At 40.9% G+C, this 288,358-nt stretch overlaps 6 protein-coding genes and 1 long non-coding RNA gene across 24 annotated transcripts; 2 read left to right on the top strand and 5 right to left on the bottom strand.

Annotated features, from left to right (window-relative positions):
* Positions 1-429: 429 nt before the first annotated feature.
* LOC125744372 (IQ motif and SEC7 domain-containing protein 1-like) lies at positions 430-133,164 on the bottom strand. Of its 13 annotated transcripts, none has more exons than XM_049016105.1 (16): positions 132,731-133,164; positions 95,397-95,426; positions 88,898-89,005; positions 21,240-21,507; positions 16,754-18,009; positions 13,705-13,866; positions 13,045-13,167; positions 12,109-12,275; positions 11,406-11,545; positions 11,164-11,193; positions 9,571-9,696; positions 9,115-9,214; positions 8,796-8,957; positions 8,262-8,438; positions 5,708-5,757; positions 430-867 (listed from the first exon to the last, which is right to left on the bottom strand). In XM_049016105.1, the coding sequence occupies exons 1-16, from the start codon at positions 132,985-132,987 to the stop codon at positions 847-849; spliced, it is 3,177 nt and encodes a 1,058-aa protein (XP_048872062.1). In that variant the 5' UTR covers positions 132,988-133,164; the 3' UTR covers positions 430-846. The 13 variants fall into 13 exon arrangements, with proteins under 13 accessions (XP_048872062.1, XP_048872054.1, XP_048872055.1 ...); XM_049016097.1 differs by having other exon boundaries at positions 430-3,551; XM_049016106.1 differs by lacking the exon at positions 430-867 and adding an exon at positions 3,560-5,326.
* On the top strand, positions 128,063-128,905 carry LOC125744397 (uncharacterized). The gene is made up of 2 exons (XR_007398360.1): positions 128,063-128,283; positions 128,645-128,905. It is a non-coding gene; the product is annotated as an uncharacterized LOC125744397 (long non-coding RNA).
* A 14,265-nt stretch (positions 133,165-147,429) lies between the features above and the next one.
* On the bottom strand, positions 147,430-179,110 carry nup210 (nucleoporin 210). 2 transcript variants are annotated; one of them, XM_049016089.1, is made up of 40 exons: positions 178,477-179,110; positions 177,925-178,061; positions 175,881-176,012; positions 175,116-175,212; positions 172,988-173,138; positions 172,174-172,306; positions 171,692-171,850; positions 171,114-171,182; positions 170,614-170,720; positions 170,182-170,322; positions 169,918-170,055; positions 167,715-167,870; positions 165,663-165,861; positions 165,166-165,311; positions 164,322-164,540; positions 163,982-164,155; positions 163,654-163,846; positions 163,383-163,489; positions 162,694-162,798; positions 162,096-162,197; positions 161,767-161,895; positions 161,448-161,575; positions 161,217-161,352; positions 160,864-160,926; positions 160,484-160,663; positions 160,300-160,380; positions 160,027-160,158; positions 159,006-159,164; positions 158,255-158,346; positions 157,705-157,879; positions 157,092-157,267; positions 156,616-156,836; positions 155,768-155,904; positions 155,031-155,145; positions 153,777-153,923; positions 152,023-152,273; positions 151,532-151,745; positions 150,590-150,706; positions 148,826-148,891; positions 147,430-148,613 (listed from the first exon to the last, which is right to left on the bottom strand). In XM_049016089.1, the coding sequence occupies exons 1-40, from the start codon at positions 178,647-178,649 to the stop codon at positions 148,510-148,512; spliced, it is 5,661 nt and encodes a 1,886-aa protein (XP_048872046.1). In that variant the 5' UTR covers positions 178,650-179,110; the 3' UTR covers positions 147,430-148,509. The 2 variants fall into 2 exon arrangements, with proteins under 2 accessions (XP_048872046.1, XP_048872045.1); XM_049016088.1 differs by having other exon boundaries at positions 171,114-171,186; positions 171,690-171,850.
* Positions 179,111-243,818: 64,708 nt separating this feature from the next.
* On the bottom strand, positions 243,819-256,634 carry LOC125744388 (protein Wnt-7a). Of its 2 annotated transcripts, none has more exons than XM_049016137.1 (4): positions 256,161-256,634; positions 255,413-255,566; positions 251,712-251,983; positions 243,819-247,442 (listed from the first exon to the last, which is right to left on the bottom strand). In XM_049016137.1, exons 1-4 carry the CDS (start codon positions 256,209-256,211, stop codon positions 246,966-246,968), a joined length of 954 nt encoding a protein of 317 aa, XP_048872094.1. In that variant the 5' UTR covers positions 256,212-256,634; the 3' UTR covers positions 243,819-246,965. The 2 variants fall into 2 exon arrangements, with proteins under 2 accessions (XP_048872094.1, XP_048872093.1); XM_049016136.1 differs by having other exon boundaries at positions 255,413-255,639; positions 256,161-256,633.
* Positions 256,635-260,570: 3,936 nt separating this feature from the next.
* On the bottom strand, positions 260,571-265,377 carry fbxw12 (F-box and WD repeat domain containing 12). Of its 2 annotated transcripts, none has more exons than XR_007398358.1 (10): positions 265,189-265,377; positions 264,820-264,857; positions 263,634-263,803; positions 263,356-263,477; positions 263,077-263,283; positions 262,816-262,980; positions 262,521-262,737; positions 261,486-261,667; positions 261,276-261,401; positions 260,571-261,035 (listed from the first exon to the last, which is right to left on the bottom strand). XR_007398358.1 is itself a non-coding variant. In XM_049016130.1 (10 exons), exons 1-10 carry the CDS (start codon positions 265,285-265,287, stop codon positions 260,936-260,938), a joined length of 1,431 nt encoding a protein of 476 aa, XP_048872087.1. In that variant the 5' UTR covers positions 265,288-265,377; the 3' UTR covers positions 260,571-260,935. The 2 variants fall into 2 exon arrangements, 1 of the variants encoding a protein (XP_048872087.1); XM_049016130.1 differs by having other exon boundaries at positions 261,276-261,406.
* A 2,317-nt stretch (positions 265,378-267,694) lies between these two features.
* Positions 267,695-276,417, bottom strand: ptpdc1b (protein tyrosine phosphatase domain containing 1b). Of its 3 annotated transcripts, none has more exons than XM_049016120.1 (10): positions 276,288-276,417; positions 274,767-274,861; positions 272,552-272,723; positions 272,321-272,401; positions 271,803-271,921; positions 271,052-271,189; positions 269,965-270,923; positions 269,527-269,712; positions 268,355-268,465; positions 267,695-268,277 (listed from the first exon to the last, which is right to left on the bottom strand). In XM_049016120.1, the coding sequence occupies exons 2-10, from the start codon at positions 274,774-274,776 to the stop codon at positions 268,143-268,145; spliced, it is 1,911 nt and encodes a 636-aa protein (XP_048872077.1). In that variant the 5' UTR covers positions 274,777-274,861; positions 276,288-276,417; the 3' UTR covers positions 267,695-268,142. The 3 variants fall into 3 exon arrangements, 2 of the variants coding, with proteins under 2 accessions (XP_048872077.1, XP_048872076.1); XM_049016119.1 differs by having other exon boundaries at positions 271,803-271,924; XR_007398357.1 differs by lacking the exon at positions 267,695-268,277 and having other exon boundaries at positions 268,679-269,712; positions 271,803-271,924.
* A 5,106-nt stretch (positions 276,418-281,523) lies between these two features.
* Positions 281,524-285,309, top strand: LOC125744391 (homeobox protein BarH-like 1). The gene is made up of 4 exons (XM_049016146.1): positions 281,524-281,929; positions 283,062-283,353; positions 283,566-283,650; positions 283,849-285,309. The coding sequence occupies exons 1-4, from the start codon at positions 281,731-281,733 to the stop codon at positions 284,008-284,010; spliced, it is 738 nt and encodes a 245-aa protein (XP_048872103.1). The 5' UTR covers positions 281,524-281,730; the 3' UTR covers positions 284,011-285,309.
* Positions 285,310-288,358: the final 3,049 nt, after the last annotated feature.

Raw genomic sequence — 288,358 nt, forward strand, 5'->3', positions numbered from 1 at the left:
ACAGTAGATAAAAAAGATAATCAGATTATTTCTGAAAGTATCTGCTTTCCTGGGGGCTGATGTACTCATGCAGGGTACTACTCTGCCACCCGCCTAACACAGCACAGCTCACCACAGTTCCATTTTACATAACTTATTTATTTTGTTTTCTTAACATTATCACAGTTATGGTTTTACATCAACAAGATCTTATGAACTACTTACAAACAAAATGCATATTAAAATGAACGCATTCTTTTCCCTCTTCAATGGTCATGTTAGTCTTGAGTTTGAAGGACAGACTTGCTCCAGTAGATGAGGGGCGGCGAGATTTATATTTTTCAACAGTCTTCATTTAACATATACATCATATGATCATTCGGAACAGCTGGTGGTGGAAGAAATGTGTGTATTGGATATTTGTAGTGTAGGTGACTGACAGGAGCCCCCCACCCCCCCCCCCCCATGTGACAGGAAGTGTTGCAACTAAAATAGAGACTATGAACAATTAGCTTCCCCTTTTGAAAATGTGGCTGGTCTGATCTGACAGCAAACGCTGTCTCCACCCATGATCCCTTCCTCAGTCCTGGCTTTGGATGAGTGGGGGTCTGCTTGTTGGTGTTTTTAATGCTTGGGCAAAATGCAAGCCACTTCACAAGTAACACGGCAAAAATGCAGATCAGTGGGTCCTCGCTGGGCTTCATAGAAAAATGAAAATGGAAAAGTGCTGAAGTCAGATGTGTCTGCAGCCAGTGGAGCAGAACGGGTTTGGACTCCCAGGTGGGGTTCTGTGCGGTCTCAACGTCCATGACTGTCCAAGAATCCATACAGTCCTTGTGCAATATAATTGTTACACCGCTTACCTTTTTACTTACAATCCTTTATCGACTTGAAAAGGAAAAAAAAAACACAAAAACCACGTTAATTAATTGTTCCTTATTCTTCAGAACCTGAATGTGACTTCAGCATATAGCCGAACAGGAGTCCTGATTCATGTATTTGCTGTAACTACAACAAACCCTGGACATTCTAGCAGTGCTGTTCTTGAAAGTCCTTTTGTTATGTACAGTACTAGACAAATATATATTTTTAGTAATGTTAACTTTTTTCAAATGGCTCCAAGTGCTGAACAATGGCAGGTCCCGTATTGCAATATCCGCTCCTCATAATACATTTAGATATCACTGTAATATGCTTTGTAAAATGTATACATATACTCTCTTGCACAACTGAAACTGTGGGTTTGCACTGTACATTAACTGTATATATTTACAAAGTGGAAAAAAAACTAACGTTGATCAAGAACAACCTGTAGTAACATAATCTACTGTTATTACAATTCCATGAAGAAAAGGTTACACATTGTAATTTATTAACATTTAACTCCAACAACAGTCAACAGTAACACTGATTTATTCTGCAAATATACAATATGTAGAGAACAGCCTCAATATATTGACATGACATGCAAGAATATTTTCCTGGACAGTCTTGGTTACTGCAAGACAACAGGCCTCAAAGACCAGTGAGACAGTAAAGCTGCGGAGAGAAAATGATTTGGAGACACAAAAAGAAAAAAGAAAAAAAGCAATGCGACAGGAAATGGACAGCATGGAAAATGAATCAATTTTTGTTTCAGTATATGTTTTTTAATATACCTATTGCACATATAATTAATTGGATAATAGAAAATTTAAAATGTACAAATTATAAAAAAAAGATTCTCCCCTCGCAGAGTTAAGAGCATTTTCCTTCCATAGGCTGGGTTAGGTTTCAGGAATATATCAGAGTTAACTAAAAAAAAGAAGCCTCAATTTTTCAAGGCCCCTCCGTCAGTACCTGCCCATTCTCTGCCTCTAGCACGAACTGCTAGCAAAGATTTGGCTCTAAATGAGGTCAATAAATTGCAGTATAATGCCTCTTTTTTTTTGAACACATGCACTGAGGCCGTGGTGTGCTATAGCAAATAAGACCGTTGCATCGTGACTCATCCCTGCAGCTTTGTTGTGGAGTGTCGTGACGCCGCAGTGCTTTTGTATGCATGCGATTGCTGCCGGCTTGACGTGCCGATGGCTACAAGGCCTTGTAAGAAGAAGTAAAATGGAACAAGAAAAACGAACATCATCCAGCTGCCGTCGGCCCCCAATTCCATTTTGTATTTCTTGCTCTGTCTCTATCCAGTTTCCCCTTCTGTTTGAAGTTGGGCTCCCCCATTGATAAATAGATAAAGTACAGTATTATGCTTTGCTCCATTTCTTCCCTGCAGAACCTGCTTTTAGAGGTGCATCCAAACTGCACCCACTGAGACTAACAGGAGTCTAATTATCTACAAGCAATAATTGCCTAAAACCACATAGTATGACATGAGGCAACCTTAGATTTTCCATTATTGAGAATAATTGGTGCTTTTACTATTCTACAAAAGGTTATAGGCTTAATGTACAAAGCACAGTAGACTAAAACTGTTATAGCACTAGTACTTGGCACATACTTCTGATTGCTTGTCGGCAACACCAAGTTCATATCTGCAGCTCCAGTAAGAACCGAAACCAGGTTTTATGACTGGTGCTTCTCAGACTCATTTTTTAGTTGCTGGTCTAGTCATCCTGCATTCCTACTCTTGAACTACACAAAACTGTAAAGTGCGCAGAACTGAGTTTGGCCAGTTTTTAATTTTACTTTTAACTTAATTTTCACATCTGCTTTCCCATTGCAAGGGAAGGAACCATAATCTTCATTCCTGTCTTGTTGTAGGCTCCAGAAGGGAAGACAAAGAACCATTTTGAGAGTGTTGTGATCACTAGAGCTACTACTCTCTGTGTAGTCACTGTGTAGGGACTAGTCTGCATGATCTGAGATGATATTCATGCAATGATCAAATGGCTCCCTGGCAGACAGTTGCAGTAGGCTCTGAGGAAACAAATCTCCGAGTGATGTGGAGGAATGGAGTCTTTTGACGTGTTTTCCCTCCATCCAAGCCAGCAGCCGGATGGGGCTGCCAGCCAGAAGTGACCCACCCCTGTGGCTTCTCACAGCATCCCTTCTACTGGCGTTGCTGATTAGAAAACTGGGCCTTTCCCTTCTCCCCCTACACCTTACACCACGGTGCTGATGCCACTGTGTTTAGGTTTGCCACTGCTACCGGGGACTGGGCCGTGGTGGTGAGATGCATGCTGGGAGTGGATGCCGTGGCTGTGCTGGGAGTGGGGGTGAGGTGCGTAGGCTGGATGCTGGCGGTACTGGTGGGGTGGGTGGTAATGATGATGGTGGTGGTAGGGAGGTGGGTTTTGCTGGGTGTGGCAGAGCTGGGCATGAAGGGGATGGTGCTCCAACTGGGAGCTGTGGTGCAGTGTGGAGGGGTGGGGTGTGTGCGAAATAAGGGTGGGGGGCTGGAATGAAGCCTGATGGGAATGGTGATTGTGCGCCGAGGAAGACTGGGGTTTGCCCCGTCGACTGCCGAACAGAGTTCCCAGAAGCGAGGAGGAGTTGGGAGCGGACAGGTGGCCGTGCGGGGGCCCATCGCGGGAGGCAGCGGCCCTCGGGTGCGCATGGGGGCTGCTAATGATGGAGCCCTGGGGGGGGGGGAGGGGGACAACAGAGTGCCGTCACTGCTCCTGCCACCCACCAGAAGCATGCAGCAGTGACGCCCTGGACACTGCCTCACAGAAGAAGGGCGCCACATTCCTGCCCCCTAGTGGCTGATTGCAGGTAGCATGCAAAAAGATGCAGAGAGAAATGCTAACAAAGCAGCTGTATGGTTAATTGCTAGCATAGCAACTGTACTTCAACAAGCATAATTTCCACAGCATTATATACCCCCAGTTGTTTAGATAGATGTTTATGAGGAAGGAGCAGTAAACCTGACCTCATTAATGTGGGCTGGAAATGTATCAACTTTGTCATCTTTGTGGTTCAAGTTATTTGACATACTTTAAAAGCAACATCTAGACTGCAAACCAACAGGATTAGGTGAAAAAGTCCGGAGAAATGTTATAGACAAAATTGCTCATATGCATTTGGCAGAACAACCTAGAAGTCATACTGACGATATGGAGGGGCTATCATTAGCTTAGCTTATAACTACACACGGAGCAGCAATTCATTATTTCAGTAAGATGGGCATGTGAGTCAATTACAATTACAACTACAAAGAAACAATTACCAAATGAGCCATTGAACAGAGATCAGAGATCTTCAATGCAATGATTTTAATGCTAAAAATTAGCTGACAATATTATGACAAAGGCCTCCACAGTGTTACACCAAAACATGCCAAAGGAAACTCATGCTGCTTCAAACTCTAAGCGGACCAAGGTATAACCGCTAAGAAAAAGTGACAATCACCCACTAACAGAATCTGCTAAAAACACCAAAGGCAATTCAGAAAATCCCAAAAGTGAAGAACCTAGGATGATGTACAAGAGTGCATCACTGACTCAATTGCAGAAGACTATAAAATAGCACTTGCTTCATGGATTCGTACCAAATCCAACATTTGGTTATTAATGAGGCAAATCACTCTATCACCAAAAAAATGGTTAGTTTTCTGATCACGATATGACACCAACAGGTTTTGTGTATGAAATGAATGGGTTCTACGGTATTAGAGCTTAATGCACACCAGCATTAACACTGGGATTGTCTCCGGCACATTAAAAGGGATAGATGATTATTTAAAGCATGTAATGGAAGTCCTATCCTTCTATTAGACAATAAACAGTATCAGTAGTAAGAATACACCGGAGTATGAAAGGACCGTGACTGACATCAGCTGACGATGGCATCAAGTTCAACGATAATTTATTTGGAATCTTTCTTGTTTTTGTTTGCATTGGGTTATATTGATTTGCCTGATGGGGTACAGTCTGAGTGTGTACATGCTGCAGGTCGGCAGAACAACAAAAACAAAAAGCTTGCTGGTCTCCCAACAAAAGTGAGCAATACTCTCCTGACAAAACTCTGGCTAAATTTGTTGGCATTGGAGGCTCCTATTTGTTGTCTAATGAGAGACTTGGAACAGCAAAGAAGCTGTATTCCTGTTTTTGCCTTTTTATGCCATGACAAATGTGATAAAAGAAAACCATATGTTTCTGTTCGACCTCCCTAAAGACTTTCAGTCCATGGAAACCAAAAATGACGATATCCTTTCTGACCATGGTCCGAGCTGGTTATAAATCAGGGCTTCGCAAGAAGTGGCGATAGGTGGTCTACATAGGGGACCAGTGATGTGCAGAGGCTGAGAGGGCGTTTTAACCAACTGGCAGGTTGTGGTGGAAGGAGATGCCCATCCAAAATTGCAATCCCTGTGCAGTCACTGAATTAAGTAGTAGCACTTTTAAAAAACCAACTGAAAATATAAAAAAGATAAAGAAAAGTGACTCATCAAAAAAAAAAAAAAAAAAAAAACACTGATCAGGGACCAACACGCTTGAGAAACGATGGCAGATGAGTGGGATTAGTCAGTTCATGCTGAGCTACAGAAAGGAGAGAGTGGTGAGCAGGCCCTGTGAGCGATGCAGCACCCCTCCCACGAGAGGCAAGTCTGACAGCAAAATGCAGGCAGGCCAGGCATGCACATTGGTTCAGACAGGCGGCTAAAGATTACCCACAGCAGAAAAAAAATAACAAAAATAGGAAAAAGAGTGCAAAAGGAAAAGAAAGAAAGATGCGTTTCAAAGAGCACATCATCACACAGAGAGTAGGCTTACAGGGCTGGCCTCCTACTTACTTCCATATTGCTGTCTAGAGATCCTGCACTGCTGCGGCGCCCCCGCTTGCCTGCCCGGGACATGCAACACCACAGATTAGAAATGGACATTTCTGGGGTTATACAGAGGTGCCTACATCCCTCATCCCTGCCGGTGGGGTGGGGCCACTGTGGCTGCATGGTAGCACAGGAGGGAATTGCTCTGACGAGGGCGGGGGATATTTTGAGGGAACAGGGGGGAGGTGCGGGGAGCTAGAAAATATAATTCTGCCATGAGGTGGGGTGCTGTATTCCGTAATATGTTTTTAACTGGGCAGGATACTTCTACTGTTGATATACAACGTAAAAATAAAAGTGCTATGTCACCAGGGGAGATAACAGGAGAGTGACCACAGCCTCTGCAGAAACTCCCAGAAGCTTTAAAAAAAAAAAACCAGGAGAGGTGATGACCACTCAAGGGCGGGGCCTTTATATGCAAGCAAAGGTAAAGCAGCCTCAGATTTACCTGGGCTAGTATTCAGGTGGTATGGAAGTGAACAGGCAAGAGCCAGCGAATGCTGCCTGAGGCTCTGAGGCGCAGTGGACGACCCGCACAGCCATGGTGGGAGTGGTTTGCCATCAATGACTTAATGTGGATGTGACTGACATGTAACTCCTAATGTTAATTTGAAAGGAAGACTGTAATAAAAATAAATAAATAAATAAATAAAAGCAAAGTATCATGGGACAAGGTGAGGAAATAAAATCTAAATCTTGCCATGTAACTAAAAAATAAAAGGAAAGACTGTATTCCCGAGAAAATATCATCACCAGGAGGTCACTTAGTTACAAAACAAAATCCCAGATTGTGACGTAAGTGAAAAAAGCACAAATATCCAGACAGAGAACAATACATGTAGACATACAAACCTTTTTTGAACATCAATTCCCTTTTAAATTTTTCTAACGGTTGTTCAACGTTTACCTGAGTAGTTCAGGCTTGTAACTTTAAGAAGGTCAGTTTAGATTTAAAGTTTGAAGTGTTAAAGGAGAAAGCTGTCCATAATCTGAAACAAAATGCTCTGGTATAAAATATAGTTTTAGTGATCATAATCAGGCTCAATCCTATTAGATATTAATGATAATTATTATAGTAAGGTACATTATAAATAATGTAAAATAAAGCTTTCAATTTCAATATTACGAGAACCATATAATGAACAAAAATGATGACCAATATAATCACCATTTTATATAAGATCTAATTTTAAATATAAAAGATGAGACAAAAATGTTAACTAGGAAGTAGAAGCCTGCTTCTTCTTTTAGAGAGCTTGTACAGTAATTATTCTGTTGGTTTGCTATTTTAATTCTCCCGTTTTTCATTTGTCTAGTTATGTTGTTTATAAATATATGAGCCTCATAAATATAGAATATAAAAATATAAATAGAAAATATATGTCACATAATATCACATAAAATATAAATAAATATAAAATATCTGGGAAATTCTATAGTCTAAATCGTTAAGCTTAAAAGCTTTTTTGAATTTTATCTCCTCATTTCTGCACTGCTGCTGCAATGTGACACACGGCATTTAGAAAATAAATTTAAAAAATTTTTTTAAAAATAAATAATTAAATATTTTAAAAAATACTTAAAAATAATAACAAATTTATTGGTAAATAATACAAATAGACACACTTTACCTTAATATTTCCACTCTTTGATTCCATTCTTATTTGTCTTTTAGAAATTACAGGTAAAAAAATGGATACCATATAGAAACATAGCACGATAAATATGGAAACACATATTATACAGTATTCACAATGGGGTTTTCTGCTTGTTTTTTAAAGTGTTAGAAAATGAATTATGATGCAGATTTAGCCAGCAATGCACGATATGAAAGACAGAATGAGTAATGAAGTTCGCGGAAAACATTTTTGTTGGATCAAACAAGGCGAATGGTATACAATGTCATAGGAACAGTAAAGAACAGACAATGAGACATAATCAGGAAAATCAAGCAAGTGCTTTCAGAGATTTCGAATAACATGTTTATACAGTGCCTCCGAATTAGGGTAAATTTGAATAATTTGATGGGTCACCTATATATTATCAGTGTAAAAATCAAAATAGCAAGTAAAATACCATCAACAGACCAATTAGCAATGAGAATCAATAATTAATCCATTAACAATTACTCCAGGACACCTAAAACCCATATGACTCAATGACTGATTTCTGAAAGTGTACCTAAAGGGGAACATCATCTATCCCTCTTTGAGACATGCCTCTCCGACAGAAGCTCTTTCCAAAGAAATGTTCTGCCCCAACCACATTTTTCTGGACTCTACTTTCTCCACATACACACAGCCTCACATTCAGCTCCGGACAAGCAAACTAATTTGGCTTCCTTGCAGTTCAGCATCTTCACAGGCAAACATGCTCTTCAGTATGAGTGGTGAACAGGAGCCAAACCTCACTTTAGGTCTGTGCTCAGCAGAAAGCCGCCCTTCACCGTCTACCCGGATTATGCACGACTGGTCTGCTTTGTCAGTGCCTCGCGTGCAGGAAACCTGTATAGCCTTACCTGCTTCTGAGAGGTCCCGCAGCGAGCTACTGAGGGCACTCCTCTTCAGGCCCTCCCCCATGGCATAGCTGTCATCCAGGCTGCCGCGGCTCAGGTTCCCATTCCCAGGCTCCTTCTTGAGGCCTGAGCTCTGGGACATGCTGGGCCGGACAACACCCTTCTGCTTCTCCAGTTCCGCTAAATGGAGAATATATTCAGGTAAATAGCATGTCATCGCTAAATTCATTCGCTTTACTTTCCTAATTTTTCTCATTCTGCTATGATGAGTTTGTGATGAGATTATTCTGGTATTCTGTAATACCAGCAAGATGATACAGATTTGTCCTTCATCGCTCACTTTCCTTTACCATTTCCATTTAGTATGTCTTCCTCCCATTTTTAAAAATATTTAGGACAAAACCACCCCCCTCATGTGAACAACATAAACAGAAGACCTAGTAACCATTTGTCTGAAGAATACACAACAAGACATGAACGTTTGAGGCTATTGAGTTAGTGTTATTGTGTATTTTATCTGCAAGTCGAGTTTCTCACACTCTATCCTGTACTTTTCCATTTCCTGGACCTCTGCAATGGACTCTCGCAAATCATCAGTAAACTTCTTACGATCTTGGGGATTTGGGGCATTGAAGTTGATAAGGACTTTCACATCTGCCCCAGGGACAGCAGATGTGAGTCTAATTCCATTGGGGTAGTCTGAAACAGAAAAAATGGAAAAGGTCTAGAGGATCTTCATGTACTAAACAAATAGATTCTGAAGCACCTATTTGCAAACCGATTGGGTCTTTTGGTTGGTCACACTCATCAGGCACCAGGAGCTCATTATGTCATGGGTCTGGCATCTAGTACTTACATTGGTTCTCAAATAGAAGTACTTGCATCCCATAGAGGGAAAAGGATTGTCGAAAGCTGTATGTCACAGAGTTCTTCTTTTTCTGAAAAATCTTTGTAACCTAAAGAGATGAAAAATTTTAAAAGATAGATGGGAGGAGAGCTATATTAATGTGTAACCTTACCTGAAGGAATGCCAGGACAGATTCTACCAGAATCCATTATGCCCAAATATCTTTTGTCCATGATTTAGGGCTGTGCTTATAATTGAACCCAAGTAAACATTTGTTGCATTTATCATTGTAAAAAGCAATATCAGATGCTGTGGAAACTGAAATAGATGGTTTTTAAGTGTACAGGAGCTTTTTGGACAAAGATAGCCTTAAAAGAATCTGTAGCTGGATAAGTGAAACACTGAGTTCACAGAACCAGAGAATATACAGTACAGTACATGAGGAGTGGAGAGAATGCAGCGTACCACCAGAAGATCATTGAAGAGGAAGATTTCCCTCTGATGGAGACCCAGTTTTTGGATCTTGTTGGTGTCGGGTACTTCAAACAGCCTGCAGTAGCACACTAGTCTCCGATGCGGCAGAGACAGCACCTACAAGGAGGAAGTGGTCCTGTCAGAAGTTTAGCTCTACAAAAGATTATTGAACCCTTCAGGAAAAGTTCATTTCTGGAGTATTTTTGGAAACAATTTTATGGAGATTGTTTTGTCAGGATCAACAATTATCGGTTGCTCAATAATTCAGACTTCCACAGAGGGTCTCTTAGCTGTCGCTAAGCTGATATAGTTTGTTTGGAAGCCAGGAGTATCACATGAATTAATCTCAGATAAATTAAACTCAGTCTCAAAAATTAAGCACAATCATTACCTAATTCAACTATCACCATAAATGGAAAAACTACGCATGAATTATTAAAAGCAAAAAAAGAAAAAAAAACTATTTAAAAATAACAATAACACACCTACAATATTTGCAAATCTCTCATATATTTCTTGTTTAAATGCTATTACAGATGACATGTTTATGTCAGGCTCTGCACCCGTCTGTCCCAGTCTTTCATGTCTCCTCCCTGTTTGGCCAGCAGATGTCACTGGCCATCCTGCTCCTCCTCATTGCTTCCCCTGCTCCCTGGACTGCCGCATGGCTCAGTGAGCTCAGTATATAGCTCTTAAACCATCAGTTGTGTGTTCAAATTCCACTTACTCTATGTTTGTATTTTGTAGATTTTGTTTCCCTAGTATTTCATTTGTATTTCTAGTTCCTGTGTTTCGCGACATATATTCTGTTTTGGTTTTTTGCTTTGCCTTGGTTCTCTTTTACCTGCCTTTGTTATTTTCCCAGTATTTAGATTCTGTTTCCTTGTTTCTTCGTCAGTTCTTAGTTTCCCTGTTAGTTTCTCAGTTCCTCAATATAATTATTCATTTCACCTGCTGCCCGTTTCACCAGCTCTTGTTAACTGTTCTCACCTGTCCTGCGTTATCCTTAAGTTCATGATCCTGCGCTGTGGGTTGTGGAGTCAGTGTTGCCGCTGACGATGGTCTTATTGACTGTGTGTTTGATTTTTGATTCCCTGCCTGTTCTTTAGTGTAACCAGTTCCCTTATAGATCATTTTTATTGTGTTAGATTTGTAGTGTTTTCTAGTGTTCTCATGTTCTGTTTAATAAAGCCATGTTTTGCTGAGCAGTCACTGAATGGTCCACCTTTTCCTGCCTGCACCATGCCCTCATGTCAGAAATTCACAAGTACGTGACATGTTTGCCTTAGCAGATATCTTCATATAGGATGATTTACTGAAGCTTATTTTCTATATCACTTATAAATGATGTGTAGTTCCAGGCAGCAATATTAAATAATAATAAAAAAAAGCCAAGTAGAAGGCTGTCCACTTCTGAGTTCACAAATGTATTGTTAACTGTCCAGAAGTGTAAATCATTTTTATGGAAGTAATGAGACCATTCAGAACGCTTCACATTAAGCCTCATCATTTACTTTATGATTTTCATGGAAATCAGGGAAAGAATTATTGCATGCGATGCATAAGAAATTAATAGTTACTTACACATCCAAGACCCTGGTGTAGTGATCCAATCTGCAGTGCAAGCACAGAAAGATAGCAAGAGAACGTGACACTTCTATATTCTGAGGTGTATGAGCACAAACCACTTTTAAGATCATTAGTAAATCTATAATATAATAATTACACTGTTCACACTCATATAAGATGTAAAAGCAGGTGACTGGCAAACATCTTAGTTACTAATGATGAAACTGATGCTCCCATATGGATCCAGCAGGACTTACCGGCTTTTTGCCCACAATGAGCTTTTCCACCTTCTGAACCTGAGACACATGGTCTTCGTTGGTTTTCAGCTCCCGTTTTTGGATCCTTTCGTAGATTCCAATCAACATTTCCCGTGGGATGTCCTCTCCATCATCAACACCTGGAGTTGGCATCATCTAGTCATTAGCATACACAAACACACACACACACACACACACACACGCATACACACATATAAAGGTACACACTACTTATGAGGACACCCTAACAAATCCCAAGTTTATAGGGACACACCTTTCCAAGTATACTATCAACAAGAAACTTACACACACATACACACACACACATAAAGGTATACAGTACTTATGAGGACACCCTAACAAATCCCAGGTTTATAGGGACACACCTTTCCAAGCATACTATTAACAAGAAACTTACACACATGAAAACACACATACACACACAGACGAAAGCTTATAGCCCAAATATGTTAAAGGAACCATATGATAAACATATCAAGTTTTTATTGACCTGAAAGTACATAATAGACCTATTAGTGAAACAATATACTACGTGTAAGCAATTAAATATGGAAGGGACAGTTGAATTCACTCCTTAATTAGAATTGTCTCAGTTACTGCAGAAAGAGAAAGATCATCAAAATGTCTGCCAGAAAAGAGAAAGCTCATCAAAATTTCTGCTACATAAAGGCTACCCGCTCACCTCTCAAATTCTTGACAAAGTCCTCTAGCTTCATCTTTCTCTCAGGCTTGACGTTGGGGCTGTACATGTCCGTGTTGAGGAGGATGATGGCAAAGGCCAGGATGAAGATGGTGTCTGGGTTCCTGAACTGCCGTACTACTGCGGGGTTGCAGATGCAGTAGCGCTGGCTATGATGGGGGAAAGACTTTGTTCAGACAAGGTCAGCAGTGACCAAGTCATTAACCCGAGCTATAGGCTAATAGTACTGAAGTGAGGAACATGGTCAAGTAAAACCGAAGGGGAAAAACTTGAAGATGACATGACACCAATAATAACTTTCTACAGCTGATATACCTACACTCTTCTCCCTGTTTTATTGAATACAATGTAGACAATTTGCATATCACTTTATGATGTTCTTCATTCTCCTCAACTCATTGTGCAAGTAATAAAATAAGCTTTTTCTTTTTTTTATTTTCTTGGTATATGGCACGATTCGGAGCAAAGTTGCTCATCTCCCACCTATTTTTGCATAACATTTTTATAGCAGCATGAAATGGTTTGGTAAACCTTCTAATTTCATATATATATGTGTGTGTGTGTGTGTGTGTGTGTGTATATGTGTATAGAACAATGTTATTTTCGCAAGCAAAACAGATAATGATAGAAAAAAATGAATGTGGTAGAATTAATGCTGAGTTTACAATTAGACTGATGATTTGCAGTAAGCAGAATTTCTCCTTAGATTTCAGTGGAAAATGATTTACCATAATGAAAAATGAGTTTCATGAACACAGAAAGCAGAGATGAATCAAAGTGAATTTAGTACACTTTCTCCTAGATACATTTTAATAACCTGATCAACATTTTGTATGGTTGGGTGAGATTCGCCTTAAAATCTTTTTGGTTGTTCATTGACACAGTGCATAGCGTTCACACCAGGCCTGTGTGTCTCACCTAAAAGCCTCGATTAGCCTCTCCACCTTCTGCGCCTCCCCCTGGACCCGAATGTGGGCCTGGAACTTCCTGAGGGCTTCATCCAGCTCCATGCCTGAGAAGTCCATCTCATCCACCACGCAACTACCGGGCATGAAGGGCAGTGGTCAGACAACACACCCTTGATGTCACCAAGGATGGCCTACTCTGAGAATGGTGAAGTGGGCCGGAACCTAAACATTCAAAGAGCTACCAGCAAAGCCCACATAGATGAAACCTTCAAAAGCATAAAGTTTAGTATACAGTATGGAAAACCTCGAATGCTGGCATTTCACAAAAGTGAGGAGGGGATGATCATTAAAAAAATGGTAGATGGAATTGCAAAAACATCAATGCCCAAAGATTTTTTACATTCTCTAATTCCAACTCATGACCTTGTTTATGAGTCCAACAACAGAGCCCTTCTGTCCATGATAAGTCCACGTCTTTAACCATTATTAAGTTTTCTGACATGATTTGCCATTATCCAATGAACCTCTTGTAAGCAGCATATTTTTACTTTATTTGCACGCATGCTCGCTTGGTAGGATAAACTTGAATGTCTTCAGTGTTTTCCAAAACACAGATTTGGCTAAAGCAGTTGTTTGTTTTCAGTAATATTTATTGCCTAGCAATACTCACTCCAAGACATCCCTGTTGAACTGTTTTTGACGGTTTCCAAGAAACTCCCCAATCATCTGTCGGCTTAAGCCCTTCCTCTGAAGAAGGAAGTGAGCCACGCCCACAGGTGTGTCAGGAACAAATCCTCTCTCAGTCAGGTACTGGATACCTTTCTCCGGCTTCCTGCAGATAAAAAAGCAATGGGAATGTGGTCACCAGAATTAGTACAAACACCAGCTATACTGTAAGGTTCAAAAGTCTGAGACCATTTTGAAAATTTATGAACTTTTTCATTTAATCCTATAAATAAACATAGTTTTGACATGAGTAAGGCATATGCACATTCCAGAGTGCATCAATGGAGAAAGTTACAATTAATGGTCAATCCAAGTTTGAGAATTACTGTAACGGAAGGGTTTATATAAGGAGATGAATAGAAGGGAGAGTGATACCACAGTGCATCAAAACTACAATGAAACATGGTGGTGGGAATATGGAAGTCTAAGTGGGTTTTGCCAACTCAGGTGTTGCTCACCTGCACCGACTCAACTACGCCCTTGATAAAGGAAAAATGTGACATGCCACACCTTCTGGTTTGGATCTTGGTTTGGACCAATCAGATGTCTTGGTCCCACCTCTTTGAGTTGCTTGGACCCACCTCCTCTACAGTCTGATTGGTTATCACTCTGAACCAATCATTTTTCCCTCTGCCCTCAGAATATTTTTGTGTAAGTAAAACTCCCACGAGTGCACACTGTCATTAAAGCAAAAAGGGGACGTATTAAATGCTAACTGTAATTACAGTAAAATGCAAACTTTTTCAAAGACGCAACTTTGCAAAAAGGTGTGTGGATAATATAACTTGTAATGAATACTTTCATATTAAATTGTTAAAAAAATGCGAAATAGGTGCATTTATACTAGTGGTCATAGGCTGGTCATATTTACCCCACTGTAAATATTTTTAAGTTTTCTTCATTGTCCAGTATGAATGACTTCATGCTCATTTGTCCATGAAATCATTGTATAAAATTACCCTTGTTTGGAAAAAAAACCAATTGAAATGTTTTCCATTCTACAGTGTTGCATAAGATATGCTTCTGAAACAGAGCACACAGGGTCCTGGAAAAAAAAACTCATTAATTTTGAAAAGCTTGGCATAGCATGAAGAGGTGGAGCCCGATCTACTTTTTCTAGATTGTTTTTATACAGAGGAAGAGAGAACTCTCATTCTGAGAAAGTTGCAACAATATCACATTACACAGTAAAGCAAAAAAAAACAGAAGGGAAAAGTTCCATCCTAGGAATGAAGGTGACTGTACTATTTTAAAATGGGAGCAGGAAACATCACAGTGTCAGAAGTAGTGTTGTCTTTCTATCTCATATCCTATTCATAGGGATATACAGGTCATATGAACTGCCAATTGCACACCTTCATTTATTTCCTAAACTGGTCATTTAAATTAATTTATATGGTAAATAAATACAGAGGAAAAGAGAGTGTGTTTGGAATTTACATGTGTTCTCTCTGGGATAAGTGGGTTTCGTCCAAGTAGAATTTAACATTTTCAGAGTAGTTTACTTGTTTGAGCCATTAACCTTAAGGGTAATGGAAGAACTACATCTGTGATGAATTACTAAATCATAACTTTGGTTATTCAGATAAAAGATCAGGTTGCACTGCGGGGATCAGCATCTTCAGATGTTGAAAACAATGCAAACAGTGGTTCCACTGGGACAGCATTGTATTCTAACAGACCAATTAATAATGATGACAGTCAGGATGATTAATTATTACATTCCCAATGCAGATTTCGTAGAAAAGTTAAGATTAATAATTGTTTTTCCGAATTGCCATAATCCTGGACACTACACTATCCTGGACAAACACTACAAATATCCCACTGATTGGTGTAGTTCACAGGGTCCCACCTCCAATTCATACTCCAACACTTTCTTAATTCATGATGTTCATGATGACCTCAGAGTGCGATCAAAAAGCTCCTCCAGACAGCTAGCTAAGGTCCCTTTTGGTACATTCCAGGAAAGAGGTTATGTACTAGTGTGTCAACCAGCCATGTCACTAAATAGTGTAGCATATCACTTGCTGTGTGGCACATATCAGAGGGCAGCATGTGGCTCAGTGGACTAAGCCTCTATGCCTGTGATCAGAAGGTCAACAGTTCAAGCCTATCATTGGGACATCTACAGCTCCATAAGCAAGGCCCTTAACCCCCAGCTCCATGGGCCCTACAACAGGTGTCTGCCCTTTCCAGCTTACTCACTCTCACCTACCAAGAGCAAATTGAGAAAGACATAAAGTGGGTTTCTTAAAAATATGACACTGCCTGCTTATCACATGAGGACCGCTTGCAAAGGTGACTCTAGGTTTCTAGATATTCATATTTTATATGAATTAACCTACATAGACCCTCCCCACCTACTTGGCTCTACGGCTGTCTTTTCACCACTAAGTGACAATGTTTCAATTTTTGTGCTATCAAATAAATTTGCACAACTTGTGAACAGAAGTGGATAGTTCAGATCCAGAAAGTAAAAATCCAGACCAAAATATTGTTTCAACCAACCAGCTGATCTGGATTTTTAGTTTCTGCACCTGAAATATCCAGCTCTGCTTCTGAAGACACCCTTTCCTTGCTTTGCTGCTACCTAGCAGTGCTGCTTAAATTTTAATGCGATTTGACTTAAATGAGGTGTAGATCTTCCTGCATATAATGTTTTGCTGAAGTGGTAATGAGATCTGTCAATTACTTATGGAGTTATAGCACTAATAAAGTTATGCATCTGAGGCTGCCCTTCTTTTGGGGATCACTCAGTGGCATTGCTTCATTTTTGATGCAATTGGATCAGTTCCAGATTTTCATCCATACAACACGTCTACAAAGTTCAATAAGATCCATCAAATACTTTTTGTATAATGACACTATGACTACAACAATTTTTCTCTAGTTGATCACCGAAGAAACTCACTTTGTTGCGTTGTTTCACAACTCGAGCCTTTTAAAAGTGAAAAGTCAGTTAACCTGAATGATTTGGACTGATTACATACTTGTTGAAGAGATTGAGACCAATGCGATAGTGCCTCTTGCGGATGACATCATTGCTAAAGGCAGGCGAGTCCCAGCTATTGCGGGTCTCCTTGTGGTAAGTCTGCTTGCTGAGGGTCTGCTCCCGTAGGCTATCCCGAGATGATGACTCGGAGCTGCAGTTTATCGTATCGTTGGAGTTAGACGTGCTGTTGACGCTGTCATTATCCCCATCGGAGAAATCTGACTCAGATTTGCTCTGTCGGTTAGTGGTGCCGTTGAGGATCAGGTGGGCCTCCAGAGGCCGGGGCCTGTGTGGCAGCAGCTCCTCATCCCGGGAGGGCACACGCTGTGGCAGCATGTGCGTGACGTGCTTGGGGCTACCTTGCCCTGGGCCAGCCAAACTGCGTTTATAGGCAGCATGTCTCTTCATCGAGCCGCGGTCAGAGCGATCACTCAGTTCTGCTGAGCTGTCACTGGGTGGCTCGATGGTCAGCAGCGGCAGGTGGTCCATGCGGATCCTCTGCTCCTGGCACTCCAGTGAGGGAGTACTACGACAACTGGTGTCCGTGTCACCCTGGTCATCTTTGTGTGCCAGAGACCAGCACTCTTGAGAACGTTGACGGATATCTGACTCTGTGCTAGAGGTCCGGTTCACAGACTGGGTCACAGGTAAAGGAGGAGAGAGATCCTCCTCGTCAATAAAAAGAGTCACATCACTATAGGACGCCGTCATCTCATCCATACTCTGGCGATCCGCAAGGTGGGAGGACTTTATCTGGTAGCCTGCCTCACTCTCCCTGTTGGGGTGCCCCCGAAGCTGCTCCACCTGCACCTCATCCCCACCATGAAGGGTGCGGCAGTTCAGAGCATCATCAATGGATTCCGCCAGCGACTTCACCTGCCTGGAGAATGCATCCTCCAGCTCGGTGATGGCGTCCGAAAAGTCGCCCTGGTCAGCAGGGGGTTTCATGCTCGAGGGATCCACCATGTCCTGGTGCTCTGCCGGCACCAAAGCTCCAGCGTCACTGCCGTCATCCCTCAAAGAGACCTGTTTACCCTCAAAGTAAGAGCTGTGGACTTTTTCAGGTCCTTCAAAGGAAAACTGCATTCTCATATTGGACAAGACAATCCTCCGGGACATGCGGTTCTCAGACATAGAACTCCGGAGACGTTCAAAGTTCTTGTTCATCTGGTACTGCCGGAATGCAGTTTGGATGGTGCGGGCAGCATGCCGAGTTATGAAACGCCCCCCATATTTACGCTCAAGCATCTCCACCTGAAAGAGAGAAAGTGACGTACTCATCACAGTTCAAGCTAGACATCAAAAACCAAACACTTTCAGCATTTCACTGCACCTTAGGTATCACTATCGTCTGTATCAGGCTTCAAGTGATATATCAGTAGGTGGATAAATTTGTCCAATATTACGGTTCCACAAATATACATGCACTGATAACGTCTTAAAACATTTACGGCGAAAAAAAGAGGTCTCACCCTGGAGAAAATGCTGAGAAGTTAGGCTTCCTGTATTATAATTTATCAGTCAAGCCTGGTACTATTAGTAAGATTAGCCAAAGAGTTGTTAGAGATCATTAAGTGTGAGTGACAGAAAGCCCTGTCACTGACCAAGGGCAGTGGCTGGTGAGCTAAGCTACATGCAAACCCCTGAGGTTAGCTGTTAGTGTAGTCCCGTCTAGTTAGCTGTTAGCATTGTGGTTGCACATGCATGTCTTTATTTATTAATATTTCAGCTGGTAATATTCCCCTTCTTTCACAATGATGCCCCTCTGGGTCTTGCATTGCTTTCTTACTTCATTTACTTGAACTCATTTGCCCCATTGCCATACTCTGCCATAGCAGCTTAAAAGGCAAAGGTTAATCAAATCACCTTAATAGGCATTGACAGAGAGCTCCCTGATTTTCATGAAGCAACTATATACATAAGCAGGCAAAATGAGAGAAACCAACCAATGCACGTTCATGGGAGTTTTACGTACACAAAAATGTTCTGAAGGCAGAATGAAAGATGATTGATTCAGAGAGATAACCAATCAGATTGTAGAGGAGGTGGGTCCAAGCAACTAGAGGAGGCAGGACCAACCAATCAGATGTCTTGGTCCTGCCTCCTTTAGTTGCTTGGATTCACCTCTAAAATCCGATTGTTATCTCACTGAACCAATCATTTTTCATTCTACCCCCTGAATATTTTTGTGTAGGTAAAACTCCCATGAGCCTAATACACACCCAATGCCCAGTATTAAAGGTCCCTTATACCACTTATCCATAATTTTAATGTGATTAGCTAAAATCTGGTAACAGATGTCAGGTTGCTTATCGTCACCATTGTCATCATCATCACCCTCACCATAATGATGGCCTGTCATGATCATGTACAGATGTGAGTTATAATAGCAAATAAAGCTGCATTGACGTGTCTGCACCCATTGTGCTTACAGTCAATCGAGGGGAGAAACATAGTCATATTGTGGCACGTAGTGCTTAGCTCACCAGTCACTGTCCATGGCCAGTATTGGGGCTCTCTGTCATAACGGAAATATTGCGTCCTGCTAAACAAAAACTTCTGTGTGTGAGCAAATTTTAAGGCACTTCTGTTAAGTAGAACAGAAAATGTACTTTAAATTTGCTCTTTGTTGAGAATTGCGAGTGATCATGCTATTGTTTTAGTTAAGTTGTAAGGTTACTTATAAGTGACTTCATGTATATTAATTTCCCCCTTTGAGTCTGGTCCCACCCAAGATTTCTTCCTTCTTGGGAGTTTTTCCTTACCACTGTCGCCTATGGCTTACTCACTGGGGGCTTTGGGTGCGGATGCTGTAAAGTGCTTTGAGACGATGTAATGTTGTGATAATGCGCTATACAAAAATTAATTTGTTTGTTGCTTGTTGTAATTTTAAGACATTTCAGCCCACTATCTGACACGATCATATCAGTCTGTGTCATGCCCGGCTTGTCTGATCCTCGTGTGTGCCATGCCCCCCTGATTATCCTCGTGTGTGCCATGCCCCCCTGATTATCCTCGTGTGTGCCATGCCCCCCTGATTATCCTCGTGTGTGCCATGCCCCCCTGATTATCCTCGTGTGTGCCATGCCCCCCTGATTATCCTCGTGTGTGCCATGCCCCCCTGATTATCCTTGTGTGTGCCATGCCCCCCTGATTATCCTCGTGTGTGCCATGCCCCCCTGATTATCCACGTGTGCTTCCCCAATCATGCCCAGCTCTGTCCAATTATTTTCGCCCAGTCTCGTCTATTTCAGTCCATGTCTTGCCTTGGTTTTTGTCCATCATTGATGTTAGTTGATGTTAGATGTTTGTATCGTAGACCTATCCTGCCCGTAGCTTCTTTCCCCTAATAAATCCCCAGTTTTTCCCGAACTTCACCTCTTTACCTGTGCACCCTAACAGTCTGCACAGTACAGTTTAAATAAAACAATGATTGATTTAATTTTTGATCATATAAAATTATATTGGTTATATTAATTTGAGCTGCTTTAAATCTGTATTGGTATTAGAGATATTAGTTGGGGCTTGGTCTATATTCATTTTATTTTTGTTCAGCAGAACAATAACAGCAGAAACAGCAGAAAATGTCTAGAATTCCATCTGAGATAGCGTAACTGAAGTGCAAATGTGTGTGAAAGATGCAAAAAACAAAATTGTGGTCTCCATTTACTCAGTCTGCAAGAGCAAAATTCTAAAATTTCACAACACAAAAAAACTGCATCGTGCTCAATCATTAAGAACAGTGAATAAATGTGAGTGGTGATTGTTTTTTCCAGAAATGTAAAACTGTATATTTTTCTTGTATCAGAAAGGGGTTCAGCTCCAGGCTTGGTAGCTGCTTTGTGAGTCTCTGGCTAAGGCCACATTTATTACCTATGGATATACTCATTTACCTGCTCCACCGGTAAATGTTTATCTTACAGGAAACAGACTGTAATTGAGCTGAACCATATGTGGGCAGTACTAACTGAAAACAGGAGAAATTAAAGGTTACTGAGAACCCACATGGAGAAGATAAACATCAGAGATGGGCTTTGAGGACTGGGTCAAATTAAACTAGCATTATTCACAGCTTGACCCATGATGAAAATGCAAAGGTACAAAAATTCTTGGTACTTTTCTCAGCAAAGTCTGTTTATATACTGCATGAAATCAGTCACTTATTAACAAAAAATGCATTTCGAAAAGACTATATATTATGAGATTATCAAATTTGCATTTCGAAAAAAATAAATGTGGCTCACTGTAACGTAACAGTTATGCATGTCACACCAGATAAACTCTCATAAAATGTGCATTATAATGACATTATGAAATGAACATGCATCAGTTGAAGTGAAAGTATATTTTCTCATAAACAAGTCGATATTTGCAATCGACATCTTTTCAGCAGCAAGCTTTGGCAATGCTTCCTTAGCAAAGGAGACTGCACCCTTCCCTAGGCAGCGACCGGGTTAGAGGATGGAAGGTCTGAGCAGGAGTACCTGTTTATCTTGCAAGTCTGTGGAGAGCTCATAGCTCTCTGACAGCGAGCGGGAACGCTTGATAGCCTCCTCCTCAGCCTGCTTACGCAGGATGGACTGGGAGTGCTGCAGCTTGGGGTGCCGTGACCGCTGTTGGCTACTGGGGGGCCCGTAAATCGGGGCCTCAAAACGGTCTGGGCTGAGGGCAGAGCTGTGGGTTATGGGTCCCCGGGCGTAGACACTCTCTGCAGAGGGGCCTGCCTCCTGGACTGGAGCATCACCTTCCACGCTGAAAGAAAATGGGAAATCAGGTGAGTCCCCCTGAATTCATGCAGGGTATGATCCCTCACGAACGCACACTTGCCAGATATAAAATTGGCAGCGCACATCATCATCTGAAGTCCAGCCATTTGTAGAATTCAGCTTATAATTTGTCCACATAAGTCCTTTTCACAAAGAGAATCATTTAGAATTTAGTTGTCTTTGTTGACACACCACAGCACACAACAAAACATATTCTCTACATTTAACCCCTATGTGACAATGAGACACATTCAGCGCCCAGGGAACAGTGCTTGGAGGCAGTATCTTGCTCAGGGTACCTCAGTGGTGCCTTGCTGGTCAGAGATTCAAACCTGCAATCTTTCAATTACAAGTGCGCTTCCCTAACCATTAAGCCACCACTGCCCAATGATACAAGCCAGTATTAAAAAACGTTTAATGATGCAAACAAATACTATGGCTTGGCTCTTGACATAACCAAAGTGTGCTAATGTATTTAGCTGAAGTTTGCATTATTACTTGTGGTTTACGTTGAACATCTCCCATCACTCCCTCAGTCATTAGCCATACTTAAACCACAGCACTATGCTTTTGACTAATTTGCTGCCAACTGCCTCACCCAAAAGGGAAGTATGGGCCAATCACCACTCAGAATGTCAGAACTACTGATTGGTGCTCTGCTGCTATCTGTTTACTTCACAAGAGCTTCATGCATTACCTGATTACCAAAGTCAGTGTCACATTCATTCAAGTATCCATAATACTGTGCTGTTCAGTTAGTTTACTAGGAGGCAGTTAGCCAACGATAAGGTACTACATGAAAAAAACGACTGGACGCTACCATTTTGACTGACATTGTGCGAAAAAAAAGCCATGAGTGAAACCCATTGGGTGCTTTTCCACCGCACCAAGTACCATACTTTTGGTACTTTCCCTTTTCCATTGACTTCCACTTGAGTACCAGTACCAATAAGTACCAAACCAGCTAGATATACACAATGTGATTAAGGTTAAAGGTCAAAATAAATAGCTATTCTGCCAGATGCTACATTCATCTGTTTCTATAATAATTACATTTATAAATACAATAGCAAAGCTAGGACATCTGGTATGGACAGACTGATAGGGAGTCAGGTAGGACTGGAACATAAAATACACCAGCTGAATTGCTGCTTTTCATAACCACGGAAACCATCTTGCAAATAACCTCACCTGAGGGTCTTTCGAGGGCCCTACCTGCAGGTTTGGCTACCCACAAAGCTACCCCCCCCCCTTCCTGTGAGCGAACACCCACCTCTGGCTCATGATTCTATTAAGAACCCTTAAACAGCTGGCTTACTGTCCAGAATCAGTTACTAAAAGAATAAATTTGTCTTCCTAATAAATAGTCCTACCGCCCAGGAGAGAATCTTGCTCCACGATCAATTTTTTCTGTTAGTAGGGAGAAGAACTTCTGGAGTATAGGACCAGTTGATGATACGTCCAGAGGATTAACTTAATGAAATGATGCAAGAACCTCCATCCATTTTATGTATCCATGTATCCTATTCTGGAGGCTATGGCCACAAGGCAGGAAACAACCCAGGTTGGAGCACCAACCCATCACAGGGTGCACACTCAGGACTGGTGACATTCATACTTTTCACAGGAACACCCGTGACATACCTCCCCTCACCCAGCTTGTGAGACTTATGGCAGGGCAGCGTTATCTGGTTCTGGTAAGCTAGCCTGACCTGCCTTACATCACCACACAACATGTGTTCTGCCCCCACATGTATAAGCTTCCATTTATTCTTCTGAAACAGAACTTCAGCTGCTTACATTTAGGCACCACATGGCTTATAAAAAGCTATTTTTAATAGAGAGGTTTTTAGTAAGTGGGGTGAGACAAGAAACATTGTACAACTTTTTTTGTGTAAATAGATATTGATGAGCAGGTCCTTATTTGTAAGCAGTCTCTTAACAAAAGTACTGAAAAACACATGATAGAAATACTGATTCGACACAGTTTCAGCCTTTTGCATGCCCTTTCTGAAAATCACACCATTAATTGGTCTAAGTATTGCAGAAACCCACTCTAAAAAGAGTTACAGCAGCTCTGATATAACTGTCGTAATCCTTTCTACAAATCCAGACCAAGATTTCATTTCAGCCAACCAGCTGAGTATAAAGAGTCTCAGTCAGAGTACTCAACTGGTTGGTTGAAACAAAATCTTGGTCTGGATTTGTATTCTCTGGACCTGAAATCTCCACCTCTGCATGCATCCCCTTATAAGGACCTCTCCTCCCATTCCTTGAGTTAACAAACCCAAATACTATGCAAAGAACAATTGCATATGCGACTTTCCCCTTTTGCAGGAGCAGCTGCACCTTCAGGGTTTCACAAGTATAGATCACTATCTCCACAAGAGAGTTTTTTGACAGCTGCACAGCCTGAGGTTCTGGTGGCCACTGCAGAGGGCTGTTATAAGAGACCCGTGTTTCTCCTTATAGGTTTCAGTGCTACAAATATGGTTCATATAATGAAGAAAATAAGTATGTATTGTGGTCCCCAATTACAGTGCAGGCACACATGGCCCTGTACAACTGCGGGCCGCAACAACTCCACAGTCTGGCAAGATGTTACTGAAAAGCTACACAATACTCCATTAGGAGCAAGTTCCCTGCAGACAACACCTAAATAAAACACTGCAACATCACCACAATAAAGTCAACAAGTCAGTTTCAATATAGATTACAAGACGTTTGTGTCTCATTTTCAGTCTGAAACTGAAATATCTAAAACCTAGAAAACCACTCTGTTTTCACATTGCAATGTGATATGAGAAGGTATAGGAAAGTACTGTGAATTTTTGGTCAGGATTATTGCACTACAAAATCCTGGGTTTTTGTGGAGCATCAGTATAGAAGGACAAATAATTAGCTATAAGATGTGACATTAGCAATAATATCAAGCGATACAAGAATTTAGCTGGAGGGGAAACCTCCTTAAATGCTAGTGAACCTTTTGCACCATAAATGCCCACAGTGAGATAGTGTCTCACTTGGTCCATACACATTTTAGTTTTAAAGGATGGATTTCTTTTATCTTCCATAGGATTGACATGTGAAAGCAGGACTTTTCCTACTGTACTCACAATGCCCTAATTGGCTCTGTGCTGTACTGGCTCTTGGGTCCAGGTTCCGAGTGTCCAGTGACAAAGGAGTAGATGAGTATTGTGTGCAGAGCTATTTATCTATTATCTGGCTGGACTTTTTCACGTGCAACCAAGAAACAAGATTTCGTTCACACCAAAAGAAAAGTCCCAAATGACTCAAGAAGAAATGGATTCCTTTTGGATGATATGTCAGCCAAACCTGTTAATTAGTTGCAGGCCCAAGCAGGACAAGCTAATGCCCACAGTCTCACCCCCATTGAGTGTTGTTCCCTTCTACTCCATACCAGATGCTTCCTCAAATAAACACCGACAATGCCTCACAGATGCTTTTCTGGTCTTTAAAGAACTGTGTTGATCATGCTGTCTTCACATATTTATGAAGAGGAAACAAACTTCAACCGAGGATTACTATGTAACTGGACTCACTGTCATTACAGCTTTTGATGCAAATGTTAAATGGTGGCGTGTATCGTGTAAGACGTCCCCTTTTGGTTCACATTCCTAAAAACAGTGGACTGCGAGTCACAAAGAGAGTGGAAGACACAACAGAGCTGTCAATCAGCAATACACACTGCCAAGGCCTACTGAGAGTCTGGCCAACAATTACATAAACGGAAATAGCTCTGTCATGGTGCTCACTTTTAACTACTGACCACCCTAGCCACTGTTTTCCAGTCACTAATATGCTTTTATAATAACGCAGAGGCAGATGACGGACTGTCAGACAATGCTAAGCACATGCTTACCTTATATTGATTGCTAAGTGTTCCTGCTGTGATACCAGGACAAATACCAGGTACAAACATGACTCCCACTGGATTGGAACCTCTTCTAGGGGGTCAGTTCAGTCTAACTTCTCACAAAATGATCACACCACAGCATAGACCAGTACTCAGACACATGCACCACAAAAACACTATACACACTACACTATACAATAATTCAGAATGGTTATTTAGTAAAAAGATGGCAATTATGAAATATGTTGGAACTTTTCATAGAACATTATTGGATAGTATGCGTGAATCAGACTTAATGTCTTTCAAAAGAAAATGGCATACGCAGAAGTGATTTAATAATACAGATTACAGGGAGGTAGATTATATATAACATTATAATCCATCCATCCATCCATCCATCCATTCATCTTCCACAATGATTTATCCAATGTTGTGGTGAGTATAGCAATCATTATCGTTACATCATTTTATAATTAAAGGCTTTCAATATTTTAAAGTACTTATCAATATGTTCATCAAATGGAGTTCCTCGGGGTGCATTCATAAAGAAATAAGATCATTCATCTAAGTTTCTTAGGGCTATGACAGGCAAAACACACGCCGCAAAGCAGAGCAGCACAAGCCTATCGAACAAGCAGCTTCTTAAATACTTAGGCACCATAAATATTGCATGTACAGCACTAACAAAGCACTCTCTTAATTAAGGCCACCGTGGATTCTGTGCCACATTATTCCACAACATCTATCTCAGAGGCCTGTGTTTAGCAACAGCAAAGACTTTTTCAGTTCTCCCAGCGATGGGCATCTCCATTAAAGGTCTCATCGGTCAGACAGGATAGGCCAAAGAAATGCCAGCATCCCATTGTCCTCAATATATGGTCGTGTCCTTGGTGGTTTTAAATTGAAAACCGGACCCCCAAACATGTACTTCTTTCTATAAACTATAGAAACAGAGGTTCGTTCCTTCCAGACCAGTTCACTAGACTATAACCCCTCTCACTGGGTACTGTATTCATAGCATTCTGAAAACAAAAGCTTACTCTTGCCTGAATGAACAACATATAAATATATATATATAAAAATATACATAAAAAGAAAAAACACTTCCTGTTCAATGTCTGCTGTGATCCCTCTTTGCTTTTTGTACCTCCCTTACTGTATCTCTCGCATAGTCCTACATCGACGCCCCACACACAGACACACAAACAGTCTTGCACCATCTTACCATTCAGCTTGCTCCAGTTCCAGCAGAGACTGGGTCTTCTCTGAGTTACAGTGCAAACACCACATTTCATCTGCCGATCGTAAAAACGAGCATCCTGACCATCATCACAGCAGGCCTCAAGCTGCAGGTCACAGGAGAGGCTCTGGAAAGCGACTGCGGCTCGCCTCGTCCTCCCGCAACTCCTGCTCTGCTGGACTCTCCGAACTGCAAGCAGCCAGGGAGGACGACTAAGGGGCGGGAACAGCGGGACGGGGGTGTGGGAGCTGGCGTTGGACTGTAAGGGGGAGGGAATTCCCCCAGGCACAACGTCAGCCGCATCACATCGAGAATAATAATGAGCTTTAGTGGACATACCGGAGTGGAGAACCCAAGGCCAGCCTAAGAGGACAGGAAGGCAATCAGAAACACACTCAAGGGCAACCAGGAAGCAAGGATCTGTGTCTTTGCAGTGGCATTTACAGGGTGCAGATCACTTATTTCAGTAAACTCATCACGCAGCGCACATCCATCTTTTTAATCCCTCTTTGGGATTTAAAACTAAACTGCAGTTTCCAAGGCTAACACCTGTCAGTCAAACAGCATGAAGTGCCCTTTGGCTGTTTTACACAAAATCATACTGCTTGGGTATAACATATAAAACATATGCGTGACAAAAATACACAAATATTCAAAGCACAAATATTAAAGGTTAAAAGCTGTTACCATGGGGAAAAAAACAAAACATAAACATAACACTGGACTGCCTGGGATGATCAGATTAAACAGACTAAATTAAGATGGATTCCCACTCACTTTGCCTATGCAATGAATATGAAAAAGGTAATACCCATGTAACCGCAGCAGCCTTTTCTCCCTGTAAGAGTGGCTTTCTGTTGACCACAACTTATGAAGGACATTGCCCAAGGAGTTGACTGTCTCCCCTGAGCTCATAAAGGTAGGGAGACTGAGCAGACACATAATTACCCCAGATACAGCAAAGATCTTGCCTGACTGCCCCAGAGACAAGGGGCTATCTATGTCTAAAGAAGGCTGGCAAAGGAAATGGCGAAAACAACTCCCAGATGGTGAGCGCTTAACAAGACAACAACACGATGAAGGTGGTTAGGTCCTCTAATGGGGAACTTGGGTCTTTTCCCCAAGGAGATAATGATTAGCTTGCTTTCTCTGTGCCTTTTCATCTCGGACATCAAACAGCAGGAAAAGAGGAGAACGGGCAGAGACAGACAGTCACGTGTCACTAGGTGGCCTCTTGTGTAGGTTTGGCCACATGAACAACCCTCACCCTGAGCTTGTGACCCTAGCCAGTTATTTTTTGCTGCTGAAACCTTTCCAGCTGCTGCTGGTCTTTCTCCACCTCTGTCTCTGTGCTCACTAAGCTGTCACCTGCTGCGGCGCGAGTGCCACCCAGCTCCATACCTCCTTTTAGCTCTATGCGCTGACTGACGGGGCCAGCTTCTCACAAGGGAGAGCAAAAAATAGCCCCAAGCTAGGTCCCTTTAGCCGGAACAGTAACTGCCTCACAGCAGGGTGGCTTTGGGGAAAAAACGGCTGGCAAAGACGCTTGAAACTAGGAGGAAACCGGAGGACTGAGATCAACCAAACATATCAATGAAAACACTCTTATCCTGCTGAAGAATGTATTGACATGAGTACTCCATGCGGAAAGCTAGCAGGCTAGTCGATCAGCCCTGCGTAGGTGCCTGATAAAGCAGCTGTGAACAACAGTGCTCAGACTGGGGGGGGGGGGGGGTCGCTTAGCTTGCACTGTCCCTGTGGCCGTAAGAACTCAGAGTAGCTGATGGGACAGGTGCAGCAGGGCAAGGCGTGAAAGCACCTCTTAAAAGAACAGGACTCAATGGAGATATGTAAAAATATACATGTCTTCTGTTAGAGAAGTTTATCTCTATAGATTACCTATTACATTATTACTCACTTTATTAGAAGCATTGAAATAGTGCTATGCTGACCTGGTTACTGAGGTTTGTTTACAGTTATAAGGTTTTGATATTTTCCATTTTATTTTATGGTTTAATAATAATGACTAATAGTCCGGCCTCACATAAGTTCCTGCTGTAAGAGCGTCGGATGACCGACAGAAATGCACTGCTTCATTGCAATTGGAGAAAAAAAGATAGAAGCGACGTAACCAATTTGCATGCAGTTATGCCAACACAGTCTGAAGAAGAGTGCCGTAAATGCTGGTACTCACAGAACAAGTAATGACACAAACCATTAACAATGAGATTGAAATAGTCACTATCCATCTAGGAGCCCATGATATGGTATTATTTGCAAAACATGAGCTGTGCAAAATACTGCTTTGCGAGAATGACTCCTCTTCCTCAGTCCATGAATTGCTATAGAAATAAAGAGGGACTCACTCTGTCTTGTGTGTCTCCTCACAGAACCTTGAGTTTGCCTGTCTGGTTTAAATCCATCCCCACACACTGGCTGGTTCCTCGATGTGATGATGTGACCCTGCCCACTTAGTGATGTCATAACTGTGAAGAGCAGACCTTGTCTCGTAATGATGTCACAAACATCATAGTTGGGAATTATGTTCACTTGGGTTTTCCCTGATAGATTGAGGACCATCACATCCCCAGAGCTCCTAGTGACTGGCTGTCAAATTATTTAGCAGTGTTACCACGATTTTTTCTCCACATTTTTCTCCTCTCTGACACACTTATAGTTTCTTTTGTCAGCCTCAAATGTTTGCACTGAAAAAAGCTCCATATATTTTATATAATTTTCATAAGTTTGTGGCAAACAAAAACAAACAAGATATTTCATTTTCAACTTATACTGAAATCATCTTCATGCTTGAACAAAGGTAATCGAACAACGATAAGAGAAGAGGCTGGACATTCTTTTTTTTAATCCAAGCCACCAAGTAGCTCATTTGCAGAATGATTTTGCCTCAGAGGAAAATGAATGAAGAAAGACTCGCAGCATTGGAGCCTGGACTTCTTTTAATACAAACCAGCAATGCTGTTCCTTCCACCCCACTGGGCTCCTCCACAAGCTGAGTAAACGAGCACACCATGATGTCACGCCACATTCCACAGCTCTGCTTTGGTTGGAAACTGACGGATGGTGCGTTTACGACGAAGGCCGCCCGAAGTGGAAAATAAAACGCTAAGGTCTGGGGCGCGGGGTCTGGAAGCCATTACAGCAGTGAAGTCACTGTTTTTGTATAATGGTATTTCAGATGTTACCCTTAAGAGCTACAGTAATATGTCTACTATTTCAGCAGACACAGGAATTTGGGCTGTTCGGTTTTACAATAAAGAACCAGTTAAAATGTTTTGATAAATGTTTGACTTAATTCAAGGGAAAGTATTTTATATTTTTCACAGTTCAATGAGAAAACTAAAAATAATCCTTTTATGAAATTTTTGTACACTACACACACATACACACAATTTTCTCATTGCACTGTGCTCTGTTCCATAAGATGAAGTGTGGCCACAAAGATGACAAGCTAGCTATTTTTACAATTTAATTTAAAACTGCAAATTTAAAACGAACAGCAGTGTTTCTGTACAAAGTCCCTGCAGCCTTGATCTTTCTTCTTGTTGAGACACCTCAAAGAAATACAGAACAGGCCTATTCTTTTTTGTCAAAACTATATTCCACAATTACTTTGAATTCTCATTACATTAACAGTGCAAAATGAGTTTAGCTAAAACCAGCACCCAATTCAATTAAGCTTTCATAAAATAATGCTGTAGACTGTCACATCTATTATTAACATATCTATTGAATGAGGATTTACATGTCTGTCTATAGTACAAAAAAACACAAGTATAATGGTCAAGGAATTTAATTAGTAATAACATGAGGTACACAAATAAAACTCAATTTGCTAATAAGGTACTGAAATTAAACTTACTGTTACTAAGCTGCAAAGACCCAGATAGTGGAGCCTCAATCAGGAATGCATAAAAGTTACTTTATCTTTGGGCTTTGAAACAGGGTAAGTGGTTTGTGAAGGGCTGTGGTGACAAAGGACCTACATCAGGATGTGTACCTCGGCCTGGCAACCATTTCCACTTAGTGCTTTTCGAGTAGCTCTGGGGGAAATATGTACAGGGAGTGGGCTACAAATATGTACAGTGAATGGGTTATAGAGCATGCAAATATATAAGCCCTATTTATAAAATAGCATAGCATCTTATTTTAATATAACACTAATGGTCACCCTGCACATCTATCTGGTGACTCAGTGAGAAATGCAATGCGGGAAGACTGTTTGGTGATTGGCTGAAAGGGCCATACTGCCAGAGCCAGTAATCTTTGTTACGCATGATCCTCGCAAAGCTAGACCAAGGACATTTTTTTTTGATAACACTGAAAATAGCTTAGCCCAGTATTTATTTAAAACCATTCATAGTGGATTGTAAGTATTTCTAGACAAACAACTGAAAGTTAATTGATGAATTGAAATATGCAACGAATATAGTTATGTATGTTTTCCCAATCTTAGGAGACCTTCCCTAGTCCCATTTTGAACTCATTATATACAGCTATTGATGTAATTATATGGCCATTGATTAAAGTAACATATATGGCATTTTTGAGTAACATCACTGATCATTGCTTCATAGAAAAGACAAACACGAACGGGAGCTCAGCTGTGCTTGGAGAACAAGGACGTTATTGTACTGATCTACAAAGTTCATTCCTCCTTAATATACAGACACATGTGTGTTTAAAGACTGAAACACAGAAACGTTCCTATATACCTGCCATGTTACGCAACCTTGTAGACAAAAATTACATCTACAAAAGTCCGAAGCACCTTTACTTCTGAGAAAATAAACAATGGATATATTATATATCACACATGTCTAGTTGTTTCTCATGAACATCTAGTTTTGCCTGATTGCTACAATATTCTACAGATTTTAAGGGGCAGCCATTTCTCAGGCATAGCCCCACAGATTTTTCCAACATTCAGCCCAAATCATGGAATTGTCTACTGGGTCAAATGGAGATGCTCTGTCCCATGGTAGTGGCCATTATTATCTACACCCTGTTGGGACAGGTTGATCTGAATGTTTGTGAATCACAACCGTAACCTCCAGTCCCATTTCAGCAGGTGGCCAGACACCAAAATGGTTCATAAGGATTTGATTACAGCTGTCCTGCTTCTGTCGGACAGTGAAGCAGCCGAGACATGCATGGGCTCTTGGCATCCACCCCCTTGTTGCCGAGCAACTGCTTCGACAGGAAGATGACAACAAATCATCAAAATTTATTAAGCCAGCAAGAAGCCCGTACATAGGTTATGGCACAGATCCTAAACTGATCGTAACTGATCGGTAAAGATCAACTGTCCCCAGTTACTATATTTTGCTAGCACCATTAAAACTTTGAGGCGTGCTTCTATGGAATGCTTCCACTTAAGATGGGACACAAAATGGCAGGAGAAGCCACCTTAAAACTACTACCAACAACAGAAAATAGAATGTGATTGCAGTAGTTGAAAAAAGCAATTATACCTTAAAGGTGTATTAAAATACCAAACCATTTCTCATATCATTCTAAATTGATAGAGTCATTATTAAAGTTCATATATGAATGTGGTAATTAACAATTTTCATGTACTTTCCTCAGGGAAAAAAAAAACATCAAAGTATTCTTTACTGTGATTCACTGCGGCTGAAAAAAAAATACATCCTACTTAATTTTTATTAAATAATATTTGTTCGGGAAATACTAGATAAAAGTGTCATGCCCGGCTCGTCAGCTCCTCGTGTGTGCCACGCCCCCTGCCTTCCCACGTGTATTTCCTTGATTGTACCCTGCTGTATCTGCTTACTTTGATTAGTCTTGTCTGGTTTTAAGTCCTGGTCTTACCTGTTAGCGTTGTCTGTCATGATGTTAGTCGGCGTGCCATGTTCCCGAGTCCTCGTCCTCCCAATAAATCCCCGTTTGCCCTAAGTCTGCCTGCTTGCTTGCCTCTCCGCTCATCACCTTACCCGTGCGCCGCTACCGCCGACGAATATCGTGACAGAATGACAGACCAAAAGAAGAAGCGGAGAGGGAGGAAGAAGCTCCCGGAAGAGCCGATCCGTCTGGGCGCCTGCTCGCTCTCCAGCCCCTGGCTCCCTCAGGAGGAGGAGCTCGTCCTGGGTCCCGACCTGGGACCGTACGGTCTGGGACCCTGCTCCCTGGCGAGGCTCTGGGCTCCGAGCGAGGATGAAGAGGACGAGCCCTTCGTCTTCCCGGACCCAGAGCCCCTCCCTGCGGAACAGCTACCGCCCCCCAAGCGGTGCGATAACCGGCCCGAGCGGCTGGCCAATGGGAGGGCCAGAGCAGTGAGGGACGCCATCCCGCGGGTTCCCCGCCCTCTTAAAGGGGCCACGCCCGTTTCGCCCGCGGCCCTCGCTGACAGGTACTTCACCCTCCAGGGACTGTATTGGAGGGTGATGGGAGAACCGGCCCCACAGGGCCCTCCGGAGGGGGAAAAGCTCGCAGTGCAACTGGGGCAGGATTTCGCCTCTTTCACTCCAGAATCCCCGTATTCAGATCTGGAGAGGATGGCTGAAGACCTCCGGAGGCTGATCAAGCTCCGGAGAGCTCCGGAAGCGCCCCCTCCGCCTGCAGCTCCAGGGCAGGCGCCCCCACTGCAGCCGCCTGCTGCAGCTCCCGGGCAGGCGCCCCCACTGCAGCCGCCAGCTCCTGTTCCTGACCGCGCTCCAGTTCCTGCAGAGGCGCCCCCTCTGCAGCCGCCTGCTGCAGCTCCCGGGCAGGCGCCCCCTCTGCAGCCGCCTGCTGCAGCTCCCGGGCAGGCGCCCCCTCTGCAGCCGCCTGCTGCAGCTCCCGGGCAGGCGCCCCCTCTGCAGCCGCCTGCTGCAGCTCCCGGGCAGGCGCCCCCACTGCAGCCAGCTCTTGTTCCTGACCGTGTTCCAGTTCCTGACCGCGCTCCAGTTCCTGCAGAGGCGCCCCCTCTGCAGCCGCCTGCTGCAGCTCCCGGGCAGGCGCCTCCACTGCAGCCAGCTCCTGTTCCTGACCGTGTTCCAGTTCCTGACCGCGCTCCAGTTCCTGCAGAGGCACCCCCTCTGCAGCCGCCTGCTGCAGCTCCCGGGCAGGCGCCCCCACTGCAGCCGCCTGCTGCAGCTCCCAGGCAGGCGCCCCCACTGCAGCCACCTGCTGCAGCTCCAGGGCAGGCGCCCCCACTGCAGCCACCTGCAGCTCCAGGGCAGGCGCCCCCTCTGCAGCCGCCTGCTGCAGCTCCCGGGCCGGCGCCCCCACTGCAGCCACCTCCAGTTCCTGACCGTGCTGCAGCTCCCGGGCAGGCGCCCCCACTGCAGTCGCCTGCTGCAGCTCCCGGGCCGGCGCCCCCACTGCAGCCACCTCCAGTTCCTGACCGCGCTCCAGTTCCTTACCGCGCTCCAGTTCCTGACCGCGCTCCAGTTCCTGACCGCGCTCCAGTTCCTGACCGCGCTCCAGTTCCCGGGCAGGCGCCCCCTCAGCAGCCGCCTGCTGCAGCTCCCGGGCAGGCGCCCCCCCCGCGGCCTGACCGTGTTCCTGTCCCGGCGCCCCGGCGGCCTGACCGTGTTCCTGTCCCGGCGCCCCGGCGGCATGCAGCAGCTCCAGAGGCGCCCCCTCCGCCTGCAGCAGCTCCAGAGGCGCCCCCTCCGCCTGCAGCAGCTCCAGAGGCGCCCCCTCCGCCTGCAGCAGCTCCAGAGGCGCCCCCTCCGCCTGCCGCAGCTCCAGAGGCGCCCCCTCCGCCTGCCGCAGCTCCAGAGGCGCCCCCTCCGCCTGCCGCAGCTCCAGAGGCGCCCCCTCCGCCTGCAGCAGCTCCAGAGGCGCCCCCTCCGCCTGCAGCAGCTCCAGAGGCGCCCCCTCCGCCTGCAGCAGCTCCAGTCCCTGTCCTAGTCCCCGAGGTGGTCCTGGACAACTCCATCTTGGCTCCTCCCTCTTCGGAGGTGGAGGAGCTGGAATGGGACCCCTCGGGGACAGAACTCGTAACCCCTTGTCCCTCGCCCCGGCGACATCGACCCCGAACTAGGGTCGGCCTGTCTGTGTCCCGCAGGGGAAGGGGACACAGACGCAGGGCTGGGGTCCCACCCGCCCTGCCCCCTGGCTCGCCCTCCCTCGCCTGCGCTGGGGCTCGGTTGGCGCCTGCGGGTCCTGGCCCTCCGGGTCGGCTGTCGCCTGCAGGTCCCTCTCCGGTGCCTCGTCGCCCTGCCTCGCTCCCCTCTCTGGGTCCTGGTCGGTCGCCTGGGGGTTCCCCGACGGCGGCTCCTCGGTCGCCTGCGGGGCCCTTACCTCCGGCCCTTTCCCGGACGTCGCCGCCTGCTGCGGCTCCCCCCTCCTCCGGGCCTTCGCCCTGGCCCCTTCCTACTCCCTCGTCCCCTTCCCCGGTGCTCCCTCCTGCTCCCTCCCTGGCCCCTCCGCGGGTCCCTCGCCCTGTCTCCTTGGCCCCTCCGGGGTCCCCTCCGGCTCCGGCCTCCCGGCCGCCTGCGGCCCCTCCGGCTGCCTCCCGTCGCCCGCTGGGGCTCCCTCGGGCTCCCCTCTGTTCCCCCTCCTTGTCTCCCTTCGCTCCTCCCTTTGTCCCTTCGGTCCTCTCTCCTCCTTCCGCCTTTGTCCCACCTCTCTTTGCTCCCTCCGGCTCTGTTCCTCCTGTCTTTGCTGCCCGTCCTCCTCTGTGCCCTCCGTTCACTCCTGGCCCTTGTGTCCCGCCTGTTCCTTCTGTGTCCCCTCTCTTTCTCTGTCGGTCCGTGTTCCCCGTCCTCTGTCAGGTTTTGTCCCTGGTCCTGTCTTTGTGCCTGTTCTGTCTCTCTGTTTAGTTCCCGGTCTTTTGTTCTTGGTTTTGGGTTTTGTTTTTCAGGTCTTGGTCCCCTCGTCCCGTTCGTCGCCTCCTCCTGGGCGCGCCCGGTGCAGCGCGCCTTTGGGGGGGGGCTCTGTCATGCCCGGCTCGTCCGCTCCTCGTGTATGCCACGCCCCCTGCCTTCCCACGTGTATTTCCTTGATTGTACCCTGCTGTATCTGCTTACTTTGATTAGTCTTGTCTGGTTTTAAGTCCTGGTCTTACCTGTTAGCGTTGTCTGTCATGATGTTAGTCGGCGTGCCATGTTCCCGAGTCCTCGTCCTCCCAATAAATCCCCGTTTGCCCTAAGTCTGCCTGCTTGCTTGCCTCTCCGCTCATCACCTTACCCGTGCGCCGCTACCGCCGACGAATATCGTGACAAAAAGAGAAAGAGTTACAAATTTATTTTTTTTCCAATTAATATTAAAAAAGAAGTTAATCAGCTCTCCATTGATAAATAGCTGTTGTTTGTGGGCATCACCCAGAAATGAGTGTAACGCTGTATATCTTTGCTTGGAGTTCCTGTCATTGGCCACTCTGAGTATGCTCTCATGAACCACAAAGGGTCACAGCCTGACAGTGACTGCGGGGAATATAAATAAACATGGGAAAGAACAGGCTTCATGCTCAGTGGGCATGACACTGCGGCCTACATCTCCCCCAGTGCTTTGGGGGGGGTATGCTGCCATCTGTCTGTCCCAAACGGCACTGCAAAAATTCAGTGAACTAACTGGCAGGGTGCTGGCGGCACCAGAAGGGCCGTAAGTGGGCTTGCAGATGGTGACATGTGTCAGTACTCAGTGCAAAACAAACAGATCTGTGGCTGCAGTAAAAAGCAATTAGTGGGTCAAGGGTCATTCTATCATCTAATGTTCAGTTTCTTTTAAAGACAACATTGTATTATTTGATTATCATGTAGTGTTAGTCTACGCATCTCCTCTTTGACTCAGAGGTTCTGCTTTACACAAGCCCCCGAGGGTCCAAAAAGCACACCTTCATAGAAGGTTGTGAATTTGTAGAAATGGGGGATTAAATATCCAGGTTTTAAGACAGTGTGTAACTCTGTAGTCTATAGAGACCAAGACCTGATCCTTGTCACTTACAGGCTAACAGCTGTTCAGCTATTGAGCAGGGGCACAGCTGAAGCACTGTTTTGAGACTCACATGAAGATAATTACTCAGCATATAGTTGAAAGCCCAACAAGCAATGCTTAATTAAAAGATGCACAGCAAGAGTATTAGGAAATTTAAACTGTATTCGTCTTTCAGATTCGCTGGTTATTTACCCCACTTTGCCCTGTCCAGCCTTAGGGAGCCATTAGTTAAAGTACTTCTGTACTGGGCTTTTTCAGAAAGACCTGTTAGAAGGCAGGTCAGGAAACACTCCGGCCTCCCTAAGGGGGTCAGCGTTCACAAGCACAAAGTGAAAGTCTAGTTTAGGACATCCAGGGGTGAGCTCACATGATCAGAAGGCCACTTCACTCGGTATCCCAGCACTGCTGAAAAAGGCTCTTCCAAGACTCAGTGGAAAGTCAGCTAATATTCACTAAATTGTTTCTTCATAAAAAAACTTTCGGTAACTCTCGGCATTACAGCATTTTCTATTGACAGCTAAATGACATTATACTGTTATTATACTGCATAGGCATCATTAAACATTCATACAGCATAATAAACATGGCTATAATGTTATATTCCTTTTTATAAATATTAATAGCCATGGTGATAATGACTTAAAAATGCATTAAATGTGTTATGAATCTGATCTTAGATTCTTATGGACATGGCATTTGTAGAAAGTGTTACCAAAATTTCTTCATAATTGTTTCTTATAATTTGGTTTATTACAATGGTTTATCACTTTTTACATTTCAAATATATTCTGGAATATCTCCAGTTGTTGGACTCTCTGTTGGACAGCTGTCTGCACTCACATGCATAGGTTAGGCTGGGCTCTGACAACCACAGTGGTTCATTCCCCATGCATATGCTTGAAATAGTGACACTGCTCCAATTTGTCGAAACAAAGCTGAATCACGAGGTGAAATTTGCCACCAAGCACATTGGCTCCCATTTACATATCCCTCATGCTCCTGGCAGAATAAGCTTGTATGAAGTCTGCCCCAGGAGAGGTAGCCAATCACATTCCAAAGATCTCTAGAGTGACTTTAGTGAGATGACGGCCCATTACTCTCATGTACCATCTAGTTCTGTGGCTGTTTCTAATCCCGCTGTGGAGACACTGCATTCATTAAAACCAGCCAGAAACTCTCAGTCCTGTCTCCTAACATGGGCAAGTACATATATGTTTTAATACTGTGTACAAAGGTGCAATTTTATTAGCAAGGATGTAGGTAGGTTCCCCTAAACCAGAGGTCGGCAACCCTTTTAAAACAAAGACCCATTTTCTCCTAAATGTCTGACCCAAGATTTACAAAGAGCCACAATGGGTAAAGAAGAGGGATTGAGATACGATTTTTCAATGTGATACGTGTATATATGCATATAACACATAAACAAAGGGTCAAGTACTTACAAAAACTATTATAGAAAAACTGTTTTTTTTGGGGAGGGGGGGTCATCTCCAGTTTAAATCACTTAAATTATAGCGCAAAGGTGACTAACAGTACAACACTAATTAGTTGTGTATCGATACTCTGAGAAAATATAATATTTTTTATTTTTCTTCTGTAAGAAACCATTGAATAGCTTTCTAAGTAACACCAGAAATTACATAATTGCATGGATCTGATTGTTGTACTGTATATATCAGAAAACAAGAAAACCATGCATGTGCAACATTTACAAATGCAACACAAAACACGACAGTGTACTTGAGCTGTGTCTTTTCTCCCAATGAAAAGCTGAACAGTTACTCGCCAATTTTGTCCACGGCTGGCTTGCTAACATCTTTTGCCAAAGTTGAAGTTTAGCCACACAGATACAGGCAGCTCTTGATTTATGTAAATGTGGACTTAAACAAAAAATATGCAAGTTTACAGAAGCACCAGCACAAAATGACAGCATATGCAATGCACAAGCTGTCAGATGTGTTTTTCACTCTACAGTGTCTTGAATGGTGTGGGAGGGGTCAATCCAATTTACATAAATCCTGACTTATGTAAGAGTTTGTGTGACAGATTACTTACATATTTTGAGAACTGTCTGTACATTTATGCCCAAAACAGCCATCAAAGCACCTTGTCATCCAAACAACCTCTATTGCAAAATGGAGAACTGACAAGTTGAAATAAATACCAAACTAGTGTAATTTATCAGTAAAACTGCTTTATTTAAGCATTTATAGCTACGTGTGTGAGCTCCAGACCGATTATTTATCCTAAACTCACAGCTGTGTATAAAAGTCCCATTTAACAAGTATTACGCTGTAGTTATGCTCATTAAACTTGATTTTGACTAATTAGACTCTATAAATCAAATGAAAAAACCCACTTTTTTACATGTACATGAGATTATGCCACACATCTTGTTTGATGATTCATTATTTCTCCTGGATAAGTGTATTGATTACAAACAATGTTGCAAATGGCTTTAAGTGCTTTGATAAACCCAGACATGATCTCTGGAAAGGATGGCAAGAAACAGACTGTCATCAGGATATTCTTCCCAGTGTGTGCTGTCAATTGATATAAAGTCAAATCTCCTAATCGAAAAACACTGAAGAGTGCTCCAAACTTGTATCACATCCAGAAATGCTAAATAAGGCCTTAAACTGACATTGTTATTGGTCTATGGTGATTTCTGAAACAGCATCCAATCATCTAAGCTCTAGGCATGTATTTCTGGGATTATTACGGGTCTTTGAAATGGTATGTTATTCATCAGTGAAAAACAAAAAACTAAGACATAAAACTGTGTGAGATGTCATTTCAAGTAGTGTGCCATAGAATTTATTTAATCAATTTAGACTGCATTTCAGGGATGAAGAAACACTGTTTAGCATAGCAGGCCTGTGTGTCTGGACTCACTTTACTAGCTACCATCTGACATGGATCTATTGCTCTGACCCCAAAGAGTCACCCCCCCAGCGAAGATTACAGCTGACTCCCGAAGAGGCTCATCTCCTTTCGACGGCTCCAATCTGGGGCCTGCTCTGAACAACCAGGTGCGTCCCACATTCCTGTATTTCTCAAAGGAAATTCTGGCCCGAGTCTGGGTCTGAGGGGCCAGGGCTATGGCAACTGTAGATGGCACAGAGGTGCCAGGGATTCATTATCATTTATTTACATTCATTTTATTTCGCAGACACTTTTGTCCGAAGTGCCAGTGAGGCAAATAGCACATTACAAACATACATGCTGTTGAGGAGTTGATATGAAACCACCTGGACATTGGTGCTTCACAGCAAATAAAAGGTGTTTCAGATTGTTGTCCAGGCTAAAAAAATGTCTTCCCATCCATCCATCTTCAATGAACTCACACTTAAACTAACTTAAATTATCTGATCCCATCCAATCAAACATTATGTGTAAGACACATCCTGGACAAGACACCAGTTCATCATAAAGCTTGCATGCGTTCACACAAAGTTAAACATTACCACTGAATATGAGTCCCTAACCCAGACAAACTGCATGTCTTTAGTCTGTGGCAAGAAGACACCTAGAGTAAACTTGGGCAGCTCTTCACAGACTCAGACAGAGCTTTGTAACTCAAAACCAAAGGAGTGTGAAGTATGAAGTCTACAGACCGAAGCAGTATGCAGAGAGAAGTTCCAGTTCATAAGCAATGTTGGGCCAGACAGCTGTTCTGAATGGGTCTGTAAGTGCCGAGTGCACAGACGCAGCGTGGCGCTGACACAGGGAACATTCACCACTGCTGCGTGCTTCCAGTAACGTGTAGGCAGAGTGCCAGTCAGCAAAATATCAGGCTTTATATAACTTCGGGAAAGAGGAGGTCAGTAGAAGGAAAGAAAAACAACTGTTTTTCAGAGGCACAAAAGAAAAAAAAAGAAGCATGGATATTAAGGGGAAAAAGGAAACAGGCTTTTTAAATCATAGTACTGGCAGTTTTTTTCTCCGGAAGTGATGTTCTGAAGGTTCTCAGCAAACATGTGGCTGATAAGCCCTGAGTGACGGATAACATCTAACTGTCAGAGATCATTTTATACTGAATGGGTACAATTTAAAAACAATAAAAACATCTAAAATATTAAAGCTGGTATTTAGCCAAGCACAGGAAATTACATTTATTAAAGTGTATTCCTGCATCGTTCTGGAAGTGACTCTAAGGGTAATAAGCAGGCTGCCATGTCCGCTTACCTGAAATTTAAGTGGTAAATTCCAATTGCTGAACCTTGTTTGACAAGAGCAACAATCAGTTCCATGGTCATCCCCAGCCCAGATAAGTACCTCCTCTGGCTCAATTTGGCTGTTGCACAGTCGGTCATTTGCACTATGACCAACAAGAACAATCTTTCACCTTTTGATGGCTCCACGTATCATATATCTGAAGTTGACGTTTAAATACAGTACCGTGCAAAAGTCTTAGGCAGGCAAAATCAAATATGTTTAGATTATCCTCGTCTTGGTGTAAAACTATGATATTATGCCTGTCAAAGTGTGTCAGCTTAGCCATTTCAGAAGCTCTGCTAAAATCATCCTAGTATTTGCAGTGACCGTCCAGTGCAGCCATGTATTGTTTGACTTGGCCACTAGCACACCTCATACGTCACTGACTTTTTAAACCAATATATTTATTTATTAAATTGAGCTGTTGGTGAAATTTAACAAAATCATGGAACGGCTGAGGTGCCCCTGAGGAGAAGTTTAGGAACTGAAGCGGTGTTCATCTAGCCATCCAACTAGATATCAGTAACTTTTTAGAAAACAGAAGAAATTATTACTAGTTATTATTGTGTTACTCTTAAACTGCACATGTTCTAATGTTAAATTGTGTTTTTTGTTCTAAGCCAAAGTACACCTGCTACCCAGATAAACAGTTTTAAACATTTCTTTGGACTGCCTAAGACTTTTGCACAGTACTGTATACTTTGACTTTATCCTTATTTTTAGTCAAGGTATGAAAATCTGGAATAGAGGCAACTGTCTTGCTGTTCTAAAATTTAACAGAACTGCGTTTGTCTGCATGCAGTATCAGAAATTTGTAATCATTACTAAATGGGCATCTGTCTTTATTCCAAATGTTCTAATTTGCATCTTTTCAGAAAAAAAGACGCATTCCAACTGCCAGTTCCATTTAATATTACTGTGTCTTCTCAGGCTACATTGACGTGAATCAATATATAAGCACTGGAAAAGCAATTACAGAAACAGGCTTAAACAACAGCTAATACAGCTGCTGATATGCATGTTGTTGTGGAAGTCGCACTTTTATTTTAGCACAGACTGAGAATGAGTTTTTCTGAGTCACGGAGCATGGGGTGGAAAGGGTTGAAGTGTGACAATCCCCGTGACTCACCCAGTCACCAGTCGTCCTGGCGACAGTTAGCTCTTTGCACATTTGGCCAGCCTGGACTTCGCTGCCATCCCTTCCCACACGTGAGGCACAAAGACGGCAGCTCTGCTCCTCCGCTCGCATTCCAAACAAGCCAGAGAAGGACAGCCTACTTCCCACATGGAGAACAACGAAAATGCCCAATGTACTCAATAGAGAGAAGGCAGCAGCTTCCAGAAGAGGAAAACAAAGACTCAGACATAATAGGTCCCTCAGCACAGGCAACCCATAATGCCTCTTATTTAAATCCTCCCACTGCGGTCACATGACCACAGCCCATACTTAAGGCTTACTGCATTATTGATTAAACAGTCCTTATTCCCTGCGAGCTGAATTGAGCAGCAATAATTACTCATTGTATACAACTTGAAATTGAGGCCAGACTCTTTCCAAATATCCCTACAGACATGCTTGAGGCACTGATCAGCCATGACCTACAGTGCGCTGCTCGGAGATCTGTGGGGAACAAGCATTAAGGATGCAGTGGAAGTGGCTGTTCACCCATCTGTTTTACAGAGTAACTCGAAGCAGTAACATTGATTTAAAGTGGGGTGAGGGTAGTAGGGAATATCATAGCTTTTAACACATGCTAGTTGATTGCTCATTGCAGCAAGCCACAGATGGAATTATTTAAATCCTGAAGGAATCATAATTTGTACTTTACATGCCATCGGGGAGCACCCACACCAGCCCTCCCCCCAACGGAAACCAGCCACCCCTTACGGGTACTGTTTTCTCTAGCTGTCCGACCAAAATGTGGCAGTCGTGTACCGGGAGACCACGGGACGCACTAAACAAACACCCAAAACAGATGAGACTCTGTGCCCCAGGAACCACTGGAAAGAATGTGTTTAGGGCACAGATGCCCTTGGCAGGCAGCAGGGAACAAGAGTAAGAACGCCAAAGCCATAGGCCACAGAGCTGGCAGAAAAGCACTGGATTTTAGGTGTCTGGCTCTCATCATTCAGTAAAGTTTCCTTCATTTTTGGTAGAAATACACTTATTCTGAATAATGAATTTCACTATACTACAATAGCATGTGGACTTCATAAGTCTGGTTTATGGTTTTTCCAGTCTAGGCTTTTTTATACTAACTATATTCCTAGTGATTGACTACTGAGACTTAGCCATTAAAGCGGAGGTCTAATCGTCACGAGGATACATTTCAAAAGTGGTCTGTCAGCAACACAGGATGTTGTACAAGCTGAAGGGTAAAACCCACTTCTCAGAATCACACTTCAAAAGGTCCTGAGGAGAATATCCAACACACTAATCACATCAAGCGATGGGTCTGGGCTGGAGAGAGACACCTCAGGATATAAAAAAAGACGCATGTGAAGCTGCTTTTGGGGCAGATAGCTATAAAATCAGTATGTCTGTGACAGACCCGGGCAGAGAACTACACGTCCCAAGACAGGCCGCCGTTTCCTGTGAAGAAAACCTGGGATCCCAGACATTTCTTTCCTCTCCTCATTGGAAGATTTGTGGTCTAAACTCAGGAACAGTGATCAATGTAGAGCAGGTCAGGGCACAGAGGAAGGAGTCCAAAGGGAGGGAAGACGAAATGGTACCGACTCTCACAGCCATTGCAGACATTTTCCAGAAGATGATTCTGACTACCGAAAGACCCAAAGCAAGTGGTGAATATAATTCACTGCTGGGTTTGACAGTTTGACTGCAGAGATGCTGAGTTCTGTTGATTCTAGAGATGCATTCTGTTCTGGTTTTGTCATCACAAAAAAGCAAGTTTAGAGAACAGTTACTCTGAAGAACATCTCATACTAGTGACTCACTCCCCTCATCCTTCCCTCTGAGTCCATGTCAGCCTCGATAACACTCTTCATTAAAAAATGGCAGGGTACAAAGTGTCTCCTTTCTGTCTTGTTGCTTTAGAACATAGAGATGTACCAGTCACTCTGCTACTGCTAGTGCATCCTGCAGACTGCTGCTGTCAGCCATTCATGGTAACCCCAGGGCCAAAATTATAGGGTGTGCATTTCAGGCAGCCGAAACTCATTCGGCATGCCAAAAACCCAGAAAGGACAGGAGTGATGTCTGCAAGAGTAACATCCCCTGAATACGGTAAGCCTACGTTAAGTTCTGCCCTCGCCAAGAAGTGCAAAGCCAATTAAGTCCCCTACTGGTACTGCGACATATCGAACGATGTCACTCCAGCTATAGGACTTGGATGCCACTCTGAGTGGAAACTGATGTACTGTAGGGATTGATACAACAAGGTAATTGTGCAATTCAGTCAACAGTGGAGCATGCTGAATTTGAAAGGCATCTTCAGGTGTCCTGGATTTTGCAGAGTGGGCCCATTCACCTATATTGTACACATTAGCTTCTAAGCATATGTTCACTGCGGGTGAACTTACGGCGCATCGAAAGATGACCATTTTGCTCAACGTGGAAGTGAGTTATGGGATGCATCGGACTGAACCGCCATGCAATTCAACACCTTTCACATCGAGCAGATCAAAGCTGGGCTTTTCTCTGAAAATGTCTTGTCCTGGGTCACTGATCTATATGATGAAAAAAGACCTTGACACACGTACAAGGGATACCATGATAAGTTTCCCTGCACCATCCACTTCACTTTTATACGGGCAAGTAGTGGTGAGTCCCGCCAGGAGGGAAGCCATGTGACCATCGGAGCAATGCGGGATTCACTAAGGAGGTAGACCTTTCCCAACAATCCGGCCCCAGCCAGCCGCCCATCACTTAGCCCTTTCTGCTGCTCGAGGCTGTCCACATGAAAACGCTGCACCGCTACCTACCTCACCCGCTGTCCTCGATGAGCAGGGCTGGCTGGAAAGCAGAGGCTGGGCAGGTCCAGATGGAAGAGTGAATATGAAGAGCAGGAGGGAAGCGGTGGAATGGTGCGGGAAGCGTGATGTACAAGAAAAACATCAGGAAACTGCAGTATGTACTGATCAGCACAATTTGTGTTCCGAAACGCAGGGAGATGTACTGCAGCTTCTGCATTCTCTCCCTACCTCTCTCTTCCTCTCCCTCTCTCTTTCTATTCCCCTTAGTCTCTCTCTCTCTTTCCCTCCCTCCAAGTGCCCCCCTCCCCCATACACACATACACACACACACTCTCCACTCAAGCCATTTGTTCAGTCTCGGCTGCTGATCCTCTGCTCTCTGAGTGACGTAGCTTCGCCATGCCTTTACAGCAGCACCGCAAGGTCACTGCTCGTTCCGGGCTTTTTTGAGGCCCACAGAGTAGCAGCAAAGGCAGAGCCCAGGTCCCAATGGTGGTGATGTGTGTTGGGGGGGGGGTGCTAGTTGGGAGGAGAACCCAGAAATAGATTATTATAGGCTTCCTGGGATTGTACATATATTGAAGAGGTTAGACACAAGCAGGAAAATTGCAAAATGACAGTTTTTCAAAACCAAAATACAAAAAAAAAATTGTGGCCAGCACCGATATGGGTAATATAGGGACCTAACCTATATGATGAATGAGAACCATCTACAACCACCATGCTTCTGACTGGGCAGGACCATCACACTTGAAATGCATGAAGTGAAGCCTGAGGTATTTACTCACTAATCTGCATTTAAGAACCATATATAATCCCTCAAACTGAATTACGAAAATGTGTGTAAACAGTGGCAGGTTTAAAAAGAGAAAGCAGGTTTGTGAAGAATGTACAGATGAATTCTGACATTAATGAAGAATGTTTAGGCTTTCCATTACATGAGGAGAGCAATTAAGTAGAACAGCATGAAGTCAAGCGATCCACTGAGGTCACATTCACTGATATTTGAGATGGAAAAAAACACTGAAAATAATCTTCTTTGAAAAAGGTAATCACCTTAGTGGTTTTTATGGTCTATCATCTAAATAGAGCTTAAAAGAGCTTCTGGGGGGCATGGCACTATATGCATGAATATGGCTGTCAATGTGGTCTGTTTGGCCTCTGGAAGGTCCTGCTGAGATGTGCTTCTCTTAGAGATAACAGAGGAACCCAAGTCTGAGGGTCTCAGACCAGGCTAATCCTATCCAACACTTTAAACCAGGGATCAACCTGTCTGTACACGGACAGATGTGTCCATGGCAAAATGTTTGGACTGAAAAAAAAACAAAACTTCCTACTTTGAACTTGCAGTAAGTGAATTTTATTAGATGAATTTCTGCCTAGAACAGTGTTTCCCAACCCAGTTCTCAGGGACCCACTACCAGTCAACGTTTTTGCTCCTACCGGGAGCTGCGAGGGAGCAAAAATGTGGACTGTCTGGCAGGACGCTGGAAAGAAGCAAAAACGTAGACCAGCTCAGGGTCTCTGAGGACCCTAGGCTGACATGGTTAGGGGGTCCTAAGTGAGACATTTGGCCTTTTTTGAAACCTAAAGAGAAACAAAGAAAAGAAATAAAAATGATGGAACATCAATAATATGCTAATTAAAGTGTGGGGTCCCAGAGGTAAAACTTACAGGTCAGGTTGGGGTCAGAAATGCTACCTGTAAAATTCGCTGATCAGGGGGAGGATTGATAGGCCAAATTTAAGATCAATTACATTATTATTGTCACGCCCAACTCGTATGATCCTCGTGTGTGTCACGCCCCCCTGATTATCCACGTGTGCTTCCCCAATCGCACCCAGCTGTACCTTGTTTTGTCTATTTCAGTCCCTGTCTTACCTTAGTTCATCGTCCGTCATTGATGTTTGTCAATGCCAGTGTTCTGTCCTGCCCTTACCTTTCAATAAATCCCCGTTTTCCCCCGAAATCCACCTACCTGATTGCTCCCTGCTTCTTGCCCGCTCTCCTGCACGTTCGATCGCTCGCTTTTAACGGCGATCCTAACAATTATACATTATAATACTTTAACCAAAACTGTTATATAAATTGTTTGGAATTTGGAATATTTGATTTATGTTATTTTATTATACTAAGTCGAGATCTGTATGGGGCCCAGGGTTGTTGCCACCCCCCACCCCAAATTACAGCCCTATACAGTGGGCAGTGGGTAAGAAAAAGGCACAGTTACTATCATTGAATGGCAGCAAACACAGCATAGGAGTGGAATTAAGAATAATCACATATCATCAGGGGCAACAAGTGATTCAGTGAGCAGAACTTTTGTCTCACACCTCCATCAGAGGGGTGTCTGCATTGTATTCATGTGAAGTTTCTTCCTGTGTTGTGCGGATGTCACCCAGATACTCTGGTTTTCTCCTTCAGTCCAAAGACACCCAGATAGACCCACTGACATGTTTAAATTGCTGATAGCGAGTGACCATGCACCCTTCAATGGATCCAATCTGGGGTATGCCCCCCCCCCCGCCCCCCCCAGTCTTGTGCATTATACTGCCTCACGCCAACCATGGCCAGGATAAATGATTGTAAATAATACGGTTTTTCACATTCTCATATTTTTCAACCTGAAAATCAACAACTATAGCAAGTTGTGGTCTTACAATAACAAAAAATATAGCTCTTAATTCTCACAGTATATGGGTGGCTGTCCTGCATGGCAGTCCTTGGGGTTCAAAGGATAACAAAACACATGGGGGAGTATCACATCAGTGGGGAAGTAAGCAGTAAACGGCAGGCACCAAATGTAAAGCGATTATTACATATTTTTTCCACCCATAGAGGGAGCCATTACACAGAACCTCAATTACACAGGTTTCAAATGATCCATGATTTTCATAATAATCCTGAAAATAATATTTCTAGATCCCAAGGTATATTCAAAATCATATCAAGTATAATAAAATATGAAATGCCTTCATACGCCTGCCCCATTTTTAGAACAAGGCTGTCAAATTCAGAACACAGCGTATTCTAGGGGAAGATGTGAAGGATAAAAATAGAAGGGCGGTGCAAGAATGTCTGTGAACATATGACATGTGAGCTTTGACAGCCACCTGCACATTACAGTGTCAGCACCAGCTCCTCTTATGAACAAAGGCTTAAAGCAAAAGTCATGAAAAAGAAGCCATCTTTATTTCATACCGATTTCTGGCACTTCGCTTGTGACGATTCCAAACCCAGCACAGATATAGAGCTTTCACAGCAACGATGTGTACAGTGCAGCCTTTCATCCCATGCTGAAGCCAAATGAGCATATCCGGTGAACAAAAACAAGGAATATTTTGTTCAATTATCTGTCGAGTGCAGATCTGCACAGAGCAGAAACAACAGGATTCAGCCTTCAGAAGATCTCTAGTGTTGGGTGCTAGCATGAGTGCTGTGACATTCACACTTGCACAAACATACAAACTTAGAAATATGTAACAGATAATTTTGCAAATACTAAGGCTTATGCTGCGTTTCATTTGCCTCGGACGTCGGAACTGGGAATGACGTCAGACCTGAGTTAACCATGTTCCAGTACAGCAAGAAAAGCTATTTAGCAATACCAGGGACCAGTTTCAAAGCAGGATTTCTTGCGTAGCCGGATACCCTTCTTAGATATAATTTACCAAGTAATGGTTTTTATCTTCTTCACTTACACTTAGCCCAGACTACCTTAAATCTGACAAGTTATCCAGCTAAGCAAGATATCCTGCTTTCTGTAACATGCTCCAGTTCTAGCCTAGTTAATTGTTAGCCATTGTTAGCAATATCAGTAACAACACATTATGTGGCATTTTGTGTATAAAAACACTGTAGCAACACGTCTACAGATAGCAGTTGGACAATACTATGTGTATGACAAATTTAAAGAGCCACAAATAGGACGTAAGTGCTAACAAATAGCATAAAAGTACAGCTGTTGATAAAGGGCGCAGTCAACTTGAATTCTGAGGTCGGTGTTGAGTAGGTATTTCGACTTCAGGAGGCTTTCCTGCTGAAATTTCCAACTTGGAATTTCCAAGTTACGAGTTCAAATGTAGGGCAGTATTAATTTTTTTTTGAGAATTTCCCACAATGCGCTTTTTTCCATCAAAGTTTTTTTGGTGTGTGTGTGGGGGGGGTGTTCCTTACAATTTCCAAAAGAAAACCTGTATGAGCAAACTAATGCATAGTCTTTTCCAGCTTGGACACAGTGGAAGCAGGCAGTGGGGCTGCCTGGGTCCGCTGACTGACACGGCATGGCTGCAGCCTCGACTCTAATGACTGTTTACTGGCTGCGGCGACACTGCACTATAATTTTCTTAACTGCTAACGACGGGGCAGCCCTTTCAGAAGTTCAAGGTTGTTACCCCTGAGCTGTAACCCAAGCTGTTCATTAAGTATCTCCCTCTTTAATGTGATTTATGCAAACCCACACAGCTAGTCCTCATCAGCTGTTTGTTGCTGTAGCTGTAGGTGTGCAATGGCGGTTTCGATGGATCCTTCTGCCCTCATGTTCTTTTCAACGGGAAGCTTTGCATTGTTAGAAGTTGACATATCACATGACTGTCTGCTTGCAGGGGCATGATGACGGTGCTACTGTACATGGAAGTATGGAGAATACAGTAGGATAAGTTGAAGACACCCACATACACAGTCTCTTATATAAGCTTGCTCAGGGATTTGGTACGTGCTCCCAGGACAGGAAACTGCCCATCAGTAAACCCCCCACCCTCTCCTCACACCAAATCCTCAATTCTCTGCCGCTCAGTATGCTTTTCCTCAGGAAGCAGACCAGTTGGCCCAATGCATGGCCAATGCTGCAGGACACCACGCATCACAGGCCACTGTATGCTGTGTCACATCCACAGATGAATATTAGATAGATCCTTATGTTCCTTTAAAAAGACCAAAACTTCCACACATGTAAATTGTATGATTTTCTGCATTCATAATACATATGTGGTGTAAAGAGAAACATCCACACATTACTGCTTGTCATTTACACTGTGATACAGTTGTTTTCCTGGACATAAGCTGCATGTACAATGTCCATATCAGTTTTAGTGTTTAATGAGCATTGGAACAGGATCTTGCCCTGAGGCACGAATCTGGTTACATCTCCTGGTTCTTTAACCACCACTCAACTCTAATCACTGCGACCTTACATTTTACAAATATATATGAAGTAAATTTATATTTATTTATATGTTCTTTAGAGTATCTAGGACAAGCGTAAAAATGCAGCTGTAATATACCAGTTGTTTCGATAGTTAAACAGGTTTGTACATAGACAAATATGTATTTTTATACACAATTCAATATATCAGCTCAACTATTTCTGAGGAATGTAAAAGAAAATTCTGTGCTACAGCTAAAATTCTTAATGCTTCAAAAAAGAGGTATTTGCAGTTAGACGTTTTCATTGCACATTAGTGAAGGATTTTATTCAAATGTCATTTTTTTGCTAATTCTAGTAATAATAATCATGTAATTCCAATTATGCATTAAATCCACAGAGAAATTCTATGTCAATATAATAGCAAGAACATGTCCTGACATGATGTGAACACTAACATGCCTTTTTGTGGAGTCTCTGCCTTCTCGGTCATTCAGGAGATGTGTGTGCTGCATTGAAATAGCAGGTAGCATTTTCGAGATCACGGTGGGTATGAGCAGCAGGCAAATAGAGCCGTCTTTCCTTTAAGTGCCATAAGCAACACATCACCTTCTTGTACAACATCTGGACGGATGTGAACCAGTGAAAAGGATGTGTTGGTCGTCAATAACTCCAGATATACAAGACATCACCCTCAAAAATACTCCTTCAGCATACAGTGTGCGGAGACCGAGCAGATGTGGAATTCAAAACCCAAACTGATAAAGACTGGGCTCTGGGTCACTATGGGGAACAAAGAAACATGCATGCAAATGACAAGCAGAAAAGCAAAATCCTTGTGGGATGAAAGGTAAAATCTGTGTGGTCACCTGACACTGAGGGTGCCCTACCCCAAGAGACAAGGTTTCCAAAGTTCCCAATGAATTACTGAGAAAAGAACTGAATCTACTAGCTTTATATATTTAAAAAAAATCTGAATAGCAGCCACGATGACTGTGGCTTTTGGAAAAATAACACCTAGTCTCATGATGAGAGACTGGGTGCCATTTACCCATATTCAGTAAAGACTTCAGCAATTTTGGCAATTAGACACCCTCAGTGCCTATGGTGAAGGAACATTCACTGAGTTTGTGTTAGGTAAACAAGGTGCTACATCAGCACTGGATGGTTCAAAGGCTAGATACTCACACTGGGTAAAGAAGCACATAAATACGATCGAGTTGCTTGTAAAAGACCCTAGTGCATTCTGACACTTAAGTGCCCTTAATTGCCTTTTTCACTATCTGCTCAGGATGGCTGTATAAAGTAATCCAACTCTACATGGCCAAATGCAATTTTGCAGTTTTCAGAAAGCGGTACTTATAACAAAAGGCATATTACATTTATTATATATTTACAAATAAATGTTACAAATCCAAAATGCATATGAATCATTGCATAATTATTTAACACAATATTGTATTGAATAGGGTGACCAGATAATCCACGTCAGGGGTGATATTGAGAGCTAGGACAGGATTTGTAAACTAACATTTCAAAGGCCCTGAATTTCACTTAAGCGCTGAATTCTTGCTGTGTGATTGGGCAGTCTCCTACTGTATAATCATGCATGTGTCACAAATGTTAATGTTACTGTTAATGTTAATGGATGGGTCTTTCAATTAAGGAAACAAACAAGTCAAAACACAAGTAGAACTGAACTATATAGCCAAGCACAGGAGCTTTGCAGTTTTAAAGTGGCTTGTAAAACCTGAAGTAGCTCAAAGTGTCCTCCCTGTCATGGATTGTCTGGTCACCCTAATATTGAAACATGTTAGTATATACAAATATATTACCATTAGGCAGGATTCAAGTGACATCAACTTTGCCAACATGCCCTGCAGGCAAATCAATTAGGCTAAAATACTGACTAAAATGTTTCAATTAAATGGAGCAAAAAATATGTTCAAAGGAACTAATATATCTTTGCAATCCTAAACTGCAGTTAATGTACTCCAAGGAAAGTGGGACAGGTAAAGAAAGGTGCAAAGACATATTTGACCAAGAATATTCCTCCCTCATCTTGATCTACTTCAAATGAAACTGATAAATCTTATCATTTTATGAGAAATATATGTTCAATTTGAATTTGATGTTAGCAACATGTTGCAAAAAAGTTGGGCTAGGGGCAGTAGTTTACCACTGTGTTATATGACCTCTTCTTTTAACAACGCTCTGTACCTATTTGTTTAAAAATCTGGGGTCAGGTCATGGGGGCAGCAGTCTAAGCAGGGATACCCAGACCTCCCTTTCACCAGCCACCTCCTCCAGCTCCACCGGGGAAATAATAAGGTGTTCCCAGGCCAGCCAAGAGATATAATCTGCCACCTATTTCTGCCACCTGTATCCATAATCTCATTTCTTCAGCTAGTACCAAAGGTGAGGGTAGGAACATAGATTGACTGGTAAAATGAAAGCTTTACCTTCTGGCTCAGCTTCCTCTTTAGTACAACAGAATGGTACAGACTCCACATTACTGACGACACTGTGGCGATCTGTCTGTCGATCTCCCACTCCCTTCTTCCTTCATTCGTGAACAAGACTCAGAGATACTTAAACTCCTCCACTTGAGGTAGCAACTCATCCCCCACCAGAAGAGGACAATCCACCCTTTTCCAGTCAAGAACCATGGCCTCAGACTTGGAGGTGCTGATCCTCATCCCTGCTGCTTCACACTCAGCTGCAAACTGTCCCAGTGCAGGCTGCAGGTCACAGCCTAATGACGCCAACAGGACTACAACATCTGCAAATAGCAAGAAGTGATCCTGAGGTCATAAACCAGACCCTCCACCCCTTGGCTACGCTTAGAATTTCTGTCCATAAAAGTTAAGAACAGAATTGGTGATAAAGGCCTGCCCTGACAGTATCCCACACCTAGCAGGAATGAGTCTGACTTACTACTTCTAACCAAACTCTTGCTCCTGTAGTACAGGGACCTGATGACCCGCAACAGCGGACCCCCTACTCCATATTCATAAGGCATCTCCAACAGGACCCCCCGAAGGACATGATTGCATGCCTTTTCCAAGTCCACAAAGCACACGTAGACTGGTTGGGAATACTCCCATGTATTACAAATATCCTTGAGGGTGAAGAGCTGGTCCAGTGTTCCGTGGCCAAGACAGAATCCGCATTGTTCCTCCTGGATCCGAAGTTCCACCAATGGGCGGACCTTCCTCTCAATTACCCCAGCATAAACATTCCTAGGAAGCGCAGGACTGCGCTTGGAACACATTGCAGTTGGAACACATCTTCTGGTCACCTTTATTAAAGATTGGGATCACCACCCCATTCTTCCATGCAGTGTTGAAGAGGCACATCAGCTAAGACAATTAAATAGCATCAAGAGCCTTCAAGAACTCAGGGCGAATCTCATCCACCCCCAGAGCCTTATCACCAAAGAGTTTTATGACTACTTCAGTGACAACAGCCCCTGTGATAAGCCCTCCTCTGAGTCGTCCAGTTCTACTTCCTCAAAGGATGGCGTATCACTGCGATTCAGGAGCTCCTCAAAATGCTCTTTCCACTTTCCACTACCTGTCTATATCCCCATTTGAGGCCAACAGTTCTCATCCCCGCTGTACACAGCAAGGGTGTAGCTTTGCATCCCCATTCCTAGTCACCTGACTTGGAATCATAGCCTCCTCAGGCTCCTCCCACACCCAAATTTTTGCTTCAGATGACAGATGGAGATTTTAAAAATCAGTTTAAAGTTTACCGCCACTGCTTTTGCATGAGCTCTGCACACACTCTCCAAGTCAATCATAAACACTTTCATCATTGATGTTTAAATCACTCATAGAAGGATTTGTGAGAAATTTATTTCAAACTCTTTTCTTGCTTCATGAATATCGTGATATTTGAAATTTTCCAATATCATTCAGCCCTAACATGAACAATTGCATCCATGTGAATGGTTCACTGTGTGAATGGCTGTAATCGGGGCAAAAATAGAGTGACAAAAAAAAATATTCCTACTCTCTTTAGGTGGCCAGGAGCAGAACAGATGTCTGTCTCACCAGTGCAGGAGCAGCCCACTTGTCTGTCTGGTCATCTCTCAGCCATGTACAGGTAATGTGGAAAAACTACTAATTCAGCCCTTAAGCTCAGACAGGACTGGTTGATACTAAAAGCAGAGACCCTGCTAGTACCACTGGCTAGCTGGGTCAGGCTACTCAATCCTTAGAACAATTTTACAAGCAAACAAATAAAGAAGTGAAGACTGGAATGGTCCTTGGAAGCCTCCTACTGGTCAGTAATTCCATCAGTGACTCAGCTCAGCCCCCAACACAGCCACCTGGAGATTGTGAGGAGTGCTAGAAACATTGAAGGGGTGCAACAGCAAACATTTTAGCGAAGAACCCACAGTTATCTACAGTGTTACTCCCTTTCCTGTCAGTCCAGGGAAAGTCACATGCAGGACTGTCAACTTTGGTCAGCTGGCTGGCGTGAGATTTTCAATTTGAGATAAGTCTGCATGCACATTTACTTGTATGAAACAGTTTTATTACCTTGTAAATAGTGTGTAGGGTTTACAAACCACCCCAACGCTTTTGATGTAGCTGATTTTAGGTTTATAATGGAACAATATAGATTTGCCGTACGATTTCTTGCATGAGTGTCAGAGTCAGTAAGCATGTGTGTCACTCCAGATGCGTGAGAGTTGAAAAACCTGCACATATTATTTTCTATAAGCATTCTTAGCCTTAGTGTTGAGTAAATGAATAATGGCCTTTGTCACCTGGCAAGGCCCACAAAGACACAGATCTGGTTGCTAGTGCTCTTCAATTCCCCTCCAGCCACAGACAGGAACTGGATCTTTTAAAGCAGTTCTGCTCTGCGGATACCTTTTGGGCTCATGCAGTTTTGTTCTTTTACATCCCAGCTTGCCAGGCCTAATGAAAAAACATCTGTAAGGTTCACGGCCGGCAGCACAACCCCAGTCACAAGGCTGCACTTAAACGGCTGGAGTCTCCCCTGGCACAAGATTCAATCCAGTCTACACAATGTGTAAAGACAAAAATGGAAGTCAATATGGAAAATCAGTAAAGATTTTTGTTTATCATTTTCTTTGCTGTACATTGATGCACAATGTAAGATGATATCACATATAGTACAAAGCGTACCTGGAACATTGCTTTCAGATCTTGGGTCTGGAGCATCTTGAATACATTGTGAGTCTTTATAAGCATTGATATACATAAAGTACTATGTATATCACTATGACTACTACTACTACAAAAAAACAATATTATTTCACATGTCCTAAATACAAAATGCTCATATTTTTATATAACTATCAATAAAACATAACAAAATAAACTACGAATTATACTAGTATTATTTCAATACAATTTTTTCAATTCAAAATTTAACTCGCCATCTTAATTTTAAGATAATTAGGTGCAAATGAACGATAAATCATCAAGCTGCCCTTGGGACCTTAAGCCTTTTATCACGTGTAGTTCCTTCAGCAGTCCTGCACTGACATACATGTATACTGATCCCTGTTTTCCAGGAGTCTACTGGACATCCGGAGCATAGATATCAGGAAACTGGGAGCTTGAAAATAGACTGTGACGGTGGTATTACATGGAGCAGAAATCTCCCCCCTCACCACTACCAACAGACCCACTTTTTCCAGCTAAGAGCATTTTCCCCAAATATGGCATTTGGGGCAGGGCAAGTGAACCACAGCATGAGAAGGACTTTTGTATTAGAGAGAGAACACTGTGGTGAAGGGGATTGGCCCATTTGCAAGAGAGGGAGGGGCTAAGCCCCTGACCACAGCCCAGCAAACCCGCAGAACACCAAGAACTATTTAACCCTTTAGGGACTGCAATGCTTGATGGGTAAGAAGAAAATACTTACAAAGAAAGAACAGGGATTGCTGATGTTGATTTGTATGTGTGTGTGTGTGTGTGTGTGTCTGTGTGTGTGTGTGTGTGTGTGTGTGTGTGTGTGTGCGTGTGTGTGTGTGTGTCTGTGTGTGTGTGTGTGTGTGTGTGTGTGTGTGTGTGTGTCTGTGTGTGTGTGTGTGTATGTGTGTGTGTGTGTGTGTGTGTGTGTGTGTGTGTGTGTGTGTGTGTCTGTGCGTGTGTGTGTGTTTGACGGGGGGGAGGGTTACTGCTAGCTGCCATATTGTTTTAATGTATTCCCATATTGGAAAGGGGGGTGCAGTCACTGAAGCAGGATTAGAGAAGAATGAATATAAGAATCATCATTCACTGCAACGAAAGAAAACAAAGGTAGGGGCTGATATCTCAGGCAACATGTTGAAAGATGAGACAGAGTTTTGAAAATCTTAATCTAAAGGCTTTTTTGAAGACGAATAGCTGGGAAACGCAAGGGGGAGATGAAAGACTGCGGGATTGTTGGAGAATGTACTACTGAAAACACATTTTGAGGAGGCATTTTAAAATCAATATATCTCATATTCAGATACACCTGAAAAAAGACAATTTTCCATGTAACTTTAAAGGGATAATAGAATTATGAAAAGCCACAAATAATCGCCAAGGCAGACAAAACTTTAAATCAATTATTACCAAAAATCAAAGACTAAACAAACAAACAAATAAATCAGGTGTTAAAAATAACATATCAAACGAAGAAGAAAAGGGCATTTCCAACCATGCCCATGATCTTGAGCGTGGTTTATACTATTGCTACAACCAGACTGAAATTTGTCCAAAGGCTTATGTGGCCATCTGTGGTATCTCAGAGGGCATTCAGGCATCACACTACTCATATCTTGCCTGAAATCACTCAGAGTCACACTCATAACGGCACTCAGACAGCCCTAAAAGTGTAATGTGCCAATTGTGAAGCAGGGTATCCTACCTTATTGTTCTGACAGAGATGCAATATTTCCACATTAGATTCCACATGGCATTTCTTGTCCAGTTTTCGGACACATTCAGAAAAGTCATGCAGTGAAGTGGGGGCCAGGAAGGGGGACGCGTTCCCAAGGTAATGTCCAACACTGTCAACTGGCACTCCGAAGGGTCACACCTCTCGTCTTCATTTGTGTGATGTTCCCAAAATATCCACGCAAAAGACAGCAAGTTCCCGCAATCCTACATCCAGCTTCTGTTGGCGTGCAATTGATCAGCTCTCCAAGCAGTTCTGCTCGTTAGCCTACAAACATGCTGCTCAGCTGTCTCGCGAACGAAGGAGAGCCAGTCTACCCAGATCGCCAAGTAAGGTAAAACCACTACATATGCTCACAAGGCTGCGACGTTAACTGTTTACAGTTCGAGCAGAGTCATTCATAGACTCAAGCGCAGGCAAATCTGGCCCCTCTCATCTCGGCATACAGTCTCATTTACTGTACGTCTTAAATCATCCAGTTGTGACTGCCAGTCTCCACACAGTCCTTGAAACAGATTGGTCTTCTAGGAAGGAGGGTTTGGAGAGTTGGGGAGGTCGTGGGAAGGTACTAGCTGTTCCCTGCTTGGGGACATCAACGGATGTTATTTCTATAGTCTCCACAGCATGACAGGAAGAATGGACTCAACACTGGGGTGTCAGTTCATTTTTCACATGTGAATTACATGACTGGCACTATGGGTGTGAGGTTGATGTGGTTGCGAGAACTTCACATGGAGATGGTGACATCATAATTACTGTATAAGTTTACCCTTCCAGAGGAGACACACAGGGCTGGCCTGGGAATCACTTTCAGAACCACACAGCCCTACTTTTCAAAATGCTAAACCACACCCAGACTCCAGGCTGGGATTATTTTCCACACACAGCTGAAACAGACAAAATATCCAAGATAGTGTAGGAATGTCAAGGTTCAGAACTCTGTGAAGATAATTTTACAATGAATTTTGTACATACCTGACAGCTTCAATGGTGAACAAGTATTGAATATATTTACATAATCAGTAAGTAGGAGATTATGTGCGTTGATGCTTTCAGGTTTGGGAAATCACCTGGGGTCAATCTCTTTCCTCTTGTTTGGAGCCAATTAAACTAAATCAGTTTTAACAACCCTCTTACCACTGACTGGGGACTCCACAACACCCCAAGTCCAAACTTGCTCATGCATAATTTTCACAATCCAATTCGTCTTCTCAAAGAATTAGCCAACAGGGAAAGAGGAGAGCTACGATTTATAAAAACCAACCACTTTTCCACTGGACCCAATCCCCACTTAACTTCTTAAAGAATAACTGGAAGTCCTGGCAAGACCTATAACTGGCAAAATGAAGGTGATGTGACTGTCCAGTTCAAAGCAGCAGTCATCAGACCACTACTAAAGAAACCAAGTTTGGATCTACGAGAGCACAGCAATTATGGATTTTTCTATTATGTACCATTTCTGTCCAAAGTTCTGGAGAAGATAGTCACTGCTTAACTTCATACTTGGAGACACACGACAAACTGGATAGACTCCAGTCAGATTTCCATCAGGGACATAGAACTGAAACTGGCTTAGCTAATGTCATAAATGACATGAGTGGCAGCTGATGCTGGCAATGCGACTGTGCTTATGTTGGTTATGTTGTTTAAAGCTATGTCCATAGATTGGTCTCCTATAATCTACACACTCAACCTGAGGGGTTAAAACAGCTCAGCCCGTAACTTAGGCATCACCTTAGACACATGCCTCATTCAAATCACATGTAGACGCGGTTTCGAAGGTGTACTTCTTACAGCTTATTGACATTGCCAAACTACTGTTTCTTTACTATTCACTGAGAAACTAGTAGATGGTTTTCTATATAGTAGGTAGACTGAACTTGAGTTCTCCTATTGAATTCTCCTACTTAGATATACAGTTTGAATATGTCAGGCCTCCACAAAATACCCAGACACAGATAAAATGGTTTTGGAGGAGTTTGACAAGAGAGTGAAGGAAAGGTGGGCAATGAGTACTCAGCATTTACAGTATGTGGGACCTCCTTCAGGACAGCTGGAAAAATGTCCCAAGAGTCCCCTTCATGAAGCTGGTGTAGAGGAGGCAGTAGGGTCAGCCAGTCCCTGGGACAATAGGGATTAAGAGCCAAACTCAATGGCCCAATGGTGGGATCACTCTGCCAAACCCGGGATTTGGCAACCTTCTAATATTTATTTGTTTAATACTTTTTTGTCAAATCAATATGTGTTATATATAAAAAATCTCAATCAACACAGATCATAAAGATGCAAAAATTATAGAATGAAGCGTTACCCATGATAAAAAGAAATCAGATCACATTCTTTTTCTCTGCCAATGGAAAGAGTTGGATTTGCTACTTAGCATGCATGCTGAGTAACCAGATTGCAATGCAGCTCAGGCTGAAGCAATGGGTGCTGACAAGTCGTGTCAAGAGGGAGAAACAGAGAAACTGCTTAATTTGATTCGAACAGAGCTGTCATCCGGCATTCCAGCTCACAATGCAAACTGATTCTACCGTTATCTTTACCACTAATTATACCACACAATCCACTGATAAGGAAAGGATGAAAAATCCATTGATTCAGTGGCTCAAAGCAGAGTTTGATACGTTGCACACAATACTCATTCATTCTCTAATACATTGTTGAGATGTGATACAAGAAAAGGAACAGGTGCACTTACCACAGATCTCAGAAAATGGCAGTGTAACTAATAAGAATTTTTCACAGCTTAGCAAAGATGGCCTTTCAGTCTGGCAGCTTCCCATACTGAGAGGAAATGTACCACTGATGTTTTGCTGCAGTCTCTTTCAGGTACTACTGCTAATAGTCTAGCTGACCCCCTATGCATCATTGCGGTGGCCTGACAAAGGTCAACTAAATGTGAAACGTTGGCTTTTAACAGAACAAACCCACGGGAGCATTAAGTAATTATATTCTACTTGCAACTGTCATGCTTTGACATGACCATTAAAATGTTAATACTGTCATATTTTCTGGTAGTAAATGAGTATAATTTAAAAATAGATGTCATAGCTCCATGGGTGAATAAACAATTTAAGAAATCATTGCGACTGATTTGGTAGTTTGTGTAATTTTATAAGACATGTGAATGGGTGAATGGATGCAATCATTATAGTTACATGCTCTTGACATAGTCACAGCGTATGCAAAAAATGCCTGTTTATGTTATTCTTTTAGTATAGCAATATTGTGAGAAACACAAAATACCTGTATATATACACACACACACACAAAATGAATTATAAAAAGACATATAACATTATATTCAACCTACTACGTTACAGGCTACCACCAAGAAGTGAGCTTGATCAAAGCCAAGGAGTGCATCTGAACTGAGGAGCTTTAATGAAGTAATAAACACCTTCAACATAAACGGCAGGAATAAGCAGAGGCAGCTGTAGCGTGATGTAGGTATAGAGGGTGGGGGAGGGGCCTGCAGATTAATTATTGTGCCAGAGGGGGCCTAACTGGTACAGAACTCTTACTGAGAAACTGCTGCACCATGGTTTTTAATTAGATAAACAGAAAACACGTTCTTTCATCATCTGAAATATGGTAATATGGAAAGATTAAATCCAATTGCTGTAGATGAGGAAAATGGAAAATTGAGAATCACAGGGCTTCTCCAAATAAGGACACAGAGAAACCTTTTCAGTCTCTTTGACATTTTAAATAATTACTGGACACGCTATTCATCTTGGCATCCTACATACTTAATGTAGACCAGCAATAAAAATGGAATTATTTATTAATAGGGAAGAGAAATATAGAGGAATGCCTCAGTGAATTGATGAGAATGAAATACCACCCTACTACAGGAAACTGCAGGAAGAGAAGTGACAGGATACCCCCAATGTCCCCCAGCACAATACATGGGCCAAGATTCAAAAACAATGCAGACAAATGCCCTGTCTAGCACTCTACCATGATAGGCCTCACAACAGTATCTGCCATTTGTGGCCATTTGGCCTGTATGGGCCACCCTGGGGGGAATATGCCAGTTGGTCTTCATCCCATTCTCATAGCCAGAAGCATGTACCACACAACTCACACAAGAAAGCATTAGGAACACAATCATAAGCTACATAAGGAACACAGGAAACTAGACCCCGTTACAGCAGCCGTCACAATAAGCAAGTGCAGCCTTCAAAAATCAAGAAATCACCGCTTAAATAAATCTGATCAGAGAAACATTATTAGCACTTTACCTGTTATGCAATCCACCAAGAGGCTGCAGACACAAAACCTGCCAGTAATCCGAACAGACTGCTTTCATCTTCAGCATTCTCCCAAGATTCAGGTCATGGATTCTACCCCTGGTGGATGGTTTTGTTCAGAAAAAGGATCCAAATCAGTCCGCCGCTCAGCAAGCATTGGGGTCAGGTGCAGAGGCAAAATACTACAGGGAATGTGGTCCCTCTTCAGGTCCGGTCCACACACCAAGGGACCCCCACAGCCCTGGCATGCTTTTTCCTCAGCAGCCGGGACTCAGAGAAGGTGACCTCATCTGAAAGACTGCCGATCCTCTGTCTTTGATCTATCGGAAGCATGTGTTTAAAAAGCCCTGAACACCAGCGGACTGTGGACGCACGATGCTGAGCCTGTGGTTTCTGCCTGCAGATGGTGCATGAAAGTGGGGGGTAGGAGCTCACTTTTGTTCACCCCCACTAGAGGGCCTCCTCTCTGTAATAGCAGTTCTAATTCCCATTGATGATCACCGTGGTGGATTTCCCCCTCCCTGCTCTGTCACTGGATTTCAGCTACTCCATTGTCTGGAGCACTGGGCTACCCAAGCTTCACGAAGGCGACAGTGCAGTCAACGGTGTCCCCCACAGGGATATTACATCTGACTTCCCCAATTCCCCCCTTGCCAGCCAATCTGAGTGGCAACAAGGCAATCAACAAAAGCACATGGTGCTCAGCAGGGAGAGAGCTCAGCTGCGATAGGCTGATGCTGGTCGCTTAGCAACAGCAACGCAGACACAACGGCAAATGGGATCTTAATGCAAAGTGATTGACTTGCTTGCCGATCGGTTGGACACAAAGAGGGGACGGCAAGCTTCAGTGCCCACCTCCGCTATGCTATCACCAACAAAGAATTCAAAAATTGATTTAAATATAAAATATGTACTCCGGTTTTACATCTCAGAGTTTAGTGCCTATCCATCTTTCCTGTGTATAAATAAAAAAAATAATCCTGCAAGCCCTTCCTGCACACCTTATAAAAGAAAAAACTTCCTGTCCGTGCCCCCATCCTTTGTTACATTTACTGAATGTTTGCTGTGCATCCCCTTCCCAAAAAACCCATCCTCCCTGAAAAAGACACCGTTTGCCAAAACACAGATACTGTTCCCTGCCCAGCACCACAAGACCCTTTCACAAATCAATAAAATTACACATTAATCATAATGGTAATTAAAGATGAATTAGCATAATTGCCTGTATATTCTCTCATTAAGGTAAATTGCTCATTTGTGAAAAATACAGATGACAAGTATTTGGCACCAAGTCAAGTACATCTCAAGAAAAAAAAATCATTGCGACTCAAATGTCTCCAACAGTAATCTATTTTAACTTTGTTTATACCCTTATACATGCAATTAGTCATCGCAGGATGCCAGCAGCAGCTGCGACAGCTCCCAGGCCCAGAAGAGATTAGGAAGCAGGTGCTGAGGGAGTTTCCCGTCACCAGGCAACAACCTCCCTCCCACTTCACCCTCCCTAATCAATGATCACTCGCACTTTGTCTCTTACCATTTCCCCCGACTTCACAACTTCACAACACAGCTCTTACAACACCTCTGCACCTTTCTTCAGATTCCTGGCGCAATAGTGGCTGCGTTCTTCAGGGGCGACCGAACTGCAAGGTCACTAGCTGAGATGCACTGCTCAATCGGGACAGAAGTTTTTCTTGCATGTATATATGAAATGTGTGTGAGAGCAGCTACAAAAGTCACTAGGACATGGGGCAGCATCTTAATAATATATTAACCAATGTAACACCTCAATTTCTTCAATGTCAAAGAATGTCATACCAGGTTATAATCTTGTACAAAACATTGATACCTGTTTGAACCTATTTAAATGGTAGTCTGTTCTTTCTAGAAGATAACTTTGACCTCTGAAGCTTTCACTGAATTTTTACCTGAACCACAACAATATAAATGCCTTTACAGAGATATTACCTTACGCCACATTTACCTTTGATACACAAATAGCACAGAGAAAGAACAGTATATTGGGATTTCAATGAAATCAAATAAAACAGCATGATAAAAGGTTAAATGTCAATGCTTAAAGTTCATTTTTATCTTTTATTTATTCTGGATGAATAATTGAAGAAAATGAAATGGCGCAAAATGTTAATTGTCTTGCTATCATACAGCGCGTATACTCATGTCTATACTCTATGATATCAGCTTGTAATTTCCTGTAGTGGTGACATTTTGCTCTGTAATTGCAATTAGTGTTCCATTAGTGAGCTAGATAAACTGTTTGTGGAGGGGATTATAACGTTCTCAGTCAGACGACACAAACAAACAATTCTACAGTTCAGTACATCTGTCTCCCAGTCTAGTCTGTCCAGGAAAGACGGGTAATGAGGTAGGGTACCCTGTGGATGCTATGGGCAATTTAGACATTCACCAGTTTGCGTGAAGCACCTCGGAGGAGAGACAAACTCTAGTGCAAAAGCCAACATACTACAGAGCCAACAAGCCATCCCCTTTCTTAAGGTTGTAAGAAATGCTTTTACAGCACATAATATGAAATTTATACTCAAAAACAAAAGGTATAAAAAGATTGATCTGGATTCTCTACATTTTGGTTCCATGTTTTGTGAATCTTAGAATAATCTCAGAATAAGCAACTGTAGGCCATTTTCTCAAAGTCCATTCAAAACCACAGTAAATGTGGGTTTGGGTAAAATTATACACATCAGTAAGAAGACCTTCAGTCTCATTGACAATCTAAAAACTCACGACTATGAAATGACTAAGCCCTACACGATTATTAATAAACATATCTTTATCTAAAATGGAAGCGCTATATTAGTATATGTGAATGTGGTCAAAGGAATGTGGAAACATGCCTGCATATTACAATTTCATTTACAATTTATCATGGGGGCCCCCCCATCAGCAATACCCATCATATGTATGTGGGGGACCTGTCTGGGCCAAAGTCCAGGGCTGACTTTTAATAGCACTGCTGCATACTCAGTTTAAAGAAAATAAAATTAGCTTTGGGGAGTATATCTTTGGATTTGAGGTGACACACAATAAAATAAATGTGAACTAATACCCGATTCAAATCATTTACAGTATGGCACACAAGACTAGTTAACAAGCTGAAGTTGTGACATGAAGCTTACAGGTTGAAATCCTGGATTATGTATTTTTAGTTTGTGCCTATAAACCCTGAATTGCCTCTTAAAATATTTAGTTGGAGAAGGGGCTGATTCTACAGTATGTAAAGTACCCTCAAATGTAAAGTACCATGATGTAAACACAGGGTTCCTCTACTGTAGTAATGGAAATGAGGATTGTATTGCAACTCTCCCAGTACAGAATCTCTGGCCACAACACAATCGCAAAGATCCACCCTCAGTGGTTTTTAATAATAGCCAACAAGGACATGACCCTTTGAAAAACATCCCAGCTTGTTTAAAAGCAAACATATCCCTTCATCAGAATTGCATCATAATAATTATAATGACTAAGTTATGTGCATAAAAAACAACCTGCCTGGTTGCTTCCAATCACAATGAAATCGATTGGACAATCAATGAAAACACATGGTCATTGTGCTAGCATCTCGACAAATGACCTTTTGGGGTTCTCCAAGGTCTCCCTTTATTTCAAATTATTTGCAGCATACTGTCCCTGGATGAGCTCTGAAAAGAATTTCATGAGTCAGATTCAGAGCTCCACAAGAGCCTGCACCGGTTAAACGGACAAGGCTGCATTCCAAGGCACGAAAAGAGGCCAGACCAGTGCAGTGCCAGTCTGGCGCGAGAGTTCGTCTGCAGCACAGAACAGGAGCCAAAGCTGCCATCCTGGAGCCCAGTCTGTAAGCTACCGTCAAGATGGACACCTTTGCATATGTTGTGTTAGAAATGGCACTCCTACGTTCTCTTTTTAACCAAAATGTTCCCTCAACATGCATTGACACAAGAACCAGGCTTAGAAGATCGCATTACATATCTAATGTATCTCATGGGTTGGCCATGTCTGACTTAGGAGGCGATATTTATGAGAGTTTCCAGTTTATCTACACTGTGTTCTGTTTGGGTTCTGTTGCTGTATCTTGCCTTTGTATGGATCACAGCAGCATTGCAAGCTCCAATTTTTTGTCTCACACCATTTTTCTTTTACTGTTTGCTTCTTAGATTCCCTTGAGCTTCATCCAAGACCCCCTAAAGCATACTGTGGCCCGGGGGAGTTGGCAGGCGTGTAATTGTCCCATCATGAAGGGCCAGCTGGGTGTCAGTTTAGACTTATGTCTCCCCAACCCCAGGAGCTCATTGACAGTGAGGATCAATCAGGCCCATTTGACCTACAGTGATATTACACACTCCGTAAAGAGCATCCGCCTCAGCTTGACCTTAGTTCTCACATGCCTCCTATGTGAAGATGCACTACATGATCTGGCCAGATGCCAGTAGCATTTTCTGTGCGAAAGATCGGTACTTGCCATCCAGCAACTTCTGATACATGCAAAAAGGACTGAAAGTACACACAAAAAAAATCTAATTACAATCAGCCAATCAATCCAATCTATCAATCAAACAAAAAAGCAAACAAACAAACAAACAAATAAATAAATAAAACCATTTCCCCAGTTTTCAGTATTCCATATTCCCAAGTTTTAAGCTTTGAGGTTTTTTTTGTTATTATTCCTTTTGTTGGTCTATGACAGAAATTTCAGAAAGAATGGTTTCTTTCTTAAGCTCCTTTAGTTTTTGAGGCTGTCTTCTAAACGTCAGTAATTGTCACTCAGCCCGATCAATGCAAGTCTAAAGCAAATTCTTCAGCCACGTTCAAGACAATTTATCAGAGATCATAATTCTCCGAGTTGTAGAATACCATGACTCTGCTGTGCCAAAATGTTTCCCGATTTAAAAGATGCCTGGGTGTTTTACTAGATGCCTCTTTATTAGATTCTGGAGACGTATATTACCTCAGAAGTATCCCAGACAAGCATAGAGCTTGCTGACAGTGTAGCTATTTACTATTCATTATGAAAATATTCTTGTTTCTAAACATATTTAACACTCTATAAATCAGCATTTTTGTCACATGATAAGTAGGTACAAATTACTGCAAACGAAATCTATAAACTGATAAATATTTATTTTATTAATATGGGTGCTATGTACAGAAAATCATCTCCCTCTAAAAATGCAACGGCAGTTAAAGTACAGTAGCTGTGACCTGTGGGAGATGTTTGATGCAATATCAGATTAATGACATGGAGAATATTTTCCCAAGGTATACATCAGCATCTGTCTATATTATCAACTTGCAATAACTTCAGGTTCCACACATTTATAGAGAGGCTTCTCCCACATGGATATATGCACCACCTAGTGGCAATGGAAGGTATTGCATAGCCCTAGAACGACAAAAACATTGTGTTTGTGTTCATTGTTATTGTTTACATTGTAAATACGGAGGAGCACAGAGCAGAACATAGAACTGATGGCAGATTGATGTATCCACAATGACTTTCATCATCACATTTGCTAGAGCATTGCATATTTTACAGCATTGCAGAGGAAAAATATCATTTTTAATAAATGAAAACTAGGAATGTTAGTTCTGTGGCCTGTACTACGCAGCGGGGTCACTGGCTTATTGGGGTACCTCATCTGAGGTGGTGATGCAATCTTTGGCTCCTGATTTTATTTTCGATGAAATTCTGAGTCAGCGATATGACCAACTTTGCCCATGGACTCACGGTTCCACAACACAGAAGAGCAACCGAGACTTTCATGGTAAACTTCAACCCCGAGATGAAATGCATTCTGCCATTTATACTCCAAAGCCAAGGTGAGATGTTGTGCCTTTTGTTTCATGACAGTTTAACACTGAATACATTGGTAGAGTAAAGAGGGGGAAGGTGCGTTAAGAATGGTGGAGACGATGTGAGAGGAAAGCTTTCCCTTTTCAGTTTTAAGGACAAATACATCAAAATGAACAGGACAGGGTTATGTTTCCTGTCAGCGAGAGTATACTGAGGGAGGCAAGGCCAACATTCACATCTGCATGCAAGGGCAGTTCACATCTTCCGCTTTAACACTTGCCCATAAGTGTCCTTCCCAAAACACCAGCCGAGAAAAGGACAAATATCTATACTCATTTGCTATTTGTCCACTCAGTGCTGGCTGCTACCTTTGCAAATCATTTCTGTAACTGAACTCAAGGGGTAGGCCTATAATGTGGAAAGAGTGTCCATACCAATACTAACATTCTGGTTACCAACAGAACTGTGGCTGGGGTCTTTTGAAAGTCGCTCTACTCTTAGGAACAGGATCCATCTGGGCATGGGAGTGACATAAAAGAATAGGTGCAGGATGCCTCAGTGCAAGAGCACCAGCAGTGCATAGACCTATAGCAGGGCACACACATACCTGTCAGACACAATCATTTTATCATGTTGTACCACTCACTGTGAAGCTGAATGGGTTGGCCTGAATTCCATCTGGGGGGGGGGGGGGGCATGACCACTTGGGCTCCTCCATGCCACCACAGTAGACCTAATCCGAAATACTAGCAGATGACAACTGATTTGACCCTGCAAATGAAGCCCCCAAATCAGCTACAGCTATAGCCTTCTTGAATGAGAACCATAGACTTACAATGTCAATTTGCTGGTAGAATAACTTCACCGTTGAAAAAGAGCAAAGCTCAAAGAGGAAGACGGTGCTTGTGAAACACATGTGCTCCACACTGACTGCATCATCACAATATTGGCAGGGCAACACATACAAGTTGAATAGTACAGTTTAAGTAAGCTCTGTAAGGTTCCACTTATCCTCATCTGTTTTATTTTATTTTTTTTGCATTTCAATTGCCAAAATATTATTGTATTAATTGTATATAGATAACAGATGCACATGAATATATCAGCACTACAGAATATGTATGCAGACTACCTTATATGGTCTCAGGTCTGTGTGAAGTGGCATGTTCTTCCTTGAGTGTATTTTTGTGCACCCTACTCCAGGCCTTGTGCTTTCTGAGGCAGGCCTCAGGCACGCCTGGTCCAGTGAAGCGGTCATGGGTGGAAGAAACATTACATTTAAAATAACTGTTAGCGGGACCCTGCACTTGACTCATTTTTTATTGATGGATACATGGATGGAGGGATAACTTGTACAGGCCTGCTAAGTAATTAAATACATGCAAAATATATCTAAGTTACAGCCTCCAGGAACTGTCTGAAGATGCACCACACTGTGTACTACCATGACAGAGAGAATGTCGCAAAACTCAGCATGTGCTTACATCACACAGAATAGTCCTCAATATGTCAGTCTGTTTCTACATGAGAAACACTAGACACTATCATTCAGTTTTTCATTTGTTATAAAAAAAGGTTTATCCTAAACTGAATGAGCTGAACACAGTAAACAGCCACATCACTACAGCTAAGGGTGAAACATAGCAAAGTCATTTTTGCCAAGTGTGGTTCACAAAGAACGTAGTTAAGAGTCAGAGGAACACAGAGACCTTACTGTAGGCCAGTGGTGTGCTACTAACCTCTACTTCATCCAGCCGTAGCAGCACTGGGAGAAAAGTACCTGTGAAAATCCTTTGAGGAGGCATTGAATCTATGCTGGCAGTGTGCCACGTGCAGGTCAGGCTTTTACGGACTTGGCAGGGGCAATGAGGTCCTCGCATCTCTCCTCATTGGTTGCGTGACTGGCATCTGCATCAGGACCTTGTAACCCCAGCTGACATGTGAGAAATCTGGCTATGCGAGTCGGTTGAAAATAATCTCTAGAAAAGTGCCGACCCTATATTAACAGAAAATTCTAAACCACAAACGCAACCCTGTGGCCAACCCTTGGTGCAGACACATGCTCAGAAATGCTCTTTGCTTCAGGAGGCTACCGTAACCAGCAGCGGTAGGTATGCACTTTTCAGAAGCCTGAACCAAAGAGTGAGTTAAAATGGGTGCATGGAAACTGTATAAACATCACCATTTTAGACCATTTTCCACCTTTTTAAAAATAATTATGATTGTTTTTTTTCAGTATAGTAATCAGCTGTGACCTGATCAAAGGACCAGTTTAATCAGTTGACATTCATCCTGGTTTGACTCATTAGCCACCAGATGTTTTACATCAAGAAGGAGGGGACTTTTAGCTGCTGGAAAACACTGCAATTTTTTCTGTTTACTCAGTGGCGGGCAGGGTTCCGCTAATCCGCTAACCACTAATTAGCAAAGCTTTTGCTAGCGTATTAGCATTTCTGCTCACTTTGAAAACTGTTTGTGAACCAATTAGCTTCCACTTAATTTAGTTCTGTAAACTGTAAATCTGCTAAAACTTCTTTGCAATTAAAATAAATGAAGTTTAACAGTCAAAAACGTTTCCAAATCCTAATATCATACATATTTGTTCTGGTCCGGTGTGAGCATTTCTGCAACAGTTTATCTAGCATGCTGTTGCCTGACTACATGTAAACACAAGATGTGACTGGTTGATAACTTGTCATGTTTAAGGAAGTCAGAGCTAAATGTTAGCGTATGAAGATAAAGTCCATTTAAACTGGGGTACCTTGAACTACGCGAAAAACTGAGGCCTGTATCATGAAGTTGAATATCTCGCTAAGTTGCATAATTTATCAGATTTAAGGTACCCCAGTTTAAATGCTCTTTGTCTTCGTTAACTGATATTTAGCCCAGACTACTTTAAATACTACAAATTATCCCAGGTTATTTTCCTTTATTTTCTAAGTAATTCTGTTTGACAGAGCTATTGCCTAATAAAGAGCTGAGACCCTCCTTCCTAGTTTTGGGTAAACGGCGTCATTTTTGTAGTCCCCAAGCAGCTTCACCAAGAGCAAAATGTCAGCATCAGCCAGTAGCGGAAGCTCGCAGGAGTTTTACTTTCACCAAAATGTTCTGAGGGCATAATGAAAAATGATTGGTTCAGAGAGATAACCAATCAGATTGTAGATGAGGTGGGTCCAAGCAACTACAGGGGGTGGGACCAAGACATTTGATTATCTGTACAGCACTGGTGTATTTTTGTTCACATATTTTACGGCAGGGCTGTTCAAATCACAGTCCTCAAGGTCCAAGCGCTGCTGATTTTCCAGCCTTCCTTTACCTGGGAACCTGGTGTGAAGCCTTTGAGTCCCATCAGAATCAGTAATTATTAAACTAAGTGGGAGAACTGAAAACAGAGTTTTGGATTTGGAATTGAGGGCCAGATTTGAAGATCCCCGTTTTAGAGTGTCGGAAGAAGACTTGTTATCCTATAGCACGATGTGAAGGAAACGAGGGGGTGCTGTCATTCTGATTTTAGGGAACAATATAATGCAAAAATCTATGAAATAAAATATAACACATACAAAAAAAAATCTCAACATGATATTTAGCATCCTACACCTCCTACACAAATAAGCAATGCCTTGGAGGCAGTAAACAAGACTGTTTTCCTTAGGGTAAGAAAATCTCCCGCAGGCTGTAGGCTAACAGATGCATGTTATTGGCTGCCTCAGATGCTGTGCTTCTAAATCCAAGTCTTGAATAAAGCAGCCAAATAAAATATACCTGAAAATGACCATGAGGAGGATTTAAGAACTGATATTACATCTCCTTTACTTATCCATAAAGGTCACCTCTAGATGAGCAAGTTAAGAACCCAGATATCCTCAAAAACTAAACATATCGAACATCATTAGATCTATGTACTAGATGCTATATGTGACACTATTCACAGACTCACAGAATACAAGACAAAGTCATCTACGCTTCTCTCAAAATGTCACCGGGCCCCGAAACAGACCCAGAGTGATTCACTGAAGCATTTAGGGTAGGACAGAATAGTTTGTTTGAGGCTTTTCTGACCATGATGCTCATAGCCCTCATTCCTTGGCCCTACATTATTCTTTCTTGAAAGAAGCAAATGATCCCTCCTTCTTAGCTAAAAGCAGCTAAGGCTTTGTAGATTTTCCAACATTGACAAATTTGACCTGTGACCTCTAACATCTGACCTTCTCGTGCTTTTCTTTGTAAGTGGTATGCTTTCTAAGATGACCTGTGACATCACTGCCTGAGCTAGTATTTCTCAAACAGGTCCTTGAGGACCTCCAGAGAGTCCACAGCATCATGAACCATCTGGGGTCCCTGAAGACCAATTTGAGAAACACTGGCTTAAGCAACTTACAGTCAGCTTGAAATCACAAAATTGTTATACCTGGATATTTCTCAAGGCAACAAAAATGGATTAGGTGGTTTAGTTATCATATCCAGCAAGCTATTACTGACAAAAATAGTCTGTATGGGTCTAATTTCCTCCTGGTGCTGCCAAAGAAGAGAAATGTTTCACATGTAAATGTCTGCCACGTGAGATAAGATGCCTTGTACAACAACAGGGGGAAACTTATCACTATTCCCAAAATGCGAACACACACGGCCACTCGGCCGCCATTACTCTGGTCTCCCTGAAAACAGTTCCGCCTCATCCTCAGAGTGTCGCAAGATAGCAGCTTCGGGAACAGATGGTCCTTATGCAATCCCCCGGACTGCGGTGGATACAATTTTTATTTCTCCGGGACTAACAAGGTGCTCATCAGCTTTGGGTAAGAACTGAAAGCACCAGGCACTTGTCTGAGTTAAACGATTCATCCTAAACCACACAAAGGCTAAGTGCACTCTCTAAAAATACTTCAGTCAAATTTTAAACAAAATAAAATGGCCCTTAAGGAAGTGTTTACGTAACTGTTACAAAAGCGAATTACTCAGACTTGCGTGGTGCTTAACACGGAGCAGCTGAGCATTCCTCCTCTTGCCTGGCTTGGTAGCAGACACATATGCCTGCTCACGCCATGCACGGATTCAAACAGCCCCACAGTCTGGTCACCTCAAAAGCATGAGCCAACACAAACGAACCAACACTATTCAGCATCAATGACAAAAATTGCGTGTTCTGTGGGTTGAGATTTTCGTATGAAATGCAATCGCAGGATCTCAAAACAGTCATATCCACGCTATGTCTGCTTTAAAATATAAACACATATAAACAAGGATGTTTTTTTTTAAATCAGTGGACAGAATTTAATTGACGACAAAGAACCTGCATGGAAACATCCGTGACCAGAGATAAAGAAGCACAGAGCAGAGCGATAGAGCGAGCAGAGCTGCGATGTGTGAGGGACGGGCGAGGACCATGAAGCAGAGATATGGACGGTGTGGCGTCTCGCATGTGAAACTGCGCTGAAATAGCTCGTTCGTATTGTTCCTTCAAAATAACAGCCCTGCTGTCATGTCAAATGGCCAAAGCATTTGACCTTCTTCCTGGACTGCATGTTCGGTGCTCTGCACAGAGGGACCGACAACATCCAATTGGACCCCACAGAAATTATATTTATTAGTCATTCAACAGATTTGTGCTGTTACTAAAAGCTTTTTTTTTTTTTTAGCCCAGTGTTGTTTAATCATTAATTCATGGGTTAACCTTACTGCTACAATAACAAACTGGACAGACGAATCATTTTGATTTGAAATACAGTCTCAGAACAGCATATATTATGAGAAAACACAGCGGACTATGCTGGAACACACCTCTGAGTCTGTATATGAATGACCTGTACACAGAATAATCAAGGCTTCAACATGCTTCCAGATGGCACCGTTTACAACCGACTATGGACCCTGTCCTTCCCTATGGATTTAACGAGAGTCAGCAGAGCACGGCGTGTGCCTCCCCTGCCTGCCACATGCTGACCTTCTGCGCCGTTACAGTCTCACAGGTACTCACAAATGGCATCGCCTGCACGCCATGGCAGAGCTGGGCTGGAGCTGTAAGCGTTGGGGTGGTGCACGCTGCCTTCTCACGTTCTCTCGCTTGCGCGCTCTCCCTGCTTTCACTCAGGCTCAGACCACACAAATGAGGGATCGTTCGGCAGGCAGCCCGTGAGGTAAGCAGCCCCAGTGATGTCACATGCGGCATCAGCAGAGCTCAAGGCACATAGAGGCTGGGGGGAGGGGCAGTGCAGGTGTGTTCCAAAGCAACCAAACGCGGGGGGGGAGGGGGCTGCCTGTCTACCTGTAGTTAAGGAGAGCCACATACTACTGTGAAAAAGAGCAGACTGCAGCGCGTAATCGAGGCAAGGCAAGAGTCTGTGTTTAGATGCGCATGAAATCAGCTCTGATTCACGTTAGCTACCTCCTGTCATACAGCAGTAGTATGGTCCACAACAGTGCAAGAAGATTGGTCCCCTGGTTTCCATAGAAACAGGAGGATGTGTTGAAGACAGATACCCTTAGCCCCACTCTGTTGTGAAATCAATATATTGTAAAATGATGAGGCATGACCATATAAACAAATCTGACAGAACAGTGTGGTAAAAGGAAAATGTCAAATTTATGACGTAAAAAATGTAACAATGTAAAAAATGTAAGATCCAAGGAATGAAATGGTGTTTATTACGAGTGATTTAAATCACTCATACAGTGATTTAAATTCCATTCAGAAAACTTGGTTCAGGTTGCTATGAGAAACCTGAATCACACAGTGCTGATGCTGTTGATGCTCTTGAAAGTGGGATGCAGGCAAAGTTTCCTCCAAATAAAAGCAATAGGAGCAGCTTCTGTTTTTTGTACGTGGAGTAGAATGTATCGCTGGTTGCTGCTGTGGGAGGGGGACAACGGCATAGCAGAGAGTTTGATATTGGGGGGGGGGGGGACAACTTATTAATGTATGCAGATACAAAGGTCTATTTTTTGGGGGGTGAATGAACCCATTTTAAATAACACCCCCCCCCCCCCATGACCCCAGGTATTATCACCAATTTCCCAGCTGCCAGCTGTAGAACTATTGCAGGTCACATACATTGATGGCTAGACAAGGAAATCATGATTCTTTTTAAATCCTTATCAGATTCTTTCGATTTCATTACACTAAAAGATTCATTCAGAGCCAAACATTCACTTCCAAGTTTTCTTCTTTCGTGATGCAAATTTGTATATTAAATTGCACAATTTCGATTGATTATGTCCTCATGGACAATGAACATTTCAGTTGATTATGGGGTGGCACAGTGGTGCAGTGCTGTTGCCTCACACCTCTGGGACCAGGGTTTGAGGCTCTGCCATGGCTCTGTGTGTGTGGAGTTTCCACGTTATTCCCGTGTCGTCGTGGGGTTTCCCCCATGCTTCTGAAACATGCTGAGATTAAGTTACCACATTTCCCAATGGTGTGAATGGAGTGTGAATGAGCCCTGCCATGCGTTGCCACTCCACCCTGAGTTGTTCCCTGCCTCGTGCCCATAGACTCCACCCCCCCCCCCCCCCCCCGGTTCTGAATAGGGCAAGTGGTCACAGAAAGTGGATGGATGATGTGATTATATTTAAATATGGGGGCAGTGTGTGGTTTAGCTGGTTAGGATGCTGTGCCTGTGATGGGAATGTTGCTAAGCACTTACTCCCCAAATGTAACATTTGTCATACTGAATCTGACTCTTGGCCATAATGTGGCTCACTCTTGAATTAATTGAACGATGAATCACCCTCCAAATTAACTGAACGATGAATCACTTAGTGAACAAACTTGAACGAAGGATCACTCAGTGAACGAACCGAACGAAGGATCACTCAGTGAACGAACCGAACGAAGGATCACTCAGTGAACGAACCGAACGAAGGATCACTCAGTGAACAAACCCAACGAAGGATCACTCAGTGAACGAACAGAACGAAGGATCACTCAGTGAACGAACCGAACGAAGGATCACTTAGTGAACGAACCGAACGAAGGATCACTCAGTGAACGAAGGATCACTCAGCTAACCAACTGAACACAGGATCATTCAGTGAATGAACTCAAAAATGAATCACTCTATAAACAAGCTGAACGAAGGATCAGTTAGCGAACAAACATAACGACAGATCACTCAGTGAACAAACTCAATGAAGGGTCACTCAGCGGCCTAACTAAATGAATTAGTGTGGTGACCAAGATTATTTTGTCTACAAAAAGAGATTTGCTCAGGAAGAATAAATCGTTCACAAGTGACATAAATTTACTGATAACCACTTTGAAACATGGTGATAATGGTGATAAGCAGGAGGTTTCACTGTTTAAGAAGTCTATACCCATCTGTTTCCATCCATTATTTTAACGGCAGAACGCATACTATACTTCTTTGTCACGTGGGACGTACTCAAGGCACGCAGAGGAAACTCTGAGCACATTTACTTTCAGGAGGGTGAGTGGGGTGTCCCCATTAAGCTTTGTCTTGTTTCAGGTGCCATGCTGAGCGGCTCTGTCTCTGAGGTAAGGCCTTTGTGCACAGTGCAGCCCCACAGAAGAGAGACTCACAGCAAGTCAGCTGTGAGGCTTCACTTCTCGACTGTGCCAGCATGCTGATGAGCTGACAAATTATGTTGTCCCTTCCCAAGTGGAAAAGGAGCAGAGCTGTAAGCCCTCACCGAATAAACAGTGCCAAGGAGCTGGGGATAAAAAACCTCCAATGTCACCTGGCAAAGGCTTTTATTTAATGCAACACGCAGGACACAGCAAACAGTCATTCATGCAGTGGTTCCTAAATGCTACACTACTGCTTGACCAAGAATGCTGCTGGCACTCATAGGCACCAAGGGTTCTAATACTATTAGTGGCTTCTGGTCATCAAGCATGTTTGAAGCACAATGAAGCTTTCAGGACACAAAACTGAATGAGATTTTAATAGTTCGGAATAAGTTTGTCAGTGTCAGACTATTATATGCAAAGTGTTGATGGCTTGAAACAAAAATTGTGCACAGTGAGGCAACCTACAGTGAACTTTGAAAATTCCAGACTCAGACAATTGGATCAACAGATGGAGACGTCAGGCAGGTACAGGAAACATGTTTCAGAATGGGTCTATATGGCATATAGCTCAGAGCTGTACCCACTTCTTGTTTATAACCTCAACTGAAGCTAAAGCTTGTGGCACTTGCAGCTGCCCCACATCATTTCACTTCAGACACTGTACCTGCCTCATGATTGGTTTGACCAGGGCGAGGACACCTGAGCCAAAAATGGGGCGTGCAGTATCTGTGGCATTGTGTCTGCCCCGGCGTTGTGTCATCACTGGGCTGCATTCCACATGCACCCTCCAGCTTGGGGCAGTGCCATGCTGGCCTCGTCTGACAGATGTAGGGCACTAGGGCTAACTGCCACTGTCCCAGAGCTCCTGAAGTACAGACTCATGGAAAGATCTCAACTGGCTGGGGCAGATCTCACCAAGCAGCTCATTTGGGCTGCTTCCACACCTTATTGCAGGGATTTCCAACTCCAGTACTGCAGAGCCCCAGTCCTGCAGAACTTAGCGCTTTCCCTGTTCCACCACACCTGATTTGGTAATTAGCAGAGAAGTACAATCATGTGTGTTAAATGAAAGGAAACACAAAGAGGTGCAAAGCTAGGACTTTGGACCTGGAGACCTGGAGACTCCTGTTCTACTGATACATGAGATTTTGCGAGGCAAAATAATACTGTTCCAGAAGCACTGGTTTATTGGGTGACATGCAATCTTCCTGTATTTTGAAGGGATCTCATGTTTCTCAATGTGGCACACTGTTGGCCTTCTGCCATGCTTCCTAACAGGCTATTGTTGTCACTGCAGGTGCTCAGTGCCCCAGCCTGGTTTAACACAGAACATCGACAGAAAGAAAGCTGACGTCCAAAAAACCTAAAAGGATGCGTAATGCACTAAATCTCACTCATTGAAAGGGTCTGGAAAAAACATGAATATATTAAACAGAAAATATGGAACAATAATTATTAAAGGAGATGGAAGATGCTCAGAGGGAGCAAAAACATGGAACTGGGTCTCCAAAGAGTGGATTTGGAAACAATGGCCAGAGGGCTCCTTCTGACCACAGAAGGTTACTGTGTTAATTTCTTGTGAATATTAGCAAATATTTTGAAAAACAGTGATCTTTTAAAAATGGCCATTTATTGCCAAGCTACATAGTTTAAATGCAGAGAATGTTCACCCTGGAAAAGTAGCTTAACTGCACAATGGTGCCTTTGGGCAACAAAAAGAAGACATAATTCTTCAACCAGGCTGGGGCACTAATATAAATAAATGGATTTTTTCCAAAAGTTTATTTCCTTGATAATATTTTTTTGATTCCAACATATGAATGATTTCTTTTGTAAAAAAAAAAAAGACAATAATATTCATATCTTCTACACAGATCAGTTACAATGCAAGACTTCTTGAAAGGATGCTCCACAGCTATATATTACGCGAGTAGAGAGTGTCACCTCTCATTTTCATTTGAGTAGAAAAATATATATATGTGGGTTGTGGGGGTAGGAGGTGGAAAAGTTTTTTGTTGCCTCAAGGCAACGTGGTGCACTAGATGGCTACGCTAAGGTGAACGCTGTGCTGTAGAGGGTTATGCTAAGGTCAACACTGCAGTAGTGGGCTATGCGAAGGTCAAGACTGTGTAGTAGAGGGCTACACTAAGGTGGACACTGTGTAGTTCAGGGCTACGCTAAGTTGAATGCTGTGCAGTAGAGGGCTACACTAAGGTCGGCAGCAGCCCAAATATACAGTGGGCCTCGACCTCAAAGCCTGATCACATTTTTTGCAACACATAAACACCATTGCTTCAGATGAGGTAAAAATGTCCACCACCGTGAGTTGCATACCAGAATCCTGTACCACTATATCCTACAGTCTTAAAGAGCTAATGAGGACAAATAAAAAGTGATTATGTCATCATTCTGAATACTATCCGATTCCTTTTTCATCGCTGTGTCCTGTAAACGACACATTGCCGGTAGAAGCATAATAGCAGTAATATGATGCTGTAAATTGTGCTGACTGCGATGTTTTTCCATAGGCTAACAGCCTGACACGCTCTTTGACACTCAGGAGCCAGCACCCTCTGAAATCTGAGGATTTATGTCATGCAGTATGGAGTATTGTAACACACACAGAAGATTCAAAAGGACCTCAAAGCTTACTGTAGAATGACTATGCTGGACAAACCTGCCAGGCATGTTTGAGCTCCTTTGCTAGCGTGATGGAGGTAGGTATCTATGTGTGTGTGTGTGTGTGTGTGTGTGTGTGTGAACAGGGACCAGAATACTAACAAGCTGGATGACACACAGAAGCCTGAGCAAACATCATTGCACTTTCTATTGACAGTTGAAGCAGACACTGCAGCCAGCTGACCCTAACATACCCACCAGCATGGTTGTTTGTGGAGCCGGAAGCTGTTCAGGTTTTACAGCTGCTATTTAAAGAAAAACACATGGAAGGGCTGGAGAGTCCCGATCATATCTAGTCCTTATCCGACTCATCCAGCTGGTCCTTCAGGGTGCCTGATGTCAAGTGCCACATCTACAATAGCCATGGACAGAGTAATCCCTCTTATACATCAATAGTCATCTCAAAAAGAGATTTGTCAATATTATGATATCTATAACCCCCATTGTCACTATTAAAGTACTCATTTTGGAAAAAGGTGTGGATTAGCCTGGAAATTATGGGTATGCCAGGACAATGATAGAAAATGCTGAAGCAAATTTATTGTTTTTATAGATAAAACATAGGAAAACCTTGCAAAGAGTCCCAGGAAAGAGACTCTTTTAATAATATGTCATGCTATGATGAAACTGAGAACCATTCAGTGGATGTTAATCAGTTCATAAAGCATGTGACATGAAAATAAGAATTACATGTTGCAAACTGCATTGCCGAGAGGAGGCCATCTCCACTGCTGTCACAGCTCATAACAAAGGTCAGTGTAGGCGTGGATCAGCAGCTTTGAGGGTCCCCTGAAGCTCAGTTCAGCTAAATTCAAACAAACCCGTATTCTGTCACTAAGGGGCTGCAATGAAGGGATCATTTAGCTTCCATTTCACATAGTTATATTCAACCTGCCTATCTGAAGAGTAAACAAACAGACAAAGACTGGGAAATAAATACCGCTTGCTAAAGCAGAATGGATATAAAGCTGCTACAAGGAGGTATAGTTCGGCTAACGAGAATGAGCTTGATTTCTTATGTCCATACAGTAAGTGGTGAGGTGACATTGATCAGCACGACTTATCACACCCTTATGACAACAGCAAGACAGAACTGAAGAGATGGAAAGCAGCTAAAATCAATAGCTGCAGCCAGTGCTAAATGCTCAGTGATTGTGTGAAACTAGCCTTCACTGAAACGCCACACATACCACTGTCCTTCTATCGTCAACAGGCTTGTAATTCCTTTCATAGGACAACCATATTGGCAACCACCCATGTGGATGTTTGACGATTTAGAATATGTAAGTTTTATGGCTACTATACTTAAGGACACGGGAGAGATTTTAGAAATGGGGTGGGGGGGGGGGGCAAACAGTAAACACAAGGTCTCAACTTTTCCAGCCATGCTTGATAAGGCATTCGGCGTGATTTAATATACTAAACATTATGATTGACACTGGCCGACATGCATACAATGTTACAGCGTTGTCTGGTATGCAGTTGCCAATCACCCACAAATGGGCTATTAGACAATAGCTTACACAACAGGTTTCTGTACAATTTGTTGCAAGTTTAAATTTACTGAGCCACAGTATACTATACTGCGATATGTCATATGAAAATCTATGCCATAGATTTTTATCTTTATTCTAACAGAAATAATTTAACGTTAGGTCAAACTTGTATGAAGTAATTTTCTTTGTTGAAGTAACATGAATTAGCCTATTAGGATTATGGGAAAATTATGTTGACCATTGTATCCAACATAGGCTTGGTATAGATTAAGCTGATATTGAATTTACGTCTACTGACCTCCCCCCCCCCCATCTTTGTCCCTGACTATACTAAACCTGCCGTACACCACCTCAAACAATGAACGCAAATCTTGCTTTTACTCTCCTCAGACCAGGTCTACCTACATCACACAACAGAAGAACAACAGAATACAGAATGGAAGAATACAGTGGAAATTCGGAAATTATGTCTTTCATACAAGCTTCTACAACTGTAATTACATGGGTTAGAGGTGGGGGTTAGTACTAATGCCTTAAGTATTTTCTCAGTTGAAGTGAAACAAGCTCAGCGGAAGTCTTCATGATTTACCAAACATAGAAATGAAAAGCAATTAGGAGATGCAGAGGATGCATTTTACAACTTGGTAGAACAAACAACGCTGAAATCAAATAAAATAATCCAGTTCACTGGGACACTGTGGAGCTAATGAAACTTAATGGTGACTGTTCTCTTTGAGGCTGAGAAGAAATTGCTCTGCTTTTCAGATATCCTGTGATTTTACTGCACTGGCAGTTTTATTAGGTTGCATTACAGGCTGCATGCAACCAAAATTACAGAATAAGAACAGTTACTGTCACGGGAGACGGCAGCGATCGCAGGCAGAGCGGCGATCGTGCGGGCAGGAAGTAGGCAAGGCAAACAGAGTACGGGGTATACGGGGATTTAATGAAGGCAAGGCAGGACAGGACATGGGCATCGACAACATCAATGACGGACAAAGGACTCGGGTAAGACACGGACTGAAATACACAGGACTGAGCAAATGAACTAGATACAGCTGGGTACTATCGGGAGAAAACACGTGGGTAATCAGGGGGCGTGGCACACAGGAGGAGCCGACGAGCAGGGCATGACAGTTACAATACAGTGCTGTAATCTGCCAATCAGCGAAAACAGACCACGTCCTTTGTAACTTTCACCTGTTTGTGCTTTTATCTGGGTCTCTTAGTATCTGTATAATTTTTCCAGACTGTGTCTGTGACTGTATTTGTGTCCTGATGTTTATGTGCACATGTGAGCCTGTCAAAGTAAATGTGTGACATGGAGATACTCAAATTCCTGCAGGTCACAACAGCCAATCGTCAAGTTACCCCCTTACTGGCCACCTGCTCCATTCCATGCTGGTGGCTGCAGAGAGAAACAGCTTGATCATCAATAGATGTGAACAGAAGCCTGTGAAGAGGCTCCACACTGAGAAATCTGAACTGGGAAACAAGCAGCATCACAAAGGCTTCAGCTGAGGCAGTGAAACACTGTACCTACAGCTGCACAGCTGCTTAACGCTAATTACCAAAGCGTGGGGGCTACAGTCAAAATATACCCCAAACTATGTAATTGTCCATGAAATTTTTTTGTGTATGTCATGGAATGCTAAGCAACAAACCCAGCTGCTAATGATGGCAGCATGCAGACTATGCTAGTCACCCTCAGTGATGTGTGATCAGGTCCTTAATTGTTTTTTAAACATTTCATTTGCAAACACAATGGCAAGCTGAATCCCTTTGTGCGTGTGTGACAATAACTACCGCAGCTAATTGCTTAGTTGCTTATTCTTAATTCTGTGAAAAATGGTAAAGAATATTTCGGCCACGGCTTCCAGAACCACAACAAAGGAAACAGACATTGTTCCAGTACAAAAGGAGAGGTTTGATCCTACTGGCTAGTGAGTCTTAGGAAGGAAAAATGCCAGCATTGTCTTGGCTAACCCCACCAGCAGCTCTTTGGGTTAATCACCCATATGCTGCATTTTCATTTTTTTCTCAGCAAGCAACAGTGGTAAAAAAATACAGGCGATAACTCGACATCACTTGTCCACAGCATAGTGGACCGTAAGCAGCAGGCCACATTCCTGTCATTCACACGCTTCACACATGTTTACGTGGCTGTGTCACCTTTGCAATACAAATTACTACTGTACAAAGCAATACACCAACCCACCGCTCCATGCCAACCACAGTCTCTGTGACAGCAATGCAAGAAAAAAAGACTGGTTCTGTATATGGCAGGAATTAGTAAGCATTCAGCACTTTTTATCAGAGGATGGCTGCTACCACATTGTCAAAGAAAATTCAATGACATAAAAAAGGCAAAGAGCTTGGTGTCATGTCATTAAGCGCTGTATAATTAGTGCATTAGGTGTGTGTCCCCTATGGAAAGTCTAGGGATGCTTGCTTAGTTTGGTAAAAATGTTGCAGATTTATTGGCTTCATAACAAAAGTCCTTTGACAAGTAATGTTTAACATACCTGGACTTTTCTTCTACATAGATTTTTTCGTTTTATTAGGTGTCAATTTTTTGACCGACTGATTCAGTTCTGTTCTTTCCATTTTGATATTAATTGCAATTGTAGTCATTGGCTTCCAAAGGGATGCAAAACACTATGTTATTGCGAAGGTGTTAGTAATTAAAAAGCACTCAACGAGACTGCTTGTCAATGCCCTTTTTAATTCTAATGTGACATATTTTTGTAAACAAATGAACAAATAATGGTTTTTGTTATAAAACCAATAAACCTGCAATATTTTTACTGAATTAAGCAAGCGTCCCAAGACTGTCTCTGAGTGCTGTATGTGTTTTGTGAGTGTGACATAGCATTACCAGGAAAGAAAGAGATACAGACAGGCAGCCAGCTGTATTCAGATGGCAGACCACTGCATACACATAGACTCAACCCTGCCTCCCCCCCAAAAAAACAGCGAGATCCCCTGTGAACGCATGAACAGCAATTTGGCGAGGATGGAGGCGGAAGCAGCACTGCGGCGGGGGCAGTGGGGCAGGCACAGCTGGGGCCTTAGCTGCAGCCTTCCAGCCCTCACAGGTACTGGCCAGCGAACAAAACATTCTCTGAGCGGCTCTCCTGTGAGGCAGAGAATCAGAGCAGGCATCCCTGGGAAAAGCCCATCTTTGTCATCATTTTGCACACTAATCAAACCGTAAGCTGCTTCTATAAATCAGAAAATTAATACAGCAATATCCATGTTGTCTTGCCAGGCACAGAAGGCAATATCTTTCTTTCTTAACTCTTAAAATTATGCAACACAAATTGCTTTAGTCTATCTGGAATCCTGTTCCATCAGTCCTTCTAAATGTATTCCCTGGACTGAGTCAAAGGAGTCTGGGTCCTTTCCCACAAGGCCGTGGGGCAGGATTCCAGCCAATCCCACTGCACAGACACGCACACACAGTCATATACTACTGACAATTTAGAGATGCTAAATAGCCTAACTGTAACTCACACCACTTGGTATTAAATTAAGATTTTTTATATAGTTTTTAAAGGTGTATAGCTTTTTAACACCTGTTTATTTAGATTGCTGTCCCAGAATTAATGTGAACAATTTCACATCTGTGATTTCTGAAGCACAATATAATGAAAGGGAAATATGTGCAGTTACTAAATTGCCTATAGGTGTGTGGATGGTGTGTGAGTGAATGGTGTGTGAGTGAATGGTGTGTGAGTGAATGGTGTGTGAGTGAATGGTGTGTGAGTGAATGGCGTGTGAATGAATGGTGTGTGAGTGCATGGTGTGTGAGTGAATTGTGTGTGAGTGAATGCTGTGTGAGTGAATGGTGTGTGAGTGAATGACGTGTGAGTGAATGGGGTGTGAGTGCATGGTGTGTGAGTGAATTGTGTGTGAGTGAATGCTGTGTGAGTGCATGGTGTGTGAGTGAATTGTGTGTGAGTGAATGGTGTGTGAGTGAATGCTGTGTGAGTGAATGGCATGTGAGTGCATGGTGTGTGAGTGAATTGTGTGTGAGTGAATGGCGTGTGAGTGCATGGTGTGTGAGTGAATTGTGTGTGAGTGAATGCTGTGTGAGTGAATGCTGTGTGAATGTGCTCTGCGATAGGTTGGTGCCCCATCCTGGGTTGTTCCCTGCCTTGCGCCTGTAGCCTCCAGGACAGGCACTGGGCCCCCCGCGACCCTGAATGGCGTAAGTGGTAACAGAAAATGGATGGATGGATGGGCAAATATATGCTTTTTTTGCCTTCATTACCTTCAACATTTATGTGATATAAAATCAATATTGTGCTTTGCCCTCACATTTGATGAATGATACCTTCAAAGTACCTAGAATATATTTTTTTCAATAATTAAAAATTACACAGGTCGTTGATTTCATGGGACTGGTCCACACTTTCATCAAAAAGCAGACACTGAACCCACCCATTTGCCCCTAACAAACAATTTCAAATCTGTCATCCAAACTCCCTGCAGCTAAACAGGAAATTGTCTGCATACATTGTAGGACTGATCTGGAAGAATCCAGCTCAGGAATGGTTAGGAGCTCTACCTCACAGCTTCCTTCTACTGAGGTCATGCAGAAAGGCAGTTCTGAAGACCTCACCATCAAAATAAGGTAATCAGGATGTGTGCAGTACATCCTCATATTAATATCAAGTAAAAGACTAAACACTCAGCTTACAACATCAACAGATTATAAAATATAGACCTTAGTGATGATTCCCCCCCCCCCTTAAATCTCCTTGAGAAAAGCACCTGTGGATATCTATAAAATCAGCCAGTAAATCACAATGTGAGTGTAAACCCTCCCTATTCAAAGGTATTTAGCAAATAAATATCACCATAGAATTATAAGCGTCTGCACTGAGAACTCAAAATCTGATAAGCAGATATCCCCTTTATTCACGTATGGTTCAGGTAAATGCCACTGGTCACCACCAGGGGGCAGACAACCCACAGATAAATTAGCAGTGTTGGCGAGGTGAAGAGTCTGAGGAAGCACTGTAAACTCATTAATAATGCATGAATGAGTTTTATGTGACCAGTGTCTTGGCAAATAACAGGAGACACGCTGCAGAGGGATCACCTTTGTGACTCTCCCGTAGAACTGCAACATAATCGTAATAATCCCGCAGCAATTATTCTGCTTCACAACAGTTCGGTTTCCATTGGATATGCTTTCTGCCTATTTTTGTTCCTCCATTAGATGCTTACCAACACACTGGCCCTACTGTCTGCAGAGCAACTTAAGTCACATTTTACAAACATATATATTCTTCTTCCACGCAGCCTGAAGCCCAATGAACTTAGTATTTGACACAAGCAGGATTTTCACTATAAACATGCTGACAAGCATATGCAAATTAGATCAGATAATGAGTATTTATGTAATATCTGAAGATGCTGAGTGTTTTTTTGGGGTCAATCCTTAGATTAAAATTAAAATTGCCAATATAAACCAAAAGATATTGTAAGGAATATTTTTAAAAGTCTGGTGTTAGTGCTAATTTTTTTTACGTTCAAATTTCGTGAATAAGTATGAAATACACAATAGAATCCAATGATGACATGTAAAGGTATTCCTATGATGATATGTTTTTAGGCAATGCTGAACTACTTCCTTGAAACACATCACTATTCCAGAAGCATGCTTACATCCACATTTTTCAGAGCCATTAAACTTAGGAGAGAAACTTACCATGTTGGGGATTTCAGAGGTTTGAATCACTGAGTCGTGCTAAACCAACTTATTGAAAACTAAACCACACTATGCCTGACTCTGCACTGCTGACTGTAAGTGGGACAATCTGGCACACCCGTGTCAGAACAGACTCAACCACACCCAGGCTTACCTGAACCTCCAGCAATCATCTTCCCCAGAATACTGAACTACCTACTTTAAGCCTAGCGTTTTCCATGAAGCATTGACTGACTGCAACGTACCAAACATTTCCCATGTTTAACTTGATCTCTGTGAATGACCTGTATTTTTGATTTCCTAGACTCCATATTCCAGTCTTTGTGTTTTCTTGGATTTGGTTGCTTCGCTGCTTACATGTTCATTATCGAACTCTTGCCTGTACCTGCGTTCGTGATTTTGGATTTGGCTTGAATAACTTCTCTGGATTACACATCAAGGTTGAATCTCAATACCAAGAACGCAAAGACCGTACTTGTGGTCATGGCAAAATCGGTCTTGCTAACTTGCCTTCCAGGAACAAACTTGGGGCGCAATGAATCATGGGACTTGATATTTAGGGCGGGGCAAGACCAACATCCGGGGATTTTTACCATCCTCTATACTTATTTTCTTAGTATTGGAAGATTCAGCAAAGGAAGATGGTGTGAAAAGTGTGGATGAGAACACAAGTACAGTCAAGTACGCATATTGAGATTCACTCTCTGCAATTGGATCCCTTCAGTCAGTTCATTACACAAGCAACCTTTTTAAAGTTGCAGAAAATGGTTGTGTTTAGCCACCCTCACCCCCCTCCCCACTCCACTCCACCAATGTCATGTCATACAGTATACAGCCATATTAACTCTAACTACACCAGTGAGCTTTTTCACCATTATTGGAATCTAATGTGGGGAGAATGCAGTAAGTAAATGGATTTTCAGGATGACTGAAGCCTTATGGGCCGTAAGCCAGGCCCCCTGATGTTGCTGTGACTTAAAAAAATATTCCCAGAGGCACAGAGGCAGCATGTGCTGGAGTAAAAAATAGCGTAGCTGCTTTTTTTGGCATCGTGCAGACTGTGGCCGGATCAAGTACCAAAGATCAGTTTAAGGCCACACCATTTGTTCAGAAGAGCATCAAAGGAATATCTCATATTAACCTTCACACTGGCCTCTGTGACCCGCTGTGCTACTCAGCTGCTCAATATTGTATTTTATGAGCTGCAACTGATATATGGCTTGTCTCCTTCTAAAGACCGGCTTAATGGAGAAGGGAGGGACTTCCCTGAAACTTTAAATGCAATAAAATTCACACAACTGAATTTTGCACCTTCCTCCCTCAGGATTGTGACCTGAAACCAGTAACTGGTCATTCAGCATCTCTGACCATCACGCCAATGGCCCCTACGCACATTACTCCTTGTACTGTACCTTCCCACCATCTTAGCAGATGTCCATTCATCTGTGCTCAGCAGCATCTAGACACAACTCCAAATTCCAGCTGGATGGAGGGCATTTACATTTATTAAAGTAACATGATGTGTAGCAAATAGCACATTACAAACATACAGCTGTTAACTAGCCCACTTACATGTGTAAGCAGTATTGGAGGAAGAGCTATACAGTGCTGTACAACACAGCAGGAGTCTAATAAGACAACAAATCAACAGGCAAAGTGCAACACTAAGCATTCTGGGAACACGAAGTGGTGTAAAGGTGCCATAAAATAAGTAAACACAACGCCACTCGGCACCCTCCATTACTGCCTCATCCGTGGCTTCCTGCAGTGTTTGCTCTGGGGAATAAGGGAGGAAATGAAAGGAACAGAGCTGCAGCAGGCAAGACCGCGTGAGAAACGGCCAGCCAGGAAGAGCGACACCTTTACAGCCGCATCGTCACTCTGCTTTCATTAGAGGCTCATAAAGTGGCACTCACAGAATTAAGAAACAGGGTCTTTTACTTCTCATTTCTTTCTTTTTTTTCTTTTAAAAAGTTGTTTAATTTAACCAGCAATTTAATTGAATGCTGCTTAAAGTGGCTTTTCAAGCATACAGCGGCTGAGACACCCCCCCACCCCAGGGACCCAGACCAGTTCCTGGTTATAAGCCCAGCTCCTTAATCTCCACTATTAAACCCTCACATAGGACTAATCCTACATAAATACATAGCAGTGAAATTAAAACAATAAAACTGCCCAATATTTCCCCATAACTAAATAACAGAACTTGGCGTGTGATTGTTATTCTGTTAATTAAACCTTAAGAAGTTTTTCAAACGATGTCAATGAAATGCTAATTCCTAGGCCAGGCTCTACCTCATTTCCTTCCTACGTGAAAACACAACGACACGGACGCCAACACACTGGGGCCGCCTTCCATTCCACTGCAGAGCACACAGATCATTAGGATGGCAAAGTAAGAACCTGTACAGCAGACTTGAGAATCACGTCTCAGCGTTAGCGTGGCCTGAAAATCTTATTACATGCTGCAGAGCTCAGGTGCCTTTAGGTCTGCAGGTGTTCTTGCATGTTGAAATACAGCAATACACAGCACACTACACTGCAAACCTTCATTCCTGAAACGCAGGCAAATAAGGATAACAAATAATTCTATCGCAAGACTTCATATTTAAAAATGTAGCTGTTTTACAGGGCAAAGGTCTGCTCCAAGCCTAACAGAGTGCTAACTATTTCTCATGCAGAACTTAAGCAGACGTGTCTACAGCTTGCTCAGCTCCTCAGAAAGCCTTTTGAAGGCCATGTCCCACAGCTCTGTCTCTTCCACTGTTTCATCTTTCCCTGTCTCTCACCTTTTTATCTAAGCCTTACAGATGCAGCCAAATGTGCTATAAAGTAATCGCAAGTAGTTCAGTACTGCTAATGGGCGAAAAGCCATGGCTATAGTGAATCTTGGCTGTGCAGGGGGTGAAAAAAATGGGGAATTACACCAGTTTGATGGCTGTTGCAGGATACACTTTGCTCTGGTAGTTACTTTACCTAGTTCTTGATTGGGAGTTACGTCTACAGCCGTAATCAGTCATTATTCAGGCTCACTCAAGTATTCATATGATCATAAATAAATCAGCAAAGACTTTTTATGAACCAAAATTTTATAGGTGTTTTTTTTGCAAACATCAAATAGTAAAGAGCTGAGATATGCCTAGAATCTCCGATACACCCATGAAAGATGGGGGTCATGTAGAAATTTGGATATCAGTCCCCTCTAGCTGGAGAGCATGAATGCCAGCAAAAATAAACCGTAAACATATAAACTTATTCACAAAAAAGGAAAGCAGAAGACAGCAGGTTAGAGGCTGTGGTTAATGACCAAGTGAGACCTTTCCAGAAGCTGACAATCTGTTGCTGCTAAGGAGTCTGTAAACACAAGCATTTTGGCAGACGTTATGCTGCCAGCTGCTCCATTTAGATGAGGCATCTTTAATATAATGAAAGCACCAAATATTATATACGTCCACAATGTGCTACTCGAGCTGTTTTGCACAAAATTTAGCATGGCTCTCAAAAGCTTTAAAAAATGGCCAACAACCTGACGTCTAATAAGTTCTGCTATCTTCACCTAAGGAAGGCAGACTCTGCATGTCACTCCTAAAACAGACACGACACATCCCAACGACACACCTTAAAACCACGCAGAATACATGCGGAAAAGCGAATTTACCTGAAAGATTCAGACTTCCATTTGTGGTATGGGTGGCGTCTTCTGAATATTGGCAAAATAATTCCACCATGGCTCTCAGCAAATTCCACAGGCAGGGATGCATGTCGCCTTTAAGAGGGAGAGAGAAGACAGACCAGTAAATATTCCCCACTGACCCTAAAACACAAACAATACTAAATATCAGTGGCAGTTACAGTGGCATCTCAGTTACAGATGTTGGAATCCATTGCCATAGCTGGATCTTTAGGCCTGGGAGTAACAGGCAGAAGATGTATACTCTCTAAAGGCTGATTCATACTTCATAGAATCTACGCCATCTGTACAGCTTAGCCATGCTCTCTACACCATACCCTATTCTGAAGCCTGGCACGCACCTCTCTAGAATTGTAGTTACATGTTGTGGCAATGCACACTACACACAAGTATAAACGCGTTCAACAGCATAGGCCACTTGCACGAGCCACGGCATAAGCTTTGCGTAGGCTTGACGCAAAAGTGTAAATCAACTTTGAGTGCGTTGCCTAAGAATCGAAGGTAAAGGGAAAACGAGAGCCTGTTTCCCGAACGACATAGAGCGCATACAAAGAGATGGAAGATCTTGACCACAATGGAGAGAGGATCCGCATGTAGTTTCTGAAAACCTGGTCAGAGTAATACTGGCGTTTAATACAAGATTTGTTATTACTGCTCTGGATGTTTCTGCTGTGCAAAAGGCACATTGTTCCATTAATTGAGATGAACATACAGCCTCACATTGGCTGGGTTCCACAGAGGATTCACAGCTGCAGGACTATAGCGGGATTGTAATCCAGTTGCAGTTCATTATTCTTTTCCACTTTCCCCTCAGGGCAACTTGCAAGGACTCTGTTATCTTGAAAGCAAGCAGCGTGAAGCAATCCCTCCCTGTACATCATACAGTGCAACACAATGAATTAGATACACTATGTAGCTTTACGGACAAGCCCATCTCATGAAACATCCGGCCTTAATTTACCGTCCCTGTGTCAGCTGTGACAAAAATCATAGGGATAATTGAATTGGGGTTCTCTCCTTTTTCATAGTTGTTTCTGCATTCTCAACAAATCATTTCCAAATGCAAATCACATTTGCCTTTCCACAGTAGCTGAGGGTTAAACACAGTGAAACATGAATCATTCTCATTTTATTAGTCTCCCTCTTACAGGCTATGGAACATTGCCGCCATGGAGCAAACAAATGAGATAAAATAATGAGTTTTTGTCCCACATATATCAGCGATTGTCAGTCATGCTGCAGAGGACAGATGTCTTGCTTAGGCACAGGTATCCCATAGTTTATGTACTCCACTGCATTCCCAGTGTTCCCAATCCATTCAGCATATAGAGCTATGAATGGCCTTTACTATATGGGGAAGGTAAATTGGAAATACTTAAGACATGGCAGAGGGCTGGCCAAGCACAAGATACTGCCTCCAGGCCACCTCAGCGTTAATTCCCTGTAGTGAGAGGCTGACGTCGGCCATCTCCTGGATTCCTCACAAAAATCTGCGGATGGCATCCACAGTGCGGGTGTCTGTAAAGTACCTGGAAAAACCATAGTACCTGTCTCCCACTGCGTCTTTTCCAGACACACAAAGGAAGAAAAGTCAAAATCTCAAGCTGCATCGTATTACTCCAGCGGTACATTAGGTGGAAAACACACACAGATAACACAGCTGCCTACTGAGACTAGCCTGTACTAAAAAAAATCTGCAGGAAAAATTTTGGGTTGGTGATGGGATTGGCATTCCAGCCACCGTAAAACACCAGAACAGCTCAGACCAAACAGGCACAGCAACCTTCTGCTCTCCATGGGAGTCTGTACGCATCATGAAGGGGATGGGGAAAACCTTCGGGAACCTCACCACTGGACAAGTTGAAACCATTGGAGAACTAATAAGGTCTGGCCTGTTGGGGATTGGAGCTGGTGTGGTGCTGAGGCATCACCCGCTGCACGGTGGCACTTGGGTCACAGTCTGAGGCAGCCCATCCAGGTTGGTGTATGGAATGTCTTGTCTCTCGGGCAAGATGACCATCTTACTCTGTGGTTAAGGGAGCTTTGTAAACTCTGGCTAAGTCCAGCCTCATTCTCCTAGTTGGTGGTAGCCTACTGGATCTGAGCTGAATCTTCAGAGTAGCAACAACAAGTCTGTGGTCAGAATTCACAAACTGGGAACTTCTGTAGACCCTGCAGTTCTGCAGGAGCCTCCAGCGTCTGCCCACGAAGATGTGATCGATCTCCTTTGCTGCACCAGCAGTTTTGGGGTTCCAAGTCCAACAATGCAGCTCAGGGTACTGGAACCAGGATCCAGGTACATACAGACCAAGGAACATGGAGCCACTTTCACCATCAACCACCAAGCGAATCTGCAAGTAAAAATTCTCCCTCAACAAGACATCACTCACCACCGTCGGAGCATATGCTGAGACAACAGACAAGATATCCAGGGAGTGCCTTAGCCTGAGTCTCATAATATGCAAGGAGCGACATCAGATACCATTTGGAGGAGCCGATCTGCCACAGCAACAGCTACTCCCTGAGTACGGAAGCCATAATACAATGTCTCCACATCATTGTCTCTTCCCTTTTTCCCTTCCCAGACTTATGGAACGTTATTGGTCAAGTATGCATTACGTCACACGACCACCTCACCTAGTGAAGATGATACAGGCACAACTGCCTATGATCCTCTAAAGCGACGATTCTGCAGGTGTCCGAAAGGCAACGCGCCAGGAAAGAGCTTCTTTCTAGATCACTGGAAACTTCTTCGGCCAGAGCTCAATAAACCAGCAAGACGGTTATTCTTAGCAGCCAACAATGCGCTCAATTGCATTTAATTATTAATGACCTAAGCCTCTGCACTCATGCCTGGATTTATTTCATATAGCCAAACTCATCTGAAACACCAATGCAGCTCAGCTTAATCTCGATCCATATGGATGGCTCCCCCATTCAGCACATTATAGTCATGGCAGCCTCCCCAGAACTGATATTTATAATGCAACGTCACCCCTGTTATCACTTAGCATACCTTAGTATTCAAGTGAAAGGCAGAATCTGTGCCTGCAGTTACTGTACAGTGCATCTTATAAATGAACCTCCAATAGCCTCACACCCATTTTTTTTTGCATTCCTTTTCTGTACCTGGCTTGTCCTGCATAGGCTGCTGCTAGTCTTCCTGGAGTGGGTGTCTTGTTCAACATGCTCACAATATCACCTCCTTAGGCTCCTCCTGGCTGTTCCAATTAGACGCCGGTGATGTCATATTTAGCGGCACTCGCTTGATCTCAGCCACCAAGCAGGATGCACAAAAACAGCAAATAGCTGCTGACGTGTCCCGGAAGCTTCTTTCAGAGGTACATATGAAATGCCAGGAAAACCCACACAGACAGGGCTTATAAAGTCAGTCAAAGACTCACAGAACCAAGGCTTGCTGATGTGCTAGGAATTCAGTCCTGAAGCCCAGGTTTTTAAGGGTATAATATTCCTTACTTAATTCAAGGCAGAGCCTTGCACAGCTGAATCAATAAAAACCTTACAGCCCAGTAGGGCCATGGGGCCCTGAAATAACTTCCTTCATTCAAAGTATGTTGGAAAATTTAAGCCTATCTAAGGAAATTGAATCCTATCTAAGAAAAGTGCCACCACCCTGGTCTGGGACACAACGCGGGGGGTTTCCTCCAGATTGGTGAAGCTACAAATGAGGGAAAATAATTGCCTGAGAAGGCGCAGCCTTTTTCATGTAAAAAAATCAGGTAACACAGCCTGTGTGGATGCCATCTGCTTATTCTGGAAATCCCATCGCGTTCACAAATAGCAGTTTACATTGGTGCCATGCTTACTATTGTGGAATGAAAAGCCAAGCACAAAGTTAGATTCACTCAGGAAGACTTGACGTCCGACCCAGAGTAACTACTCAGCAGAAAATAAGTTTAATTCTAGATCCTAGAAGAAATGCTTGTTAGCCAGGTACTCAGTATGTATTAATGTGAATTTAATTTTCATCCTAAGCAAAATGCTCAATTTTAAAGTAAATTTATATAGTAGGGGGGCGGCATGGTGGTGCAATGGTTAGCACTGGAGTTGTTAGGAGTTGCTAAATTGCCCATAGGTGTGCATATGTGAGTGAATGGTGTTTCAGTGTGCCCTGCGATGGGCTGGCCCCCCATCCTGCGTTGTTCCCTGCCTCGTGCCCATTGCTTCTGGGATCGGCTCCAGACCCCCCGCAACCCAGGAGGATAAGTGGTGTGGAAAATGGATGGATGGATATATATAGTAGGTCTGCGTGATGTGCAATATTAATGTCGACACTGCATGTTATGCACATGCGATTATAAGGACCGTGATAGTCAACTGGGTTGAGATTAGACTTGGGCAACCTTTTTTTTTGATACCATCATACTGTCTAGACATTACTCCGGAGTATACGGTATTTTACGGTAAGCAATATTGTTTTGGAATGCAGTATTTGCAATTTTAATGATTGTTCCTTTTCAAGATTATCTTGTGTATTTTTTTTAATCAGTGTAAAGATTACTGCCACTGCCTTGCATGAGTTTTTTGTTTTGCAATAATCATAAACATCATTGTCTTTGCTGCCGGACTCATTCATAGACAGTGTAGTGAGTATGTAAGAAAATAAACAAACTGAGTGAGTAGGAACAAGAGTTGGTCACCAAAAGACATCTTTCGCTGGGTGGAAAAAATCTGAATTCCATGGAGACGATATTGAGCAAAAGCAAGTGATTTGTGGACACAACTCGGGGCAACACCACTAACGTATTTGATAGACTGTTGGTAGATAATAAGTTCTGTTTGGTTATAGTTTCTTTTGGGTAAATTTAGAAATTTTGAGGAAAAAGAACTTTTTGGTCTTTGAAATTTACACATAGTGCAATATATATCGCAATAAATGTTAACATTTTTGGAAAATGTTCCAGTTTTGTGCAGCTCAAATAAAATACAGTATTAAAAAAAAGAGAAAATCTTCCTCTCTTGCTTTTGTCAGTAGATAATCTATAGATTATCTATAGATAATAGGTATAATAATAGGTCTATTAGGTTCCCTGGTTTTAGATTTAGCCCCAAATGACAGCATCATGAAGTGATTAATACATAAGTGGAAGATTATCAACAGCAGATTACAGCAGTAAATAGCGAGGATCACGTGAAGGTGATCTGGAGAATTCCCTGCATGGCTGATATGCAGGAGAAACTCAAAGGCCACGAGAAGGCCTAGGTAGACTTTGCGATTAGAGACAAAGCAAAATCGGCTTCCCAAGTCAACACGCCCTCAGAAGATGGCAGTGTAGGTGATCATCTATGTTACCTAATGGGCTGACGGGTCCTGATGGGCAGATACATACATCGTCAGGCTATGCTGCAGAATTACTTATTCGAGAAAATCTACCTCATCATTAAGAAACCCAACCAAAATTCAATACCAACTATGTGCCCCAGCGTCCATTTATAGTGTATATTTTTGAAGAACAGTTTAGGTTACTGAATTACGTTAGGGTACTGTAACAAATTCTTCCTAGATCAAGTGTAATGTGTAATCACTGCTATTTGGTGCAGATATTGTATTTCTCTGGCTTCCAAAACCTCTTTATAAAAGCAAAATTTGCAGACAGAAGAGTCTGTCTCTAAAGATCAACATAATTTGCAGCAAAAGCATGTTGAGTTTCATATGCTTCAAATCAAGAATACAGCTTATATAGAGAAAACCAATTTATTAACAACAAATTGAATCTACACAGAAAACGCAACATAGCCAAAACTTCTGAACGCAGTGAAAAGAGTTTTTCCTTCATTAAATGCAAACCACAGGCTGCAATGATCAATAAATAAATAAGACTGAATTAGAGTATTGTGCAAATTCATTCCAGTTTCTAAGCTTTTTGTGTGTGTGTGTGGGGGGGGTCATGTATTTATTACATTGTGGTGACCAAATGTCCTCACAATGTGATGGTTATTTTGACAATGTGGGGACCAGTTTTTCAGTCCCCACAAGGGGAAACTCATTTTTATAAAATCTGTGACTGCAATCAAAAAGCTAAAAATGCCAAAAGACTTTTTCTTTGGTTGCTTATGGTTAAGGTTAGGGCAGGGTGGGGTTGTCATTTTTAGTTTTTTCATAGCAGTCACTGATTTTTATAAAATAGAGTTTTCCCTTATGGGGACCAGGAAACCGGTCCCCATAAGGGAAAAAAAATGGATATTTATCACATTATGAGGATATTGTGTCCCCATAAGGATAGGTATACTGCTTGCACACAGACAAACTCACACACACACATGCATGCGCACACAAACTCACACACACACACACACACACACATGCATACGTACACACAAAAGTCATTACTGATAATCAACCAGTACTCTTAGTCAGAGTTAAATGGTGATCTAATCTCAATGCCCCACCAGCAGAGGTGAATGGCCTTCCTAGTGGTGATGGACTGTTTTAATAAATTCCTACCTGACAATTCTTGAGGTTTCACATTCAGACCTGCAAAGGAAAGAGAAAGATTTTTCCTCAGATAAAATGACAGGCATTTATTTCTGGTAGAAAGTGCAGCAGCTCAGACCAAGCACATTTTAACTGACAGCAAGGGCAGAGGCTATAGTGCTAATGATGGTGAAGCATTCGCCAGTACAGGCACCAAGAGCAGGTCTACTTTGGTATCAGAGCACCAGGAAAACAAACAAACCGTTATGTTTATTGTGTACCTAAATGCTTCTGCAACATATTCAGCGGTATCAATGGTACAGTCTAGTATCATTCATAAATACTTCAATAAACCCTGCTGGAAAACTTTAAATCCTCTACCGTTAAGAAAAATGTCTTTGAAATTCATAAATTACTGTTTTAGTTTTTACTGTTTTTACTGCTTCTAAAAAACATGTTATATGGCTCAGGTGGAATCAGGAGAATTCCTCACAGAATACCTCATAAAAGCTTGTTCAAAAGGAAAATCGGTACTGAGCATTTGCAACTCTAGCATCTGCTGTGGACAAAAATTAAACACGTTCATTACAATGTACCTAAAGGTGAATACAGGCAAATGTGGGAACCACTGGAAAATAAATAGCAAAAAGAAAAAAAAAATGGTTCTAAACTCTTTTGCTGCCTGTTCAATTTGTCCTCGGGATGAAAGTAGTATTTACAATAACATGAGGAGGCTAGCAATTTCTTAAAGGATCACATTCCCTCCAAGGATGATCATGTACTGCTTATTCTTGAGTGTTGGGCTGAGTGGCTGTAGGCAAAGTCTGGCTGCATAACAAATAGACTCTCTATATTCTGGTGAGATGTTCTGCAACTTAAAATTTGGAAGATCTGAATTAATGAAAAAACAAACAAAAAAAAATACCACCTTTCCTCCCCACACTTTACCTGAATGAGTTATTAATCCAACTAATTGTAAATGTGTATGTAGTCTCTTATTAGCATATTTCATACTCTCCAACAGCCTGTTATACCACCCTAGTCTAGTCCCCAAATTAGGGTTAGCCAATTGAAGCCAGGGTTCAGGTTAGAAAGGTTTTGGCTTTTTCACACATTAAAAAGGTGTTTTTATGATCAGGGCCCTGGTATAATGGGAAACCACAGTTTAGCTTAATTTAAAAGTGACACCTTTATCAGAGGGAGCTGGTCAATAGAGGGAGCTAGGGCCACTTAAAGTCCATCTGTGTTGAAAATGCATAATGTGTAATATATATTTAAAAATCATTATTTCTGGGGTAAAATCAGCTTCATGTTAATTTCCATTTCACTCAGTGAAATATCTCTTCTTGACTAAAGTATAGATATTTAGAGATTAATTGTCGACACACCACAGCACACAGTGCACAACAACGAAATAAGCCCTCTGCATTTAACCCATATGTGACAATGTGACAGTACCTTGCTGATCAGGGATTCGAACTTGCAATCTTCTAATTACAAGCGCATGTCCCTAACCATTAAGCTACTACTGCCCATAATAGATAGCTAGGGTTATAGATAGAATTTTCTGATGCAGAAATATGGGGACATTATAAAAAAATTATTCAAAGATGCATTAAAAATGTAACTGAGGTACAAAAATAATTCCATCTGCTCAATTTTCACACACACTGAAAGCAAAATGGTCACTTGCTGTCCGTTATGAGGATATTGGTAATTACATTGTGCTCCTCTTGGATTTCGAGGGTGGAATGGTGGCTCTGAGGCTGGGGATCTTTAGCAACGATGAAAAAGTTGCTGGTGTGAATCCTATGAATGGCAGGAGTGATCTGGAGCAACACCCTTAACTTGCAATTGTTTTGTCCTGGGTATGATGTTAATCTACATCCAGTCTTATAAGGAGGTCCTCCAACTTAACGGGAAAACTTGCAGGTTACTGGTAGGACTGGCACTCCAGCCAGCGGAAAAACTCCCAGTTACACCCAGAGTCGTGTGGTGATGAGGTGTCAGCGGCTGCACTCAGGTTCTCATCCCCGAGGTGATTCGTCGTGTGGTGGGTGCATGTAAACGTGCTGTAATCAGCGCAAGCTCCTTATCTGCCTATTTTGTGGGTAACGCCGCAGCAAAGGGAAGCAACTGAAGGTAATTTGCTGATCGATTGATTTATTTTTTCCCTGGATGTGTGATTTTCATTTAGCTGAAGGGACTGTCTCTGTGGTTTCTTTTTGCTTTCCTCTCTTGGTGTCCGTGATACTGAGCTGACAGACAGCTGTGTCTCTAGTTTGCTGCTGGTGCCCCGTTAATGTTGCCTCTGTCATGCAAAGTAGCTGCTTTGCCAAACGTGAAAGGATAAGAACGGCCTTTAAGATGTGTTTCTAGGTGGAATTTTTAAAGATTCAGAAATGCTGCGAGTCTTGTAATTTTCACAGGATAATTTTCATTATTAATCTGTTGATTTTTAATGCTGATGAAATAAGTTTCTCAGAGCACTGGTATCCTGCAGTTTGTGTTAAATTGTATCGGGATGGTTACCAAAAGTGATTGAAAATAACACAAACAGCCCCACCTAAAATATTTTTCACCAACCACCACTGCCTGTTACTAAACATACACCATGTACCGTGAGCAAAAGTGCATTAGAAAATAACTGGCTGCTTTCCACACTGCATTTGCATAGTACTGTTTTTAATTTACAAGGCTTTGCCACTGGATCTCCTGGGTTTATCTGAAAGAGCCTAAGGGAAATCTCATTAGAAACAGCCATTAAATACTGAACTAATGAGATGTAACCTAATCAATGAAGGCCATCCAGGAAGTGGCTTTGCAGATATACCCTAAGTATTCACAGTTCTTACAAAGTTTTCCGTGCTCTGTCACTACATTAGAAAACAGAAAATTAGCTGTACAGAAGAATATCCAGGAAATAAAAAGCACAGTCCTAAATTCAGATTTGTATTTTATCCTCCTTTCAAAAGTATAGCTTTTGGTGAATAAATTATCTTATTGATTATTAATATATATAGTTATGCTTGCATCATCTCTCACTTCTGACACACAAAGTACAAAACAAAGGAAAAAACAAAAAATCAGAATCATTGCTCAAAGATCCACAGCAGCACGATACGCTCCCAGAACTTAATAACAGGAGCAATGTGGAAAATTGCTGCTTGGATTGAATAATGATTATTCTGTACAGTGTCACAATTATCATTGTAAGGTGCTTACTCGTTCCAGTCTTGTGGAGAATGACACTTCCCCGATATATAAGAGAACAGAAAAAGGATGTTTGAATGAGAACACTGCCATTAGAAGCAAGTAATCAGTTCAAAAAGTGTACATTTTGATGTAGTTGAACAAACAACATACATTGAAACATAGAACGAAGGCGGAATAGCTGTGCCACTTCTTAAGTATTGCATCTATTTCAACATTCTAGACAGAAGACTTCCTGTTGATTTCCTTCCTTTAGTAGAAATCTGACATGAGGTCAGTGCCCTCTCCCCCAAGCCAACATCTGCTCCACAGTTGCTGCCCCAGGGAGAATCACAGTGAAAGTAAAACAGAGAGAATGAGAGATCTCACAAGGCCTCTGTGTGCCCATGCAGCAGAGCACTGGGAAGATGGAAGCGCCTCAAGAAAAGGAATCAGAACCCAGAATATAATTAACCCATAGATCTCATGAACAGTTGCGGCTCAAAAAATAAGGCAAATTCATCCAATTCTTGACAGAACACCGAAGAATTATAAGTGAGCTCTACACACTAGGTGATCAGATGAAGCCCAAGCTCTGAGGTCTGCTAACAGAGACGGCACCACGGAGCCAGTCATTCGAAATTAATGAACAACAAGATGAAACATTAATGTTGCTATTATTAACCTGCTCCTCTAAGACATTCATCATCAATCTTTTGAACTTTGCCCCTCACACACATATCAGAAGCTTAGAAAATTATTGAGGCGACATACAATGAGCTCCCCTTTTGGCATCTCCAACTGCTGGTTGATATCCAATTACTTGACTAGTGAGGCAGCTAAGAATGCTCCAAGTTCATATTATGGGCCATGAAATAAACGCAAAAATCATGAATATGAATCAAGATCCTTCATCTTACACTTATTAGTCATTCACAACGATGAAGAACCACAATAACAACCCAACAGATGTTTTAGCAAACACTGTGCACTAGAGAAATAGATTAACTATTATGCAGTTGAGTGCATAATAGCAGCTTTTTAATGCTACTTCTGATGTTTTGATTACATGGGGTTTTGTTAGTGGTTGCATTTCATTTTGTTGTTTCTTGGCTTGCAGTCTACTTAGTCCCTACAGTGGGATTAAAAAAACCTAGAGCATATGTTTGTTCCAGGAACATACACATGCTTGTTCCTAGTTTAAAAACTGTTTCAAAATAAGACTTTCAAAAAAAAGCACCTATGCACGTACAGTACGGGACAAAACGTAGCACAAAAAGGTTTAATCTGTCGTATGGTAAGAGGCATGGATTCATTCATAATTCATTGATTAATTCACTCATTATCCTTAGAATGCTGGTTCTCAACTGGGGGCCACCACCCACTAGGGGACATCAGCGAGGACCAGGGGTGGGGGGGACACGATTTATTTGAAAAGTGCAGAAAAACTATATGACAAAGCAAAGCCTGGGTGGTAACCTATATGTTTGTGGTATGTTAATAAGATATAGAATGAGACAATACTATTCATATTAATAATTTAATTGTGCATTAAAATAATATTATTGGCTTCTATTAAACATATTTAACAAATACAGTGGTACCTCGCCATCTCATGGGGAAGCTGATGGAGGCGAAAGGCTCTAATACTTTGTTCAATATATCGGAATTTGCAATATTAATTCTATTTTGGTGAAGGCTAATACCTTAAAATAGTCTTTTCAGCTATTAAGCACACGTCAGGTTTCTGATATTTTAGCCATTTACCAAATGGGTTTTAGATTTAGTTTTTTTTGTTTTGTTTATGAACATTACCCCTTTTTGAGAGCAATATCATAAACTGTGAAAAACGAGGTTGGTGTTGGTGGACAGCAATATGCAACCTTATTTGAGTCATATTTAAAAGCACAAGTCTAATTGCTGTACCGAGAGCCAAGGTCAAAGCAAAGTCAAGCAATTACAGTCAAGAGGAAGCTGTCTGAAAGGGACTTACCCGCATTATATCCAAATAACATAAAACCTCAGCTGCCCAACTCACTGCAGGATTAAATGAACATCTCACCTCCATTTCCCCAAAAACTGCTCATTGGGAGCTCCAAAGGGTCAATATTCATGGTCAGGCTGCAATAGTCAAACCTTTGGTCACTCGCACCAATGCCAACTGTCAGTTTCAATGGTGCTGGCAGCGCAAATCTTTGGGCTGGGAATGATGTGAAACATGCCGATTACTTCTATGCAGTTTAAAATATATTTCTAGACCTTTATTAAAGTTTCACGGAACAGTAAAGCCTGTCAGGGCTTATAATACAAAATTGTAATTTAAATAAGATGCCTGGTCCTTTTATAATATATTATTTTCATACTTTTTACACTAAAAAAATCAATATTTTATGAGACTTCCAATCATTTTTATTACCCATAACAGGACGCACCCTGACCATACATCCCATTCTCAGCAGTTAATGTTACAGCACTGTGTATGGTATGAGCTGCAAAAACAAGGCCATGCAGAATACAGGAACTTCCACTTCAAAATACTGTTTCTTTCAGCAACAATGTTGCCTGAAAAATCGAAGGCAGAAGTGACAGCAGCCCCACATTGAAATCGATGTAACCCTGGATAATGAAAGATTGTACAGCAAAGAAATTAGCTCACAGATGCTAGTTTAATCCTTACATACCAAATGGAAACATATCCTGTCATCAAATTCCGGGGACTAATTTCCCTTAAGCCATGATAAGATGGCAATACCATACAAGACTGTGTACCTTAAAAATAAAGTAAGTGGTTAGCACTGCTGCCTCACACCTCTGGGACCCGGGTTCAAGTCTCCGCCGGGGTTACATGTGTGTGGAGTTTGCATGTTCTCCCCGTGTCGTCGTGGGGTTTCCTCCGGGTACTCCGGTTTCCCCCCACAGTCCAAAAACATGCTGAGGCTAATGGGAGTTACTAAATCGCCCGTAGGAGTGCATGTGTGAGTGAATGGTGTGTGAGTGTGCCCTGTGATGGGCTGGCCCCCCATCCTGGGCCGTTCCCTGCCTCATGCCCATTGCTTCCCGGATCGGCTCTGGACCCCCTGCGACCCAGATGGATAAGTGGTTTGGAAAATGGATGGATGGATGGATATTATGTGGATTGCCTTCCCAGGTACAATACACAGGCTTAAACCTGAGAGATCCCAAGTGTGAAAACCGTAATTAAGTTTTATTATTATTTTTATGTTATTATTACTGGAAACTGCAAATATGTAGCATAAGAAAAACACATTTAATTAATTACCATCTCCTGATGTGCCCACAGCTCACTGTAATGTTTACATGCAACAGTGAGAAGCACAGGGTGCTCAAATATAGATGACTTGTTTATAAGAGTAGATATCCCAGGGTGTCTGACACAGAGCTTAATGAAGTAGCTACAGCTACAGAGAGAGAGGCTACAGTGGCAGCTCAGGTATAAAGACAGCATTTCAGACCAGTTCTGCTGTTCTGTACACTCATCTCTCTATTTCAGGCAACGTCTGGCATCTCTCCATTTTAAATTACAGCTCAATTTCAACAGCCCTGCTATTTGACAGTAGTAAGCCATAGCAAAAGTCTTCACAATGCATTTCACTTGCAACATCCAGCTTAACATGGGCAAACACATAGCAAGAGATATATGAATGAATATTACTATTCATCTTCTCATTAAAAGTATGCAATGCTGTGAAGTCAGTTTTTATCTTATTAACTATGGGGTCGAGTCTCCCAAGGGTGAAAGTAAAAAAAAGTGCGTAGCTGCAAGCTTTTTTCACTTAAGCATATTCTCCCGTCGACTTAAGTGTGGGGTTCAAGTGCTCTTAGGCTAAATCCACGATTTGGGTGGAGAAACACCGAAATATGAGCGAGTCACATGTAAGAGACTCTTAAGCGCATTCTGCTACCGACACTGTGCCACCCCAAAAATTGCTTCTAATTGTATTTTTCACACTCTGGAGAGCTGCATTAAGTCTCATGCCTCTGCCTGACCAGATGCAATATTAAAGTTTGCAGAAAGCCAAACATACAACAAAATGACATTTATTTTTACATTTACAAATACAACGTTCCAATCCAAAACACGGATAATTACATAATTATATCAGAACCATACAACACAATATTATATGGAAATGTATTACTATACTATACTCAGGATGTTAAAGTATACGTACATGAATGTTCTATGAATGCAGTTAATATAAAGCGTCATCAAACGTTTTTTGTAGTTTTCTGATATTTGATCATAAAACAGCGGCAATAGTGAGATTTTTGGATACCTATTTTGGGAAAATGGTTGGAAAAAATCAGGTAGAAGTGACCATTTGAATATACCTAAGTTAAGGTAATGTCAACTGCGATGCATAAAACACTATCAAACTTTCATTGTCTAGAAGAATTGTCTAGAAGAATAATCATGTTCATGAGAATAATTTAATATAAGTGAAGCAAGCTACCATGCTTTCATTTTCAAAAGTGAGATAATACAGTCATGGGTTGTATTTTAAAAATATTAAAATAATTTTATAAAGTGGTATATTAGACTCCCCTTAGACAAAAAAAATAGAGCAGGTCCTTCAGATGAGCAAAGCCTGAGATCTCCACTCCATCCTTCCATTTAATGAGATACACCGTGAATGGGACTAGCTGCATATTCCCTCTGTCATGTACCACGCATCTCTATGATTTTTAGTGCCATCAGTCCACAGTTTTCATGCACCCTTCTATTAGTCCAGGTTTTGTCACTGCAGTGGTATTAAAACAGCACAAATCAGAAACGGGCACCAAAATAATGATGTGAGTAAATACACAGGCCCATCAGTCGATGCACTTCGCTGCCTGTGTCTGCAGCATTTCAATAGCTCAGTAATGCTTACTCTGTCACTGTAACCTCTCTGGGGAGGCTGAACTTCGTCATTAGTTCTGAGCCAAAAAACAGAAACTTTCTCCTTGTTACATGTGAAAGACGTTCAAGGGAAATGCCCTTTGCAGCGATCAGCAGCGCACGTTTCCTTACACCTTACAGAACCAATTATGGGATAATATAAGTCAGTGTTTTGCAACCCGGTTGGGAGCTGGAAGGGAGCAAAAACCTTGACTGTCTGGGGTCCCTGGGGTCTGAACTGAGAAACAGTGATATAAGTTACTTGGGTAGATGAAAGATGACCAGAATGGGCAGATTTGGGCTATTTCTACTCTCTCTGAAAACAGGAGATCCAAAGGCAAAGGGGACTGGACTATGTAAGCAGTGCTGATCAACAGTTGCCATGGATCTTATGGAAGACCCAATTATAATAGATCTTACTAGTGTGCCTTCACACAGCTCAAATCACCCAAGAGATACAGTACAAGTGTGAATGTGTGGGCCAGGCACATCCATTAAAATCTACCTTCCTAGTACTGCGGAAGTTGAGAGATCCACAAGGACAGTATGAGATGCAGTGCTTGAATACAGATGCTGGAGTTCCCATTTAAGGGAAGGGAGGTGGCTATTGATTCCTGGCTTTCTTCAACATGTTACAGTGATACCACAGCTCAAGTCAATGAATGCATGCAGCAGAGTGGAGATCATAGAGGCCTGGGAGAATTACTTAAAGGCATCAATGCCTTGAAGACATAAAATAGCTATGTGGTTCAATTCTGTGCAGCACATGAAGTTCAATGCTCTGCACAGACCACTCTATTTATCTGGTCATCTGCAATGTCATTGATATGGGAATGGATTTTTTGTCCCCGTAACACGTCTTGCATTCAGAATAGCAACTGAAAGAATGAAGGGCAACCAAGACATGGCAATAGACCAGAAAGCCATCTAAACATTAATGAAATAAACAAGTTCAAATTTTGTCACATGCAGTCGTATTTGTACAGCATAACAAACAGCAAACAGTGATTAGTAATCATCACATATAAATGGTCTTGGGGGTCTGTTGTCCTGTCAAACTGCAATGCTTGGCCAAACATCAGCAGGCACATATATTTTCAGAGTGAGGAGTACAACTAATCTACAATCCACTGCTATAGTCACTGCAGTCAGATTACTGTCAGTCTCAATTATAACAAGTTATGTATTTATTTATTTCAAATAATCTTATTTCAGTCTGTTTTGGCAGATTTCATTATATATTTCTAAGCATTGCTAGCTTCAAAGTGATGGTCCCTTCAGACCAATCAGTACTGGCAAGTGAAAGCAATACATCAGAGGATTCTAGCTGAACCCTCCAGACAATAGCCAAGATAAACACACTTTGGCTGGGCAACTTCAGAGGACAAAAACTATCTGAGACGTGCTCCCTGTGTTTCTTCAGATAGGCACCAGGTCGACCACACTACTATAGACAAGGGTGGATGCAAAAATCCTTATATACACAAAGGAAAATACACTGATTATTAGTTATTACTTTTTTGCTGTAGCAAGAAACCCATGGCTGTTGTAATCTCACCCTAAAACTGAGGAACCATTGCGGTTTAGAGGGCTTTAGTGGTATCTATCCATATAGGTCGTTCTGTTGGGAGTTGCCTAGTTTTCGACATACTGTATGAGCACAAGCACATAGGCGAATTCATTGTGCGTAGTAATATGACTGGTGTTTGGAGTTTGGTAGCAGGAAATAGTTTGCACATTAAACTGCTCACTACAAAGTCTGTGGATTATATTCGATAATGAGGTCAAGATTTTTGATAAGAGCCATTGCTGTTGAATTTTTCAAATGTTTTTTTCTGGTGCTTTAAATCACCATAAAATGAATGCCATTCACCCTCATTATATTGAAGAAAAGCCTGTCATTTCCAAGGCTGATATTTCCTAAACTAGGCAACTCCCAGCAGAACAACCTAGATGGATAGATACCACTAAAGCCCCTCTAAAATGTGTCTTTTTCAGTTTTAGGGTGATCTGCCCCTTTAAGGGTATTCAGAGACTTCACAGCCCCAACAGGCTAAAGCGATGCCAGAAACAATGTGCTCAAAGCAGATGAGATAACCAGACAAAGCTAGATTACAATGCATTCACAAAGTATGTGAGTCATTTGTTTCATATTTTGTTACATTGCAGCTTTATGGTATAAGCCATCCATCCATCCATTGTCCAAACCGCTTATCCTACTGGGTCGCGGGGGGTCCGGAGCCTATCCCGGAAGCAATGGGCACGAGGCAGGGAGCAACCCAGGATGGGGGGCCAACCCATCGCAGGGCACACTCACACACCATTCACTCATATTATGGTATAATAATTTACATTTATTTTTCCTTAATCAATCTACACCCAATACCACATAAAGATTCATTAATATATTTTTAAATTCATTAAGAAAAAAATTAATAAAAATGACACATGACGTTGACATTAGTATTCAGAACCCATATTACACTGAAATTAAGCTTAAGTGTGTCCCATTTCTATGGGTCAATCTTGAAATGTGTATAGATCTTGTTTGGACTCAACTTGTGGTTTAATTCAATTGACTGGATATGATTTGGAAAGACACACAACTATCTTTATTACGGTTGATAATGTATATCAGCGCAGAAACGAAGCAATGAGGGATTACGCACAGAGCTCAGATACAGCATTGTGTTGGGGCACAGAGCTGGCGAAGGCTACGTGTGTTTCATGGAATTGAGGGTCCACAGAAGCACACTGGCCTCCAATATTCTTAAATGGAAGAAGTTTGGAACAATCAAAACCCTTCTTAGAGCCAAACCTGAACCAGCCATGGGAGATTCTCCGCATGCAGACATGCACATACGCTTATGATGCAACTGACATTAAAGTGCTTCATCCGTGGTTGAATGCTTGCAGTACGAAGACTTTGCATAGCAGTTATGTCAATCCCCATTTATAACACAACACTAGCTATGATCATTCCCACATGCCTTGCCGTATGCAAGTTTCAAAAGCAATGTTCATTCATTAATTGAATTAAACTACCATGGTATACCATATTACCTGCTCAACTCTGTCAAGAGCGAGGATTTTCCCCGCTACTGTGACCATACCTTTAGAGAGACACCCACTCCAACTCAGGTTATATCTGTACACAGTTCTGACTACTGTTTGCTTTCCATCAACAGGCACCTACCAGAGGGAACTGGCACACTGACTGGGCATATCCCACACAGCTTTCAGTACCTTCATGTCAACCATTCTGAATGGCATAATAAATCTGCTCAGCCTACATCGTGTTTCCCTATGCTGCGTGAGGAACAGGCAAACGTAAATCAAGGGTTTATTCATCAGATGTACAATAGTACAACATACATCTCTTGAGGCAAGCAGTGAAATGGGTGCCATAGAAGAGGCTTTCATCAATCAAAAGCTATCTTATTCTACAAATGCACAAGTCATTGGTGATGCCGGCATGGCACTGCCGAATATAGTAGCTAGATGGCCTGGGTCAGCTCATGATATGCTCATTTGTAATCTGACCTACCACATCAGCATCTCCCGACTGCTCTGGCATAACACTGCATGATGTCAGGGCGCCCACCATCATAGATGCCTAATGCATATCAAAGTTTGAGGGTGAAGATGTGGATTTGACCACTTTTTAAATATAGATTTACTTCAATGCCGATGTGTTGCCATTCAATGCACATTTTTTTAGATTCAATTTCACTGCACGAGGTACAAATACTCCATAAAAAGCCATATTTTTAACCATTTATAAACACATTCATAACAAATAATAATGCATTCATAAAGCATTATAAACATGGCTATAAAGATTTATTAAATGGCATATATTATAGCCATGTGTATTATGCATTATGAATGCTTTGCTTTATGAATCTCTCATCTATAATGCACTATAGATACCTTAATAATGCGTTATAATGGTCGGTATAAGCAATAAGGATGTTTTGTATAGCATTATAAAGGTATCTATAGCGCATTATAGATGACAGCTTCATAAGGCAGTCATAATGCATAATAAACATGGTTATAATGTCTCGTGCCTTTTGATAAATATTTATAGCCATATTTTGATGCTTTATGAATGCATTATAAGGTATTTTGAATGTATTAATACATTATTAAAAACATGACCAGCACAGGAAACTGATTTAAAACACACCTCAAAACATTCAAGAACAAAAGTGCTATAAAAATTACATTTATGTACATTTATGCATTTTCATTTGTGATACATGTGCTTAGACCCCCGAATATAACATTTTGTCATGTCGCAACCTTGCACTGCTCCAAATTCCCCTTCTTGGTTTGTTATTTACGGTCACTACTATAAGAACTGGCAACCAGAAAGGCTTGATTTCCATATTATTTGAGCGCGCAATTTGTTTACATTGGCCATTTTTGGGTAATTGTGTGGGCTGTACTGGGCAGGATCTCAGGCTTGTGCACGTGTGCACATTTGCAAAATACATCGGATTTATCAAGGGGGTAATTGCCAACATATGTGTGTATGCCTAGTTTGATAAATGAAAGGTTTTTTGTGCATATGCAGTTTTCAGTTTTCATTCGTACACATTTTTTCATGATGAAATTTACAAAGTTTGATAATTACAGTAGGACCCAGGTGTGTGAATTTTGTTGCATCATACCTAAAAACACTGAAGGCTTTAATATAAAATTAAAAATGGCTCTACAAAAGGTGACTCTGTGCTGAGTAAAAGACCTGAATGCTTGTGTCAATATTGTCATGCCCGGCTCGTCCGCTCCTCCACGCCCCCTGATTACCCACGTGTTTTCTCCCGATTGTACCCAGCTGTATCTAGTTAATTTGCTCAGTCCTGTGTATTTAAGTCCTGGTCTCCCCGGTTTCCCTTGTCCGTCATTGATGTTGTCAATGCCTGTGTCCCGTCCCGCTGTACTCGCTCCGTTTTCCTCCATTAAACCCCCGTTTGCCCCGTATTCTGCCTTCCTGATTCCCCGCACGATCGCCGCTCTGCCCGCGATCTCCCGTGACAAATATGATGTTTCAGATTTTTATTTTTAATAAATTTGCAAATATTTCTAAAATCCTGTTTTTGCTTGGTCATTATTGAGTGTACTGTAGATTGTTAAATTTAAATGATTTTAGAATAAGACTGCAATATAAAATTATATAATAATCGCTGATTATATATATAATCACTGATTACTTTCTGAATGCAGTGAAATAATTTAATCTATATGGATTTTCACACAAGCACTTACAAATAACATAAAGAACATCATGATCTGAGAAATAAATTAGCATTTTCCTCAATAACTACAACATTTTTTAAATAATACCCGTCTGCTAAATGAAATCAAATACAACACAGTAAGTACCATCTTGGGGAATTCTGACAAAACCATTAATAAGAAATTGCTGTCAGTTTTGTACAAAATAGACAAAGTATTATATGCTAAATATGTCAATTACAGTTATAAGTGGTATGAATATTTCTTGCTAAAATTCTCCTAATTTCCAGTGTGCTTCGGTCATTTAGGTTTACATTGCTAAAAGGGACGGTACTGTTAACATAACACATTCAGTTAAATCATTATTCCCCCGGAATGGTGAGAGTATCATTTCAAAACTAAATCATGAACAGATTTGTTGCAAATAATTTAACAAAAAAAAATTATTGGTGATTAATTGCACTTAATATTAATATTGTTTTTACATATCTTCTGCTGGCAAATTTCTGTATGGTAATTATAAGAAAATGATGTTTAAAATCAACAGATTGGTGCTGAGATGTTTGAAATGTTGACACATTGCTGCAATTTAATATACTCTATTAAACTAACACTCTTAAATTGATTAGTGTTTTCATCTGAATGTATTTATTAACATGCCAATCTGGATTAAGCATCTTAATACAGTGTGGGAAAAATCATGATCTCTAATATGCAGATTGTACACCAAATATCACATATGGTAAATGTAAAATCTGCAGGTTTGGGATACAGTATTGAGTAGCATGGGAAAATGAGGCAACTTCATCAAGAAAACCACAGAATCTTATCACATCTCCTTGGTAATTTGGTATTTGATACATTCTGATTCAGACTGTGCGGCACGACAAAATGGAATACAAGTCAAACGGAATATTACATGCCTGCATCTACGAAATGGAAGTCAATGGTCCTGATGGAAGTGGAACAAAGCAGGGGGAAAAAATCCTAATAGCATGTTTATGTCACCATCTGTGGATACAGGGTTCCCACACTATTCAGGACATAGCAATTGCATGTGAAATGCAGGCCACTGTCAAAGAATAACCCAAACATCACTCTAAAAAATTCTGACACGTTTAATTCTGGCATCATTTCCTACAGTATAACACATAATTGATATTCTTCCTTTAAATTATGCCAAAGCATGCCGAACTGGGAATGGATGACTGTCCACGATGCAGCTTTTGAGCACAGGAAACTGATTTTAAACACATTTCAAAACATTCAAGAACAAAAGCGGCTATAAGTGATCTAAACAAAGACAGGTAAGTAATACAAGAACTAATGAAGACTTAAACACAAGGAGACAGAGTAATTACACAGACTTAGAACAGGGTTTCCAGCGCAGAACATTTAATAGCAAACATGATCACCAGCCGACAAGAGAACAGGGATTGGGCAGGGCTCAGTCGGCTAAGCCTCTGCATCTGTGATCGGAAGGTCACCAATTTTAACCTGGCCTAGACAGAATAGTGACATCTGTGGGCCCTTGAGCAAGGCCCTTAACCTCCAGCTCCATGGGTGTTGCTATGGGTGACTGCTCTTTGCTGTCAAGCTTGCTTTCACTTACATGTGTGTCTATGTGTCATGAAGAGCAAGATGTATAATTCCAACCAACTCATAATTGCTAATTGCAAATGTAGGACTCTGATTTGGTGTTACCCTACTGAAAACTGTATACAGTGGTCAACTTTTATAAAAGCCTACAACTTCAAAGCATGATTAGGTTATAATTTTATCATGTCTGTAAAAATTGAGGAAAATACATTTATTTTCTAGGACAAATAGGCATTTTTTTTTCCATGACCTTTTCAAGACTGGAAAATGCATTTTTAAAAAATCCAGGTTTTTCAGGTTTTACAGGATGCATGGAATGTCGGAACATGAAATTGCCATTCTTGACTTCCAAAACCTTAAGAGTGACCTTCTAAAGAGTCTATAACCAAATGAAAAATGGCCTCAATTTAAAGAGTACAATTACAAAGGAAACTGAAATGAGATGCCGTCAGAACGACAACAATGGTCTCCGCCCCCCATGTAATACCTACTGTTACCACACACCCCAAATTATACAATCTCTAGCTCTCCCACACACTCTCCCCACCTCTCCAAAAATCCTTATGAAAAGCTTAACATAGTGTCTCAATGAAATCTTTAGCTACCACTAAGTGACAGTGCTTCGGTTTTGGAGTGATATATCTCAAAATGATATAGGCCCCTGATCATCACCTACACAATGTTCCTGGGAAAAAGATCCGTCAAATACTTCTGGAGTTACTGTTTTCACAAGATCACATGTCTCCTAAAGCTTCCTTTTCTTTCCTTTGCTGACATCCAGCTGCTTCAATTTTGGGACAATTAAATCAGGTGTAGATTTTCATCCATTTAATGTTTTCGTGAAATTGTAGTAAGATCCATCAAATACTTTCCCTTCAGGAATTACGATTATCCAAAAAAGGATTAAATGAAAGCTCACAAATAAATTGTCCCAAGGCATGTGTTAATGATAAATATGTTATTCCAGCCTTTTGTGTAAATTATATTTGATCACTATTAGCATATGGTGATAGAGCCTGCGGCAGTTAACATTAAAGCCCTAGGAAAGATTACTTTAAAGGCAAACAGATAACATTTCCATTAGTTGTATCAGAGCTACAGATGGGTAATATATGTCAGGACAAGAGGGTGGCCATGATGGGCCAGGAATAAATACGGCTACTTCCTGTCACCTGATCTTACCTCTCCAAAGCTAAGGCAGCTCTTAGTAGCTCCCATTCTCTATCGAACAGCTCCATAGGAGATGACTACAGACATTACCAATACAATACAGCATCCATCCTCCTGCCCTCACACCAAATGTCAGAGGAATGCTGAGTCAGTGTATGCATGGGGCTTAATGAGCTGTAGCTGCAATACGATGCGACTGCGGCTGGGAAGAGCATTTGAGCAGCAGTTAAAATTTTTATCTTACATCAGCACAGTGTAGACGTGTGGACATCATGCTCAGAGGATGTGTCACCTGCCACCGTAAGGTCTGTAGAAGATAAATTTGTTATGACGATTACCACCATCAGTAAACAAAACAGCAGAACATTCTGAGTTAAACAAATATCTTATTAGTATTCCAGCAAACAAAAAGAGACTGGTGTTCTCCTCAGGTCCCTCTCCGGCAGATTTATGTGTAGGTCTGTGTGTGTATGTGCATTCAAGTAGACTGATCTGGTAACCAAATAACAGCAGGAGAAACAGAATGAGAAGCAGGTGTTCCAGACAGATGGACAGTACAGCCGGGACTTGTTTTCTGGAAACCAGGTCTGAAATACATGGCCTACACAGGCCATAGGTAATACACTGTACAGGAAAGTCAGCCCACAACTAATGCAACAGACGTAGTTCTCTGCATGCTGACTGTGCATTCAAATCTATTGATCTTACACAAAGCAATCCTCCTAAAATTTACTGAAGACAGGTTTGAATATAGTGTTGTATGTCACATATTTTCTTTTTATACAGAAAAAGCAGTGAAACTTGCCGAGCTTGCTGGCGCAAATTAGCAGAATGATTTTCTTTATTCAGTGTAAAATGAAAGATCGATCCACTGGGCCAGATTTAACTAAAAAAAGGGGACTGTTGGAACGACAACTTTATTTTCCCTGGACAACTAAGTCACTTTCTCTAACTCACTTTTTCTAAACTGTACTTGCCCCACACTCAACCAGTACATTTCTATTCATTTCCACTATGACGGACATTTTTCATGACGTAACAGTAAGAACTGCAACAGATACACTAATTGCAGGCTAATCTTGCCTCGTTTCCCGTAACGCGGTCCCAGAGCTGGAGCCCGACTTATTCCCAATCGAGAACTAGTTCCATGCCTTTCCACTGCAAAGAAAAAATGGCTCCAGCACAGTAGAACAGAAAAGCTGGTCTCAGAATCTGAAACCATAACATCATTGACAGCGGGATCGCATTCAAACCTTCCGCATACCCAGAAATTCAGTTCATAACCAATGTTTTGTCTAATCCAAAACGGATGTTAATAAATCCAAAAAACAAATACATATTAACTTTTACTTTACTCTCACTTCAACCTACGTAACATTCCTCTTCCGTTCTTTTTGAACACAGTGGAAACGTGGGCACTAAGGTACCAAGTGAGAACTAACACAGCAAAAGCACCAGCACCGGCTCCATGTTGGTGGAAACAAAGTTTATATGGAGCCCTGCAGGTGCTCAAAGCCAAATTTATATTTCAAGCCAAATTTTTAATTCAATTTCAGTATAACATTTTGGTTATGACCAGAAAACCAGAACCTGTACAAACAGTACCTTTACAAAATATGCAAACTACAGTAGACTGGTCCACAACAGATCCAAATACAAACCATTTCAACACAATCAGAGTAGAACCTTATTTGGAACCAATTCTTCCTCATCAGCCATGCTGCACAATTTGACAGCCTAGCAAATTCCTCTATTGACCATGTGTTGTTTACTGTATAACACAAGTACAATATCGTTAGCAGTCCAATGGGTTGTAAAGTTTTTTAAACCAAGTTATCAATAACATTTTTAGTTCAAAGTCTAGTCACTAAGTTGAGACGCACTAAGACATGTACAGTAATTGGCAAAGAAGTGAATATGCAGAAAGCACTGAGGCAACTGTCTTGTTTCACTTCATTCTTTTATGTTGTACTGCTGTTGCAGCCTGCAGCACTTGCTGGTTTGTTCTGTCATTGTAACAATTGTGTTAAGTAATGCATTTGTAACTGGATATACACTGTAAAATCGGCTCAGCTGCACTCACGCTAGTCGACTCCTCGATGTGTATTTGCAATGTGCCATTTGCCTTTGCGTATCGCTTTGGACAAAAGCATCAGATGAAAAGTCAATGTAGTTCTGTATTGCAAATCTTGTGATACTTCTGAAATGTGGATACAACTGTAACCAGTTACAATAAAATATTCCCATATTGCCCACCTGTATTTACATGAATGCTTTGCTGCACATTACAGCACATCTATAGTGCATGATATTACAATTTTCACCTCATCAAATCCCTAAATGCCAGTTCCTGACCTCCCAAAAATTAAATTGCATTAATCATCCTTTTCAGAATGTCATGGCTTTTCCTCACCTTGCCGTTGTATCTAGCTAACTGTAGATACACGTCCTCGTCGATCAATCTAGCAAGAAATAAGGGAAGGAACCCCCCACCTTGAGGGCTGATTGCCTGACCAAAACTATGAGACAAAATCACGTGTGATATTGGTTCAAAACCAGATACATTTTATTTTTCAAAGTGTTGCTCGCTTGGTTGCACATCACTTCACATCATGGCTGAAAGTGCAAAAGTGGAAAGATCAAGAAAAAATTAAAGGCGTGGTCATTCCCGCACAGCAATCTGCACTCAAGACCAGGTACCGCCAGATGAACATTTTGAAGCAGCAAGTCAACAGCAAGAGCAGAATGTGCAACAAGGCAGAGACGACCATCAGCTATATTATGGCTGGCTGTTCAATGATGGCACCCACTGAGTACATAAAGCAACAGGAAAAGGGGCCAGTTATCTGAATTGGCTGATCTGCAGTGGGCTAGGTGGGCAAGTACGGACACATGGTATGGACACAAATGGTACGGACACATGCCTAGAACTGTTATGGGCATAAGTGACAGAACCATCATGTGGGACACAGAAATCAAAATACTGACCAATCAAAGTATTTCAGCAAACTGTCCAGATTTAGTGGACTTCACTTAAAAAAGGAGAATCAGTGCCTGCTGATCAACGTAGCGATTCCATGACAACATCATTCTCAAAGACACTGGAAAAACTAGGCAAATACTTGTAAGAGATTGAGCAGAGACTGAAATCTGCAGGATGTGGGGCGCCAAGACCAGAGACAAGAGTAGTGTTCGGAGCTCATAGAACTATACAGTAAAGGAAGGATTTGCCAAAAACCTTTGAGAGCTACCTGGTCACCACACAGCCCAGGAAGTGCAGAAGATCGCACTGATGGGAACTGCTCACATCCTCCACAAAGTATGGCTAATTAGCTTAAGTTCCTTGTTTTGACGCAAATAACTAATAATAATATAGCATTGTTTACTACTGACACCTGGCTACAAATAGCATCAGCCTGCTATACTGTATATAATATACCCAAATAGCCACATTAGCTATCCACCTGGGTGCAAATACACAGCACTGATGGCTACTGATACCTGGGTGAAAATATCATCTGCCCTTATTTTTCGATACAAGGCGATCGGGCAATATTCAGGAAAGGTTCAAACTGTAATCTTCGTGAACATGATTGCAGGACTATGCTGATATGTTCCTTTTACACAATAATAAAACAAATTGAACAAAAATTCCTATTTATGGTGTCCATATGATTAGGTACAATCAACAAGCACAATATTTACTAGGCTTGTAACGGTACACATACTAGTACCGAAAAGTTTCGGTCTGGGTCTTCCGGTTTAGTACACACATTTACCTAACGAATGCAGCACATACGGAACTACTGTGTGTTTGTGTGCTTCCCCCAAGTGGCGGATGAAGCCGCACCATTACGCATGCGCGCGTACGTGCTAATGCGAAGCTGGAAGCTGTTAATATGAATACGAGTACATACATATGTTAATATGAATACGGGGTTTTTTTCAAATGCTGCACTATATTGGATATTTGTTTTGTTATGCTTTGTATTTTTAAGACAATATTTGTCTTGCACAGTTCGAATATTTAACTAAAACCTGCTAATGGGAATAAAGTAGAGATCGTGTAAAGTTATTTTTCTAAATGTGCACCTAAATGGATTTTTTTTTATTTACTTGAGAGAATATTTGTTTTGATTTACTTTAAAGTAAATGTTAGTTTTTATTAGTAGGTTGCAGCAGTATTGACAGAGACTTTTTATTTAAGAAAGACAGTAATACGTTGCTCAGTAAACTACTGTGTAATAAAGAAAAAGAAGAAATTTATATATTACCGAAAACGTACCGAATCGTGATTTTTGTGTAAGGTTATATCCCTAATATTTACTAATCAAAGTATTTTTAACTTTTGGCTCTTTCACTTATAGTATACCAATTCCTGCATGGTAAAGCGATTTATCCGGGTGCCTTGGAGCACTTTGCGTGACTTATCTTAATGTAATTAGGTTCACCAGATCTGTGCCTGTTCTTTCATGTGTCACTGCTGACTAGACTGGACTGAACTGGACTAGGGACAAAGTAACATGATTAACCCTACCCCCCCATAGTTAATGGATTCAGCAGAGTACATTTTTCTGAACAAAAATACTGTAGTCATTCCAACTAAAACCCACATACTCCATTACAGAGAACGATCGTCCAGGACAATTGCAACCATTATTTTAGTAGCAGCTCAAATGCTGCTGCTAACTTCGAATATTGATAAAGTTTAAATATCACACTGCCATTTTGGTATGATAATCAATATATCATGCATCTCTGCACATAATGTTTGTTCCATCTTCATAAAGACAATTTATATGTAATGCAAAATAATAAGAGATTTGTTGCTAGAATCATGACAGAAAACTGGATGTAAAAAAAAAATCATGATTCATATATTACCCAGACTTTTTTATTTGGGTGAATAACAATGGTTGCGTAGAACGTAACGGGAGGAGGAAAAGACAATATTCTAAAACAGATATGCAGAATGGGTGGGGACCAGTGTGATCGTAGCTGTGCAGACATAAAAATCCTGCAGTCTGGGTACCATGTAATGAATTAGAGCTGTCATGATTACTTGATTAAAGTCAATTACTCTATTATAAAAAGCACAATGAAATTTTTCCTTCTTGATTACAATATAATGGAAGGGAGGTGAAAATAAAGAGCGAAAACCATCATTTGTGTGGAAGCATTTCACATTAAAAGTGAATGAAAATGCAGTCGACTCTCTGTACTGAAAAGCAGAATTCAAATATCACCACAGCATAACTGCAACATTAATACATCTTAAAAGAAAATGTTCAGGTTTGATGGACTTATCCAATAATGAAACAAAACCTTGTTTTTTTCCCTGTGACTGGGTAAAAATGATTTAGCTCAGCTTGATGATGGTCTGAACACAGGAAAATATCGTGTCCCTGGCAATGTGACAATAGCATGTGCATGAAATGTCATTTCAGTATTAATACAGACGCTCCACTACTTACGAATGAGTTACGTTCCGAATGGCCGTTCGTAACTTGAAATGTTCGTAAGTAGTTATTCAACATCAGGGTATACGCAAGTACGAAGCTGGGGGTACGCACGCTACTCTGCTGCATGGCGGAAGTAGCGGCCAGAAGTCGCGCAGAAAAAAATTAAAATTAAAACAGGAAACAGGAGCCCAAGTCCTCTTCGTTTGTCTGAAAGTTCATAAGTTGAAAGTTTGTGAGCAGAGCAGCGTCTGTATCACGCAAGCCTCACAGGGCAGTGAAGTGGCTAGCGCTGTCCCTACACACTGTCGCTGTGTGCGTGGGGAGTTTGGATGCTTACCCCATGTGTGTTTGTGGATTTTTCATTGGATCCTCTGGTTTTCTTCCACTGTGCAAAAACATGCAACTTAAGTAAACTGGAGTGCCAAATTTGACCGTATGTGTGATTGAATGTGCACTCGGCTGTTGGTTGGTTCCTGCCTTGTCCCTACAACTACAACGTATATATACACACAATATGGACAAAAATATTGGGACACACCTCTCAATAATTTAATTCAGGTATTTCATTCAGCCCCATTGCCACAGGTGTATAAAATCAAGTACCATACAGTCAGGTTTACAACCATTTGTGATGGAATGGGTCATTGTGAAGAGTTCAGTGAATTCAAGTGTGGTGCTGTCATAGGATGTCACCTTTGCAATAAGTCAGTCTGTGAAATTTCTTCCCTGCTACATATTCCACAATCAACTGTAAATGGTATTATTGCAAAGTGTTCAGTGCCAGTAACAGCGAGGTTGCCGAGTGCCGAGTTCCAAACTTCCTCTGGCATTAACCCCAGCACAAAAACTGTGTACTGGGAGCTGCATGGAATGGGCTTCCATGGCCGAGCAGCTACATGCAAGTTCCACTTCCAACATTAGTGCCTCACCTCAGAAATGCTCTTTTGGATGAATGGGCAAAAATTCCCTCAGACACACTCCAACATCTTGTGGAAAGTCTTCCCAGAAGAGTGGCAGCTGTTATGCAAACTCCATATTGATGCCTATGATTTAGAATGGGATGTCGTAAAAGTTCCTGTACTGTAGGTGTAATGGCCAGGTGTCCCAATACGTTTGTCCATATAGTGTATATTATATATAAATGATTACTCAATGAATTGGTAGATTACTCAAATATTGAAATTAAAGATAGTGACAGGCGTAAAATAAATGTATGCTTTGAGGTATGGCAGCGTCACAAACCAAGTTTACCTTGATAGCTACACAGGAGTGCTACATAGTAGAAGTAATATTAGAAATAATTAAAATGGATAATTACATAAAACAACAGCTACATAAACATCCGTACTGTTCATTACTTACAGCTATAACATATCTGAAAATCAGTGATAGGACCAAATCAGCACTATAAAGACTTGTTTGTAAAAAACTGATATCCCTATATAAGCACACCAGTTATACTGTTCCGATGATGAAATAAGTGTTAAAACTGAGAAATGTAAATCAACAAATATTTTATGGTCCCCAGAAAATCACATCTCTCCATCGTACTGGCAGCACAAAGGGTTATGCAGAACAATATGGTACAGTCCTCTCTTTAACAAGTAATATGCTAATTATATTAGCAGTCGACGTTATCCCTAAAGCCAAATGTGGGAGTCACCAAGGACCTCTTCAGCTGTAAATCGGCCCCAATGAGAACTGGGACTAAGGTGCTTCAACTCCATCTACAACAGACCAATTGGGTGACATTATAAAAGGGAATTATATTCCCTTTTAAAAATTTCATATCTACATTAATCAATAATTCTTTGGCCACTGCCAGCCACTTACAGATCCAAGAGTGCATTAAAATTTAAAAATTATAATAATCTTTTAATGGAAGGTGAAATATTATTTCATACGGCGTTTCATTTTGGCAACTTTGTAACAGCATACTGTACAAGAACATGCCCAGAGTTTTCTGATTCCACCTGGACCCCCAGGTTGGCATTCCAGAATGGAGGGATAATGCCATAGGACCTGCCTTAATTTTTAGTTTTTTTTTAAAGTTGGTGAGCACTCAGAGCTGCACAGAGCTCATTACCCTGTGAAATAAACTTCTGAATCATTCAGTCTTTTGCACAATGCAGACAATTCCCTCAACATCCTCACATGCCAAAGTATTAGTGCAGAAGTACTTTGAGTGAGCCCAAAACTGTTGTTTTTCACCCTGATTCACTTTCAGAAAGAAAGCAGTCCACTTTTCAAAGAAGTTTTAGACTCACAGAGGTGGGATAGCATCAGTTAACACAACTCACATCTCTGAACAGAGCATTAGTGACACAAAATGTGCTTCTCTATCTTATTCTGTTCTTTTTAAAAAAAAAGAATTTGGTTCATTTCAAAGCAAAAAGGATTATTCATAAAGAAAAACATTATGCTTTATTATTTGAAAGCTGCTCTGATTTTCATATTGTGGAATTGGTTTTTACACAATGGGGCGGCCTGGCGGTGCAATGGTTAGCACTCTTGCCTCACACCTCTGGGTCCCAGGTTCGAGTCTCCGCCTGGGTCACATGTGTGTGGAGTTTGCATGTTCTCCCCGTGTCGTCGTGGGGTTTCCTCCAGGTACTCCGGTTTCCCCCCCCCCCACAGTCCAAAGACATGCTGAGGCTAATTGGACTTGCTAAATTGCCCATAGGAGTGCGTGTGTGAGTGAATGGTGTGTGAGTGTGCCCTGTGATGGGCTGGCCCCCCATCCTGGGTTGTTCCATACCTCGTGCCCATTGCTTCCGGGATAGGCTCCGGACCCCCCGCGTCCCAGTAGGATAAGCGGTTTGGAAAATGGATAGATGGTTTTTATACAATGTACCGCTACATGCCCAGACAGAAAACAAATGATTGAATTGTATCCCAACACACCCATGTAAAGCACCTTGGGGCAACAATGTTGAGACAGGCGCTATATACATTTTTTTTTTTTTTAATAAAATGATTACTGGAATTGATCAGAATTTTGTAAATTTTATAAATTTTAATAATATCTAATAAAATGTATTCTTTCTCATAGGAATTAGACTATTTACACATCAATACTACTTATTAAAGAGCTATTAGCCCATCCTGGAAGCTTCCTGTTGACTGTTCCACTCCGAATGATTGCTTTTATATAATTAGTCTATATAATATACAGAGGGGCGGCATGGTGGTGCAGTGGTTAGCACTGCTGCCTCACACCTCTGGGACCTGGGTTCGAGTCTCCGCCTGGGTCACATGTGTGTGGAGTTTGCATGTTCTCCCCATGTTGTCGTGGGGTTTCCTCCGGGTACTCCGGTTCCCCCCCACAGTCCAAAAACATGCTGAGGCTAATTGGCGTCACTGAATTGCCCATAGGTGTGCATGTGTGAGTGACTGGTGTGTGAGTGTGCCCTGCGATGGGCTGGCCCCCCATCCTGGGTTGTTCCCTGCCTCGTGCCCATTGCTTCCGGGATAGGCTCCGGACCCCCCGCGACCCAATAGGATAAGCGGTTTGGAAAATGGATGGATGGATGGATAATATACAGAAGCATTACAGCTCAGTTAGAGTGCTGAGATCTTTATGGAATCCTGTTAGATCTACCTGTATTCCTGAAATATTATTAATTAAAACATGATCTGATCTTTTTCTAGGTTTTTATCATAGGTAAAATGTATTGCGTCTTTTTATTGATAATAACCAAATATTTACAAGTTATTTTTTATATATAGTATCTGGTAGTGGGTTTCTATAAAGCAACTTCGATCCCCCTCAATCAACTTTACAAATAACTATAGGGTATTCTGGTCCATTTCTCAGTATAGGACTGCTTCAACTAATTAATATCTTTAAGCTGTCTAACACAGACCATTAATTTCATGCGATACCTGAACATTTCAATTGGAAAAAATTTCATTCATTACTTCTCCCATTGCCGTAAATACACTTTTATGTGCATTTTTGCACATTTCAAAGATGAAAAAATCCTGACATAATCCTCCACAGCTTGTGATCTGCCTGACCATGGATTGATTGTATTCCAGTCTGTGAGCTTCATAAACTCAGGGGCCAACTAGCATCTCTGTGGGCCCCAGGCTAACAAGGGTAGGGGCCCCCTAAGTCAGCCACTTGAGCTATTTTTTGGAGCCGAAAGAGAAAAGTGTTCAAATTGATGGACCATCAAAAAAAACGCTAATCATTGTGTGAGGCACCAGCAGTAAAACCAATCAGGGTGTCACAGTGCTGTCGGTTAAGTTCACTAATCAGAGGGAGGTCGGTATCACACGCCAGATCGATACACCGAAATTTTAGAAGTTTAACCGTTCCCTCTTTTACTAAAGTTAGTGTTGAATTTTTGCATTCATTTATTTAAGTGTGTTCTCTTCACAGCTGTTCACAATTTATCTACCGTTCTAGAAGGACAGTATCAAACAGGGGAGATGTTATGTTAGTCTTGGATCATTGCGCTGTTTTCTTTGTTTTCTTCTTCTGTCACGCTACTTCGTGCAGCTCGGCAGCGAAACAACCAATAGCCTATCATCAGACTCCAGTGTGAATAGAAACCTGGGTAGCAAAAAATTTCAAAGTAGGAATAGTCCATTAGAACTGGGAGGCGGGGCAACTTCGTCTATCATGAAAATTGTCGCTAAAAATCCAAATAACGCATCCATTTTCCAAAAGCAGAAGACACTGCACCTGGAGGAAACCCCACAACGACATGGGGAGAACATGCAAACTCCGCACACATGTGAGCCAGGCGGATATATATAATAATATTATATATAATAATATTTTAAACAAATCTGCATTTTTAAATCTTGGTTTAATCGAGGTTCCGCTGGCAGAGGCTACGCTTAGCAGCAGGTTTTTCAGTACACAAGAATAAGGTGAATCAGGAGATGGCTGGGAATGTCAGAATGCAGCCAGGTGAAGGGCGTAAGCGAATTTTTAATGCCAGAGATGACTGATAACTCATCAAAGTTTCTTATGATGATATCAAGTGACCTTCAAAAGGAATGGGAAACATTAAGTGCAGGTGTGAAGTGCACTGCTAGGATAGGATCATATCAGGCTCCTAGAAGCAGGACTGAAGTCCTATAAAGCAAGGAAGAACCCCTTCATTAATGAGAAACAGGGAAGAACCAGGCTGCAGTTTGCAAAATATATACACAGTAAATCTGTCACGCCCGGCTCGTCCGATCCTCGTGTGTGCCACGCCCCCTGATTATCCACGTGTGCTTCCCCGATCTAGCCCAGCTGTTCCGTTATTTTGCCCTGTCTTTTGTGTATTTAGTCCGCGTCTGAGTCCGTCTTCACCAGACTTGTCATTGACGTTAGTAATGTTAGTTGGTTACCGTCTGCCCTGTCCTCCCATTCCTTCATTAAACCCTTGTTTTCCCGTACTCCTGCCGACCTGCCTCATCCTTCCCCACTTCCTGTTTGCCCGTCCAACCCGCTACCTGACAAAATCCATATTATTTACAGATATACACCCATAAATTGAAAAATGAGTGAAACAAACAATTGTGCTGTGGTATCTTCATTTTTTCCATGGCTGTAGAAATTCTAAACATGTATGCTGCAGGCTGGAACCAAATATACATTGTTCGCATCACAAACTCATCGCATCACAATCGCCATCAAATCTCTATTAGGCCCATAGTTTTCACTTTGGGGGTCTACATCCTCATCACTCTCTGATATTGACATGCCCTAGTTCTTCGGGTGACCATAATGGAGGCCCTCCAAGTGGCATTCAAAAATGGCGAGGTACTCGCATTATAAAAAAAGGCACAGGCTAAGGATGGGGAAAGGGACTTATGCAGCACAGAGAGTGGATGTCAGAGTTACTGAGCCTCAACACTGGCTGCTAGACTTCCCAATGAAGCATGAAAACTGGGCTTACATCCTATCAAACGGCAGAGTGTTTATAAAACACTATGCATCAGTAGACAGTAACCCTGCAGCTCTTAATTGAGTCTTCAGTGAGGACACTCATTTCCCAAAATGCCATTCCCCGCTTGAATGCATGATTCAATACTCTCAATAAAATTATCATTCAGTATTCTTCTAGGACAATGCAAATAAGATCATGCTCAATATTTCTGATACCAAACTACATTATTTTTGTTTATCTGTAAGACAAAACTGATAAGCCTATTCTAATGAGTTCAAAAAGTTCTTAACACACCGGTTCACAACTTGAATGAGTTCACCTTCAGTCTCCAAAATCTGGCAATGCTAAAGCAACATGGTGTAATGACTATGTTTCATTTCATTTAGCAATCTCACAATTATGCTAATCTCAGTTGGAAGGGAATGAGAGATGGGAATGTATTTGCAGAAAACACACTGCTATCTACTCTGTGGTATACACCACATTTAAATGGAACCACCTTCAAAAACTAGATGTCGTTGGAACATCTAGATCTCCTTAAATAATCCCTGCTCCTCTCACACCCTGCAACCCGTACGATCTCTAGTCCCTCTACACTCTCCTTCCAAATCTCGAAAAAATCTTTATTAAAAACCCAACTTTATGTGACTTGTCTCAATGTAATCCAGTTCACAAGATCTGCATCTCTGGCTGTCGTTTTATGTGCCACCACTAAGAGACACTGCTTCAGTTTTGGTGTTATATGTCTCAAAATGAAAGCAAGTGTAGATCATTATCCATGTAAGGTTTTTATGTGGTGGTATTAAGATCTATAACATACTTTTTGAGTTATCACATCAACAAAGTCAGCTCTCTTGTCACCCTTCCCTTTGCTGCCACTGAGCCTCACTGCTTCATTTTTACTGTGATTTGTCTGATTTGTGTAATTTGATCACATCCAGATCTTCATCCAATGTGTCTGAAAAACCATATAAATTTTCCGTCTCTGATGAATACAATAAGAAGAAATCTAGTAAATTTGATTGTTGAATTGTCTTGAAATTCCAAATCAAAAGCTGAAATAATCTCACAAAATGATTTTTTTGTTAGTATATTTGACTTTGATCCACATAGTGACACAATTTTAGTTCTGACAGTGAATTTTTTTTTTCTGATTATAAAAAGCAACGCCATTGAACCTGAATGAAATGAACAGAAGGTTCAACTCTCACCTAGGAGTGCTAACTTTAATACATATTCTGAGCTAAGCTTCTGTGCAACAAGAACACAGTGATGTCACATGCAAGGCTGACCAAAGACCTGTCCTATCTTCAGCTTTGCATTAAATAACAGCTGAAATATCACTGGGTGGAAGATTGGCAGAGCTTACCCATGACTGGAATGTTCACATTATGTTTCAACTATGATGTGTATTCAAAGCAGGAACTCAGTGTCTGAAGGGCAGCTGTGCCCCAGAATGAAAAAAAGAAAACAATAAACTATGCTGGACAGACAACCAAAAGGTTAATCTATTTCAGTTTCCACCTTTGAAAGTAATAATAATAATTTTTTAAAATCATGCTACTCACAGGACAGGACATAGTGTCGGTCTTGGCCAAATACCTGTATGATGTCTTTTATCTTTCCAGGACCGGCTCTGCCAGTAGTTTATCTGCCATTACCATTTAGACCAGGGGTGGGCAATCTAATTAACAAATGTCAAAGGGCCGGTGTGCATGCTGGTTTTGGAATAACCTTTAGGTCAGCTGTTCAAACCCAGGTGGGAGGACTCTTCAGCCAATCAGTCCTCTAATTAGTCATCTACTAATTACACAGCGGCCCTTTCTGGATAAGATTGCCTACCTTTGAAGAAAGCTTAAAGTAGCACAACTACTCATAAGCAATACATACCTTTTTTCCCATTGTGACTGACTGTTATCTCTCTAGATCAGACAGCACATTTATATGAAACTGCAAAAATTAGTAGCTCTGATGGTAAAGTGAATGTTATTTTTCACTGTATATATATATATGTGTGTGTGTGTGTGTGTGTGTGTGTGTGTGTGTGTGTGTGTGTGGATTAGGTTTATATTATATTGTGGGGACCAAATGTCCCCCACAGTGTAATAAAAGTCTGTTTTTTTTTATATAAGTCTGCTAAAATGCACAGTTTGTAAAAATTGGAAGGATAAAAGACTTTTTCCTTTAAAATGGCACCAAAACCGTGGCAGCAGGACATTTTTTTTAGTAAGGCTTTCAATTACAAAATTCCTTACTTGGTTTTACCACAACATGCTTCTCCTTCACGACTGGGGTGATTTTCTAGTGAAGATTTAGAAGAGCTCCTTTTAATAGCGAATGTGAGCCATTTGGCGATTTATACCTGAGTAATACTACAAGCCATTAACCAGATGATCAATGACCCCCATTTAAACAGCTCCGATAAGATCCACTGTGCGACCGCGCATCTCTTCTCTCATAAGGAAGGTAATTGTGCGAGCCAGTCTCTATCTGCTTCACACACCTTCTTTTTGCTTTATGGAAATAAGGTAGGATGCAGAACCAGTTTTGACCAGTATACAAGAGTCTGCACAAGATGTTGCCAGGCTGTAAATAAACCACTTAGCTTCTATCACAAAAGGGAAAGAAAAGCAAAACAAACAACAACAATAGAATAAACACACTGGCCTGTGTTGAGAAAGGCCTCCCTCCTCCCCAGCTGAAGGACAGTGACTGACATATAAAGGCCGCACTTTCATACACAGATTCCCCACGCAGGTTTGCTGCATCTTGGAGTCTTTTATTTCTCACAGATGATTTTATCTAAAGCACCACATATTTTCGAGGAAGCAGGCTCAGACAACCTGTGAAGCAACTGAGTGGGAGTCTCAACAAGATGATTGCAGAGTTTTCCTTAAGTAATGCGAAGTGTACTAGTGTAATGAAGTAATCTTTGCAAGAATAAATACTTTGCCAACACAGCTCATTTCAAACTGAATATATACATAAAACTGCTAAAATTCCTCACTTGACACTTTATTTTTACTTCCCGTGTTGCACGAGAAAAAAAACCACCCCACCATTGCTGTCACATTGTTGTGAAAAGAAAACAGCACAATGAATGCCAACGAGGAAAAAATACATTTTTGGGATTTGTTGCAGCAGGAATGTTGGTATCCTGACTGCTTTACATCTGTTTTACATTTGCCACTCTGGCATCGGATTTACAAAATAACAAAAAATGTAAGGAAGAATAGCTGTAGTAGTCACAATAACTGCAAGCAACTTGTGATAAAATTGTTGGGTAAGCATATATATATATAATATATATAATAATAATAGGTTCAACTCCGTTAATACCAGTGTAACTAGACAAGCTTAAATATATATATCATACTGTAATCATTCTTAAACCCAAAATAAGTATGAATGTCATGACTGCATCAAGCGAAGTCTCCATTCAGCTCTGTCTGCCTGTAACTCATCTTAATTAATTTTCATAGTATGGTTTTTGTGAACTATTGAGTATTTGGTTTGTGGCTGCCCAGTTCCTGTATATGGTTTCTCTTTGAGCTTCTGGATTTCTTGCTCTTTGTCTTGGGATTGGGTAGTTTTACCCTGGTTGCTCCTATCGACTTCATGACCTTCTGGCAATGCTTGGACTTTGGAATCGCCTCAGACCTGAGATTTGGTTTTCTTTACCTATCTATACCAGCCCTATTCCCTGCTGCATGTGTTTGGATTATGAATCTTGTGCAGGGATTATGGAAATTAAACTTTTGTTACCACAAGTAAATCCTCCTGTTTTAAAAAAGTGAATCATTTTTGTGGAACGGGGATATTAAAAGATACATGTTCATACATAGGAATCAGAAGCCAATACGGGCACATTTTTCCCTCTGCTACCTTCACATCTCCAGTTCTTCTACAACAGGTACCTTCTTCTAAATCTGTGTAAATTACCCCCTTCTCACAGAAAGCATTAGGATAATGTAAGTAAACAGTACAGTACTGAACTGACAATTACAGCTTCCTTAGAGCTCATGTTATTATGTGATTGCACAGCAATCTTATATTGCTTTTAAGTTTTATCCTATGATTTTTGAGCCCACCTCCTTCTACTTGTTCTTCACCTACATCTCTCAAATGTTCCACCCATTAAGAAGAAGTGTGCTTGTATATTTCTTTTTGATATTCCACTCGCATCCCTGTTTTCCATCCCTCTTTCTGTCACGTTTTTCCCATAGACATCTAGGGGGAAAATTTTCACAATGTTCCCATTCAGTCAATCTTCAGCCGAAGACATCCAGTATGCAGCTCAAAAGTATTCAACCAATTTTGAGGCGTTTCACCCTCCTTCATCCCTTCTTTTTCATCTCTCTATTTTCTTCCCATTGACTTTAATTCATTGTTTGGCACTGATCTCCTTCTACAGTTTTTCACCTAGAAACTCTGTTCCACCTCTCAAATATCCCACCCATTAAGGAGAAGTATTTCTCATTTTAAAATTCCATCCGCACCCCTCTTTTTCATCCCTCTTTCCGGAAACTCAAACCTTTCTTTTGTAGGCCAAATGTTAGCATCCATGTAATTGCACAGGTTATGGTGTGCAATGGAAAACTGATGCTGTGGGCTCAATCACATTCACATTTTCTGATTGAAATGCATCTCCAGTTGCACATGAAATCATGTTGAACATTTATTCAATCCTGGGGCTTCTGTGCTGCTAAGGTGATGCTATGCCACTCTACCATGAATTTATTTATCTCCCAAATGCTGCCTTCCTTTCATATAACATGGACCTTTCTTCCCCTAACTGATGATGTAACCCACCAGCAAGAAAGCACTCTGCAGTGAAAATTAGCACACACTGGGCAACATTACGGTATGTTTTTCCTCTCATCTTTAGAGGGACGTCAAGGTTTATTGCACAAATGGCTGAATTAACAAGTTTGCCCCAATTATGGCCCAATTAAAATTCAAGTTCAAACCAATTAAAACTCAAATACATCTGTGCTGCTGCAAGCCAGGAGCCTGGAGTGAAGCTAAATATGGAGAGGGCAATGGATGGTTCTGGAAAAAAAGTGTGAATGGTCACTAATGATGAGTCTGCAATATACACTCACCAAGCACTTTATTAGTAACACCTGAACACCTGCTTATTCATGCAATTATTTAATCAACCAATCATGTGGCAGCAGCACAATGTATAAAATCATGCAGATACAGGTCAAGGGCTTCAGCTAATTTCCACATCAAGTACCAGAATGGGGACAAAAATGTGATCTCAGTGATTTTGACCATGACATGATAGATGGTGCCAGAGGGGCTGGTTTGAGTTTTTCCGTCACTGCTGATCTCCTGGGATTTTCACACACTGCAGACTGACAGAGTGGACTCAGAATGGTACGAAAAACAAAACACATGCAGTGAGCGACAGTTCTGCAGATGGAAACGCCTTGTTGATGAGAGAGGTGAGACTACAGTGGACACCAAAACTGGACAGTTGAAAAACTGAGCCTGGTCTGATGAATTTATATTTCAGCTGAGGGTCAGAATTTGGCATCAACGGTATAAATCCATAGACCCAACCTGTTTTATGTCAATCATCCAGGCTGGTGGTGCAATGGTGAGAGGAATGTTTTCTTGGCATATACTTTGGACCTGTTAATACCAATCGATAAATGCTGCAGCCCATTTGAGCATTGTCCTTTCATGATCACAATTTATCCATCTTTTAATGGCTACTTCCAGCATGATAAAACATCTGGTCACACAGAAAAACTCATATCAAACTGGTTTCATGGACATAACAATAAGTTCTGTATTCTTCAGAGGCCTTCCCAGTCGCTGGACCTGAATCCATTTGGACAACTTGGAAGTAGAATGGGAGATTCCCAGCATGGATGTACAGCTTACACATAAACAGAAGTTGAGTGATGTAATCATGTCAGCAAGGACCTGAATCTTAAAGGCATGTTTCCAGCATCTTGTGGAATACATGCCATGAAGAATTGAGGCTGTTTTGAGAGCAAAGGGAGGCTCTAACTAGAATTAATATGGTATTCTTATTAAAGTACTCAGTGAGTGTATTAATTAATGTTGTAGGTTGAGTTCCTAATTCCTGAAGCTTTGATTTTCCTGTCTTGATTTTAGGAAATAGGGAGTCTTGCCCTGGAATTTATCTTCAACACTGAATGAATCCAAGCATGAATGAAAGTGTTGCCTAACACCATTTCTTTAATGATCTCTAGAGAATATCTCCAGGCTTCCATCCAGCCCTGCAGCACTATATCATTGTTGAATTCCTATATGGTCATATTTACAATAAATAAATAGCAACTCTCTGACCTTTTTCTGGACTCCCAAGTGTCAAATGTCCAATAATATCTATAAAAAGCCATAGTCTTCCAAAATGCTACTTAATCCAAATACCAAAAAGATTATCCTTTATGTTCACATAACAATATAACGTATTTCGTATAGAATTTCACCACTTGGGGTGGCATGGTGGTGCAGTGGTTAGCACTGTTGCCTCACACCTCTGGGACCCGGGTTCGAGTCTCTGCCTGGGTCACATGTGTGTGGAGTTTGCATGTTCTCCCAATGTCATTGTGGGGTTTTCTCCGGGTACTCCGGTTTCCCCCCACAGTCCAAAAACATGCTGAGGCTAATTGGAGTTACTACATTGCCTGTGTGAGTGAATGGTGTGTGAGTATGTCCTTCATGTGCTGGCCCCCTTTCCTGGGTTGTTCCCTGCCTTGTGCCCATAGGCTCTGGACCCCCATGCCCCCCCCCCCCCCCCCCGGAATACCGCAGTAGGATAAGCAGTTTGGAAAATGGATGGAATTTCACCACTTATATAAATGGGAAACTATGTATTATTTTGAAATATAATTTATGTTGTCATAGATAGAGTGTTTCACAAACCAACTTAGACTGAAATAATTTCTTGACCTGCTTTGTGGTTGGAGTGGGGTGGGGGAGGGGGTCAGCAAAAATGCTACCCATCCAGAGCTAACATGGCAGAGTGGTGTCATGGGGGGGCAGACACCGAACTCAGCACACCACTCTGGGCTGTTCTCTTATATCAACTGCGACTGACTCTAAACAGAGGTCATCTGTGCTGGTCCCCCTCCCTGGATAATGGAGGGTGTCATGGGCTCTGAACTTTAGAGCAGATGGTTGCTGGCTCAGTCGGAGGAATGAAACTGCTTGTACCCTTGGGCAAGAATCTTAACTTCAATCAATTCAATCACAATGACATCCAGCTGTATAAACTGGTCATGAAGCAAAACTGTGAGCTATGCATGTGTCCCCTCAGATAAAAGGAAATATTAGTCACTGGCCGGATGCCTGTGGGGCAAGTTGTCAGTTGCGGGGAATGTCCACATTCCGCGAGGATGGGTATTTTCCTCTCTCAGTTTACAAGTGGTTAGACTGACACACACTGCCTTCTGCCACTAACCATTGCACACAAAAGGTGGTGTTGGGGGGGGGGGTTGGATGTAAATACTGCCGAACGTTTATTTCAAGGACGGGTTTCATTTTGCCTGCTGAAGCTTTAAATAGCTGCCGAAAAAAAAGTCCGTCCAGGAACCTCTAGCGACAATACAATGAGCAACTGCTTTCAAGGTCTGTAAGCGTTAGATGCACCATTTCCTTTCCACAGCCCTGATGATGCAAAAAGCGTTGCATGCCATAAAGTCTGTCTTCTGGTTATACTGTTATCATTGTGAAAATATCTGCCGTCTAATTTTTATTACGAAACACTGAGAATTATTCATTCTTCGCTCATTACTGCCGAATTCGCGACAAGCGCACCAAGATAACACCTAATATTGTTAAATGATTGACCAGGTTTTCAATTCATTCAGTTTTTGAGAAGTTAAAGGAAAATTATACATGATGAAGAACCCAAAACTGTCAGTCTTTTGCACATTTTTAGTACCTTCTTTGGTATAACACTAAGCTGTTTTCCGAGAGCGTACAGACCAAACCAGACTGAGAAGTGCTGCAGTCCCAATAACGCCATTTAGCGCTCCCTTACATGACTAATACTCAGAGCTTTGCAATAAGCCCGTGTCCTCTTTAATAAGGATCATCGCAGAAAACACAGACAGCTAGTAGTTGCTACCCTCAGAACAATATTTATATCCCTGACAAAAATATTGTTTGGGAGAAAAGCCAGAGGCAGTATTCTTATGGTATCCATTTTGAAGCTCCCGCCCAGCTTCATGCCACACTGACATAAAAATACCGACAGCGGGAAAATATTTGCTGATTCTGTGTCCTTGCCGTCCTCATTTGTCCTTCCATCTCTAAAAGTGATCAGAATAATCCGGGCCGAATATGCCTCCAACTTCCCTGTTGACCGAGGGCTGCATATCATGTTACTTTCCTTTGGGGAGTGTTTTGCATGATTGTAGTAGTTTATCCCAGAAAGACATCCAGGGGACGAAAGTTTGAATCTGCATCCCATTACTATAAAATCGTAGGGAAAATAACGTTAAGCTAAACTGCAAAAGCTTTTAAAACCAAACTCTAAAGTCTCAGTACTAGTAATTTCTGCTGTCTGTTATACAAAAGTGAAACTGGTTTCCATTCTAACGGCTTCAATCCATAAATACCCCAGATTATTACTGAGCTGAGTTAAATCCATTTAGCAGAACAACACAATGTCCTTTCATGGAAAGAAATATACTGTGCACATTTATCAGATACGTAATTTTAGTATGTCAACACTGTCTGTCACTAACGTACATTTACGCAATTTGTTTGTGCTCTGCTCTTGTTTATATCCATATAAATACTTCATTACGGTGCGTCGAACTGAGTCTCATGAGAAACAAAGCAAAGCATGAACATCCATTTTTTAACCGAGAAATTGATGTGAGACTTAACGAAACATATGAATACATTTACAATTAACAAACAAATGAAACGATATGTTACAGGTGAAATATTTAAGTAATAGTATCATTTTATACAGTAGATGGGCTACGAGATTTGTCCTTCCCATTTATACAGTCATATCCATGAGCGTAGTATTCTTCATATATTTAAAGCTGAAAAGCTTTTCCAGAGGGCAAAGTGAATCGAGATCAATACAGCAATTTAAACGACCCCACTAAACAGTAAATAAAATGCGCGTCTGTTGAAGACTCGTCTCACTGGAAAACTGTATTCTCATAGTAGGCACTTAATTTTAGCAAAAGCATCTGAGCTTTATTTAACTGCAGATGTTTCCTGTATTGCTGATTCATCATCACAACTAATTATAATTACACAAACCTCAGCAATACGCAACGCTGAGAAGGACACCTGCGGGTCTTCGGTCCATTTTCAAAGCTGCACGTTTATTGCGTGGAATTTGAATGTGGTTAAGGTTGCGGTGATGCAGGGAGTAGCACTTTATTGGCACAATAGGATAATACTGTGAATTAGAAAAGATGCTTGCACTATACAGTAGGCAGAAGAATAGATATTCAAAAATATCTTAGTTGAAGAGTCACGCGAAAACAAAACAGAGTGCTCTGGAGAACAGTTTTTCATTTGTTATGCTTTGAAAAAGGAATTGACAACAATTTAAGGCCAGCATGTTTAATCTATATTGACTAGCAAATCCAATTGATAATAATAATAGTAATAATAATAAGAGGGTCCTGTATAAATAAAATAAATTTGCCTTTAGATCAGTTGCATTCTTTTAAATTAAAGACTTTTTTCACGCGGCCCCACAGATATTTTACAATTGTTGTGATTGACTAGTGAAAGCGCATGGTACAGGATCCCATGTTTCTCGCCTGCTGTAAAGGTACTAGTGATTTTCGTGGCATTTTATTGTTTATTGTGAACATACACTGAATATATGTAAACCATCATATAGCAAAGGAAATGCTGGGAAGAAAGCAGACTTACTTTTCTCGGATGACATTCTCTTTTATAGCACCTAAAGCAGAATGGCTATTGCCTTGTATCAGCCTGCAGTTGGCCAGGTGCCGCTGGTGCTGCTCTCTCAGACAGGCGTTTTCCCGGCATAACTTGACCACTTGCTCCTCAAGCTCCTCAATCCTATGCTTCTGTTTCTCTAACAACTCCTGCTGCGTCTCGATGATTTTGTTTAGCTCATTTAAGTACTCCGCAGCCTTGCTTGGGTTTTCCGCCGGGTTTTCCATTCTGATTGTAATCACCGGCTTCCCGCAGTTCGTGTAGTTTTCTCCCTACAACTGATCGCTGCCAAATTCCGACACAATGTGGATCTTCCGCTCCACCATCGTTCGTGTTTGGTAGTGACTGAATGACTGAAGATGAAGTTGTTCAGCTGTGTGTCCTTAGCAGCCCGTCATCCGGAGGCTCTGCAGCACAATAACTAATCCGTGTACGCAACACTGAAAACGGGAAACCCACTTAACCCTTTGTTTATTCGCGATTTGGAAAAGCTGTGAAAATATACAAATAAAACGCGTGCATGTGGGATTGATATCAGAAACATAAATGATAAATATTAACCAAATATTTCTAAATTCGTTAACAATTATTCTTTATTATAAATAAAAAAAAAAAAAAAATATATATATATATATATATATATATATATATATATATAATAGGTTTCCCCATTTAACAGCTTCGTTGTATCTCAACTATCGGTTTTCACAATTCAGCTTATGCTAGATACATTTGCCCTACACGTAATTCTAGTGTGCATATATATATAACCATGATTGATTTATGAGTGAAAAGCTGCAAAATACGAGAAAGATCAATAAGTGTGTGTGCGTGAGTGAGTGAGTAAGTGAATGTGTGACTGCGTCCCTGACCAGGGTAAGTCATTAGAAGATGGATAGATGGAGGCAAGAGCGTCACTAGGGATTTACGAAAAGGGTAGCTAAGCTTTTGCTAAGGAGAAGGAGGTTTGATTTTAATGATAATATTGAGCATTTATTTTGGGGGTGGCCAAAAAAAGTCCTCCTACGATGGTCCTAACAATGCCCCTACAGATGGATGAATCTAAACATATACGTATGTTCATGCAGGTACTGGACAAAATAAGGGACTCACCTCTTGAAAAGGGACTTTAAGTTTGAAGTAAATAAATCACATTTGCTAATTCAGCTACAAAGTTAAGTCAAATTACAATACCAGTCAAAGGTTGGGACACACCTATTAAAAATCATTTGTCTTTCAACAAGATAATGAGCCTAATCAGGCCTGTCTCTGGGGAGGGGCACAGTTCAGGGCGAGCCCACCAAGGACTCCTTCATTTGATTCAGTTATCCTAAAATATTCGTTCTGACTCGTTCGTGAATTCGTTCAGTAGCACTTTCTGATTCATAAAAAAAGATCTGAAACACTTGTGTTCCACTATTAAAAAAAGTAGCTTATTATTTAGCCTAAATAGTGCTAAGGAGTAAGCTAAATACCGCCAATACGTCATGTGAGAAGAATCACTTGTTATTGAATTATATTATGTGTTATATATTATGAAGGTTTGGTTTCAACACTGGTAAGGATTAACTCAGTCCTGAAGCCCCACCCCTCCACACACACAGGGTACTCCCACAGTGTTGATAGGCACATGTCCCTATCATCCATAGCCAATTCTACACCCTTGGCTTATAGCACGGCCTTACATGCCTCTTTGACTGGTCATAGTTGAGGAGGGAAGCAGCTTTCAAGTCACATTTCTGAGGGAAAGGCGAAGAACAAAAAGAATGGCTGTGTACAGTAGTTTCTGTAAGGGACTCATTCCTCACATACAGATCATTTACTAATGTCACACCATTAGAGCCCTACTTATTCAGTGCCCCCGGCTGAGCCAACATAATAACATAACCAAGGTATGGGAGTCATTGTGGCTGATGCTGCTTGGTCAGTGTAATATAGATGCAATGATAATGAAGAAGAATTGCTCACCGGTCGCTGACAGGGTACAGTGTGACCTTTCAGAACTAGCTAGTGCCAAACTGTAGCTATTTGATCGCATGTCCAAGTTAGGATTTAGATTAAATGTTTTTCAAATGTATATTTAGCAGGGTTGTAATGATACGGCTTGGTATAAACTTTGGGTTCAGTGCAATTTCAGTACAGCAGAGAAAGAGAATTTGAGTATATCTGTAGCACTATCTCTATAGCCTATAGTTATACGTCGGCCTGGTCAGGATTTCCTGGTAAAAGCACCTTTAAAATGCCGTAAGGAGACCTGCAGAGGCTGCTTCTGCTTTGCTCCAGTTGTACACACTTTCAGGTGATGCCCACTCAAATGACTTAGCATGTTTGCTTGTGTTTTCAGCAATGCATATATCTGAGTTCAGTATAAGACAGCTGACAGACTGTCTTGGTCTTCTGAGCTACCCTCTCTCCAGTGCTGATGTACTTCACTGGGAAACCAAAATGTTCCCAAACCACAGATTATAATTCACTGTAACCAGCATTAGCCATAACCAACTCACAGCCACAATTAGTGTGATGTTTTCCATGTGGAACATATACTGTTCATTTTACCATCTGCCAAGGTCAATAAATGTGTTCATTTGTTTCATTATGCGTACTGAATCAAAAATTATGTACTGAACTTTACACCACAAATATGAGTAACATTACAGCCATATTATTTAGCCAAAATAGCATATTCAGTTGAAATGTAGCTGCATACAATTAATGACAAAAAATGTAGAATAATTATACTTTATTAATCCCCATGGGAAAAGATCTCTTTTTAACCCATCTTCCCCTCCATAAAGGTGAGAAGAGCACGCTTGGGGGTCACAGTGAAAGGGCATCCACCTTGTGGTGCCCAGGGAGCTGGAGGCTAAGGGTCTCGCTCAAAGGCCCACAAGTGACTATTCTGCTGAGGCTGGCCTTGACCCTGCAATCCTGTGATGACAGGCTTAACCCACTGATCCACACGCCACTCAACTTAATAACTTATTATTATTTAGCCTTTTATTATACAGGCAAGTTTCTCTTTTGAGCAGGCCCCCTATAGGCCTGGTGTGGTCGCACCAGTTGCACCACCCTAAAGACGGCAATGACCCTAAGCACAGGTTGATGCAGTAAAAAATTATCTAGAGAACAAGGAAAGAGATTGAGTGCTGAAAAAGGCAACTTGGTCCTCAAAATCTCCTGACCTAAATTCTATAGAGCTGGTTTGGGATGAGTTTGATCACAGATTAAGGTAGTGAACTTGTACCCAGAACTTGTGGAAACTCCTTCAGTATTGTTGGAGAAGCGTTCCAGGCGGCTACATTTGGAAATTAGTTGAAAGAACGCCAAGAGTCTACAGCGCTGTCATCAAAGCAATATGGTTCTTGATACTCAGCAATATGGTTTTGAGAAGTCTAAAATAAATAAATAAATAAATAAATAAATGAAACAATCACGGTAAATAGGGAACAGAAACAGGTGGTAATAAATAGGGAACAGGAAGCAGCCATAAGGGGACTGTGACATTTTAATCCTTTTCCCTACATCTAGACAATTTTAGATTTGTAAAAAGCCAAATAATGTTTTCAATATCTGTTCGGGTGCACAGGCATCTCATGGGACTCATTGATCTGATCATTGCTCTGTATTAAAGGTCTGAATTCCCACAGGAAACCTGCAGGATCTGCGGCAATAGAGTGTGGCGCAGGCAGGAAGTAACGGATACGTCTGTGGGAGTGGGAGAATAGAAATGACTCACAGGAAAAAGAAGAAGTAAATAAGTGTTGCTCAAATATGTTTTTTGTCAATTTATCAAACTGTTATTCATATTTATCAGTGAACAGACAGTTACCTTTAAAATTTCACCAAATGAAAGAAAAATACGCTACTAAACCCAATTAGGTTTTTACACAGCTAGCCTACTCTGGAACTTTCAGAAGGACATTAGCATTTTGAAAATCCTTCATTACTCTCCTGAGCATCCACAAATGTTGAACATAGCCTATTTGTTGAGGCTACAGGTTTGTCTTTATTTTAGCGTGAAAATAAACATAGTCAAACAAAATGCATTTTTCTTTTGTGGACAGGAGTGGGATGCAGGCAGCAGTGGGGCAAAATATGACTGCTGCCTCTGCAAGAGCGAGTGGGTACAGGACAGAATCTTGTGGGTGTGGGTGGGAGCGTCCTGTACAGATCTCTACTCTATATGATTCCTAATGACCTATTATGCTGGACCAGCTTCACCCAATGCTGAATACACAGTTCCTTCATAATGTATATTTCACCTCCTTCATCCCTTAATAAACTGGAAGCTTATCTTACTGAAGAAAGTTATTTCAAGCTCTTTCTGTTGAAAATGTTTGGCCTAATATTCATATATTGTTAGTAGGGCTTTCAGACGATTTATTTTCTTAATTGCAATTAATTACATAAATAGTGATTAGTCTCGCAATCATATTTCCAATCATATTACAATTTGTTAAGCATTTTTATACAAAAAACTAGAGCTAGAATAACAATCTTGCACTGAGACAAATTCAGCGCAGGCTTAAGTACCGAAAAACATGACACCAGGTGTGAGTAAGATGAAACAAATGAACTCAACCAGGTAATAAACAAAATTAACAAACAGCAAGGAAATGAATAATAGTAATAATCCATAAAATAATCTGCATGTGTAAAAGGTGCTTAACTGAACTACCATTAAGACAATGCATGATAACTAATAAACTAAGCGGATCGCAAAGACCTGGGGCTCTATCACGGAGCCGAATATCTTGCTTATAGCTGGATAACTTGTCAGATTTAAAGAGCCTGAGCTTAAACTAACTTTATCGTTGTTAATTTACATTTAGCCCAAACTACCTTAATTTTTTAATAACTTAAAAAGTTATCTTGCTAACCCAAAAATGCAGCTTCTGGTGATACAGCCATTCACCACTGCTGAAAATTTAATATTAATTTAAACTTGAGATGTACAGATTATTCCAACAAAAATACTACATGAAAACAAGTGAAGGCTGATTTTCAGTACTTTCAAAAGGGCTGGATGAATAGATGGCATCTAGAAAAGCGAGAACATTGTTTTATGAGTAGGGATGTCAAACAATTTATTTATTTATTTTTGAATCACGCATGAATTTATTCAACAGACAGATCGAAAAACTATTTAATTCCAACCACAAAATTAACTCCGCCACTTGCAAAATGTAATTGGGGGTAGTGGCACAGCTGTATTATCGACCGGGCTAGTGGGGCTAATGTCCCCGGGGGCCTCGGGCTGGAGGGGGTCTCAGAGCATTATTGGCTGTGAGCCCCAACTGCTATAGTGCAAGCAAAACATAATGAACCTCAAATTTACCACCATGTCCCTTTGACATATACAGGACAATTTAGTCCTCGGCCTCCTTGGTCCCTCAGCATATACAGTGAGTTTTGACCACTAGGGCCCTCTGCATCTATAGCTGAGGTTCTCAAAGTCGGTCCTCAGGCCCCACTGCCCTGCTTGTTTTCCTGCTATCCCTGCCCCACACACAAGTCCAGCTGTCTTTCAGCTTCTGATTGACTGATTTACCTGATCCAGGTAATCAGCAGTGTGTAGGGCAGGGATAGCTGGAAAACAAGCAGGGCAGTGGGTTCCGAAGACTGAATTTGAGAACCACTGATCTATAGCAAGGTTTGACCACCGGGGCCCTCTGCATCTATAGCAAGGTTTGACTATTAGGGCCCTCTTCATCAATAGCAAGGTTTGAGAACCGAGGCCCTCTACATCAATAGCAAGGTTTGACCACCAGGGCCCTCTGCATCTATAGCAAGGTTTGACAACTAGGGCCCTCTGCATCTATAGCAAGGCGTGACCACTAGGGCCCTCTTCATCTATAGCAAGGCGTGACCATTAGGGCCCTCTTCATCTATAGTAAGGTTTGACCACTAGGGCCCTCTGCATCTATAACAAGGTTTAACCACCGGGGCCCCTCAACATATACGATGCAAGTTAACCACAAGGGTCCTTTACATAATAGCAGCACACATTTATGCTGTAGTTTATACGGTTATTTGGCAGCTATAATTGTTTTCTGGACAAAAACACAGGTCCAGTGTTTAGTTCCAATCATCATATAAAAACACATTAAGAATTACAGTTTACAATATCACAATTCAATAATAACAGAGAATGTTTTTTTCCCCCAAATTCTGTCTGTCCCCTGGGATGCTGCCATCCTGGGCAAAGGCTTGTGCCGCCCATGTACCTCCCAGGATTAGCTCCAGGCTACCCATCCATTTATCCAGCCTGCAGGAGCCTTCTTGGAGGGGGGGTCGGAGCCTGTCTGATGTGGCATGAGGTACAAAGAAGGGCTATACCCTGGATAGCATTATAAGATTAGAATTAGAGTTTGAGAGCACAATAGTTGCACCATCTACAGCACTATAATTTCTTCAATTTGTAAAATACTAACTGCATTATGAAGAAGAATGGTAGGAAATCCTTAAAGACATTATTGTGATAATGCTCTAGTATTGAATTTTGGTTGCAAGGAACACACATAAAAACATCAATGTGGGACATTGGATACTCTTGCTTTTAAAATAATACAAAACCATTAAACCTGGGAAGCATAAACATACACTATATACACACACTGATACTGTTTTTCAGTATCAGCATATCACAAACCGTAAAGTGAATAGTTCTATCACAAAGTTTACGATAAAAAGTATCAAACTGATTATTAGAAACACCCTGTTAAATGTAGCATAATTATACAGGAAACAGGGGAAAATGGGAACGCATACGGTTCGTCATTATAGATGGATACTTACTGTATGTTGCTGCTGTTCAGGGTTTTCCTGTGCTTTGCACCCTGTGCTTCCCGGGAAAAGGTCTCGAGCCCCCCGATCCCATACTGGATCAATGGCATAGAAAATGGATGCTTGGAAGAATCATGCATCATATAGAAAGTTGGGTATTAGAAAAAGAGGAACTGGGGGTGGCAACTGTTTACAGCCCCCCCAGCATGCAGTCTTCTCAACAGGACTGTCCCACTTGACTTCAGTGATGCAGATAGCGTGTAGGAGGGGTGTATAAATATGCCAGGACAAATGTTATTCAAAAACAAACAACACAAAAAAACATTCATTTTGCTCTCTTCTTTTCTTTCATCTGCGTTTAATAGGTGTTATTGCAGATTCCCATTTTTCCTCTGTTATCTCTAAGGACTTAGGATAATAGTTTGTCATTTTGACTATATTATTTCCCGGGCTCAGGTCAAAGACAAATGCTTGAATAAAATTAGTGTTGAGAGCACAGGCTACATAACACTGCAGCAATGATCATTTCAGGGATGACCGAAGTAGAAGTGTCTGAGATCACAATGGTCAGTTTATTCGCAGCACTGATAGTAAAATTATCATTAAGAACTTATATCCATCCATCCATTTTCCAAACCGCTTATCCTATTGGGTCGCAGGGGGTCCGGAGCCTATCCCGGAAGCAATGGGCACGAGGCAGGGAACAACCCAGGATGGGGGGCCAGCCCATCGCAGGGCACACTCACACACCATGCACGCACACATGCACACCTATGGGCAATTTAGCAACTCCAATTAGCCTCAGCATGTTTTTGGACTGTGGGGGGAAACCGGAGTACCCGGAGGAAACCCCACGACGACATGGGGAGAACATGCAAACTCCGCACACATGTGACCCAGGCGGAGACTCAAACCCGGGTCCCAGAGGTGTGAGGCGACAGTGCTAACCACTGCACCACCATGCCGCCCCTTAAGAACTTATATGTACATCTAAAATGACCATAGAAAGAAGTGCCCGCGTATAAACCTCACGTCATCCTTCTGAAATTCACAGGGCATTGAAGAGTTGAGAAAATTTCTGTCTTACCAGGGTGTGCATGTTAAAAGCAAACTTCCATTAGTCTTCCATGAGGGAAGAACAACAATTTATCATTCTCTTGAACTGCCGGTCATCATAAACCTGCTTAAAGCACAGACAGGATATGTACCTGTCAGGTAGCATGAAGTACGGCCTTCTCTTTGACGTTGAAAAGTGACCCAGCTGTGTTCCACCTCTTACCATACTGCCTGAAGCTGATTTTATGTCAGATTCTTTTGCTTTGCTCAGTTTTCATATAGAGTGGATTTTTGAGAGAGCATTAAAGAGGGGCCAATTAATGAACTGCCTTTCATAAAAAATAGGCTGTATTCAACACAATATGCATGTGGCACAATACCCATACATTAAATTGTATACAAACACACATAGGAAACCTGGGATACAGGTCCTTTATAAACAATTCTAAATCACCTACAGATCCATTGTGGCCAGTATGTTATATTTTCACTGTTTCAGATATTTGTTTTATTGTGAATTACTTAATGTGTCATGCATTTTCCTAATCCCTGACATGCCTGGACACCATTGTACGCTTATTCCCAGTGGCATGAATTAAGGAACATAAATCAGAAGAACGCAAAAGAGATCCAGGTGCTCCCTTCTTTCTCAATAAGAAAGGTTCTTCTTTGCTTTTGAAGAGATTTACCGAGTTATAGAGACTCCATTGGTAATAGTAATTAACTCATAGGTCACAGAGGCATTGGGTTCATTTTGTCAGCAGCCTCAAGGCACATTTCTTGAGAATAACTTCAGCTCACAGAGATATATTTCCTGTATTTCTCCTGTTATATCATGCCAAACTAATCTCCGGTTGACTTGCAGGCCTTAAGGTGCTGTGTTATTCTTACACAGGGGCAATGCTTGCAATAAAACTCCATTTCCTGGGAACATACTATAGAAGTGCATGGCCATACTCAATGCCTAAGGTATGCCAGTCAAGATGGCCTTTTTTATTGGTACCACATTCATGTCTGCACTGACCCCGGGGGCCAGCCTTATGCATAAGTAAAATAAGCAGCTGTGTAGGGCCCCCAAACAAGCAAGGGGCCCCATCTAGGTTTTTCCCCCACTTTGTAGCTCAAAAGTACAGTTTGTAAATGACGCAATTCCAAGTTTACAACTCTGCAGTATAAGTATGCAGCACTGCAGCTAATATCAAACTGAGTTTATGGCTCTGGAGCAGATTTATTTATTGCAATGTTCAGTTGTTTTTTTGTTCATTGTTTGTTCTCCAAATTGTTATTTTAACTTATTCTGTCTCACTTGCCTTTTCATTTTGCACTGAATTGATGTTGTATTGAACTTTATGTTTAGTATTTTTTATATTGCCACACCTTCAGTAAGCCATGTAGTTATCCAGTCAACAACTCTCCATAGCATTTATGATATGAATTTATACATTTAATAACATGTAAATACCACTGCTTTCAGATGGCCGCCAAGTCAGTTTTTGCTTATGGTCCCGAAAAGGTTAATTAAGGCCGGTACTGGCTAACCCTCTCCACCCAACCCACTGTTAACCCCACACCCTTGGAGTACACCAAACCTACAAGTGCTGCCTTTGGTACAACGTCATTATCTTATCGGTATCTTAGGCCGTTTGTGGCATTTGATTTACATTCCAGGTCACGTTAGTCATATCTAGCGGTTAAACAAAACATGGCTTTTCTCCAGTGATAAAATTCCATTAACTGATGCATTTACTGCCCATCTAATTGATAATTCCAATAGTTAACTGTGAGAAATGAGCATTATAGACCTTATATGATAGTTTGAAGTCACATTCACAACAACAAAGTGATCTTCTTCAGGGTACTTATGAATTAGTTTTAGTGAAAGTCCTGTTTGTGTAGTTCACATTAAAATACAGCTGTATAACAACCACAACAATAATGTAATAGTAGCAACTTTTTTTCCCCCTGATGACGTTGATAAACCTTATTTATTTGTTAATAAACTTTGGTGAACATGTTTAATTTTGTGTGTTGAGGCTGTAATGTCCAGCTTCATTGCATCATTCCCAGATGTGTTTGCAGTTGATAGTCTCTCTTGGTTGGTTCAACGGTTTTTAATATGTAAAACTAATTTTCTTTTCTGCTGATTGAAATTGGTTGAACTCTGGGGGGAGGGGAATTACTGAATCTTCACACAGAAATTATGGGAACTTTGTGATTGAGAAGGTTTTATATTTCAATATGCAATATAATTACTGCACATTAAAATTCTTGTCAGGCAGTCTTAGGAGAATTAGTGCTCATTATTAATGTGAGAAATTGTAAATGTATTTAACAGCAGTGTATTTAATGTAATAAATGTGCATTTTTGTCCTCCACAGTGCTGTATTGGATAAGTGATTATGAGAACATAGACATCATCTGAAATGGCTAAGGAGGGACCAGGCTATACTCGCACATTTCAAAAAAGCTAATCATGAGAATCTGAATGGACACAATTTTTGTAAAATACTTTGGAAACTCATCCATGCATTTCATAAGCCCAGCAAACACTTTGCACGTTCTGTTGTTTTTGTAACACTGTGCAAGGAAGCCATAACTAAAGTGGCCAGTATCAGAACGATACTGTATGTCTAACACAAATTACATCCCAAAGTACCAAGTTCTTGGGAGTGAGTCTTCCATAATTAGACCCCTCTTCTTCTCTCGTGATTGATCTACCAACAAACTGGAATAGGCAGCAAACAAGACATTCATATGATACCATTTATCAGTAATTTAATTCTCCGTGTTACAGGTGCATATCCTGCTAAGGGTTATGGGATCTGGAGTCTGTTCTAAGCAGCACATGGCACAATGTTGGGGTATAAATATTATTTAAAAGATATTGTAATAATTTGAACTGGTTTGTCGGTTAATTCGTCATGCCTTTGTGTCATATATTTTGATTAAAAGAATCTAAATCCTTTGATAAGTGAATTGTAGATATGCATACACAATCATATTCTGTCTAATGGTTTTTAGTGAGTGATATGAGCAGCAGGAGCAGACTCATGTGAAACAGAAAATTTCCCATACAGAAATACTTGACCAAGAACATAAGAAATTAAAGGTCTTCCTGTAGAATGAGAATGTCACTTAAAGTAACATTTTCAATTATTAATTGTTTGTCTGTAGCAACTTATTTCTATTATATAAAAAATCATTACTGGAAGTAGTCGAAAAGGTGAAATTTGATTCCCATATTTGTATATATGAGTATAATACTGCAAGATCACATGGCCAATGATATAAAAGCTTGACACCTCACATCTGCAGTGTTGGTGGTTTGAATTTCCTAACCCTTGGATCTGTGGAATTCTCACATATTGATGTAGGTAATATGCAGTTATGAACTCATGATTCTAACTCGCCCTTAGTGATTGACCTGGTCAGGGTAAGTCCTGCCTAGTGCTCTATGCTACCTGGGATTTAATTCCCCCAAAAAAGTAAATTGGAAACAATGAATGCTGAGCTATATATTGGAGAACCTACTGTACAGTGAAAATTAGATATAGAGAAAAAACTATATAGTGTAAATGCATGTTCGTCTCTAGGTGCTCCAATCTTCTAACATGCAAGGTATGGATCGGCCCCGTTAAAATAAGTCAGATGCTATTTACACCCAGGTGTCCATTGATCACTATTAAGTCCACATTATGGGGCAGAGATTCAACAGGGAGACACAAAGCAACAAGTTTCATCACCAAATTACCACTGACCATTGAAACAGGAAGTCAGAAAGAAATAGTGGTAATATATTCAGAGCAGTCTAGGGCAAATACAATAAACTGGAGGACACACAAAACGAGGGCCAGTAAAAAGACAGACAGCATTGTTAAATTTCTGGTTGTCATCTTAAACCAGGAGATGCTAATTCAATGAAAGTTATGGCTTAGCATTCGAGTGTCAAAAATGAATACTTTAGCCCCAAAGAAAAGGCAGCAGCAGTATATGAAAAACAGATGTCCCAGGTATTTCAGATAAACAGCACGATAAGTTAGCTGCTTATATATTTTGGCTTCTTTATATATTTAGAAGTATTACAAGATTCTCAAAAGTTACTTCAGGGGTCTGTATTCACTATGGTGTGCTGGTTATAAGGGTTGTAAATTTGGAATATACACTCGCCAGCTGCTTCACTGTAATACTGTGTAGGATCCTTCTCAGCTCTCAAAATAGCCTGATTTCTTTGTAGCATGGATTGAAGAAGGTGCTGGAAACATTCCATAGAGATTCTAGACAGTATTGATGGTTACATCACGTAATTGTTGCAGCTAACACAGGAATGCTGTGACTCTATTGTTCCGCCACATGCCAAAGGTGCTCAATTCGATTCAGAGATGGTGACTGGGGAGGCCATTAAAGTATACTGTAGTAAACTCATTTGCCTTGTTTCCACCAACACCAAGCCAGCGCTGGTGTCAATGCTGGGTTGGTTTTCACTTGGTGCATTTTGAGAACCTGCTTGCTTTTCCACCGGTTTCAAAAAAGAACAGAATCTAAATGCTACATAGGCAGAAGCGAGAGTGAAGTAAAGGTTCAAATGAATTCCTTTTTTTGTTTTGATCCGATTTGGATCTAAAGTTTTTCTAAGCTGCCGAACCGAAGAAAAAGTTTCGTAGTATGACTTGTTGCGTTCTGTTTCTATTGGCCATATTCACTTTTGTTTCCTTAAATAACCTCTTTTAATAATTTCTGCACAATACCGCTTTTATAAGAGGATTGATAACCATCTCTTAAAGGCTCCCCAGTCTATGTAAGTGAGTTTATTCTTGCTTGCTCTTTTACCGCAGTCTTCTAAAGGATCGCGCAATTACGCCTGGTAAAAACTAAACTCGTCTCTGCCTAATTATCTCTTTGCCACTTGAGCACCACAATATTTTATTTGCCCGGCAACCATATTTATTTTAATAAATCTGACCATCACATCAATTTTTCATTTTCCACAGAATAAAAAACCAGTGTAATGTTATTCCACTAATAAGTTGGCAAGCTATTTCACTGTTGGCACCAGTGATATTATCCATCCATCCATCCCCTGCCACTTATCCGGGGTCAGGTTACGGGGGCAGCAGTCTAAGCAGGGATGCCCAGACCTCCCTCTCACCAGCTACCTCCTCCAGTTCCATAGGGAGATACCAAGGCGTTCCTAAACTAGCTGAGAGATATAATCTCTCCAGCATGTCCTGGGTCTGCCCCCGGGCCTCCTCCCAGTTGGACATGCCTGAAGTAACTCCCCAGGAAGCCATTGAAGAGGCATCCTAGATAGATGCCCGAACCACTTCAACTGGCTCCTTTCGTTGTGGAGGAGCAGCAGCTCTTCTTTGAGCCCCTCATGAATGTCCAAGCTGCTCACCCTCTCTAAGGCTTGTGTCCAGACACCCTACAGAATAAACTCATTTCTGCTGCTTGTATTCGCGATCTCATTCTTTTGGTCACTACCCAGAGCTTATGACCATAAGTGAGGGTAGGAACGTAGATCGACTGGTGCATCGAGAGCTTCGCCAACATTTGTATTCAGAGATATGTATTCTGCTCACCAGTGTGGCAAATGGTTCGTTGAGTTCCTTGCAACATTATTCGCTTAACATGGTGGACATAATGTTTTGATGTATGTAAAGTTGAGCTGTTCGCGTCAACGGAAAGCCTAAAATTCAAAGACATACATTTTTATTCCTTTAACCTAGCTAATGCATGCAGTATTTTGATAGCACAATAAGTCAACAGTACGAGCAAAGATTTTTAATAGATACCTTTAGTATTCCTTCATGGCTGTACACAATGCAGGAGCTTCAGTTGTGATGTTACACAGATTCACAAAATCCACAAGTAAAATCAAGACATTTGGTCTCACAGGGAAGTTGGCATAGGAGAATGGTGAGGAAACATTGTTATTGTTTCATTTCAGTTTTAGAAATTTCCAGACTGGAAGAAAAAATATCATTTTCAACATTTGTTTTATTTCATTGAAGGTTAACTTGAAAGGGAGGTTCTTTCCAGTTAAATACACCTTCAGTGTTTGTCAGGCTTCTGTGTTTGAAACCAGTTTGCCAAAATGGTGTTAGATTTACATGACTATGTGCCAAATTTAATTACACACAAGTAATTACCTGCGATAACATTTTTTGAGCTAGGGGTTGATTGTGCAGTTGGGATAAAATAGTCTTATGGTGTGTCTTTTGAAAACATGTGAAGGTGTGTGATTAAAAAAAAATGTTTGGCATCCCTACTTATAATACTCAAGTTTTTTTGTTGCCATCTCTTGATCTAGCTTTTTTGAAAGCATTGAAATTCAGCTTGAACTTGTTTTCATGTAGTACTTTTGCTTTAAAAAAAAATCTGTACAAATGAAAAATCTTTACATCACAGATTTGTTAGGGCTTCAGCAGTGCTGAGTCGCCAAGAATCTTGTTTACTTTTCCAAATGAGCTTCGTTCAAACACTCATTGCTTTATTGGTAAGGCACCTTTTCACGCGCTGTTTATTGAATGAATTATTAGTTATTGACTTGACATTGGAATGTTATTTGTTAATTTTTTTTATTACCAGATTGAGTTAATTTGTTCAATCTTAAATCACACCTGTGCCTTGAGTTTCTCGGTGTGAGACTGTTAGTCTAGCACTACTTTATTATAGTATAAACATAATTTAACAATTTTAACATGACCATGGAATTAATCACGATTAAATCACTGCTTATACGATTAAGAGAATTGATTATCTAATATAAAGCATGAAATACTCAGATGCATTGGTTAGTGTTGAAGAAATGTCCTTACACAGAAAACTTACAAAAAAAAATTTATTTACAGAAAACAAACAAGTCATCCTGTTCCTTAACTTTTCAAAAATTATATTTGTTTAATTTATTCAATTGCGAACAAGGTCAAAGCAAAAAAGAAGCTTATATTCTGAAAGGCAAACAAGCAAGCAGTCACATGAGTGGAGGACATTATGCACTGCCCCACAACTGATAAAAATTTGCAGTAAGAAAAGTGGGAAAGAAATGCCCTCAGATTTTTCCAACTATTTTTCATTATTTTGCATTTGCATTCTGCAGTCTTAAACAGGCTTAAGAAAATAAATAACATCACAGAATCACTTAAAAAACCCTGCCATTTAAGTGGACGTCATGTCAAACTCCAATAGAGTCACATCACTATAGCAAAGCTAATTCACTTACGTTGACTGCATTGGAGGTGTCTGTAATGAGGAATCAAATTCACATTGCAGAATAAACCTTCACATTAGCATGTAAATCTGCAGTGTTTGCTTCAAATTGAGGTATTTAAGGCATTTACACTACAGATGGGCTTCAAGATGTGCTACGGTAGAGGCTGGCAAAATTTTACTTAAAATCAGTGATTTGTCAGTATTTTTTAAAACGCACACAAAATTAGATTCAGAGGCCACAAAATACTCAATTCAAAATAAGCTCATTTCGATTGGAATGCACATAATTACTATACTCCTAACATACTGATATACTGCAGAATTACAAACAGAATAAATTCAGTGCATAATGTTCCTGAGTTACAAAATGTTATTTTCAGTCACTGCTTCTGTCTCTGATGACTGCTCATTATGAAAGAAAACGATTCAATTTTCCCCCATAAAAACAAAACTGAAAGCAAATTAGAGAGAGTACCATCAGCACACACACTCAAGCACAAAAATGAGACTGTTTTGCGTCTATATTGCGCAAATGTTATAGGAGCTATTTGAAAAGCCACCTGGAACACAGATAACACTAAAGCAGAATGGCTGTTACCATGCTGACCGCGTCTGCAGCATAAGAAAGGCACTTCAAGTTCTTTGCGTTCCTGTAACAAAGCTGCCTGCCATTACCGGTCGCTGCGGGAGCAGACCTAACGGGAGCTGTAGCTTGGGGAGTAGAGTCGCAGTTTAGGGCTGGCCTTTAGGTCAGATGGAACGGTGTGATTGAATGGACTGAAGGCTGGAGATGCTAGTCCTGTGAAACGGCAAGACGGTAGGCAATTGGCTGTGCGGGTCAAAGCATGACCATAAGTATACAAGCAATATCCTAAGTCATTGTGTGTATGTAGGTAGCACATTTGCATTTTCAGTTTTCCTTTGACACAAACAGGAAAATAACATGAAAAGCATGAATTTTAACACAACCACCAAATGTCTGTAGAGTATAGCATATAGAGTGTACTGTACCTGTAGGTGTCCTCTGAATAAATGCTGGGTGTGGATGCTGGTCCCGCGGAGAGAAGGCATGGCAGGCTAGGGATAAAAGATGAAGACTCTCACCAACGTATTTAAGCTTTTAACAAATTGACTCTGATGCTTATTCGCATTTAAGATCAAAAAAGCAGTATACGAAATATTTGCTTATTTGAAAAAATCCTATACTACAACAGGTAGCTATACCATCTTTTAATGTCAATCTGCTTGTATTGCAGGGTACTTGTTGACTAAAATGAGTTTATTTTTAAATTATATCAAATCATAAGAACAGCTTATGTTTTTTTTTGCTGGTAAATTTGTGAAGAGCTAGGGCAGCTGCTATTAAACATTTCCATATGCAAATATTCAGCAGATTTTTTTCTTGAATACGAGTTGTTACGCATCCATTACCACTACTGACGTTTTGAAAATGCTCCTATAGACCAGACTGTCTTGACTCGTACTTGTACCTTTTCTGTTTAGCTAATCGTGTGATATGTGCATGTTACTTCTCAGAAGACCCGCATTGCCATGGTCAGAATATGAATGCACATGAATTTTGGTTTATAACCAGTTATTCAAATGTGTTTTTCTTCTCAAATTTATTTTACTTGAATTTCTTGAATATCTGTTGCAGGTTATTGACAAAGAGCTAACGACTGAAATACACGACCAATTCATGACATTTCAGTGGATAAATGAAACGCTTCTTCCTTTAGCTGTAAATTTACTGCCTGCCATAATCAATTTTTTGCCAATGTCATGTTATTGCCTTTGCATTGCTGTTCATCCCGGTGTTGTATACGACTAGAATTCCATTAATGTGAAAAGGGGGAGTTAGAAAAGCAATTTATACAAGAGCTTAAAAACAGTTAAGAACTAGAGGCTGTTGGAACGACCACGACGTATTTCTGGGACAGTGCCATCACCCCCCTCCCCCTCATGCAAATATTTACATTATTTGCTGTAGAGTACTGTAAGTACACAGCACAACATTAACTGCATATGCCACCTGTCCTCATGGTAGGTCCTTCTCTTTCTTTGACTGCCAATAAGGCTGCCAAACAATACATATTTTTTTTATGTCCAGCAAAACCTCCACTTCATTCTTGGTTATGCTCAAATTGTCCTTGTCTGCACATTTTTTAAAACCTTATTTCTTAATAGCAAAATGCAGTTATGAAACCACATTAAAAGCATATGGCACTAAATATATCAAACAAGAAATAGGATATAAAGGTATATGTCTCCTTACGATTTCTATTTCTGCATCACATACTCCAATTGCGGTCCGATGTGTGTTATGCGGAAGTTATATGCCCATATATGGTTCATTGAGGGTATTTACTTAAATTAGTCTTGCTGGGAGTGGGCAGTCATTTAGAATGCATGAGATTTATCAACATTCAGCTATTTTTACGCACAATTTTAGGAAATGTTCTATGCACACTTTGATAAATGAGACCCCAGATCTACAGTTGTGGTTAAAAGATCTTTATCCATATGCTGTCCAATGATTTAAAATGGAAGGGACACACTGATTAGCTGTTTGCATAAAATTAAGTCAATTACATCTGAAATTGCAGTTTGTGATGATTGAATTGACATTTTATATGTCATTCTGTACTTATTTATATGATTCATTGAAAATGTTACATTGTACATCTGGTGTGATAATATTGTGTTCAAGAAATTTACCCATTTAAATGAAGGATAATACACCACACCCTCCTTGGCCCAGGCAGCCATACTCACCAATGATGATTGCTGCAGTGCCAGCGAGCAAAGCAAACAGGGTGAAGAACATGACCTGGTAAGACTCGATGAACTGCTGCAGTAGAGAAGCCCCCTCCCAAGCTAAGGCTGGATTAGCTGTACAGTCAGATAAACAAGTAACTGATCACTCACAGTCCCAAAGAATGATTATCCACCTTTATACAGACGCTCCTCTACTTACGAATGTTCAACTTACGAACTTTCAGACATACGAATGAAGAGGACTGCAAGTCCAAATTATGTTCACTGAGCTCCCGTTTCCTGTCCACAACATTTTTTTTTTCTGCGTGCCAATTCCGCCTAGTACGACTTCTGGCCGCTACTCCCGCCGCGCAGCAGAGTAGTGTGCATATTCCCAGCATACTAGTTCTTTATACTTGCATATACCCTTAAAATGATGTTGAATAACGACTTACGAACAGCCATTCAGAACGTATCTCATTCGTAAGTAGAGAAGTGTCTGTAAAATTAAAAGCCTCACGATGGCCTTAATACTTTCTGTAATTTCCATTCCATCCATCTTCTGCAACTGTTTGTGTTTTTCCAGAGTTGTGGGTGGTCTGGACCCTATCCTGGAGGTTTTGAGTGCAAGGCAGGGAACAACCCATGATGGGGCAGCAGTCCATCACAGGCCACACTTGCACATCATTCACTAACACATGCACACCTACGGGCTATTCGGTGCCTCCAATTCTTTATGTAATTTACATCTACTGAAATTCTGAAACTGATGTCATACCAAATAACATTCATACAGTTGCATAAGACGTGACAATTCATGATATTCTCTACAGGTTAATTTTTCCTATTGAGATACCAAAGATTGCCATTGCAAGCCATGTTTACAAGGTATTGTAGAGATCCTACTCAAAATGAACATTCTCTAAGGTCTAGAGTGGCGCAGACAAAGGGAAAACCCACCCTGCATGGCTGTGCTGGGGTCAGCCGCATGGATCACTGCCACCGGCAGCTGTAAGGCCTGGTCTGTCGATGAGCTTGTTACAGTGATTGTGGCTAAAGCACCCCCCTGAGCAAATCTTAGGTCAGCCAAGTGAACTGTATACTTGGCAAAACTGGGGAACCCCTGCGAGACCTCCTTCTGATGAATTACAACACTTGATGAGCTTGACGTCACCTGCAAGAATCACTGAATTAGATATTCAACATTCATTTTCTGATGAAAAGTAACACTAGTCTTTTGTTAAAGCAAATTTTAATGTGGGGCTAGAAAGTGCAAAGTCAAAAGAGGAAACTGATACAAATACTGTTGACTAAATAGGTTAGAGGTTAAGAGACTGATGGTTGTCTGGTGATGCTAACTTATGATGGCATGTCCTCTACTAAAACAAGGATTAAGTATGACCTTTTACCATCTACAAGTAAAACAACACTGAAATAATGAACATATTCACCTCAAGGTTACTTATGGCCACAGGTGCTCCATACACTGTGAACTCTGCTGATGGGTGCTGATTGGTGAGCAAGATCTCATTCTGGTCTGCATAGAAGACGGGGTTCACTGGAAGCTGGGCACCAAGCTGCTGCCCCGTGAAATGCCCCCCCTCTACAGTGGCCTTCACCACCAGCTGAGTTGCAGATCTGCTGAGGACCTTCATCTGCTGGTCTGTCAGGGCCTTCAGGACCATGGAGCAGTTGTAGAAGCCTGGATGTGACAGTGATTTTACATTCCCAAGTAAATGATAAAAAAAGATGACTAAGACCCATCATATAACTAAGGAGCAAACCAATACTTCAACCCCAAAATTAAACTCCTATGGGTACCGTTTCATATTCTTGAAAAGTCACCATGGGTGAACTAAGCAGTAATTGATCTGATACAGGCCTTGATCTACTGTAATTCCTTTAACTTGCAATGAGGTGTAACTTTTCTCATCTGCACTGAAGTGATATCCCTCTATAACGTGGGGTATAACCTGTTATCCCCTGACATTGACTCCTCGCTTTGATTTTACACTCTTGCACCTTGTTTTTTTGTACCTTCTCTTTCTTCTGATACATGGCCCTTATAAGTCACACTTATACAGTAAATGTGACGCCTGCAGCAAGTTCCAAAAAAGTTGGGACAGGGACGTGCTCACCATTGTGTTACATCATATTCGCTTTTAATAACATTAAATAATCACCTGGGAATTGAGGAGGCTAACTGTTGTGGTTTTGAAATACACCCCCCCCCCCCGTTCCTGCTTGATGCAAGACCTCAGCTGCTCAACAATCTCTGTTGCGCCACAAATTCTCAGTGAGAGACAGATCTGGACTGCAGGTAGGCTGGTCTAGCACCTGCACTCTCCAACTAGAGTGTCAAACTTGTAATACGACCAGATATCTTGCTCAAATAAGCAAGGACATCCCTGGAAAAGTGGTAAACTTGATGGCAGCATATCTTGCTCTAGAATGCATTGCATACCCTTTAGAGTTTATTCTGCCTTCAAAGATGTGCAGGTTTCCCATGCCAAACCCCCATGACTGACACTGACTTTTCAACTTGCCATTAGTAACAAGCATGGTGATAGTTTTCATCTTTGGCCCAGAGAACATAAAGTTAATTTTCCTCAAAAACAAGTTCAAAAGGTGGACTCTTCAGACCACAGTACACATTTGATCCTTGCATCAATCTCAGAATAGCTTCAGCCCAAAGAATACTAAGGCGTTTCTGGATTGTTCAGGTATGTCTTCTGATTCATACAGATGACTTACCTTGCATTTGTAGATATAGCACTGAACCAATGTTCTCCCATGTGATTGCATTCAATGCAGAAGAATGTCAGTTTTGAATGCAGTACCGTCTAAGGGCTCAAAGATCATGCACGCTGAATATCGGTTTGTGGCCTTGCCCTTTATGCACAGCAAATTCCCCTGACTCACTGAATCTTTAAATGTTGTTATGGACTATAGATGGTGAAATACCTAAATTCCTTGCATTCATACACTGACAAATGTTCGCTCATGTGGCTTTGAACAAAATATCAAACCTCGACCCATCCTTGCTTGTAGACAACCAAGCCCTTAAAGGATTCTTCTTTTATACCCAATAATGATCTGTTACCTATTCACCTACTTAGAATGTCCAAAACAGGTTTCTTTGAATATTCCACAGCTAAACACATCCCAAAATGTTTGGAGATGGTGCCGTACATCCTTCACTCACCAGTCTTGGGGTCGAATCCCGTCTGTGTGGTGAACACATCATGAGCAGGGAACTCAATGGCCTCATTGCTGAAGTGGACATGGCAACGTACAGAGGACTCAGGATGCAGTTGATGGATAGCACTGATCTGTGAAGGTGAACAAGCCCCTACAGAAAACACAGGTTGGAAGTTTGCATCTACATTTATTTACATTTACATTATATGGACAAAAGCATTGGGACACACTGCAGACTTTCAAATTTCCTCTGGCATTAACCCCAACACAGAAACTGCGTTGGAAGCTTCATGGAATGGGCTTCCATGGCCGAGCAGCTGTATGCAAGCCTAACATCATGAAGCAAAACGCCAAGCATCAGATGGAGTGGTATAAAGCACAATGCCACTGGACTCTGGAACAATGGAAGCATGTCCTATGGAGTAGCGAATCACGATTCTTTGTCTGACGGACAAATTTGGGTTGGGAGGAAGCCAGGAGGACATTACCTGCCTGATTGTGCCAACTGTAAAGTTTTTGGGAGGAGGGGTAATGGTGTGGGGTTGTTTTGCAGGGGTTGGTTTAGGCCCCTCAGTTCCAGTGAAGCGAACTCTTAATGCTTAAGCATACTGTACCAAGACATTCTGGATAATTTGATGCTTTCAACTTTGTAGGAACAATTTGAGAAACAGTAAGCCAGGTCTTACGTCCAACATCAGTACCTGACACACTCCAAAATCTAGTGGAAAGTCTTCCCAGAAGAACGACTGTTACAGCTGAAGGGGGGGGGGGGCCTCTCCATATTGATGTCTATGCATTTAGAATGTCATAAAATTTCATGTAGGTAATGTAATGGCCAGGGGTCCCAATACTTTTGTCCATATAGAGCGTTTCCTTATCAGATGCATTTGCCCAAAGTAATGTGGAAGTGAGGCAAATACCAGCTTACAAACCCAAGTGCCGTCCGGGAACTTACTAGCTGAGCTTTCAAGCTGAGACAGAAGCTAATTCAGCAGACATACTGTACTTTGTCCTGCAATAGAGACTCCAGGTGCCTCTGGATAGGTTACAAGCTATCAAAGTTGGCCATATCCAAATTTTAATGAAGATCTGGTAACAATTAAGATACTGGACATGTGACCAAATGTCCTGTATGTCCTCTTAAGCTAGATACTAATTATTTAGACTGACCCACTGATAACATACAAACGGACACATGATCGCAAAAGCTTATGACCTTTACAGGCAAGGTTTAAGGCAAGTCATCAAAAACACCTACCTATGAGATTGGTCCCCTGTTCTCTTGTGCTGACCAGCACCCTGGACTGCAGCTCATTCTTCAGAAAACCTGACTGCACCATCACAGCTGTCTGCATGGCACTACTGACAGACACCTGAGGAAAAACAATCAAATGGGAAAACATTCAAAGCTTTTAGTGGAAAGAAAATTCCATAATTTCCGAGTTATTATTGGTTTGCAAGTCCCCCACACTTTCTTATGAGCTAATTAGGAGAATATTGACTTTAGCACTTCATGACAAATGTACACCTTTGCCACCGTGTTAGCAGGTTTTCCCACTCATCCACAGGTAAGTCTATCAGAAATGATGAGCATTATCATAGGAGTATACAGTTCACTGTCCAGCAAAATAGTCTCACACTGCGGCTGTTTAAGTCTTGTTTCTAAAAAGATCCCTTGTAATGGTACAAGCTAATAAATTCTGTCATGGTTGTTCAGCTCCACAGAGCCCTTCCCGAACTGAAAATAACCCTTTCAGAGGCACGAACACCCAGCACTCCATTTGGACATGCAGCAGCCTCAAGCAGAAACCAATCAAGGAAATTTCCCATCTTAGAGGGTAATTTATTACCACAGTACTCTGCAGTAGCCCACCTTGGGGCTCATTCCTTGTTTTCTAGACAGCATGCCTCAATATCTAAAAATTCACTGGCACTATACCAATCATATGTTTAAAACAAATTATTTACACATGAAAGTACACCTGAGAAAATTACCTCTCTGTAGGTTCTGAGTTGGCCGGGTATCTCATAGTAGACAGTTGCTATACCGGGGTGTCTGGCCACTCCCACACCAGTCTTAGGATCTACTTGAAGCAGAGTCACTGCTGAGGAGCTCCAAGTACCAGGAACACCTGAGGGGCAAACAAGCAAGTCAGAGTTGAAGGGGACAGTCACATTTATGGAAATAGCTATGGTTTAAAAAAAAAAAAAAAAAAAACTAAAAACACCTTAACATCGATATTCACAGCCCAGAAATTTTTTTGAACAGACAAAAAAGCATTTCATGTTTGTGACTGATGAAGATTTTCAACCACCCTATAATTACTTTTTTTATAATTATTAATTGCTGTTATGATTAAGTTGACTCCTGGCAACCATATAGATGGTATTTCTCCAGAACATTCATTACTCTCTTTGGGTCTTCAGGCTTCCCAATGAAGTGGTCATTGTTGTCATAACTGTATCCATCTCCATACCTAATTGCCAGTCATGCCTCTTTCCAAGCAGTTTGGTCTTTTCCAATGTACTTTTCACAACACAATCAAAAGATTTAAACTACTGGCCATTCATTTTTTTCTTTTTATCCAATATTATCCAGGGTGATTATGCAACCTTACATGTAGCTTAATCTTGATAATAGCCCATCAAAAGGATAGCAGGTTTAGTCTATTGAAGTACAAACAAGACTTTTCCAAACCTACAAGCAGTAACTATGCAGGTTGCATTTTACAAGTAGCATTAAAGCATACTCTGATTTTACCACTTATATAAAATCTGCAGGCAAGGACTTGGACCACAACTTGCCAAAGAGAGGCCCTGATTGTGCCTCAGTGTTCACCCACCTTCGTGATTAACCAGCTGGGTGCCGAAGCAGACAACATCCCCAACAACCAGGCTCTGGGCAGCCTCCGGATGGATAGCATACTCCACAGGCAAGGCAAGGTAGTCAGCTACGCCTGTATGCTCAGCATCCCACACTCCGAGCAGCGTCAGCCCCACATTCACTGTGCGCACGGTCAGTGTGTCATTGCGGGGTCCTCTCCCAACCAACACCAGGTCATCCCTGTAGAGTGACCCAAAAAGCAGTCAATCAAGACACAGAGACCCTGACAATACAATGTACAACTAACCGAACCTATGGTACCGTGAAGGAATTAAAGGAACACGCCAAAATGAGACATGATGAAAAAGGAAGGACAGACAAGTCTTCATACTGTGACATTCCTGAACCACAACAGAACCCAAAGTCAAACTAGGCTGTAGTAGATGTTGCAAAAATTAAGACTGATCGAGAAGAAGAAAAAAGGCAGCTGCAGACCTGTTGGTGGCAAAGTTCAGCAGTGAATTGTGGCCATGGAGGATGTCGCCGGTGTTGTCATGGAAGTGTATAGTAAACGTTAGAACAGTTCCCAGCGGAATAGCAGAGTGAGACTCCTTGCTTGAGGTGTAGAGGACTGGACTGGTGCTGAAGCGCAGATAAGACACTGGAACAACCTGCACAAAAAAAAAACCAAAAAAGAACTATGATGCACCTGCTAATTGAAAGCATTGTTTCAATTATCCTGGACTAAATAAGATCAGTTTGTTAAATGTTCATTGCTGCATATGCAGTAATAATTTACTGTAATTATAATATAACTGTAATACGGTTTATTGTTCTTTGCACAAGAACAGTTGTAATAAAGTTTATTATAACTGTACTAAAGTAAGCGCCATTCAAAAAAAATGTATTATGATTAATCAAAAATGGGTCTTCGGACAATGAATTATTCCACTCTACACAGTCACAAGAAAAGCACAAACTACACCTTGCTTCTTGGGTGAATGTGAATGTTTAACAGAAATGCTACTATCAATATTAACTGCTTACAAGTGAAAAAACCATAAGCATAATAGACAAGCTTTCCCAAAGAGGTAGAAAAACCTTTTACCTTCACAGCCACGATGATGGTTTGATTGACACCAAAGCTCTCCTGTGATGTCACCTGCAGAGAGGCGGTGCCTGTGAGGGCTCCAGATGACAGGTGACCATTCTCATCGACCTGGACCAGAGCAGCCTTTTTGGGGCAATTCTGTACATGGTAGGAGAGCTGGCCAACACTGTCCCTGGACATGATGCATAGCACAGATGTCGTCAAAAAGGGTATAAGTGAAGGTTCAGGTTCAATCATTTTGGCTGATACAACAACTTCCTTATTGAACATACAATAAATAAATAAATGAATGAACAAACAAGAAAAAAAGGACAAATTTCTCACAGAACTTCAACAGAAATTAATCTGTAAATGCCTGAATAACAATGCAATTCCTCATTCATTAATTACATATTGACCCAATGCGATCACTGCCAAAGAGATATACACACACACACACACACACACACATACACACACACACACACACACACACACACACACATAAACACTTGGGTCAATATTAAACGGTGACACAAACAGCTTAATTAAGGCAATCTCCTGGCACCTGTTAGTTTGCAGCTTAAGCACAGAGTTCGGAGACATGAGTATTTCCTCTGCCTCGACTTCAGGACTGAGCAGGCGCAGCTTGTCATAAACCTACAGGGAGAAAAGCCTCTAAGTTAGTCTCATAACTTATTCTTACAATGAACCACAAGTCTGTAAATTGTACTTTACAGCTTTTGAGTTGAATCTGTGCATTATAATTGAAAAGTGTGTCCTCTGGATTATAATAATATTTCTCACCTACATGGGAACATCAAATAAATACATAAATAAATAAATACATTTTAAGTACTTTCCCAGAATTATGCAAAAATAAAAAAAAAACCTGAAAAAATGAAATCTTTATTCACCACACACATTTTAATGACTCAAGACAGTGCACATGACCAGAAAAAAATGAGTGTATGCACGCCATGTGCTACAATGTCATCTCAGTTGTCACTTGGCAACCAGTTTCTGTTAAGAAAAGTTTACAAGAAACTTGACATTTCTCATTATGACAGAACATGCACATAGCTTAATGCAAGGTTTCTTATTTAGCAGATCAGAAAGTCCACATCAAAGCTCTAGACAAAAAAAAGAGGCTCCCTGTTTTATCAAAACTGAAAAAAAAACACCTAAAGCAATGACTCAGACAATTAAAATGGGAACCAAGTTGCGGGGTGAAATGGATTCATTATATCAGATTCTATAATGATGGATAATCGCCGCCTGGTTCTCAGCCAGGGCCATAACACAGCCTGGAACGTTACCTGGATCTGAAGCTCATCAGACAGTTCCTCAACATTCCCAGCCAGGTGTCCAGCCTGCGGGTCTATGGCCTTCACCACCACCTTGAGCCCAGTCCTGCCCTTGGCCTGGCCACGCACACTCATGGCAAAGTTGTGCTGGGGCTGCAGCTTAAGGGAGGCCTGTGATGAAAGGTAGAGAAGCAGTGAACCTAAACACAAATGACAATGACTCCCATCTGGTGTCTACAGACACTGCTCATACGACAGAATCCAAGGGCAGTGCATTCCAAAATCTGTAATTAATTTTGTTATAATCTTGTTAAATGAAGCTTAAATCAACAAAGGTCAGCTTCCCCAAATGTTTCATTTTGCTAAATCAATGATTCAAGACAGTATGCAATATACTCCTGTAGGGGCATAATGCTTCTCAGCATGTGCAAATCTGTTTGCATTGTTCAACAGAATATCTGAGAAAACTAATTCAAAATACATTACAATATTACCACAAGAGATAGCAAAATATCTGCCGTTCCATCCATGGTTTGGGTACACATATATATTGTCTACCACACAGTCCAACAGAGACAAGTAAATCTCATTTACAGAACATACCGATCATACTGCTAATCCATCCATCCATCCATCCATCCAAACCGAGAGGAAACCCCACGATGATATGGGGAGAACATGCAAACTCCACACACATGGAACCCAGGCAGACACTCAAACTCAGGTCCCAGAGATGTGAGGCAACAGAGATAACCACTGCACCACCATGCCACCCCGACATGAAAATGATAAGGTGGACTTCACAACTGCCACGCCTGAATGGAATCGCTCCAACTGAAATCATGAAAATGAATTCACTGCACTTTATTTTTTTATTTGTTGATAACCAATACACTGTTGCATGATCTTAATCTCCATGGGTTCTTTCGGGACACTTTCTGGATAAAATAGTTTTATCTGCAACATATGGAAACCAGCCATATGCAGAGAGACAGAAACCATTTACTGAGGCTTGAGGATGGGGATCAAGTACCTCTGAGTGGCGTGTCTGTACGTCCAGGATATCACGTTTCGTCACAGACCAATGGAAGGTGAGGCCCGGCAAAGCATTGCCGAAGGAGAAGGGCGTCTGGCTGCTGGTTAACCCCATCACATAAACCGGCATCTGCGGGGGAGATCAGCTGCTTTTACTGTCCCAGAAGCACAGAGGGGTCTCAAAAGGCAAACTCATGAAGAAGCTTTATCAAAGCTGTCAATGTGGGCTGATACTGTCATCTTATATCATGCAGGTCAGGATAATTCTTACCTGGGTACCAGTCTTCATTCTTGTGATTGGTGCCCGGATCCTCACGGCCTTCAGCTGCACAACTTCCACATCTACTTGATCCTGTCAATATGAACATGGATGTTAAAGTAATAAAATACATTTTCAAGGATAAAAAATAAAATGTATTGAGAAAAGGTAAAAAAAAAAATTTTGCTGCAAATACCTGAGAAACAACAACTAGCTTTCCTGTTTCTGCATCAACTGCTTGCACCAGCCCGGTCACTGTTACGTTGCCCAGGGCAAGACCCCTGACATGACCTGTGCTGTTAATGGAGGCAATTTCCTCACTGGCAATGGAGAAGAGGATGTGTGACTGAGGTTGGGGGCCACCTTCAGATGTCACCTGCCAATGAAGGAAGGTCAGCATCAGTCATCCCTCTCAACTGAAGGAACATGCCTCATGAATAATGAAGAAAGCACTCTGACTGGGCTTCCATGGCAACCCAAATAATCCCAAGTTCACAAGCACACTGATCATAATATAAATATTTCTAATGGAAATTTTCAGCCAGCAACTGGGGGCAAAAAACACAGGACCGCTACCTGCATCATGGCACCAATAATCAGTGTCATCTTCCGGGGAATCAGTCTGAAGGGCGGGAAGACCTGCAAGGCCAAAAACAAAGTTTGCTCAGAGCCTACATATGCTTTAACAGGAACTCATCCATCCAGCAAAGCATGTTTTTAAACTGTGGTAGGAAACTGTAGTACCCGGACAGAACCCCACGATGACATGGGGGGAAAATGGGGGGAACATGAACACACATGGAACCAAGGCGGAGAACTTGAGTCCTGGTTCCAGATGTGTGAGGAAACAGTGCTAACCACTGCACCATCACACCACCCAACATGAATTCATTTATTCATTCATTTGTAGAAAAAAAGGACACACTTACTTCCACTGGCTGCGGGGTCGACGTGATTTTTCGACCATTTTTGTCCAGCACTGTAGCCGACACACTGGTCTGTCCCACAATTAAACCTTGCACAAAGAAAACTGCCGTGTCCTTCTCAGCAGACTCTGCAAGTGGTCTGACAGGATAAGGAAGTGGGTTTTAGTAGTAAATACAGAGCATGTCGGAGTTCTCTACGTGTTAAGTAACAGCGGTGCCTCACTCTCTACTCACGATAAGGAGATGATGGCTGATGCTGCACGAAGCTCCAGATTCATGAAGTGAAAGAATTTCGCCAGGAAAGGTTTCTTCTTGTCATCTAGGACCCGCACATGGGCTTTCACTGACTTCCCAATCTCTACCTGCAATACAACAGTCCTGAGGCATAAGTACAAGAGTAAAACACATTGTGTATTTATTTATTCTTATACAAATTTTCCTAATGCTACGTCACTGCAAGTACAGCATTTTGGACTGTTTACTAAGGCAGTGACTTAGCAGAGTTGATGCGTAACTCAATGCAGTGCTTCATCAGTGAGACTGCGGCACTGACCTTGTCAACTACTGTGACATACACTTCAAATATGTCAGATATGTGGACAGTAGCCTTGGCAGGAGTAGGGAAGGCTAAACAGAGATCATGAACCAACACCTGCAAAATCCCTGCCTGCAGTGGGTGTACCTGGGGGGAGTGGAAAAACTGTTTGTGACAGACACCACACAGTACAACACATTTGGTAGACTTATCTGGACTGAAGAAAATCAAATTCAAGAGCATAAGAGCAACATACAGGTCTTAACTGTAAATGTTTTGTGTTGTACTTTGTTTCCTAGGTGTAAAACATCACAGTAATGATCTTAATGCAAAATGCTGGCTGTTACCTCTGCAATCCCCTGGGATTCTTGGAAAACCAAGTCCACTAAACCAGTAACACTGGCATTGACAAAGAAATACCCTGAGCCATCCTTCAAAGCAAGGTCAGTCTGAAAGAGGGGAGACAAATTAACCATTTACCTCGTTACACAAGTATAAGCGTTAAAAACTATGTGACTGTTCATACTCCAAATATCAATATCATACATGGATTGCTCAAACAGGTGTTCAAACTTTGAGTTAAGATTATTCTGAAGAACACCAACAAAATTACACCTTCAGTAAGACATGACTATACTCAAAAACCTAATTTCATAATTATGACGACAACTAGTCCTGAAAACTTAATTATTCCCACCATTTTTTTCAGGTTAGGCACAAACATCAGTTTTTCACACTAGTATACAGCTAGTGTTTAATAGATATTACATTGGTACTATACACTCATTCAAAATATTTAGAGGGTAAAGAGCAGGAACAAAGATGCTTAATCCTAAAAAACGTATCCAAACCTACAAATGATTTTATCTACTGTTTGACCACCTTTGAATGAATGTCTGGGTGCGTCTCACATACAAATGAGAGAAGAGACAGGCCTAAACTTACCCTCACTTCAGGATGATTGTATATGGTAATGACCTCTGGCCTGACCTTCACATCCTCCACCAGTAGGAGTTCCAGTGTGGCTGACACAACTGTTAGGGGGTCATACTGCAGCAATGATGGAGAAACAGGACCAGAGGAGGGGGATGATCACATGCACAACTCATGGTTTTATAATGACTGGGAAAGCTTTTCTGATGCGTTACTGCATTCTGTTCCTCATCTAATGAGCCACCTAAAAACTCTCTTAAAAACTAGTTTGTTACTATGGGATGTTCCAAACTGACCAGGTGTATGGTCATTTACGCAAACTGTTACCAAATTCAGCATAAAAAACTAAGAAAAAATGCTGTTAATCAAACACATTTTTAAACTGTTCTCTAAATATATTGTGTTAATTTTATTGCAGAAACATATTAAAACAAGACATTAAAACAGGAAAAAATGCCAATACTGCACCCATTCAGTAAAGTATTTTTCTTTATTATTAATGTTACCATGGCAGCCCATACTGTGTTGCTGGTTACGTGGTTTTTGTTAACTTGCAGTTTCAGCATCACTTCTCCTTTCCCCTAATTCTAGGATTGTATGGGCCACCACCACTTACAAGCACGGAAAATCTTCTAAACATCTACTTTAACTACACGACAAGTAATATTGAGTCAACACAATTAAGAGATTGATAGACTTACTGGACTCAGCACCTTGGCTGCATCGAGGTGGGAAGCTTGATAACCCACAGCCGTCACTGTGATGGCAGCGATGCCTGACTCACGGTGCACGAGGACTGTTTGCCGGCCTGAAACAAGCAAAGTGCAGGAAAGCTTCTTCACTAAACCACCAAAAGCTGGCAACCTTGATGGCAATCAAATCTTAAATCAGACTGCTGCCTGACTCTAGCAGTAAGCCACGGCATTAAAAACACCAGTGTCTGAATTCCCACCAAGAAACTGTGAAATGTACCGTGAAGTTTCTTCTGTCCGTTGTTGTCCTCTGTCAGAATGAGCTCCATGAACATGGTGGGCTCCATGCTGGCCAAGGACACCTTGCTGGACTCCCAGATGATGCTCAGTGAGCTGAAGTTATCGAACCTTCTCCCCTGCTGGTCGTAGGCAGCAAGGTCCAGCACAGGGTTGCGGTAATTGGAAACAGGGACCTGCGGTGATGAAGGGGTCGGACGTGTCACTCAGGTGCAAGAGGGACAGGGCACCCCTGCCAAACCTACATCTGGCAGGGCTGTACTGAAAACTGCTGCTTTGTAGCACCACGCAAAGAGGCAACAGGGTCCCACCACTTGTTTGTTCTGCTGCAGCAGAGGGCAGGACAGATCCAGCTGGGGACTGGTGTAGACAGGAACCAGGGTGAGGCGTGAAGGTGGGGCACAGACTAGCTTCACTACTGCCGGCTCCACTGCTGGGAACGGATTGGTGAGACTTGGCTGGTTCCCAACTGTCACAGCCAGGACCTACAGAACAAATGAAGCATGAATACTGGTTGCATCAGTTCCAACCTGCCTTTCGTTATGTGCATGGTAGAAGGGTACATTTCCTCTTAATAAACAAGTAAATAATAAATGACCCTCCTTCAGATTTCGCCCTTGTCTGGTCATTTTCGGTTTTCATATCCCTTACTTGTTCACCCAGAGCTTGGCAGGTGGCCCGAACCCAGTGTCTGAAGTAGTTCCTTGATGCAGGGCCAAAGAGGGCCATGTGGACGCTGCGGCTATCCTCTGTTGTAAGATTTCGGAAGAACTTGGAGGGTTCCAGAACCCAGGGCCTAGGTCCCCCTTCAAAGAGCATGTCTTTGGAGGAACCCAGTGTTACTACAGCTACAGAAATGGGGTCGATCACCTGCCCAGGAAAAAAAAACAGAAATAAGCAAAATGGCTCCACATATTTCCCGGTGGATTTTAGTATAATGCTACTGAAAACCCTAAAGAAAAACAGTCCACCTGAAAGGCTTCTCCTAAAGGTTCAATTTTCAATTTTGTAGCTTGTTTAAGGCAACATCAAATAACCACAACATACTAGTGTGGTGAAAAGGCAAATCTATGCAATGAAAAATGCATGAGTAACAATCCGCTACTTTCTGTCCAGCTTAGCATACGTGGAACACTCCACATACAATCAGAACCATGAGCACCCCCTAGTACAGAAGTGATTACATAACCGCAGCAGGGCAAAGACAGAATGCTGGGAGCACAAGTGGCATTTCTTGGACGAGCAAAAGCGGCTGGCCAAGATGAGCCAATCATCAAGGCAGAAATGCATTCCCCCCCCCCCAATCAGTCACCTCAGGCAGCAGCTCAAAATATCACACCCAGTACTTAGGGTGTGATAAGGAGCCAAAAACAAAACATAAGCATGGCAGTACATTCTAGAGCTGTAGATTGTAGATCGAGGGTAGTTCTTTGTTTCGCATCCGGTTCTTTTTTGAGTCAAGATGGAAATGATGTCAACATGGAGAGTTTCTCACCTTCAGCGGCTGGTAGGCAGCAATAGTGATGCGTGCACTGAGGCGCACGTTACCATGGGCGTAGCTGACCAGCAGGGTGGCGTGCCCAGGCACTAGTGCCTGAACACGGATTCCACTGCAGTGGTCCTGCCCGGGTGCCAACCGCCCTGAGAACAGAGACAATGGTAACAATCAGCACTCTGTCAAGCCATCAGCTCACGCCATTGTGGGAATTCTTCTGCAGATCTGAGGCACAGCAAATGCACTTTACAGAGTCATAACCTGTATAATAAACTAAAAAAGGGAAACAAATGTGGCACTATTAAGCTGACTAATACATTCCACCTGCTGAGTAAGAAAAGAATTATATACGTCAACAATTCTCTCAAAAGTGATTTTCTTATGGGACTACAGTTAATTCTGTGATGTTCACACTTTTTTGACCCATGTTACAAACAAGCAATAACCCGTTGCAAGCCTGCTGGCCTCACAACATTTAATGGGAATGTGTGCCTCACCCTCCAACAGCTGGAAAACGCCCTGGCTCTCCATCTCCACCAGCAGCTGGAAGTGTGAGCAGTCGCTGAGGGTTACGCGCTCGCTGCTCTCGGCACTCAGCAGACCAAAGATCTGCAGTGGCAGGTCCAGCACTTGGGCCACCCTAGCCTCCACCTGGCAGGGTATGAAGTCCATGCCGATGGGCTCGATCACATATACCTAGTGGGCAGAAGGAGACACCGTCAAGTTACCTGCATCACTATGGACAATTCAAACTCTAGCAAGGCATTTTTGCCAAATTTTTAACACAAAACTTGTGTTAAAGTAGCTAAATACTGTCCAAAATCATATGTTAAACAACAAAAATGTGCTGTCAGAAAGATGTTTTCCCCAGACAGCCTCCTCACCTCATCTAATCCTTACTCCTCACACACTGCACAATCTCTGCAGTTTCCAGAAATACTCGATGGATCAACTGCGATTGTGAAAGCCAGTAAATGTTTTACCTGAATGATCCGATTGCTAGCTGTGACACAAAACTCAACACCTCTTTTCCCCACCCGCATTTCATTGTATATGTCTTCATTTCCATGTCTTATATATTCTTTATACGTCTAAATATTATTACTTTCTCATTTGCGCTATGTCCATCATTTTCCAGGACATAACAGTAAAATGTATGACAGACACACCAAAGGTATAACTATCCGCCATGTAACATCAAACTGACAACACACACATACAGACTCACACAGACCCCATTGTGATTTCCTGCTAAGATTTAGTGTTATTACTACCTATATTGTTTTTGACTGCATACACACACAAGCTCTAGCCCAGCAGGCACACTGGGATACATATAAAAGCAATTCCATGTACCAGATCCCTGTGAACTTGTGAAAACTAAACACTAGAACACAAACAAAAATATATTAGCATTTTAACTTTGGAAATAAACATATTTATATTGCTAGTCTAGATAAGCATGCATACAAATGACAATGCCCTGTCACCCCCTCTCCCCTCTCTTATCCTCCCACATCCCAGCCTATATACCTGGGAGGGGAGACTTTACACCAAATGAAAATTCTGTAGTACACCAAAAACATGGTGGTAATACTGCCCAAACCGTATGCATTCTCCCCTCCTCTCCAAAAATATCTAAAAATCTTTATTGAAAGCCCAATTTTGTGTGACCTGTCTTAACGTAATCAGGTTCACCATATCTGTACCTGTCCTGTCATGTGACACCACTCACCTGGACTAGAGTGAAGCGACCCGAAAAAATTCCCCCGCGATAAATTTTACTGAGCGGGGGAGATGGAGGATCCGCCCACAATAAATTTCACCAACCGAAAATACCACAGATCACACAAAAATATTACCATAATACAGACCAAGCCTACCCTACACAACATTAATTAAATTCCTGCACAATAAATTTCGGCAACAATAAGTTCTCCATGATAAATTTCACTGACTGACTATCGGGGGCTGGCGACGAAAAATAATATGTAAAAACTATTTTTTGAATAAAATGAAAACTATTTTCATGTCAGAAACCAGTATTGAAACCAGTGGGCAGCCAATGGGCTGACCAGCCCTGAAACTGGAGAAGAAAAACACCTGCTGCCACAAAGCAAGACCAGTTGGTAGCCCTTATGCACCTGCTATAGGCAAATCACATGTGTCACAGGGAGAACAGACCACAAGTATCAATCATGAGTTCTATATTTAAGAGGAATGGCAAATCCAGTGGTGCCATAAATGGGTGGGGGGGGGGGGGGCAGGTTGATTCTAAGGGCCCCTGAGTGCCAGGTTTGGTCTGGGTTGGGGGCCCAGCATGAAAGGCTTTCATGGGATCCAAAATCTCCAGTGGCACCCCTGTGCACAGCTGAGGTAACCGGGCACAGAACCTCCCTCATTTAAAACATCCAGCTATACAAATGGGTTCAGGGCTTTTAGCTGACTACTTCGGCTCAGCGCTGATGATACATGAAGCACAGGAAGTGGCTGGGGGAAGGCCCAGAAAGACGCTCCCAGTAGGCCGCAGCTGCAGGAAATGCCCTTACCTTCATCTCTCCGAAGTGCAGAGGGTTCTGCACATCGCGGGCTCGCACCACACTGACACCAATATCATTGACTGTTGTCATGACTCCCTTCACAGTCACCGTGGCAACAGTCTGACTAGAAGATGACCAGGTGAAGTTCCCACTTCCTCCTGTAGCCTATTAAAGGAAAATCAGTTAAAAAGAACTATTTGAATTTGAACAAGTTCAAGTATTACACATTTTGATTGATTTTGTCACAAACAATTCAAATAAAAACAATTCAGGTCTATCTCCTGCAGTTACACTGACAAATTCTACTGAGGAAAAAACATCCAAGGACATGTTCAGTCTATTAAATTACGGAAAGCGAGGAAGCCAAAGAGGGCTCAGTTGTTCAAAGCAGCTTCTGTCCTTCTGGTTGCTTTTTCTTTTGTATGAGAGGGAGTCGCAGCTCCTGTGGCAAAGTGCATAGCAGTCCAATGTACATTAAAAATAAAATGTGAACACTGCAGTCGTGGTGGCTGCTTGCCATCCTCTGCGGCTGCCTTGTTAATATCGAGACATTGCAATATTGAGGTTATTGCCACAGCCGTAGGCATTACCATACTCCCCCCACAAAAGTCCTAACTGCTGATCAAGGGTCGATTACAGATACAGAGCTGTAACAGATTGGCTGGCTGATAAAACGATAATTATTGCCATGTATTTCTCCCTGATATCAATAGAACAAATGCTCGCTAGAAGTTCGATATGATTTAAGACAAGTGCAGAGCTGTAAAAACACGAATGGGGGACTTATTAAGCAAATAAGATACTACAATGGAGCAAGCAGGCAGACAAAAAAAACAACACAGTCAAAACAATTCACTGGGAGAGCAATTAAGTCCAAAGTAACCTGTCCAATAAGGGCAATCCAGTGAAATCCAAATCGAAAGTCTACAGTAATATTCAGTCCATGAGAAATCCACATGGTAATAATCCACAGAGAATTCAGAAACGCTAGGAAGAATACGAGCCGCGGCGTTTTGCCAGCTCTAGCTAAAACAACCAACCAACAGCCAATCAATGTTTTGATAATGTACAATCTACGCACAACAAACGTACAGGAAGGTCTACTGCGTTAGCAGGACACCTGTTTAGGGAGGCGCTGCCCCGGAGGAATCTTTGGTGGTGAAGAGATCGCAGCAGCCACAACATCTTTTTGAAAAGGACATATTGTGGATAAAACAGGCAAAAAGATGTCGGTGATGCAGCGGTAATTTGGCAATTTGAAGAAGCCTATTACACACAACAGACTCACACTATGTGGCGTAATCTCTGCTGAAAACTTGCGCTCTCTAAAACTGGAAAAACCCCAAATTCATTTCATTGCTCAAAGCATTACCATCCCGTGAGACAAACAGAATGCAAGTGCTTACAACCACAGAAACCAGCGATTAGTGTGGCGACTTTCAGTCACGTCCTGCATTGGATCAAAACAGGACACAGCATTTATTTATCAATACAAGGCGGGTGGCAACTCTATCAACAATGTCACCCCCCTCGTAACAAGCAGAGGCGCAGTCAGAGAATAAAAACCAGCAATACACCCCCCATTGGTGTATTACCAGAGCCATCCATCCATCCATCCATTTTCCAAACCGCTTATCCTACTGGGTCGCGGGGGGTCCGGAGCCTATCCCGGAAGCAATGGGCAGTACCCAGAGGAAACCCCACGACGACATGGGGAGAACATGCAAACTCCGAACACATGTGACCCAGGCGGAGACTCGAACCCGGGTCCCAGAGGTGTGAGGCAACAGTGCTAACCACTGCACCACCATGCCGCCCCCTACTAGACCCATATGCCAGACAAAAAAATAAAAATAAAAAAAAAAATCAATAAAAAATTTATTGTGTGGTTTATTCATTAAAATTAGATTTCGGTTTGCAGTCCATTCAATCTGTCATCTTTTAAATGTTCCGTTTAAGGAGAATTTGTTTAAGGGGAATTTTAAGCATAAATGAAGCTTCAAAGCATAGAAACCAATTCATCATTTTGAAAACAATGATTTCTGTATTATATTGTGATAAATTACAGATATTAACCGATACGAAAAAAAAAACAAAACTAAAGTATTTTGCCACATTGTCCAATCCTAAATAACAGATTCACAATCTGACATTATCGGAAGTTCACGCAGTCCAGGTATGTCAGATTCAGGATAGTAAGAGTAATGCATACCTTTATTGTGTACTGATACGCTCCTACTTTGGGCTGCCATGGAAATGTAAGAATCCTGGGAGTGAGAACGATGGGATTATAGATCTCCACATCCTGTTGATTCCGCACCGGAATGGGAAACACATGAACTCCTCCATCCTATAGTGTGACAAAAATAGGTGCATGACATTTACAGGCCTTAAACACAATGACAGTATAGACGATGATACACAACAGAAGGGCTTTGACAGACTCTAAAGACAAACACAAGTAACGAGAACAGACCTCATCAACCACAGAAGAGAGGGCTCCATCAATGACGGTCTGCCCATTCTTCAGTGCTTTTACTCTGTGGTATGATCCATTCATGGATGATTGCAAGACCTCAAAGTATTCCTTTTGAAAGGACGCATCTATCCGTATGTTCTGAAACAAATATAGATCAAATACTGATATATAAAAATGAGCTAAAGCAAGATCAAAGTACATTCGAGTAAAAAAGCTGAGTAACTTTTCCCTTTGCACATAAGACCATGTGCAAATATACACCTAAAATCCACAAGGATAAACAGGGGTGTTTATAGCTTAGATAAATGCTTTCACCACCGTTTAATTTTTTTATTAAGTATTTTTCATTATGGTTATAAAAAAGCTCTTCAAATCTTCAAAACCAGCAATAATCGACATTCAAATAAGCACCCGATAGGGTAAACTCACATCTGAGAGGTACACTTTGTTGCTTGACTTATCAAACACATCAATGGTGATCTCATAGACACGTCCAGTCTCAAGCACCCAGCGGTCCCCAGGCTGAATGTTAAAACCTGTTCAAAAAAATAACACCAACAATAGTGAACCTGGCGAGAGGTGAGAAGTTGTTGCCCATGATCTACTGGAAGCAGAAATCGGTAAGCACTGGACCTTTTGCACACTGGTGCATGTCAGGCATGGTGACTATAGCAGTTGTCCACCATGGAGTCAGTATAAAGATGTTTGTGTTGTGTGCCTTAGATATGGGGCAGCTTTGGTAAGTTCCTGACATCAGCAATCATAATTAGGGCAGAAAATACAGAACAGCTGCAACTTGTGTTTGATGAGGGAAACTTGTATTTAATAATACTCACTAAGCAGCAGTCGTGCAGAAGACTGACTATTGCTGCATTTCACTGCATATCCTGTGAACATGTGCAAATAAAACTCTTGGCTTGATTACATACCCAAGTACCCTGGGTCCACCACATACAGGGTGCTGTTGGGAAGTCGTGAGGCCCCCTGTAAGCGAAGACCTGAACATGCACAAATCAAGGAGAACTACTGATTCCAAGGGGAGGAAATGCACACAGGCTTATAAAGCACATCCCAGTCATCAGAGGAACAAAAGTATTTTAGAATAAAAGCTTTGTAGATCCAGTGAAAGCTAAGGGAATAAAGATACATCGATGGATAAAATCTGAATCGCTGATAATAGATTTGAAGGTTTGAATCTAGGTTCAACATAACTGAATAATCCATTAACTGAATTGTGGTATAAATCCCCAACTAAAACCTCCCAAACAATTGTAATAAAATGGAATCAGTTTGGGGCCAATTAACACCCTACCGATAGACTTTGGTAGTTACTATCAACTAAATGACCAAATGGTTTGAACAACATAGAGTTCAAGTTAAAAATAAGTTAAACAAACAATATAGTCTATAACACCTATAGGAACTGATACCCACAGAAATAGTGAATATTCATTATTAGAGCTTGTTACAGATACCCAGCAGTTAGATCCAAAGGTTTCATGGATACTTTTGTGATCCAGCACAATGTTGGTGTAGCCACGCTGCAGGGCAAGCACCTTGGAGGTCACCCGCTTCAGTCTCGCCACAGGAAGTGCCAGGTCACCATCAGGATCAACCACACTGTTCTGGAGCTGCAGCTCATACTGATCACAGGGCATGGAAAGCTCTGGAAAAGACCAGACATAAGCAACACAAACATATCTTCCACAGATAGCACTTACATCATGATCTGCAGTCAGATAAGACAGTCATGCTGGAAGCCACATCATCATAAGGTTTGCAGAACGTAAATTAATGGGAATAAAATATTTAAAACCTCAAAATGGCTACATCGTCTTTGAAATTTTCAGCTTTAACACATTTTCTTCTAGTAAAAAATTAACAAATAATAGAATTTGCATATGACTCACCTACGTGTCATGTTATGTATCAGCTACAGTATTGTAAACCAAACACATAGATCACAATAAATATAAACCAAAAACACACCTGTGATCTTTCCTTGTCGAATCTTTTGGACCTTGTACTGAACAGAGGTACCCACCAGGAGGTACACATCATATGCAGGGCTTAGCAAAATGTTCTCCAGGATCAGAAGCCTGACCTCAGCAGCTGCCACATCCTGATCACATGGAAACAACATTTAGTAAAATGTTTTCAGTATCAAACGGATCACATTAGATTATCGACATAATGAATTTTACAGGACTCTGTTGTGTGAAAGCATCTTCTGTAACCACTTATACTGTTCAGGATCTGGGGCCTATCCCGAAGGCTATGGGTGCAAGGTAGGGAACAACCAAGGATGGGGCACCAACCCATTGCAGGGCACATTCACACAACATTCACACAGACATGCATACCTATGGGCAATTTGGTAACTCCAATTAAACTCAGCAGTTTTGGACTGTGAGGGGAAACCGGAGTACCCAGAAGAAACCCCAGGTCGACATGGGAGAACATGCAAACTCCACACACATGGGGAGACGGTGGAAACTTGAACTCTGATCCCAGAGATGTTAGACAACAGTGCTAAACACTGCGCCAAGTCCCAAATTAGTATGAGAAAAATTGAATCTGATACAGAAAGCTGGGAATCCCACATCTTTATATTATACAATGAACTGCATTTATAATCAGCATACAATGAAACAAAATTGAGTAAAAATGTGTTTCTGAACCAGATCCTCAAGGACCCCCAGAGTGTCCATGTTTTTGCTCCCTCCTGGGAGGGAGCAAAAATGTGGACTGACAACAAAATATTTTTTAAGTAAGGCTAAATCTCTTGAGAACCATTTCCAACCTTGTAAAGAGATTCCTGGATCCTGGCCTTCAGCTTGGAATTTCCCGTTTTCAGCCCAGACACAAGAATAATGTCTCCTTGCTTTCCAACTTTCTCCATGTTAGAGATGTGACGTGGGGGAGTGTAAGTTGACTCAGAAAACCTGAGCACCCTGAGAGAACACAGAAGACAGGGTTGTAAGCACCATTCTTGCGAGACAATTTTATGCACTTGGGAATTTATTTAAAACCAAAACCTTTAAATGGGTTTTGTGTCTAGACAAATATAAGGTCATATTTTGCTGCAAAGGCAAGCATCCTGCAGAGATGTTTTTTTGTTTTAGGAATTTTGGGTGGATTCTCTGGTTCATCCCATCGATTACAAGTTACAAATAAAATGCAAGCCTAAGCCCACAAGGCCATTACAATAAAAGTGAAAGTGACAGTTTTCAATCCAACTTAATCTGTTACCTTAGTGACAATGAGTTTGAATATAGGTACTGACTTCCTAAAATCAACAATCATGTCCTCTGATAGACACATTAAGTTCAAAGAAAGACCTAATCATGATGAAACCGACCCCCAAAACAGTCATATCAGCAACCTTTATAATGTGCCTATTTTCAAACTTACTTTGACAGCTATTTTTGTAAAGAATAATAAGAAAAGGAGAGAGAACATATCCAACCGATGGATGGCAGAGCTTGTACGAGAGGACACCATTAACTCACATACACTGATCTATCTGCCATAAAATCTACAATCCATCCAGTGATATTACACAGACTAAATTCAGAGGAGCTTCCCTGTGAACAAATATGACTGAATGAATGGTGGTAGAAGCAGAAGAAAAAAAAAATCAATGAACAGAAGTCAGGCATGAGTCAGGGGCTCCAAGGGTGAGGGAACAGGCAGTTCAGGAGCATCAGAGCGGCTTTCTCTCTAAAGAAGCCTGCACCTGCTCCTGAACAGCCTGCCTTACCAACTTCTCAAAAACTTTCATGACTGAAGATGCAAGTGCTACTAGCCTAAAATCATTTAAGGACTTTGGGTTTGCACACTTGACAACAAGGACAACTGAGCGTTTCCAGATTACTGGTATCTTTTGTCAGCAAGGTTACTGCACTGTTACCAGGACTCATTGTGTATTAAGATATTTATTATTTACATACCACTCTTCCATCATTGCCCATTCTAGACATTCCATCATTGTTTACGTTTACATTGTGTGTGAATGCTGCTAATATGTCCCCCCTCCTCCACACTTGTCCTCTCTGTTCATGCACCTTATGTTATATATTTCACACTGTAGTTCAGGGAATGCTATTTCACATCACCATATATAATGTACTCAATACGGTTGGTGTGACAAAACCCCACTTGACTATAGAGGGGCTATTGACCATGAGTGCTCCTATGTTTATTTATTTATTTGGGGGGGGGGGGGGGACAACTCATTCAGATTTATTCTGATATTTTTTTAATTAAAATATACTTTTTAGATATTGCTCTGCCATAGTGATAGAGGTTGCCAAAACAATAGATTTTCAATTGGTTAAAAGTTTAGATACTTAGTATTTAGTGCCATTGCCTTTTAATTTGCCTTAAAACGCACACATCCAATACACCAGGGTGTTCTTCTTATATGCAATACTTCTTGAGTGCAATTCCAGTGTTGTACATATATAGTTTTTATCATATTGTTAAGTTTTGCTCCTCTATTCTTGTACTGTCCACTTTCTGCCGTGACTATGCAAATTTCCCACTTGTGGGACTAATAAAGGATTGTCCCTTACGTTAACTGCTTAACTTGAATCAAACACTTAAGGTAACCTTCCACAAGCTACTCACCATGCGTTACCAGACAATTTGGCCCATTCTTCTTGACAGAACGGGCATAAATCAGGTTTGGGGGCCTGTCAGTTTGGACACTTTTTCAGATCAATCCAAATCGATTTAACGCAGTGATGTATGGTAATGTAAGAAGTGTGGGAGTTGTGAAACAATGAGTTTGCAAGACTTCAGCCTAAGTGTACAAACTTTTAGCCTCAATTACATAATCCAAGGACCAGATTACGGTTCTGTACTTCAAGTAGACGGCCAGACGGTAGCAGACTTTCTATAAAAATTAAGCAATTTAAATTCCTTACCGCAGGGCATTGTAAGAATCAGGAAAACTTCCCATCTCTTCATCTTTCACAATGCTCCAGTCAAAAACCAGTCCTGCAAGGGTGCTGAAGGTATTTCCTATAAAGGGATATGACCAAGCCAAACACAGGCGATAAGGCTGTGTACTGCACGCACAAAGAAAGTCTTCCACCACTCCACCACATACATGTGTAGCAGGTCACTTGTTGAAGACACAGTTCATCTCCCTGCACGCATCTCACCCAGTGTCTAGCACAGATTCTCTCTACCAAGCGGACACCAACCCCCAAATCGGTGTTGTAAATGGTTGAATATCCCTGATCTAGCACACAGTGGGCTTGTCTAGTGAGTCTCCAGTCTTAATCATAAACAGAGAGGCAGCACTATGTAAACTGAAGCCTGAAAAGCCAAACGAAAGGAGGAGGAGATACACAAAGGCGACTGGCATATGTCTCAGGTTAAACATCGGGGGCAGCACAGTGTTCACAAGCTGTGGCACTGAATCATAATTGCTGGCCCTCAACACAAGACAGCTGCAAATGCCTACAAAACACAACATTAAGTATTATAACAAACAAAACATTTATTTTACAGAATAAATACTTTGATGGAAATAGCAACTGGAAAATAATTAGCATCAGAGCTCTAAGTAGTTGGGGAAAAACTCTGTCTTGACATTTCTGAATTTTTCAGTAAAAACCTAATGGACATTACTGATGTTAGAGGGGAGACTCACTGAAGATCTCGTGGGCAGACACTTGCATTACCTTCAGAGTCCAAGGCGTGGATTTTCAGCTCCAGGGGAGAGTCCTCTAGGTGGAGCTCACGAGTGGTAGAGACTATCTGGATCTCATTGATGAGGTCCACAATAGCGTCGCAGCGCAACACCTGGCCAGTTACTTTATCAAACAGAGAACACCCTCATAAATATTACATAATCTCATACAAAAAAAATAAAGTAGTTTTACGTATCAGAACAAAAAAAAATCATCAGGTCCTTAACAAGTCTTAAAATTAGGTAAATACCCCCTCAAATGAACAACATATGATGTATAACAGTGTCATTAATTATTTAACAAACACTAAGCCAATATGCAGAGGCAGTGAGCGAAAAGTAACCCTCACTGCTTCCATAGGAATTAAGAAGGTAAGTAGCAGCTAGATGTAAGCAGAGGTTTTGGCAGTTTGCTGGTCTGGAGCCTTCAGGTGTGTGGTAACACAAGGCCAAGGAAGAAAGACATCAGCTTTCAATTGCTGCTGCCCGTCAGTCAGCTGAGGGTTATAAGGCCATTTCCAACCAATATGAAGTCCAGCATTCTACAGTTAAAAAAAGATTAACAAGTGGAAAGCATCCAAGACAATTACCAATCTTTCCAGCAGTGGGCGTTCCAGCAAACTCACCCCAAGGTCAGACCATGCAAAGCTCAGAGAAAGTTCACAAAACACAACAGCTACATCTCAGACTCTACAGACCTCAGTTATTATGATAAATGTTAAAGTTCATGACAGCACGATTAGAAAAAAAGCTGAACAGGTGTGTCCTGTTGGAAAGGTTGTCAGTAGAAAGCTTCTTCTCTCTAAAAAGAACATGGCAGCATGGCATAGGTTTGCAAAGCTGCATCGAAACAAACAACAAGACTTCTGACACAATGATCTTCAGACAGATGAGACCAAATTGGAGATGCTTGGCCATGGTTCACAGCAAAAACATCTCATACCAACTGTCAAGCACAGTGGTGGAGGGGTGATGGTTCCCTCCACCATCCCCCCTCTGCAGGGGATGGCTTTATTTTTAATTTCCATTGCCAAAAAAAAGGGAGAACACAAAAAGAAAAACAAAACGAAAATAACAGTAGGAATTTGGTGGGACCATAAGAGAGCGGCGCAGAAAAGAATCCCCACAAACCTCAGTGAACTGAAGCTACATTGTAAAGGGGGGCAAAATTCCTTCATAACAATGCGAGAGACTGATAAAGTCATACAGAAAATGATTACTTGAAGTTATTACTGCTGAAGGTGGTTCTACAAGCTACTGAACCCTATACCTAGTTTTTCACACATGGCTTCTTCATTTTGGCTTCATAAATAATGATACTGTGGAATCTGTGTGTATTGTTTTACACCTCAGGTTAGATTTAAATCATTTTAGAAGCTGGTAAGGACCAGATGATCTTTTAAATTATGTCCTGATACGTAAAACCATAGAACTGAAAGAGCCTGTGCTTTTTCTCCAACATGACTGTACATATATACACACACAACATTGAAAAGGTTTTAAATCAGTCAAGATCATGTTCTCTACAACTGTCATTTTTGTAAGCCTTACCTACAGATCTACCACAGGTCAATATAATGCACTTCTAACTAATACATCTCTACTACAAATGTAAACTATGTATTAACCACACAATTGTGTCAAAATGTAAAAATATCGGATATTTAGAATTTAAAGACAGTGGTCATTGTTGACACCGCAGCACACAACAACGGAATGTGTCTTCTACATTTAACCCATATGTGGCATCGTGGCAACTAATTCAGCGCCCAGGGAGCAGTGTTTGGGGGCGGTACCATGCTCAGGGTACCTCAGTGGTGCCATGAGGGTCGGGGATTCAAACCAGCAATCTTTCAATTACAAGTGTGCTTCCCTAACCATTAAGACACCGTTTGCTTTCATTCATCTATTTTTAGATTTGTGTTAGTCAAATTTAGTCTATTTTAACAAAGTTCTGCAAAGCTTACAATCTGGTTTCAAAACAAGGTTTGAACTGTAAGACCCAAATTGTAACATGAACATCTAGAGATACTTACAAACATCTTCTGCAAGGATTATACTGGTGAGTCTGGATGGATGCGTGGACCGAGCCTGCAGCACGGCCCTCTGGGAACAGAGTCGCTCACCAACATCAACTGCCTCCACACTGGCGACCTCTGGTCGTGTGGAAGACCTGCATCAAAGACAAGCATCAGATCCTGCACCACATTCACCCATCTACAATGTGCACAAACTACATTTCTTCCTTACTCAGGGACAGCCCCATCATAAGAGATGCTTAATATTTAAATTTGTTTTCAGTTATACACATTAAGCAGTTCAGATTTAGGTAATTGCCTTTTCTGGCACTGGGGCCTTCAGAGTAGAATTTTTAACCTAATGGACACTGAGGTGACACACACACACATGTTCGCATTACGATGGTACTTCTGGCGCGTTTCGCAGGTGCTTCGACCCAGGAACCTAAATCAAAGCGGGGGTCCATAGCAAAGTCACCGTAAAAACTTGTGCCATCGCCTCCCACCACGTGTTTCCTGGCTCCTCAACACAGGTGTGAATCTCTTTCCCCTTCTGCAGTTTACACTCACCATCTGTAACATCCTTCGGTTGCTTCCAGTGTGAAGTTAATTCTGGTACTTCTGGCGAGCGGTAATAAAACTTTGGGTATATTCAGCTTGGAGGCACCCGAGGTACAAACCGGCAGCGGTATGGCAAATAAAAATAAAAACACCGAAAGTAAACGAGTCCAGATTGCGTCCATTTCCCTTAACTCTCCGGCTTATAGTTAAATATGCGCTAGATCCTCGGTGTCTACACGTTTTGTATGATAGATACTAAAAGAGCAAGTGATTGGATTGGTTTCTTAAAACAAAACACTCCAGTCTCTTATTAAACAAATGCCACTGACGTTAGATTAGATTATTTTCTACGATTTGATTATATTTGTTATTACGATACACGATACTCGTTTATAGCTGCAGCTTATACCAGTGATACTAAGTTTCAATTTGGACAGCATGGAAATACCCAACACGATCACGCCAGTGATTCGCTAGATTCACAAACATTCACAGGTCGATAGATATCGATAGAAAAAATATTCACATATAAGTGTTATTTAAATAACCAAGTCCTATTTTAAATAACAGCATTTTTATATTTTAAAATAGCCCACGGATCATAGAAACACCCGCCATTCACTACTATTCGAGCAGACATGAATGCTGGGAGACGGCCTCGTCACGCGAGGGAGGGGGGGGGACGAGGGCGCAGGGGGGGCTCGGCTTAAAGCTGCAGTGCTGCCGCATCCTGCTTCCTGCTCTACCACTGCAAGGAGCAGTGTCTCAGACAGCTTCCCACTTCTCATCATACTGAACATTTCCCCAGTACTTTTACTGTCATCTTTTGTAGTAGGTTTACATTTTGTACCGCCTGAAAAGTATGAATTTTCACTATTAACATCAAATATCATTATTAGTAGTGCTCCTACTTCAATAACTACTTCTATGCCTATTTATTTGCTTTTGACAGAGGCATGTTCCTTATTTATGGAAATGTACAAGTACGTACATAAAGAAAACACATTTATGTGTGTGACATGTTAAAAAAACAACACCATTGTACGGGGATAAGATGAAGAATATTCTTGCAAAAAATTATGGCGTATGACGTAAATACCGTATTACAGGGTACGCAACAGCAACCTAACAATGAGCTATAGATTACCTGTGTCTGTAGGAAAACAGATCGCACTCTTCATCAGAAATGATTGCCTTTTTCTTTTCATTTTACTCTTCATCAGCATACTTTTTATGTTCGTGATGGACATAATACTTTAACTTCATACCAGCTTCTACTTGCATTATTAATGTAGGTGGATACTGAGTTTTTACCCTGAACCTTAGTATTTTATATTAAAACATGAAATAACAAATACAAACAGAGTCATGGGCACATAAGATAAATGGCCACTGGTTAGTGTCTACATTTGTTCCAATTTAATGTTCTGGTAGTTAATTTCATGACCAAAGATCTGACTGGCAGAGACTGATGACCCCAGCACAGCAGGTTCTATGCGCCGTCTCCGGCCAGAACTACTCACCCACCTGGGGAATCATTTGGTGAACGAAAGGCACCCTGTACTTCTGTTTATGTTTATTACATTTGCATGAGGTGGGTGAACTGTCATTCAAGGGAGTTTATGGGCAGAAGTCAACTGAGTCTTCCTTTTTAGGTGTAATTCTATGCTGCCTGGCAGAGGGATATGTCACTCAAAAATTATCCAGGAAACAAAGTACCTTTTTTAATGAAGATGTCTTTTTAATCATTAGAAAATGATTAGATTTTTTTTACTATTATTATTTACTGTTAAATAAAGCATGGCATTGTGTTATTTCTCAAATAAAGTTGCTGAACAGCTCGAATCGGGCATAGATTTAAGAATTAGCTGTGATATTAAATTGTGTAATATCACTAAACCATACTTTAGCACAGCTCTTTGGCAGCATTAATGTTCACCCTATGGAGATAATCAGCTTGTTTTGCTAATATTATTTTCTATTGCGCTATAAATGGTGTGTTCCATGGATTTACATCTTTGTTGACATCTTCGCGTGTACAAACCCGAGACTGGGGCATGCCAGCTGCAACGAGAGAAAACGGCAATTTATTTAATACTGGTATTTTACAGCGCAGAACAGAAAAGGCAAAAAAATCGCATTACATGCATTGCATACTATCTCTTTAAAGAAAAAGCTGAAGCGCGTTAGCGGTCACCAGCTGGGTTTCCCCCCCCGGCCTCTGTTGAACTTCTTAAATGCCGTCAGCATGTTCGTTATACGGTTTATGATAAATAAGTAAGGTCCATATTAAACAAACTACGCCTGGGTTTAGTTAAATCAACATTTGAAAAATATATATTTTTAACTTTGGTTTAAGTATATAATAGATTAAGCTGGAGTGCACGCTTTCTAGTTTGAATTGCGAGCGGGAAGCTGAATGGGTGCATTTGATACGGAAATCCGACCAGAGAAAAGACCGTCTGGCTGCAGCAGCCACGAATTTCAGTTCCGCCAGTAACTATTATATGGCTTCGCATCATATTCTCTCCACTAGAAGAGCACTTCACAACAGCATCCTATTCCATTGGAAGGGTACCGATAGGGGCCACTAAGACCATTGTAAGGGCACCTTATAGGGCACTGCATCAAATTCTCTGCACTAGAAGGGCACTTCATAACAGCATCCTATTCCATTGGAAGGGTACCCATAGGGGCCACTATGACCATTGTAAGTGCCCTACAAGGTGCATCACATTCTCTGCACTAGAAGGGCACTTCATAACTGCATCCTATTCCATTGGAAGGGTACCCATAGGGGCCACTATGACCATTGTAAGTGCCCTACAAGGTGCATCACATTCTCTGCACTAGAAGGGCACTTCATAACTGCATCCTATTCCATTGGAAGGGTACCCATAGGGGCCACTAAGACCATTGTAAGGGCACCTTATAGGGCACTGCATCAAATTCTCTCCACTAGAAGGGCACTTCATAACAGCATCCTATTCCATTGGAAGGGTACCCATAGGGGCCACTATGACCATTGTAAGTGCCCTACAAGGTGCATCACATTCTCTGCACTAGAAGGGCACTTCATAACTACATCCTATTCCGTTGGAAGGGTACCCATAGGGGCCACTAAGACCATTGTAAGGGCACCTTATAGGGCACTGCATCAAATTCTCTCCACTAGAAGGGCACTTCATAACAGCATCCTATTCCATTGGAAGGGTACCCATAGGGGCCACTATGACCATTGTAAGTGCCCTACAAGGTGCATCACATTCTCTGCACTAGAAGGGCACTTCATAACAGCATCCTATTCCATTGGAAGGGTACCCATAGGGGCCACTATGACCATTGTAAGTGCCCTACAAGGTGCATCACATTCTCTGCACTAGAAGGGCACTTCATAACTGCATCCTATTCCATTGGAAGGGTACCCATAGGGGCCACTATGACCATTGTAAGTGCCCTACAAGGTGCATCACATTCTCTGCACTAGAAGGGCACTTCATAACAGCATCCTATTCCATTGGAAGGGTACCTATAGGGGCCACTATGACCATTGTAAGGGCACCTTATAGGGCACTGCATCACATTCTCTCCTGTAGAAGGGCACTTAGTAAGACACTTTATCATATTTTCTTGTTCTATAGGGCAGATGTCCTCACATGAAGGGGAAACCCAGTTTAAAATAGGATGTCAGTGCAATGGCCAAATGTCCCAATACTTTTGTCGTATACATAAAAATAAGATAATTGATAAATGTTAAGCAACAAAATAGAAATTACACAAACATAAAGAATGTGTAAGACAATGAACAGAAGGCCTTAGTAAAAAGGTTTTAAGACCAGATTTTTAAATGAGCAGAAACCGAGGAGACTGTAAGATATCTGGGAGTGAGTTCCACAGGCGGGGAATTGCATCACAAAATGGTCTGTCCCCCACTGAGCAGAGTTTGGTCCTGGAAACACAAAGGAGCCAACTGCTGTGGACCCTGCAATGTTATTGCAAGTTTTGTTAGGGAGAAGTTCTTTGAGGTATGGAGATGTTGTTCCATGGATGCACTGGTGGGTCAGAAGTAGAATTTTATACTCTGTTCTAATGGAAACAGGAAGCCAATGAAGTGATTGCAACACTGGAGTGATATAGAGGTGCTTTCGTACCTCATCAGGATGGTGGGTACACCGTTTTGAATGTATTGGAGTTTCTGAATTTTCCAATCTGAGATCCTGAAGAAAAGAGTGTTACAATAGTCCAGAATTGTAGAAATAAAGACGGACAAGTTTTTCAGAGTCTGCAAAGCTGAGGGTGGAGTGAAGCTTAGCTATATGCGTAAGATGAAGGAAGGACATTTTACAGAGATGTTTGATATGGTTGTGGAATGTTAAATGGGGATCAAACCTGACAACAAACAGAAATGCAAGCAGAGTAGAAAAACAGTGTACTGCATACTGTATTCCTATATATCAGTTAAACTTTGATATTTTTGTAACACAATATCAATCAAACACAATTATTTATTCATTCTGTTTTCATAACTGCCTATTCAGTACGTCACAGTGAGTTTGGAAGGTAGTACAGGGCACATACTCACATAAACCACCACAAACTATTGGCAATTTAATGACCCTAAACATGCATGTCTTTTGAGAATATCGGAGTACCTGATGAAACACAGGAGAACATACAAATATCACACACACAAGGCAAGGAGAGGTAACTGAACTCACAACCTGGAGAGAACAATCGTGCTACCCAACCTTCATCACTGATATTGGATATTTGAAATCAGTTATGTTATGTTTTCAGCCTTAGGGTGATTTTATATAAGAACATTAAATCACATTACCTGTTCCTTGGCTTTTGCCTTCTGTTTTACGTTTCTGTTTTTTTCTTTCACAGGAAGTACCAAGTTTTTCATTAAACTCTATGGAATTTTCAGCATATGTCAAGAAGAAAGCCTCATTTGCAGATGCCTTACGCAAGCATGAGATTGCTATTGTGTAAAAGAAGGCTATTATTAGAAAACATAATTGAGGTTTTCAATAAAATGCACAGTGTTTTATGATGCTCATTCAAAAACAATTCATTTTGAAATGTATACGCTACCAAATGCAATAAAAACATGCTTCTTCTAGACTGTTATATTCCAGCAGAAGCAATAAAAAACCATGACAGCTTATGCAATGTCAGATCATGATTGCATGAGAGCCAAATTTCTGCTCCTTATATACACATCTCCTTCACTGGCTGTCTGTGCTTAGTTGAAAGTGGGGTAAGCCTGTGTCCCTGTAACCAGAAGGTTGCCAGTTCAAACCCAGCCTTAGTATGTCTGGAGGTCCTTGAGCAAGGCCCTTAACCCCCAGCTCGCTGGGTGCCCCAAAAGATGACCCTAACCCTCCACGTACAGCTTACTCTACAAAGAGCAAGTTGAGGGAGGCGTAAAGACAGTTTCTCCACAGAGATATATAAAGTACCTATTATTATTATTGGCAAATTCAGAGTTCCTCCATGTCCTGAAGAAGACAGGCAGTAGCGTAGAACCCTGAGAACCTTTGATGACTTTTACAACAATGTGCTCTCGATACTTGACCTCTGTGATACATGCTGCATTTGACACTTTGACAAAAAATTAAGGATTTCTTAAAAAGAACAGAAAGCATCATTAGAGTCACTATAAAATTATTGTTAATGCAACATTTTGCCAAAAGAAGTTGTGAATTCCTGTAATAACATTTATGAACTGCTATATGTTTGCATTCTCATGGCATCGGTGTCTGAGGTTATAGGAGAAATGGATAGCTCGGTTTGTAATTCAAGCAGATCTCATCTTCATTTCTATTATGACTGTCTAATAATTATATCTGAGCAGAGTTTATCTAGGATATGTGCTTTCCTGAGTATTTTAAAATATTCAGTGAATCGATTCTATGATTTTCTGAATATTGATTTCCTGATCAGAGAGGTCCATGGAAAGCATGCAGTGATAATTCAGATAGGTGTGAAGAAAACATTTCCTTAGCAATTTCAGGAAGTAACAGTACTGCACATTGTGTACATTGTTTGGATGCAGGTGATAGAGAATGTGCACTATATTGGCAAAAGTATTGGAACAGCAGCTTGTCCACCATTTCACTCTGAATCATCCATCCATCCATCCATTTTCCAAACTGCTTATCCTACTTGGTCATGGGGGTTCTGGAGCCTATCCCGGAAGCAATGGGCACGAGGCAGGGAACAACCCAGGATGGGGGGCCAGCCCATTGCAGGGCACACTCACACACCATTCACACACACATGCACTCCTATGAGCAATTTAGCAACTCCAATTAGCCTCAGCATGTTTTTGGACTGTGGGGGGAAACTGGAGTACCTGGAAGAAACCCCACAACAACATGGGGAGAACATGCAAACTTCACACATGTAACCCAGGCGGAGTCTCGAACCCGGGTCCCAGAGGTGTGAGGCAACAGTGCTAACCACTGCACCACCATGCCACCCCCCACTCTGAATTAAAGGGTATTAATGTGAAGCTGGCTACCTCTTAGTTGCTGCAATAAATAGCCTGTACTCTTCTTGGAAGAATTTCCAGTAGATGTTGGGACACTGCTGGTGGGATTTGCTGCCATTCAGGTTGGGTATTAATATTGGGTGGTCAGGTCCCTGTCTGTGGGCTTGTGTGACTACCACTTCACAGTTGAACTTGCTCCTAGATGTTTCCACGTCACAATCACTTTACTTGTCGTTGACCAGGGCAGCTCTTGCACAACAGAAATGTGCAGAACCGTCTTGTTGGAAAGGTGTCCAATGGTGACCCATGATGGTGCTAGATTTACTAACCTCATCTGTATGACCACCCATTCTGCTGCCATTGTTTTGCTGAAGATTGTATGTCACCAAATGCCTGTGGTTTATGTTGCTGATTCCTCTAAATACTACGGGTGTCCCAGTTCTTTGGTCTATATATTTAATTGTCTGGGTCAGCATCTGTCTATCTCTGCCCTTCATATGTCTTCCCTGTTTGGCCAGCAGGTGTTGCTGGCCATCCTGTCCCCTCTTCTGTCTTCATGCTGGACTCCTGTGTGTTTTCCCTGCTCCCTAGACTGCTGTGTGGTTCAGTGGGTTGAGTATGGAGGACAGGAACTATAATTCTCCAGTCACAGGTTTGAGGCTGGCTCTAAAACAATCTCATATGTTCTATTACTTTACAATTTTTTAAATAAAACCTTAATAAGTGGATCATCGCCTTTTCCTTCCTGGGCCATGCCATGAGTGCGTGACAGTTGGTTAACTGATTAACAGGATTCATATTTGTAGATCATTAACAGTCTAGTCTGCTCTAATTAGTGGCCAGAGATTCCAACTTAATTTATTTCAAAGTTGTATTTGTCGCATACATAATTATACTGAGTACAATGTCCAGTAAAATGCTTGGTTGCCTAGACACAGACAAGGCATAACATATTACAAACATTCCACATTAAATAATGATCACAAATACATAAAATGTGCGAAATTGGCAGTAAGTGGAGGTAGTGCAAGAGTTCATAATAAAAAAATATATAAGTACATGTGTGGACTGGGGAGGCTGCTGAGAATATTGGTGTGCAGGTCCTAAACACCGTGTTCATTCAGGACCAGAATTCCCTGCAGAATGAAGCTCTTCCTCTGCCTTCCTCTGCTGACCTATAGGGGGCAGTAGCACTTCCCCACCCCCGGCACAGAGAAGAGGCCAATGCTGGCGTGGCTGGGATCCTTAATCATCTTCTTGGCCCTGGTTCTGCATAGTTTGATGTAAATGTTCGGAAGCTGTTGAGTGATGTCCGATTGTGTGTTCGGCTGACCGCACAAACCTCTTCTGAGCCCTGTGGTCCTGCTACAGTATGTGCTGTTTCTTAGTACTGAGGGGGGCAGCCTGAAGTCCCTGAGATGCATAAGGTGGTAGAGGAGTCAGTGAGCCTTCCTGACTGAGGAGTCAGTGTGCAGGGACCAGGTCAGGTCCTCGACTATGTGAACACCGGACTCTCTGAAGCTGCCCACTCTCACACTAAAGCAGCATAGTCCCTGTTGTGATGGTAGTCCCTCTGCTGTTTCTTCCAGAAGGCCACAACAAGCTCTTTTATCTTGTTCTCATTGAGTTTTCCTGGCACCAAAGTGACAGCTTCTTCACCTCCTCCAGGTCGGCCTACTCGTTATCATTGCTGATTCAGCCTACCACAGCTGTATCGTTGACAATTACATTGGACTTGAATGTGACCCTGTAGTCATACGTATACATGGAGAACATCAGAGGGCTCCAGGCCTGGCCCACAGACCTGGGGAGCTCCCATGTTGAGGGTGACGGCCGATGAGGTGTTGCGGCCCACTCATACTACCTGTGCTCTGTTCATTACAATGTCATGAAACCCAATTACACAAGGAAACGTTCAGTCCAAGGTGGTGACCCTGGAGAGGTTTATGGTGTTGAATGTTTAATTGCAATCTTGTCACCATAAAGTCATCTCCAAACAAATATTCTCAATTTTTTTCAGTATAATGACCATCGTAAACAATAATTTCATTTATTATGTGTACTTAATGCTGTTGACCAGTAGTCACCAACGAAACACAATTGAATGTGGATCATGCAATCAAGTGCTCATCAGCAAATTTTATTGTCCATTGCTAATGGCTGTCAGGGAAAAATAATTGGGGACTAAACAAACCAGCTGATGGTAGAGTTGAATTTTTCTTATAATGACAGCGTTCTTGTTTGATTTTAAAGGTACAAAGGGGAATTTAAATTCTACATATTTATATCCATAGAAATCTTAATTATATGATAATCTAAAGACATTCCAGATCCAAAAATGAGTGAGGGCCCCTTGGTAGAGCAGGAAAAAATGGGACCCTGGTTTGCTAGAACATGTACTGCAGTGTTGACCAGGTCTTTTCAATTCTCATCTCTAAGGCTTGCTGTTTGAGGGACCTGTTTGGTAAGAAAGGCATGGGACCTTCTTAATATTATATCTTCACATGCAATTAGTCTTATTTTGCATGTCAGATATAATATTGAAGAAACAAACAACCCTACTCTTTGAAGCACATTATCCTTTCACAAGCTTTGGAGCGCATGATAGGATGTAGGCCTTGTCTTCTGAATGAATATCTCCCCAGCAGTGATATTTGCAGGACACTCAGATCATGTCTCTTAACAGTCTAGGTAAAGATCAACAGATCTTTTCAGGGATGGAAAAACATAGAAGAATGTTTCTTTGATGTGCAGATTTAAGGTTTTTTCTTTTAAATACCCACCACCACTACCCCCCCCCCCCCCCCCCCCTTCGTCGGAGGACAACTTTGTATTCAATTCCAATTATGTATAAACAGAGATTTCTCCAGACAGACCCACATCCACCCCATCCTTTATATTGTGAAGAAGGGGTAAACAGTAACAAGTACAATATCTGATGGCAAGTTGAACAGAATTAAACTGATTATATACAGTAGATGGATGTGGACGGGCAGGTGGATGGACAGACAGATACACAAGATAGACATATGAGTTCTGTCATACGAGGAACGGTTACTTGAGCTAAATCTGTTCAGTCTCAAGCAAAGGAGACTGAGGGGGGACATGATCCAGGTATATAAGATTCTAACAGGTTTGGATGCAGTTCAACCAAATAATTACTTCAGCATTAGTTTAAATACACGAACTCGTGGCCATAGGTGGAAATTAGCGGGAGAACATTTCAAGATGGATTTAAGGAAGCACTTCTTTACACAGCGTGTAGTCAGAGTATGGAATAGCCTTCCTGATAATGTAGTGCAAGCTGAATCCTTGGGTTCCTTTAAATCAGAGCTAGATAAGATTTTAACGACTCTGAGCTATTAGTTTAGTTCTCCCCAAGCGAGCTTGATGGGCCGAATGGCCTCCTCTCGTTTGTATAGTTCTTATGTTCTTATGTTCTTAAAGAGACATTAACAGCCATACAAACAGGCAAATCAACAGACGGCTGAACTGACAAATAGACAGCCTGACTAACAGGTAAACGGTAAACAGGCAAAGACATACAGTTATATAGTGTATTATTAGAGTATAGAGGTCTACAGAGAAAACTGGTTGCTGTTCGTGAGGTTGGAGAAAGAGAGAGAAAGATAGGAAGAGAAAGAGAAATAGAGAGGGAGAGAGAGAGAAGTTATATGTATTAGGATAATGACCAGGAATGGTGGGGGGTGCACAAGTTGAGAATAGGTGTTGTAAGGAGTATAAGTGGTTCAGTTATTACTGAGTTGAAGAAAAGTTATGAATGGATTCCAGATATCTTTAGAGTCTTTGAAGGTTGATATATTATTCTACTTTTGAGCTGAAAGTTATTCTATAAGGATGTATTCTGAAATTAGGTTGATCCAATGATTTACAGTATGTGACAAGAATTCCTATATTTCCAGTTTTGAAAGACTTTCTTAGCTATAGCTAGAGAGACCAGTACTGGGTATTTCATTTTCTGTGGAATACAGACATAAATGGTGAGGGGGAAAGCAGGATTCGACAGTCCAAGATGGTAGAGGTGGTAGAGGTGGCTTAATGACTGAAATCCATAGATGGTTGACTGGCTGACAAGTCCACGTAGCATGCAAATATGTGTCAGTCCTCACTGAGGTACAGTGTGGACAGATATCTGTGTTGGCTAATCCCACTTTAAGTAGTTTACCTTGAGTGATGTGAGTCTTATGTATGGTTTTATATTGTATAAGTTGTAGGTTAGTGTTAGAGGTCATGGAGAATATTTTTTTGCAGATATTTGTACAGAGATCTGGAGTTGTAGGGAGCGCCAGGTCATTTTCCCATTTTGCTATTGGAAGTGTTATGGATGAGGTTGAAGAGGCAATCATTTTGTAGAGTTTAGAAATTATTATTTTTTGGATGAACTGCAATTCTTAATAACTGTTCAATAGTGTTTGTGGGTTGGAGTGTGTTGTTTTTATTAGTTTTACTTTTAATTATTGCTTTCAGTTGTTGGTAATGAAGGAACTGGTCTTTTCTAACCCCATAGGGGGGTTGTTAAATTTTGTTCTAACCCTAACCAGATTTCAGGTTTGGCGACAGCAACTAGCACACACCTATTCCATCATGCCAGTTATGACAAAAACAAAGCAGTGAAAAACGTCTAGATTTTACCTGTTTTGTACGAGGTCCATATGGTACCAGGAGGTGTCCAGTTCTGTCTGCTAGAATGTTCACTGTATGCGATATGAGTGCAGTAATAGTTATGCATTTAGAGGGTAAATTACTCAGCAATCATTGGCTTTCATTATTAAGACTTCAAATTGTTTTATCTTTGCTTAAAAAACTTTCATTACTGAGTTGCAAGCAGCACGCCTGATTATTCACTGACAGCCCTTGTTTAGGCTTGAAAATCAATTTTAACCTGCTTTGTGTCACATTCTGACAGCCACTTCTGCAGTTTCTCGCCTCCAGAGAAACCTGCCAAAATTGTATTCATGAAATCCGTGATTACTGAGCTTACAACTTAGCCAAAGACTGCTGTGATTTTTCCAGTAGGCGAACTTGCTTAAAAATCAGCAGTTTAATGAGATTAAGTATTTAATGATATTTTTATCTTCAGTTCAGTCATCGGGGGAAATGTTATTTGATTGCATTAATCGTGACATGCACCGATCCAACACCATTTGACAACAGTTCACTCATTTACAAGGACAGCTTTGAGACCTGACATTCAGCTGTACCTATTATAACCATGGCATATGCAATTAGACCTGATGATTACAGCTGATAGGAACCACTTGTGTACCAGTGGGAGCAAGAGACAGCAAGTCTGACTGCAAGCCAGTAATCAGAGGTATGACAGAATTCATTGCTGAGTGAGTGGCTTTGCTGCTGTGTTGCAAGCATATATAGCATTTCTGTCACTCAGAGGTATTTAAGGAGAAACAAGGTGAGACATACGGCCTTCTCAATGAAGAGAAGTTGTGCTAGCTTGATTTTACAAAGCAAAACTTCTCTTTATTTTCTTCCTTCCTTTTTTCATTATTTTTGGAGAGGATGGTAATTGTCAGGGGGCGGCATGGTGGTGCAGTGGTTAGCACTGTCGCCTCACACCTCTGAGACCCGGGTTCGAGTCTCCGCCTGGGTCACATGTGTGCGGAGTTTGCATGTTCTCCCCGTGTCGTCGTGGGGTTTCCTCCGGGTACTCCGGTTTCCCCCCACAGTCCAAACACATGCTGAGGCTAATTGGAGTTGCTGAATTGCCCGTAGGTGTGCATGTGTGAGTGAATGGTGTGTGAGTGTGCCCTGCGATGGGCTGGCCCCCCATCCTGGGTTGTTCCCTGCCTCGTGCCCATTGATTCCGGGATAGGCTCCGGACCCCCCGCGACCCAATAGGATAAGCGGTTTGGAAAATGGATGGATGGATGGATGGGTAATTGTCAGTTGTGATGTTGTCCAGCAGGTGGCTATACTGTAGGTAAAACAGGACACTAAGCTTGACCTGTCATGCCCAGCTCGTACGATCCTCGTGTGTGCTTCCCTGATCGTACCCAACTGCACCCTGTTATTTTGCCCTGTCTTGTCTATTTAGTCCACGTCTTGCCCTATCATGTTGTCCGTCATTGATGTTAGTCTATGTCAGATGTTTCCTGGTCCCCGTTGCCAGCCAATAAATCCCAGTTTTCGCCTTACCTTGCCTCCTTGCCTGCTTCCTGCCTGCTTTCCTGCCTGTGCGATTACCCGTTTTACCAGCGACTCTGACATGACCAATATTAACTAATCTAACATTGTCCGTTGGTGTGTTAATTCATAATTATCAAGCGATTTGAACAGGCTGATAGTCTCTGTCCTACTCCTGAATTTATTTAGCCCATATTTGACATAGCAGGGGGCAGCTAATTCAGCGCCCGGGGAGCAGTGCTTGGGGGTGGGACCTTGCTCAGGGTACCTCAGGGGTGCCTTGCTGGTCAGGGATTCGTACCAGGAATCTTTCAATTACAAGTGCGCTTCCCTAACCATTAAGACACCACTGACCACAAACTGAAAATAGAACAAAGACAACATATCAAATTCAACTGAGAAATTATTTAATGATATATATGTTCTATTTGAATTTCATGATGCCTGCAGCATATTTCAAAAAACGTTGGGACAGGGGCAACTAAAGACTGGAAAAGTTATGTAATGCTAAAATAAAACACCTGGCTGAATATCCTTACAACTAATTACGTTAACTGGCAACAAGTCAGTAAGATGATTGGATACAAAAAAAAGTTTCTTTGCAGTGAAGATGGGGAGAGATTCACCACTCTGTGAAAGACTGAGTGGGCAAATAGTGCAACAAATTAAAAATAATGTTCCTAAATGTAATATTGCAAAGAACTTGGGAATTTCTTCATCTACGGTACAAAATATTATTATTATTATTGTTATTATTATTATTATTTATTAAAAGATTCGGGGCGGCATGGTGGTGCAGTGGTTAGCACTGTTGCCTCACACCTCTGGGACCCAGGTTCGAGTCTCCGCCTGGGTCACATGTGTGTGGAGTTTGCATGTTCTCCCCATGTCGTCGTGGGGATTCCTCTGAGTACTCCGGTTTCCCCCCACAGTCCAAAGACATGCTGAGGCTAATTGGAGTTACTAAATTGCCCTTAGGTGTGCGTGTGACTGTGAATGGTGTGTGAGTGTGCCCTGCGATGGGCTGGCCCCCCATCCTGGGTTGTTCCCTGCCTCGTGCCCATTGCTTCCGGGATAGGCTCCGGACCCCCCATAACCAAGTAGGATAAGCAGTTAGGAAAATGGATGGATGGATTAAAAGATTCAGAATCTCTAGAGAAATCTTTGTACGCAGGATACAAAGCCAAAAAATAATATTGCATAGCTGTGATCTTCTCATCCTCGGGCTGCACTGCATTAATCAGACACAGTGCTGTAGTGGAAATCACGGAATGGGCTCAGGAACAGGAACACTTCCCATTGTCTTTGAATACTGGTCGTCACTGCACCCTCAATTGCAGGAAACTATACCACGCAAAGAAGAAGTCGTATCTAAATATGATCCAGAAATGTCGCCGACTTCTCTGGGCCCGAGCTCAAGACGAACTGAGGAAAAATCAAAAACTATCCTATTCTAATAAGTAAAAATTTCAAATTCTATTTGAAAATTATGTACGGACCATCCAGCTTATCAGCAGACAGTTGAAAAGCCAGCATCCGTGATGGTATGGGGGAGCATTAGTGCCCATGGCTTGGGTCGCTTGCACATCTGGGAAGGCACATCCCAAATGACAAGGGTAGTCTGAGAAGATCCTACCCCCTCACAAATTTACTACCCATTCAGCAAAATAAGTACATACAATCCTGCACCAATCTTACCGCTGTGTTCAAAATGCAGCAGCTCAAATTGTCACCAGAATCAGGAAATTTCAGCACACAACCCCTGCTTTAGTTCCCTGCATTGGCTTCCTGTTAGGTTCAGGACTGATTTCAAAGTTCTCCTACTTACATATTAGGCACTTAAAAGTCTAGCACCTGCCTACCTAGCAATTACTGCAAGTTTACAAATCACATCGTTCATTCAGATCATAGAAGGCAGGGTTCCTTGTTGTTCCACATATAAAGTGACAGTTAACAGTAAAGGACTCTGCTATAGAGCCCCTGTATTGTGGAATGGTTTGCCAGGGCTGCTGGTGCCGCTGTACCTGCCATTTATTTATCCTTGTCCTGCGGGTGAGCAGCCCTTGACCTTGGAGGTCTAGAGGTGTTTTTCGGTTCCCCTGTTGTTATCTATCTATCTCCCTCTTCCCTGATTTTGTATTGTTCTCTCTTAATGATGTTGCAGTGCATCACAACACACCCATGTAAAGCACCTTGGGGTAACTCTGTTGTTAAAGATGCTACATAAAGATAAACTGAATTGAATTGATATGTCCATTAAAAATGTACTGCATGTTATATGCAACTTTTGGCGTGCATTAAAAGGGATTCAAATTTCCATGTACAAATATTCTAATACCGTTTTCACCCAAATATAAGACATTGTTTTCTTTTTCCGAAAATTACCCCCCCAAAAAACTGGGATAATCTTACTTCAGAGGATTATAATTTAAATGTTATTATACACATAGAACACTAGATGGCGTAAATTATCTGCCTCCTTCCATCAAGTATAATCGATGGAATCAAAAGCAAACCATTTCTTTTGTGATTTCCAGGGACGGATTATGGACCGGGCCAGCGGGGCCGCTGCCCAGGGGCCCTTGAGGTGCAGGGGGCCCATGGGGCCCCTAGCCCAAAACAATTTGCAACGCTTATCAACAATGTATTTTCGTTTGTCTATTTTAGAAGGCCTTCATTCTTTGATCCTCTGCCTACAAGGGCCCCTGACCCTATAGGGAGGGCGCTTTTTTGGCTGCCAAGGGCCCTTGAATTGTGGTGGTTGTGGTGGTGGTCGTGAACGTTTTGCCCAGGGGCCCACACAACCCATAATCCGTCCCTGGTGATTTCCTGTGGTTGCTTTTTAACATGGAGGTGGTTAACTTCCTATATATTCTTGTCAAATAAAATAATTTTTCTTTAAAAACATAAGACTTCATATTCCAAAAACCTTTTACCAAAAATAGTTGCTGGAAAAGTAAGGCCTTGTGATCAGGGTTGTCTAATATTCTGACGAGAACAGTACATTTCCGCTTTCACCGTGAAGTACTCAGGTATTCTCTAGAGCATGTAAGTGCAGTACTTGAGTCCTCATTCTCATCCCTAGTTTCTAAATGGCTTTATTTAATATGCTGTTCCTTTAACACTATTTCATAGATAACAATATGAATTTCACTATTAATTAATCTCATTATCTTTTGGAAACTGGACCATTCATGGTGTTGATAGTTTGTTATACATACCTCACAAACACCAGCTTGACAATTTACAACCAAACATAGCAAGTAAACAAAATGTAAATACCATATTGTTTCCTACCATAACCATGAAAACCTGTTTCATAAACTGGGTCTTCATGGGCAATAAAAACACAGTATTTGCCCACTCATTTAAACCATTTGCTAAACAGTCCAGCATAAATAATGAAGGTTTGAAAATAATTTTTATGGAGGTTATGTGTTTGCTACCATATTTTTGGTAGACAATTTGGGAGGGTGTTTGATATGTGTGACAAACAAGCATAATGTAATAAAACTGTGGTAAACGTGCCGGACTGCATATGATGTGTCATTGCAGTGTCATTCCAGGACTGTCAGAAAAGGTAAAGGAAGCACACAGGAGGAAGATCTGGGTTATTTGCCAAGTATTATTTGGTGATTGGAAGATAAACAAAGTCAGTATAACTAAATAGGCGTCAGATCAGAGAGGATCTACAGCTGGAAAAATATCAGCAACTCTGCAGCAGACATTCTGCAGTTGTATGGGGGTTACAGTTTGTCTTGCAAGTTCTTCTGAAGAAAAGATATTCTGCTCATCACAGTGTTCCATTATTTAGGTGCAGTGTGTAAACTCAATATTAGCTGAAATATTTAAAATGTTTTTTTTTTGCTTAGCCTGCACATTCCAGCAGACACAAAGTATTAGGGTTGGAAATTTAATTTTATATATGTGGTTATATCCGGCTATAGCAATAAAAGCTACAGCAATAAAATAATATACATATATATATATATATATATATATATCCCCCCCCCCCACCCAAAATGACACAGTGGCTAGCACTGTTGTCTCACAATCCCTTGCCTCTACGTGTGTGGAACTTGCATGTTCTCCTCATGTAGGTTCTTCTCCCAAATTCATGCTGCAGTGAGCTGGAGTTGCCAAATTGTTCATCGGTGAAATGATGTGTGTGCTCTGCACTGGGTTGGCGCCCCCTCCTGGGTTAACCCTTCCCTTGCACCCATAGCTTCTGCGATAGACTCTGGACATCACGACTTTGCATAGGACAAGTGGGTATAGAAATTGGATGGACGGTGGCAGTGACTGCATTCTAGGAAATACATTTCTCCTCATGTCAAGTTTAAAGTGGTGTCAATTGCACTGAATCAATTTTTGGAATAACTGACAAATGATGCTATGGTACTAAACAAAAAAAACGATAAAATAAGAAGAGGAGAGCAAAGAATACTCAGTGAGAAAGCATAATCCAACAAAACTATTATGCAAGACGACCGTTCATAGATGTCACGTCAGCACTTAATATTGCAATCTCATCCACACTGTCCATCAATTTCATACACCTGGGACAGAGCATTGCCCTTTGCAAATGAATTCTGGACTTAATCAATGGCAGATCCCAGTGAGTGCAGATTGGTAGAAATGCCTAGTCCACAATAACCCTCAATATCGGGACTCCACTGAGCAGAGCCCCCTGCAATATCCACCATTCACCTGTGATGGTGTGGCCTGACACAGCTCAAAATCCATCACGAAATTTGCAGATGACACATACCATCAATATATAGTAATAAGGCAGCTTACAGAGACTATGGTAGGTTCCTGACAGAGTGGTGCTGTGAAGAGTCTTTTCTAATAACTAGACATATTTACACTAGACGATTAAAGACCCTTATCCACTAATGTTAAGCAATTAATAAATTATGATGTTGGTCTAACATTGACTTCCTCTAATCACAGCATACATGATCTTTTGTTCATTTGCATATTATTACAATTTTAAACATCACAAAAATGAAGAATCATGAAAAACAAAACAACTCTTTTGTCATTTGTAAAAGGAAGATGCTCAGGTGGTGTATTTACAATTGCACCCGGAATACTAGATTTACTAGATTTACTTTGTGTTACAATCAGTGAGTGACCAGTGTGAATGTCAGAGCTGGAAAGACAAAGCACTCTGATCTGATAGCAGTTACTTGTTTTTGTTTTTTAACTGCTCTGTAAGAGGGTCATAACGAAAAGAAGAACGTTGAAAGGCTGCATGCAGATGGCCGAGGGTTAATAAGGTGAAAGTGAACTGTAATGTAGGTAGCAATGCGTGAAATTATTATGACCAAAAGTTCTTGAGATCAAATAGTCAGGAAAATTATAGTTTTACACTTGAGTGGGATTTCTGTGCCTTTTGAAATGTAATTCCAAATAGGTACCCATAACCAAAAACCCTCTACAGATGATTAACAAAGAAAGTAAAAGTTTTTGTGCGCCACTACAATTACAACAAGACTCATTATTGATTTGCTGAAACTGGACAAATACACCAGCCAAAAAAAGTCTCCATTTGAATTTATATCAACAAATACTATTTATACAGCAAATAATTATTACAGCTCAGCAACGTTATGCAGCAATAAAGTAAAGTCAGCTGAGTACCTGAATCTACTGGCCAGGTTACACCACCATCCATCATCAAATGGATTCTTTCTTCCCTGTTGGCATGGGCATATTCCGCGACAAAAATGGCAAGATTCATTGGGTTCAAATTGTCAAAGACTGGTTGACTTGGACCATGAGGAATCATTTTCACGCATGGCTTGGTCACCACAGAGTTGTGACCTTAACCCCATTGAAGGTCTTTGGGATGTGCTGAAGGAGGCTCTATGGAGGTTCAACTCACTTGTCAATGCTGGATCTCGGTGAGAAATGAATGGAAATCTGGATGAAAATAAAGGGGAGATGTTGCATAAACTTGTGGAAACAATGGCATGACAAATGCGCCATAATCAAAGCTAAAGGCCGTCCAACGAGAAATTCAAATGGCGACTTTGTGTTTTGGCCGGGCAGTGTACAAAGGTGCATGAAGTAATCGGAATGTCATGGAAGCCGTCTAAAGTTTAGCAAACATATAGACAATTCAGTCGGTATGTGATGGTGCTGCAGTCCTATCTGTAGGGTCTATTCAGCTCCAGAGCTGAAGAAAAGATAGATAAAAAGATAAAAAGATACTGCTTATTCTGTTCTGCACCTCTTGCCTCAGGAGTGTGACTCATGACATTTAAAGAGATGACATTTCACTGCAAATAGAAGGCAATGTGCTACAAACAGCAGCCATAAACTGCCTATTATCATCAATGACGACATATATGCTCATCATATTGTTTCTGAAAATGCAAAGTGGCATTGGCTTTTATTTGAGGAAAATAATAATAAAAGGCATTTGCCCATCTTTTGAGTGACATTTAAGTCTTTGTTTAGAGGTCTGCTAACAGCACAGGGTAGAAGCATAGAAGCTAATGTAAACATTTCTGACAGCACTGAAGATGTCAGATCTGCAGGATAGCAACTTCATTATTCGTGGAGAAAACCAGTGTTAATTTTCAGGGCGAATTAAGTTTTAGTCGTAGTCTTCTGATGAAACTGCAATTTAGTTTTAGTCACATTATACTCATTTAAATATGGTTCGTTTTGTTTAGTCATTTTAGTCATAAAAAAGTCATAGATGGAAACTTTAACGTAGTTTGACATTTATTAACTGTTGCCATTTCTCACTTTAAACAAAAGAAAAATGCAAAACCTCTGAAATACACATTCCATACCTATGCAATACAAAATGCTGCACTGACTGTACAGTCTGAAACTGCAAGGCCTTTCAGAATAAACATTTAATATATCTGACATTTTCCAAAACAAAAATAATAGTTATACATGTATTCCTAACATACTGGATACTGGATTGACATAACAGCATAACTTTTATATAGCAAACTGTCAGGATCCTGTCCTGTCATTTTGCTTCCTGGCCAGCAGGTGGTGTGGGTCACCCCTGTCATAGGGTTTGGGTTTTTTGTGATTTGTGAATTCACCCACGCCTGCTTCTTGTTGCCCCTAGTCTTATAATGTTTGTTTAATCGTAATTGGCCCACACCTGTCCCTTGCCTTGCCCTCATTATCTGTGTATATATGTGCCTGCTTTTGCCCTTGTTCCTCAATTGGTCACTGTGCTTGCTGCTACTGTGTTGTGCCTTAGTTTTTTTTGTCTGCTTGCTTTGGTTTTCATGCCTTGTGGTTCCTTTTCTTTCTTGTTTGTTCTTTTGAGCTGAGTCTCTTGTTTGTTTCACCCTTGGCATTTAATTTTCATTCCTTACAATACAGTAAAACAGTTCTAGGAGTTTTTGTTAATTTTAAGGAAGGCTCTTCATTGCACTTTGTACCTTGCTCTACTGTGCTTGCCTCAAGTGAGGTCTTCTTTCTGCATAAACCTGGGAAGCTGACAGTTTAAAGCAAACTGTTTAAGTGTTTAGCATATGCTGTTCCTTTCTGCAAGCCAGAAGTCTATGCCTGTCTCATCACATACAAGTTGAGACTGAGAGTTCATCCATATGTTTTAACTTTGCTGCTTGACAGTCTCCCCCCTATCTTCTATGTTTTGCAGTGAGCTTAGATAGAAATCAAAATTTTGTTTGCTTTGAAGATGATTAAGCTGCCTCAGGTTCTTTGATGTCACTGTCAGATGGATCATCCACCTGTCTCTCTAACTCTGATAGGGTATGTTTTGCCACATCCTCCTGTGCTTGTTTCAGCAATTCTTGAATTCTTCCATCTTCTCTGTACACAAGTGTTTCAGATACAGAGGAATGGAGAAAACGTACAGCTGCTGGAAGGGGGCAGAATTTGGATCCAAAAACCAGCCAAATCACTGATTCATATTTGAAAACAGTGGCCTGATCTTGCTACCTTATGATCTGAGCAATTTCATCAAGGTGGCTGACTAAGTCAAGGAAAGCAGGGACTATAAGCAACAAAGACACGATGTCACTCTTAAGCGTCTTTGTGTGCTCTGCTAAAAGGCATCAACAGATCATGTAAAGCCATAAGCTTTTGCCGCTCACTAGGAAGCAGATTGTCCCTTCCCATGGTATCAGCCATTTCATGGAACCGCCACTGAAGACTTTCTGAAAAGCTTTGCCACTGATCCTACCCTGTGAAGAAGTCTTCAAACACTTGCCTCCATGTGCACCATACTCGCTACAAGCTGCAGTGTGCACTGTACAGGGGGTCCGCTCCATTTCCACTGCATACCTGGTGAAGAACATAAACTATGATGTCAAGAACAAAAGTCACCCTGGGTTTTGTGTATCTCAGTCCTACGTCGCACTAAGGCCTTGACTTCAAGACCACTGAGAAACACATTTTCAAAGAATTACATTTTACTACATGAAATAAAAAACATAGATTAAACCAATACGAATAAAACCAATATACATCCCAGTTCCTGATTTCGCTTTTACAAATTATAGTCAAATTTCATAAAGAAATCCACTCTTATTCCTTGATGTAGAACTATCAAAATATGTGTACCTCTGGCCATTACTGTCTGATACTAAATCGCTTTCTTGGGAATCCTCAAATGACTTGGGCTCTTTCTCGTCAACTGTTGGGTGTGAAAATGCTGCAACCACATTACTACTATTGTCAGTCATGACAGGAAGAGCCTTCTCAGTTGGTATATGCCAGGTTTGCATGCATTTACCAGCACAATCTTCTATAGAAACCACTGTATTGTAACGTTAACCCAGGGGTCTCCAGTTTCGGTCCTGGAGAGTTACTATCCAGTATGTTTTCAGTATGTCACACCTGTTCCTGGTATTTACCTGTGCATACCCCCTTAACTGACCACTCAGCCTGGACAGGAAAGTCTGCCCAAAGCCAGCTGATTGACAGTTTGGCCCGTCGGGAAAAAAATATTTTTATTTGTGTTTATTTTACTTTCTCACTCAACATTTACTTCCATATTTGGTTACAGATTTATTCTTTTTTATGGCACTTCTACGCCTCCACATCCCATCCCTGTATGTTCTGTAGAGCTGGGTGATATGAACCAAATCACAGTCCAAAGACATGCAGTTTGGTAAAGTGACACCTCTGTAATGTGCTAAAGCGTTACTGTGTGTGCTTTGGTGGTATGCAGTTAATAGATGCTATCTGAAAACAGGTAAGTGTCTTAGTGATTAGCACTGTAACTTTGAGTTGCTCCCCCATATAGATTGTGTAGAGTTATCTTCAGACATGCGGTTAGGTTGGTTGGTGTTTTGCACATATAGTATGATTGAGTGCTTGAATGTATGTGCCCAGTGACAGACTGCATCCTGTCCCTGCTGTATCCCATCCTTGTGCCTTGTGCTGCCCTCTGGTAACGATGAGAGCTTAGAAAATGGAAAAGTTCATTATTATTTTCAGCCTTCATTTTTATATAATAAATCAAATGATGGCAAAATCAAATATTCAAAACCTGTAACTACCCATTGCAGACATTCTACATAAGTTTTCTACAAGCGTTGAGTTACTTATTAAGTCATTATTTATTCAGCCAAGTTCCTTGTGTCAGCTATAAGAAATTGCTTCTCTGGTTCACAGTTGACATAAATGGAACAATGTTTCCACCTGCTGGTAGAAAAGCAATATAACAATTGGACTGAATTATGTTTCAAAATGGAAAGTGTGCAAGTTCTCAACCACCTATTTTCATTTTAGTATGTGCCTCCTTGACCGTAAATAAACTTAATAGAAATATACTATTCTTATATACTATAGTTGTACATTCATTTTTTACAGTTTTGCAGACATTCACCGATATTTCAAAAGGACTTCAGAACTTTATGTAGGCGTGACCCGTAATTAGGAAGAAGTAGAAATAATGCAGATGAAAACCTCAAGTCATAGGTAGCATATGAACTTATAGATATGTGTATATGTTGTGTGTTTGATGCTCTCTTAACCCCTCCTATCCCTTTGTCAGCAAAGGAAAGGGTGTGAGCCATTGTCTAATAGCAGGATTAATGTCCTCTGTATACTTCCGCAAAGAGGCAGGGCCAGTTATGTGCTTAGCTGGATGAGTTACAGCACGCAAGGTCATTACAGAGCAAATGGTTTCAATTGAATTTTTTTTCTTCTGTAATTTTCCTTGCACTAATTTTAGATTTTAGTTGCTGGAACATACTGAGAACAAAACCAAATTATTTGTTAAAAATAATCTAAGCCTCAATTTAGACTTCATCTTTTCATGGCTCAACATTAAGACTACCTTTATCAAAAGGTATTATAATGACAATGCTTTATGAGGAACTTTTGTGTATATATCCATGTTAAAGGTTGCCCTTAATAGCACTGGTGTTAAAGTCACCATAACCTCTAATAATATATCTGCTGTTTCCAGAGCAAAGCGTGCTCTGACTTACAATTAATCTGGTTCCTAAGCTCTACTTCCATAAGCTGCCAAAAAGGACAGTGGCTACTTGACAGAGAAAAAAGGTTTTATTTTTACCTTTTATAGATTTTCCTGTCTAGTACTAGGTCACCTATTATGATTTATCACATAATGTCTGTAATTACTGAAAGTTACACAGTGTTCATCCCGGTAATAATTAATTGAAAAATATTGACAAAGTATCTTTGTTTGCACAAAATATCTTATGCCCTTTTCACAATGGAGTCTTTCAGCTGTCTGGGATTTTTTTAAGGTTATATATCTTAAGAAGGTGGAATAAGCCTTGTTGTTACTAATGTAAAAATTACTATTTAAAATTATGTAACATTGCAACATAACACTGTCAAAATTACACCGCTACTCCATTTACACACATAACCCATTTTTTTGGGTTCTTGCATTATGGATTCTTTCTTACATGTAGGTGGTGTTGTGTCCCAGTAAGTAACACTGTGGGCAGCACTCTGATCTCACACCTTCAGGGCTGTGGATTCAATTTCTCATCCTGGTTGTGTGTTTTTGGGAGATTACATGTTCTCCCCATGCATGTTTGTGCATGTCACTCCCATGTTCCAAAGACATAAATTCCTTGTACTGTGTACCCTGTGATAAAATGGCTTCCCTTTCAGGGAGGCTGTGTGCCCCGGGCTTCCTGGGATAGAAATCAGGCCCCACCACAACCCTGCAATGGATAAATAGGAAATACAAGGGTTTAATGTAATAAATCATATAAATAACTCTGAAAGCTGGCCATTCCAGTGCTGTGGAAGAGTAAGTGATGTTGCTGTCTGGAATGGTAGAGGTGCTAAAAGGTCTGGTGAAGTTGAGGGATTTCACTTTCAGCCTGCTGTCATTACACCCCCCCCCCCCCCCCCACCCTGCTCCATGTGATGCTGATCGAGGTGTGGACCCTTCCTCCCCATACCCAGAGTCAAGCACCAAATGCTTCCGGCCATTGAGGTGCTGTCCCCCTAACAGCTAGGAGTGTGCCATTTGACAGATTGTCCTCTTCCTTGACAATCTCTACCAGATTCTGTGCATTTGGCCACAATCCAGAGATTTACAGTAAGTGCAAAGGCCAGCCAAGGGAAGCCAGAGAAACACGCTGGTCTTCGGGATGATGAAGATTTCCACAGGAAGTTGGCAAATCTAACACGAATGTCTATAGAGGAAATATCATCTCCTTAACTGAATTAAATGTCCATTTAATATTAACAATAGGGGAAGAAGCATACATGCTACAAATACAAACTATTGTACTTTCATGCAGCTAATGCAAGCCTCAACTTTTTTCTTTCTGATCTTGTGCACATTAAAACAACAAGGTAGTTTAGAAATGCTGCATCCCATACAGCAGATTATACTTTTGTTATTGATGGAAAAACGCTGCAGGGTCTGAATTGCACTCATAACTTCAGCTTAATATGACGGAGAAAATTTGGTTTTTAGTTTTATCCAAAACCACAGATTCAATGCCCTGAGCATTGGGGGGGTGGGGGAGGGGGGACGTAGTTTACACCCCCCTCCCCCCCAACCACCATACACATGCCCCTTCTTGTCTCCTACCACATATATGGAATTTAATGGTTGGACATACCAACCTCATAAAAGCCTGCAGCACCATGATCCTGAGCTCGGCCATCAGGGCTGTTCATGAACACCTCCACTGGTGGAAAGTGGATGGAAAGTGGATGGAAAGTGGTGGCAGAAACACTTGTCTTTGGTGGGTCAGGTGGACACCCAAGAGCACAGAGTGCTGGCGCACTGCTTGCTTTCTAGCAGGCCGGGACCTGCTTCACTTTGCATACCGTGCAATTAAACAGCGGGAAAAATGTACCTTTGCGCTCTCAGCTTCATGTGAGTGGAAAACAACAGCCACAGTATCAAAAACAAAACAAACCCCAGCTTCAACAAATTCAAACAATTACAAAACCTTAAATTCATCAGACTAAAAATTATATTGATTCCCAGCTTTAAAAATTAAAAACAAAATACACCACCCTTTCGTGTGATGTGCACAACGCAAACAGAGATTACATTGATCACATTACATTCAAGCCACACATGTGAGGTATTGCAGTTAGTTTAATAATAAAATGACCTTTTGAATGAGTTGAAGAAAACGTTTAACTTTTGATGAGAAATTCTTCCAAAATATGTATTTATGAAGGAGCATCACTTAGCACAATAACACAGCACCCATATGCATGAACTGGGATGAATACAGGGAAATAAATAAATGACCATTGAGATGCACTGGGATGCAGCTGCCTCCTCTGTGTCTTTATCCCGATTCCTCATTACTGATGGCAGGATTTTAAAGACCCTTATATGTTCAGTGTGTTATAATCACTTCAGGAAATGTTCAGGAAGTAGCTGACATGATTTAGTCTGGGCGTCAGCATTGGAGCAGAGAAGTAAACAGTGCTTCCTGATCTCCACAGGTTAAGCTGCATAGTCTGAATCCCCATTTGGCCCCAGGTAGGGGCAATCAAGGCACAGGGGCTTGTACTGACAGTCTTCTACTCAAATTCTTGTACCTTCAGCACATATGCAATGGAGCATTCAAAACAAAGCCTGAACAGACCCAACAATCTGTCCCAGTGTTACACAACAGCATTCCACAAGCATAAGTAAAGGATAGAGCTTTACACTATGCAATTATACACATGGAACAATCTCATAGTAAACATGTGACCAACTGATTTTACAAGCATGAGGTCGTCCTTTTCTAAAGGCTTTGCACTCTTTTGGCATTAGCTCAGTGTTATCAAAACAGTGATTTAGTATGCCAATGCTTTCTTTGGATGTAGTTTAATGGAAGACAAAAACTGTAGATTGTGCTAGGCATTTCTTTTAGTTTTTTTGTTGTTGTTCTAAGACAGAATTTGATAGGTGGGTTTAATGAACTGTCCATCGTGACATCATAAGAACTATACTCTGGTAAATGAGTAGTTTTCTTTTTATGGGCTGCTATGTCTGTCTGTCTCTGTCTGTCTGTCAGTCAACATCTAATTAACTGTAATATAACAGAATATAAGATAATGAAAACTCATTTTTAATGATGCCATTTCTGAATTTGTCACAATTCTCTGTAATATTTGGCCTAAGAAAATAAGTCTTTGGCCTATAAAAATAAGTAATATTTTTATATCTGAATCAGCACATCAGACATGTAGATGTAGGCATACTCTTACCTTCTTCATTTGGAGAACAAGCAAAAATAGTTTACCAGATTTGGGTCATTACTTATAGTCTGTGATGCCCTGTGTGAGCCAGTGAGAATTTAACACTTCACATGCCACAGTGGGACTTACAGACTCCTGCGTCAGTGGGAGAGTTCAGGGGGTGGAGAAGCAAAGGAATTTGCCAAGGCAAACAATCAGGTAATTGAGCCAGCCCTTCTTGTAGAGAATCCCCTGCTTGTCGTCTTTCTGTTTGTAGTTGCTAGGGTAACATTGTAGGTGACGGGTATTTCCTGGTGAAGAGCAGTTGGAGAGGCTAAATAAAGACACCTTATTTATCTTACTTACACTGATTTACAGAATCCTCTAGATTGATCGATTACTTCTGACAGATGCCTATGGTGGTTTACTGGAGAGGTTAGCCTGGCACAGACAGCAAACACAGGTAGGGACCAGCCTGAATGAGAGGCTTGATTTAAACTGATGTCTTTCACACTCACAGCCACAGTCATCATGCACTACCACACTACTGCCTGTAGCTGCCACAACACTTATGTACATCAAAAATCAGTGTGTCTAATATAGTGAAAGGTCACAAAACCAACTCAGTGCTGGACACATTCATTGATGGCATATTTTTATGCTGATCTCTGCAGTTTTACCGAGGACATGAAGTGGGTTTTCGACCGGTCTAAACATGGCAGAGAGGCAGTGCGCAAGTTGCTCCAACTTCAACAGGGCAATGAGTCTGTATTGGATTATACGATTGTGTTCCAAATGCTGCCACTTTCTAGAGGTTGGGCTCGGCAGGCATAGTTTGACACCTTTTACAATGGGCCAGCCGATGTGATCAAGGATTAGCTGACCACCTGCAAGCTTCCATGCTCTTTTAAAGGGCTGATAGACCTTGAAGTCCAGGTGGACAACCGGATCCTCAGTGGAGTTGAACATCTGGGTTTTCTCAAGCGATTGCCGTTAAACCCCTTTGATGCTTCCTGCTGAACTAATGCAGATGGAACGGACCTGTCTGTGCCTAGCAGAACAGCAACAGCAAACGACAACCAACACGTGCCTTTACTTTAGGTGGAGGATTACATTGCTACCTACCCAGTAAAAGAATGCCCTCACCAGTGAAGAGGAGAGTCCTGATTATTTCCTGCTTATCCTGGATGACCTACTTGTCTGACTCCCAAGGCACCACCAGGCAGCCCCTGGCTGCCCTCATTGTTTCGCGGGCGGATAACAGTTTAATAGATGCTGCACGTTCAGCAGACTATTGGAGAGCAGGCCTGGTGGCCCATGCTCTCAACAGGCGTAGGATGGTCACCATCACCCATGCCACTCTCCCGGTGAATCTTGCGATTGCCATTGGTAGTAATCATTTGTATGAGATGTACTTGTTTGTAATCGATCACCTCAAGCACCTCTTGTGTTGGGCCAACATTGGTCATAAAGCATAATCTCCATTTAGATTGGAAGAGGGATATTGGCTGCAGTCTGATTTTTCACTTGCAGTGTCTTCGCACAGCTCTTTCTTCAGAGGTCCACAAGGAAGAGGAAGAAGAATTTCTGGACCTGTCTTCAGTTCCTGCAGAATACATGGACCTGAAACAGCCAGTCAGTAAGCTGGGCCTCCTCTCTACCTCTGCACCACCCACCCGATTGCATGACAGATCTACTCCCAGGTACTTCTCCTCCTAGAGGCCGCCTGTAGCCCTGTCTGTCCCTGAGAGGAGGGTGATGGACGAGTAAATTTGCAGTGCGTTGACATCCAGAATTATACGGCCTTCCTTGTCCCCAGCAGGAGCTGGATTCCTCTTCATGGAGAAGAAGGATGGGTCCCTCTGGCCATGTATTGACTATTGTTTCTTTAAACTAGATCACCGTCAAGAACCGTTACCTTCTACCCCTACTATCCTCAGTCTTTGATCTGCTTCAGGCAGAGTGGTTTACTGAGTTGTAGTTCTGGATCCAGGAAGGGGACGAATGGATGTCTCCTTTTAACATGCCCACTGGTCACTATGAGTATCTGGTCATGCCTTTTGGCTTCACTAATGCAGGATATGTCTTTGTGTACGTCAATGGCACATTTCCTTCCTAGGTCTCATACTAGAGTAAGATTCAGTCTAGATGGATCCAGAAAGGGTCAAGGCAGTTGCTGAATAGCCGCAGCCTAACAGCTGGAAGGATCTACAGCACTTCCTCAGCTTTGCAGAATTTTATCAGCATTTTTTCCCAGGCTACAGTTAGATTACTATCCCACTCACAGAGATCACCTCCACTAAGACCTGTTATCAGAAATCAGAAGCAGTTCAGTGGACGTTTTCAGACTTACAGAGGAGTTTCCCTCCTGCTCCCATTCTACAGATCTCAGATCCTTCTAGACAGTTTGTAGTAAAGGTGGAGGCCTCAGACACCAGGGTAGGGGCCTTTCTCTCCCAGTCGCACCCATTGGACAATAAACTACATTCTATAGAAATGAATGGAAGGTCCCCACAAAGATATAGATGCCTAAGCTGAGTGAAACTGTCAACCATCATGCCTGCCCTGGACCACATCACCAGTGATGTTGTGGTGTAAAATGATGAGGAACCATCCTAGAGACACTAGAAACAAGGGTTACATGACATTACAACAAACCTAAACACAGGTAGGGATAACTAGAAACAAGAAGACAAAACAAGGACCTATACTAAAAATACAATGACATATTAACAAAGGGAAAACAAAACCAATAAAAAACAAATAGCCCAACATAGTTGGTAGAGTAGGGTATCACATTTGCTGAGCTACATACTTAGCCATGGAAAGGAAAGGATCCGATGGGCGCTGATCCTGACAATGCCTCTGCAAAGTGTGAAAAAGGTCTGTCAACTAGTTTTTAAGTTATCTTTTTAATGGGATTAAGTGTCAGAACTGACCTTCTGGGGAATACAGTTACATTCTGTTTATTTGAGTTTAAGCAACTGTATGATCTGTCTCTTGATATGTCTTACTAAAATGTTTAAGTGCAGAGCCTATTCCTGGGAGAACTTTGAGGCTAAACAAGACATTAAAATTAGAAATTTGTTTGATTTGTGGGCTGTGTAAAATTTTAAGTTTCTCATAATGCAGTCATAACTCTGTAGACCCTAGACAGTCTATGCTTGGTCTATGCCAGTCATAGCTTGGTTTAATCTGTTATAGTCATAACACAGTCTACCCCAGGAAGCATAGACCATGAAGGGACATATGAGGGTCAGTCTGCTGCAGAATACACACTACGGATGGAAGAATGAAGCCTGCTGTCAATAAGGAAACCTACACTAATAGAGAAAGAACAGGCAAACTCAAAAGACACGGTGTAGTGGGTGAGATTTGAATCCCTAATCTCAAAAGTGGGAGGTCATAAAGCCACATCCCCCCTAGAGGTGGGAGATCAAAAAGCCACCGTTCCACTTTGGAGGTAGAAGGTCACAAAGGTGCATCCCCCCCTACAGGTATAAGGTCACACTGTCACTATCTCACCCTGGAGATTGGATGTCACAAATCCACATCTCCCCCCATAGGTGGGAGGTCACAAAGCCATCATCCCGTTATGGAGGTGGAAGGTGACAAACCCACATCGCTCCTATAGGTCGGAGGTCACAAAATCATCATCCCACCTTCAATGAAACATATGAGTTTCCCAAAATCAACAATCGTTTCTGCATAAAAACTATTACAGTAAAATCTCATTATAGTGGACTCGCTTATAATGGAATATCTTCTACAGCAGATGAGGTCCGCTGGTCCCGGCTGTGCCCCTGCAGAAAACATGCAGAACATGCAGAAAAAGCATCGGATATAGGGGACTCACATATAACGGAATTTCACTTATAATGGACAAACAGTTTGTTCCCCAGGGTCGCTTTTAGCTGTAGTTTTGTTCACTATAACGGACATGCAGGCTCCACCTACAAGACGCGTGGCGTGCCAGTGATATCCAGCGCAGATACGTAGTCGGGATTATTAATAGTCACGCTCTATAAATAGGTATGGTGTAGCAGCAGGCAGCACTGATTGGTCTGTGTGACTGTCCATCACCAGACACGCTGTGCGTAGGCAGACGACGCTCGCAGCTGGAGGGATGCACTAAGCAATGAAGACAAGGTTATTACTGTACTGTATATGTATAACCACTTATAAACCATATTTCCAACAGTCAGGTAACGTTGGATTACTACATGTACAGTATAATAATCTATACCACAAGTGTGTAGTCTGCTGGGGTGTGGCATGAGTAAATGGTGTCCTGTAGTTGTGTTCTGGGCGTATGCTGGATATAGTGGACTTTGGACATAACAGACTGTTTTGCCAGATCCCTTAAAGTCCGTTATAACGGGATTGTAATGTCTGCTTTTAAGAGTTTGCCATTAAATCTGAAAAGGCTTGTTGAGGGGAATGAAGCTTATGCTCAGACTGCTTGGTGAGCCATTCTTACCATCCATCCATCATTTCTCCATCAGTCCATCTTCCAGTTGCTTATCCAGATCAGGCTGCATAGAGACTGGAACTTATCCCAGGAACACCTAGAATTCAGACCATCACAAATTCACATACTATTAGCAATTCAGAGATGTAAACTCACCAGACTGCATTATTCTGGACTGCTGGGAAGCAGGGCACCTAGAGAAACTCGCACTATACTGGAGAACATGCAAACTCCACACACACAGACATCTGAATCAATCCTGGAGATCCAATGAATCAGTTCTGCCTCATAGTCAAACCGTCGATGTGCGACGACTCATTCACACTCCCAGTCATTTTGCAGTTAACTTTTTTGTTAATTTTTTGTCCCTTTTTCATTTGAACTGTCATCTTCATCAGATTCCTTTATTAGGCAATATATGGCAAGACGTTGGATTTGTGAGTCCAAGTGCAAGACTCTACAAGCTGTGCTGCTCCTGACTGCAGTACTCACACTCTATATCTCTTCTCCCTTGGGCGTGGCGATGGCATCCTGTTCACATCGCCAAAAATTAACATTAGATAGATGAATAGGAATGTGCAGGTGATATGTTTGTGTTTAATCCTGGAGGTATTTTTAAACATAGAACTTATTTATAAAACTTCTGAAGGCTGATGGAAGGAGCAGTGGCTCGCAGTTTGAGTAAGTATGTTTCGTATATTTCCAGATTTTTTGGAAAACTTTACTTTATGACTAATTAATAAATATTCTGTCAAGTATGCATATTCAAATCACATGACTATATTGGTATATATGTGACCCATCACCATGAAATGAGTCTTATGAGTGCAGTCCAAGTTCAACACATAAAGAAGACTGGAAACTAAATTTAGATGTGGCATATGTGTACAACAAAATAATATAATATTTTTCTTCTAGTTCTGTTAACTAACAAGAACCAATCCATCTACTGTACCCACTTGTCCTATTCAGGGTTACTTGGGGCCAGAACCTATGGGCACAAGGCAGGGAACAACCCAGGATGGGGTGCCAACCCATTGCAGAGCACAATCATACCTATGGGCAATTTGGAAACTCCAATTCACCTTTGCATGTTTTTGGACTGTGGAGGAAACCAGAATACCTAAAGAAAACACCCTGGCAACATGGGGAGAATATGCAAACTCCACACACAGATCCATAAACCCTGTTCCAAGAGGCGTGATACAACAGCGCGAGCTATTGCACCACCCCGCCAGCCACTTACAAGAATGTATTGACTAAATCACTTTAGTGTATGACTACGAATTGATTAAAAGACAACTATATGTGTTGCTTAATATAATCAAGGGGAACTACCTACAAGCTGAAAGTCATTATGACCAAAATAAATGACTCTGTGAAGCCTTACTTTTAATGTCACTTGTAACAAAATTCCTGGGATGAGAAAAAAAAAGCAAAAGTCTCATGATCTAGGGTATTTCACACCACAAGGTATAGGAATTTTGGTGCCCTTTCAGAGCTTGGAGCTCAATAGCTTACCCCTATCAGTCATCCCCCTTCACACAGTGAACCCTATGCCTCGTACTGAACACTAGATAAGAATCTCCAAGTTTCATATCTGACTTATTCCCAGTGGGGGGAGATATTTCAGTGATTTGAGGCTACATCCTTTCTCAGATGAGGCATATTTAGATATTTTTCCCTGTTCGGCTGTTGGTTCACGATCACTTCTTCTGAGTAAACTTTTGCCTGGTATTGTGCTGACCAGAGCCATTTTTATGTGTCAAGTTTCAGTTCAATTCAGGTGAATTCAATATATTCACCTTTAAAGTTGACTTTCAGAAATCTGTCTAATCTCTTTACTCCATAATGCATCAAGAATGATCCCATTTCTGCAAATGACACGGAAATCCTTGAAGTTCCGTCATATGGAAAGCTTTTCCAAATGTTATCAGATGAGGATGAAAGCTCACTGATATGTTTTGTAGTCGGAGTGCAAGTTCAAGTCCCAACTTGAGTCTGAGAAGGGGTATGATAATCAACAGCATCAGATGGCTCTGATACAAGAACGTCAGCTATCTAGATTCAGTGATATTCTTTTTAAAGAAATATATATGGTCACAGTTATATCTGTGTTCATATCAACAGTTTGATAGGTCTCAGTTGCAAAGGTGTGGTTTAATAGCATGTCAGAGTTATAAATGTTTGCTTAAAGGTTAGTTGTCCTCTGTTGAAAAATGCTTTCAGTGCAGATTTTATGCTTTTTGTTTTGACATGAAAATGAGCTGGGGAAGCCTAATGATCATGGTAGCATTATTTAAAGAACACATGGTAGATGCCGCATGTTTAGATTTATTAGATAACCTCTGACCGTGTTTGTCAAATCGGTCCTCAGGGACACCCAGACAGTCCATGTTTTTGCTCCCTTCCATCTTTGTGGGAGCAAAAATGTGGAATGTCTGGCAGGGAGCAGGGAGAAAGCAAAAACGTGAACCGTCTGGGGATCTCTAAGGACCGGGTTGAGAAACACTGACGTATGATCATGCTGTGATGGGATTACTAAGTGGATTGTTAAGCCCACAATGTGTTTTGTGTGAAAGAGCTCACATTACACAGGAGATTGTTTGACTTCTTAAAATATAAAAATAAAATATCTAGAGATTATTCAGCCCATGGGCTATAATGCATTGCATTGCATATCAAACCTTTGTTTTTTTGAACCTGTAGCAGTCTGCAATAAATAAGATTCTTTTCTCTTTACTGCTCTGTTTGGAAACATTTTTCCATTTAATTTTATATCAAAGGCTGTGGGTTAGATAATGACACCGTTTGATTTAAGGCAGGGATTCTACATGTTCAGATGGACCAATATCAAACAAGGATTTCATTCAATCCTATCACCCTCACCTGAATTTACCCATTCACCCCTTCTTCTTATCCAGTGCAGGGCTGTGGAGTTAATTAAATCACAAGTTCAAGTCCATAGGAATTCTTCAGTTCTTGCTTTGCTGTGAGACACAATAAGGGAGCATATCTGCATCCCTGGAACAGTCTTGTCAGGACAGTGGCCTCGCTTAAGGGATTAACAATGACATGATTACTCTGCCAGCTATGGGATTTGAACTACTGACCTACTGATCATGGACATACAGTCATAAGCTACAGAGCGACACACTAGTCCATTTGTCCTGAAAATAAACTCCAATATAACTTTCCTTCCCTTTTCCACCCTTGTATTACATTTGGTTTATCTGCAGAATAGTGAAGATATATGCTCTTTTGATGCAGATCTTCTGTATTAAATGACAGTATTCAGTATTAAATCATTTCTTTAGGTTTTTTTTTTTTTTTTACCTTTTTTTGGGTACGCGCAAAGCATGATTATTTAATTAATACAAGAAAAATGTAAGATGCTAATGAAGTCCACCTATATTAGTATAACTCAAATTAACCTTCATTACCGTCAAAGAGACACAATTTTAGGTGCAAAGTTAGACTTTTTAATTATACCGAACTAATTATTTCTTAGAGCCAGTGACCAACAATGATTGTGAAAAACTCCTCCTTGTCTCCAGGATATAATTCTTGAAAACCTGCTAAAACTTCTACTCGGGCCTCTTTCAACTGAATCTTTTAGTTATTCGGCAACAAACTAAAGCACAGCATCCTCATAGGCACGAGTTCCACAGTTTGGGACTCAACTTCAGTGCCAAACTAGACATTGTCCTCATCTGCAAGCAATGCATATACATTTAAACATAACTATGAAAATCTATGTAGAACTAATATTTAAAACTCCCGTTTTAACGGGGAAACCCCCGTTTCATCTGTACCAGTATTTAACTTCTTCCAAATACATCAGTTTGTCTTGAATATGTCCGTCTATCCCATCTAATTCCCACTCTTCTCAGCTTTGTATACAGTCTTTCTGTATAATATCTGCAGCCACAGCCCTCACTTTTGCAGAGATTTAAACTGAACCCCTAATTAGACTGTTAACCTCAGAAATCCCAGTTCATTGTAAGCACAGACTGCAGCTGCGGAAGCACAAAGATATGATATATTAAATGTGACACCGTAGTCTAAAAGTCAGGTTTCAGACATGTTCCGGGAGCCCTGCTGGAGCATGGAGAGGTCAGATATCACCGGACTGTGTCCAGTTCAGGGGGTACTTTCACAGGTGGTAACTTTCTAAGAACCAACAAGATCACAGGTGATTTTAAGGAATTTGACATTATCTACGAAATATTCTAAAAATGCTTCTCATCATGCTTCCCATCATTCCTTTTAGCGGTTAACATTTATGCCAAAGTCACCAAACCCTAAATCACCACGTCAACTCTGCCTAGATAAGTCAGACACTTCGGCTTTAAGGCTGATTTTTAGAGGAGCACTTAGTTTTGCATAGGTGTATGCATTATATGCATAGTAAACATTATTTGTGGGGGTGGTCTTATTGTTTTGGTTCATTGGTGAATCAAACTCCTTATTACTGTGGGAGCCTGGCTGCCTTTAGCTGTAGGATACATTTCAATACGAAGCCTTGGTAGCATTTAATACCACCTGAATCACTGGGGAATGTGATGAATCTGTATTGTGAAAAATACAATTTTAAATTAAAATATTCTAGGGAGCAGAGATACAGTTTTTGTTATGCAAGAGCTGCTTTGTTTTGCTAGCAGAGTATTTTCAGATTTACTTCAGGTGTTGGATGTCATTCACACCTAAGACAATTTAGTAACTCCAGTTAACCTTAGCATGTTGTTGGACTGTGGAGAAACTGGAGAACCCAGAGGAAGTGCTATGACAAAACAGGGAGAAAATGCAAACTCCAGACAAGGAATCCTAACGGAGACTGGAACCCAGGTCCGGGAGCTGTGAGGTGACAGTGCTGACCACCTCAGTGTCTTGTTATGGTGCTCCAGATTATTTGCCATCATTTGTACGACACTTTGGACAAAGCTACTGCCAAATAAATTTTGCCATGAAATCATGCGAAGTCATGTAATTAAGGGATCTGTGATGAATGCACATGTTTAGTCCACAGGCCATTCTAATCATGGAATGTTGTTTAGAACAATTTCTTAGCTACTTAATATTTGAGTGTATGTATGTATTAAGTTACTGGTGCTCAAAAGCAGGGCTTCTCGGTCCTGGCCCTCACTACACGTTTTGTACAATAGCTATCCGGAAAGGATTTTTTGGGAATTAAATTGAATGTTATAAAGTTGCTAAAGCTGCTCAACCAAAGTGTTATTGCTAATGACAAACCCACACGTAACACAAAAACAAAATCAAAATTTATGTTTAATATTTATGCTTAAATCTAATTTTGAACAACTGGTGACAGACTGACCAAGAGTGAGATAAATTTAAAGATGCTGACTAACAGTGCATTGTCATTGTAATGTTAAAAAAGGTTAAATAAATGTAAATATAGCATTATAAAATTATAGGACACTTGAATACTGATTACTGACCATAATCTTGAAACTTTGGGACATGTCTGAACCTGTTTAAAGCCTGATGAGAACTTTGCTTTAACTAAGTTGCTTCTACTTGCTTGCTCCTTTAATTAAAATGCTTGTCAAAAAAGACTTTTGTGCTACAGTTGACAAGGCCCTTACATTACCCATCCTACATTACATTTAAAGTATCCTAAGTGTCTGTCTTTCATCAAACAGAATCTAAGATTAGAAAATGCTGTGTATGATACAGAAAAGAAATACACATTCATTATCTCAATACAGGATTATTCATAATGCTCTCTTCGGCAGAAGAAATTCTTCCTTAAATCTTCAATTTGTACAGAATGCATCTGTTAGAGTCTTTATTGACTAGTACCAATGTGTCAGTTGCTCTTCTCACTGGATTATCTCACAGTACCCCAAATAAGAGCATAAGACGGTCCAACTACTATTGTCCATTTTGCTTTTCTTATGTTTGCTACTCCTACATAAGATCTATAATGTTCATATTCATTTTGCACTTTACTTTCTATCTTCCACTGGGGACCATGAACTAATATATCTTCAGCTGGAGCAAAGAACCCAGTCTTCAACAGTATCTAGAAAGTGGATCCTCTTATTTCCATAATCTAGTGAATTGATAAAATTTACTACACCAGTCCCCCCCCTCCCTCCCCCAGCTGTTTTGTTGGTATTTGAAGTATTTTGCATGCACTTACTGCACAACTGCATTTTTATTTGCATTTTCTGCAGCTCTGTACTCCAGGAATACTTCATATAAAAATGCATGTATTTATTTATTCATTATTATTATTATTATTAATTTATCAATTCACATACTCATATACTCTCATTAGTTAAATTGAACTTTATTGTAATTTTGCTCTTTTTATGGAATTTGTACATGGAATACTTTCATCTTCAAAACATAATGTAATGTGCTTGACTAAAATCATACAGTAGAAGATCTAATGTTGACATCAAACTTCACTCCCTGACGAAATACATGAATGTCTTAAAAAGTGCAGTCACGTCACATACCATAGACAGTTCCTGTGTAAACCTGGAATTGCACCATAACCAGTGGCTGAAGATGTATATCTGTCCTGAATCCTGAGAAACACTTCATTACATGTCAATGAAGACACCTGGTATCTAAGACAGGAACTACTTCAAGTACTGTCATTCCATCAGATAGGAACATTCTGTTTAGTAAACTGCATCTCCATCTCCAAGGAATGAATTTTTTATTCATGTTAGGAGTTAGTCTGATGCCTTTTCCCAGGCAATGTAAAGACATTATACAGAGGAAGAGTATCATGATGGAAATTCTCCTGCTTCAACATCAACACAAAATATGTCCAGTAGAATATAACAGAGCAGTGTTTCTCAACAGGGTCCTCAGGACCCCCAGACAGTCCATGTTTTTGCAGAAATGTAGACTGTCTATCAGGGAACTGGGAAACAGCAAAAACATAGATCAGAAAACGTTGAGAAAAACTAATAAAAACATAATAGTATGTAGAGCAGGGTTCCCCAATTTCAGTCTTAGAGGGCCAGTCTGCAAGACAGTTTGCAGAGTTCCCAGCTCAAATACACCTACTAAACTTGGCACTAAGCTGGTGAGCTGAAAATTGTGTGTTTGAGTAGGGAACTCTGCAAACTGTGTTGCAGACTGGCCCTCTAAGACTGAAATTGGGGGACCCTGCTGTACATACTATTACAGTTCTTCTTAACCTGGACCGGAACTGGGGAACGCTAACTGCAAACTGTGTTGCAGACTGGCCATCCAGGACCAGAACTGAGGGAACCCTGTCTACAAACTGTGTTGCAGACTGGCCCTCCAGGACCAGAATTGAGGAACCCTGAATGCAAACTGTGTTGCAGGCTGGCCCTCTAAGACTGAAATTGGGGGACCCTGCTGTACATACTATTACAGTTCTTCTTAACCTGGACCGGAACTGGGGAACCCTGAATGCAAACTGTGTTGCAGGCTGGCCATCCAGGACCAGAACTGAGGGAACCCTGTCTACAAACTGTGTTGCAGACTGGCCCTCCAGGACCAGAATTGAGGAACCCTGAATGCAAACTGTGTTGCAGGCTGGCCATCCAGGACCGGAACTGAGGAACCCTGTCTACAAACTGTGTTGCAGACTGGCCCTCCAGGACCAGATCTGGGGAACCCTGACATGGGAGCAGTATAAAAATAATCCCTGTACACAACACATTTATTGAACTATACATAATTCTATAGTTCTTTTCATATTCAACGCATTCGATTTCCTTTCAAGCATCTGCATGAAAAGTAACTAGAAGAAGAAAGTCCCTGCTTTCCAACACTTTTTCACAAATGATCAAAGATGTCCTTGCGTCTCTGACTATAGTAATCACTTTAGGGCCAATTTTGCACATTGAATTTGCAAGTGTATCAATATCGCAAGCAATTGTTCAGAGTCCAGCTGGAGTAAGATGACTGAAGACCAGAATCCCACAGGTTAAATATGACCTCAGTCATCAGATTGAGTTTGTTTACTTTATGTATCCACATATCTGTTTATGCTCAACTTCTCAGCTTTGATTGGATGTTTTGTGAATCACATTTGTGGGTGGCCTGGAGCTACATTGTGGCGCATATGCAGTTACGTTTTTCAGATTGATTCCATGCCAAGTTGCACTTGCGGATGTTTTCAGAGCTACATCAAAGATTTCCTTCAGGCAATATGCTGTGTTACATAAGGTAAATCACAGTATACAATCTTTACGGCATCTACTTTATTCTTATTTCTGTAGACTGCGTCTTCGGCTGCATTATTTTGCTCATTAGTCTTTGGTTATCTTAAGGCTGGAAATCTATTGATATTGATTTTTTTTTTTTGTGCCGTGAATCTCAAAACATTCTACCTCTATATATAACATTACATTCATAGCTACCAAGGATACCTGTCCCTGCAGCACTGGGTACAGGAATGCAATCTCTTTTATTTTTATACGTTACATAAGAACATTTCATAAAATAGCATGCAATTTTATTTTAAATATAATAACATTTTGCAAAATACCTAATACTTTAGTACAGGACAATACTGCAGTACAATACTATACCAGTATAATGTTATTCTTTAGTTAATCCCAGTGCTATCCTCTCACTACAACTGGTGATGCAAAAATGTTTTTGAAAACCTATGTAGCAGGTAAAATAAAGTTTGTGATGTTTCCATTACCAAGAACGACAAAATGTGACCTATACAGGAAAAAACAAACACTACTTTCTGCATACATATAAGAAAGAGAAAATTATGGTAGATTAAAATATGATTTGGAGAAATTAAAGTGCATATGTGTGTGTGTTTGATTTTCAGGGAGTAGTTATACAGGATTTTATTGTACTTAGAGATATAATGGCTTTTTAACTGAAAAATAAAGCTGCGATGGATGAAAGTAACCACAAATGACTTCACTTTACTTGACTTTTCACCATTCTGACTGCATTATTAAGTGAAATAATAGATGAAATAATACTTACAGTCTTAACAAATTGACATAACATGCAGCTGTTTTATTGCTGCAGGATCCCAGGGTGGTATTTATACTATACGATAAAGACCTGAAGAAAACATAAATACTTTGTGATGTTAGAAGTGTATTATTATTATTATTATTATTATTATTATCATAATCATCATCCTCATCATCATCATTATTACTATTGTTATTATTGACATATATGAAGCCATCCTGTAGGCTCACCACCTGGAAGATGAAAGGTGGGGGTCAGATGAGCGCCATTAAGGTTGCAGACATGAGCAGAAAAGACCCAGAATGATTAGACCTTGGTAGTGGACATTGGCTTTGAGAGCATGGAACTTGAAGGGAAAGATCCAGAGGTATATTAAGGACCTTAGGCGGGTAGGGGGAATGCTCAGATGTCTCAGACAGGAGGCCGTGCAGCTACTGAAATGCAGAGAGGAGAACGCAGACTGTTTATGTATGTGAGCTAAATGGCAGTTTGCAGTAGTCAGCCTAGGAGAATGTACTGTGGATGAGGTCAAGTCAAATTAAGTCATTTTTATTTACCAAGTGCTGTACATCACAGTAATACAATAATCCATCCATCGATTTTCCAAACCGCTTATCCTATTGGGTCGCGGGGGGTCCAGAGCCTATCCTGGAAGCAATGGGCACGAGGCAGGAAACAACCCAGGATGGGGGGCCAGCCCATCGCAGGGCACACTCACACACCATTCACTCACACATGCACACCTATGGGCAATTTAGCGACTCCAATGAGCCTCAGCATGTTTTTGGACTGTGGGGGGAAACCGGAGTACCCGGAGGAAACCCCACAACGACATGGAGAGAACATGCAAACTCCACACACATGTGACCCAGGCGGAGACTCGAACCCGGGTCCCAGAGGTGTGAGGCAACAGTGCTAACCACTGCACCACCATGCCGCCCCTAACACAATAATAAAATAAATAAAATGCATAATAAAAGCAGAGACATGGTACAATGCTACATACACACAAAAAAAGAAAATAACAAAATCAAAATACAACAGAACAAAAATGCCAGAGAGTAAAAGTAGGTTTTTACGTGAGATATAAAAGTATTGATAGTTGGGGATAATATCACGTGCAAGTGTTAGGGTCTCCCACAACCTGGGCACATAAATGACAAGGGCACAGTCGCCTGTTTATTTCAAGCATGCCCACGGAATGAACAGTAATTGCTGATTGGCTGATCTGAGACTTCAAGAAATACTGTAAGTTTGAATAAGCACTGAGATGTATTGGAAGCTATGCCATGTAATGCCTTTAAAAGAAATAGTAAAATTTAGGTCATTAAAAAAGTACCACCTATAGACTCTATTGTCCTGCTGAAAGACCTCTAAACTCACATGGGGGCGACCGAGATAATTGGAGTGGTGTTATGGGGAAGAATAGACTTCTGGTTCTTAACCAGAGCGTTACTAAATATCTTGCCTTTCTGTTCAAACAGAAGAATGTTCATGAAAGGTCACCCTAGGTCACTGAAACTTGTATTATCTGATTTGAGGCTGTGTATTTTAGATTCCTGATTGAGGAGAAGGACACAGCTATCAGCTAAACAGCATTTGGTGACAAGTTGGATTTGGAGTATCTAGAGTAGGTTAGATGGACCATGGAGTCTGGATAGGAGGCAGATGGTACCTATAATGATGGTACACCTAGAACTCCATGATAGATACTTGTGAGAAAGAAAGCTGAAGAAGGTGGCTCTCAGGTGAATACATGTGAATCAGCAGAATGTCACTGACAGACTATATACGCTGCAGCAAAGGCAGTTGCGAAGGTGAAAGCTCATGCATGGGAGAGGTTTGAAGAGGCCCGACATCTTGGGAGTATCTGGGATGTTCTCTGCTCCGTTGGTGTGAACTTCAGTGAAGTCCTAGCTGCTGCCTTCTTAAGAACAGCGTCCAAATAACCTGATACATATCCACGTCTAGTAGTCAAAAACGTTCCACACAAATTATCTAGTTCTAAAAACTTTGATTAGCTGTCAACCATGTTGATATGAGAATTTAATTAGGACCTTTGTAAATACATAATGGTTAATATACAATTCAATCAAACCAACTTCTTTCACTTAAATTACACTGAACCTACAGTATAGAAACAGGAGGCTTAACTGTCAGAGATCGACAGGTGCTGATCCTTCCGAAAGTAGTAATTTAATCACATACATAAAACGAAATGGATGGTGGTTCACCATAAATTACATCACTATCACTGGTAGTTCTAGAGCTTCAGAAAACTCAATAGAAACACTTGAAAGGTGTTCCTGAAGACCTCAGCAACGCTGTTGTGGCCCAAAGTAACAAATCAGTACTGGAATGTGTGCTGTCTGTGTTGCAAATGGATTAAGGGTAATAAATTCTGAGAAACTGAGTGGTGGGCAGAGTTTCATAGTGATGAAGAGTCAGAACTTGTCCTGAGAGAAATAATGTCACTGGGGTAATAAGCTGACTCCAAGGATTTGTTATTATAAAAGGCATTTTTCTTTCTGATACTGGAATCTCCATCAGCTTTCAGACTGTGTTGCTACATGTTGGGCTCATTGATACTGTACATCTCACTAGAAAATTTTCATTGAAAGGCATGACATACTATTATGACACAATTTTGATTAAACATAGCATCTATACAGTATTTTAACCATGTATATATATATATTTCAAATACCATACCTTGTTACCTCTTCTCATGAATTGAAAATAGCTGTAATTGTCAATATATGCACTAGCTGTAAAATACAGTAGGCATCAAAAATTTGTATGCATGGGTCCACGTATTGTAAACTGCTTATGTCCACTTTTGACAGTTGTGACTTTGTTACAGATGGAATAAGTCCATACTTTTCTGTCTACTGAAAGCATTTGAAAGATGTCAGAAGTGTCCATCAAAACCACGTATCTCCCGTCCTTTGTTTGGAAGAGCGTCAATTAGGGCACATGATTCTGGGTAAAATAATAATGACGATTTTTTTTTTTTACTCCGAATCCAGATAGTAAATTTTCTCTCATGATTCTTGAACATTACATTTCTCTCTTTATTCTTAAGGATGTCTCTTTAAATAATTTCAGGTTTAAGTTGTTAGTTTTAGTTTAAGCTTTATTTCCATTTGTTTGGTAACACCTTCCTTTATAGATACCTTCATAATAATGATGAGTATAGGAATTAAGGATGCTTTGTACTGCATTATGAAGGTATAGTATCTATAGTGAATTATAGATGAGAGCTTCATAATGTCATGCCCGGCTCGTCCGATCCTCGTGTGTGCCACGCCCCCTGATTATCCACGTGTGCTTCCCCGATCTAGCCCAGCAGTGTCCACTTATTTTCGCCCAGTCTCGTCTATTTGAGTCCATGTCTTGCCTTAGTTCTTTGTCCGTCATTGATGTTTGTTAGCGTCAGTCGATGTTTCCTGCTCTCCGGTTCCCTAATAAACCCCTAGTTTTCCTTTATTTTGCCTGCTTGCCTGCTTCCTGCTTGCTTGCCTGCCCGCTTCCAGCTTGCTTGCCTGCCCGTGCGCTTCACGCGCTCAGAAACGTAACACATAACGCATTCATAACACATAACAAACATTGCTATAATCAGTAATGCTTTAAAAAAATAGCTTTATAAAAAGTTATAGTATTTGAGAATTCATTTTTCTTGAAATATTCGATTTTTGGAGATAGGTGTTTATGACTACATAAACAGAAGGATCAGGAAGGAACGAGTTTTCATGGACCACCAAAATCATTTTTATGTATTTGTTTACTGTTTATGTTATGTGACTTTACACTGCGTCAGTTTTAGCATTAAATGTACAGCATGTCTCTCCATAATTTGCTGCTATATGTACAAGAATTTCTCTGGGGATCAATCAATTTATCTTGTTTTCCCCAGAATAATGACAACTGGCTTATCAGTTGGTTTAGGTTACTGAGATCCATTCATTTACTATTATGTGTTTATGTGGGCCCAGCATTAGAGGGACCGACCGCTGGAACTTGGAAAATACCTGCACATGTAAAGATTCTGATTGTGGTTGGCTTTCTGGCCCCATGCATCTACCAGAGCATACTGGCATTCTGATTGGAACCCACCCAACCTTTGGCTCCTTCATGCCTTCCGTGTTGGATGGCATAACAAAACTGGCATGGAGCTACATCACATTAGCCTCTGCTGTGGGTGAACAGTCAAGCATTAAAACTACATCTGAGGTATGGTTTTCCTAATATAAATATGGCAACCAAATACACCCACATTATAAGGGCACTTCAAAGTAAATCAAAGTTTATTTATGAGATGCATAACTAAGAACTTACAGCAGTAGATGCAGACAGGTTACATCACTAACTAATTAAGCAACTTTCGTCAATAGAAAGTCACTTCATTCTTTATTTTGCAAGTCATCCAGGATGTCGACATGACACTGACAAATATAGCAGCTTGATTCCCTAGGTAAACTCATGATTTGCTAATTTCGAGTATCATGTACCACTTCAGCATTTCTTGAGTGCTCTAGCACAACAAAATATAACAGAGTATCACAGATGTCATGAGCATGTTCAAGTCTGAGGGCAAAGAACTGGTTTTGCACCTGATAGTTACAGTCACACTGGCCCTGTGCACAGCAAATCACTTCTTTCCCTCTGAGACTTGAACCCGGGTCCCAGAGGTGTGAGGCAACAGTGCTAGCCACTGCACCACCATGCCACCCCCTGCCATCTAATTCGAAAATGCAATACAGTCCAAAGGTGCTAGAAACTGCTATATAATATATACATACGTGATAATGCACATCTATACACTTTGTCGTGCCTCTACCTCACACTGTTCAAAATTCCTCTGATACATGACTCAGCTTCCGGCCCGTAACACTGGTTTTTCATTTGCAGTCACTACTGTGACTGAAAATAAAGGAAACGGAAGGGCTTTATTTGAATATTATATGAGCATACAGTTGGATGATTGCATTGACCATAAATTGGGCAGGATTTCAGGCTCGTGCATGTGCAGACATTTACAGGACAGTTCCAGTTTATCAACATTGCAGACATACTGCATATGCGGTTTTGTTTTTTGTTTCTCAGGACATGCATCCCTCGACGGTAAAATGTATGCAGTATGTTGAATGAGATGCCTCGCTCTTCGATTCTATTCTCCATGGAATAAATGGTTAAATAAGACAGACAGAATCTGTTAATCTCTTACAAGAAATAGCCTTTTCATGGTGTATGCAAGGTGTTAGCAATTATAAGACTGTCCTCTAGTTCAGCCAGGAGCTGCAAAATGGTGATCTGTCCCTTTAAGAGTGCGTCGCTAGCTGTGTCCTATGAAATCCCACAAGATCTCACACGATCTTAGTAAAATCCGATCCCTTCAAAATACTGGCAGTCAGGTAAAGCCTCCACTGAAGAGCGATGCCTCCCTGGTTCCGATACTGCAGTTTTACACGACACATTTGAACGCAAGGTAGCAGAAGAACAATGATGCTCTGTAATTCTTAAATTTTTTTTTTTGTTTTGAACGGAAACAAAGATGCGAAGTGAATTAATCTGTGGTTGAAATTAATCCTTACATCTAAAAAAGGACAATTAAAATATTCAAAGCTGTCTAAATTATCTTGACCTTTTTGGTTCTATAGAGTTGCTCCAAGACAGCTATTAGAGTATAGTGCCAAATTACAGTCTTAAATATAAAACCTAAGTAATCATAGTTTCCTTTCTGTGTGGAGTAAAACTCCTTTGTGCTAATTTACAGTCATCAGGCACTTCATACGGGTGTGTGCTGGCTGTCAGCAGGCCCAGTTTCCGGAAAGAAAGCCAGGCTCCCCTCAAACTCCTCCTTATCTCCCCCATCTCCTCATGTTTTCTCCTGTACAGAAGCGGGAGAGGAATTCACTTTCTCACCCCATGCAGCCTCCCACTGGCCTCTCTGAACTGGCCCTCAATCATTTGCAGCTTCAGGTGAAGCACCATAACAAAAGTGCCGTTCAATCTGATAGTCTGCAGTGGCCAGGAATTATGGCATCATCAAATAACCACAGTGTTAAGTGCCACATAGATTAAATGCAGGTTATTAAAAAATGAGTAGGGTTATGGGAATTTTCCTTGCAGTTTAATGAATAATGAAGTGTTGCATTTTCTACCTGTTCATTTCCTAATGAAAAGTGACTCCGGAGTCCTGATCAGGATGAAATATACAGTTCATGTATCAGACTGAAAAAAAAACACATCTTAGTGGGTTTAATTTCTATATCTGAGCCTGGCCATGGGGTTAAAGACAGGTATGTACTGGCTAATGTGGACCCTGTTGGCAATAGTTTTACCACCATATTATTTTTGTTTTTTTTTCCTTGGCTATGAAATCCTGCCAAAAACACTATTTCCGCCACCAGTACAGAAAATATGTTTACTGCTACTAAAGATGTTCCAGCATATTTGATGTATGAGATTGTGGGTACATTTGATTGCCGGTAACTAGTGAAAAGAACTAGAATTTCTAGAATTTAAGCCTGATAGGAAATTAATGATGACAATGAAATGAATCAAGTACAATAACAGCAGATACTTTATATTCTCTAGGTGGTTAGACCAGTAAAGCTTATTACATTAGCTTTTCAGAAACAGCTTTTTGCTGCAAAACTCACTGTCTGATATCAGATGCTGGAGGAGTGTGTTTTGAATATATGGGTTGGTTTGAAATGTTACTTTTTACATGTAATAAACCATGTTAATAATGTAAATTAAGCACCATTTTAATTCTACTTTATCACTTTGTTTCATAATATAATAGGTTATCCTGAACTCCCAAGTCCCTGAAATAAACTGAGAGCGTGGTTGCAGAGGCTCATATTCCTGCAATCAATTTTCTGACATACAGTACACCCTAGGGGTGAGACACAGATGGTATCAATAGGACATCCTGTGCCCCGTGTTGAGGTCAATCCATCTCCTACATGATTGCAGCTGTCTTCTACAAACGTCTCTGTCATTAGCCAAGAGTTACAGTCAACAGCTAAACCAGGCAAGGTTCAATTACTAACCTTCATGAGCAAGAGAATGGAGTTAACATTGCAGAGTGAGGGATGAACAAATGTTCTCGTCCTGCCACAACAGCAATGGAGATGAAATCATTAAGGGAGACTGATGTATGGGCTGGTGTGCACACCTGATTTGGTTAGCAGGCTGAAGCGGTGAGATTGGGTCCAGATACTTCCTGAATAAAGACATTAAGCAATGTTGTTACACCGTACCATCAGTCTTCATAGTAACCAACCTTTAGAAACACGGCCTCCACTTCATGCATTCATGCTCCCTCTCTCAGGCTAAATAAACGCAGTACTTGCAAGACTTGTAGTGTGCATTTACTTCCTTTGTATGTTTAATGCCTCCTCTTCTCCTGCTTTTGTGTTTGGTGCTAGCATCTACACGCTGTGTAAAGAAACATTACTCAGGTGCTGTTCCTGAAGATAATTTTATCAAAAGTTAGACAAACTTATAAAAACTTATAAAAATTAGCCAATCAGAATTATTCTCTCTTTTATAACAGAAGTTATAAAAAAGTTTTGTGCCGTCTACAAAAGGAATAACAAACTACTGGTTGTTCTATGCAGCCCCCTTTACCAAGTTTAATGTCCTGCAAAGCCACCTTTCTTCTCAGTGGCCATCATGAGCCTTTCGTCCATTGAACCAGTCAAGTTTTTCATTTGATTACATCCTATATTAGCTGAAGCAGCGAGGACCCCCTCCCAGACATTACTCTGAGAAGTTTACTGCTTGCCACTTTGGTAAATCTCACACTTCAGTAAGGCCCTGGAGATCTCTATGGGGGTTAAATCAGGTGAAGAAGGAGGCAGGTCATAATTCAATCCATTTTCAGGCCCTTCCTGGCCAATCTATGGAATACTTTGATGTGTGGCAAGGGACGTCGTCCTGTATGAATATCATGACTTTTCAGTGTTTGAAGAAGCTATCTTCTAGAAATTGGCAGTAGATCTTCATTTTTGCACCATCAGCAAATCGCAAAGGTCTGACATGTTCATCACTGATAATTGCAGCCCATCATCACTTCTCCACCACCTTGTTGGTGCTTGAAGAAGGTGTCCATCCATGGGCCCATCCATCTGCTCCATCAAAAGCCAAACTCATCTTATCTGTCCACAGAACCTTTGTAAAACTAGTCTTGAAACATATCCCTGCCCATTCTTAATGTTTTAGTTTGTGTGGCTCATTGAGTGGAGGTGGAGTGGATGCTGAAATTGTTCTGGGTGTCTCCCCTTTAATTTGACACAGGTCTTTGGTAGTTAATTTGTGTCTTCTTCTCTCTACATGCTTCTTCTGTACTCTTTGACTGTTGGCCACAAATCACTGGATTGTACGGTAATCATGTTTTAAAAGTTTCTATCCTGTCCCTCTTTTTTTGGTTTCTGTAAGGTCCTTTTTGGACCATTTTTATAGTGATAATAATTTGCTTAATAATTCTACACAGGGAAGTATATACAGTTTCCTGTTTTACTCCAATCAGAAAGTACCAAGTACTGTACCAAATGCCAAATACTAAGCACACTCTATTTTCGGAGAATAATTTACATTGTAGCTATTGGTCAGAAGATGCAAGCAAAATACACACTTGCCTATTAATTCAGCAGACAGTATTTAAAAGAAGCTGACAAGACAGACAAAGTCTGGAACTTAAATGGACTTGGCATATTCTTTTGTACAAAATGTAAAAAATTATCCTTATGACCCTGACTAGGATAAATAGCTGGAAGATGGATAGACGGAAGATGGAAGGATGGAAGATGAATGGATGGCTCGATCAATCGATGGATCGAGGGATGCAAAACTTATAATGTAGGTGTATGACTCATTGCCATCATGTTCATGCCTATAGTGATTAATTAACAGTGATTGAAAGATTGTGTAAATATTGTGTAAAGATAGCGTAAATTGTGGGTTTTAGTTTCAGGAAACTGGTTATGCCTCCACAGAATCAAAACACCTGCCACTCCAGTCTGATGACTATAATGCTTGGCACTACTTTCAATATTTGCCTGTCATTCTTGAGAATAAGATTGAATGTATAGCTTTGAAGTGCAGGACGAAGTTCTGTTTTGTAAATGATACTTTAAATACTAATGCTTAAGAGCCATTGTAATAGCCACGGGATCCCGATATAAATGATTAAACACCTGGGAATCTATGCAAGACATAAATTTTATAAATGGGACACTCTTTTATTCCTTTCCAAATGAAATTATAGTATGGGGTGAAAAATACGGCTGCATGCATGATGATACAAACTGCACTGAGCAATGTGCAGAACCGAAGCAATTCAAGTTGAATTCAGATGAGGTAGATATGTGTTCAACCACCAAGAGGTAAAAGTAGAAGTTTTCATAAGCATCCTAGCAGGGTGTTGGCAGGGCCACAGGGCAGGTAAACCTCCTGAATTTGTCCCATCTGAATCGGGCATGCCAGACGCGGGGAGGGGATACGGAGACTCCGCTACACAGGCTGCCCCAAGGGAAAGCACACAAACACATATTGTGTGTCTGAAAGCCCTGTCTACTTATGTGGGACAGCATAGGGCACATTTATGAAATGGCAGTCTGAATAGAGAGCAGACTCGGCTTCAGTTACTGAGTCTTCCTGCATTGAAATGCACCCCACATCAAATCCTTAGTTTAGAAAGACAGTGGAATATAAATATACCAATGTATTATATATTTATTCTATGCAAAATAAAGGCTAGAGCATAAACAATATACACAAGCAGCATATTCCAGCTGTATCTGTATGCAGCCTTCCCATGTTCTTTCTTGCTTTTTTCTTAAACATTCTTATTAAGATACAGTTGGGTGGATCATGGCCTGAAAACGAAAAGGGCTGAAATAAAAGCCCCTTTCAAAGCCGAACTGAGGCAGGCGAGAATTTCCAGTGCTGTCACGAACAAAGGCATGCTGTGATCTTGTTACCAAACCTCCAAGGAGGCATGACCTGAGTGAAAGACACTAAACTACAGCTATCACAGCACAGCCTGAGACCAGCTCTACAGTACAACGGCCACTTCACAGACTGTAATCAACACTTCCTTTACAATATATACCATCACGAAATAATTGAATGATATTAGATTATTAGGAGGCTATAAGATTCTGTTATTTCAGCTTTGTATTATTTCACCTGATCTTTATAATAAAATTCCTGCCGTCTACTTTCTGTAGCCCTGGCAGAAGTATCAGCCTTTGTCTCTTTGTTTACATACACCACATAAATAAGTATAATACTTCCTATGACCACTAAGTGCCCTGCTTATTGAATCAGACATTCCACTGCTTTCAGATTGAATGGTGAAGGTAAGCTTGACAGAATTACTTGTAGTGCAAAATAACAACCTCAATGGAATGAAAGAAAGTATTGATACAATATCTATTGACATGTCACTAACATCATTACACCATTACATCACATTTCATTGGAGTTAAAAGGAGGACAACCAAGATAAAATGAAAAAATCTGTAACACTTTACTTAAGGCCATGTTTTTTGTCATTCGTAAGCACATTCAACATTCATTATAATGCTGTCATAAAGCATCTATAACGCATTATAGATGAGAGCTTCATAAAGCATTCATAATGCATAATACACATAGCTATAGTGTTATGCCTTTTGATAAATATTTATAGCCATGTTTATATTGCTTTATGATTGCATTATTATATGTTATAGTGTCAGTGTAGTAATAAACTGATATAATGAAAAATCTGCATGATACAGGTGCTCCTTCAATCTTGTGAATGTGAATCGGAGAAAAATACACTTAAAATGATCATACTTATTTCTTACTTTTCTTCAATGCACCTTTCTAAAAATCATGGGTTTCCATCTGCACTCCTGTAGATATTTACTTGCCTTGTGTTCTGTACTTCCTGCCATAAGCTCCAGACGCACTGTGACCCTGTATTAGATAAGTGGCTGGAAAATGGATTGTCTAATCATACAATGAATAGACCAGTTAGAAATTATAACAATGATTTGATCTTGGTGGGCAGGTACCCAGGAGCAGAAAGGTCTTAACGGAGAGAAGTGGCGACTGTAGGTAAGCAAGTTCATTCACATAATGCCTTAGATCCCTGCTCAGATATGCAGCAGCCTAGGGGAACTTGGAGAGTCCTTTTCATGTAGAAACAGCTGAACCTCTAGACTGGCTTGGGCTTGATTGTGGTATAAGTTTTGCTTCAGACACAAAATTAGGTGTTGATGTACACAAATGTTCTGTGCCTTTTACACACTAGACCCCAAGGCACAATTTTCCATGAAAAAATAACCTGGTGAGTATTGATACAATTTATCTCCATGGTCTATCTATGTCTATGTTGAGCTGCTTTACAACCTCAGTAAGGCATGAATATTTGCAAGTTTGTAGTCACTTTTAAGGGAAAATGTGCTACTCCCAGACTTTAATGATGTCCCATTTGTGATATATGATGCTGATAAAAGTGATGTATTGTAATCTGAGGAAAGTGGGCAGAGCCCAGGGCCTTGAACCCAGGGGTTGATATCTTTAAATGCCTTTTTTAGTGTCGTTTTTCACTACTATGCCAAGAAAGACATAGGTTTACGAAAGATTAGCAAGGGCAAATTGAGGTGGATTTATTTCTATTACATTCACTAACTTAAACCTGGGTAAGGTTGGTATTTGAAAAATAAAAATGGGACATTAGTTACCATACTGCTCACTTGCCAACCAATTTCATCATATGGCATCCAAATTGAATTTTGAGAAAACAGATACATTTAAAAACATTACTGTACCTTAATTAATATGTTTACATCAGTTGAAATGCATACAGACATTTTCCATGATCACTTATCTTACTAGAAGCAGAGGGCACAGCACACCATTGTATCAACAGAGCAGTATAGGGAATTTAGAGGTTTATCTACACTGCATGTTTTTAATGTGGTATGTTGGTAAGTGCTACTATTGTTTGATTTTTTTTTGTTAAGTTCTTCAGAGCACCTATGTTGTAAAAGGCACAATATATAAAACAAATAGAATCAATAGAACTGTCTGACCTTGCAGGGTAAGCAGTTGGAGAATGGACAGATGGATGGATGGATGGATGGATGGATGGATGGACGTATGGACGGATGGATGGAGATACTCTGAGGAAATCCACACAGACATGGCGAGAACATGGGAACTCCAGGTTTATGGAGACAGGTCACTATGAGGGCTGAAGGTAAGGTGTGACAGCATTGCTTAATGTCTTTATTCAGTAAGCAAAGCTGAACCAATCAGTTTTGTACATCAGCCCACTTATCAGTCTCTGTCATTTATTACAGTGAGAGCTCACATTAGTGCCACATCCTGCAGCCTTAAATACAAACCTGTTTGCTGCTCATACAGGGGTGCATTTCCCAAAAGCATACTTGCTAAAGAGTTAAGAACTTGGAACCATGGGCCTGAATGGGTCCAACCATGTAAGTTGCTAATGTGAGCTTTTGGGAAACGCACCACAAGCTGTGTATTTCGTGTGATTACAGTGTGTGTGTGTTATGTTGATTGTTTTCCAACCTTAACGCCATTGCTGCAACTAGAGATGGACCTGATCTGAAATCCATGGCTTGCCTAACAGTCCACAAGAAAGACAACGGCAGGGTTCCCCAGTTTCAGTCCTGGAGGGCCAGAACCCAACAGAGTTTGCATGTTTCCCAGCTCAAACACATCTTACTCAGGTAATTACCAGGTTTAGTGGGTGTATTTGAGCAGGGAAATCTGCAGACTGTGCTGTTTTCCTGCCCTCACGGACCAGAATTGGGGAACACTGCCCTAGGGCATCTCCAGTGAATAGGTTCATCGTGATGCCATATAACATTCCTTTATTAGAGAGCCGCCAAATCTCGCCTTTATCTTCAGATATGAAGCAGTCATGGAAAAGAATCAATCACAGACATATTCATTCTCGAGTTATTTTTCTAACAGTTCTCCTTTACCTTGACTGACATGTATTGATGAGCATATGTTTAGTCTCAAAAGGGGAATTTCCAGGTCTTAGTTCCGACAGAGCTATTGTGTTTCCCTTCAAGAGACTTTCTTTTCTTTTTATCACTGTGTTTAATTTTTCTTTGAAGATGATGATGTGAGAAACCTAAATGGATACTCCACACATGCATAAATAAGATTCTGGAATGTATCTAATCACATGCAGTATTAGGTTGGTCAACTTCAGGGTCACCATTCTATTCCTCTCAGCATCACACCTTTCAGTATTCACTGCTGATAATGTTCTGGTACATACTAGACACAGTTGGGAGGACTCCTCCAAGACATTGCAGTTTTCCTTGTGAATTAAGTTGCTCCATTTTGCCAGTGAGCTCCAATAACTGTTATTCTGTGGAGGCCTTACTGCCGAAGCTGACTTTAAGGGACCCCACCCTCTCCACTCACCTGGGCTCTTTGTTCGTCTCTTCAGCTCATTTACAGGAGAATATACAGTGAACTGGGTCATGTGCAACTGCCATCTTCATAAAAATGGGAGTAGGCTATCATCACCCTCTGGGTACCATATCAAAGAGCTGAAATTACTTGTGTTTTAGCCATGCTCAAACAGGTGGGTCCTCTTACAGTTAATTTTCTTTTGTGAATACTTTAGATAAAGAGTTGCACTTGAAAGGTTTTGAAACCTGATATAGCGCCTGTCGAAAGTGTGATTTTAACAAGCCCAATGTTAGTATGAACCTACCAACACTAACTGATCCTTTGGCTTTCAAACACAAATTACTTAAATCAGTTGCAATGCGGATTATCTTACAGAGGAATATTTTCGGTTTTATATGTTTTAGTAATTAATAACAATGCACTACAGTGGCAAATCCTGCCCCTTCTGTGCTTCTATGGATCTCTCCTTGTTGTGTGTCCTTCCTCCTACAGCCCAAAAGTGCTAGTCTAACTGGTGTCTCAGTGTCTGTATCATCTGAACCCATCCTCGGCGATTTTCCCAGTTTGGCCAGCAGGCTTTGATGATCATTCTGCCTTTTCCCCTCTCTGTCATCTAGTCCTTCGACCCTGTTGTGTTTTCTCTGCTCCCTGGGCCACCATATAGCTCAGTGGGCTCAGTGTTTGGCTTAGAGACTGAGAACCTGCAGGTTGTGCTCTGAAGCCGGCTTGGAAGCAGGTTCACCTGTTTGTTTAATTATTGGTATTTTGTTCCCCAGTATTTATTTTCTGTCTTAGTTTTCCTGCCATTGGTTTGGCTTGTGTTTTGTTCTGGATTTGTTTTGAACCTTTTGATTCTGTAACTAATTAGCTTTGCTTTGTATTCCTAGTGTCTCCTAGTTTGATGTCTGTTTAGATTCCTAGTTCTGTGTACATGTTCATTTTTGTTAATTATTTCCACCTGTGGCTTGTTACCCTGTATTCTTGTTGATTGGTTGTCTTGGTCAAGTTTCACTCCTGCTCCCTCGTCTGCTCGGTTTGGTTTGTGTATTTAAGTTCCTGCCCGTGATTATATTCACATTGAATCATTGTGGTATGTTACTGGGTGTTGGAAGTTCTGTTCCCTTTCCTTTTCTTGGTCCTTTTGGTTTTCTTAGTGTGATCCATCTCGTAAATAAATCCCGTTGTGTCTCTCGTCATTGTTTTCCTGCCCGCATAATGCCGCACCTAAATAGCCCACAGTGTGTATTTGTGTGTGCGCAGTAATGAAGTACTCCCTCATGACATACTCCCATACCTTTTGTCCTTTGTTGCTTAAGATGTGCTCCAGGCTCATACGTGACCATCCACTGGACTAGTGAATAGAAGATGGAAAGACAGTTTGCATATAAACAAATGTATACAGTATACCACCATTCCAAGGGTTTATTAACTAAATGTGCAGTAGTCACAACATACATCAAATGAATAAAAAAAAAGACATGGGCTGAATAATCTCACACTCTTTACTATTTTACACTCTTTGAATACATTTTTTCTCTGAAACTTTGGGGCTTGTGTAATTATTTACTGTGCAACCAGTTTACCTGTAGTTAGGACATTGTAGCTGAAGCAGAAAGGTGACACTGGTGCAAATCAGCTCCGAGTGATCGGTGTTTAGGGCAGTAAATGAAACAATATCCAAATCGCAAGGTAGAGATGCTGGTCAGAAGACAAGCGAGAGGTTGGGTAATGTAGATTGGCGACAGGGGGACTAGCGGGCTCTCAGAGAGGCAGAGGTTAGGCGAGGGGTGATCAAAATCCAGTGTGCCAAGTCAAACTCAGAATCTGAGATGGCAAAACAAAGATGGAATGGAACAGGTTGTTCAGGAGAGGTTGCTGGAGGACTTGTACTGAACCTGATCTTGTTCATTTTGAGAAAGAAATCTATATATCCTGAAGATAAAAAAGGCAAATTTATTCAGCATGTCTCAGAGGATGTTAAGTTCTGGATCACTGCTGGCACATTCTTTAAACCAAAAGGCATCACTAGATAGTTGTGATGACTGGTGGGTGTGTTGAAAACTGTCTTCCATTTGTCACCTTCTCGAATCCTAATTAAGTGGTAGGCATTACATGGATCCAACTAAGTAGCTCGGGGAACAAAACATAGACATTTTGGGTCCATAGACAGGAAACTTTCCAGACCTTACTCCCATTGAGATCTTGTGGTCAATTCTCAAGAGGCAGGTGGACAAACAAAAACCCACAAATTCTGACAAACTCCAAGCATTGATTATGCAAGAATGAGCTGCCATCAGTCAGGATTTGGCTCAGAAGTTGATTGACAGCATGTCAGGGCGAATTGCAGAGGTCTTGTAAAAGATAAGCCAGCACTGCAAATATTGACTGTTTGCGTGAACTTAATGTAATTGTCAATAAAAGCCTTTGACACTTATGAAATGCTTGTAGTTACACTTCAGTAAACGGTAGAAACATCTGACAAAAGGTCTACAAACACTGAAGCAGGATACTTTGTGAAAACCTATACTTGTGTCATTCTCAAAACGTTTGGCCATGACTGTATACTGCAATATTAACTTAAGCTGCCACAAAGTCTTTGGACTGGCCAACAAACCTGAAGTGATTTTCTTATTTGGCCCATTAGCTACTGAAGCTGAAAAGCCTGGTGTAGGGAATGTTTTTTGGGCACAGTTTGAGTCCCTTAATACCAATTGATCATCATTTGAATTCCACAGGCTATTTGCCTGTTGTTGCTAACCATGTGTGTAGTTTTTCTAGTGGGTGCTTCCAGCATGATAATGTCACAAAGCAAAAGTCGTCTCAAACTGACAATGACACAACAATGAGTTTTTCAGTGGCCTTGTCAGTCATCATATATGTATTCAATAGATTATCCTTTGCCATTTGGTGTAACAGGAGATTCTCAGCATGAATGTACAGCTACCAAATCTGCAGCAATTTCATGATGCAATCATGTCAACATAGACCAGTATCTCTGTGGAATGACTCTATGCCACAAGGAATTCAGACTGTTCTGAAAGTAACGGGGTCCTACCCGATATTAGAATGGTGTTTTCAAAGAAGTGAATGTATGTCTCCTGTTATAGCAAAAGCATAGCTGATGCTCCATCTCCAAAGGTAATACTAGACATTTTCAAGCTCCATTTCCAGTAACACTTTACTTGACGGAGCACAAATAATACAGTATTATTCTATTACTTATGTATTAATTAACCACAAACTAAGACGTAGTTACATACTGATCTCATGCTAAATCATCAGTAATGAACCTGGAACCATGACTTTTCTCAGACTGTTACTATGTTAACTATTACTATATCTGTTAATTCTGTAAACCTGGGTGAACTTCTGAAGAAACTCCTGAATGAACAAGTCATGAATAACATAAGTTAAATACTGATCTCATGTTTGTTCATCATTAATGAATCGTAATGCATCTTTTGTCCCAAGAAGATACTATAACTGTTACTTCTGTAAACCTTTGTAAACTACTGAAGGAACTACTAAGGAACTACTGGAGGAACAAGTAATGAATATCACAAGTGAAATACTGATCTCATGTTTGTTCATTATTACTGAATCTTTTACCTTGTACTGACTTTATCTTTGTTCATGATTTGTACTTCAGTAGCAACTGATTTATTAGTCAGGTATTTGTACCCCATTTTCCTGGAAGTCAAACAATGCAACAGACCTGTTTTTCATAGAATCTACAAGTAGAGCACATGTTTAAACCCAAACAGGTGAGTCTGCTTGATACTAAAAGGGAAGGTTACGGTTCTCTTAATATAAAATGCTGGATGTGACATATCTGACAGGTTCAATAGCAGAATTCTTAAAACATGCAAAGCACTCCACAGAGCCTGCCTGGGCACAATGACAGATGCTGGCACTGGTACAAGTCTATGGAAGACAGAGAGCCACAGTTTACAGAGAGACACTAGGATGCTGGCATAGTCTATAGGCAGTTGGTTGGCATTGTCCGCCATATCAGTATGAATTAGAGGTTGTGTAACCCCTAAGAGAACTGGGTTACAGAACAAGGAAGAGCAGTGATTCCTAGGAAGCTTCTTTTTTTGTTGTTGAGTCACCTAGTCGTTGAGCTCTAAAAACTGACCATTCACACAAATCAATAATAGATATCATTCCCTGTTCTTATTTATTTATCAACACTGAATCACAATGAAAATGCTTTTGCTCTGACAGGAACTATTGCAAGGGAACGAGAATGCTGATTTTACTTCAGGTTACAAAGGGATGATTTTACTCTTACTCTTACCACTTGGTCTATTTCGGTTTGTGCCTGTAGAAATGTTATGCAATGAATAGTAATTATGAAATTATGTTCTATTCGGTTATTATTTCCAGCAATTCAAGCTAGAAAAGAGAGAAAAAAACGTCTCAAATGTAAACAAATTAAACATACTATGATTTTCAAAGGGGTGTCAGGGAAAAAAAATTTCAAATGGGATGGAAAACCCCCATAAAAGACGGACCACTGAAATTATTAAAAAGAAAAAAAAACACATATAATAAGCTACTTCAGGGGAGTAAACTTTGCCTGACCTCCCTTGAGTGCTGTGTCAACAACAGAACACAATGTAATTAAGAATTCCACCACTGAATATGACTTGCTATTGTTATTACCTTGATATAAATGTATATGCTTTAATGCTCTTCAGCGCGTAATGTATACTACTGTGCTTCTATTCATGTCATGCATGAGGTGATGCTCCCCCGATGTCCCGGCTTGTCTGTCACTCACAGTGACTACAGCAAGCTTCCACCTATAAAGTGTGCAAGTAGTGATGGCAGAGTCTTAGGTTTTCTCCACTGCCAATCAATCAAGCTTCTTCTTGTGCAACATTTTCGATTCTCCTGCCAGTTCACTTTTGATTTCACCTTTAACACCGAGTAGTATTACTCAAATAACCATTTCTTAAAATCCAGCCACAGAAAGCAGGTCTGCCTCTTCTGTGCTTTCTGATGATTTGTACCACGTTATGGATTGATGAGTTTATGGCAAGGATTTGTTAAAAAGAGAACGAAAATGAGAAAATGAAATTGGTAGTTTGAGTATAAAACAGAATATGTGTTAGAATGTTGACATACAGGTAGTAATGTACAGTGCAGATGCAAAGAGCTAATCAGTGAAACACTAAACTGAGGCATGCATCTACGTATTTACACTATGAACTTAGGTAGACAGTTATCCAGTAATATGACAAAATTTTAGAACATTTCATATCGAATAATACAATGTTTGCGGCATGGAATAGATGAGGATTCAGCTTTATAAACAGACAGCACCCTGCATTATTCTTAGCATTGAGATAACCCTCTGATACAGACACCTCAAGCCCATGTCAGAAAGATGTCAGCGGTATTTGGGATGGGCGTCTTCATTTTCACTGGTCGTGTAACTAGATACTAGTATTATTGCAGAAAGTGTAATTTCGGTGTCAGTGATCACACAAGGATCGTCTGTCATCAGCCTACCGTCTTGTGATCCGTAGAGGCGAAGTAGCAAAGTCTCTATTTTATACCAGTATGCCTTCCCCCTCTAGGGTGGGAGATGTGAGCAAACCCAAACAGAGTGTCTTCTAGGCCCACCCAAAGTGTGACAGCTTGCTAATCAGCAAAATGCTGAATACACAGGTTGTAGATTGGGGCCCCACTCCGTAGCTCCAGCCTTTAGGTATTCTAGTGTTAAATGCTAGCATAAAGTGACCTGTCTGGCTCACCTGTGTAGCGTCTTGACTGGAACAGGCCTGCAGGAGAGCTGTAACCACAGAAAGCGCCATTAGCTGGCGCTGAAAGCACAATAAGCCCAGGAAAATCTATTGAAGTGGCAATTATGAAACTTTAGCCTGTTGTGAAGCAACAATGAGTTGGGATGACAACAACCAGTGTCAAAAAGAGTGCGGAAGAGGATGCATTTACCTAAAGTAAGGCATGAAGGAAAAAACACAAAGAAATACAATTAGTGTATTTATTTTAATGGATTTATTTTGTTGCATGATTAATCATGACGATGCATGAATTTTACTGGACACTGAAGTTACATCATTTCATGAGACATAAATATTCAGAGTTTTTGTTGTGTCACTTGTCTTCCTTTTTACTTATGCCAAGACCTTTCTGGCATCAGATACAGATGTCATGAAAGGGTATCTTAAGACAACAGGTTGTTGCCGAAAGTGTGTTTCACATACAATCAAGAGCGGCAGTGTATTATTAGCCTGACATAACAGCTTTTATCCTGTTTCAAATCTGTTAGACTGGCTTGCTGTAAAGCTACCGCATAGAGCACACAATGCCTTACAGTTCAGGACTCCCAAATAATGAGAGGTTAGTCCCTGTTCCTGTAGAGTCTATGTCTTGACACTTGTCAGAACTTGCTCGTGAGTGTATATTGTGTGCTGAGAGCTTTGAATTCACTAAGACAGTTTGGGCTGAAGCTGGCAGTTCAAATAACTTAACCATGTCATCATAGTCATTATACTATTAATCTTCTTGATCCTTTGCTTCTGTGGTGATGTGTCATTGATGCAATGTTAATATAACCCACAGACCGATTACAATGATTCTTATAACAAAAAAAAAAACTTTTTCACACCACGCCCTTTGTATTTTGTTGCCGAAGGAGAAAATGTGTGCTTTGGTGACATTTGCTGGTACGCTAACATGCATGCAACTGAGCTCTCTCGTTACTCCCCCTCCCCCCAAACCATCATCTGTTAACCATGAGTTTAACAAGCTAAAATTGTGTGGCTAAATTTAAGGACAGTAGAATGGACTCAACTTTTATATAAAAAGAGCCCATCGTATTTAGTCTTTTATGTTATGAAATGATAAATGTAAAATGCTGTATTACTTTAAATACATTGATCAACATGCTTAACATTATATTACGAAAATGATACATTATTATGGGATGAAAAAAGTAAAATCTTTAGGCAGAGCCAAGTTGGTTGGTGAATCCCCTGTACTTAACCGCTAGTTAAATATAGAATAGTCAGTTTTCTCTCCTGGTCCTTTGTCCGTAAACCCAGACCGTGCTGCAACATTCTGTAACGCACATGTAGCTATAACCCACATCTATTGTCTGTTTCATTTTCTTGTATATTTATAATATGCTGAAGCTCAAATGGCTATTTTTGTTCTTGTTTCTCTCCACCATTTTGGTAAACACACAACCAAATAAAGTTGCCAATCCATCTTCTAAGTTCTTCCCAATGGTAGCTGTATTCACTGTCTTAGGTAAGCAATTGTATTCTTTCTTCTTAAATTATACAATAATTTTGAAAAAAAAAACAGATTTGAGTAATGAATGAGAATTGATTTTTTTCCTCATATGAAAGCTACAAAATTTAGGACACCCAAATCTTGTGGTGGGACCAATTTCTACACCTGCTATGGGCTTCAGATGCCTAAAATAGCTGTGCAGAGCATCTGTATTTACACTGAGCCTGTAGATCATAGGTTTTGACTGGCAGACTATCCAGTTACAATGCTCCCATATAGACCCTCTTCTGTTGTGACAACAGGCAATGCTTGTAAATCTGATTCATGTCACTACGTTAGCACACAATCATCACCTGTAATTAAAGCAAACCAATGCAATACAAAACTAAATTTATATATATACTGTATATATATATATATATATATATATATATATATATATATATATATAGGGGCGGCATGGTGGTGCAGTGGTTAGCACTGTTGCCTCACATCTCTGGGACCCAGGCTCAAGTCTCCACGTGGGTTACATGTATGTGGAGTTTGCATGTTCTCCCCATGTTGTCGTGGGGATTCCTCCAGGTACTCCGGTTTCCCCCCACAGTCCAAAAACATGCTGAGGCTAATTGGAGTTGCTAAATTGCCCCTAGGTGTGCATGTGTGAGTGAATGGTGAGTGTGCCCTGCGATGGGCTGGCCCCCCATCCTGGGTTGTTCCCTGCCTCGTGCCCATTGCTTCCGGGATAGGCTCCGGACCCCCCGCGACCCAGTAGGATAAGTGGTTTGGAAAATGGATGGATGGATAGCGAGGCAGCCACCGTGGTGGCTCACAGACATCTGCATTCCCAAGGCATAGTTAAGGATGAAGGTGAAGGGCCACCCAAAGTGCTGATACCATATAGACCAAGATCTCAGCCTCCTCCATAATCCTCAGAGACTAGCCAGGGCAGCGAGTGGTAAGTAGCCTGTTCCTCCCCTATAACTATGGGGGCCAAGATTTGGGTTGAGTCCTGGCCACTGTTCCTTCTTGCTGGTCCACTGAAACACAGTGAGGTATGCCAGTCAATGTCAGTCTCAGTTATGACCTTATTAAGAAACAGGTGAGCAGCATCCTCTGGTTTCTCTCCAGTCCTGAGAAAGGGATGCACTGAAGATGTTGAGAGATCTTGCCCAAACTACTAATAGTTTCTTGGTCCCATCTTAGGGATATCTGCACTAGTTGCTGCAGCACACCAACTATTCAGGTACCTTCTGGATCATGGGTGAGGTCCTGCAGGTTGGCGTTTCCTCCTACCCACATCTACCGCTAGTGTGGTAGATAAGGAGATACAGGAGACAAGGGTGCAGACAAATAGCCCTTGAAGAGCAAGGTTTATTTAGAAAAAAATATACAAAAGGGTCAGTCAGATGGAGGCTGTAAGATTCATATTTGTAGACAGGGCATGGATAGCTGGTTTTCCTTCTCCTGTCTCTTGACCTCCTTTCCATCATGGCCTTTTTAAGCCTTTCTAGGAAACCAAGACCATAAAACTTATTGCCACCCTATTGCCCAACAATGAGGAAACTGTTACCCTGCGTGGTGCTGATCACCCCCGACTGGTGTGCAATAGATTTCCTGTGGACCGTTGTATCAAAATGATTTTGGAATGTATTTTCTTTTTCAATGTTTATTTTCATTAATTAATTCAATAATTAGAGGAACATATAGGAACTTGCCTAGGGTATCCCCTGTTTTGTGCCCTGTAAGAATATATTCCAGCTCACCAAGACTGTGCTGTATAAACTAAACTAAAGTGTTCAATTTATGAAAAATAGACATTTTTGTTATTTTCATCAGTTATATATCTTTGTTCAGTAAGGTACCATCCATCCATTTTCCAAACCGCTTATCCTACTGGGTTGCGGGGGGTCCGGAGCCTATCCCAGAAGCAATGGGCACAAGGCAGGGAACAACCCTGGATGGGGGGCCAGCCCATTGCAGGGCACACTCACACACCATTCACACACACATGCACTCCTATGGGCAATTTAGCAAGTCCAATTAGCCTCAGCATGTCTTTGGACTGTGGGGGGAAACCAGAGTACCCGGAGGAAACCCCACGATGACATTGGGAGAACATGCAAACTCCACACACATGTGACCCAGGTGGAGACTCGAATCCGGGTCCCAGAGGTGCGAGGCAACAGTGCTAACCACTGTACCCCCATGCCACCCACAGCAAAGGTACCATTTAGTCATAATTAACTGTGATAAATTTAGATTCACTAGAAATATAGCAACAATAAACCTGGCCATTTCATAGCATTGGTAGACAGCAAAATTGCATTGTTTGTTATGTGTATTTAATGCTGGATTTAATTGTTTATGGGAATGATGTTATCGCTTTCATCTAAGGATCCCCTTTATTTGCAGGATAAAGCTTACATGCTTTCATTTATTGACATATTGATGTATAGTCTTTTTGACAAGAATGTGGCCCCAGGGTCTAATAGCCCACCCTGGGGGACCCCCCATCCCATTCTCCTGTTGTTCAGGACACCTTTACGTGTCACTAGCACATTCCTCCCACACCTTTATGAGCCAGTGAAGCCCTGGTGATGAAAGCACGTCCCATTCACCCCACGCTCATGGTAGGGGGGGCACCTTCAGCTCATTGTATAAGTGCATGTTATATTTAAGAAGAGCAGATTAACAGAGGTGTAGAAGACACACCACCTATCTCACACGTCTATCAGCAGAGATTAAAAGGTAAAACAATTAAAAAAACAGGGTACTCTTACTTTAATTGTTAAATCACCTTTATTATGCCTGTAGAACACCTCTACTGTACAGCACCACAATGAAGGAAAAACATAACAGGATTAAATTATTAAAGTATAAAGAAATTTTAAAGTGCATTTTTCTGTTTCTTAAGTTTCTTTTTATGCTACTAAAGTTTGTTTCAATAACTTTTACCATTTTAATAATTAAATTGATTTTTATAAATGTTAAAATCGTTTAGGTGTGCTTTAATGCATTGACTTACTCAGGCCCGGGGACTTCTACTAACGAGGGGCCCCAACAAAAATTTTCAGTGTTGTTATTTAGCAATTGAGCTAATGACCGACTACTGAAGCCCCCAGGGTGAAAATGGGTGGGGCATGATTTGAAAAGTCAAATAGCACAAGGGCTTCTGACCACATTAATGTGTCTCTGAACGAGTTACAATCCTTTCACCATGGTTCCTGAAGCTGAGCACTACCTAAATGGACCAGGTGGAACGTGGTCTGCAGGGAAAGAACACCAAATGAATGCCAGTTATGTGACACCCTTCAGTGCATGAGCAAGTCACGTGTTTCCATTGAGAACATCCTGTTAAGAGATACACAAGGCTCAAATGACGTGGACTAGGAGAAAAATACAAGGCAAGTTTGCTGTATGCAAAGGTAATATAGTATACATATCTCTGTGCACTGATCACATTCTTTCAATTACCTAATATGTAAAAATGCCAAAAGTAATGCAGACCATTGTTAGCATTCTCGTTACTTATCCAGACTAATCATGTTGTTCTTTTTTTGCCTCATTGGCCATAAAAATTGTGTCCTGTTTAAAAGCATTTCACTGGGCTTGCTGACATTACTGTCTGTGTCACAGGACAGTCGCCGTAGGTTAAATACATCCAACTTCCGGAAAACTCGTAGTTACAAATGAACTGCCTTAATGTCTATTAAATTAAAAAAATTGGGTTAAATACAATGTTTCATAATAACGAACACATGCAATACTTCGTTACATTTGTGGAAACACTGACTGGCTTCAGAGGTTCACCAGCTGATGGTCTAGTACATAGCACCATATGTGGTTACTTTTCTCGTTACTGTGTAATTATTATTCTTATAATGTACTGTATTATTATTATGTATAAATTTGATTTAAAGACAGACTTAGGGATCTGATGTCATTTGTAACGTGGGGACTGCCTGTACCTGAGGACTGGAGACACATTGTTAGTAAACATGCTTAAACGAAAACTTTATTATTTCACTGCATTCACGGCAGATTTTTCTACATCATAAACCCCAGTGCCTGCTTCTGAAAAACCTTGCGCATTTTGAAGAGAGAGGATAAATGTTGCATGACTGGTCCCTGAGGTGCTGAATATACATGTCTAAACCAGAGAAAACAGACATGCAACTGATGAAATTATGTTTCAGATGATTTATGGATGGGGGGAGGCGGGGGGGGGGGGGGGGGTAAGCAAAGAACACCCCCCAACTCATTTTCCATTCCTCATAATCTCTAATTACAGTCTTTTATTTATTCTCATCCTTACCTCATTCATTAATCGTTTCCTATTTTTGTCCTTATTGTAGGGTATTTGAATGGATCGGAATCCAGGAATTTACAGTTTGGTACATATTAGACATTGTGTGGGTTAACTCTTACCTGTACAAATGTTTCCACGTTGCAACATGCCAGCAGTTTGGCTTAGTAGCCTACTTGTATTCTCTGGCTCGGTTCATGTATTTAATAGAGCGACCTGAGCATCAGCGTCTCTTAGGTAAGTGTGGGGTTTGTGCTGAGAACCTGGTGTCCAGCAAATTCAGCTGATTAATACACCCAAGTTATTAATGTAAAATAAGCTAATTTCGCAGGAGCAAACTATAGTTGTCTTTGAATTCCCTGAACTTCATGTGCAACTAGGATCCATAAGGACATGGATTATAATTCACTGCACATCAGAATGATTATAGCTAAGTTAGGTCTTAAGCAGGTATAATATGTAAAATATGTCACTCACCTGTTCAGACTGCTGCTCAGGTACAGTGATTTATATTTATTTACTTGGTTTATACTTTTATCCAAAGAAGCTATTTTTTTTGCCAGTTTTCACAGTGTGGTATTTTATTGGCGCATTCAGTACTTTGTTCAAGGATATTACTGCAGGGCTTTTTCTGGGCCACCTGTCACCCTCTTACACTTATATTTATTGAACAATAAATTCATTAGGTCCCTTAAAAAGTATTAGGTCTGTTAGCTCATGATGGTGTTTGTTAGCTACCAATTTGTAATCAAACATTAACTAATCAAAGCCTTCAATGCTGTACTTTCAGATAATAATACTGTACTTAGCTAAATGTTTGATTAACCAGGTACCAAATGAAAAGGCATGGCAGGGGTCCAGCAACAGCAGCGCAAAACAGAATGGCTGCCATAAATCAAGGGCTACCATTTGGATCCAGGTGCATGCAGGTGTGCGTATTGAGCGACCCATGAAATATGAGCTTGTTAACACAGTGGCAGGAGGATCAGGGCCATCTCAGACCAACACAGGTATTGAACACCAAATTCTTTGGGAATGACTCAAGGCGGTTTTAGGAGAAACGTCTCACTGAGGTTAACCGGCACCTTGATCGCCCGTAGAATTTAGGTCATTAATGTTAAAGAAAGACACTTCTGTTTTATGATCCAGTGGGTTTGCGGTCATGCCAGCGTAGCACACACTTGAAAAGTACGGGGCTGGAACCCTAACATAATGCCTTATGCTTCTCATATTTGTATTTAACTAACAATCGTTAATACAAAGTATAATTTTGCTACTGGGAATGGAATTTCTCTGCAGCATTCCAAATAGTGGGCTTTTTTGGTTCTTTTTAGCAGTCTTTTTGATTTTTTTCCCCCTGGAATTCTATAATTAACACTTAACTGATGGATATCCCACCTTCTATTGGAAGCCACATTGCATGTTCAGATGCACAGTGGTGTTGTCCAGACAACGCATCACAGAAGAGTAAATGAAGCAGATACCAAAGCTTTCTATCACCCGATTGCAAACGATTCTACACTTTAGCCAAAAGGTTTCCATGACACCCTTGGCTCAGTGCTTTAAAGCACAAACACCTCTATATGCTTCACCAATCAACTTCTCACCCTCCCAAGTGTTTAATTATCCTAAACCTTTCAAGCATCAACAACAACGCTTATGAAGCTGTTTTTCAGATCTTTGAATGTGTTAAAGTGAGGACATATGATTAATGATGTCTTTTGAAGTTAGGTTGTTTTTAGTCTGTATAGGTCTGTAATTTTTGTGATAGTCAAGATCTCAAAATGACACTATAGCATTTTACATCCAACATTCAAAACAACTTCAAGGGAGGATGACGTTATAAGATAATTGTGTTTCCTTTTTTGTGGTGGAGATGGATGCTATAGAATGCAGTAGGTATATTAAACAAATATAGCTATTATTGTTCTGAAACAAATCCAAAGAATGATGCATTAGCAGTTTGGGGATTACCTCAGTGTTATTTTAGACTTTAATCTGATAAATCCTCTACCCCCAAAAGCCACCTACAAAACTGACTGTAGCACTGTGATTTATAGTCAATGTATGGCAGTACATTGGCCTGATCAGCTGATATGGTTGAACCTCAGATCATTACCTTTGACAGTGTTGCCCCAACAATATACTGACTGAAGACAACCTATGTCATCCAAATCTATTTCTGTGTCAGACAGCGTGATGAGTTTCACGTCAATCAATGCAAAACAGAGTGTTAAGCCAAAAAGGCAGCAGGCATATTCCTGTTCATGTATTGGATAAATGAAGCAGGTTGTACACATCTACTCTATTTTCCACTGAAATAACAGATACTTAATAACGCACTGGCCAAATGGACATCGACCAGTATTTTAGCATCTACCAGGCTTTGTCAACGGAGTCAGACAGAAAGAGGTATGAACAGGACAAATATACATCATGCAGCCATATAAATTAAACAGTCATACAAAAATAGCTTCTAGCAAAATACTCTATATTCTTTCAACAAGTATTTTCCACACAAGGGAAAAATTGCTGAGAATATTGTTATTGCTACGGGTTAAAAATATTTGTTAGAATTGTCAATGTGGCATCAAAAACAATTAAAGTTTATATTTTTGTTTTTCAATCACAGCTTCTCACTTTGACTAACCAGCAAGAATCATTTCCAACTAATTACTGTACGCATTTTCAACTCTGACAACTTTTTATAGCGTATAATGATTCCAGAGTATTTTTCAGTAGCTGGGTAAAGCTTCATGGTGCCACTTTTCATATTCGTATAAAAAATATGCACTCATGAACATCAGTAGGCAACACAAAAAGGCTCGTGGGAGTTTTACTTACAGAAAATTTTTCTGAGGGCAGAATGAAAAAATGATTGGCTCAGATAGATAACCAATCAGACTGTAGAGGTGGTGGGTCTAAGCAATTAGAGGCAGACCCAAGTCATCTGATTAGTTGCTTGGACCCACCTCCTCCACAATCTGATTGGTTATCTCATTGAACCAATCATTTTTCGCTCTGCCCTCAGAACTTTTTTTCGTAAATGAAACTTCCACAAAAAGGCAACTGGAAATGCTTTACATCATCCCAGGAAATGTATCAGTAGTCTGTGTCCCCTTAAAGAAATGTATCAGTAGTTTTTTCATTAAATATATTAATATTATTTTATCTATATAAAATGTTAAATATCACTATATAAACCAGGGCAAAAAAGAGAAAGTTCAGAACTTCTGTTCCATTGTACCACATGTGAAGGTATGCTCCTGTACCACTGTTGTAGATAGGCCATTGTACCGGTGTAAGTGCTAAGAATGTCTTTACAAACTGACAGCGATGGTTGGGGCTGGATGGGTTTCCCACTTATCACAGTCTTTGTCAACAACAGCATGGTCAGCAATGCCCCTGGTGCTGACCAGAGGGAATCCAGTCTTCCAACAAGCTGTAAGGCATGCTTTCTGGGATAATTCCATGTTGTTAGCTTCTGTTCTCCCCATATTTTGATATCATATTCCTTGTGAAACCTCAGTGCTGTTTCCTTTTATGTACCCACAGCAGAGTCGCTCTTCCATGGCAGCAAAATCTGAAGGGGAGCCATCACCAAATGCAGATCAGGCCAAAAAACTCCAAACAAGCAAAAGTCTATTCCCTCTCATTCCACGTATGTCTTGCATTGCAAGATAGCAAACGAAAACCCTAACACACATGCTTCACTTGCATGTATAAACCTCTGTCCTCTCACTGCAGGTGTTGCACTTCACATAGCAGCACCAGAGGAACTTACAGTTGCACTGCCAGACACGTGAGTACTGGTGTGTATTGTAGCCACGGCCGCAACACATCAAGTCGCAGCTGCCAGGCTGATGCACTGTTCTGTTGCATGCCCGGCCACGTGTGCCCACGCTGCCTGTCGCCGGGTCTTCCTCGCAGTAGTTGGGAGACTTATCTATGTAGACCAGGTCCGTGACAAGCGGCTTGCGGTACGAGTTGGGCTTCTTGACCTTGAGAAAAGGCCGCCTCTTGTGATTGATGACCACAGGCTCCACATGTACTGCTATGTTATACTTGTCCTTCAGGATGTGGCCCAGCTCACGGAACTTGGGTAACGTGGTCCAGCAGGTTCTGGTCGTGCAGGACCCCGACACTCCATGACATTTGCACTCCTGCTGCATGTTCTTCTCTAGGATCTGAAAATATTGGTAACATAATTACCACTATGGAAGCATTCGACATAGGTTACATAGATTAAAGAGGGAGTCCATGCACCTAAGCAACAGATCTAAGTTCTAATCTGTGCAGCGTGTAAAGACCAATGAGGGCTATAGTGTAACATATTAGGCAAACAATTAGTTCTGTTAAATTGCATTTGATTTCTGATTTGGGAACAGGCTTTGGTAGTTTCTAAAGGAAAATTTTCCAGAAGTTTATAGACAGCCAGTAACAAACAGCTTAGATCATATTAGCCTACTATACAAAAAATTATAGCTGCTGTCATAACATGAAAACAGTACATCCTTGATCACAGCTTCCTAGACTTGGGAAGTAACGACTGGAATAGTTTTACAGGCTGAGACAGGGCCCTTTGCTCATTCCAGGCAAGTAACACAGCAGTTTTTCAATTCATTGTGCAAGGACACAGTTGGTTTCACACTCTCAGTAAAAAGAAAAAAGATAACAGCTGAACAACCAATACATACACACAGAAATGTTTATTTACTCCTCTCACTTTACTTCAATACCAATAAACTGATAAAACTCAAAAACTGGTTTCCAAAACAATTTGGCCCATTTCTTATTAAGGAAAAAGAAAACTGATTGAAAATGTCCTCTGGAAAATATGTAGAGATACACAGCCCAAACAGCGGGCAGACGGCATTAGCTAGCATCCCGTGACGTGAGACGACTCCATACTCTGCGATGACACATCGCCTTGCTATGGAAAGTCAAGCAACAGGAGTTTGGTGGTTTTGACTAAATGGATGTGAGAAATAGAAGGAGAATAGATGCAGGCGGGCTGCCCAGGACAAGAGCCCCTGTGCACTGAGGGCACAGCATCAGCTTTCAGTTTTTCATGGTGCCACACTGAGCAAAAGAGGTAAATCCTGTACAACATACTTTTCACCTTATCGTTCTGGGAATACTTGAACACATCGCACAGAAATTAGAGTATGGCTGCAAGTAAGCGGCAAGTCTGTTTGTAAAAATCTAAAAAAAAAAAAACACCCTAAAATATGAAATTCAGTACAAGTCAATACAGAAAATACAGTTAAAAATGCTTATGCAACATATTTCTTTATAAATAATGCTGCAAGATAAGTATTGATGTCTCCCTCATTTTAAAGATTCTGCATTTGCCTTAACTGATACTGAAAATGGCTAAGCTAGTCAGGGTGATACATACTGGTGAAGACTTGCACTCTGCCTGTGTTTTAGCTGTAGGGTAAATGCTTTCCCAGGCATTGTAAGCATGTGGATTGATGAGAGCGTGAAGCTCTTTTTAACTCTCTCATTCACTCTTTTATTTATTGTTGTTCTTGTCTTTATTTGAAGTGGTGGATTGAAAGCCTTTGGTCTTCCTGGATGGACAAGTGATAAACACTGTAATCTATTTGTTTCACTTGCCACATACCATAACAGAGATGGTATTTAAATTTACAAAATTATTTAATTATTAAATGTAGTCCTAATAAAATCATCTCACTGCTAACTTCGTACAGATCTAGAAAACTATATAACTGTTTAGTTGCCATAAAGAAGAACAGATGAGAATTTTCGGTGATGCTGTTATTAGCATGCATGTGAAATACTTTTTATGCTTGGGACGTTCTAGCAATCGAGGCATTTCTCACAGACAAGTCTTGCCTTTGGCTTAATGGAATATTTATTGTGTGATTCTGGTCAAAACAAAAGCAACACCATCTTCTGGGTTTGATAATACTACATTAACTTCATTCACAGTAAGCTCCTGCAAAGAAGTTTGATAAGAACATAAGAACATAAGAAATTTACAAACGAGAGGAGCCCATTCGGCCCATCAAGGTCGTTTGGGGAGAACTTAACCAATAGCTCAGAGTTGTTAAAATCTTATCTAGCTCTGATTTAAAGGAACCGAGGGTTTTAGCTTGCGCTACACTAGCAGGAAGACTATTCCATACTCTAACTACACGCTGTGTAAAGAAGTGTTTTCTGAAATTCAGTTTAAAATGTTCTCCTGTGTACATGGTCCTCGCAGTGGACGGCCGTCACTGACAGCAGGCGGTATCGCGAGTCTTGCCCTTGCAGACGCAGCCGGAAGCGCACTTGCTGCAGCCGGCTGGACAACAGGCACAACAACTTTTCTTACATGACGTACATTTGCAGTCCTTACACTTGCACAGTCCATAAAGCTGTGGTCTAACGTGAATAGTCAGAGCAGCACAGTACATAAGGCTGGGGTGTACCCTGCACAGTCAGAGCAGGACAGTCCATAAGGCTGGGGTGTACCCTGGACAGTCAGTGCAGCACAGTCCATAAGGCTGGGGTGTACCCTGGACAGTCAGAGCAGCACAGTCCATAAGGCTGGGGTGTACCCTGGACAGAATGTCCATGCATCACAGGAAAAAGACACACAGTCAAAGACAAAGATGGCAATTTAATGAGCCCAAATACTCTAACTTTGTGTATTTGCATTACAAGGGAAAGCTTGAATCGCAAGGGGAGAACCTGCAAAACCTTGATGTTAGCACTCAAGATGACCAGAGATCATTTTCTACAAAACAAAAAGCAAAGCAACTTGCCTCCAATTCTTCTACAGATAGTAGGCAAGAGGGAAATTAAAGGTGATCTTGGGCAAGAATTCTATTTTACCATTACATAAACATGGTTATAAATATTTATAAAAAGGCATAACATATTATAGCTATATATATTATTTATTATGAATGCTTTATGAAGCACTCATCTATAATGCCTTACAGATACCTTTATAATACAGTAAATCATCCTTAATTTTTATACTGACCATTATAATGAATTATTAAGATATCTATAGTGCATTATAGATGACAGCTTTAAGGAAAGTGTTACCATTTATATTTAACAAAAAACATGAGTTACCCAACATCAGAATCTTATTATTAGTACAACCCCAAATTTTGGACAGCTGTTATAAATTATCAGCAGCTGACATATTGTTAATTTGTTTATTAATGACTAAGTTTGCACAATGAATTGTCAGAGTGAGCCAGGAATCCCAGGAAACACAGGGCACAGGGAGGGGACACCCCAAACGGGGTGCCGGCCCACCATAGGACAGACACTCACACAATTAAACGAGAGGAGCAAGTTACAGATGCCAAATTAATGAAACAATATCAGCAAGAATTAACACAATAAACGAGGTATAATGCAAATTTCCATTGGAATGTCCATCTGTCACCTTCCCTTTTCACTTAAGCCACCAAATAAAAATTACTTCAGTGCTGGTATTCACATCCATCAGCAGCTGTGACTGAAACATCTGACAACCATTTTATCCCTCGCTCAGCTCAATGTCATCAGCCTGATTAGCATAAAACCTGTGTTGTGGGCAGTGGCTGTCAAAACAGAAGGCCCTTTAACAAAGAGAGGAACAATATGGGTGTAAGATGAATGCAATTAATGCTGTGGGGCATCTGAGGCATCCAGAGAAGGTGGCACATATTGAACGTTGAAGAGTTGCCATGGTGAATGGCTTGGCCAAACCCAAGTGGAACCTTTCAGCGAGGCTGGGACCATGCAGGTCCGATGAATCGGCTCTCTGTGGTGCAAGAGAGGCACTGGTGTGAGCTGAAACAGCACTACAGTCTCCTGCCTACTGCTGCAGCCTCACCCAGGCTTTCAATCGCCCCGCTTTTTGTCTTCGGCCAAGAGGAGCAGACTGTCTGGAGTCAGTGGAGCACCCTCCTGGCAGCCCCAGCTACGTGGCAGCATTGGCACACTCATGCTAACTAAGCCCAGTTTGTGCTGTTGATGCAAAGGCGAGGTGTCAGTAGCACTTCAGACCCCCTGCATGTTTCTCACTAGGGCTGCTGAACACTGAGATACACTTAAATTGACTTGAAGTTTGTGTATGGGGCCTAATAGCAGCTACATAAGGGCTTTGCCTTTTTCAGTATCCCCATGTTTCTCTGGACACCATCTCTGTTGCATCTCATTAATGAGGTTACCTCCCTGTAAGTGCAGAATAGCTAATCAGTTACCAGCTGGCTAATCAGATCCTTGGCTGCTTAGACATCTCTTCTTAGACTAGTGTTTTCTTCTGCAACAAATATTTTTTTGGGGGTGGGTTTCTTTGGAGATTTTAGGCTTGGGCAAAGCTTTCATGCAGGTATAATGTTGCCACATGTAATGATTAATCATACCAAACTCTGCCAATAATCTCCACGTGGAAACAATGCCACCATGCGAATGGAATGTGCATACCAGAGTGCACCTACCTTGCGTCCGACCTCATTGTTGTGCAGATTCATCAGCGCCCTGGGATTCTTCTTAACCTCCCTGGCGTCCACAAACACCTTAGAGAAGTCCAGGCCAAAACGGATATCTGCCGAGCAGCCACCCCATCTCCAGCCTTCTTCCTGGTCATAGAAGCCTTGTTTCTCTTGGTCACAGTCACACTCGCTCAGGTTGCCCTGTGCGCAGGCGGCAGTGATGGCATGGGCCACCCCGGCGGAGATGATGGCGTAAGTGAATGCTGCCTCCTTGCTACCTGGACCAGGGAAGACATTTTCACTGGAATCAGATCCAGTATTTCACTGCCGTATTGAAGTGTTACTTGTCCCTATATGTTTGCAAGGAAAACCATCAGTATCACTAGATACTGTGTTAGTTTAACACTAAAGAGATAATGTCCCTTCATGATATAAATAAAGCACTAATTACACAGTGAATGAGGCCCACAAGGGTCACAAGGGCTCAAAAACAAAGACAACAATAAAATCACAATCAATTTTCTTCTTAAGTGTAGCAAAAAGTCTGAAGATGGGCCACTGTAACAGGAAGGAAAGGTCAGTCTGCCCAGCGAGTACAATGAACGAATAAAGTGTTTATTTAAGAGACAATACAATGGGAAAGGATAGAGGATTTGTATGTAGACTGCAGGCTGGGCATTGTCCCAGCCTCTGTCACATGTGGACGACACCCTTTGGAGATGACTGCAGTTGGCAGAGCCCCAATCATTTTTCACTAAAATGATTGTTTCTAAGTCATGAGAGTGTTTGTTATTTTTTGCGACTCCACTGAAAAGTCAGCACCCCCCCCTAGTGCCCCACACCTCCTAGTGTAGTTAACGTTTATGGCCACCAGGAGGTCTCCCAAACATAAATACGTGATTTGGGTCACGGTAAACACCATTGCGGCCTGAAGGAATCGCAGAATCATTACAACCATGCTACATATGGATGCAATATGGGTACTGCAATAATACTGCTGTGAGATAATACTATAACAGAGGTGGATTCTTTGTGACATCGGCATTGTAAAATATGCTAGCATGAGATGTAACCAGGTATTATTATTATGGGCAATGTTATCTAAACCTATATTTTATTATTTGTTTAATAGATTAATCATCCATGATTACCATATTTGATGAGACGAAAAAGAGGATGTGTCTGGGAATCAAAATATTAATGAGTTTTTGCATTCACAGGTCAATCAGGTAGCACTTCTCTCATGAATATTAATGAGTTTCCGTTCCCCCCTGTAAAATGAAAATTTGTGTCTGGTGAAACCTGGACATATGGTAACCTTACAGCTAACTCTGGATTTACAATCTATACACAATTAATTCTATACACAATTAATCACTGTTCCCACCAAAAATAAAATTTAGTGTCAAGGTGCCAATAGTTTCCAGATGGTGACGTCACTCGTGAGCAGTGGACCAGTTATTCATATGCATATTGTTTAATTTTTAAACAAAGTTTCAGTAGCAAAGGGATAACAACAGATAGGTAAACAGCGCACAAAATTGTACTTAATCAGCAGGCAAAGGCCTAACAAGCAGTGTAATGCTACATTTAAGATTTAGAATAAATAATATATAGGTTTAGTATGTTTGTCATTTCATGCTATCTTTGTTTTTAATTTTCATTTTATATGTAGGAAGTCACCTCACAAGTAACAAATCCAATTTTCTTGTTGCATTTATTTCACAGGTTTTGAAAAAGAGCACATTTACCTATCTGCTGTTATCCCTTTGCTACTGAAACTTTGTTTAAAAATTAAACAATATGCATATGAATAACTGGTCCACTGCTCACGAGTGACGTCACCATCTGGAAACTATTGGCACCTTGACACTAAATTTTATTTTTGGTGGGAACAGTGATTAATTGTGTATAGAATTAATTGTGTATAGATTGTAAATCCAGAGTTAGCTGTAAGGTTACCATATGTCCAGGTTTCACCAGACACAAATTTTTTTACAATCTTAGGGAAATAAATTAAATTAATTTAATTTGCATTCTTCTTATAAATACTTGGTCCAGAAAGTCACACTTAACAAAACTTTTTTTTTAAAAAGCTACCAACAACTTTAAAACCTAAGTGCATCCAAATACATGATAAATATACATTTTTATTAAGTATTAAAAGATAGCTAAACTTTAGAGTAACTGAGAAAAAAATGATTCACAGATTTGTGAACAACGGGTCTTTTAAATAATACCAACTTCAACACACAAGGTTCAAAAACTGTAATCCCATCTTGTCAGCCTTCCTCATATTTCCCAAATTGTTTATTTCCTGGTAATTTAAATAAGGGTAATCTTTCTGGGAGATTAGGAACATTAAGAAAGGGCAGGGTGGCTAAAGTTTAACATGTTTCAATCACGTAAACTCTTCTCAATATCTCATCATATAGATGTTTCTTACATTTCTATTACCAATTAATAAAGATAAAAAGTCTGGTATTTATAGATAATGGATGTCACACATAAATCAAGACAAGAAAAGTAAACGAAGCTTATTTTGCTTTTAAATGCTTTGCACAGAAATATGACTACGTCTAACACATACAAATATATTTAGCTAATCACCTCTGTAGTTCTTATCTTCTTAAAGCTGCAATTGCAAACAATGCCATTCAGCTCACATCTTCTTTTTGGACAGTGGCTAATCCAGTTGTCACGCTTGTCCATGGCACACTGACTAGGCAGCAGCATTAGAGTAATCACTACTCCGCGTGAAGTGACTGTCTTTGTCTAGTTGTCTTCTCTGTCACTTAAAACACATAATGAACTGCTTTATCCAATAGAGGTTTCATTAGCAAGCCAATGCTGAGAGCGGCAGAAAAAAAGATCTCAGAAAGATAGGTTCTCCCCATCCCTTTTGATTTTGATTGATTGAAACAAAAAGTGAGTTTACCCTTTACAGAATGATTAGTACTGTCTCTTGAACTTGGTTTGGATCCTGAGAAAATGCCATGGGAAAGTGAAGAAGCATGTTAAGTGTGAAATCGTGTTTGTGTTCAGGGGAATCTGGTCAATTGAGCATTTTATATCACTTCAGCCAATTCCCAGACATGAAAAGCCAATGGTTCCTCTTTCTTTTCTCACCATCCAGTGGACCTGCAGAAAACATCTTAGACTCACAGTCATCTATTTACTGTTGATGACTCAATTTTTATGAACAACTATTTTTTTTCCAGAATAATTAGATTTGGACATAGTTTTCTCAAAATACTGAACGTCATGTGATTTTTTTAGGCTACCAACAAATTATTCTAGAAAATATCTGCAAAAATGTTAATAAGCCTACGTTATTTACTGTATGTGTGTTTCCAGATAACTGTTTATGAATACAGCTGTGTTTTAGAAGTAATTTGATGACCTCACTATAAAAACGCTGGTCATTAGAGTAAGTAACTGTTACTGGGAATATGCAATTTCCTTTGGTTTGAATGGTTTGAATATGTAGTCCAATAAATGCAATTCAACGACAATTAATATTCATAATTAAAAATTTAGTTGAGTGAGTGATCCGACATTCGGTAGATATTTGTAGTGGCAGTCCCACAGCAAGAGAACAACTACAGCGAGTATATTTGGACGATGTTTGATTTATATATGAGTCTAACGGTGTTTCACTGCCTTCCATGCGTGAAGGTCAATAGCTGAACCGATCTGTAACATACCCACTTTCAATTCTCTTCCGAAGGCAGTTCTTTCTCCAAGCGCGGAGCAGTTCCAACGTCCGCTCCTGAACTGAAACTGGCATTCGTTGATGCCCATCTGGATCCCTTCGCCGATGATAATGACAGCGTCGGGCCGGGTTTGACAGATAATCCGCTGTCGAGGAGCCAAACCGGGAATCTTGTTACAAATTATAGTCGCTCCAAGCGCGACCACTGATGAGAAGCCCCTGAAAGGTAGTCAAAAGGAAAAGCGATATTTCCGGGGCCTTCCGAAAGAAATACTACGTAAAGGTCCGTAATTACGAACCTTCCAGTAATGGAATAGCCTACTTTCCTAATTTATGTTATATTATGGGCGGCCGTTATCCTGGACCTCAATTTATACAACGTACGTATGTGTGTGTATAGCTGTGTGTAGCCATATATATAAATGTGTGTGTATATATATATATATATATATATATATATATATATATATATATATATATATATATATATATATATATATATATATATACACACACACATACGAAAACGTGCCTGCAATATCTCCCTTAATTCATAAATTACACTGCAAGTGGTGAGCATCGCGGTCCTTTATATTTTACATGACATGAAACGCACAAAGTCAAAGTTTTATTTAATGTTGTCCCCAAACCGTTGTCATTTGAAGCTTTTGTCATTGATGCTATGCTTCGTTTACATCGAATGGAATATATGTATGAACATCCCGAGACGAGATACTCACCCAATTTTTAAATAAACAATCCCCAGACAAAGTAATATGTGAACAATCCATCGCCGCGTTTTCTTGGTCATGGTGTCTGATCTCCTGTTATGACTGCTTCAATGCCCCAGAAAGGTACTGGGAGTCCTGGGAGTCCTGGATCTGTTCAGTATCAGGAGTCGCGATCAATGCTCATACAGTAATATGCAAGCTTATTGGATGTTGAAGATTCCTTTATGCAGGTTGTCGTAGCGATTTCCCCAGTATTGTCTTCTGACCTGTGATTATTGTTATTATTAGTAGTAGTAGTAGTAGCAGTAGTAGTGGTAGTAGTAGTAATACACAAACAGTAGTATTAACGAAAGCAGAAGTAGCAGTATCGTTTTTCTGGGTTTCTAAGCTGTCTTGTAAATGTTACAGGTAAAATAAGAGTTGACAACGCAGTATCTTGCGCTTCTGTATTCATGGTGCTGTTTTCCCTCCGTCGGTTCTATATAACTGTCTCATCAATCGGGGCGTGTTTAAGAAAGAAATGGAGCCTATAACCAGAATCTCAATACCAATCATATTGTGTAAACGAAGTGTTCAGGCCTAAAGCAAATGTAACACGAACGACTAATAAAATGAATACAATCCACACTTTCAGAATAAATAAATAAGCAAACAAACAAAACCCAACTAAGACAATAAAGTGGTCGGGATCTATTTATGTTCTTCAAATATATTAGGCTAACGTCTCTTTTTTCTCCCGAGGTAGCTTACCTGGGTTTATGGACTGAGAGAATTAGGTTATATTATAAAAGATTAAAAGATCGACTTACCAATCTCTTCCTGACTAAAGTCTTATGCTCTCTGCATTAATTTGTAATAAGCAAAGGTTTTAAAAAATCTGGTTAGTAAAAATGAAAAAAATCATACCTTTTCAATTGTGATAAGATTAATGAGAGAGGACTGGCATAATGCGGTATCATTTAAAAGAAGCAAAAGGTGTAAAAACTAGAGAACACGTTGATAATTACTTGCGGAATATAATTTCTACATAATATTTTTGTTAAAAATAAAAAAACATGCAGTTTGTCACTTTTATTTGATTTAATTCTGCTTGATTTTAGGCTACTCCTTCCTTCGCCGCTGGTCTCCACTAGTCTGAACACACGCACATACTGTATATAGGCGCTCAGTTTAAACAGAAGCGCACGACGGCGTTGCGAGCGCAGTTTACATGAAAAATACAAACGGGAATATAGATACAGAATCTGAGAGAACACTTTCCAGAAGCTACTAGGCCTATGGCTATAAAGTCTTTATGTCATAAAAGTCACACAGGAACACAATTTTAAATGGTTAAAAAGGTCAAAATGGAGACGTTTTTCTTTGAGGTTCACTAAGGTCCTAAATAGGTTGCATTTGTTAAGTCTGTTTAACCGTGAGGTAGCGTTTATTGGCGTATTCTGCCATGCAGAAATACAAAACCAGTAACGATGTAAATTTATAACATTTCTGATAATTTCTGTAAGTTATTTACAAGCAGATTTCTACAACTGACATCAAGAAGACCAGACTTCATTGTGAGATATTTTTTCTCCAATCCTTCTATACTTGCACCACCTGCAGGTTTCCGACGGCGGGGCATTTCCAGCGCGAAACTTGCAAATAACCGCCCTTGTTTAGAATGAAATGTAATCAGTGCCTCCCATCCAGAAGCGGACATTTCAGGTCCAGAAAGTAAAAATCCAAACCAGGATTTTGTTTCAACCAACCTGTTGGGTACTTTGTCACTGTGACTCTTTAGAGTCAACTGGTTGGTTGAAACACAATCCTGGTTTGGATTTTTACTTTCTGGACCTGAAATGTCCACCTCTGTTCCCACCCTGACTACCCTCGTCCTAATAGCATCTGCATAAACCATCCTTGTTAATGCAAGACTGGTGAAGAAAATTTGTGAAGAAGATGAAAACAACGGAATTGGAAAAAAAATTCAAACACTATACATTAAGAGCAGCAGTATTGCTACTAGTTATTACTCCGGTGTCCAACGTACATCAAACTCTATTTAACTATTTGACTCTATTTAAGTGGCTATTGTGTCCATTTCCAGGGCTCTGCTAGACTGTTAATAGGACTGCATTGGTTTCCTGCTTGGTCATTGATCATAAGATACGTAATTATTGTTCATTTTCGGTGTTGATTTGAGGGGGAAAAGTTTCATGGAGTACTTTTTGGAAATTCTTCTGAAAGGTACTAGACAGTACAAGTAGTCATACTTGGATGCTAAAGCATAACTTACGGAATCAGTGTTAGTGTTTGTGTCATGCCCGATAACCACAGTGTTGGGGAATTTACTCACAAAAGTAATTCATTAAAGACAGTAGTGGAAAGTTCAGGTCTAGAAAGTACAAATCCAGACCGAGGTTTTGTTTCACACAACCAGTTGAGTATAGTTACAGAGTTCTCAACTGGTTGGTTGAAATAAAACCTTAGTCTGGATTTGTACTTTCTAGGCCTGAACTTTCCACCTCTGTCTATAATTGATGATTGTGATACCTTTCCCTGCACTGCATAACCATTGTTCATTGCACTATAACAATGACAGTGTAACTGTGTAACCTAGTGAAAAAGAAATCTTTACTCGTATTACTTTTGGAATATCACACACACACACACACACACACACACACACACACACACACACATATACATATACATATATATATATATATATATATATATATATATATATATATATATATATATATATATAAATATATATATATATATATATATGGAAGGATGATTTATGATTTACACTCCCTTTTTCTTGAGTATGACTCACTTTAAATCATATGAGCTCCACAATCAAGGAGTCTACTTACTGATTTTTTGTCAGTAAAAAAAATCTACAATGAATATCATGACAACCCTGAATCGAAGAAACAGTTTGGTGCATAAAAATGCTGTGTCGTAATGGCCACAAGGGGGCGGCAGATAACCTGAAACATTAGAATGGTATTGAAACTACCGACAGAGTAGATACACTATATAAACAATTGGCACACACCTCTTAATCATTAAATTCAAATGTTTCATTCAGACCCATTGACACAGGTGTATAAAATCAAGCACCTAGCCATACAGTCAAGTTTACAAACATTTGTAAATGAATGGGTCATTCTTTAGAGCTCAGTTTATTCAAGTATGGTACTGTCACAGAATGCCACCTTTGCAATAAGTCAGTTTGTGAAATTTCTTCCTTGCTAGATATTCCACGGCAACTCTAACATAGTTCACATGGTTGGGTGAGTTTGGTGCGAAAGAAATTTACTGGCACCCTGACCTCAATCCCATCAAACACTTTTCACATGAACTAGAACGGAGATTGTGAGCTGGGCCTTCGTGTCCAACATCAGTGCCTGACCTCACAAATGCTTTTCTGAATGGGCAAGAATTCCCACAGATACACTCCAAAATCTCCTGGAAAGTCTTCCCAGAAGAGTGGCATATTGATGCCTATGGATTTAGTCATAAAGGTTTCTGTAGGGGGGGGCGGCATGGTGGTGCAGTGGTTAGCACTGTCGCCTCACACCTCTGGGACCCAGGTTCGAGTCTCCGCCTGGGTCACATGTGTGCGGAGTTTGCATGTTCTCCCCGTGTCGTCGTGGGGTTTCCTCCGGGTACTCCGGTTTCCCCCCACAGTCCAAAAACGTGCTGAGGCTAATTGGAGTTGCTGAATTGCCCGTAGGTGTGCATGTGTGAGTGAATGGTGTGTGAGTGTGCCCTGCGATGGGCTGGCCCCCCATCCTGGGTTGTTCCCTGCCTCGTGCCCATTGATTCCGGGATAGGCTCCGGACCCCCCGCGACCCAATAGGATAAGCGGTTTGGAAAATGGATGGATGGATGGATGGATGGGTTTCTGTAGGTGTAATGGCCAACAACTACTACTACAACTAAGACTAATAACAGTAAGAACATTCTCTGCAAACTTTGGGAGGACCATTGCACGATGTTGCCTGTTATCTGGGACTTGACCATCATGCAACGTCCTGCAAAATTGTCCAGGCTAGATTTAAGAATGATTCTAATCTGTTTCTCTTCAGGCTTAGGATTCAAAAAGACAATTAAATCATTAATCACAATTAGCTGCATGACAATTAATTGTCAGTGAAAATGTAATGATTGTAACAGCCCTAACCACTACTGTATTTCTCACAGTTCTTTCTTTTATGTCACAGCCAATTTTGCTTCAAAAGAGAATTAAATGGAATGTAAATATTTAAATATATAAAAACATAAATAATATAAATGACATTTTCAAACAAGGTCATTAAAACACCCAGAAAGAAACTGGTGAGGAAAGATTCTGCAAATTGTCATATAAATGGAGTCATACAAGTGTAGTTTCAGACCTAGGTGTCACTACAAGGACTCACAGAATTCACATAGAAACATGTTTATTGGTTTTTACATTTTCAGGTAATCCATACAGGACTTCTCCGTAGGACTGCCGAGCTCAAATGGACCCCAATCAACGTAAGGGCTGTGCCTAAACTCTGCACAGTGAGCGATCTCTAGGAGCAGGGGTGGTGATAACTGCCATAGACAAATTCCCATTTAGGGTTTATCAAAATGACAGGAAAAAGGAGCAAAGCCTTAGGATTTGTGCAACCATAAACCCATGTCAAATTGTTCATGCCATTAGATTTTTCCCAGCCATTATTCCTGATACATATGCTGAATATCATTGTTATTGACCGGTACATCGTATGTTCTTATACTCCTTGTACGGTGAGCAAGCCTGGTCAAGCATTGAAGGAATAAGCCTTTAAAACATCCTTTTCATCTCTGGCTTCCACTGAGGCCACAATACTTGTGTAATCGCAGATTACATGCGTAAATCCCCTGCAAAAGAAAAAAAGACTTAAAGTATAACACCAGTAAGAAGTACAAAGTTACCAGCAAGAAAGTGTAACAGGATAAATTATCTGCATTTTGCACTGAATTCCAATTACAGATATTTACACAATTGAAGATTTTAAGGTAACAGCTACAGAAATATAGAAAGATAGAGCTTGTGGTCATTTGAAAGGTGCATGTATTCTCTGTGTACTTTGATGTTTTCTTAACACTATTATCTCATACCAGGCTCTGGTGTGAGATCCTCCCAGCAGGTGGAATCGGCTCTCGAGAGTCAGACCAGCATGGTGTTCCTTCTTCCAGGTGAGCACTCTCAGGGAGAGGTCACGGGATGCCGTAACCACGCGAAAACTGTCCTACGTCACAGTTCCGTAACAATGAGAAAAAATGCGAGTGCACATATAATCAAGAATAAGGACAATATATACAACTCACCACGCAGAAAGATGCTATTGCCTCTGTGTGATCCTCAAAAGTAGCCAATAAGGCACCTTTTAGGGTGTACACTCTCAGGTGGTTCCCAGCTGCAACCACGAAGGTAGCAGCCCCTCTAGCTTGCAGGTGCACATCTGCATGCCAAGTAGTCAAACCCAGCGGAAAGGTTTCTACCTGCTGAACTGGATTGTTATGAATTTTATTAATATTACGAACGTGAACAGCAAGAGGACATTTAACATTGATCCCCTGAACATCCATTAGCTTCCGCTTCCCAAACCATCACTGTCAATTTTAATTTAATGCAGTTTTAATGCCTCCAGAAACTACACCATGCTTTTTGGCAGAGCTGCTGAGCTAACTTAACAGTTAGGGAATTACAGCATAGAATAAAGTTAACAGAGTTAAATGAGCTAACAGTTGTGAGAGCTTCAATCAGATGATATTTTTATAGACTGGGGCAACTGTTCATACAATCCAATTCAAAGATTATGATCTGGCAGATGTGAATATGTATAAAAGTGAAGCACAGATACAATAGGAAAGCATCATGACTGAGAATACTCTGAGATACTCTGAAAATATTGGACTTACTCTTTCATAAATATCACTATAAAACATTCATAGCATCAGAACTCAGAAGCTGATTCAAGAAAATTCAGGAAAAAAACGTTTTCCATCCAAATGTTAAATAACTTGAATGTGTATCCAGTTTGCATGATTCCATACCAAATTTTAAAATACATGTGGAATATTAGTTTCCTCCGGGTACTCCGGTTTCCCCCCACAGTCCAAAAACATGCTGAGGCTAATTGGAGTCGCTAAATTGCCCATAGGTGTGCATGTGTGAGTGAATGGTGTGTGAGTGTGCCCTGCGATGGGCTGGCCCCCCATCCTGGGTTGTTCCCTGCCTCGTGCCCATTGCTTCCGGGATAGGCTCCGGACCCCCCGCGACCCAATAGGATAAGCGGTTTGGAAAATGGATGGATGGATGGATGTGGAATATTATCATATTTCATATAAGAAAAAAAATACCTTCAACTTCCTGTTTGTATTTCGATTTTTTAATAGTGATTTCAAAGACGGAGATCGTTTTGTCTGTCTGATGTCCATATACATCACCGTGCAGGACAGCCACCCGGGGTGGTTCAGAGGCCAGGAAAACCGCAGCCAGACAGCAGGAGATGGGCAGAGATTGCCCTAGAGGAGGATCGTCCTCAGTGACACTTCTCAGACTCTGGCTGCAGAAAACCTGTGCAGCGAAATCTCTGGTGAACTACACCGATCCTGACTTCAGTGAGACAAAACTGAAGGGATGCATAAAAATTACCTGTGGGTGACAGTCTGCTCCTTCTGTGCTAGCTGCGAGGATCCATTTCTTATCAGGAGATGAAACCAATATGTCGATATTAAAAGCCTGAAAGAGCACTTGACGCCAGACCAGTGACAACGAGGGGACTGTCAACATGCACAAGGCACCACTGCTAGTGCCAACCTACAAGAAAACAGCAGGATGAGAGTTGTTTTAAAATGTGCATTATTTGTGCAGAAATAATTTTCATAAGGTTTATACTTTGAGTTGAACACTAACAAAGAGGGAAGACTGGTCATCAGCACTAAAGAGCAGCAATTTGCACTTGGAGACTGCAGTGGGGAAGGCAGCCACTTCCTGTCCTGTGCAGCCATCCCAGGCTTTGATTATTCCTGAAGTGTCCGAGGTGAAGACAAATTCACGCCGAGGATCAGTGACAATACTTGACAGAGGGCTTTGGACAGGGCTTGACCACAGCTGGACACCCTGTTCCAAGAGATGCAGAGCTTAATTTTTGGCTTTAATTCAGCATCGCTCTTCAGGAAGGACAGTGCTCACCTGCTGAACATTCCATGCACGGACTGTACCATCAGAAGATGCACTGCAGACAATGGGTGGTCTCTCCCAGTTGTCAGAGTCATGTCTGTTTTCCTGCAGGTAAGCAAGCCCAACCACTCTACCTATTATGCAAAAAAATGAAGACAATGTGAACCACGGATAAACCTCAAAGGACAATAATATCTTCTGCATGCAAACACTTTCACTCTTCTTTTCTTGAGGTGCTTCAAGTACTCACCACACTGGCTATCACATGCTTTAAAGTTCTTCATACATACCTGTATGACCCCTCAGGCTTTTGCATGTGTAGTCAGTGCACGATCGACCCGTCTTCATCTTATGCTCCAAACTGGAGCGCTGAAGGTAATAACTCTTCCAGGTCCTCTTTCCATTTTCTGAACTGCACCGACTGATATTACAGAAGCTCCAGCGATGCAGACACATCTGTCTATATATGTAGGCCAGTGCAAGGAGATGTAAAAAGTTGTAACATTTAGTGTTAGTGGTAAGTAATGTGGAGTACTTCTGATGATAAAAATAATTAGCGAAACTTACCAATACTGCTTAATGGTTTTACTTGAGCTGCCCACTAATGGATTAATAAAATATATACATTTTGAACTGTTTAGATTTCTCTATGAACAGCTCCCAAAATATATGATCTTTATTTAAGACTTAACAAATGTACACAGTACATTTTACTACAGAGGGTCAGATGAAACTTCTTGAAGCACTAAGACTTTCCAGCTAATTGTGTCGAAAAGTAGTTCATTTTTCGAGGCTTTAAATGCTGACTAGAGTCACCTGCTCATCAGAAGAGCTTCCAGCAGGACACGGGGCAATACACAGACCAGTGCACCACAGTTTGTCAAACCAGTCTAATGTAATGATGATTCAATGTCTTTGCACCATTTCTAGTCTTAGATTTGATTTGTTTATGTTCACTTTTACTTAGAATGCAGATTTATTTAAGTAAGATGTATTTCTGAAACATGCACGGCAAAGAAATTACTAAGTTTGGTCAAACTACTAAATGTAATAAATTTTAATATTTCAGTGATTATATCTCCATTAGATCTCCATAAAATGGTCTATCAGTGTCAAAGGGAGAGGGGGGTGGGGTGATAGAACGATTCAATACAATACAAGTCTTGATGGAAAACTTATGCACGGGAAACGTCTTGGACAGATAGCGGGTATCTGTGGGGAGTGAAGCCCCCCCTCTCCCCTAATACACCTGCTGCCAGTTGTGCTCCATACGCACTTAGGAGCCTGACTTTGCCCGGATTTTAATGAACTTGTTTGTCGAACTGGACAAATGTGTCAGCCGAATAAATGACTGTAATAGTACAGTGACGGAGAAACATTTCATATTTACGATTCCAGATAATATCAAACAAATTACAGGAAGTAGTGAATTACTGATTTCCGGGTATTTAAAAGGCATGAAGGAGAAATACTCACCGCCAGAGCCAGGGTGTCTCTGCAGCTTCATACCACCGCTGTAAAAAAACATCAGTTAATAATTAACTTTTCATTTTACCGGCTAATGCTATATAGACAATCATTTATTTTTTTATGAACAACATGTACATATGCAGTCTCAGCTACAATCCCTTTGGTCGTCTTACAAACCTATGTCAAAAGAAGTAAAAAGTGGTTGTATTTTTTATCTATAAGGATGTCAGTTTGTTCTCTAAAGAAAGAAACAAATTTTACATCTGACACAGAGTCAAAACATCAGATAGAAAGTGCCGAAATGAAGCTAGCAAACATAATCTGAGTATCTCAGGCGTACTGGCTAACCGCTAACAGCTAATAAAGCATCCGAACCTTAGAAACACCCGAAGCGTTTATTAAGTCGTTGTCAGTAAGAAACGAGAAAACGTGAATCAAGCAATCCAAGGTTAAATCGGATAAATCAGAATCCATAGTTTAAAATGTTATTAAAGTAAATGTAATCGTCACCACACTCCCAAGTAATGTTTGTTTCAGTGTAAAAACACGGAAATAGACGCCAATTGGTTGCGCGATTCAGCGCGAAAGTACGAAAGGCGCTATTAAGGGGTTTATGCCTTTAATATCAAGGCGGCCTGTGTCTGTTTTGGTTTATCCTTAAAGTCAAAGCATGTAAATAAACACATGCGTACGATATCCATGTATACAGGAGTGCAATGGAGGATAAGCGCCGTTTACGCACCTTTTTAAATGACAAAACAGCGTTGTTTCACCTTTTCATGATCGTTTACTCACTTGTCATTATGCAATTCATAAAGTTTGAGTCAAAAATATACTTCATCGTAGACTTTATAAAATATATAACAATATAGGTACGTGTCATTTAAAATAATATCAGAAAGTGTGCTGGATATGGTCAATTTAAAGTAGTAGCGAAACCAGAGACAGAACGAGTTCCAAATGATGAAAAACAAATTGATTATTAAATCTAAATTAGAAATGCTTACGTGGGATGGTCAAGATAGGAATGCAAATTTAGGATGGATATTCTGAGGGACAAAATTCAGCCTTGATCTAACCTTGCTCAGTATATATCAAACCTGTGAAATTCCAGGCAACACTGATGTAATAACACAGGATTAGTTTGTCCCTGTGCTGTGTGGGTCTGGTTAGATGAAAAGGTATAAAATAAATAGCACATGGTTATGTGAGCATTTGACCCACAGTGAATTGAAATCCCATCGAAGGTGTCTTCTGCCTTATAAGGGCAGAGGACCCACAGGTTCCACAGCCCTAACGGATTAGCAGTAATTAGTAGGGATAACTGGATTGCTCTTCTTAATTTTTTACACCGCTGAGGTGATTCCTTGAGCATGTTGACCGTGACGTTCTCCTGTCATCCGCCAAACTCGGACATGTCTATCAAACTGCTAGTTGGAGAAGCAAGATCCATGACTCCACATATCAGGTTTCCGGAGTCCAGTGGCATTGTGCTTCGCACTGCTCCATCCGACGCTTGGCATTGCACTCAGTGATGTGAGGCTTGCATGCAGATGCTCGGCCATGGAAGCCCATTTCATGAAGCTCCCAGCGCAGTTTTTGTACTGGGGTTAATGCCAGAGGACGTCTGGAACTCTGCAGTTGTCGACACAGCGTTGGTGACTTTTATGAATTACGTGCTTCAGCACTCGGCAACCCCACTCTATTACTTGTCGTTGTCTGCCACTTCATGGCTGAGTTTCTGTTGTTCCTAAAAGCTCCCAGTTTGCAAGAACACTACTTACAGTTGACTGGAATATGTAACATTGAAGAAATTTCACAAAGTGACTTATTGTAAAGGTGGCAACCTATGACAATATGGAATATTATTTAGCACTGTAAAACATGTAGAGAATGTAATCATAGGACACTATTAAGAAGATGTTGCTGTAACCCATAAAAAGTGTGACCTTCAGAAAATGTAGATCAATTAATGCTGCAGGGTGTAATCAAAATAACTATGTATTTTACGTTAGCTTCGGAGTTTCTGTATCTGTGTCTTGATTTAACCCTGGTTAAATGAGTAATCCACTTTATAAGCAATGTAGCTTATCAATATAATATAATTAGCTCTGCCGCTAAGCACAACATGGCCGGCTGAACCCACCAAGACTTGCTACTTTTTATCAATCAAATCTGTGTACAGTTTTGCTTTCCTACCGTAGTGTCCTTGGCTAGATCCAGGCTTCTTGCCATAATTATACAAAGAACATTATTAGGGGACAATCTTGTTTCAGCTGTGTTTTCCAGAAGGTTCGACCAATAAGAAATGATTGGCAGCCCTGTCATAGAGGGGCGGGGAAGTCAAAGACAACAACAGGCGGGACTCATCAGGGCCACTTCAGGGAGGAGACAGGAGGGTCAGGCGGACATGGCCGACAGGACATTACAGAAAGCTATTGTATTAAAAATTAAAAAGTGTTGAAAAGTTTTACTTTTCCAACAGGCTTCTGGGGAGAGTTTATTTTGTTCTTTATTTTTAATTGACCTGGCCTGACCTGTAAACCATTAGAAATTATTTGGTATGGTTCTGTCTTATGAATTATACCATATTATATTAAAACATTAATCTAGGTGACAGCATACTGATGCTGTTAGTCGATCCACCTGCACTGCAAATTCACTCATCTCTGCCACATAAGAACCATTCAAACAAACAATAAACAATTTGTGATTGTAACCATCTATCTTCGTGAAGACTTATCCAAATTTTAAATTTCAGACAATTCAGAGATAATTTCTCTTTCAAACAGTTAACTGCTATTTTTATTATTATTTTTTTTTTTTACTAATGAAACTTTTCAATCAATTGCTATGAAAAAAAGTTCATTCAGAGGTTCAGTAAATATGGGGGGAGGGGTGGAACAAACAAACAAGGTATTCATTGGTGCTATCAACTAACTCATTTACGTGGACAACCAAGGTTTGGAGAGCCCCTGCTGGCCACAAAGAGTCACTACACTGTAACTTCTTGAGTGGGGCACCGGAACCAACAAACCCACCCCTGGTTACATCGACTACAATGCAGTGTAGCTGACAGCTTCATACCAGCTCTGACATGTTGCCAACTGTGCAAAATACAGTGGATAAGACAAATATATTTATGGCACAGAAACGTTTAGGAAATACAAAAAAAACTTTAAAAGTATAAGATAAGGATCTGACTGAATATATTTGATTATTTACAACAGAAATATTAAGCATAGCTAAAGGAAACCCCATAGATTGCAGTGAGTCACCATTCCCAAATCTTCCTCAGCGGCAGATGCTGTAGAATGACTTGTTCACGGTCACATGACCTGTTGAGGGGAGCCAGTTGAGTCTGATTTTTCCATGGCCTTCATTCTTATCTCATGCAGAACTGGCAAAAGGATTGTTCTCATGCTGTTATAAACAGCCTTTCCCTCGTCGGAGTCTTTCCTCATCTAGATTAATATAAAGACATTTATTACCCAAAGCCATCAACATTTAACATCAACAGATTTTGATGAACTTCACATACCTTTGTGAAAGCCTTTATTGTCCTGTTTAGAAACGCCTCTTCAACTTTCTCTGGTACAATGAACAAATGGGCAAAGCAGTCAATAATGCACATTAGTGTCCTCTTGGATCCCTGTGTAAAACATTAAAAAATAAATTTTGTATAACAATGTCCCTGAATAAAAATAAACATGATTGTGGTTGGATCTGACCAGCTAAAATAATATTCCAGAATCCACAACTAAGGTTTATGGAAACCTGCCTTTCTTATTACTCCCTTTACATATAACAACAATTTGAAATATTTTAAAAAACAAAATATTAAAATTAAATGTATGTTATTTACCACAGTGTTTCCCGACTTGGTCAGGGACCCCCAGACATGCCAGGGTTTTTGCCAGGCGCTGGGAAGGAGCAAAAATATGGACTGTCTGAGGGTCCTCAAGGCCAGGGGTGGCAAACACTGATTGAGACATATGTACAGCTCACATATGTACAGCTCACATATGTACAGCTCACATATGTACAATAGATCTTTTCCAAAGCCATCATTGTCCTTTCAGACTTGTTTGCCCTTAAGCCACAGACAAAATTATTTGCTTAATCCTAATCAAAACAGTCAATAGTCCCCGAGATAAGAAAAACACAAATTTATGTAAAAAAGTAATTATTGTCTTATTTAAATTGGCCATTAAATGCACAAGGGTGGTATATACAGTATATTGCAGATCTGAGTACATGAATTGAAACACACACACGCACACACACAAATGCACATACATAGATACACACACACTCAGGTTTGTAATTTTGAAATATCTATGTGGAGAATCTCCATTCATTTCTATGGGGAAAACTCTAATCCCAACATGACAACCTTAAGCCCCTACGCAACTCTAACCTTAACCATTACCATTAACTCTTAACCTTAACCATTGTGTAACCAAACTAAATATGAGACTTTTCTAAGTATTAGCTTTTTGATTGCAGTTACAGATCTTTGTGAGCACCTGAAAAATGGTCCCCACAACATTAAAATAAAAGGTTTTTATCACATTGTGGGGGACATTTGGTCCCCCACAATGTAATATAAACATAATACACACGCACGCACTCACACTTCAACTAGACAGCTATGCACAACGGCCAAACCATAAGACTTAAAGGTCAGTATAGGTTGGACAAATTTATGACCTTGTCCAATAAATTAAGGATAGTGTTGCCATCTTGCTTATTCTTCTCCAGTGTTTTCACCTCCTTTTGGCAGATTAGAGGTTCCTTCAGCTGCTCCAGCCAAGACCACAACAAACCAGAGAGGATAAAGGGATCCTTCTCCACGCACAAGCGTTCCCAAGCCCCGTCTTTAGAGTTCAGTTCCTTCTGTAAGCCCAATGAATAGTACGCATGTAATTTCAGCAGATTCATATAATGAGAATGAGACTAGGAAAGCATTATTTATGGAATATCTGAAGCCAGACACTGAAAGCATATTCTACAAAGCACACAATTTATAAGTGAAGGTAGTGATATAAAAATATAAAAACAGAAGGTAAAAGTGATATAAAAAAATCTGATTTTAGCTTGAACTTCTAAGTAGCTCTTTCATGAAAAAAGAGTATAATCTCCGCCTACCTGCCAATTTGAGATTTTCTGTCCATACTCTTCCTCCCCTTCTTCTTCCAGGTCCACACCAAGTGCCTGGGCTACTAGTAAACGTCGGTTCTCCAGGGTGAGCTCTGTCTGTATCGTGATAAAGGGGACATCTGCGGACGTGTCCCTGTCTTCATAAGCAGCAGTGCAAGACGCTGGTTCGTTGCCTGTTGATGACTCTTGGGCAAACTTTGAGCTCTGCTGCAATAGCCAAGTTGACAAAATGGTTGCGTTGCTGATTTTCCTACGATTGTATGGGGAGCCCAAAGATTTGCTGCGTTTCATGTTTTTAAGAAGCTGCCTCTTGTGAAAGTGAGGCTGCTCCCAGACTGAGCCAGTGGTGTCATAGAAGGATTTTTTCCTGCTACAATGAGTTGACAGTGACTCAGTTTGATTGTTCTGAAAATGGTCAGTGGATTGTAGTCTGCAAAGGTCTGGGTCACTGTAGCTAAGGCTCCTTCGAATGTAAAATTCGGAGGTTCGTTTGGCAATGGCTTGTGGGCCAGGTAGACGAAGGATGTCCTTTCCTATCATATCACTGTCTGGTGGTCGAATGGTTTCTTGGGACATAATTTTCTCCCCTGATAAGTCAGGAATTTCCAGAACCTCTTCCTCAATGACCTGCCGGGTCTCAGAAATATCCAGAAGGAGCCTGCATATGAGATGTATGAGTCTTGGCATGTTCTTAAATCGCCGTGCCTCATAGCCATGTAGCAGGTGCTGTTGACGGATTAGGAACTGAGAGAGAGTGACAACATTGGCTTTGGGACTGGCACACGAGAAGATAGTTCTCAAAGGGACCAGGAACTGTGCAAACTCCCTCACACAAAGCAGCTGTTCCCTGGTTTGAATTGAATTTGGCCTCCTTTCTCGTACGATCACAATGGCTTGGTCTGCACTCATCCTTGTTGTGAACACCAGGAAACAAGCCACCAGCACACCTGTACAAATCAAAACAATGTAAAAGAAATTATCCAAAAAACTATACTCAAAAAGTATTTTTATTGTACTGTATGGTTACTGGTCTTCAATTAAGATAAAATGAATGATGTTGATATTGTTGGTTCACCTGTTCTTCCAAGTCCAGCATGACAGTGGATGGCCATCTTCCCCTCCTGACATGCGAATGACATGACCTTCACCATGTCTAGGATTGTTGTGAGAGATGCCACACCATAGTCCCTCCATCTAAAGTTGTAAAAATAAACTGAAAGTTCAAAAGATTTTTCAGTTATTTGATGCATTTAAAAAATTACATTTAATATATAAACCTAATTACATACTGTCATGCCCGGCTTGTCCGCTCCTCGTGTTTCCCACGCCCCCTGATTTCCCACGTGTGCTTCCCTGATCGTCCTCAGCTGTGTCCCATTATTTTGATCAGTCTTGTCTATTTCAGTCCGTGTCTTACCTCAGTTCCTCATCTGTCATTGATGTTAGCTGTTGTTAGTTAGCATGTCTCTAGTCCATAGTCCTCTGAATGAACCCCAGTTTCCCCGACTTTGGACTGCCTGCCTGATCCTTGCCTGCCTGTCTGCCCGTGCGCCTTACCCGCAATCCATGATCGTGACACATACCCTTATGTTAACAAATGGAAGGTGATGTTCTAGTTATAGAAACCTAAAAAGTGATTTTCCAGCCCGATCCCTCCTCTTGTCTTGTCCTGTTTTATCATACTATAGAACAGCTGTTTTGAATATATTATACATGTATATATTATTCAATTTTTTTATCGCTCAGTTGCTGATAGTAAACAATCAATTGTCGCCCTCCGAAAATCAGCAAAATCTTGCAAAAAGAAAAAAAAACTGTAAACTCACTTCCCACCTCCATGAAGGCCTCTGGGCGATACGTAAAGCCACTGTAACGCTCCAGGGGGTGGCCGCAGCTGGCGTGCTCCCCAGGGCTCTGCAAGTTGATGATTGTCCTCAGGCCATACCTGCTGAGAGACAGAGATGGACAAAGTGCCATGGTGTGTCATTTATATTTTGTTTAATGGGTGAATGTTTTATTTCTTTATTAAGTTGATAATTTTATCCACGGTGACTTAAAGATTAATAAATAATAACTGTCGTCTAAAAGACTAAAAGTATCTGAAAAATAACTGATATATTATCCCAGTAAAAATCAACAGATGAGAAAATTGGGGCCCTAACATGGCCATTCAATTCAGCACAGTTCAAAGGAATAATGTAAATAATCTGAATGAATACCACCATTTGTATTGCATGGTACTGCATAATTTTCATCCGGTATCTGGTCAGTCTCCCTGAGGGTTGAATTAAAAAGCATCACAATAGGAACAATTTAAATCATCCGTTCTAAAATATACTTTTACCTTTGAAATTGTTCAATGATGTTGTATTTTTCTATGATTTCGGTTGAAGGCCTTGCCATAGCCAGGATATTCTCAGTAATCCTGGCATAAGAAAACATTGAGAAAGGACACATTTTGAGAGTAGCAGAACGTGCTGCAATGTGCATTGGCTCATTCACCAGACTGGTTCACAAATCTCTTCCTATGTTCCCTATTGAAGCATAGTGAGGTTGCAGCGATTGAGGTGCCCACCAGGAGGAGTAGAGGCCCTTGATAGCCTGCTGGTCTTCACTCCAGCAGGATGGATTCTCATACTTGCAGGCACGCCCACCACAGCCCATGGAACACTGCATGTGACTGGGAATCAGCTGCCGCAGCGTCTCCCCCACCATGGTATACGTTGCCCAGGGAACCTTCATCTTCACTGGGAGAAGTAGCACAGTACAACTAGGTGCCACAAGCTCATCAGTTCTAAGTTCTGTTTATTAATTTCCTTGCTAGAACGTATCCAGCTTCATACTGCAACTAGACAAGTTCTATTCAGTGATACTGTTGTTTTTCTCTTGCATCCTTGTGTTAGTTATGTTAGTTATTACAATAACAAATTGGTTCTGAACTGGTTTAGCCTCGGGACTAGGGCTGTCATTGTTGATTATATCAATAATTGATTAATCAATGATTCATTGAGAAATCTTTTATATTTAATATAATATATATAATATACATTATACCCCAGCTTTGGTAAATACTGTTCCACAGATGTCACGTGGGTGTTGATTATTGTTGGGTAACTGCACAGATAGTTCCGGCATCCTAATAAAAGTTCATCCGGTAAATTAGGACAGCATAATAAAACAACATTGTACTTCTGCACTGAAAATAGTCAAAGCAATTGGTGCTGAGACCTTACTGTGGAAGCACATGACCAAAGTTATATGAAATAATTTCTGTGACATCATGTGAAGGATTGTGACCAGCGGCAAACGGGAAGTTGACCCGGAAAAGTATGATATAATTGTGTGCCAAATTAAACATTTTGTTTTAAAATTATGTTTTTATATTAGGGCATTTTCTTAGTGTCAATTTCAGGCAAATTCAGATAATATTAAAACACTATTTAAATTAAGTCTAGCACTAGTGTATCCATTTAACCAGATAAAAAAGGGATAACAAACGGCACAAAGGTGACAGTTATTAAACCATAATTAAACAAAATTAGGTACTATTTAGTCCTGATGTTTCTCTCTGGAAATATGAAGTACCCTTTGGAACGGCCATTGTCTTTGTTGGACAAGCACTGCAAAAATGAAGACAATGGAGCATTCTGCTGATGTGGGAAACAATGTCATTGAAATGCACAAGGCAGGAAAAGTACCAGAGCATCAGAGCAAGATGACATCAACTGGTTTAGCTACTAAAAATTCAACCGTCACTCTCAGAAGTCTGCAGTGCTCTTTGGCTGAAACTGGAGTGAAGGTGCACGGGTCCACAATATCAAATGCTCTCCATAAAACAGGCCTCTACTGGAGGGTAGCAAGAAGCCATTCCTTAAGAAGATCCACCTAAAAGCACGCAAGGTATTTGCATCTAAGCATGAGAGACCCAGTTAAGATATGGGAGAAGGTTTCAGATGAAACCAAAATAGAACTTTTTTGCCAGACTTCAAAGTGGCATGTTTGGTGTAAGGCTAACACTTAGCATGCCTCATGAAACGTCATACTGTACCTACTGTATGGTGAAATATGGTGGAGGCAGCATATTGGTATGGGAATAGTTTTCATGTGCTGGGAATCTTGTCAGAGTTGAGGGGACAATGAATGGACAAAAATACTGCACAATATTGCAGGGGAACTTGTTCCAGTCTGCTATGAACATATGGCTGAGAAGAAGATGTATCTTTCAACATGACAATGACCCAAAGCATAAGGCCAAAGCATCACTGCAATGGCTCAGAAACAGAAAGCTGAATGTTCTGGAATGGCCAAGTCGAAGCCCTGATCTTAACCCTGCTGAGAATCTGTGGAACTACATGAAAGCTGCTATTCAGAGATGCCGTTCCACCAACCTAGAGGATCTCTATAAATTCTGCCAGGATGAATGGAGAAGAATCACTCCTGTGTGATGGGGAAAGCTGGTACATTCTTACCCCAAAAGAATTAAGGTTGTTATTGCAGCAAAAGGTTTCCCTACAAGATATCAAAAGTGCAGAGGTTGAATACTTACTCTATGCAAGCACTAAATTCTGAGTTTATCTTCTTCAGTTAAATATCCACAAAAAATAGATTATCTTGACTTTGGAAATGTATTGTTACAGAATTCACAATAACAATACTGAAGAGAGAAAAATGTGTATAAATCTTTATTATGGCTTTCAAGGGAGTTGAATACTTCTGCAAGCCATTGCATACTGATCATACTCTATTAATTTGCCACACCTCCATTTTATCTATTAGTAACTGGACCGTACCTGAAGCCATGCAGATGTTAGGTTCTTCACTGCAGGCTATCCTGAGGGATTAAGGCGTGTCACTCAGCAGACCAGCTCTGCTGCCATTGGAGGACCTGTATATCGGGAGCAAACATTACAGGCTTACAGACTGTCACTCAGTCTCAATGTGTGCCTGGGCCTTTATTAGCTGCCACAAAACAAGAGAGGCCAGTGCATTCATTCCACAGTGCTAAACACAACATCAACGTGCCACCAACCTTGAAAGTATTTCAGATGTTGCATGTTATTGGATTTGACACCTGAAAGTGAAATTAGTCTGAGTGAAAAGAAAAATCTATAGTAAAAATGTATTAAAAGAATTTTCAATTTGTTTTGTATGAATTGTAACAGTTTTGTCAACATTTTGTATTATATTGCACATATTGCACATATATATTACACATACTGATTTTCAGTATGTGTCACTTATAAGCAGAATCATTAGATAAAATTTTATTTTATCTATTTTATTTATTTATTTGTTTCACATGACATGCAAAAATGAAATACATGATCTTTAAGACAAAGCACAACATATTTAGCATATTAGTGTCACTGAAGGATGTTATATATAAAATCAGTAGTGGAAGAAGTACTCAAACAATTTGCTTAAGCAAAAGTAGAAATAAACAGGCAAAAATATACTCTAGTAGAAGCTGAAGTACCCCATTGGTCTTTCTACTTAAGTAAAACTAAGTACGTACTTGCTTGTAAATATGCTTAATTAATTAATAGTATTAAAGTAAAAGTACTAGAAATTGTAGTCTCTGATGCAACTGCATAAAATGACATTGTGTCAACTGTATGTATATTTTGTTGAATAGAAAGGTTCAGGCATAATAGTGCAATTCAAGCATGACAGAGCACATTCTATTGTGTTAACTGAAATTAGATTTACATAATTAACCAGCAACGATTAATGCTGATAAGCACATCTAAGCCGAGCACATGCTCTCAGTCACACAGTTTAATCGTAGTTCTAGCACTGATATTTGTGTGTAGGGCTGCGTTATAACAACATCCGAGGATCACCACTCGCCATTTCCAGAGCCACTTTCCATAATAAATGATAAGGTGTTGTATGTAGTACAAACTGCAGAGCAACTGATCTTTCCAACAGGAAAAAAACACAACAAAGGTTTCATCTTCCTTTTACAAAAGTTTCTACGAGCTTACAGCATTCGAAACCTCTGATGCCTAGTCCCTGCTTTACTTTGACAAGAGAAACTCTGAAATCTAGGTAAAATATGTCACATCACTACTTTTCCCTGTCAACATCTGATCAAAAAAAAAAACGGCAGTGTGATTGTGAACGCCAAGTAGAATTGTAGTAGTGTTGAATTGTAATAGTGTAAAATTAATGTCATGCCATAAAGAGAAAACTACAACTCGTTGTGTAACAGAGCTGCTGCAGTGAATCAGAATTTGTCTTAGTAAGTTATAGTACAGAATTATAAATAGCTATTTATTTGAGAGGATAAAAATGAGTAATATCCATACCTCATTAGTCTTCCACTGAAAAGCAATCCAACAACATCGATCAGAACAAAGAACCGTTTGTCTCCACTATGCCGACAGCTTTTTCACCTTAGCAAGAAAGAACCCACCAGATCCATCCACACCGGCACTCTGTCTTGTCCCAGTTCTATTTAATCCCTCCCACCCATGTCACACTCTCACTGCCTCCCTTGGGCTCCATCGGATGCCAATAGTCATGTGACAATAAGCACTTTAGTGACAGCATGAAGGATACAATGTAAAAAGTCACCCTTGGAGGAAGTCGCCCTGCAGAAAGCATAGCTACACACATTTTTGTGGCTTCCCATTCCAGGCACGTCTCCCCTACAACCATAGGCTGGCAATAATGAATTAGCCCACTATTTATAACTGCCACTGGATTCACCCCTAATCCAAGTATTTAAGAACTATTGAGTCACAGCTGTACAGCAAGCTGAAACTGATTCCTATCATTTGGAAATCAACATTATTTACACATATGCTATAAATCTGCATATCTACACAAAATCAAATGCTGAAATTTGTTAAACCTGTAGTGAATGCGTTAAACCCTTCTTCTTGATTTTATTTAGGAAACTTTTGAAAAACGTACCCACTATGGTATTGTGGTAGATCGTATGAGCTTTAACACAGCGCTGATAGTGACCTAATGGTTAGAGAGGCCTGCTTGTAATTGAAAGACTGCTGGTTTGAATCCCTAACCAGTAAGGTACCGCTCCCTGGGTGCGGAATTAGCTGCTACCCTGTGGATTAAATGCAGAGGACACGTTGTGTGATGTGTCAACAACTAATCACTTCACCTGAAAATGGTGTTATGTTGTTTGATGCATCTGGATGAAAATACCAGGAATTAAAAGATGAAATTTCAAACACTCATCCTGCTTTCATCTATTGAACAGAAAGACAAAAGTCCTCAGTTGATAGCAAATCCAAATGAATTGGCATGGCTATTGCAATCGTCTTGAAGGGGATTGTAAATTCGTTCTACACAGGATAACAGAGCCCAGAGGCAAGTTCTGTGTTGAGGAACTGCAGTGATTGCTAATTAGCAAAAGGAGGCTGTGCCATCGGGATAAGAAGATGTTCCTAATTGCCAAGAGATCATTGGCCTTAGCTGCCTTAAACTAAGTAGGTGAGGAAAGGCCAGCAATGCAAGCACCTTATTGGCTCGTTGCTGATGCTGACCAAGGCATTCTCCTCTGAGAAAGAAAATAGTTTAGAAGCACATCAGTCTGATGCACTGTGGGACCAAGTACGGTGATAATCCTGTGGTATACTGTAACATTACATACATATTTACAGGTCATTCTGAAATGGAAGGTGTTTGGTGGGAGAATATGAATATAAACATATCACCTTTATAGTGCCTAAAAACTGGTTCACAATCATTTGATAATATATAGATTCTAATACAAACATCTGCATATATTACACAATACAGTGTATTGTTTTGCATAAGGTGTGTTGTAAGAATAATTCAACCACTTATTTCACTAACTAGCAGTCCTAATAAATAAATATCTTTTTTTATCTTCAAAAATTCCAAATTATATCTATTTTTGTGAAATGCTGATTAATAAAATTTCCATGCAGTCTTATCTCACGCAAACATCGCAAAAAAAATTAAGCTTTTGGACTACATACACTTGAATACACAAAATGTATGGCAACTAAAAGGTTATAATTATTTCACATGCTTTGAAATGTCATTAGCTAAATATCAGAATGAGCATAATTTATTATGTTATTTTGTTCAAATGAGGATGATTTCTTGTAATAACATTATGGGCCTATGTGGCATTTACAGCTGTTCTGTTACTGCTGTGTGCTCTCTGTTAATGGTAAAATAATGGCCATACCACAACACAGTATTTCATAACAGAGAACTGCATGAAATTGTGGGAAAAACAATAAAGATTGAAAATTTGTGTCTCTTGGCCTCTAGGCTAAGGACAAGACACTAGATATTAAATGAGCTTCTAGCTGCTCTGTTGCCCTGGAAGACACTTACAAATCACCACTGATAGTAATCGGGCAGCTTTGCTTTGGCCTAGCTTTGGATAACAGTGGATTACACAAAGCTTGTAAAGTGTGTTGCTTATGTCAGCCCTGCCCCTGGAGGTGGAGGAAGCCAGAGGGAGCCAGTCATCTGCAAAGCTGTAAGTACCACATTCTGAGTGACCAATGACGAAGCATCCCAGGGACCATGTAATCCCCCTCAGCTCACTGGTTTTCATTTTCATTGTGAAAAAAGCACTGATTCTTGTCACACAATTCTTTTAAATTTTAAGTCACATCTTATAGATGACATTAGTACTAAAATTTGTAATTAGAGTGATTAAATTATATCTTCAATTACCTTGCTTATTTTGTATTTTGGGGGCGGCATGGTGGTGCAGTGGTTAGCACTGTAGCCTCACACCTCAGAGTCTCCGCCTGGGTTACATGTGTGTGGAGTTTGCATGTTCTCCCCATGTTGTCGTGGGGTTTCCTCCAGGTATTCCGGTTTCCCCCCACAGTCCAAAGACATGTTGAGGCTAACTGGAGTTGCTAAACTGCCCATAGGAATGCATGTGTGCGTGAATGGTGTGTGAATGTGCCCTGCGATGGGCTGGCCCCCCATCCTGGGTTGTTCCCTGCCTTGTGCCCATTGTTTCTGGGATAGACTCCAGACCCCCCCGCAACCCAGTAGGATAAGCAGATTGGAAAATGGATGGATGGATTTTGCATTTTGTTTGAAAACATTTTTTGTATCCATGTTTTCTTGTGCATAGATAGGGTAACTGAAGCTCTGTGATGTATTACTGAATCACATGAATGATTGCAGATACCGAATCACTGACAGGGTTTCTGTTAATGATTCTAGAATCATTTTCTTTGATGACTGTCCACATCAGGCTCATGGGTAACTTGGGGAGGCCAAAAATCTTCCACTTAGGATATCTTAAGAAAGCTGAAGAATGTTCTGATCTAATGCATAGGTTAAGCTTTTATTTATTCCACTTGATTCTAGATGACACACCACTCAATTAAAATACCAATTTCCTGGTAGCAGATGTGTCATTTTGGGAGCTCATTGTTTTGGTAGTATAGTTTAGTGTTTCCCAACCCAGTCCTGGGGGAACCCTGGACAATAAACATTTTTGCTCCCTCCCAGCTCCCAGCCAATCAGAAACACCGAAAAACCTGGTACAGGTGCGCTGGGAGCTGAGAGGAAGGAAAAACATGGACTGTCCAGCATTCCGCGAGGACTGGGTTGGGAAACACTGGTATAGCTCATCTCTGCTATTCAGCACTAATCTCTGCTATTTACTGTGTGGACTGAGCATAGAAAATTCTAACAGTTCTAAACATTAATTAGAAAACAGAGACAGAAACCTTGAATCCTTTGCCTCTCTGGCATTCTTTACATATATGCAACACATTACACATTTCTTTTCTTCAGGTGGACCCAATATCCATATACAACGTTTACCTTGCCATTGAGTACAGCGCCTCCTGGTGTTGGTTCACTTATCTATCTAGCTACACTATATGGACAAAAGTATTAGGTGCATACTTCTCAGTCATTGAATTCAGGTGTTTTATTCAGACCCATTGCCCCAGGAGTATAAAATCAAGCACCTAGCCATGCAGTCAGGTTCACACATATTTGTGAAAGAATGGGTTGTTCTCATTAAATTCAGGAGTAATAGTACTGTCACCTTTGCAATACGTGAGTTTGTGAAATTTCTTCCCTGCTAGATATCCCATGGTCAACTGTACTACAGCAAAACTCAAAACTATTTTTTACCGGTACTGTTGTAAAGTGGAAATGATTAGGAACAATAGAAACCACATACAGTAACATAAGGGGGCTGCTGAGTGCAGAGGTGCATACTGAACAAAAGTTGGCAATAGCCTGAAATAGTTCAATAGTTCCTCTGGCATTAACCCCAGTACAAAACTGAACAATATCCCTGCAATTACTCATTATGTACTGTTAGTGGTTGGTTGTGGTCTGTGTTTGTTCTAAAAGGGCGTTTTTTGTTCTTTAAAACAAGTCATATCGGCTTCTGCCACCAAGCTTCGATCTGCTAGGCAATCAAAATTATTTTCATAAATCATTCATAGACGGGTTTGTTGGAAATTAATTTCTTTTGAAATCATTTTTTTCTTAGAAATATCGCAATATTTATCGCAAAAAAATCACATCATGATATCTGAAGTTTTCCAGTATCTTACAAGCTCTAATTTTAATAATTGCAGATTTATTACAAGAAAAGCAGCTATTTGACTGGGTGGGCCTAGGCCAAACCATGGCCACGCCCCTAGGCACATCGGAATTAATAGCCTAATGTTCTCCATGGGGAATACACTCACACATTGGCTAACTTAATTAATTACTTAATTAAAAAGAAAGACGTTTACACTCAATTCTACCCTTGTAAAAACTTCCATCAAACTGCAAAAATAAATATTTATGACAATTTTAAATAGGATGTGATGCCACCTTTGGTTAGGGCTAACTGATTAATTCTCCTTAATTCTTGACCGCTTTGACGGTGCTGCCTGCGGTTACGCAGTGGTTATAACGAAAAATTATAATTTATAATTGTAGTTATCTTTATATAATTAATTTAATAAACATTCAGACCAACCAGTTCATAAGTAGTGCTTTTACTTTTATATAGCCTAATGCAGCAGCTCCTCTTGTTTCTAAATACACGTTCGCTAATTTAGAATTAACGCTAGTTCAGAATGAATGTCATATACGCTGAAAACAGAAACTTCCTATTTGTAAAAATTAACTACTACAAAAAAAATATTTAGAATAAAGTCGCTGAAGTTTCTCGTTCTTTGGGTTTCGTAATAAATATTTATATCAGTCAGTGTTCTGTTAGGCCTGTTCTTTCGCTCTATTTACCATATTCAGTACGCACACCATGAATATGCCTAATTAAAAATTGCGCATAATTTTCTCATTGCATAAATAGCATTTTTTTTATAAACTAAAGCTTCACATGGACCTAAGCAATATCTACATCTACGGGTAGTATCTATAACTATACAACGGCCTACTTAGTTATCGGGCTTCGGCGCTTTTTGACGCGTATCCCATTCTTATGTCCTACAAAGAGTGTCAGAGTGCGTCCAGCATTTACTAATAGGCTGACTTACTTAAAGTGGGCGGAGAATACCTTCTTAAATGGCAAATCTTCTCTAAACGTCGATTTGGATGTCGATTTGGAAATGTGCGCGCACAAACACAAGCATAAAGAAAAGTGCAAGTTAAACGGATACAGAACTTGAAAGCCTTATCTTGTTTGGAAATGATGCCCAAATGCTGAAAGTATTTTTTTGTTGTTCGAAATGCGAAGTCTTCTTGTGCAATAACTGCGAATAAACGGTATTTTTTCGTTTCCCGGTTCAAATCAGTCAGGCGATGCATCGTCTTTTGGATTTTCGTGAACTCCACAGTCCTCCAAATGCGCTACCGGATCGATCCCACAGATTTAGGAGTTTCATGATTGAAGAGATTCTGAATGATCCCCCGGCCGCCAACATGTCTCCTCCGACGGGAGAAGCGCTCAGACTTGGACTGCAAGCACTTTTATCAACACGATCATATCACAATCATTTCGGTAAGCAACTAATTTCCACATTTACGTTTAATATGTGCCTTAAGTAATGGTATATCGTAATGGAATAACGTTCTATATAACGCGATTTCTGAGATGTGTAACAATGAAAATAAGCGTTAAATTAGTTGTGAGAAATTTAACGGTTATTAAAACATTGACTTTATAACAAGTCATTTTTTTCACAGATCATACACCTAGATGACTCAGTTCATTACATGCCAAATTAAATCTTACGTTACAGAAAACATTTAAGTCGGATTTGTATTTCTGAGCATGCAAAACAAATCTAGTGAACTGGATTCTGTGTAGTTCGTATATAGTTTGGTATGTATTAACAAATTAGTTCATTTTCATAATTAACTATGTCCTCGTAAATCCATTGTTTCAGACTATTAAAGTTTCAAATGTGCATAGAACAGACGATGTTCGTACTAAACTTACATTTATAATATATTATTTGTAGAAAAGAATGTACCTAAGTCAAAATTGCGTATAATGACCTATAATTCAGAATTGCACAGTGGTAAAATGATCATTAAAGACCGTATTTAACTGCCGACATTTTTTTCCAGTTCAGCAATGTACGAATAATAATTAATTTTCATGATCATTACGGTGTCAGGTGCTGTAGTGGGTAAGTAGCCCGCCAGATGTTCCGCGTTTTAGTTCCAGCTGTCGGACTTCTGCAGTGCCAACAAAATGTGAAGCGAGTATATATATATATATATATATATATATATATATATATATATATATATATATATATATATATAACACTAAGAAATGTCTAGTTTTTTGTTCGTTTTCCATTTCTCTATGTTTGAGAACGTGCCTTTTATTGTAAAAAAATAAAAACATCTTTAGGTGTTTTAAACTCTTGGAAAGGAAGTGTGCACAGTTTCTCCTATGACGAATCTTTGGATGTTGTTTTGGTTTAGCTTGAGAAATTCATTGTTTCAGTAGCCAATTTTATATTCACATGTTGTGTCTAAGAATCATACTAATATGTATCAAAGAGTTTGGATGTCAGCTATAAAATATAATACAACGTATTCTTGCATAAATACAAAGAAATATTTGCACATGATTTTAATAATTTATTGTTCTTAATTGCTGTTGTTATTACTTGCAGGCCTGAAACCAGATCATACTGGGGTTTTCAAGTTGCCTCTTTGCCCTCTGTCGTGCTCTTTCGGCTCTCCGCTGGGATCCGCGCTCTACCCCCGACCGCCGGGACTGCAGGCCAGCTCCGCTTCTCGGCATATGTCCTTAGAACCGCATCTCCACGGCAAGATTAACCCCAGACTTGATGGAGAAAGCAAGACAAAGAAAGGCAGAAGGAGCCGAACAGTGTTTACCGAACTGCAGCTTGTGGGCCTTGAGAAACGATTCGAGAAACAGAAGTATCTTTCCACACCGGATAGGTATAAAATACGCATTTGACAATCGCAGTATGATGTAGCCGGAGCTGCATGAAACAATGGTTGTATTTGACTTCTTATTGTTCAGTATAAATAGATTTCGTACAATTTGACTATCCAATTATATCTTTATGATACCTATAGTTAGTGCTGCATAATATTCATGCAGCTTGTGGTTTAAAAAATCCATAGCGAGTGATTTTTGTATTTCACAGAATAGACCTTGCTGAGTCGCTGGGTTTAAGTCAGTTACAAGTCAAAACGTGGTATCAAAACAGAAGAATGAAGTGGAAGAAAGTTGTAAGTTTCGTTAATTGTTTTCTACAGATATACAGATATTTATATAGATAAATTGGAATAAAACAACATAAATGTTGCCTCGTGCCCCTGTGTGAAATGGAATCTTCCAGAAGATGTTTATTTTTGATTCGCGTCTTTGTGTGCAGCATCACCTGAAAAACGGTGTGTTAATATTTCGCACACGTTTCTTATGCACAGGTCCTGCAAGGTGGCGGGCTGCAATCCCCCACCAAGCCAAAAGGTCGTCCAAAGAAGAATTCCCTTCCCTCTAGTGAGCAGCTTTCAGAGCAAGAGAAGTCTATAGACAAAAATCTGGAGTCAGGCGGTCTGAAAAATTACAACGTAAACCAGGAGGAATGAAACGGAGTACGGCTGCCCTGGCGGTGACAGTTTATTGAACATTTGAACTGTATTTTTCTTGGGTGTATCCAGGGGAACTGAGGAGTGGTGCTGGAGATAAATGTCTCGCACGTGGTATAAGCTTCGTTCAGCTTATTTTTCAAAAAACAGAGCCTCAGCAACTAGGTGCCCCCAATCGTTTAGAAAAGCGGAAACCAAATGAATGTCCTGCCAGTCAATTATTTTCTGCCCCATGCAAAAGGGACGCACAAAAACGTTCAGCAGATCACTGATTCTGTCCCCTCTTTCAGTGAAATGTCTGAGTACTCTAGTATTTGTGTTGAGAGTTCCTATTACTTGTACATTTATTTAATATGCTGTTTTAACATTGGTAAGATATATGCAGATTGTAAGAATCCCGTTGAAATTCCGTAAGGATCATATAAGAGTCATATACATTTACACAGACACACATATATATCTCCCCTATATAAAAATGTAACATAAAATTTTCCTAATCAAGGGATCGGGATTTATGTCCCCTTACCTTTCCCTATTGTGTGAAACATCTGCAAATGCATCAACGGATCAACTGTAAATTTTCATTTATTTGTTACATTTCGTTTCTCTTGTCTCATTACAATTTTAATATGCCCTCCAATGCTGCATATGTGTCGGAACAGTAAGCTCTATAAAATTAATGTCATGGAAACATTTTCTTTGCATTGTCACATAAATGTATAGCGTTATAGATTACTTCGAACGGTATTCCATTCTTTAAAGTTTCCTTTAATTCCAGAACACCCATTGTGTAACCCCAGCTGGTGTTAAGCAATATGAGAAATCGTTGGTAAGCAATTATAGAAACACTATCAATCATGGGGTCTTTTCTCTTAAGTTAAGCGCTTAAAAAGTTACGCGATTTTGACTTATACGCATGGGAGAACTGAGCCCTATATATTTGTACTTTTTAAACCGTAGCGTTGATAAAATCTGCACTAGAAGTAATAAGCTAGGGTGTTTTGCTTGTCAATGTTGATCTTTTTAGTGAGGACTGGTGACGTTTGTTAATGTCGTACTACTTGTCTTTCGTCTCCAAAGACATACAGTGATTTTTGTGTCCTTGCCGGTGATTCGCATGCAAACATAATGTTACGTGTGGAGTAATTATTTGTTGTAGACTACATTCTTCCAATAAAATATACCCTGCGTTTTTTAAGGACCGTGTCGGCTACAACTGGAACTTGCCTTATTCTAGCCTCTGAATCAGTGCAGGGATTCTGCTCGTTTCGGATGTTACGTCATTTATAAACGTCATTATTGTGGTTAGAAAAACATGCGCTGTAATACCATACTCGTGTTTACACGCATTTCTAATCATCCTTATTAAACTTTTTAGAATCTATATTCAACAAGTTATCCATTTGTATGTTTTAACATGGCTGGCCATCTTACCAGCCCACTAGAATGCATAATTAATTGAAAAATTAATTAACATACAGTGTTATGTTATTTTACATGCAATGAATTATATGCCACTTGTTTTTGGAAGCAAAGTCGTTTTGGTTGCTATTTTAAAGACTAAAACCGGAACTGTAACACGCAGGTAAACAGAGAATAACACCACGTAAAATGATATCGTTTATGTCCCCCTACTTTTATTCCTTGATAAAACCCTAGAACGGTTTTATTTTCTTTCACCTACATTTGTCCATTTCCAATAGCATAAGAAAACGTAGTTAAAATTTTCTTAAGCAGCATACCGAAAGAGTATTGTAACGCCATCGAATGGACTGTTCTTAGGCGTATATTTTCTATTATTCCTTCAAATTTATCAGGAGCTAATTTGCCTGTTTGTCACTGTCTTTATTTATAGTTAAAAGATCGACATGTTCATATCCTTTTTCCTTTATACCCTCCTAGCAAATTTAGCAATATGTTGATATAGGCTATTAGTTAAATATAGCTGTATGATATCCATCCGTTACAAACGCTCTTGTCCATGACAGATCGAACTTGGTTTCAAGTTTCAGTTTCATTTGCCATATGTATGTTAACACAGGGTCAACATTACAATGAAATGCGCTGGACGAGAGGAAAACAAGCCTCTCAGCATTAACACAATATTACTGAGGTAACTCGGAGCTCTCGTCGGTGCTACTACTAATAATAATAAGAAGAAATATTGCCACTTTATATATCATCGAAAAAGGTCTACCGAGGCAGAAGCAACAGCTTTCCTCACTCCACAGTCAGGTGTTTCACCGGTTCGTTAAGCTGTTCCGAGTTCCGAGTGTTAAAATGTGAAACGCTATGAATAAATAAATAAATCTAGGCCCATGATTTACATTAAAATGATATACTCTGCAGTCATATGAAATACAGTCTCGGCAATTTTTCAAAACGTGAACCAGTGATTTTACTGATGATGTAGTTAACTGCTTTTCTAAATTGCGATGCTTTTGCTATACTTCTCGCGCTGAATGAACGTGCTTTAAAATCACTTAGAATTCTGGTCAGCTAAGGTTCCTGGTTCTAGTTTTCTTGCATGTTCCTATTCCTTAATTATTTTTATGTATTTTTGGCAATAGCATTTTAAGAATAATTTCAAAAAAAAATTATTTAAATCTGTTGTGAATGAAATGAGTTTAATGGTTTTTGCTATTTTTGATTGTATTGCAGTTTGGTCAATTGCTGTTTTTAAATTTCCTTTATGAATATATTTTGACTTTAGAACAGAATATAATTTGACACAATTGTGGGACATTGTATTGTTTATAATATATTGGTTTAACTGTCTTAATAGGTATTTACATTTTTTCAAATTTAAATGTGTACTAATGATGCACACATTTATAAAGGTATTGCAATCCATCTATTTTTCATGACGATGATGATGATTTTTGTTGTTTTTCATTAGGAGAAATCCAAAGTGACATGATTTTAGGCCCCACCCACCCCGCCCTTGTTCAGAGCTGCATACTTTAAAAAAAAGAAAATAATCAGTTCATTGTTTGAAAGATGCATTTAACACTTTAATTGAATATTTTCAAAATAAGATTTAACTTATAATATCTGTAGACTTATAAACAGGGGTCAACACCATGGCGAATTCTGAGGGAAGTTTTGATGAAAATGCATATTTTTTACGACGGACATGCTATTGCAAAACGTTGTTTTTCAGTCAAAACACATTGAACAGAGACAGACGAACCAGTTGACCATCCTTGCTTATAAATAACACAGGTCAAGTTTAAGACTTTCAAAATCATATTTATATCATATGTATTAATCATATTTTGCCCTCAATCCCCCGGGTCTCCTTAGAGTGCCTACATGTACAGTAACTAGGAAAAAAGATTTTTCCAGAAAACAATCAAACTAATGATAAGAATATTAACGTTTCTAGTTAATATTTTAATTGTGAGTTGAACAAAATAGATGATGTATGAAGTACAGTGAAAGAGCATATTAATAAATGCTGACATGCAGTTTAAGGTGCTTTTGCGCCCCGTGTTTTCTGGAATAAGACTTACATCAAGATGGAATTCTTTGATAGTCACCTTGAGAAACGTAATTACTATGCATTACTGAAATAGTATATATCATTTAACTTAAACGACACATAAGATGGCAGACTGGTAGAGTGGGAAGCACTATTGCCTCACACCTCCAAGTTTAGGAGAAGGATTCTTGCCACTGCTCTCTGTGTAGAGAGTTTGTGTGTTCCCCCTGTGTTCTCCCTGTTCCTCCTGTGTTCCCCCTGTGTTCTCCCTGTTCCTCCTGTGTTCCCCCTGTGTTCTGCCTGTGCTGTGCAGATTCCTCTTGGGTCATCTGGGTTTCTCCCATTTAAGTAACATGAGCTAATAATAAAGGTGTAGTAGTACATGAACCAGAACTTCACAGTGCTGCAATATGATTATTTACTGTCTTATATTTTGTGATGATTTAAATGAAGGACTTTCATTTTCAGCGTTTGTATGTTTTGCTGTAAAGTTGCATGTCAGTTTTCGCTCCTAGGGAGCAAAACTTCGAAGGTATATGCCGAAAGCTTATTGTCCAAGAAGCACCTTAAATTCCAGTTTCAATAATGGATTATAAATTCTACTTTTTATTTTCATATAATTTATTATTTATGATCAGTTGCGAGATTGTAGCATGTTCCTGTTTATATATATTCTAGTTTAATTGGATAACCTTTCCAGGTTATATATTTCAGTAGGCTACATGTTGGTTTTCCCTCTTATTGCGTAAATGCAGCTTTCATGTCATAAGACAAAACACCCAGTGTGGGACTGTCTTTGTTTGATTTACTTCCAGACTGCCTTATGTGCAGGCGTGTGCTGTGCTCCTGCACCGAGGCTTCATC

The sequence above is a fragment of the Brienomyrus brachyistius genome, chromosome 6, assembly GCF_023856365.1.
Source record: "Brienomyrus brachyistius isolate T26 chromosome 6, BBRACH_0.4, whole genome shotgun sequence".
Classification (NCBI taxonomy): Eukaryota; Metazoa; Chordata; class Actinopteri; order Osteoglossiformes; family Mormyridae; genus Brienomyrus; species Brienomyrus brachyistius.

Coding starts and splice junctions, on each gene's coding strand:
- LOC125744372 (XM_049016097.1), bottom strand. CDS start 132,987: ATGGAAAACCCGGCGGAAAACCCAAGCAAGGCTGCGGAGTACTTAAAT. Junction 95,427..132,730: donor GAGAATGTCATCCGAGAAAA/GTAAGTCTGCTT, acceptor TTTCCTTTGCAG/GTCTGAATGTGAAACCTCAA. Junction 9,697..11,163: donor TACACCAGGGTCTTGGATGT/GTAAGTAACTAT, acceptor TCCTCCTTGTAG/GTGCTGTCTCTGCCGCATCG.
- nup210 (XM_049016088.1), bottom strand. CDS start 178,649: ATGGACGCAATCTGGACTCGTTTACTTTCGGTGTTTTTATTTTTATTT. Junction 160,927..161,216: donor CGACCCCGCAGCCAGTGGAA/GTAAGTGTGTCC, acceptor TTGGCCTTGCAG/GTCTTCCCGCCCTTCAGACT. Junction 155,905..156,615: donor CCAGCTGGTTAATCACGAAG/GTGGGTGAACAC, acceptor TTTGCCCCTCAG/GTGTTCCTGGTACTTGGAGC.
- LOC125744388 (XM_049016136.1), bottom strand. CDS start 256,231: ATGACCAAGAAAACGCGGCGATGGATTGTTCACATATTACTTTGTCTG. Junction 251,984..255,412: donor CGGAAGAGAATTGAAAGTGG/GTATGTTACAGA, acceptor TCCCTGGTCCAG/GTAGCAAGGAGGCAGCATTC. Junction 247,443..251,711: donor ACAATGAGGTCGGACGCAAG/GTAGGTGCACTC, acceptor CAATATTTTCAG/ATCCTAGAGAAGAACATGCA.
- fbxw12 (XM_049016130.1), bottom strand. CDS start 265,287: ATGGATTCTGATTTATCCGATTTAACCTTGGATTGCTTGATTCACGTT. Junction 263,804..264,819: donor GAGACACCCTGGCTCTGGCG/GTGAGTATTTCT, acceptor CTACATATATAG/ACAGATGTGTCTGCATCGCT. Junction 262,981..263,076: donor ATGACCAGTCTTCCCTCTTT/GTTAGTGTTCAA, acceptor GTTTTCTTGTAG/GTTGGCACTAGCAGTGGTGC.
- ptpdc1b (XM_049016119.1), bottom strand. Junction 271,925..272,320: donor ATCATTGAACAATTTCAAAG/GTAAAAGTATAT, acceptor TCTGTCTCTCAG/CAGGTATGGCCTGAGGACAA. Junction 268,466..269,526: donor TCCTTAATTTATTGGACAAG/GTCATAAATTTG, acceptor TGTTTTACACAG/GGATCCAAGAGGACACTAAT.
- LOC125744391 (XM_049016146.1), top strand. CDS start 281,731: ATGCATCGTCTTTTGGATTTTCGTGAACTCCACAGTCCTCCAAATGCG. Junction 283,354..283,565: donor TATCTTTCCACACCGGATAG/GTATAAAATACG, acceptor TGTATTTCACAG/AATAGACCTTGCTGAGTCGC. Junction 283,651..283,848: donor GAATGAAGTGGAAGAAAGTT/GTAAGTTTCGTT, acceptor TCTTATGCACAG/GTCCTGCAAGGTGGCGGGCT.